General features: G+C 39.1%; 2 protein-coding genes, 1 long non-coding RNA gene, 1 other non-coding gene and 3 pseudogenes across 26 annotated transcripts in view; 3 read left to right on the top strand and 4 right to left on the bottom strand.

Annotated features, from left to right (window-relative positions):
- Positions 1-119,698, top strand: part of Tenm3 (teneurin transmembrane protein 3) — a 2,467,413-nt gene extending 2,347,715 nt beyond the window's left edge. For 10 of the 21 annotated variants that reach the window (XM_063234699.1, XM_063234711.1, XM_063234697.1 and 7 more), the window contains 25 exons: positions 3,849-4,063; positions 9,436-9,646; positions 10,066-10,167; positions 10,360-10,554; positions 11,633-11,833; positions 18,502-18,687; positions 37,943-37,969; positions 39,498-39,518; positions 40,429-40,575; positions 53,575-53,791; positions 54,793-54,912; positions 55,453-55,714; positions 59,637-59,904; positions 60,916-61,059; positions 65,233-65,482; positions 66,139-66,159; positions 72,894-73,126; positions 74,144-74,298; positions 75,034-75,908; positions 97,997-98,172; positions 99,710-99,945; positions 107,762-108,058; positions 111,518-113,129; positions 116,625-116,755; positions 118,744-119,698. In XM_063234699.1, coding sequence (XP_063090769.1) covers positions 3,849-4,063; positions 9,436-9,646; positions 10,066-10,167; positions 10,360-10,554; positions 11,633-11,833; positions 18,502-18,687; positions 37,943-37,969; positions 39,498-39,518; positions 40,429-40,575; positions 53,575-53,791; positions 54,793-54,912; positions 55,453-55,714; positions 59,637-59,904; positions 60,916-61,059; positions 65,233-65,482; positions 66,139-66,159; positions 72,894-73,126; positions 74,144-74,298; positions 75,034-75,908; positions 97,997-98,172; positions 99,710-99,945; positions 107,762-108,058; positions 111,518-113,129; positions 116,625-116,755; positions 118,744-119,499 — 7,058 coding nt within the window. In that variant the 3' untranslated portion in view covers positions 119,500-119,698. The remainder of the gene's footprint in view (positions 1-3,848; positions 4,064-9,435; positions 9,647-10,065; positions 10,168-10,359; positions 10,555-11,632; positions 11,834-18,501; positions 18,688-37,942; positions 37,970-39,497; positions 39,519-40,428; positions 40,576-53,574; positions 53,792-54,792; positions 54,913-55,452; positions 55,715-59,636; positions 59,905-60,915; positions 61,060-65,232; positions 65,483-66,138; positions 66,160-72,893; positions 73,127-74,143; positions 74,299-75,033; positions 75,909-97,996; positions 98,173-99,709; positions 99,946-107,761; positions 108,059-111,517; positions 113,130-116,624; positions 116,756-118,743) is intronic. The other 11 variants (XM_063234708.1, XM_063234712.1, XM_063234714.1 and 8 more) reach the window with 8 other exon arrangements.
- Positions 63,046-63,147, top strand: LOC111756619 (U6 spliceosomal RNA). The gene has a single exon (XR_002791050.1). It is a non-coding gene; the product is annotated as a U6 spliceosomal RNA (small nuclear RNA).
- Positions 119,699-134,406: 14,708 nt separating the features above from the next.
- LOC111756599 (fatty acid-binding protein 5-like) lies at positions 134,407-134,865 on the bottom strand (annotated as a pseudogene).
- A 30,564-nt stretch (positions 134,866-165,429) lies between these two features.
- On the bottom strand, positions 165,430-214,144 carry Dctd (dCMP deaminase). Of its 3 annotated transcripts, none has more exons than XM_063234694.1 (6): positions 213,988-214,143; positions 212,311-212,425; positions 211,943-212,078; positions 195,562-195,678; positions 194,093-194,189; positions 191,564-192,895 (listed from the first exon to the last, which is right to left on the bottom strand). In XM_063234694.1, the coding sequence occupies exons 1-6, from the start codon at positions 214,008-214,010 to the stop codon at positions 192,817-192,819; spliced, it is 567 nt and encodes a 188-aa protein (XP_063090764.1). In that variant the 5' UTR covers positions 214,011-214,143; the 3' UTR covers positions 191,564-192,816. The 3 variants fall into 3 exon arrangements, with proteins under 3 accessions (XP_063090766.1, XP_063090764.1, XP_063090765.1); XM_063234695.1 differs by lacking the exon at positions 213,988-214,143 and adding an exon at positions 213,726-213,832; XM_063234696.1 differs by lacking the exons at positions 191,564-192,895; positions 194,093-194,189; positions 195,562-195,678 and adding an exon at positions 165,430-165,713 and having other exon boundaries at positions 213,988-214,144.
- Positions 200,465-211,897, bottom strand: LOC134472667 (spliceosome-associated protein CWC15 homolog; annotated as a pseudogene).
- A 3-nt stretch (positions 214,145-214,147) lies between the features above and the next one.
- LOC134472668 (uncharacterized) lies at positions 214,148-281,424 on the top strand. Its single transcript, XR_010042576.1, has 3 exons — positions 214,148-214,467; positions 280,052-280,238; positions 280,855-281,424. It is a non-coding gene; the product is annotated as an uncharacterized LOC134472668 (long non-coding RNA).
- Positions 240,861-240,985, bottom strand: LOC134472792 (U4 spliceosomal RNA; annotated as a pseudogene).
- Positions 281,425-288,358: the final 6,934 nt, after the last annotated feature.

Below are 288,358 nucleotides of genomic sequence, written 5' to 3'. Positions count from 1 at the left end.
GAGAAAGATTTTAACCCCTCAAAATCAATAAATGGAGACAGCAGCGAAGCAAAAGTACTTAGCCATTAAACTACTTTGAGACAGTGAAACCGTACTCCCTTCAAATCAGAACTTAATTACTGTGGCCAAAGCTAATACTCCTGGGCAAAGATGATGTTTTGGAAAAAAAAAAAATAATTTGGTGTTAGCATTGGTTTATTTTTACCAGCTCTCAGAGCATGCAAGTATGCTGTTAAGACTTCTAATTTTAGTTTAAAGCCACAATAGATAAGATCACCACCAGACAATAGATTAAATTATATAAGCTTCAGATAGTAATGACAGATAGAATTTGCTAATTGCCTTAGTATTGTGTAAAATGGATGGATGAATCCAAATGTGAATCATATCTATATTTAAATAGGATATATATATATATATATATATATAATAAACTTTTAGTGGGGAAACTACTACTGTCTTCAGTGTTTTAAAAATTGTCAACAAAAAGACAAAAACTTATTAGGGATCTATTATAAATTTCAACATAAAGAATGATATGCTATACTATATTTGATATGTTTTAAAATGAAAACTGTTTATCGTAATTAAATTAAGTATAACTTCATTTCCTATAATTACAAACTCTGGTTTTCCTAATACAGTTGAATGACTATAAAAAATAAACATGAAGGGGAAAAATGTAAACAGAGCTTTTTTAAATGGGGAGGCGAAGAAGGGTTGAACTTGAGAGGATAAAGGAATGGGGGAAAATGAATTAAGATATATTATATACAGGTACAAATTCCCCAGGATATATGTGATCTATAAATATGGTAAACATACACTAATAAAAAATTTAAAAATAGACAAATGATTTTAAACCTAGTAATTTAAATAAATATTTTCGTTTTAATAAAAAGCAAACATTCTACTGTTGGTTATGTAAAATACATGATTTTGGAATTACACAACCCTCACTTTGAATCTTGACACCATAATTTACTTTGAACACATAATTTACTTCTTTAAACCTTATTTTTCTCTCCTCAAAACATCAATCTCATAGTTTTGTTTTAAGGTTTAATACATATAAGAAAACTATCTGCCAATTTGTTAACTCCATTTTTATTACCCCCTTTAATCTTCTCCGTGAAAGCTAATTTATGACAAATTTTGGTCCCTATACAGAAGCATCCTAAAATTAAAAATAGAAATTCATCTCAGATATTTTTAAAATCACTGAATAAGATACCTGTTTAAATGAAATATAAAATATTATATGAATAAGAAGTTTTTTCTCTGTGTATTTAGATTTTGCTGAAATGAATGTGTATTCTTGCAAAATAAATAATAAAAATTCTATGAGTTATTCAGTTTATAATCTCAGGGTTAATATGGGAAAATCAGTGATAACTATAACTCAAATTTGAAATTTTATTTCTTACCGCATTTTGTATTACCAAATTGGCTGAAGAAATAGACCTGGTATCTGAAAGTCTGTTAATGCCATGATTATGAACACTGGGAAACAAAAGAGGAAGTGAATTGTAAATACTCTTTTCATTAAGCTTTCTTGTTAGGCTTTAGTCTCACTCTTTTTTTCATCTCCAGACTTCCTCTACTGCTACTCTTTAATGTTCTTGAAACAGTGATTTCACTTCACCCTTAGCCTCCTCAGAACCTTTAATGGGTCTCCAATTTCTTTATCTATAACAGTGAATTTATTGGGACTTGCTTCAGAACCTGTCAGTACAAACTGGGCATCTGCCTTACTCATTTGTGATCATGGGACATGTTTCTTGTATCCTTAAATTCTGTTTCTCTGGATTACACATACACCACACCAAATACAAGAACAAGTGCTTTCACACCATCAGAACACCATTTAATCATAATTCTTCAAATATTTAAGATATAACATGATGTCCATCATAACATAAAACCCCAATATATACACATCCTCAATAAAAAGAATATGATAATATAGAGTAAAAATTTTAAAAATGCACAAAATAAAAACTACTAAGTACAAATAAATGACAGATGTTAAAGTATAAATGCCATGTCCTTTAATCTGGTAGTCCAGACACTTTACAAACTGGTAACGTTTTCCCTCTCCAACTTTTTCTCATCGATCCCATGGCAACTCATTGATGTCTCTCATTCATTCAGTACTGAGGACTAGCACTGCAGTGAACACTTTGTGTGTCATACCTCAGGCATTCCTTCTAGGAATTCAGTGATCACATTGCCATCCTTATTTTCCAGATGAGATTTTGTGTCACAAATGAGGTCTTCCTTTAAATCTCTCAGTTAGTGAGTGATAGAGCCAATATTTAAACCCCAAGTATCTGACTTCTCTTCTACCTGGATGGATTTCTCTGCTCACCAGAACCCTAACACTTACCCATTTCCACACTCTTTTTTTTTTTTTTTAAATCAAGACACTTGCCCAACTCAGAAACTTTGTTGTACTTATCCTTCAAAATTCAGCCTAAATGGGGTGGAGATTTAGCTCAATGGCATAAGTGCATGCCTTGTAAGCACAGGATCGTGAGTTCAATCCCAGTACAAAAAAAAAAAAAAAAAAATCCAGCCTACAAATACCAGCTTCCTCTGATCCTCTATCATGTATTGCTTTAGGCCCTTCTTTGAGGTAACAGTTTCGAGGTATCTCCCTAACCATCTGGTTAGCTAGTATTAGCAGAAGCTATTTAAGTCAAATAATCTCAAATGTACTGCTCTTGGGTTATATAGGTTTGTTATCACCTCAATGCTCTGCTTAGCAGACATTCAATAAAAATGAATTCAGCATTAAATTAATAATTTGTCACAAAAGATTCTACCTCCGTAATTAGGATAAAATAATTTATAAATCTCTGATTTAAGTTCTCAAAATTTTGAGTTAACATTTTTGCTATGTTGTTTAATGTAAAGACCAAATTATAAAGTCAGATTTGTTATCACTTTAAAAGGTTTGAATTTGATAGATGGATCCTTTCTGCGTAAGAGCCAGAGGAGTTACATTTCCACTCTGGAAAATTATAAAGCCCCTTTCATTGCTAACCTCCATGGGGTAACCATGGCCAGGAGGTAAAAGGGAAACATGGTGCCAAAAATGAGGAATCTTGGGTCTGTTTTCTAGAAGCAGGCAATGCAGGAAAGAGGTAGTCTCTACAAGGCAGGACTTTGGGAACAGAGAGATTTTTCTTTTTCCCTACAGAGTGAATTTCAGTGGGAAGGATGATGCATTGTGCTCACTAACACTGAAAGCAAGTGTGAAAGGAGAGTCAGAAGAGAAAATGTTGTGACAGCCTCATTAAAAAACTGAGAATTTAACCTGGCTCTTCCTCCCTTACGCTTCACAGTGTCCCCATTAACCCGTCTCCACTTCCCTTTCCACACCTGATTTTTGTTCATCTAGTTTAGAGAGGACTAAATAAAACAGTACCATTGATTGATTTTATTGTTGTTTGATTAAATATCAGCTTGAAAATCTCCATAATCCATGCTGCATATGGTTAGAAGAACTGCTAAGTATCAGACTTAATCTTTCCAAGAAGTAACAAGACATATAATTTGTAAGATAATTGTATTTCAAATGATCAAGAAAGACTGTAGGTATAAAACAGTTTCAGGAGTAAGCATACCTTGGAGGAGGTTGAAGGATTTTGACTAAATATCTTAAAGAATGTGTTAAATCAGAATTAGTAAAGCAATATCTAACAAAAAAGCTTTTAAAATGAAAATTATATGACAGCATTTCATCTGAAGATGAAGTGCCTGAGCATTTAGTGAAAATAACATTTTGAAAAGAAACCCTATTTTAATTTTTTGTTTTTTATCAATGGATCTCTCATATTCAGGAAAATTAGGTGGATTTACACAGGAAAATAACACCATAGATTCCGGAGAACTTGATATTGGCCGAAGAGCAATTCAAGAGGTTCCTCCTGGGATCTTCTGGAGATCACAGCTTTTTATTGATCAGCCACAGTTTCTTAAATTCAATATCTCTCTTCAGAAGGATGCACTGATCGGAGTATATGGCCGAAAAGGCTTACCTCCTTCCCATACTCAGGTAAGAGCGAGCTTTGTTGTCAATAAAGGGAAAAGTAGTAGGTTGTCTTTTTCAAAGTTATTCTATTTCTTAAATTAATTTCTTTGGTTAGCTAACCACTTTCAAGTGGATCTTTTAAATGTAGCCTACGTTGGCTTTGAGGTTTTTTAACCAGCAGTTGGAAGAGCAGCATTTTCCTTTTGATTTGTTTTGATCATCAAAGAATGATTAAAAATTACTAAAATGTATAACTTAATGACCATTGAGCATCATCTGGATAAAACATCACAGATTTTCCAAGAGTCTGTAATAATTTTAGATGATCTCATACCTTTCATGTGATAGATGCATCATAATTCCCTTTAAACATGTATTGATTTTGTTGAAAATACATTTTAATTTGCGTCATTGGTACTCAAAAGAAGAAAGGGGAACATAAACATGATGGTATAAACCTTGTCAATTTGAGCCCACTACTCCTCTTCCAAAATGATGAACATTAAAATATATAAGCAAAAGAGCCTGTATGGAAAACCAAATATTGGTTCTCAAAACAATAGATTTTAAAAAACCATAAAGTCAGTTCCCTTGTGTGAAAATACCCTCACAGTAACAGTTACCTCTACAGAACCACTATCAAAAATCCCCCGGCCTTTTTGATTTATAATCTAATACTGAGTCACAATGTGTAACTTGGAAATCATATTTAAAAACAGGTCCCATAGCAGGTACAGGTCTAACTCAGTACTACATGAGACCCTGGGTTCGGTCTCCACCACCCCAGCCTAAAATAGGTTCTATAAAGCCTAAGAGAAATTACTTGATTGGCCTACTGTAATTCTGACTCTTCCCAAAAAAAACTTTTATGCTAGTAAGTATAGAAATTTCAATAATGCAGTAATTATATGAGCAATTAGGTAAATTTAAAATAATTTTTGATAGTGTATTTACCCATGGAATTTCATGCTGATTTTTGATTTATGAAATAAGGAGTAGAAGACTGTTTTTTTAAAATATATTGTATTGGGGATCACACTCACAACCTCACACTTGCCAGGCAAGCACTTATATCACTTAGCTAAATCCCCAGCCCCTAAGACTGTCTTATGTAATTTTGTGAGACACACCTTTTATATAAGGTAGGACCATAAATTATGAAGAAAAATTGATTAGACCTAGTAAAGTCACATCTTGAAAGAAAGAATAAGAAAATTTTAATATATCTTCTCTAATGTTGTTATAGTTTGCATTCATAGCATATTATAAACTTGATGAATGAAATTTTTAATATCATGCTGTAGTATATTTTATTTTTCTAATCTCTATTATTAAATATTAAATCTCTATTGTTAAATGCCTTGGTCCTTCTACTCAAATATTTCCTTTTTTTTGTCTTTTTTCATTTTTATCGGTACCAGGGATCAAACTCACGACCGCCTGCTTGCAAGGCAGGTACTTATGCCACTGAGCTAAATCCCCAGCCCCTCAAATTTTTCTTATGATGAACTTGTGTCCAATTTTAATTTTTAAATTTGATTCCATTTTATAGGTGACATCAGCTAGGACTAATAATCACATTTTTCTGGAATGAAAGTGCAATCTAGAACTGAAGTTAATAGCAGAAATATTGCATTTGTATAGTAATAACCCAGCAAAGTAAGAAGAAAAAATTTCTACTGAAACTACACATAAAATCATTTTTCTCTAATTGAAGGCATGCAATTCCAAGCTAAGCACAACAATAGTTACACAACTTATAAATTTCAGAAAACAAAAAGATAGTTTTAAATTTTCTCATCATGTTTTATTTGGTACAGTACACACTGTCCACTTTTCTGCGGCAATATATATGTTTTAAGTAGGTTATGCATGATTTTTTTTGGTTATATATTTTCTTAAGCTTTGCAGTTATTAGGTTCCTTCCTTAGGTTTATTCAAGATCAGCAGAGCAAACACTTGTTTCTGAATTCAATGTTTAAACATGAAATATGCTATAAAGTAACCCAGCTTGAACATTTCTCAGTTTCTGGGGAATGTTAAATAAATCAACCTGAAATAATTAAAACTGGCCAGCCATTCAGAATGATCACTTGAGTTTTGAAAGTATTTGTGACCTTTTCTAGAACTGCCCGTTAGATGTTGCCCAGGACTCAATTGACTTTTTTTTCTCCCTGAAGCCCAGTTCATTCTTCTGGGCAGCAAGAAACCGAAAGAAGGGACGCAGCACTGGGCAGCTGAGTGTGTGTGGCCTGCTGGATGTTTGGAAGAAGGCTGTTTTAGGATAGGACGCAGAAGGCTAAGTTCTAAGCACACCCCTGCCACTGTCTGACTTTCGGGCCTGCATAAGTGATTTAGCTTTTCAGAGCCTCAATATCTATCTATAAAATTAGAAAATTGAATCAGATGATCTCCAAAATTTCTTCCTTCTCTACACTGCAGTGATAGTGGCAGGATTGTGCCACCACCAAAAAGATGACTTAAGGACAGAATTAAGCATTCATAAATCCGAGTTCTCATCACGTAAAAAATAAAATTGAATTAAACATCTGCATAGTCTTTTCAGAAGTGAATTCCAAGATACCTGAAAGAAATGTCTACTTGTAATTTTATAAGGTCTATTGGATAATCAAAATAAATATAACAAACACAGGCAAACTTTTCTTCTATTGCTATGGAGCTTTGTTAATATGGAATAATTTAAAATAACTTTGAGGATTTTTAAGACATATATATTTGTAATATTCTGTCATTAGAAAATTACCCTTTAAAGAAACTGTCACACTAACATAGTTCAAAATTATGTAAAATCATATCTAGTATAAGCTTTGTCTTATGATAGCACCCCCAATCCTAAAAATACCATGAGATCTTAGTATTCCTTCCTAGACCTCCAAAATCCATGTCTCTAATTTATAAATAAGTACTACATACATAGCAAAACTCAAGTTTATTTTCACATGATCACTTTATACCCTGGCAACAAAGGTTATTACATATTTCCATTTCATAATTTGATTATTTGATTTACTGTAAAGTGGGAACATTTTTTAGGTATTTTTAGCCCTCTTAAAGTCCTGTGTGAAATGTCCCTAGAGAAGAGCCTAGCTAGCCTCGAAAGCCTCCCCACTGCAATCATACTGACCACCCTGCCTTATTTCATTATTCATCGCGTGCCGTAAATGGTTCCATGATAATGGTAATAATTGTGGTTATGTACTTGAAAAGCTAGTTAAAATTTCCTCTCTTTTGCTTCTTCTAAAAGCAGTTACCGTTTTTAACACACTGTGACAGGTTCATAACTCATATATGTCATTGCCTGGCACTCTAAACCACTGGTGGAACATGCATGGCTGGCCCATCAGGTGGCATGGGATGGTCCCATTGGGTGGCACAGGCCACTCAATGGGACAGTCATGCATGTTCCCCTGGTGGTTCAAGCCAGCGCAAATGTGATAACATTAGGGGGGAAAAGGATATGGAGTATGAAATTTTTTTCTGTTGCTTCCCCCTGCAACATAAATATTTAAATTTAATGAGAATAAGTCTTACTTGAAATAGATACACCTTTCACAACTGCTGAATTAGTTCTCATCTGATAATTATGAAATGAAATTCAAGTGACACACGTAGCCACACGTCATTATTTTCCTCCTTAAAAGAAATAAAGAAAAATGTGAGTGTAATCTAGTTATTCCCTTTTTATACATATTTCTCATAACTTACATATCATATATATACATATATATACATTCATTTTATATATATATATATATATATATATATATATATATATATATATATATATACCAGGAATAAAACTCACAACCTTGTGCTTGCTAGACAGGTGCTGTGCTGCTGAGCTATATCCCCAACCCCATATGTTTTATATTTTTTATACATATATATGTATTTATACATATATATAGTAAGTCCCTGATTTATCAATGAACTGTGTTCCAGTAAAACATTCATAAGTCAGATTTGTTGTTAATCTGACAAAGTGAGGCTTATACAGTACACCTGTGAAAGTTCACAACCTGAATATTCATAAGGCAGGGACTTACTGTAGTACTATGGTATGTTTATCGCCATCCACATGTCTCAGGAATAGCAGGGAACTTGGTGACTGTTAGAAAAACTGAATTGCTTTATTTTTAAGAAGTGTTGAATGTGAAGTATCTTAATGCCTTCCAAATTCTCTGTATTTTCTCTGCTTACAAAATTTTACTTTGTTGTTACCAATCCTACTCCATAGTTTAAATTCTCTAGTTCAATTCTGCTAACCATCTGTGTTTATGATAATCTTACTAAAACAAAAACCAGGTTTAATGATGACTTACTTACCGTATACAAGATTATCATAAAGCATGTGAACTTTTATTGCCAATCCTTCAGTCTTCTCCATTGTTGAATTTTTTAGACTTTTGATCAAAGATGAAAAGGCAGCTTGTTATATTTTTAATCTGATCATATCTAAATAAGAAAAACTCTGGGTTTCTCCGTGCTACCTGGGGTGGTGATGTCAGGGTCACAGGAGAGGGCTGCAGTGTTGTTGTGGAAACAACCCCGGATTTGGAGGCAAAGTGCACCTGTGTTCACATGCCAACTGCACCTCTTCAGGGTGCATGACCCTGCCTCAAGGATCATCCTTTGTCCTTAAAGTATAACTCCTAATGCCTTCCCAAAAAGGTTTCTGTGGAGCGTAAAAGTAATACCAATACAGAGTAAGTTACTATACAATTATTAAAATAGCAGGGAAGGATCTTAAGAGATTGTCTAATGGTCTAGCTACCCCATGGTGGCCCATGGCTGTAATTGCATCTACTCCATAGGCTGAGGCAGGAGGATCACATGTTTGAGCTCAGCCGGCGTAATTCAGTAAGACCCTGTGTTAGTAATGGCAAACTCTTAGAACTTTCAGTGATAACAAACAGCCAGCTGTGGCATAGGTTCCCCACCACTGTCCTGTGTCAATAATAAAACTTTGAAATTTGATGGAGTTTATTTAACTCCATAGTAAAAAGCTTCCATAGCATTTGTGAGGGCCTGGGTTCTGTCTCTAGCACCAGAAAAAGTAAGAATGGGGGCGGGGGGGAGATTATCTAATGCTTTAAGTAAAATATGTAAATTTTACCTTTATATCCCAAACTACCAAGCTCATCAAACTTCTTCTTAATCGAGAAAATTGAACAAATGTGGAAAACATGACCCATTTGAATATAATGTATATACTAGGTAGTTTTCATCAACTCTGTGAATGTGTACCTGTCAGTCAGGAACTTTTTTCTAACATATATGTTAGCAAAAGAGAGAAGCTTGAAGGGTCAAAGAACAGAGAAGGACACAATCCTATTTATGACCACTAACACAGTTTTCCTTGTCGCTGTGCCCAGTATGACTTTGTGGAACTCCTGGATGGCAGCAGGTTAATTGCAAGAGAGCAGCGAAACCTGGTGGAGGCTGAAAGAGCTGGTCGGCAGGCGAGATCCATCAGTCTCCACGAAGCTGGCTTCATCCAGTACTTAGATTCTGGGATTTGGCATCTGGCTTTTTACAATGATGGGAAAAATGCAGAGCAAGTGTCTTTTAATACCATTGTTATAGGTAAGAACACTCTTCAAAGCATCTTTCCCAGACTACAGCCTAAACACTGCGTTGAATAGAAACTAAATTATTCTTACCAATTTTGAGTGATTCCCGGGGTGTTAAAGCCCAAGTAAAATATGAGAGATATGTTTAAATTGTTCATTTGTGAGTATATGACAAACCTCAAAACCCAGAAAAAAAATGCTATTTGAAATTAATTTGGGGAGAGGAGAGTCAGTTGAAAACATTTCAAAAACCTGCATTTGAAGTGGGACTATTTTCCTTTCCAATTTGAATAATGTAGTATAAATGAATGGATTTTTTTGTTCTGGAGAAAGCCGTCAAGTTCCTTCAACACTGGCTAAGATGATCAAAGGGACAGATTATCTTTCACAACAGGCAGGCTCTCCAACAAGTGTTTGTTATCTTTCCTCCAGAGTCTGTAGTGGAATGCCCTCGGAATTGCCATGGAAATGGAGAGTGTGTTTCTGGAACTTGCCATTGTTTTCCAGGATTTCTGGGTCCGGATTGTTCAAGAGGTATGCCAGTTAGATTCTTTCCTTAATCCGATATAAATAAGCTGTAGAAACACACATAATTCAGAAAACTACTAACACAGGAAAGAAAAGGGGAAGACTTGGCATATTACTTGTTCTACCAATGCGTATTTCCTTTCAGAACCTCGGTGGAAAATGTGGCTCTTAATTCTTCTGTCGTGTTTTATTTCACAGCAGCCTGTCCAGTGCTATGTAGTGGCAATGGGCAGTACTCCAAGGGCCGCTGCCTCTGTTTTAGTGGCTGGAAGGGCACTGAGTGTGATGTGCCGACTACACAGTGTATTGACCCGCAGTGTGGGGGTCGTGGGATTTGTATCATGGGCTCCTGTGCTTGCAACTCAGGATACAAAGGAGAAAATTGTGAAGAAGGTAAACATGTCAATATTTACCGAAGTCTATTGTAGTCTTCATAAAGAAACAGATTATAACGGTAGTCTTTAGTTTGGCAGATGAATCTCTCTTTTCATATGCTTCCTTTGAAACTAATTTTGATTTCCATACTTATGATGGTATTTAAAAACATTTTAATTAATAAAAAGACCAAATATCAAGAGCCTTTTTGTCCTTTTTTCAGTAGCATGAATAATTCTCTTTTTTTTTATTCAGAAATTAGGCAAACATTTGTGCTGTGAAACCAGCAGTGCCTGTTGATCATTTTCTTTTTTACAGTTTTTCACATTGATACCAGCTTCTAAATCTAGCATTTTGACATTTCTAGAAAGCAACAATAACTGAACATGATAGGCTAATGAAAAAAGCACATCATGGATGTGTTCCATAACTATGTGTAATGATGAGAGTCTAGATACTATACTGTAAAGTGCAGTTAAATTGTTTTTTCAAAAAGCAAAGGAAGCACCATTTCCATTCTTCAATCAAATTGATTTTATTGATCTGCACTCACAAAACAATGCAATTAAATCTCTGGAATTAAATTTTCAGGCCATTGACCCTACAAGTGTAAAGTTTTATTGAGTCAAATTGCGAAATTAAATCTCATCATCTAAAGCACATTAAAGCGAATTAAGGATAGGAAGTATGCAACTCATTTATTTCTCAAACAATTTGAAGATCCCATGTAGCTGTCAGTGCTCAGTGGTCATGAATTAGGTCAACTGATACAGATTTTGTTCTAGAAAAGGCTGTACTTATTATTCTGATTTACAGAACAGACAGCAATAATCTGAAATTCCAACAGCATATTTGTGTCATTCATCAAAATTACAAATCCTTCCAAGCATCTTAGTTACCTAAATGGCATTGCACTGGTTCTTCATGCTTTATTGTATTACAACTCTCACATTTTTCAGAAACAAGTCCTTGATAATGGAAGATATTTGGTGATCAAAAATATACATATAAATTAGGTTAGGATTTAATTATTTATTCTAAATGTACTATGCTATCTGCCAGGTTTAATAAAATTGTTCTCTTTCCTTGACATTAGCTGATTGTCTAGACCCTGGATGCTCTAACCATGGTGTGTGTATCCATGGGGAATGTCACTGTAACCCAGGATGGGGTGGTAGCAACTGTGAAATACTGAAGACCATGTGTCCAGACCAGTGCTCTGGTCATGGAACGTATCTCCAAGAAAGCGGCTCCTGTACTTGTGACCCTAACTGGACTGGCCCAGACTGTTCCAATGGTGAGATTAATAACTGCAGTACAATAAAATGCTTACTGTGTTATTTAACTAAATATTATGACATCTTAGTTAAACACATTTATTTGACTTTGTACAAATTGTAACAAAGATTGTTTATAGATGTAATGTTAAAAGTAATGAGATGCAGTTGTCTTAAATGAAGAGGAAGAATATAGGCTTAACCAATTTGGTACTAAAATTTCCATTTAAATATTGTTGGGATGAAAAATCTTTCATTTCCATAAATATTCTGTCTTCTTAATTCTTATTTTACAGAACTAGCCTCTCTGTAGGCCTGTATAAAGCTTGGGGTTTTATATAGGGAAGACTCAAAAAAGATTATTTGGCAACATAAAGCTAAGCATGATCACAGTAAAGTCATGCACAATACAAATATATAATGATCCAACATTGAATTTTTAATTATAACATCATAATAGAAATGGCAAGTAGTAATTTTACTCAGCCAGCCAGGTTGTTATTGAGCACTATATGCATGGCATTGTGATAGGCTCTGGAGGAATAAAATAATCATGAATCATTCTTGCCCTTAATAACAGTGGCTTTCAGATTTTTGACCATGGGCTACTGTCATAAATATATTTTTTAAACTGTGTGAACCTACTCAAACACATACTAAATGAAATGGACATTTTATAAAGTAGTAGGCACTATTTTTAAAGTGTCTTTATTTTCAAGTGCCGGTTGCAACTTACGAACTAATTCCATGTTACTTTCACATGTTAGTTACACAGGTTGAGAAAATTCTATTCTAACAACTAGAGATCAGTTTAATTTTGAAGATAATGTTTAATGTGTATAGCATAGTTAGAAACCAATATTGTTATACGTAGTGTTGTATAGGATAATAAGCCAAATCCACTGAGCATTCAGAGGAGTGATGCCCTTGATGAACACCACAGGTTTTCAAGGAGGCTCTTCTTGACATTTCTTGCCTTCATGTAAACATGACCACCTGAAAGAGATAAGTTTTGACTGGGGAACAATTAGAAAGTACTTGAGAGCATGAGCTGTGAAGTCACTACATGGGTTCCTACTCAGGTGCAGCGATAAGCAGCCTCTGGCAAATGACTATAATATGGCTTCGTTTACTCATTGTATGTTCAATAAACATTCTTTAGAGAACCTGCAGGAATTTGTGTATTAACATGTATGGGGTACATAGTAAAATAAATAAATATGATACAATATTTTGATAAATTCTAAGTATATTTTCGGTCACTACTATTAACAATGATACAACTCAGAGAAATATGTACACAAAATCATAGAGGAAAAAAAGGAACAGTTGAGGCAAAAATTAGGTTGGGCTGCATTATGGGATTGCAGCTTGGAAATGATACTTTAGACAATAACGAACTGGCTAATGTGCTCATGAATATGAGTAGCATTTTAGGAGAAGTGTCATGTAGCTGATGTCAGAGCAGTAATAGTGAGACTTTGAATGCTAGAAGACAAACGAGGGAACTTTCTAGACATGTGAGACTGAGAGCATGAATGAGTTTTAAATTAATAAAACTGAAAAAGATACCTATGAACACATTTTAAAGGAGAAATACGTAGCACTTGCTGTAAAAATAAAGTAGAGAAGTCTGTGAAAAGAGTTGTAAATCTGAAAGAAAACTGTGGTTGCGATTTGTAACTGAATAAGAAGAGGAAATCAGGAAAAGTGGTGCTGATTGCAAGTGTGCTGGGATAAGTTCTGTATGGCCATGCGAACTAAGCAAAAGCAAATAGTGTAAAAAAGAGGAAGAACAGGGACTAGAAGAACTGGAGAAGAAAAAGGGAGGATGAGTGAAAGGGAAGAGAATTGAAAGAAAAAGTACAGATTTTACTAGCGGTGTTGAGCAAGCAAGAGCATCGTGCATAAATCTTAGACTCCTCCGAGCCACACTGATGGTGCTGTTTTCTAAAGTGGTAAAGAATGTGAACGTCAATGCCTGGGGTCCACTCTTAGACCACTCAGCCTCTAGCTGAATGTCAGGCAATATACTTAACTTCTCTCTACTTCAGCCTTTTTCTGTAAAATGGAGTTAATAATATATCACTTTATACAATTGTGGTAAAGATTAAATGAGTTAATATGTGAAAAAAAATTAGAATTGTGCTTTTCATACAATAAGTACTAAATAAGTGTTAAGTTATAGCAGTAACCATTCTACTGTAATAAAATCAGCATGGTACTGCCAAAAAAACAGACCTGAGGATCAAGGAATAGAAGATACAGACACAACTATAAACACACTCAGCCACCTAATCTTTGATAAAGGAGCCAAACACATTCACTGGAAGAAAGGTAGTCTCCTTAATAAATGGTGCTGGAAAAACTGACTGTCCACATGGCGAAGACTTACACTAGACTCCTTGTCTATCACCATGTACTGAAGTAAAGTCAAAATTTATTAAAGATCTGCATATTAAAATAGAAATACTAAATCTACTAGAAGACAATGTAGATAGAAATTTTGAAGACAGAGGAGTAGACAGAGAGTTCATGAATAAAAACCAGACTGCACAAGAAGTACTTCAAAGAATCAACAACTGGGATCTCCTTCTGCTGGAAGTTTTTGCACATCAAAAGAAATCACCAGTGTGGGGAAAAGACAACCTACAGAATGGGAAAAAAAATCTTAACCAATTGTCCCTCTGAGAAAGGATTTATATCCAGAACATATAAAGAAGGGCCATGTTCAATAAACATTCTTTAGAGACCCTGCAGTAGTATAAGTGCCTGCCTGGCAAGTACAAGGTCGTGAGTTCGAAAAAAAAAAAAAAAAAAAAAAACAGAACATATGAGGAATTTTTAAAAATCAGACCTACCAAATTTAAAGACCCAATTCAAACATGGGCATCTGAGATGAACATGTACTTCTCAGATGAAGAAATAAAAATGATAAATAAATATATGAAAAAATGTTTAACATCACTGATCATTCAAGAAATACAAATTAAAACAACACTGAGATCCCATCTCACTCCAAAAAGAATGATTATCATCAAGAAATCAACCAATAATAGATGCTGGAGGGGCTGTGTGGAAAAAGGAACCCTTCTCTACTGTTGATAGAAGTGTAGACTGGTACAATCACTGTGAAAATCGGTATAGAGATTCCTCAAAAAACTAGGATTAGAGGTCTCATTTGATACCACTATCCCCTTCTGGATGTTTCCCAAAAGAATTGAAAGCATCATATGCACCTATGTTTATAGCAGCACAGTTTGTAATAGCTAAATCTTGAGAACAACTCAAATGCCCATCAACTGCAGAATGGATTTTTTTTTAAATGTGGCATGTTTTTTACCATGGACACTACTCAGTTATAAAGAAGGATAAACTCGAAGCTTTTGTAGGTAAAGGGATGTAACTTGAGACCATACTCATAAGTGAAATAAATCAGCCTCACATGTGTAAAGATCGTATTGTCTCCCTAGTATAAAAACTGAAAGAGTAAAGATTCCAAATGTAAAATAGATACTGTGAAAATGGAAAGAGAAGAAACTGCTCAAAAAGAAAGAATGGGGAAAGGAGATAAATGGAAAAGAAGAAAAATAAAGAAATGAAAAGATTTTACATACATGATAGATAAATATATTACTAATCTCTGTTAGCTCATCAAAAAAGAACAGTTTGTGATTTCACTGTTTGATCATTTTTTCATGTCTATATGTTGTACTCTGAGCAACTACTTTGAAGATAACAATATGCAATATATTAACCATCTCTTGTTTTGAAATTCTATATCATTATTTTATCCTTTTTTTCATTTTAAAATAAAAAAGAAGTAGCCATTAATAGAAGTATCACTGTTAATAGAAGTAGTGTTGATAGTAACAGTAATAAATAGGGTAAGACTAGTTGTAATTTGTCTTACTTAATTCTTCACTAATTCAGAGGAACTTCCACATAAAAGTATTAACTGGTTATACTTCCACAAATGTGAAGTTCATGTAATGCAAATTATGTCATTCATTAGTATGATATAATGGTAAAACAAAATAAAATATTTCCATCTCATTCACATGTTTTTTGTGGAGAGAAGGGAGTAGTCATTTGTATAAATTGTGCTGTCCTGGCATTTTGAGTGGATAATATCTCTGCCACCCCATGACTCAATATCAGCGTGACACACAAAATGATTACATATTTAGATTTAGTTTTAATTGTGCTGATAAAATTACTATATTAGTTGAAAATCTGTTTTGCTTATAGACCAAATTTTACTTGTTTAGTAATAATAAGTGAAGGTCTTTGTTCTTTTTTTTTTTTTTTTTTATCGGTACTGGGGATCGAACTCACGACTGCCTGCTTGCAAGGCAGGTGCTTATGCCGCTGAGCTAAATCCCCAGCCCCAGGTCTTTGTTCTATTATTCTTTATATCCTTGATGCAAAAAAGGAACTTGGAATATATTAAAACTTCCACTATGTAGAGCTGAGTGAGTATAGTACTCTTCTTTTGAAGAAAGTAATTAAGTACAGAAAAATTCTTTGTTGAACTTTGCTATTAACATATTCATATGGGGCCATAATTCTTGTGTTTCGCTGCTGGGCAGCTTGAACCACCAGTGGTACAGGCCTGACTATCCCATTGGGCAGCTTTTTATTAACTTTATTAGCAAAAGGACGGATAAAAGTGATTAGATCTGTTTATATCACCAGAGGTGCAAGCCCCCAATGGGACAGTCATGCATACACAGCCCATGAGTGGTTCGGCCTGCGGGAGCAGATTAATTACAAAAAGAAAGCTTGCATAGAGTTAATAGTAAAAATATTAAATATGGTTACATTCACTTTTTTAAAATACTTGACCTCATGTGCTTCTGATTATCTGACATCTATACAGTTTTCCTTAAAAACTTATAAAAGGGTTGTTAATTTACAAGTGTGGCTTAAAGTTTATTAGCAGTATAATTCTGATGTTCTAACTAAATGAATCCTAAAGGAAAACACTTTCACTAGCTACTGCTTTTGTTGCTGTGGAAATAACCTTCAGATATCTAAATTCAATAAAAGAGTAAATTTTCCACCTGAAGAAACATTTGGTTAAGCAGCCTGAAGAGAAGAAATGAATTATTTCTCTCAGAAAGTTTATACGTTTGAAAGCAACAGAGCTTTCCTCTATCTTCATCAGCCGTTTGTCCATTAATTAGCCCTTCAATTCCACTTCAATTAAATTAACTCTAATTAATAAGTTCATTACAAAGATTGACGCACCTTGCTCAAAGCTAGTGTGCTAAACACTGATAAACACCTTCACCCTAATGAAAAATTGATTAGATTGAATAAAAGGGTGCCTCAGAAAGAAGCGTCTCTCTTCTGGAGCTGAGTTGATGTTATGTTGCTCTGAAGTTAATCAAACCATCTTGGACTTCTTAATCAAAAATTTAATTCAAATGGAAAATACACCACAGAACAAAAAAGTAAAAAAGGAAGGAAGAAAAAACTTTACATAGTATTCTCTCCTGGGTGTTGTTTATTTAAAAACTTAGAATTTTCATAATGCTTGATACAATAGTGTTTAAAGTTAATCCTGTGAAATAGAAAATTACAGTGCCCAAGAAATGGTATTTGGGGAACAAATGGAGAAGATAGAAGCACGTGTGGCTACCTAAAGTTACTATATTTTGATTTAGAGAAAAATGCTGTAGTATATTTTCTGTTTGCTAGAAACTATGTCAAAGTTGTTATTGTAAGACATTTTTATTTTTGAAAGAAAACAAAAATGAAAGAATAGTCATATAGTCTTAGAACAAAGAGTATAGATAACTTATAGTTAACTTTACATATGAAGAATAAGAAATTAAATATTTTTAACATTTCCTTTCTCGCCCTCTCTGCCTCTCTCAGCCGGATCTAGTTACAGCTTCTAAGACAGCTTCAAGAAAAAAAATTCAAATGTCTTTTTTTTTAACTTAACTTGGTGTTGTAGTTTTTGCAGTTATTTGGCCATTTTCAGTAATTCCAGTTGTTAAACAAATGACAGTCAGTAGTTTTATGTATTATTAAACTGGTTTTCAGCTGTGTGAGCTAAGCAATTTGTGTCAGCAGTACAATTTACTAAATAGAAATAACTATTTAATCAGCATTTTTGCATGTCAGAAGCAGGCTAATGTACTTTCTATGTGGGTTTTTCTTAATGAAAATTTTTTAATGTTTAAAATTAAACAGTGGCTTTGAAATAATCCCTTTTCAATTCTTGATAAATGTGTGAAACCCAAGACTTACGAGACCCGGGATACTTAGCCACTGAACGATTTCATTAATTTGGTATGTGTGTATGTTTTCTTGGCTGCCAAGGAATACTTTCCAGAATATTTATATATAAATATGGCTACTGTACAGGTATTTTATGTATAAAATATCTTTATGTATAAAGTAAGAAATTATTTCTAATAAAATTGTCTCACATATTTTATGCAGCATTACAGCCACATATAAAATTGAGTAATGGGTAAGGAAGTAAAATGTTATGATTCAAAATTCCTACTAGCCAATGCTGAAGTTCTTTGTGTGTAAGCACTTCTGATTTCTTTTTCAGCGATTCTGTTCTTTACCTTAATACATGTGAATTAAGAGGTGGCGTTTTAATCCCTCGTCTCACCACCCCCCACTGTTCTTTCTTGCTCTGCTTCCTCTCTGTCTCATACAGAAATCTGTTCCGTGGACTGTGGCTCCCATGGTGTCTGCATGGGCGGCACTTGCCGCTGTGAGGAAGGCTGGACAGGTCCGGCTTGCAATCAGAGAGCTTGCCACCCTCGCTGCGCGGAGCACGGCACCTGCAAGGACGGCAAATGCGAGTGCAGCCAGGGCTGGAATGGAGAGCACTGCACCATCGGTAGGTGCCCTGCACTGATTGGTTGGTTGATTGATTGATTGATTCATTCATTGACTGGTGCTGGGGATGGAACCCAGGGCCTTTTGCACACTAGGCAAGTGCTCTACCACCGGGCTACACCCCAGCCCTTAACTCTACTTTTGTGCCTATCCTCGGTCTGTTGTAAAAGAAATCAAATTGTTGGCTATTTTAAACTTGGATAAAGCTTGTTTGTTCACAGTGGTTTTTACTTGTCTTCCTTAAAAAGAAACATTTTGCTTTTTTATTTATGACTGTCATTTTATAATGGCAGTTCACTTCTTTTAGGACAGCTATCATCAGTAAAAAACACAGAAACTGTTTCATTTTTTGTGATGACCATAAGAATGGACTCACATAAGGAAACTTTAATGTCTGATTTATAACAGACTTGCACTGACTGTTACTTCTTACTGTTCCATATTGTCATTACTTTCCAGAATATTTATATATATTTTTACTCTCAAAATTCAAAAAAGGTTTCAAATATATGGCCTTCTTGACCTCTATAGATTCCAGAATCACACATCTTACATGTGTTGATATGTCTCTACAAATGATGTGTGAATTTTTATGATTTTATTTGGCAGTATCACTAGAAATAAAGTAGACTAAAACTTGCCTGATAGTTCTTAAATCTGTATGCTTAACACTTTAAAACATGATAACATTCTTGAACATATATAAATAAAATAATCAAATGAGTATTTGAGAAAAAAAAGTTTTAGACAAAAGACAGTTTCATAAAATGTTTCACAAGGTATAAAGTATATAGGACATATATAATGTCATATTTTCAAGACATTCAAAGTCGATGCTTTTACTATTCAAGAAAATATTCACTTAAAAAAAACAAGCCGGATATGGTGACACACAGGCTGAGGCAGTAGGATCACAAGTTCGAGGTCAGTCTGGGCTACCTAGTGAGTTCAAAGCCAGCCTGAACTCTACGGCAAGACCCTGTCTCAAAAAACTAAACCATAAAATGTGTAAGTAGTATATTTTAACCTCAATTCAGTGAAAGTATACAGCACAAATTTTAAATGAAAACATTTTTACAAAAATTTCAGAATTTGAGGTACAATGTTTTTCTGTACTGTTTTATGTCCTTAGGCTAAAATTTGATAAGGCTGTTGGGGGTGTTCAATGGTTTTATTCTTCTAGTATATCTGTAAATATTATATATTTCACTGTTGTGATTAAAGTAGTTAGGGAAACTGAAATTTTGTTATGAGAAAATTGAAATCACATACATCTTATAAAATTATCACAATTATGTAGTTTTTTTATAATCTTACTGACATCCTTGGCTTCTGTTTCAAGGGTCCTGCCACCACTCCTACTAGGGTGACCATGGGACTCAAAGGTGTTTGGGTTTCTGACTGTTTTATGAGTGATCAGGAAAGAAAACGCACATCAGGTAGAGACAGGAGAAGTTCGTGCACAGGCCTCCTTTGGTTTTTCCCTCCCATTCTGAGCGGTCCCATGGAGCCTGCTCCTTTCTCCAGCAGTGAAACTCATCAACATTGGGGCAATATTTTTGACAAGGAGAGCCCAATAGAGACCATCTTCTGTCCACCACAATCACAAAAATTCCACATTCTCAGAAGAAGAAAAGTTCAGTGCTCCAGGTGGGCAAGAGAACCTCATCAGCAGAGGAAACAGATTTTCAGACCAGACAAGGGGCACCACTTCCTGCAAGAAGGTGCTAAGCTGAGGCTTACCTACACAATGCCCTGAGGGGACTCTTGTTCCACGTGAGCTCACTGCCTGCATCTGAGGACAAGTTAGTTTTTACTGAAGTCACCCACAAAGGCATACATTCTCAGCACTTCCAGGGCACCTGTGCCCACAGTTAAGATGCCTTTCCCGTCTTCTACACTGAGAGAGGCTTCATAGGGCAATGGCAACATAATGTTTATGTGAAGTACATAAGGCAGAAAGAAACTCAGTGAGCAGGACTTACATATCTTTATGCAGCCATTCAAAGTCAGTGCAGTATCCATATCACTAACCAGCTGCATGCCCCAAAATCTCAGAATGCCCCCATATCAAAGGCAGAGCCAGAAAAAGAATTCTTAAAATTTGTGAACTCATCATAAATTAATTCTAGCTGGGGAGGAGAATATTTCTATGAATCCAGGAAGTACAAGATACACGTGTATATGTAACTTTGGAAATCAAGAAATGTATGGGAAAGTTATTCATATTTAACTCACCAACCGAGAGCTACTCAAAAAACCTTTCTATTGTTAGGTCTTCAGTAGACTTTAGCAATATTATGTGGTTGATAGTTTCCCATAGATGAGTGTTATTCTTGAACAACTTTCTAGTTGTTTGGGAACAGATTGGATTTTTGTTAGTAGCAGGTCTTTTTATTATAATTTAGTGAATCTTGCTGTGCTTGCTTATAATTCCACTTTATATTGTTTACATTAATTTTGTTGCTATAATACCTGCTTTTTTAACTTTTATGTACATATGTGCAGTTCATAATGATTACATACACTGTGAGGAATTGGTACATGTACGTAACACATTTCAACTCCCTTCTTTTTCCTCTCTCCTTCCATTCCCCTTTTATTTTTCTAGCATAAGATTCATTTATGTATAAGACCTTATAAAGTCAATTATCATATTTATAGATTGAAAACCAGACTAACAGGTCAAAAAAGTTATAAAACATGTAAGACAATTGTACTAAGTCAAAATATACTTTTAGATACATCGTCTGCACTGGATTATATCTTTTTCTTCTTGATCTTTAGTTCTCGTCTTTTCTTTCGAACTTTACCTACACACACACACACACACACACACACACACACAAGTGACTTTTTCATATAAGAAAAAATGTGAAATTTCAGTTCATTTGTCTGAGTTACTTAAAATTATGGTCTCAAAGTGCATCCATTTTTCTACAGATAACTTGTTTATCATTTTAATGGCAGAGTTGTACTCCATTAAAAATAAATTTGGATGTGAAACGTTCAAAAGGTGCAGAAACCCTTTAAATCCTTGTGTTGCTACTTTAGACCAGTAGAATTAATTATTCCAGATTTTGGTATACAGATTCAATTGCCTTTGCCTATTTAACTCACTGCCTGTGTAACTGTCCACAAGGGACCATTTGTGAGCCACTGATGAAACAACCAGAAAACTCTGGTATGTTTTTTCTTTTGGGAAGGTTACTGTTCTGTGTATTTCCTCTGAGTTTCAACGCTTACGTATCTGCCTGGAAGAAGTGCCACTTTATAAAAGAATACTCAAAATCAACAAGATTCTTTTTTGTCTTTCTACATATTAAATATCATCTCATTGAACACAAACAAGGAGGATAATTCAAAGAGAGGTGTAGAAAAAAATTAAACAGCCAATAGGAGCAAAGAATAGTTTTCATTACTCATCTATCTTCATAAACTCAGCGCATGCTTTCATAAAACCTAGGCATGTTGATATTAAAATAGATTATTAATTTATAGTACTCATTGAAGCCTCTCTCCACTTGAAAGGATTCCATCCTAATACTTTTGTTAATATATTCATATTTTCCTCCTGTTATGAATCATGAGTTCAACAAATTAAGCACATTCATCTGCAGATTCATTTTCATTCATTTGGGAAGTTACTAGATTTAGTTGCTTTGAGAAGTTACTAACATGGGAATTCTCTTTCTCAATCTCATTTAAGTTTTTAGTTTTCTTATGGCAAGGAATCCTCTTCACTCTTTTAGATCACTTGGGATCTATTTTGTAAGATACTATGCTTAGCATTCCTTGCTTACTTTGTTTTTATTCATTGATTCCTTTTCCTGTTAAGCAGTTGTTACCAGAGCCCTAGGCCAACAGCCTGACTCTGGGGATCCTTTCAAGAACTGTTGTGTTAGGGTTGGGGGATTAGAAAATCCTAATGATGAAAAGAAAAAAAAAGGTGGAGTGTATTGTGGTATTTTTCTCCTGGTAATGTCTCAAACACCGAGCTGTTTATAGAGCTACATTGATTTTCATATACTTTCAGACAATTCAAATGGAAAGAAATGCTAATTCCTCTAAGCTACAAAGACCGGCTATTTGTTTTTATTTTAATTCTTTCATATCTTGAGAAACAGGATCATTAGTGATCACAAAGATGTACTTTACTCACACAAAAGTTAGACATATTGTACTCAGCATACCTCTGTTAAATACCCGAGACACTCTGGCTTTGGAGATGCTGGAGATTAGAAATTGAAAATAAAGTACACACAGCTGGGGAGTTATCTACTAAAGAATATTTGAGAAAAGAGGATCAAAGCTTTCACCAATATGGACAAGGTTAGGAGGTGAAAGAAAAGTATTTTTGGTCATTAAATTACAAAAATAAACTAGGCATGGTGGCTTATGCCTGTAATCCCACATTGTAGGAGGCTAAGGCAGAAAGATCACAAATGTGAGACCAGTCTAGGCAATTTAGCGGCTTAGTGAGATCTTGCCTCAAATAAAGTAATGTAGCTCATTGTGAAGGCCTGGGTTCAATCCCCAGTACGGGGGGGGGGGGGTGACAATTTTAGAGAAAAAGTTGATTATTATAAATGCTTCATTTAGATTACAAGGCTCAGTATTATTTGTAACTTCAGTAATGTTGCCAAAATACAAATCATATTAATAACACAGCAGTATGGAATTTTAAAAACATTTTTATCATTTGATCGAAATGTTATTTATAATTCCTCCAGAACAAGTAAATGTGAGGCACTACATTATACCTACAATGATTGTTCTGGGAGACGGTCAGCTTCACCTCAGTCCGTGAGGTGTACGAAGCCGGTCACAAATGCCACACTACCTGACTTGCATTCAGAAACAAGATCCACACAGGCACACCTTGAGTTTACATGGTTAGATGTTATTGTGATGAGATAAATTGTACTTGCAAATTAGTTAAGACCTCTGTCAGTTTCTACCACACTGGCATTGTATTGATTGTGGACAGTGGACACTTGATACTTCCACTAGCATTTAGTTTATATTTAATGGGATATGGTTAGGAGGTGAAAAATCATTTCTTCTGTGGTTGGTATTGATAGCTATACAGGAATATCTCCTGACTTTCCTAGTGATACAAATGTGATAGGATCACAGTATATGAAGAAGTGACTTTGTTGTATGGAACTGTGGCACAAAAGGAATTAGGTTTTGAAGAAGAAACAAGATTCAATGTATAGAGAAATAGAATTCTTCTTGTCATCAGATACAAGTTTTCTCCCAACAGAATATACTTAATGATGGAACTTATGACTTAATGTGCATGTCATTTTTTGCCTTTTGATGAATATTTCTCTACTGGGGAATTTATTCTTAGATTTGTATGATATAAGTCCAATATTGGAAATCATGAAGTTTATGAGTGCATGAAATCATGTGTTGTATACCAATGAATCATAAAAAGCAACCAAAAAAAGATCTCTTGTTTATATGGTGTTACATATTGACAAAAACAACAGAAAACTCAAAGTATTTTATTATGAAAATGTTACAAGAGAGTAGTTAATAGGTGGTATTGGTTCAAAGAGCAAGATCCATTTACAGAATAAAAAATTCCCAAACTTAATAGAAATGCTAAATATTTATGTGACTTTTACCAATAAAAAGTATTGAAGTCAAATATAACTTTTCTAAACTATTAATAATGAAAAACATATTACAGTATCACACAAAATAAAAACTCAATTGTTTCTCTCTACTCCATAAAGAATACCACAAAATCGTTGTTTTGCAAGAAAGCAAAGAAAAAGCATTGCCCCAGAATATAGGAAAAGTGTTTATTAGAAACATGTTAGGCACTAAATGAATTTTAAGTTTCCTCACTTTTCTGATATTTGCGACATTTATCAGCTTAAAAATCCTACTTAGTTGTGATTTTTCTCATTCTAAATAGCTTTTACTGAACTGGTGCTTTTCTTTTTTTTTTTTTTTTTAAGAAGACTTCTCCTCCAAATTACAGAAGTTTCAAACCTCTCAAAAAATGACTCTGCCTTGGTCCCAGTTCTATCACTTAATATCTACTCAATATAGGGAATTATTTGAATCAACCAGCAAACATTAGTAGTCTCAATGTGAGACTTAAGTTTGATTATATGTTTCTATCATTTTTTAGTTTCAAAAACTGCCAAGGCTTTTTATCATTTGATTTCCACTAGCTTTTACAAAAATCCATATCCCAGGGGCTGGGGGTTTAGCTCAGTGGCATAAGTACCTGCCTTGCAAGCAGGTGGTCATGAGTTCGATCCCCGGTACCAATAAAAATGAAAAAAGACAAAAAAAAAAAAAAAAAATCCATATCCCATAAAGCTTCATTTGTGGAACTCCATGAACTTTTTGTGAAATGTGTTGCAACTTTGGCTCTGTACTATTCCACCTTTCCTTATCTCTTATCCTGTCTCCAGAAGTCCCCACTGCATCTTCCAATCAGAAAAAATCTTGAAAACTTTTGCCCTCCTGCTGTGTGTACTGTGCACACCTATAATCCTAGCACTCAGCACGAGTTTGAAGCCAGCCTGGGCTACGTAGTGAGTACAAGGCCAACCTGAACTACATAGCAAGATCCTGTCTCCATAAATAAATATATAAGCATATAAATAATCACTGTTTTTTGTACCTGTAAGTATAGTTCCAAGAGTCATCCTGCTAAATATTATTTAGCATGCGTGTCGTAAGTTCTATCATTAATGCCAAGTTATTTGGAGAATTTATTTCCCAATAAGTAATTTCCTAGGACATTGGTATTTTTTAATTCCTAAAAATATCACTAAATGTAGGCATAAATAACTTTTACCGTTGATATGAGGAATTTGAGTCTTGTTTTGTGAGGCAGTAGCAAAAGCATCATCAGCTAACATTGTATGAGAATTTTAAATCAGATGGCAGCTGTGCTGCACAGAAATAAATTTTTGTGACAGGTAGATTGCTTATAAAACTACAGAGTCTGCCAAAAAATGTATACACACTTCAGGAAAAGAAAAATAATAAATGTCTGTAGATAACAGCCACCACTGTGAGCACCTTTTGTAACCATAGAGGCCAAAGGTAACATATTAATTTCATGATGTCTCAATAAATGTAGTATTAAAAGATTTATACAAGTTTTTCTTTTCCTGAAGTGTATAAATTTTTTAGCAGACTCTAAATGTGTTCTATACTTTAGAAAGAGTTTTGTTGTTATTTTGTTTTTGTTTTGGCTTTGGTTTTATAATTTCCAAAGCTCAATTCTGAATATAGGTAATTGTCTTGTGGGTAAGTATATCTGGATTTAACATATTTTTTTTATGTAAGGAATTTATACCTAGCACATGAGAATGAGAATTCTGAGACCTTTAGAAGAAATTTGTTCACATACTTAGAGTAATATGATAAGTGGATTCTGTATTATGATGGTTGTGTTCAGATTTTGAGAGACATTCTCCTGTGCTATAACTTGGTGCCCAGTAGCTACAACCTAAATGAAGTTTTTTCCTACCGCTTTACTGTAAGTCCATCTTTTGAAGCAGTTGTGTTTAGAAAGAATGGAAGGTTAAATCCACTGTGCCTTTTCTCAGATAGGAACAGTATATAATAAAATACTGATGATTTACGGTTTTTTTATTACTTAGGTTTCAATTAAAATATGCCTGATTTCTTTAGATTTGTAAACCTCATTTCTTCCTGTCATACTGTCTTGCATATATTTTCCACCAGAAACTTAAGGGTTTTTGTTGTTATTGTTACTGTCGTTGTTATTACTGTTTTTATAATTTTACTTATGGATGCCAGGAGGGATGGCACAGACGTGTAATCAGAGCTACTCAGAAGGCTGTGGTAAAAGGACCCTAAGTTTGAGGCCAACTTTGACAACTTAGTGAGGCTATGTTTCAAAATATTTTTTGTACAGATGTCTGGGGTTGAACTTCAGTACTCTGGGTTCAGGCCCCAGCATCCTCCACCAAAAAAAGTTAATTCAGGATACATTGTTTGATATAGGAATGATCTGTGTCCTATAAAGGTTTAGTAATTCCTGTCAGTGTTAAAATGACAATAGACAGATGCACAGGAAAAACAGCATACAAATTTATTAACGTGCAAGTGCACAGTAGTCATACAAGGTATGAAAACTCAGGGTCAGATGGCTAAAACTTAAATAGCATTGTAAACTACGGAGTGACTATGGGCTTAGCATTTCTGAGGGGTGATAGCAACAGCAGGAAATACGAGCCCAAGGTCTCCAAAGGAAAGTAGTAACCATGGGAAATAATGAAAAGAAATTTCCAAAAAGCAAATGCCATATGGCTGTGTAGATATAGCCTCTCAGATAACAGCGCTCTCAAGAATAAACAGTTGCTAATGGCAAAGTCTCTATGGCCAAGCTGTCAGATCTTTGGTCTCCTTTCCTGTGAGTTCATCTTCTGGGTGTAATGAAATGTGAGGGAGGGTCCACATCACCTACACTCCCCCTGAAGAAATTTCTCTTAGTTAGATGAGGTAGTATCAGAGAAAGCCCCTGCCCAAAGTTGGGGAATGTGAAAAAGAGGGATAAAAGGTCAGAGTAACCTTGGTTCTCTTTTTATTCAAAGCTCTAAGCATACTGTAGCACTGCACTTGACGTTTCAAACAGTCAATTAAGTTGTATGTCAAATTTATATTGTTTTATTAAAATTTTTTCCATTTTGTTCCTTTACTAATATACTGGAGTATATTTTTCAATTTAGAACACTTCATTGATTTGCATCTTTTAAAAGCCATTTAAGATCTTAATTACTGCCCAAACCTACTATAAAGAAGGTATTAAAGCTCAATTGACTGGATATACAATTTAACCAGAAATAAAGATGAAAAATGTTCACTTCAATTCTTGCCAAGTTCATCAGAAGCCTTTATTGAGAAGGTGAAGTTCAAAGTATCTAGGAGTGAAACCAGGTGCAAAAATAATGATTTCAGCTATTTTACAATATTAGCAAGGAAGATAAAAATTATAACTAGTGCCAGATTATAAAATTGCCACATTCTTCCTAAAACTTTTATCAGCTAACTGTAGTATACCAGGCACTAAGGAAAGTTTTTTAATGTGAATTTTAAGTAATTTTTTATATGCTGAGATTTTTATTATCCTAATGGACTAAATAGAACTTTGTGTTCAGTTTACTGTAAGGTTGGAAGAATTAGCCTACAAATTTAAGAAATATGATTACTCCTTCCCATAATCGTACTATAGTATTTTTTTCAATGCCAGAATTTATCTTTATCTCTGAATATACAAGTCAGAAACGGCCTCTTTTCATCTTCAAAACAGTTCCTTTCTACCTGTTTTTGAAATACAGGTTTCATTTTGGTGTTGATCCATACAAAAGCCATGGCTCCCCTTTCCCTTTTTATTTACTATATTCACAGATTATGCTGTGACTACTGCTAAATTTTTTCTCTTCCTTATGATAGATTCAATGACCCTCTCCTGTTTGAGTGCCTCCTTAATGAAGCTAGGAAAGAGCTATCTAAAATATAACTATCATTTCTGGGATTTAATAGGCATGTGCCTTGGATAAATTAAGGCGCAGTCAAAAGAAGTCCATAAATATGAAACGTTGCCAGCTGCTTTTTCATTAAACTCCTTTGGTTGGATAAAATTAGTAAATAATTATGTTGGTGAGGAATCTACTATATCCAAATGTGGTATAATGCCTTCCTTTAACAACAGCTTAATTTTTTCCAATACATCAAATTAGTTTTTAGGGAAATCTACATTGCAAATTGGCCGATTTGCATTAAAACTATGCTTACTTGTTCTGATTTGTCAACACCTCCTTTTTTTAAAAAAGTCTTTAACATTAAGCATGGGTGGATAAGACCATCTGTTTATGGAGCTCGCCTGCAGCTCCATCACTTAACACATGAGTCAGGTTACAGCTGTTTAATTGTTATGGTGCTGAATGATTATCATTCTATCCAAAATTAATATTTATATATGTATGCATAGAAAGCATGTGGTTAAACGTAACTGATCTAATTGTGAGTTAATGGCATTAGGTATGCGTTAATTAGTCCCCATATGAACAATGAGGTGTAAAATAATGCTTTTCACATATAGTCCAACTCTTGGCTTTTAAGATGAATCCCCAACAGTGATTATAATGTATGTAAGTAATTCAGTTCAAATATATTGGTATAAGGAAAAAATTATTATATAGCAGCTATAAAATTGCAAAGGGAAAGATTTCTATGTGGTTATTTTACATCCCTTAATTCTTTTCCTGCCTCTAAAATCCTCTGCACTGGAACCAGTGTGAGCACAAGCCACACAGTTAATGTGTAGATATGCACCTATGCCTGCATAGCGTGTGTCACTCACAGCTCCTGAAGAAACCTCCCAGCTAAAGGCAGGCTTCCTTCTGTAGTTACAAGTGGTGGCACACTAACTTAACAGTATTCTGCTGTGAAAGTTAGCAGTGTGTATTCCATCTGCTCAGTACATTCCATAATGAAAAATAGAATAAAAATTCCCAATAAAATCACAATATAAGAAAAAGATACGCATGTGAAATGTGATATTTAAATGTTTTAGTTTTCAAATAGGTACTGTAAAAATGACTCGCATTTCTGAACTTATAAGCAGATTAGATGGGGGTTTTTTCCTTTAGAAAATGTGAATTTACCTTGCTCAAATGAAATTACTAATGAAGAAACACAAAATATTGAACAAGAATGTATGATGTAGGTGTTTATTCCATAAATCTGTATCATATGTTAATTTAGAATTGTGCAACTAAACTAGCAGAGATGTTTGAGTGACGAGGAAGAAAATTTCTTCCAGACACAAAACTGGAGTTATTCCCACTCAAAAATCTACCTACAAAAGTAGTACATATAAACAGTGTTCACCAAATTGAGAATATTTGGGGGACAGAGCTTGAGAGAGTTTATACTGGCAGTGTTAGAACAGAGTGGTTCTCATGGTTTATGAAAACAAATCTTTGACACCATCGTGTTTCTTTGCTTAAAGTCAGACTTCCTTTTCTTAGGGTCTCTTAAAAGATCAATTGCCTCACAAGCCTGTCCTTTCTAGAGCAGTAGCAAGATAATTAATAATGCCTAGTATTTAGTGAGTGTTTCCTATATAATGCATAGTGCTCTAGATAGATTACTTTATTTAATCCTCACATAAAATGAAACAAGTAGAAGCTATAAAATCTCCATTGAGTAAACAAAAGCTCAGAGAGGTTACATAACTCTTCTATGAGTGTGGTTAGTATACAACCAGAACCAGCATCCAAACCTGCATGAGCAGCCAAGCATGGTGGTATATGCCCATAATCCCAGGCTGAGATGGAAGGGTTACCATGAGTTCAAGGCAACCCTCAGCTCCATAGTGAATTCAAGGCCAAACTGGACTACATAGTGAGACCAAGTCTCCAAAACACAAAAACAAACCCAAATGAAACCCTTCCCGAACTCATGCTTTAAAGACTAAATTATGCTGCCTCCTAAATTATTTTAATGGTTCTTACATGCATGTGTATAGTGAATTGCATGAAAATTAATTTCTCTGTGATAACAATTGGTATATATACAATAACTGTGATAACTTTTGTAACAAAAGTTGAGTTGTGTAGAAACATAAAATAATGATGCCAGTAATATCTCAATAACAGAGTGCCACTTTTTATCTCATTCAGGAAAAATTTGAATTACAGTAGTTGACAGAAGTCAAAGTTTATAATAATTATAATAACAGTTTGAGGAAAATTAATGAATTCTGTAAAGGATTTAAAGAAGTTGTAAACTATTTATTGAAAACTCTGTGTACCTCCTTCCAAAATTTGAATTTATGTCCAGTTTTTCTGTTAGCTGAAAGTCACTGAAAAATAATTGTAAAAATTGATAGATTATATGCATCACCAGTATTAGTTTAAGAAAAAAAAAGCCAAGAAAGGAATAGTTCCCAATATATGTGGTAAATATTTGTGCAAACTCTCTCTCACCCACAAATACAGAAAAATTATTTTCTGTCACATCACCTTTGAAAAGAACCACTTATCTGCTATTTTCATAAAATAAATTATAGTTTTCTTGCTAAGTGAAAAACGTTATTCAGTGTTTTTACTACTTTCTATATATCAAGAAAACTGACACCAAAAAGGCCCATTATATTTTACATACTTATTTATGTCTTATCCTATAAAATTTTCTTAAATAGTAATAGATAAAAGTAAAAACTGTGATTTAGAAATTATACCAATTGTTATCAACCAAATCAGTAGTCATTGTTATGATTTACTATCATGGAATTGTTAAAACTACAGAAACACTATTGTCATTGTTTGAAAATCTCAAATATCATAGTCTTTTAACATAAAAATATTAGGCATATATGCAGATGCACACAAAATACACATGTATCTACCTGTATAGTAGAGATTTATTTATTTATTTACTTACTTACTTACTTACTTATTCAGTTAGTGCTGAGGCTGAAACTCAGGGTCATGGGTACACCAAGCTTGTACTCTTATCACTGAGTTGTATTGCCATGTTTATAATTTGTATTTGTTGTTAACAGCTGTCTCTGGCTAGTGTCATTTCTAAATGAGAATACTAATAATATAATTGATCTTCTTTAAAGCTACAAAATCCTAAAATATGACCTTTATTATTCAATAAACTCAAACAAGAAGTAAAAACCAAGAGACATGTGTTAGTAACATGTTTAAATGTGTGGTCCCCTGGATGAAATCATGCCATATGTACAGGCTGTTATAAAACTCATACATCAGATGCTGAACAATACTTAGTGATTTTGTGCAGGTTGTACACATGCCTAAATCACTGAATCTACTGTCTGTAATTTGGGTGCACCTCTGTTATTCCATTGTGAATGTATAGCCCAAAAGAAAAGAAAATATAAACCGAAGTAAAATACCAAATACTATTGTGTACAAAGCATTGCAATTTATAATGGTACTTTTTCAATAATGCTGATGTTATAAGATGTGGTTTATCTCCAAGCACCTTTTCCAAGTAATCTGGGTTCTTCTGGACTGTTTAAATCAGGAAAAAAAAAAAAAACTATTTTTGCTCTTTTGGAATATCTTGGTGTAAATAATGTTCCAAACTGAAATATGGTGTTTTACTTAGATAGATGCATATAGGAAGTAGTATATTTATACAGATAATTTTTACACCAAATTTGCTAACCAAACAAAGAATAAAATATGCAAATTTTTGAACACAATTTATTTGAAGTGGTTTTTTAAAAGTATTGAGGGAGGCAAGTGCTCCTTAAGAAACCACATATTGTGCGCTCACAGTTTTTCTTTATTGACACTATCTCACTTACTGTTGTTAAAATTCAAATTAATTGACTTTCTTAAATGGGACAGAATATTTTAAATGTTCTACTCTATGAATGAAAATTCTTTGTGAGGAAGACTATACTTTAGGGGACCTGAGTAAAGTTTTAAGATTACAAAATTATTTTATGTGTTTAAGTTATGTCACTGTCATAACCCTTTGTGATATAGTATTCAGTAATAAAACAGTACAATGAGTACCAATTAAGTAACATCAAATCAATGGGTATGCAGCGTTCGTGCTGATTTAAACAGCTGCTGATTGCAATAAATGGGTTTAATATGTACTCATTTGCAGACGGTAACTATTCTGTCATCTTACAAGGACTGGAACATGAATAATCTAGGAATGATATTTACTTACAACTTTAATGAGATACTAATGTGAATCATTTGTTAAAGTCTGTGTTATAAAATAGTATGGAAGCACAATGCTAAGTAAAAACCTGTCGTCCACTCCAACGACTGTGCAATAATAGTCATAGGGAAGTATAGGTCTTTATTTTGTTATGTACTCATCCGGTTGAATTATTCTTTTCTGAAGTTGGGCCTCTCAGATTTTATTGTTGTAATTAAACTGAGAAATATTTCCAGCATTATAGACTCTGTGTTATTTGCCTGTGTCTACATCATACCCGGCAGTTAGTTCAATAGCCCAGTGAAAATACTGTGCTGTTTAATATGCTCCAGCCAAGCACATTGTTGACAGCAGAACAGTGTGAATAGTTCAGAACCGTACACGTCAGCAACTATGTATACACAAACCACTTTTATTTTCCCTTGTGAGCTTCTTAGTGTGTATATAACCAACTTGGTTTGCTTTTGTTTCTGCTCAGTGTTTATAAGAATCAGTTTGCCAGTGAAAGGAAAGCAAATTTAGAATTAATGTTATTCCTTGTAGACTTTCAGATATCCCAGTTCTTCCCCCCAAACAGCAAGCTCATATACTCCTTTGGCCCATTTATTAATGAGCAGCCTTCTTTGGAACAATTGTTCAGCAGATATTTCTTGTATAACATTTATGCATCAATTCAGCTGCTCCTGTTCTTTGTTTTTGTTGTTGTTGTTAATTCACTTGTTTTTATTTTTTCTGATTTTATCTCTAATTTTACTTTCCTGCCCACTATTTTTCCAAAGTTTGGGCTTTAAAACATGGTTTTAAACAACAGTTCTGATCATAAGCTTTCTTTGGTTTATTTCAAATATTCTTAGGAATGCAGTAAGGTTAACAGCTTAATATTTCAAATTAGTTTGCATTTTAATCTTTATAATTTCTTGCTATCATTGCAAATGTTAAACTGAGAATTTTTACTTTTTTATATAATTTTTCCTTCAAGTAAATTCCTTGACCAATCCAAAATCAGATGATGCTTCTAGTTGCCTACATGTGCATAGTCCTGGTTTTTCTGAGCTATCAGCATAACTCATTTATTAAGAACGTGGCTTTGGCATCTGCCACATTTTTGTCTTAGGGAAATTATTTATTTTCTTAAACCTTGATTTCTTTATTTATTTATGAAATGGGGAAGACATCACTAGTACCTATTACCACATAGGAAGGTGAAAATTCTATGAGCTGATTAATGCTTCGCATAGTCTTCACACGTAGGGGAACAGTTGATAGCAGTTCCTAGTAATATTGGAATGCAGTTTGGTTAGATGGGTTAGGGTGAGGAGACAGGAACACAGGGGTGAAAGAGGGGGGAAATACTATCAGTGAGTATTGCCCACTTTTACTTTTTTCTGCAAAGGTAAGATGTCAGAGAATTTCTTCAGCAACTGTAAACACATGTAGAAGTACCATCATGTAAAGCACATTTGGTTATTTTGTGTAACAATATTACACCTCCCCTGGGAACCCGGCAGTAGGAAAGCAGTGATGAGCACACCCATGGGGTTCGGGGTTCCAGGGGGAAGATTTATACATTAAGTCACATAGGCCTATAAATTTTATTAAAGCTGTATATTTCCTCTCTTTTTTCTTCCTTTTTTAAAGCCATGTATTTTTGTGGTACCTCTCAGCTATGGTGAATTGAGCAAACCTAATCCTTGATTCTTCTTTTGTGTGTACCTGAGGTAAATACTGTGAGACTTCAACCATAAGAAATATTCATGGAGAACAGAAAGAATAAAATAATACAGGAGTGGAGGGAAGAGGGCCACTCTTAACTTTGAAAGATAAGCAGATGAGGCATCAGCATGCAGGTACAATTTTCAGAGCGATATGGGTCCTTTCTTTTCTGTATGATAGGATTTAAATATGCTACAAAAGGGCTGTCTGTGAGCAAGTGACTTCCTAAGGGGCAGCAAAGCCCACATCTGTTCCTGAAGGGTAAAGACAAGGACAAATAATTGTTGGAGTTTACCTCTCCCATCTTCCTGCTAACACAAAAGAAAGCTTACAAAGAGAAAGAACTGTTTTTAAATATATACATGTAGAGGAAGCCTGCCTATAATCCCAGCACCCAGTTAACTGAGGCAGGAGGATCCCTATGAGTTCAAAGCCAGTCTGAGCCACACAGTGAGTTCAAGGCCAGTCTGAACTGCACTGAAACCTTGTCTCAAAAGACCAAAAAAAAGTGTAGGAAGTGTGTGTACAAATAATATGGTACCGATACTTTGCTTTGCTAATATTAAAAATTTATGGACTAATTCTATAATAAAAGTATTTTTGATGAGCCCAACCTTTCTCCAGCACCCAAAATTTCCCTGTCTTTTCTACCTGAACCAGCAAGTGGACCAGGGACCCCAGTCCAAAGACTTGATACTTGAACAGTTGCTTCTTCCCTCACTCTCAGGAATGACTGTAACCTGAAGGTGTTTTGAGAGAGAGGTATTTAAAACAAAGAGTTGGCCGTAGCCTTTAAAAGAAATGTCATGGCATTTAAAGTAGACCTACCTGATAATTTCCCAAGGAAACCATGTAGAAGGTATCTAACAGAACATAGAATATAGTACATAACTATGGCTTTCAGGCAAGATTTGTGTTAGACTAGCGATCACATAGTACTTCTGAACCTCTTTCATGAGTTGTGTTTTTTTCTGGCTGAAACAGAAACTGTTTCTGAATCACCAAGAGATGCCATCATGACATAATTGTTAAGAGCAAGCTCTAAACCCAGACAGTCTAGATCGCTAGCTTGCAACTTTGCACAAATTACCTAATCTTTCTTTTTCTCATTTTCTTCATCTGTGTTTACTATCTCAGTTGTGTTTACATCAGAGGGTCATAGTGATGATTAAATAAAAGAATAATGTAAAGCTTAACTTCGTAATATAAAGCTCTTTGACAAATAACTTTGGCACAAAATAAGCCTGTATTATTATCTTCAAGACACAAGGCGGGGGTCAGGGTATTTCATATATGTCCCAGAATTGTTCTGAACCTGTTCTGAACAATGAAAAAGACATGTGAGCTAGAAATTTGGGGGTCATTAATCCATTAGGCAGGTGTGATATAAGGTACATAGAATAAAGACTCATAGAAAATCTAAAAGCAGCAGCAATTTGTATATATGAGCCTGTGTGAATTTCTCTGGGAAGAGAATCCACTTTTACACTTTTCTCAAATAAGAGACTCTGAAAGATTTTAGAATCATCAATTTCTAGGAAATATGTAGTACTGTGTCCCTAGGTATTGTTAAAAGAAATAATTGAAATCCCAGGAAAAGTGCCTTATGAATACAACATTTAACTGGAGAATTTCTTTCAAAGGATTCTATTTTGTATATCTAACACCCATTTTTATAAGAGTTTTAGGCTATATAATTTAAAACAGTACATATAACAGGTATGGCTTTTTAAGTATCAGAACATACTCAGTGATCTTCAAGGTAATTTTTCTGCATCATAATGTTCATTTCAGCAATTGTTAGGTATATTAATTTTTAAATATATTACATTATTTTTATGATTATTGTTCCTCGTGGCTTCTTACAGCATGCCTACATTTCTCTGAATATTTCCTATAGTGGCTTTCATAGTAATGTTTTTATTGTTGCAATTATTACTTTTAATAATTACTTCAACCTCATATATTGACAACTTCTTTATAACTTAGAACCAGGCTTTTGTGATGCTGTCAGAGATTTTACTCTTCAAGGCTAAAATATAGGTTGTACAATTTTTCCCTTTTTTCTTTCTGTTTTAAACTACAACCATTATTCTTTAAAATAAAATGTAAATGATAAATTGTAACATCTTCTCAATACAGATATTTTTATGGGTGGTTTTTAGCTTTTTGTAAATCTTGTGTTAAATGTCATTAATATTTAAAGTGTTATATTGTTTACCTTACTGTATCTTTTAAATGCATTTTCTAATTTCAGCTGCACTTGGTATTCTCCTGACCTATTCACAAACCTGTCTTTACCTGCAAATCAGCACAATGTTTTTCATAAATTGATTCAGTTTGCTAAAATAATTGGATTGGCTAATTACAAATAATTTAGTTCTTTCTTAAAAATACTAATCTGTATCATTAATTCATTGAGTTCTTTATATGTTTATATTAACTGAAGTGGACCTTGTGTAAAAACAAAAGATGTACTCTCCAACATTATTATTTTTTATAAACTAGGAATTTGCTCAGAAATACTACCCTATTTGAATCTGTAACTACTGTAATTTTTGGAAGGAATTATTAAGAAATTATATGAAAAATGCTGTGGAAAAATACATTTTTATTTTTATGTTTAAAAGACGAATTATTTTTACTAAATTATAACTGCAGAGTAGTATGTAACACTGTATCTTCTTTCACCTTAATTTCTCTTGTAACTTTTTGTCAATTAGCTATAACTATACTTATTTTTAGAGGCAACTGAGAAGCCTATAATGGAATCTTGTGGCAAGGTGAAGAATCCTTTTACATACACAGTATAGATGTGTCAAAACCATTTATGATTTTGTTTATGCACATGACACAACGACCGACCTAAGTGTCTATCTGAAAGTTACAGTTTAAATGATTCTGTTAAGAGTTCTGCTACCACTTGCATATATCAGTAATGAAAAATAATCAACATAAACATCTTTGTAAAGCAATTTTAGGTCATTAAAGATGCATGAATTTTGACGAAGCAGGAAGATTGAGGCTTATTAAGAATATATTAGTTCTCTACAGCGAGGGGAAAGAAGCATTTATGTCTCTGTCAAGAGGAAAGATGTAGCCTAATTGTAGCCTCATTGGAAGATAAATGGGCAGGAACAGGTACACGTGCAGTAAAACATGCAACCTTAATTCTGACTGTGCTTGCAAACCTTTTGAGAAAAGTCAAGCTTGTTTCAGGATGATTCCCAAAAAGAAACAGGATCTCAGAATACTCCCTGTTGTCTAATGGACTGCATGTGTGATCTGTGCTGTCACCTGACGTGGAGCTAACGGCTTCTGGAGAATCATTTTCTAGAGAACTTATACATGCCTTTTTCAAGTATAATGTGAAAATGCTACATTTGCTCAAGGATTGTTAAGTTTTTCTTTGCCTTACTTTTTTTGCTTTTTAATATTAAGGTCTGATTATTTATAGATCTCATAGTTGGAAAATTCCAAAATTCTTTAGTAATAAAGAACTGGTTCCATTTTTTTCTAGTTTTAGTCTTAAAAAGAATGAGGGTAGAGTGTATCCCAAAGAGTCTCAGTGATAATTTTTAGTTTACCTTCAGACTTTTCTTAAAAGTGCTGAGTATTTCCTAGAATCATGACTATATTTATTAAGATGTGAATATATTGCATTTTTGGAAGATACAAAGTATATCTCTGTCGTGTGATGTGAGTCTTATGTCAGCTATAGCTACTTGATTTGCATGTAAATTCTGAAAATTTCCTTGTCCCATGTGACACTTCTGAAATGTCTGTCTGTTCTTTTTTCTTTTTAATTTCCCAAGCTCACTATTTGGATAAGATAGTTAAAGGTACTGTATATTTGCTCTTTGTTGACGTATCTACATATATATCTATATATAACCGTGTATCAGATTGCACTAGGTACAGCAATAGACTGTTTTTCATGCATATTATTGTAAATTATGAATCAGCCTTACGTGAAATGCCTTGGATTTGAAATATTGAGACTTAAATGTCTGTGTCTCATTTTTATAATTTTGAGTTATCACAGATCTCATTCCTATGTAAAAGCATTAATTTTCACTAGCACCAAAAACTGAAGATTACAGTACATTTGCTGTTTTTTGTATATTTTATTTTATTTTATTTGCTTCAAGATCTTCACTGTTGACAGTTCAGCTCATGAGCTTTAAATTCTAAATTAAAGAATCATAGACACTCTTAACACAGAGTAAGAAATTATCAACTTAAAGAAGATTCTGGTTAACATACATTGAGAGAAATCTCATTCATCCTCATATGGAAACTTCTTTAGCTTTTTCTAAATGTTTCAAAATATATGTAATATCATAATTTATATTTTTTTATCTTTGTTAAATAAATATGCGTTCTTTTAAATCAGAATGAATAGAATTACTCTGCAGAAAACAGCAGATTCGTATGTCTTCAGTTATCACAGAAATAGGTGAAGATTTTTTTTCATGAGAGAAAATTCCCTTTCCCTTTCTCCTCAGATTACCTATTTTCTATTCCTTGTTTGTGCCTTCCATTAGAATATGAAAATATTCATGGCAATATCCAGGCTTTCATATAATAACTCTTTGTGCATGCAGTCAGCTGCTGCACTCTGTCAGTGGGGCAATTATAGCTTCCTGTTTCATTAAAAACAAAACAAAAAAATACATCCATAAGGAAAATTCACCTTTTATATATCGAAAAATCCATAAATACAGATGGTAAATTGCTTGAAAGAGAAGCAGCAGCAAAATTAATCTCATCCTGACCTGACGGCATCCATAAGTCTAATTTCGTTATGTCTGCCACAAGAGACTGTCAAAATATTCTTCTTTCTGTTAACTCTAATCTTAAGAGACAGAACGTCTCTTTGAGACATTTTCAAGTTCCACAGTGGAGGAGGGGAAACCGATACTTGAATAATTCTTTTAATATAGACTTAAACATCTTTAAATAGATTGTTCCTTTAAATTTTGTCACCAAAACAAGAGGAGCATTCTAATGATAAGAAGCTGTAACAAATCCCAATTGTGATAGCAAGTATTTTTATTAACACATATCTATATAAAATTATATTACTCTGTCCAAAGAGATCAGATTAATAACAAGCTATTCTTAGAATTTAGAGCATTTATATCTTGCTTCTGTTAGTGTCATGTCACACTCATAAATAAGGACTCCAGAGTTTACCTAGTGTCATCCTCATAAACAGATCATGTTGGCTGCATGCCAGATACCATCAGTAGGAAGTGGCAAAAATGGGGTTTTTTCAGTGTCATGTTAGACTGAAACAATTATAGATTTTGGATATATTAAATTATTTTAATTGTTTCCCAAATTTTCCCTCCTTGCCCATAAAAGCAGACAAGATAGGATATAAAGGTAACAGCATAAAAGCCTTAGGGAGATTGTCACAAAATATCACTCTTCGCTACCTGTCTTGAAGCACGTCACTACCGTGTTTTTGTTCAGTCTATCGATGTTTTATTGTGGTCCTTATGGTATTTCATTTCGTCCGTCCTAAGTAATCAAATATGCACAGCTATTACATTTAGTTGGAAATCCTGTCGGTCCTGTCCCATCCGTATGCAGCCTGAATCCTAATGTTTGTTAGAATAGACGCTAAGCTGCTTCACTATTTCCTGGGCTTTGCTTATTCTGTGAAAAGGAATGTACTCTTGGCATAAAGTATAGTCATTAATACTGGCCTATACTTTGTGCAATTATTTAATGCACTGTAATTTCACATGAATATTTGGCAACTCTGAGGCCAGATAAAATTAATGATTCTTTTGACATCATTCATTAGCTCTCATACGCTTTCATGCTCTTAAATTTAGGGGGAATTTTTTTTAAAGCAACAAGGTGCTCTAAGGAAGCATGTCCTAAGAAGTGACTACAATATTCACAACAGATTTGAAATCTAGATGAGGGATTCTAAAATTATTTTCTTGAGATACTTTTTCAAAACCACACAATATACCTTGTTGCTTTGCTGAAGGAAAAAAAAATTAAGTTAATTTTCTCTGGCCTGCAGCAATTTAGTGGACCGTTGCATATATTTCTGTCCTGCACAGGTAAGTGGTGTCTCAAGGATCAGGCCAATCAAAGATGCCACTTGGATAAGAATTAGACTCCTTAGATAATGTTGCTGTTTCTATCCATGTGCAATTACAGTATTTGTGCTGTTTATAAAGGCCTGTTCCCACTCAGTGTCCTGTATCTGTTTATTTTGGGTGGAACAATCTTTCAATACTCAAATCACTGGTGTCTTCCTTCTTTGTCTTGACAGAGGGTTGTCCTGGCCTGTGCAACAGCAACGGGAGGTGCACGCTGGACCAAAATGGCTGGCACTGTGTTTGCCAGCCGGGGTGGAGAGGCGCAGGCTGTGATGTGGCCATGGAGACTCTGTGCACAGACAGCAAGGATAATGAAGGAGGTGAGAAACACTGAGCATGAACACAAGCATGTGCCAGAGCCCAGGTTCATAAGTTACAGTGAATACATAGTTGTCTGATGCCAAAAAAAATCTGATCCCCATAGATTACATTGATTGAAAAATATAAGAGTGCTGGTGGAATGATTTTGCTCCCCATTTTTCCTGAAACAAATGCAAGATGATTATCATTCGGGGGAAAAGGCAAGGTAAGGAAGCTTCTGTATAATGTCCATCCTTCTCCCTTCCTTTTCCTAATCCCCAGGTAAATGTCCTCGTCAGTTGTTCCATTTGAGGCTCTGTGAATTTGGAGCTGTATGGCAGGATTTTAATAACTGAACATTCCAAAAGATGCTAAGTGTTTTCCAAACTCTTCTGTTGAAAGTCACAGATGGAAAAAAAAAAAAAAAACAATAACAATAACAGAGAACAATCCCCTTGAAGCTGTACTCCAGTATCTTTTCATCTCTAACTTTACACCAGAGGTGTTGATATTCTACCCAGTTTAAGCCTTTAGCTGAGATAATTATTCTCCTTTTGAGCACATCCCCCATGCTGTTGTATTTGAATTTCAGAGACTAAGGAATGAGTTGGTAATGGAATATTGCCCCTGACAGCTGCTCAGTTTTTGGCATATGTTTGGGAGTAAGTGTCTATGGAGAATTTAGTTGCTGTCTGGCCTCTGTAGTCACCTGCTCTGCAGCTTAGCATGTGCTTCCCTCCTCTCTCTTCCATTCCGCCTCCTCATTTGGAAGGGCTGCATGGACAAGTGTTGGCTAGAATGCAGGTTTTGAAGGCAGAGAAATCTTCATTCTACCATGTAGTGATTATGTGAACTTAGATAACTGAGTCATAGTCTCTTTAAATTTCAATTTCTCTCCTCTATACAATCACAGTGAAAGAATTTGAAAAAGGAGTAAGTGACAAAATGTGTGCAAAGAACATAGCATGCTTCTGGACACAGGTGCACTGTAAGTGGCTGCCACTGTGAATCTGTATTCCCTTCAGCCTTCAAAGTGCTCATCTGATCTAATAGGAATCCATAGAAAGCTCTCAGAGAAGACGGAGTAGCCTTTTCACATTGGCATCTAGGGTGGGCCTGACCCCTGTTCGCCAGGGAAACACAGTGACCAACCCCTTAATCCCCACCCGTGCACACACACCCTAGCCAAGTCTTCAGCCGTTCTCCAACCAAATGCCATTTGTGTATTTTCTTCCTAACAAAGAGCTGTGATTCTGTCCATCACTCTCTTGCAGACTGTTCACCATCTTTCCTATCAAAAAACTTGAACCATTGATTCTGCCCTGGTGCCTACTTTTCCTTTCTGCCCCTGATGGATTCGGAGTGGCTCTAGCCCTCACAGCTTTTCCCTGCTAATAATACCTTGCTCCCCAGACTATGCCTTTAACCACTTGCCTATAGAAATGGCAGCATTAATCCTCTCGGTACCACAGCCCAGATGGTAACTTTCCTCATTACTTTCCCCCAACGAGCCCCTACTCCACTTTTTCTGTTGCTTGGGGAGGAAGAAAGCGACTCTTTCTCCTTGATCGTGTATTTCAGATTTTCTTCTAAAAGGGGATTACATTGAGGAGGTTCCACATCCTCTCAGAGGGATGCGAACTGCAAGACCAACTCTATGGAGACAAGGCAGAGTAATTTAGGGGCTAATCAACTCTTTAGTATTGTTATCAGCAAGGCAGTTTTTCCTTATCCTCAAAATTTATCAACTGTGAATTGGCCTCATTCCCCTTTGTTTATTCATATTAGCATGAAACTATGCTATCTCTAGGCTTCCCTCTCTAAGGGGAAATCTGAGGTGATAGAAGACCTCCTGTGTATTCTCTACTTATCTCACATAATTTGCATGCCTCTCCCTAACCTAATTGTGTTGATCTTACAAGAACTCCCAGTTCATCATTTTGTCCTAAGATTATAACCTATGTGCCCTTTAAACTAATGTATCCTTTGAACTTACATATGAGCCAAATCCACACCAAATCCCAAATTGAAACACATGATGTCAATAAGAATTTCATGATATTATGACAGTAAAGCAGAAAGCTTAAAATTAGGACCATACTTGAAATTCTAGGACATACAATGACTGTAGGGATACAGAATCTTTATGAAAACTAACTTTGGTGTCAGAATGGTGAATTCTCAAGAAAGTAGCTAACTAACTTGATTTAGCAGATTAAAGCAACCAAGGAGGAAAAAATGCTGAGGAATTTGATGTGACACTAGTCAGATATTAAATACTTGATCTAAATATGTGCTATGATCTAGTTTGAGGGCCTTTGTTAAAGTCCAGTTTGAGCAATAAAGTCTTTGTGAAAGAAAGCAGCTTACCAATCCCAAAGCAAAGAAGATATACCAAGACATTTGGGAAAAGATAGCTACAGCTAGGGAAATACTCAAATATCTCAGACCAGGCCTTTTCCTGCTACTCCAAAATAGACTTACCTTTTTCCAATCAGGTTTTCCCTACTGCCTTGTCTACTTCTAAATATCCTCAAAAATCTGCATCTCACTTAATAGGCCCTTAATAATTTTCTCTCCCTTCTTTGTGTCTCTAAAATACTTAAGGAAAAAGCAGCCTGAGCTTCCCCGTTCTTCATGAGGAATAGGAGAATTGACTGTTAGTAGATTGGAGCAGTTTTTCCTCAGCCACGCCTTCATCCCCTGTGCAGTCATGAGAAATAAACCCACGGTTTCTGTAAGGTTCAAACAGCTGATGTATCACATACGCTAGATAACGCTTTTCAGAACTAAGGAGAGTCTTTTACCCATAATGTGTTCACTAAGACCACCACAGAGCTGAGCTGCTTTTTACATCCAGCTCCAGGTATGGGACAGAGGCGGATCATTTGGACAAAAGCAGGCAGCAGAATAGTGGATTGATAAATCACATGAAAACAGATGGTCACTGGAGTAGAGAACTGTGGATCACATATCCAAATGGGCCATGTAGATCCTCAGGAAGCAACTTTTAGTCACTGCCCTGACCTAGTTGAGAAAGCTTTCAGAGCAAATGATCAACAGTGCATGCCTATACACAGCTCATAAATATTTCTTGTTCTATTCCATCTTAAACCGATCAGTACTCTGATACATTGATCTATTTCCTGTTTCTTTCCCAAAACTCATTGTAATGATGATGTTGCCAATGTCAGATCAAAGAAAAGTGGTAGAAAGAGAACTCTGAGGGTTCACTGTTAAGCGATAGGATGTGAGTCCTTTCCTGCTGCCTTCTTTAGTTCCCTGTGTTACCTTTGCAGAGAGCCATCTGCACGAAGATTCACTCCGTCTCACAGAGCATTCTACCTCAGCTTCTCACAGTGCACTCTGCCTCCCCCATGGCCTCAACAAGAAAATCTTTTCTATTCTCCAGGTTCTGTGCAGTGATTCTTACCAGGAAAGACTCTGGTCAGACATGAGAGAAATTCAACTTAAAGGATCCTATACTTTTTTAAAAAAAAAAGGTAGCTCATGATACTGAAAATTTCAGACACAGCTGTATTCAGGTGTTCAAATAATAATGCCACAAACCTGGGTTTATTCTTCTGATGACAGATTTTTTTCTGTGTTGGAACCATTCTCAAGCTATTTCTTCCTCCAAAGCAGCCAACACCAGTTCTGAGTTTATATTCCACTAGGATGAGTATGCCACCACAAAAAAGACAGCTTTATATGATTCTATGAGGCCTGGCACTGGAAGTGAGCCTTACTCTAAATGACCTAAAATAAAGTACCTGACCAAAGAAAAATTAAAGCACTCGCACCAAAGGAAAGGGGTGTGGATTCTGAGCAGACAGCAAAATAGATTCTGCTCTTAGTAGCATTTAGTTTTAGTAGCATTTACTATAATCAAACAACATGCTCTTAACTACTTCATGTAGCTCATAGAGTATTAATTTCAGAAGGGATTTTCTGTTCAATATATTTTCCCTTTCTCCCAAACTAAAACCTTTTCACTTGACAAGAGAAGCAGTGCTGAAACTCTGACATGCTTTTTTTGCCCAAAATTAACAAGACAGCTAATTTGCTATATACTATATGTTATTAGAAGTACCATTGTTTATACATAGCCTACTCACTAAGCATCTCATTCAGTAAGGGGTTTCTTGACTTTACATCACTAGTGGTCTTTATGCAAGCATCAAAATGCAAGAGTTTGCCAAAAAAAATTCTACTGAGTTACTAACACGATAGTTTCTGCAAAATGCATTATAACTGCCATCTTTTATCATATTCTCATCTTTCTTCTTACAAGTTCTCTCTGACATCTGCTTTCCTTTCTGCCCTTCGGTGGGTAGTTCCCTTATAGGGAGGGACCTGAGGCATGGGATTCAAGTGCTGCCCTGGAGATTTGATAGTTGGGGGCACAAGAACACTTGAAAAGACTCATACTAAGCTTTGTTCAAGAATGATGGAATATCAAAGCAAAACTCTTACCAAGCATAATACATGTTACTTGTAAGTATTGTCCTCCAGAATTATTAGTTCGTAGAGGTAAGCAGAAAAATGTACCTAAAAGAGACATCTTTTTAAAGTCCTTAGGTGCTGATTACAGTACAGGTTTAAATTCAACCAAAGTTACTCAGAAATTAGAAAGTACAAGTAGTAAACAGATATTAAATAAGCAAGTAAAAAATACAAATGGAATGTTCGATCAGTAAGAAAAAGCAGGAATATGCAAGAGGTAAAACAAACGAAACAGGAACTGAAATGGATGAAATTTTCATAGAAGCAGCAAAATGAATGGAGGTGGTATAAATTTGGAGGTTACCCAATGAAAATTAGAAATTAGATGAAGATAAAAGTTTAGCAAGAAAATGAGATTGTTGTAACTATTGTGTACCCCAAACTGAATTTAAAAATGAAAGTTAAATATATTACAGGTAATAGCAGTGGAAGGGAGAAAAAAAAAATCTGTTTTGCTTTTAAAAGATCTTAATTACTTCCCCATAGAATCTAGATATCATCAGAACATAGTGTGACACTCAGTCTCCAGCCATTAAAATATATTATCCTTGATAATTATTGGGGGAAAAACTACTGTTAGTTTAGAAGACTGTCAGATCCTACTTTAAGGAAAAGACAGACTACTCTGAATCCTTTTGCTATCCAGAGAATTTTTACAGCATTTTTCCCTTCTGGGAAAAAGAAATCTAGCTTGTGATCACAGAAGCAAAACTCCCAGTCTTAACTTGGGTCTTAACCCAAGGAGTTTTAGAAGGAGAGGAAAGCAGAGCCATACAGACTGAAACTAAAAATCTCCCCTGTGTTTTACAGTCATTTGCAAAAGCTTTAGCTTTAGAACATAGAAACAGCATTGCAGAGGCCTCCCTAGTACACTTCTACTCAGGGTAAGAACTTGCCATCAATAGCACGGGAGTTACTCATAATTACAGTACATAAATACTTCATTTTCCTTGTTAAAAGAACTAATCACCATCCACAACCTGGTAGGCATTTTGTAATCCTTCATTGAATTTAGCTACACTTTTGAGGTTTTTTAATTTAAATGAGCAAGTGCTGTTCTAAATTTAATTCTTCCAAAGAATATGCCTTACAGATTTTTTTCATACCAAATATGTACAGGCCTTATTTCACTCTTCATAATAAAAACAAGGATGTACTAATTAATTTTATTGCTACTATACTAACAATTATGTAGGGGTTTTTTTTTTTTCCTTCTAGCATATAGGCAAACAGTTCATTTTTAGGTATCTATCTTTATATAAGTCTTTGTAAGTTAACAAATGTTTCTTTGGGACAGATTTTTAGTAATAAATTTTTGGAGAAAAGAGTATTTTAATTTTTGATTTTTATATCTTCTGCCAGAATGCTTTGCAAGTAATTTTCAACCACCATGCATTTCATCATTATGAAAGTGTTTATTGTTCCCATGTTCACAGTCTACATATAAACATTGTACATAAACAAAATTGTTCAACAAAACAAAAAATATGAATTTGTTTCTATGAGTGAAAATGACCCATTTTTAATTGTTTTAATTTGCATTCTCCTAATTACTAGTTAGATTTATGGGAATTTTTTCCTGCAGTGTTGGGTTCCAACCCAGGGTCTTGTGCATGTTAGACAAACATTGTGCCCCTGAGCTGTATTTTCAGTCCTAGGTTGATGATCTTTATATTTCTTTCTCGGTGATTTGTATTTTTATTTTTGTTTGCTTTTTTGTTAATTGCTTATTTATTTATCTGACCCAGTTTTTTCTATTAAGTTGTTTTGATGATTTCTCTTTAATTTTTAGGATGTCTTGATGTGTACTATATATTTTTTAAGGCATGTTGTAAAAATTTTATCTCAGATTTCCACTTGTCTTTTAACTTTGTAATTTGTGATGTTTTTCATCATGCAGAAGTTATTTTAGATTGATGTGAGATAAAATTTCTTGCTGTCTATCTTTCCATTCATTAAGTCTGGGTTGTATGTTTTCAAAGGTCTTTGTTAGATCGTGCATATTATGTACTCAGTATTTTGCATAACTTCTTTCACTACTTTTTATAATTCTGTGAATGTTTAATGTCTAATTAATGAAGCACATTTTAAACCATCTATTAGAGTGAAAAAAGAAGCACGAATTTTAAGATCCTATAGTATTTGAGGGTAAAGAAAAGATAAAAAAAACCAGCAGGGCATCATTTTGACTCATTTAGATCTCACACTTTCCATGAATTTATTCATTGCTTTCTTTTGTTCTACAAATATGTGGCCTAACGGACCAAGTAGTGTTCTGGGTGCTGAAGATACAACCTGTGAACTTGATTACCCTCAGGAAGCTTAATGAATTGTCTGAATTGAGTGCTTAAATTGTGGATGATGCTAGGGCATAAGAGAGAAAGTCAGAGATCTCCAGGCAAAGAAAACAACCAGCAAAGATTTTTAAGCAGTTTTACTCATAAGATGCTGATTTTACTCAGAAGACACTGGAAACCAAGTAAAGGAAGTATTTTAGCTAGAGAAGTAACCAATTTTGATTTCTAAAAGATTATTCTGGAGCAGCCCACTTTCCAGGCCCCTTCTCTATCTCTCTTAGTCATAAGTTATCTTTCTCTCAATAAATTCTTCCTACTCTTAAAAAGATAAATAAGATTACTCTGGCTGAAGTATAAAGAATGAATTGTTGGGCAAGACTGGAGCCTAGGAATCCAAGCTATTGTTGAGATCTTGTCAAAACATGATCAAGGTGGCTTGTCAGAGAGATAGAAAGAAATAAACTGATTCACAAAATGATTGAGGTGAAGAAAAGAAGAAACTAGAGTTAGAGATTGCCTAGGTGCAGAGAAAAAGGGAGAGAGAAGAGAAGTCAGGGATGGACTTTGAGTTTCTACTTGGAAATAGAAATGGCATGGGTGAATATTGGATCCATGCATTGAAACAGGAAAGTACAAGAGAAACAAAATATTTATAGAAGGCCATAAATAATGTGATTTTACTGTGTTAGGTTTTGAATACCTGTGTAATATCCAAGTGGCAACATCTAGATGGCAATTTATGCATCTGTAGGGCAGTGGGATGATCAACCTGAAGTCATTAGCACTGAAGTGATGTGAACATGGCAAAAGAATGTGACCAAGAAAATACCAAAACCAAACATGATCCCAATTCACTAGTACATAAACTCCAAGCATATTACAGAACAATGATTGAAAAGAATAATGAAAGACATACCTGCACCACATAAAATACCGCATCAGAATTTCTAACTGTAACTTGGAACTTAATGGGAATTGAAGGCTTTTAAATACCATAGTCAAAGGTGGTAGACATTAATCATCTTGAGGAAAAGGGAAAATTCATTAAAGGAAAGTACATGGATCTTTATCTGGTCAGTAAATAAAAGTTTTTAAAATGTATTAAAATACCTCTAGCTACTTGAAATAAGAAATAAAGAGGTTTGACAACCAGAGCAAAACCAACATAGAAGGTGACTCAGGAAAAGACTTGGAGTCACAGTTTTAAAAATCTGCCAAAAATAGAAACACCATATGTGTATTTAAATTTTACAGAAAATATATCACGAATGCTGTAAAGAATAATACAAATAGAATAGACAGAAACGTTAGAGGAAGATTAGGCATTGACCTTGAGCCAAAACTGATTTTATAAATAAAGCTTTATTGTAACAAAGTCACACACATTCAATGACATGCTGTCTAAAGCTCCTCAAGCACTATAAAGGCAGAGTTGAAGAGTTGCCAACAGAAATTATATTGTTCACAAACCTAAGATAGTTACTGTTTGGCCCTTTAGAAAATAAGTTTTCCAGTCACTATAAAAGACTGTGAAAATGTCATATGAAAGATAGGAACATGTTTTAAAATATGGACAGAACAGATAACCTGAAAAATATGAAGGACTTAGTGGAGAGTTGCATGAACTATATTACCTACTTTACATCAGAGGACAACTTGTATTGCAAAACCTAAACTGAAGAAAGGCTGTTAACTAATAATTGAAGGTATTTCTTAGTGGGTTTTGAACATTGCTGAATCTCTTTCTATTTTTTGATTAACAATGTTAGACATGGCTTCTATGCCAGTATAAATTAAGCCAACATAATATTCCTGAGACTAAAATGGAATCTCAACAATTTAGAGAGGTTATTCCAGAAAGACAATTTTACTACACTATACATTTGGGCAACTGGGTAATCAACTTGGTTGTACCAGACAGCCCTATCTGCTGTATGAGCACAGACAAAGAATGAAAAATGTTTTCTCACATTATAGGAAGCCAGATTCATAACCATCCATCACTTGCTTGGGCAAGTTACTGATAAACTGCAGAAAAATAACAAACTATGTCCTCGCATCTTGGCTGTTGAAAATGAGATTCTTTTCTGATTGATGTTAGTAGATAGGCTTGTAAAAATGCATTTCCAACTGATTAGTTCAGAAGGTGTCAACCTCGTGCAGCTTTATGACCTACAGACTACGTATCAGATGTACATTTGCTTTTTATAAACTATCAAAGATGAATGACTAAAGTTGAGCACTCGTATTTGGCAACTGTACCATATATTGCCTAAGAGAAGACACTATAGGAGTGGTATTGTGGAAAGGAGGAGGGGGGAGGAACGATTAGCTCTTAAGTTTCCAGGTTAATATAATATTTGGGGGTATTTTCTCTTGGACTGGTTTTTGTGTATGTTAAAGAATGAAAGTAAGTGGAAAACTTGTGTGACATTTGTCTTAAATCCATTGAGTAAGAACTAAATCCTTGAGTAAGAACTACTGAATGAAATATATCATAAAGCATATATTAAAAATTTCCTCAAAAATGTTGATATGATTATAAATTGCTACTGAAAGATTGGAAATTTTTTTAAAAGTTTTTGAGACTGTAAGTGACATTGGGGCAATAGATCAGTGTTCTACTACTTTAGGAAACCTGAATCTTAATAACTTAAGTTTCTAGTCCAAGAAAAATGGAGAAAAACCCACCATGTTTTACATTATTATTATAATATATTCTCATGAAAAATAAGGCAGTAGCACAGTTTCATATTTCTTCCACTAGAAATATTGCAAAATATTTACACATTTTTCATCTTCATGGCCTTTTGGCTAAGAAGGTAATATCTTGATAAATTTATATGAAAGTTTAAAGCTCACTTTTATTTGATTTTCTTACACATGATTTTAGATTTTTGTCAAAGGAATAAGCATACAGCTTCAAATAATTAACAGCCTATCATTTTAGGAACATAAGATCACTACATGAAAATGAAAGCTATAATGTGAATATTGAAATTTTAGTAACAAAGAGATTTAAAATATGCAAAAAGAGTCCAGCATTTTAAATGTTATTCAAGTATTTATTTATTAAGTCCCCTGTCTTGGTTACTTTTCTCTCATTGCTGAGACAAAATATTTAATTCCCAAAATAGAGGAAGGAAAAGTTTATTTAGCTCACAGTTCATGGAGGTTTTAGTCCATACTCAGCTGGCTCCAAGGCAGGTTGGCATGGCTGAGGGACAACCATTCATGGTGGCTGATGCAGATACCAGGAGTAACCAGAGCAAAAGAGGCAAAGAAAGAAAGCATTTCTCCTTCCCTCCCTTATACTGTATGCAAGCTACCTACCCCTAGTTGGGTACAGCACTCATGCTGCCAATCCCAGTACTAGACAATGAACCAATCATAAACACTAAACTCAGCTGTCTCCATGATGGATGAGGCTTTGGAGGGACATCAAAGCACCAGCTATAATATCTCCTAAATATAAGAAAATAATGAATAAATTTTTATTTCCTGTCTCTAGCTAAGGACTAAGGTTTTTTTTTTTTCCTAGTTTTTATGTGTCAGAAAATTCAACTCAAGCAGGCTTAAGGGAAAAAGGAGGACCTTAACTTTTATAACTGGAAATCCCAGAAGATCAAGTGCAGCTTGTTGGAAAAACTCGCAAGGATGATCTATTGTTTTTTATTCAGCTTCCTGGCTGTGCTTTTTCTGGGATGGTTGTAGCAAGCTCACAGCCTTACAGCTCGAACCCAGTGAGGGTGGAGATGGCAGAGGCAGTCTTTTTTTCAAATAGTTCCTGAAAATTACCCTAGTTACATACATTAGGTCACTTGTACATTTCTGAACCAAATATGAAAGGGAATATTCCCATAGGTTGCAAGTTGGGGAGGCGTAAATACTAAAATGAGTACTTCCAAAGAATGGGAGATAGGTGTTGGAACATAACTGTTTACTGCATTGCTCTGAAGGTGAATAAATGACTTAAGGGCAATGCCCAGCCTTTTGTTGTTGTTTCTTACTTTCTTATTTTGTTGACCTACTTTCCAGACTGACAGTTTAATCCAACAGCCGATTTTCTTTCCTCCCAGTTTGCTGTCAGGTAATGAAGCGGCAAGCTAAAATTCTGTGAATAACAGTGGCCTAAACTGACTGAGAGAGCGCACATCTGTAATCCCTGCAGTCTGGAATACTGAGACAGATGGATCAAAAGTTGAAGCTCAGGCTGAGAAATTTAGGAAGATCCTGCCTCAGAATAAAAAGCAGGCTGGGCATATAGCTCAGTATGAAGGACCTGCATTCAATGCCCAACACAAAAAAAAATGGTCTAATGCAAATAGGGCTAGTATTTTTCAATAAAAATTATGTTTAAAAACTTGTAAATAATGGTATACAGATCATTTTGACATTTGCGATTGAGTTTACCATAATGGGGTCACATAAAGACCTGTTCTATAAGTTTGAAGATTTTAAAACTGTCTTGTCAGCTCTCCCAAGAGTGATTAAAGTCTTCACAAGCTATCATCTTTATTAATCTATACTGAGAAATATAATTACCAAGTGGATCAAAATATATCTAGTGAACTAGTCAGTGAATAATGCCATCACACTATAATAACCCGACACACTCATTACTAGTGAACTAGTAATGTTTCGGAGTGAATACGGTCATGCTCCACTTAGTGATGGATGTGCATTCTAAGAACTGTGTCACTAGCGATTTTGTGACTATGTGAATACCATGGCAACCACCTGATAAAACCAAGAGAGATGGTAAACATGGAATGCAGGAGGCTGCTACTGGTGTAACATGGTATTGTGAATATAGGCAAACCTTCTTTGTATATGTAAATGTTAAACAGTCTAAAGTAATGACCAAAGATGTTGTATAGTGGATATATAAACTGTAACCATCGTTTACCATTATTAAATATAATGTACTATATACATCAATGTATAGATTGCATTTTTATGACCAGCAGTGCCATAAGTTTGCTTACTGCAGTATCACCACAGACAGGTGAGTCATACATTGTACAATAGCATGATGGCGGCAGTGGTCTGGACAATACCAGTTTTCCAGCTCCTATAGAGTCTTATGGGACCACTGACTCACAGGCAGCCCATTGTTGATCAAAATGTCGTTATATGTTGCTTGACTACCTACGTGAGCCATTGAATATAGTTCCTTTTATAGTTCTGGAGAAGTCACTATCAAATTCTGTTACTTCTTTTAAGTCACCAATACTGTAGTTCAGTTTTTCATGATGGATTTCCTATAATTACCAATACTATGGTTAATTTATACTTGTCACATTTTTAATTAATACCTGCACTTTAGGGGAGACATCAAAGAGCTCAGCTTTCTATTTAAAATTTGTGAAATGCTTTAATTTAATCAGAAACCTATTTTCCCTTCTGTAGGAGAGCAGTTTCCTTGAAAGAAGGTTGGCTAATTTCATCCATTTTATATTGACTTGTATTTCTCTTTGCTCAATTTCACATTCTGGTCTTTTCTGAATTTTAGGAAGTTACCCTACCTGGGTCCCTATTCGTTTACCATATAACTCTTAATGCATGTCTAAAATACAGTAGGCTTGAGTATATTTACAACTAATTCATATTCCTTCATTCTAGTAGGTTTTTCTCATCAATATCTTTTCCCTTCTCAGAGTAAATATTATATTATTATTTTCAACAATTTCCAACTCAAATATTTACTCTCTATGAAAACAGATGCAAGTATTATATTTAACCTGGTTTCAAAAAGTATGCTTCATAGAAATTACTCTAGGTAGGTGAAAGGTTTTTGTCCCAGACGGGACACTGTAGCCCGAGGGAAGCTTGGAGGCGGAACCAAGGGGCTCTTATCTTTCCCACCCCTAGGAATTTACCTGTGGTGATGGGCTACCTGTGCATCACTAATGTCCCTTAGGCACCACCCCAAACCTAAGCTACATGTATGCCCCCACACCACGTGTCTGACCCAGAGAATGCCAGACCCCGGAGAAAATGTTAGACCCCGGAGGGGCAGGACGTCTCTCCCCACATTCTTAAAATAAAGGTCATTTTAATTTCATACTTCTTTTCAGCCGCGCCAAAATCCTATCAGATGGTTCCGCGCCAAAAAATTCTATCAGTAGGGAATGAGGAAACAATCAAACCAAACATTCTATATCATAGCATAAAGAGGAGAATTCTCTCACTGGTTTGCTTTTCTCTCTACAGATGGACTCATTGACTGTATGGATCCTGATTGCTGCTTACAGAGTTCCTGCCAAAATCAGCCCTACTGTCGTGGATTGCCTGATCCTCAGGATATCATTAGCCAGAGTTTACAATCACCGTCTCAGCAAGCTGCCAAATCTTTCTATGATCGAATCAGTTTTCTTATTGGATCTGAGAGTACCCATGTTTTACCTGGAGAAAGTCCTTTCAATAAGAGGTTACTGTATCTTTTCTTCATATAAATTTGTAAAGACGTAATCAACAGTCCTTTGCACTGTGTGTGAAATGCTGATGAGTGTGTTTTTGAGGGAAGTTCTTTTCTTTGATACAGTTTTTCATCTTTCTGCAAATTCTTCACCAAACTTCGCGTTTCAAGCATTTTTGACACAATATGCATATTTTGTCAATTTCAATACTTGAGACAGAACATTCCATTAAAGAGTCAATAAATCTTCATTTAACCAGTTGATTTTTTTTAAGCACAGTTGGAAACGTTTCAGAAGAAGTGACAAAAAGACCCCAAAAGGCAAAACAAGTGTATTTTTTAGCTGAGCTCAGTAAATAATACAAATTTTGAATTAATGTAATGGATCTGCTAAAGGCCTGACAGTGAGATTGCATAAGCTGGTTGACTGGTACTTTACAGAGCAGTAATGACCTGAAAATAAACCAGTAAATGAAAGCAGGTGTCTCATGTCTCACTGAGCAAAGGAAGTTGATTTACACTAGAACGCCTGGGTCTGCAGTAATTTAACAGCATTGATGCAGTTAGACCCAGCAGTTGATTAAAAGTTGTTGCACAAATGTTCCTTTTTATCCCCTTAGATCTTCCACTTCTTGGTCCCTGCAGATTTACAGATTGCCTCAGAAATAACTGAAAAGCAGACTTTTCTTCATGTAAGTCATATATATGACTTAACAAAAAAGCCAAAAGTTTATAATTTTAAAAATTCTTCATATTCATTGGCTTTGGTAACTCTCCAAAATACAGATTGCAACAAATTAAAATCCAGGATAAATACAAGGCATTCAGAGGATGTAAATTATAGTACATTAAAAAGGGCATTGTCTTGGGAGTGTTTCAGGTCTGGTTTTTGTGAATAATGCTTGATTGTATATGATAGTGTTATTTTATCCTTATGTTGAATTATCTATAAATCATGATAATGCTGGACTGAGAAGACAGATGTTCATTTAAATTCTTCTACTTTTCCACAGCCTTGCATCTGTCATCAGAGGCCAAGTACTAACTGCTGATGGAACTCCACTTATTGGAGTAAATGTTTCATTTTTCCATTACCCAGAATATGGATATACTATTACCCGCCAGGATGGAATGTGAGTTAGTCGCATCACACTATCTCTGTTTGAAGTATTTTAAATATAAATTTAGACATCCTTCCATCACCCATCATGTTTATTGTCTTTTGTAATAGAAAGGCAATGACTCCACACACCTGGGACAGCACATCAGGCAGAGATATAAGTCATGTACTCATCTCCTCCTTTAAAAATTTATTTCATTTTCTAAGACATAATATAATATTATGATTTTTGGAGGGTATTCTTTGTTTTAGAAGATGCATGTTGATACATTTCGGGGTAATATTTCATAATGTCTACAACTTAACTCAAATAGTTCCAAAGAGTAGATAGAAAGCAAACCTGAGGAAATGTTTATCACAGATAAAGGATATCTAAACAGATATGAGCATTCATTGTATAATTCTTTTAATGTTTCTGTGGACTTTAAAATGTTACCTATGAAAGACAGAGGAGTTGATTTTCTTTATAAGGCATGTCAGTTCAAGGAGATGAATATTTGTAGTTTACATATGAGCCAGATAATTCACTGAGTGTATCTTCCTTGTTTCTTAGGTTTGACTTGGTGGCAAATGGTGGAGCTTCTCTCACTTTGGTATTTGAAAGATCCCCATTCCTCACGCAGTATCATACTGTGTGGATTCCATGGAATGTCTTTTATGTGATGGATACACTAGTCATGAAGAAAGAAGAGAATGATATTCCCAGCTGTGATCTGAGTGGGTTTGTGAGGCCAAATCCTATCATTGTGTCATCACCTTTATCGACCTTTTTCAGATCGTCTCCTGAAGACAGTCCCATTATTCCTGAAACACAGGTAAAAGATTCTAAAAAGCAGTATTTTTAAAGGAAGGACTCTTAGATTATATGATTATCAAAGAAATTTTGAAAGGATTACAAGATTCTAGTACTATCCTAAATAATTCTATAGAATGTGATGTGTGCAGAGCACACATGCTTATATCAGAATATCCAGTTAGTTGTTAGGATGCATTCAAAATACTTTTTCAGGTTGTATCCTATATATTTATTAACTGTGAGTGAATGAAAAAATGCTTAAATGCAACCACTAACAATGCCTTTGCTCATTCATTATTGAAAAAAATGTCAGTGCCTCTGTGTACTTGATAACCTAACTTTGTACCAGGTGTTATTGGGACCAAGAACTATTGTACACAATCATTGTTCTCAATGACTTAGTGTTTTGTTATTATTGTAAAAAATGTATTGTAAAAGATAATTTTTGGCCAAAGTGTTCATTAATTTTCTCAAGACATTATTTCCTTAAAAACTTGATATGCTTCCCTAAGCTCTAATGATATATAGTTCATAAAGCCCCATTCACAGAGGAGAAAAGAGTAACTTTTCAGAACTAGCTATACCTTAACTATTCATTTTATCTATTAAATATCGGAGGGTTATTTTTCCTTCCTGATTCCAATTAGAATAACTTTTGGATCTTAAAGATAGGCCATTAGATATTATAATAATGGTCTTTATTCTTTATTCATAAATACCTAAGTAAAAGTATGTGGTCTTTATAACAGCATATGCAGCTTTGTTCATTCTTCAAATATTTAATACCTATTCTATAGCAGGCTTCATTATATAGGTGCAAAACGGTAAAGCAGTCAGGCAAAGTACCAGCTCTCAATGAGCTTGCCAACTAATGAGCATGGAGAGACAATAAAGGATAAATGTATGTCATGTTATGCTAAGACCCAAAATACTAAAGCCAGTTAAATTGGGTAAAGGTGCAATGTTTTATAGTTTAGTCCAGGAACAACATTTTTGATTAAGTGACATTGTATCAGAAACCTTGATAGAAAAAATAAGTCTAGAGAAGAGGCTAAAAGTAAAGATATGAATTTGGCAATCATCAGAAATAATCCTTACACGGGGTGACATCACCTATGGACAGAGTAGACACAGAGAAAAGCCAAGAACAGGCATATTGTTATCTTGAAAATAATTGTTCAGATTACAATTTAGGCATGAAAAAATGATCAAACAATCAGACAATGAAAACCCAACTGTTCTTTTTTATGAACAGAGAGTAGTGGAATAGTTATGAATGGCCCTGAAATATCGTCTACTGGAGACTTCAGATTTCTTCAGCAATGTAAAAACAAAGCACTGAGGAAATAATTTCACAAAAGCATAATTTATACATAGTGACCCAGAAGTCAATGGACAGACTATTGTTTATTATATTTCTATACAATCCTAAATTTAGGTAGAAAGGGCCAAACAATCTCAAGAGTAGTAGAAACAGAAAAGGAAGAACAGTTTAGACAGAGATTTGGAAGGTGGAATTGGCAGAATGTAGTTCTAATCAAATGTTTAACAGAGTCACAAATGGGTCTTACAGATGATACAAATGGCAAAAGTAGGCTTCATTGTTTATTTTCAATTTGGGCAGGATTTATTTTTCCTGATACTGTAATATAAAATGATACAGTTAAATTATGTACCAGAAATGCCTGCTTTAATGAACTAAATTACAGATATTTATTCAGTGGAAGTAGGTTAATGATGACAGAGGCAATAATCAGTTATTAAACTTAGGAATACCACATGATACTTTGAAATAGAGAAGCAATTCCTAGCAGGTCACAGGAAACACTTATTGATGAAAGACTGTCTTACATGTAGAGAGCCTATCAAATTTATAAGAGGTTATTCTTTAAGTTAAAAGAAAACACTACATTATATACCTTAGTATGCAGCCAGTTACACATGTGCGTGCACACACACACACACACACACACACACACACACACTTTCTTTTCCTATGCTGAGACTCAAACCCAGAGCATCGTGCATGCTAGATAAGCACTCTGCTGCTGAGCTACATCCTCAACCCTTCGATAACTTAAAGACCATTGATATTCACCTTAATTGTGAAAGAAAGATTATTCACTCTACATCCTGCAGTCTTACAAAAGTATTGTCAAAGTTAAATCTCATGGAGTCTATTAGAGCTCTAAGAGTTCCTGAATATTCATCAACTATTTTGCTTGAGACAATTATGTGAGTAAGTTCTGTCATATGTTTGATAAGGAAAAGCCAAGCTGTAATAATTGGTGTACCTGTGAGAGCGATGCCTGCTTAACCTACAATATTGTTTCAATCCCTCTTCATGCCAGTACTGAGTCACGGGCCAGAATGGAGATTTGTTTAGACCATCTATGTCTTTGTGTAAATGGAAATGATGGTTGTACTCTTGGTGGTGCCAGGGGTTTTACCTAGCATATTAAAATGTGGAGAAGGTAAATATATATACATCATTTCTAACTGTTCTGTATGAGAGATTTTTGAACATTATTGAACACTGAATTAGTATTCTAATAGTTTTCTTAATTTGAAAAGGCAGTCAGTTGTGTCTGAAAAATGCCTCTTGATGAGGTAACTGAAGAAAACTTTGAGGGTGCTATTTAGTTCCTTGTAAAGAAAATGGTGACTTTCTGACACAGGTCATGAGTGTGCAGAGTCTCATGCTTTACATTGTATATTGTAAGCCTATGAAGAGTTGTGAGCATTGGCAGAGAGAATCTAAACTCTTAAGACAAATTTTATGTATTACACACCTTATATTTTTCAAAATGATTAAATAATGTAGTGGCATATGCTTTCTATGTGTCATTTGGCTTTTGTCAGATGAGCACAGTGATGGATAAATTGTAGGAGGTTTGTTTTGTTTTGTTTTTGTGGTGCTGAGGATTTAACCAAAAGTCTTCACACTGAGCCACTTCCCCAGCTCCTTATTGTTTACTTTGAGACAAGGTCTCCCCCCATTACTAAGTTGCCTGGTGTGGGCTTGATCTGTGATTCTTCTTCATCACCCCCCACCCCAGTGCTGGCATTACAGGCGTGTGCCACCATGTCCAGCAACTGTGGGGTTTAAGGATATGATTTTTAAAAACTACTGAAGGAGATAATACTTGTGCCAACATACTCACTTTCTACAAAACATTTCCAAGTCAAAAAGTATGTATTGAATGTCTTCTGTTTGTACTCAATTACATATTTGTTGCTCTCTGGAAAAATTATATGCAGTTTTAAAATATTAGCTCATTTACTATGCTATCAAAAACAGTTCAAGATTGTAACTTATAATTTAAGTACGAGAGTGTGCTGCTGTTATACTATCAGTGAATATGAATATGGAATTCGCTATAACGTAACCCAAAATGAGCTGGTCTTTTTTGTGGCTGTTGCTTCCCTTGTGTACAGTTGCCTGCACATAGGCTGGAGGCACAACACTTTCATCCCTAACGAGGCAGCGGGTTCAGGTCACACCTGTGACTGAAGGGCCCTGTTTTGAGCAACCCGTCTGACAGATCTGAACTCATCTTACTCAGGTCTGCTCAGATCCTCCAGGGTAACTGGTGTGAAAGATCGGTTAGCAGCAATCTACTGTGGAAACAAACTAACAAGTCAGTACACGTCAGCCTGCCAGAGCAGCCACAGTGATTCCTGTAGGAAGGGCAGCACCACAGGGATGGTTATCTCAGAATAAACGGTAAGAGGCTTTTAGAGAATATTAGGCAGAGCTATTTTTAAGTGTTGACTAAGACAACAGCCCAGGATCACACCAGAAAATTGAAAATAATGGTAACAGCCTAAATGCTCATGCTTGGTGTTTTACTCTGTCTTCTACTAGTTTCTTTTAATTATATTTTCTCTAACAGACATGCATGACCACACACAGACACTTCTGCTTTGTTCAAACGCAGGTACTCCATGAAGAAACCACCATTCCAGGAACAGATTTAAAACTTTCCTACTTGAGTTCCAGAGCTGCAGGGTATAAGTCAGTGCTCAAAATCACCATGACCCAGTCTGTCATACCATTTAATCTAATGAAGGTTCATCTGATGGTAGCTGTTGTTGGGAGACTCTTCCAAAAGTGGTTTCCTGCCTCTCCAAACTTGGCCTATACTTTTATATGGGATAAAACAGATGCATATAACCAAAAAGTCTACGGTTTGTCTGAAGCTGTTGGTAAGTTCCATAAATCTCTGCACTGAAAAAATTGCGTCAGTGTCAGAACTATCATAAATATTGTATCGCATGCATTTTTATTTTCTTCTTTATAGTTTTACTTCTCTTTTTATTACCTTTTTATGTTTTCTGTATCTGACATTGAGTTGGTTTCAACTGATAATGATTAACAGAAATCATATAAAATTTGTGTGGGGGAATTATGTCTGCTCTTTTGGCTAAAAGGGACAGTCAATTTAGTGGAAGAACAATTTTAAACCATCAAACCACTTGTTTTATTAAATGACTCAACAGTGCTGTCAAAGATTGACATGAGATCTATTGCTGAAAGCTCAACTCAGAACCTCAAAAACTAAAAGATAAATTTTTATTCATTTTTTACCTAAAAATAAAATAGGCATTTTATCCTAAAATTAAAATGTAATTTGCACGTGTTTATTCAAATCAAATAGTTTCCACTTCTCCCTTCATTTTTTGTAAATTTTAAAATTCAAATTTGATTGTGAACATTAAAATTCTTTCAATTATGAATTATTAATTTACTGCTAGTTTGTTTATTCCTGATACGTGTAAATACATTATCATAATCTTTTTGTATTCTAGTGAACCTTATTATCAAAAACATTTTCCATGGTTGCTCTTTAGAAACTAAGCAGCTTTAATTATTCAAATAGCAAACATTATTTTAGTTATTGTCTAATCACCATTAAGGGCTAACTTATCTGACCCTGTTACTTTACCAGTTGCCTAATCTAAACTTGATTTTGTGCTGTGAAAATCTTGTGAGAGATTGATGTGATGAGGGAACTGAACTCATTCCTATTAAACCCATAGAAAATAACATTTGGAGGTCATTATTTTGTAATGCTTTCATATGGTTAAGTCATTTATATAAAAATAAATTGAAAATATGGCTCAGAACGCAATTTTGAAAGAGATTTTTTTTCAAAGTAATAAAATAAACCTCCACCTGTAGTTGGAGGAATGAACTGTGACTTGTTTTGATTCCAGTGTCAGTTGGATATGAATACGAGTCGTGCCTGGACCTGACTCTGTGGGAGAAGAGGACTGCTGTTCTGCAAGGCTATGAACTGGATGCTTCCAACATGGGTGGCTGGACTTTAGACAAACATCACGTGCTGGATGTGCAGAACGGTAAGATCTTGTTCACAGAGAGTTGACGTCACCCACCCCACCCTGATTACACTGATGTAACATTTTATCCTGTGTGTGCTCTGAAATTACTCTTGGTAGGAAAACTATGAGGTACTTGTAAAGACGAAAATCACAAAGTGGAAACTGTGCAAGATTCTTTCACTGGACTTTTAAATGTTTATATGTTTCTCACCACAATAAGTTATCATTTGAATGTGACTGATACTACATGAAAGGCTTCTGTGTGGGAGAATTCACCACAGAGTCACCCGCAAGCATCTAATTCTGCACAAGTCTGTGAGTGTAGCCAGAGCTCTCTGGAAAGGTATACTGGAAATGGAGGCAGGGACTTCTCTAAGGCAGAGAGAAAATTAAAACTCCCTGTGACTTGGCCAGCCGTGGTGGCACATGCTTGAGAGGGTGAGGCAGGAGGATTGCTGCAAGTTCAAGGCCAGCCTGGGCTAAGTAGTGAGTTCCAGATCAGCCTAAAATACATGGTAAGACCCTGTCTTAAAAAAAAAAGCTATATGACTTTTCCAAAGTATTTCTATTAGATTTTTAATTCTTAGATCATTAGTCTATTCTACATACATAGATGTTTTTTAGTACGTGAACTATATTTGTAAATTCTACTCAAGGAGGGAATGAATAATCTGAGAAAAAACCAGGAATCAAAACTACTACTTGTAGCAGACCTGATAATGTGATAAATGGATATGCTCTGAATAAAATTGTTCCAACATCATAAACCAAAATATGATCCCCTTCCTCTCATAAAGAATATTATTTTTATTAAGCAAATTATGTTGGTTTTACCGTGTTTGTGATATTTTGCCCACATTTTTGTCTGATGTCAGATAATTTAAAGGTGCTTTGTTAGAAAAGCAAAATCTTGAAATAACCTATTTTAATCATTGTTTATAAATGACCAAAGGAGGAAATTTTACAGCACTGGGGAATAGTCTACCTTTGAACTTCGCAGTTTTTGGAAGGCTTAGAATGTTAATTGAAAATATAACACAATTAAACATTCATGATTAATGATTGATTTTCAGATTAATACTGCATGAATGTTAATTCAATTTTTTAAAAAAAAAAACTTTTCGTAAGTATTGAAAAGGACACATGTTAGCTACCAAGCCAGTGTGTGAAAATACTGGTATCTTCTCTTTAGGAGATAAATAGGACTGAGCAAATTAGTAATAAGAAAAAAATCAGAAATATCCTGCACACCTTCAGTGTTTCAGAGCAATAGAAAGTTCTGATTTCCTTTCAGTTACATCCTGACCATTAGGGTGTAGTTCAGTTTGCATACCGGGAGGTTGTGAGCAGAGCACGTAACCAGTGCCCCGGGCAGCACACAGGTTAGAAAAGCAGGCCTCCCAACCAACAGGCAAGCTCCATGTTGTCTCTGAGCCTGTCTTGAATCATTGGTGTTGTCTTCAAGCAGTGGTAGTCCATTGTGTGAGCAACACAAGAAAAAAATCATGGTCTTTCAAAATGCAAAGCCATGTGCTACCCATGCTAGTAGCTGCCCTTAAGTTATTTAAAATTATCTTACATAATTTGCAATTATTTCCATGTTCTTTCAGGAGTCCTTCCCAAACAACACTAGGGAAAACCTCTCCAGATATATTTTACTTATAATGAAAATACAGGGTAAAATTCATAACTACTGAGCTATAGGATTTCATGCCCGAGATTGTAAAGTAGAAGGGAGACTGTAAGTGAAGAGCTTTAACTCCTGTAACTCACTGCTGTTAGAATACTTAATATCACATTAGATGGACAAGGAAACTTCTTGGTATTCTAAATCCAGGCCTGTTGTCCTGTTGCGTGCTTATAAATTCAGCGCTTGGGAGGCTGAGGCAAGGGGATTGCTGCAAGTCTTAGGCCAACCTGGCCTACTTACTGGGCTCAAGGCCAGAATAAATTGCATAGCAACTCCTTATCTTAAAGCACATGTAAAACCTGAATGACTGCTCTCTTCACATATGCTGCACATATGCTAGAACTGGAATGATTCAGAGATTGGCATGGCCTCTGCACAAGAGTGACACACAAATTCCTGAAGCATTCCATACTTTTCAAAGAAAACTACTGAATTACCCAAAATTCTATACTTCAAAATATAAGTGCTGGATGTGGTAGTGCAGGCCTATAATTACAGTCTCTGGCGTGCTGAGGCAGGAAGATCACAAGTTCAAATCTAACCTTGGTAACTGACTTAGACCCTGTCTCAAAATAAAAAATAAGAAAGAATTTAGAATGCAGCTCAGTGCAAAGGCCATGGGCTTAACCCCTAGTACAGCAAAAAAAGTTGGAAGTTATAAAATGTGTGTTGTTTTTAAATGTGAAATAACCTAAGTCACAGAAAGAACTGATTGGAATTTCAAATTTTATCCAAGAACACTTTGACAAATAGTGACTTTCCTAAGTGGCATGTGTCTAATTGAATAAACAAAGTGATTTGTAATCATGACAAGGTGGATGAGCTATAGAAGTAGATTACAGAAGATGGGAAGGCAAAAATGTAGACAGTGACAAGCATTTGTGCAAGCACCCCGAAACAGAAATAAATAGTTTAATGTTCTGCTTTCTATTGTGCCATGATAGAGAATCATGAAGAGCCAATCTTTCAAAGTAATGACTGAACAAATCAGGTGCAGTAGAGCAGTAGGCTGACTTGTAGAATTCTTCTGATGAAAATTGCAGAACTGGCTTGTATAGTAAATTAGTTTTGCATAATTACCAAATAACATAATCACAGAAAGAAGAATCGTAGGTATCATTAATGTATTCTTTGAATATTCAAGGCAAAAGGCATTTTATATCTTGTTATGATCCAGGCTTCTTAAAACTGTTTTTTCTTAATTTTGAAGAAACCTGTTTTAGCTTTCCTGATTTCTTTATGTAAATTTGCTATGAGTATTACATCACCCAAATAACAGAGCATTAAAAAAAGTAATCATAGGATGTATCTAAAATGTTCTGAGCAGTAAGGAAAGCATAATTATTTTGATCACTTTTTCACTTTAAAATTATCCCATACTAGAACAAACAATACTTTCTCAAGTTTTCTATTTGTTCTTTCATGGGTTTATTCTTTTAACAGAGTATGTGCTAAGAAATATAGTCATTTGCTCTAAGAATTGCTTTGAAATGTAGAAGATCCAATAAATATAATATATGAAGCTCTAAAGGCAGAGCAGCAGGTGGTTTATACAGGTAATTAACACATTGAGATGTGTCATAAAATATGCATTGAACAGCAACAGCTGACCATCCAGTGTATATCAGACCAAAATGGAGCCACTGATCTACCTATACTAGTGGTAAAATGAAAAACTAGTCTCAAATCTAGTTTCTAACTATGAAAATCTTTAATACTTCTCTGGAATTTTTTCTCAGATGTTCATTGAACACTACAAATGAGCAGACTTGCTTTTTTCTTTATAAAATCATTGGCACTTTCATGCCTTGAAGTAGAATTCACTTTAAATAATAAATTAGCCTTTCACAACAGTTTTGTTATGTTTGACATTTTGAATAATTTCATATATATATTCTTATTTCTGATGAGCATGTAAGCAAGAATATTCTTTGACAACATAGTAGAAATCAAGTAGGCCTCCATCAATGAAAGGTATAGCTTAGTGGTAGAACACACGCTTAGAATATGCAAAGCCGGGGTTCAGTACCCAGTGAAACTCAACCTTCTGGGACCTCTGCTATAATTAGCAATTTCAGATAAATATTTTTTTACTTCATTTTCTATGAAGTATTTTAACTTTTAAAAAATGAACGATAGGGCTGAGGATTTAGCTCAGTGGCCTAAATGTCTGCCTGGCAAGTGCAAGGTTGTGAGTTCAATCCCTAGTACCAAAAAAAAAAAAGAATTTGGGTTTCTATTTTTTATTGTTAATCCTTTCTTCCTTTCACTGGGCATTCTTTAAATTTATCATAGGAATTACTTTATATACCCTATGGACTTACCATGTAATTTTTATATTAGTAGCTGAATAGAGTTCCTTCCAACAATAGAATTTTAAATAAAAGTGTCCCTGTCTAAATCTAAAAGGCACTGAGTCTTTCTTAGATCTATAGCAAACATTTTGACTTTTCATCTTTATGCTTTTTATCATAAGAAATATGCATTGTTTTTTCTTCCAGGTATACTGTACAAGGGAAATGGGGAAAATCAGTTTATCTCCCAGCAGCCTCCGATTGTCAGTAGTATCATGGGCAATGGACGGAGGCGCAGCATCTCCTGTCCAAGCTGCAATGGTCAAGCCGATGGGAATAAACTCTTGGCCCCAGTTGCTCTAGCTTGTGGGATAGATGGCAGCCTCTATGTAGGGGATTTCAACTATGTCCGCCGGATATTCCCTTCTGGAAATGTAACGAGTGTTTTAGAACTAAGGTATGTCTTTCCTTAATTTAGGATCTTAATAAAATCTAAATGTGCCTTTTTAAAAAGAAATGTTGAATGTGATATATTAATTTATTTATAAACCTGCGTTTTCAACAGCTAAAGCTCTCCCGGTGGGGAGGGGTCAGTTCTTGGTTAAAGATAGCAGGGTAACATGTGTGTATTGTTTTATAAATATGTGTGTAAGAGAGTAAAATATTTGACCACTTTCAGTGAATTTTCTGTGCACTAATGGGATGAGACTATGATTTTTAAATATTTATGGTTTTCTTTAGAATAACCCTATAGTATCAGTATTCCTCTTTTATTTCACTGTGGTTGAAATTAAGACATAAAATATTTTCTTCCAATATCAAGGCATGATTGTAATGAACAAAGTTTACAACTTTTTATTAAAATGTTGAATCTTTAAGTTAGGTCAACCCATAATGCCAATAATAAAAGTAATATCTGCTTTGCTTAAACGTATTATCAAATTAACCTATTCTGTCAGTTATTTCAGAAGTGTTGGCCTGCAAAATTCATTTCCATTGTTACTTCTGAATATTTTCCATATAACTAATTAAAATCTCAATATTTACTTCATATTTTAGAAGCCTTTTCTAACTGTGCTTTTTTTTCACTTTTTTTTATCTGCTTCCGCCAAGAAATAAAGATTTTAGACATAGGTAAGCATTTTGCTTAAAGGTTATTGCGTAATTTCAAATGCACTTTTTACATTTCAATGTGACTTTGAAATTGTTTTCTAATAACATCATCATGGGAGAGGAAACTCAGTATCAGAGAATGTCTAAAGATTAAACCCACTTAAGTGAGCTGTTATTTTACAATATATTGCAAAATATATTATGCGTTTTATAAGATACATTTTGTTACAAACAAAACACTATAATGACTACCTCTGTATAACTATAATACAAAGAGAGTTGTAAGCTTCAGTCGCTGACCTATGTAATCTGAGCTATATTGAAAAAAAAAATTTTTAATAGAAAAGTTTGAGGAAGTCTTTTTAGTTTGACCAGGATGCATGGCAGATCATGTTTGTTGTGCCCAAAGTTTATTCAATTTGTGATACTTTGATTAAGAAAAAGAATCTAAAAATACTTGACTTTTAAAAATATTTTTTTAAAGATATGATCATGTGAACATTTTGTCAGTGCCTTTCTCTAGGCGTGGAAGGGATCCATGCAAATGTGGAGTCCTGAAACTTAATAGGCTTTATTAGCTTCCTGCTCCATCATCTCTGCCTATAATGTTCATTTTCCTAAGTTGGAAAAGTGACTAGATTTAAGTAATCTGCATTGCTGTTATGAAGCTAATTGACCGTCTTTAAAGCTGAGGATGTATATAATTAAAGCAAATCTATCAGCAATATTTTACTTGCTGTGTACACTTAGCTGGAGAAGGTGCACTAAAGGCTCTTATAGATACCTTTCGCTGAAAGCCGTTCCTCAGGACAGCAAAAAAAAAAAAAAAAAAAAAAAAAAATGGGAGGAAAGCAATACTTCAAAATAAAACTAGGAAAAAGCAAGACAGCTTGGACATGCTGGATGTAGTATGGCTGTTAAGATAGCTAAGGCTGTGATATCAGATTTTAAAATTAGAGGTATTTCATGTGAGATACTTTAGATCAATAAATCAACACAACCTATTTAAAAGATTGCATAAAGATTGATAACTAGCAAATAAAAACAAAGGCCCACTGAAAGCCATTGCACATCAGAGTGACCAGGCATGGTCCTGTGACCTTTTCCGGAGATCCCATATTGATCTCATACTTTCAGCTAATGGGTCACATGGTATGATTAACACTAAACCTCCACCAGCGTAGGGAGTGTGCAAAGCTCTGCTCTTAGAAACCACTGTAGAACATCAAAATTTTTCCAGCTTTGCTTTCATAGTTGCTCTGGAGAAAGGTGGAAAGACAAACAGGAATATACACCAATTCAGTCTGAAAATGCTGCAAGCAATAGGTGATAGAAAAATGATCAAGAAGTTACCTTTTTAGGAAGCTGACCTGTCCTGTTAGGCACAGTGAGTGCCAGATGTTTTATGTATGTTACTGCAAATCCACACAGCAGTCTTTCTGGGCTATAGTGAAGCAATGGATGTTACCTTGAGGATGTTACCTATCTCCTCCCCCAAGATATACAGCTCAGAAATGTGGAGCAGAGATTTGAAGCACTCTAAAAACACATTCTTTCCACTGTACCACACTCCCTGTTTTTATATGTTCCAATGATGAGGTTTCTGTGGTAGAATTTTCTGAGATGCAAGAAACTAGACTTATTTCACAGTCATTTTACAAGTTACTTACCGCTATAATCTCTTTCTCTGGAAAAAAACAACCTGGAGTTAGAGCTCTTATTCATAACATGAACTCACTTTTTAGTATGAGCTCACTATGTACTAATTCATTATGTACTAACTTGAAAGTGGTACTCATTGTAATCCCTCTCTCATGGTTCTTCATCACTTTGCTCTTCCGTATATCATCCTGACAAAATTTGGGGCTTCTACATTTCCTTTACATGCTATGCATGCAAAATGTATAAAGTTTGAATTCTATATTGATATTCATCTATTAAATCAATCAGTGTTAACCAATTGTGTTACCTAATCACTTATGATGTACCAGGTATTTGACAAATAGTAATATTAGGTAAAGGTCTCTGAAACTCAGTCTAATTAGGGAAAAGAGTATGTGAGAAACTAAATAACATTATCAGCATTATTCTTTGAAATTAAATCATACAAGGCTTATACAATGAAGGTAGTTCTGTGGAAGAAAAGATTCCAAGGGTAGGGGGTTGTGGTAAGGAATGTTTCTGAAATGGTTGATATTTGATCTAGGCCTAAGGTCTGATTAAACCAAACAAGAACAGGGAGGACAATGCGGGTGGGACAGGAAGGAATGAGTGTATTGCATCCCCCTCAGTGAAAGGTAAGCTTAGCAAGGGATCTAATTGACAGGCTCCTGGAGTACTCTAAGGACTTACTCTCCAATCTCTAGGATAACACAAACAATGGGGAATCTTCTTAGGTTCAAAGTGGCCTTTTAGGAAGATTAATTTTGTATTAAGCATTCAGAATAATGTGCAGATTTATTATAATGCTGATGTACCAAATCAGATTCTAGGCACATAAAAATAAGAGGCTAACAATGAAAGAAATCAACCAATGCAAGGCATAGAATGAGAGGTCATACAGTGCTTAGAATTAAGAAAATATAGAAAGTGGACAAGATTTTTATGCTCAAATAGTCAAATTATGATATTATTGATAATGATACGAATTTCATTTGCTTAGTAATCTAATTTGACTTAACAGGTCGGCATACAGCATTTCAGCCTATGGGACCTTCTTTATTTAGCTTAAAAAACTGAAATTACTATCAGATACTCCTGTTTGCCTGCCTCTAATCATCTGCATTTTACCAGTTATAAGACCCTGCTTGGTTTTCTCTATATTCTTATTTTCCTGGGTAGTATCATAGCCATGTGAATATTAGGAATAGGTGACACAAAGGAAAAAGAAACTGAAAAAGGTGTCTAAATTTACAAAAATGAACAGTACTATCAATTGTTAATAACTAAGTAAAAAATAATAATGTATGTTTCTCATCCTTTTATTCTATTTCATATACTTTAAACTGTCATTAGTTAGACGAATGAGAAAATATTAATAATAAATATATGGACACATAGTCTTCTTATTTTAAAGTTTGAGAAGTATGCTTTTACCAAATTAACAAGTACTACCAGGATACCATACAAAAATAAAAATTTTCAGCTATACTTTAATGAATAGGACTAAGTATTACTCGATCACTCTATTAATTTTTTTCTAAATGGAAGTTCTAAAACGCTTTGAATGTGTTTCTCTTTGATATCCCAAGCATTTCTTCCTCTGATGTTTACAGTTTTAATTTACTAACAAATCCATCTAGTAGATGATGAATTTTAGCTCATCCTTGCTCCAATTCTTTAAAATTCTAAAATAAAACCTTAAATTAACTAATACCAGCTAAGGAGCATTTAAACATTTAGGGCTAAACTTCAGCTTTGTAAAGATCAAAGAAAGTGTCCATCACAAATTTCTGAATTTGAATCAGTTAAAGATACTAAATTGTAAAAACTTGATTCAGCACTCCTTTATTGATTTAATACTTAAAAACAAAACATGCACAGAAATACCATATCCCAAGACCTTGTTTCAATAATTTTACCATAAAATAATATGGCAAATAGTATGGAATATGGCTTTTATACATAAATATAATTTGTTTGTGCATCTTCAAATGCTGTACGCTAAGCACTATGGCATAATTTCCAACTAAAAAGTTAAAATGCTGCTAATAAAAGTTAAAAGTGCTCTGTAGCTTGTTCTTTGCAAATATTTCTGTGGCCTAAGACCAGAAATTCAGTGGCCTAAGACCACTGAATTATGACGAAATAAATTAGTATATCCAGCCTGCACTTCCCACTGGTTCTGTGTCTAATAGAATAAGATGGTAGAGAAACTGGCTTGATAGTTGTGACAGTGATTCAACAGGAGTTAACAATCAAGATGCAGTATACAAAAGGTTCTTAACTAGATCTCAGTTTCCGTATTCTGCTGCTATTATTCATGGTTGTAATGTTATTTCAAACCCTTATGAAACTGCAAAATCTCAGAGCATCCATCACACAAAAATGCTCTTGTGTGCCTGTTGCTGAACAGAGATTTCCCCAAACCGTGCGTGTAAATCCCTGTGTTCCAGCTGCCAGCTGCAGATTTTCAGTCATGATAGCCACACATTTTCACACTAGACATATTGCTCATCTAAAAACTCACCAGTCCTTTGTACCAACATACCAGCCTCTTTAGTGCCCTTTAGGATGTTGGAAAGCAAGCTTGCCCTGTCAGGAAACTGTGCTTAAAATTAGGTGATCTTGAGTCCAACTCACATTGCATCTGTGAGTCAGAGCTCCTCATTCACCAGTCTATCAACCAGAAATTTCCAAATTCACTTTTCTTTAATACTGCAGTACTGAACTTTCATCTGACTCAGCAGAGGCCAGGATCTAAGACCCAGCTCCGATTTGCCATGTAGGTTGCACTACAGGGAATTCATCCAGTTCTCATTTCCTCCCCTTCTGTGGGGAATAGTTCCAGAGGCTAATTCTCCTCTCTAGGATCACATGTCCTCCACATTTGTTCTTCTGAACAATAGACTTCTGCACAAAATGAGAGCTTTCTTTTTGTAGGCATTTTAAAAGCCGTAGACATATGTTGCTTAATTTAGAAATGTCTGTGGTCTTGAAAGAGATGCATCAGGACATGAAAAAAAGCAAATAAAAGCACCACTCTATATGTTCTCTTATTACCACGCCACTAGAATAGAGGTGGTGCCAGTAAAGGCACAGTTTAAGATTTAAATATCCTTTTGTTTTACATCAAGAACGCTTGGATTCTGTGGCTCATGTTCTGTGTGTCGCTGCCACTCGAGCTCCCACCTCAAAAATCTGAGTTTTTTCTCAAAATGAAAGTATCATGAAAGAGTACGTGATTCATTCACATTTCATATGACCATGTAGTTCTTAAGTATTTTTATTCTTTAATGACCTGTATTTCTTTATGAGTCCTTCAAATCACTTTTTACATTTTTACATTGCATTTACAAAGGTTAATCTATCTCTTACTACTAAAAGAAAAAAGATTGTAAAGCAGACCCAAAAACTGAGGGTGTTCATACTTCTGTGTGACTATTGATTTGTCTCTCTGTGAACATTACATCCATAGAGCTCACCAGAGCTCCCAAAGTTCTCAGAGACCCCAGTCAGTGGTGGCAAAGCCACGGCACTCATGACACAGTGGGCTGTTCGTATCATTGAAAGCTCTAAAAGATTCGCCACCAGTCACTGCCCTGTGTGATCGGCTGCCTCCTCCACCAGTGTAAGATATATTAGTGAAAGTTACAGCCTGTTGTTTTAAGAGTAAAATTTCTTAGAGGAGCATGAAGTTCTATGTTCAGCACTTACAAGGAAGAAAATGAAGTAGTAAGGGTTGTTTCACCAGAACTTATCTTTATTATTAATGATACTATCATAATGAAAATGTTGATGTACAGTTTGGTTTACACTTCATGTTTGTTTGCTGAGACAGGGTCTCAGTATATAGTCCAGATGGCCTTGAATTCACAATGTAAGCCAGGCGGGCCTCAAACTCACTGCAATCCTCCTGCCTCAGCCTCCAAAGTGCTGGGATTACAGGCCAGAACCGCCATGCCTGACTTATACTTCATATTTTAGACATTTATGTACAAAATAAATGGAAACAAGAGTATGACTTTGTGTGTCTAACTGTGGAAAGGGGATAAGGAAGAAGAGAGAATATGAGCGGGAAAATCATTTAGTAAAATCAAAACATTGTACATTGTTGTCAGTTGACATCTTTGATGAAACATTATTTTTTTAAGACAATATTTGTGCATAGTTCAAAAAAAATTTTTTTATACAGTGTTGGGAATTGAACTCAGGACCTCACGCTGCACTACCCTCTTGTCTTTAATATTTTTTTTGAGACAAGTATCATTAACTTCTCAAGATAACTTCAAACTTAAGGGTTTTTAGGGATGTTAGCTTTTTAATTCCAATTATTTGTCATAATCTCTGCTTCCCTTGATAATTTTAATGTTTGTTACCAGGAATAAGAGGTATATTTTACATTTGCATTGCTTGTATTTATAAAACTGAGGCACTGCATTTTGCAATTCTGTCTGTACCTCAACAAATTCATAGATATGTTGCATAACTCAGTTTAAAACTAACAATAAAAAAGAGCATCCTGAAACTGCCTTCTATACTTAACTGATCTCATTCTATTACTTGACCCCGTACCTGTGGACAAGCATTATCAATTATATCAGTCTTTTCTTGATTATGATGAAGCAACTAAGATAGATACATTTGGTTGTGTAGCAAGAAGAAAAGGGATAATTCCCTACGGTTAAATGTGAATGAAATTAGTGGTATATTATATTTCACTGCAGAATTTGTTAGAGATAACCTTTTTCTTGGAATAAACTTTGCCACTCAGGAATAATTTATAGATGGCCTTGCACTGAACCAAAAAACATAGAGAACTTGATTCTTCATATTAAACTAGAATCATATTGTCTTGAATGGTAATTATTCTTAAGAACAACTTTTAATAAATTGTATTCTCAGTATCAAGCCAAAGAGAAAAACAGTAATATCACATTTGCTTAAATCATTAAATATACTGTTCATTTTCCACTCTTTGATAATGGGTTCCAGTTTGATCAATTTCTCATGATCTCTCTTGGTTGGCTTTTAATTTCCCTCTGTATATTAAGTGTAACTCTCTTGTGATGTTTATGCATGATCTTCTTTTGCAGCAGCAACCCAGCTCATCGATACTACCTTGCAACTGACCCGGTCACCGGAGATTTGTATGTTTCTGACACTAACACCCGCAGAATTTATCGTCCAAAGTCACTGACAGGAGCAAAAGATTTGACTAAAAATGCAGAAGTGGTCGCAGGAACAGGGGAGCAGTGCCTTCCATTTGATGAAGCCAGGTGTGGGGACGGAGGGAAGGCTGTCGAAGCAACGCTCATGAGTCCCAAAGGTACTGGCAGTTACCAATTTGGGGGTTTCTTTTTATTAAAAAAGAGAAAAATAGAAAACACAGTTAGTGCCTGATTGTGTTTAGTGCTGAGTCTTACATTTTACTTTCAACTCATCTGGAAAGCTGTTTCACATCTACTGTTTTAAAAAGCCATTTAGCGTGAAACTGCTAGAGTCGTAAGTTGATTTTACAGTAAATATTAGGTTCTTAGAATTACTTGTATCATCATACCATTTTTTCTACATTTCAAAGAATGAAGCAGCTACTGTATATTATTCCGGTCACATCCTGTTAAACTTCAAGGAAGTGTCCAAATACTTTCATTGTCCTGGAATTTCTTTGTCATGAGTGAGTCCTCAGCCTTTTAAAAACCATCACTAAGCAACCCAATGAGCTCTTACCCACTTCAGAGCTGTTAAACTTTTGTTTCCATGCCATGGAAAAAATGCTTGCTGTCAGGAATTTTCAGAGGTAACAGGGTCTAAAATTCTATGTGATAAAGGCTTTTAAAGCAGTCAAGATTGGCTCCTTACTTCTGTACTATGCCATTCATTAAAATGTTGTTTGATTCAGTTACAACCTTACAGGTTGTAAGGTTCAGAGGCCTTATTTTTTTCATTATGGATGGTAACTCTAATGTGAACAAGGACTGAAAAAAGTACTTGGTGTACTGAATTATTCATAAGAGCAGATTTCATTGTGACAAGGTCAACAAATCATGAATACTGGCATAGATCTATTTTTGTTAGAATATTGGTACTATAAGTTGATTAACAGAATTTGAATCTCTGTAATGTACAGACATTATAATTTGATACTTGAAATGTAGAAGTACTACATCTATAATTATAAATGCCTGTGTTGACTTTTTTCTAATGCTTCTGCAATTGGCAATCTTACCTGCTACATGTCACCCATGTCATCACTGAGGTCAAATATTTAGCTCTGTGATGGACATAAGAGTTTAATTAAAATTATTTTTGAAAATTTAATAACATTTACTTCTCTTGGATAAAGGAATGGCAGTTGATAAGAACGGATTAATCTACTTTGTTGATGGAACCATGATTAGAAAAGTTGACCAAAATGGAATCATATCAACTCTGCTGGGCTCTAACGACCTGACATCAGCCAGACCTTTAACCTGTGACACTAGCATGCACATCAGCCAGGTAGCTAAAATATAAGCTGACTTATTTTCTTCTAAATGATTTGATTTGCTGTGTCAGTAGACTGTGATGGCACCATATTAACTGCATGTATCTGGTGTGACAATGGTATTAATAAAATTGTTCCATTTGAACATAACTCAAGAACTAATAATTATTTTCTTCTGTAATTCTGTATTTGATGAATCCAATTAAATACAGAACTGTTAGCACTAAGAGATGCTAAGCATTTGTAATAAAATACCTACAAATTATCAACATACAGATGTTTCAAAAAGAACAAATCTCTAATCTTTTGATTGTATGGCTCCTTCAGTTGCAGAGAAACCTCACTGTGATTAGTCCCCAAGGACTTACATTTAGAATTAGGAACTTTACTGTTAGCCTGATTGAAAACACAGTAGAATACTATTACATTCATAACCTAGAAATCCCTGACATTTTGGGGTTATTACTGCTGTAGGGAACGTATGCGTTTGTATCTCAGTGATACCTGTTGAATCACTGCATAGAAGTTCATTTGCTCTTCGGCTATAACAAGCAAATTTTTCAGTGTGCTACATTTTTAAATAAAATGTTATTTCCTAACATTTGTCTCCACTAGGAATTTTTAGGTTCATTTTACTACAGCTATTGAAAAACAATTTTAAAACAGTTTATCAAATTAAGGCTAATTTCCCTGCATGATCTAATTTGCTCTCCTGGCAAATTAACCAGATCATTTCTTTCTTTATGAAGGTACGTCTGGAGTGGCCCACTGACCTAGCCATTAACCCTATGGATAACTCCATTTATGTCCTGGATAATAATGTAGTTTTACAGATCACTGAGAATCGTCAAGTTCGCATTGCTGCTGGACGGCCCATGCACTGTCAGGTTCCTGGAGTGGAATATCCTGTGGGGAAGCACGCAGTACAGACAACACTGGAATCAGCCACTGCCATCGCTGTGTCTTACAGCGGGGTCTTGTACATTACCGAAACTGATGAAAAGAAAATTAACAGAATAAGGCAGGTCACGACAGATGGGGAAATCTCCCTAGTGGCTGGGATACCTTCAGAGTGTGACTGCAAAAACGATGCCAACTGTGACTGTTATCAGAGTGGAGATGGCTATGCCAAAGATGCCAAACTTAATGCTCCATCCTCCCTAGCCGCCTCTCCAGATGGTACACTGTACATTGCAGACCTAGGAAATATTCGGATCCGAGCTGTGTCAAAGAATAAGCCTTTACTTAACTCAATGAACTTTTATGAAGTGGCCTCTCCAACTGATCAAGAACTATATATATTTGACATCAATGGTACTCACCAGTATACTGTCAGTTTAGTCACTGGTGATTACCTGTACAATTTTAGCTACAGCAATGATAATGACATCACTGCCGTGACTGACAGCAATGGAAATACCCTTAGAATTAGACGAGATCCAAATCGGATGCCGGTTCGGGTGGTGTCTCCAGATAACCAAGTAATATGGCTGACAATAGGAACAAATGGATGTTTGAAAAGTATGACTGCTCAAGGACTAGAATTAGTTTTGTTTACTTACCATGGCAATAGTGGACTTTTAGCCACTAAAAGTGATGAAACTGGATGGACAACATTTTTTGAGTAAGTACATGAAAATTCTACTCTGGTTATAAAATACTATGAGATGTTAATATAACCTACAATAATATAATTTTAAGGGCCAAAGGGAGCCATATTCTTTATGGCCTCGAGCTCCGATATTTTTGAATCCTTCTTTCACAAAATAGAAGACAAAAAAAACAGGGCCTTAAAAGGGCCCCATACAAGACAAGTCCTGAAGATTAAGTATAGTTTTGCCTCATGGCAAATTTACCTTTGCTTTAGACAGAGTTGGTATATTAGCATTTTGCTTTAGACAGAGCCAGTATATTAGCAGCAAAACTTTGAAGAAACAACTGTAGCATTGGTTTTAGGCATGAAACCTTTGGCTTTGTATTTGCCAACTTGATGAAACTGATGGCAGCAGGAGCTTTTGTTGAATAAAACCTTCCAAAACATTCACAGTGAACTTTGCTGATGACATTAGTACTGCACACCTTATATATACCAAAGAGAAGGGCTTGACCTAAGTGCGATGGCATGTATACCCAAAGTCCTACTACTTGGAAGGCTGAGGCAGGAGGATTGTGAGTTTGAGGCTAGTCTGGGCCATATGGTGAGTTCAGAGCCAGCCTGGACAATATAGTTTTACCTTCTGTCATAAAGACAAACAATAACAAAAGGGCTTAAAATCTGTATAATCAAGTATTGGAAAAGCTAAGCTACAGTTTAAAAAATCTTACAGCTAAATGCAAACCAGAAATGTCAGTTGCCATCTGAAAGCATATGAAAAGGTCTGAGGCTTATTCATGTAGAGTATTTTACCAAACACCTGGGGTAGTAGGCCAGGCCACATGCTATCGGAACAGTCACATTTTTGAGGTCAGTAAAAATGAAGTGAAAATTAGCCCCTGTGTGTTTGATGACATATAGGACTTCGCAGTGAGTATGTGTGTAAAATCATTTTCAATTGCTCGTTTGTTTGACTAACATAGCACAGGCCACGAAGGGAAATTAGATGTACCAAGATGGCATGTTGACAAATGCAAAATAACTCTTAGAATGAATATTGAACCCCTTAGTGTGATTTTTACAATGATATGCTAAAGCAAAAGTATTTTTCTCCAGGAGCATACCACTAAAATTATAGTAAATGTCAGTAGAAAAAGTGATTCAATATACAAATATTTTCTGTACAACTTCTGTGGAATGGATCTTATACGTAAAGCTTAGTTCTCCTGTAGCTCAATTGCTTTTCTTTTTTGACAGATTCCCTTTTAATAAAATGAATGTTACCCAGCAGCGTGATTTTGTCAGAGGAACAAACCTTTTCAATTGAATTACATTAAAATTCTGTTCTTAACATTCCTTTTGCTCATTTTACGATCGCAATAGGAAAGGAATAAATTGGAAGTTAATGGAAAGCACTTCCTTTGCACGGCTTTCAAAGTGATAGCAGGCTGTGTTGCCAAAGAGGTAAAAACGAGCATGGAAAAAGTGCTACCTCACATGAGACTGGGCAGGAGAGCTGCTGTGATTATAAAATCTTCAGGAAATGATGGCAGCTTGGCTAGGGTTTCATGTTAATTGAAAGCAGGGAAGAAATATAAAGAAATAAGTTTTTAGTACAGACTAAGACTCGAGCCCTGCTCAGTGGGCCATTTTTGGATGTGTCCTTATTTGTTCCAGGAATCAAACTACAAAGAAGTCTTTTGACTTAATACTGACACATGAGCTTCCTGAAGCAGCCGTGATGATTTCCTTAAGACCCACAAATTTAATCCATCTAGGAAAATCAGAGAACTTCACGGTGGGGTTGATGTGAGATAGTTTAAGCAAATCTGGGTTGTTGGGTTTTTTTTTTTTCCCCCTTTTAAATGATAGCACACAAAGATATATTGCTCTATAAGAGGATACCACCAGAATTTCTAGTCAGGTATTAGCAGATGGCTAAAGTAGAAACTGAGTTGGGTCAGCAAGCCAATCTTGTGAATATAATGGGAAAGCATTATTTTAAATTAATCCAAACACAGTGCAGTCATATTTTTACAAGTACAAACTTGTTATACATCATATTGAAGTATATCTAGGAAATGGCATACTCAGATAAACCACAGGAAAAGTATTCCAAAATGCATTATCAAAACGTCTTACCAACTCTAACCTCATAGTTTTATACTTATATATGATGTGTGTATATATATATATGTGTATGTATATATATACATACACATACACATATTTTAATAATATGGTACTTTAACAAATTAGTGTTTCAAAAATAACTTTTCTAATAAAAGTAACAGATATATTATTTTTCAGAAACAGTGATTTTAATTTTCCTCCAAATATGTGTAATGAAAACATGATTTTAAATGTCTAAGAAACATGTATGTGTTTTGTGAAAGTACATGAAAGTAGAATTGTTTTAAGAAATTCAGAATCATCATATCAGAGTGACAAACGATCCTTTTTTTATCCCATACGTCCTTACAGCATTGCCTAGGAAGAGCAGCTGTGCAATCCTGTGGATCAGAACCATAAAATACACCCAAAAATAAGAGCACAGGTAGAAGAGAGTGTATGCTTATCAGGCAGGCCTTCCAGAAGCACTCGAAGAGCAACATATTTTGTCTGTGGCTGTCTGAGATTGCAGACAGGCAAACTGAACTCCTGCCACTCTTCACAAGGACCTTACTAACACTTTCTGCTTATTGTGTCCTAACACGGACAGGTCGTCTAACAGAGGCACCAGGACCTGTGCATCCTTGTGAGGCTTCCTTTGTTTTTGTAGTTATTGGTGAGCTGCAGACTCTCAGAGTATTAGTACATCTCTTTAAAGCTTGCCTTCATATTTTTGTAGTACTGCATGCCTAATTTAGACTTGTCAGGCCTCTTGGTAAGTTCATAAGGAAGGTATTTGACAGGTTTCACAATGGCTAGCATTTTACCGAAACCATACAGAGATTGTAAAAAAAATCATTTCCTGTTGAAAGACTTCAGTTTTCTGACTTTTATTACACCAGTTTCTTGAGCTGATCCATGCTCCATAATCATCTTTCTGAATAAATATCCCCCACAGAAAAATTAAACTTTTTAGTCTAAATTCCCATGTGTATGTGTGCAGCTTTCTAGCTAGAATAGTAGTACCTGAAGAGTTTTGAGATTAAAACTCTTATAGGATAGAAACAAATGTAAGAAGACCTGGAAACAGTGAATTTTATGCTGATAAAAGAACAGTTGCCATAATCCCCACCATAAAAACTTTACAAGAAAATGAGCTTAAATTACTTACGCTACATATTTTTACATAGTTACTATTTTTATTAGTAGTAATCTTAGTGTATAATTAGCATATTGCAGTATTGGTGTGATACTGGTGTGAGTGCAAAATGAAATATGCAATGATTTTATAAAACAAAAACCATTTGGTTGTCTTTGTGGCCCCCACTTCCCCTGGAACGTTGCATTGTACATAGAACTCTCCTGAAGCTGTTGGTTGAAAGGCTGAACATAAACCAAAGATGTAGACTGATGAACATTTATTTATAGAGAAGAATCTGATAAGATCTATAGCTCAATCTTTCCAAGACTGTACTAAAAGAATACTATTTAAATACTCTCTTGCTTTATTACATAGTTCAGACCTGTGTACTAACTGTTGATATAGAAAATATTAACACTTCCCATACTTACTATTAATAAATTTACTTAACCAATATTATGTTTTTTTACTTTCATTATAAAATAAGAGCTTAATCATGTTATTTATATAGTTTTTAAAATATGTCATATTAATAGTGCTTTATTCTAAAATATTGATCTTAAGGCATAAAAACAGAGAATGTTTTCAGTTAAATGCCGTTAAAAATATTCTATTACGGGGATTGGAAAATGGCGGTGAGCTAGGGAATCGAGCGAAGAATCTCTCCAGAGAATTCAAACTCAAAGATAAAAAAAGACAGCATGGAGAGGACCAGACAAATCGATAGCGATTCTTATTAACCAAGACAGTACAACTGGAGGATTTAAAGTCGTGCTGAGACCGGAGGCTACAAATCCCGCGCCCTTAAATCAACAAACAGACTCATGGACCCAGCACGAAAAGCTGAGTTGCTTTTGGAGACCGCGGGAAACTGAGACCCAGATCGAGACTCCAAGTAGCAGCCAGTTCTGCACCGCTGCACCAGCGCGGATGTACAAAGCTCTGGCGATTCAAATCTAAACGGTGCACAGAAATCTGACCGGTCAGCGCTGAGCCACGAGTGGGGGAAAAGTGGACAGCTTGGTGTGCGGCGGTCCCGGAACGCGGACTTGCACCGGACCCTGGTGAGTACAGAAAACCCCGCCGCTGCTGGGTTTGACCAGAGAACAGCTGGCCCGCCACCACGGGGAAATCAATAACACAGAATCTGGTGCAGACATATTAGCCTGGCGGCAGAAATCGCAGCTTAGTGACATCACCAGGTCGCCCTGTAGGGAGGGCTGGTGGAAGACATCTTAAGTCCTGGCAGAGCCTGATTACTTGTTGGCTTCAGCTCCACACAGAGAACTTAGTGGGAGCCATCTTTGTTTTGGGCAGATCTGCTTTTCTGGTGCACCTATCACAGAGAGGTTTGGAAGAGAACGGCTGGGACCTGGGCAGAATCCTGTGCCATTACCCAGCTGCTTCTGATTCAAAGAGAACTGGCAGGAGCTACTGGGGCTAAACCAAGCCTCTGCTTGGGGCCCAATAAGCAGATACAAAATAGTCACAACTCAGTGACAACCAGAAAGTACAGCCTAATTTATGAACTAACTGACACAGAGGCTAGAGTCTAGACTGTACCGCCCCTACATCCCAGCCTTCCCCAGATAACAGCAAATTGGGGAGGACAGCAAAAACTCAAGCCAGCACGCTTCTGAAAGGCCCTAAGCAATTCGGAGAGGGCCAGAGAACTCCAGGACAGTCTGAAAGAAACCAGAAACATGACAAGAGATAAAAATAAAAAAAAAAAAACTCCAGCTGTTCAACAGGAGAAATTAAACCCAAGAGAACTAAATACTGAAGAGAACAAGCACAGTAACCATCCTCTACTCGACACAGCATCAGCCGAAATTAAAAAGTACTTACATGATCTCATAGAGGAATTTAAAGATGTACTCCTGATCCAAGTGAGGCAAGATATAAAGAGATTAATTAAAGAAATGACAAGCCCCGCCCAAGAGAACACAGATGGAAGAACTGAGGAAATCAGAAAAGAAAGAGAAGCATCTGAAGAAGAATTTAAGCATAACTTAGAATACATGAAACAGATCCAAAGAGAATATCAGGAAACTCAGAACTCCATTGAATATTGGCAAAATGCCTTGACAGAAACTAAAGACAACCTTCTGAAACTTGAAGAGAGATTTAGGGCTTATGAACGTGAAAGAAAAAGCCTCTTAAAAATAACAAGGAACCAGAAAGAAGCAATTCTAAAACTGGAAGATGATAAAAAGATACATAACCTAAGGATAAAGAATGTGAGTGAGGAAGCAGGAACATCCAAAAATGAAATACAAAAAATATTCACAGAGATATTAAAGCAAAATTTCCCACGTATAGCAAAAAGAAATGATATCCAGATAAAAGAAGCATACAGAACGCCAGCTACCTACAACCAAAACAGATCTACGCCTAGGCATATAATAATCGAGATCCCAGAAATCCACCAAAAAAACAGAATATTAAAAGCAGCCAGAGAAAGGATGCAGGTTACCTATAACGGGAAATCTATCAAAATAACAGCAGACTTATCATCACAAACTCTTAAGTCAAGAAGGGAGTGGGGAGAAATATTCCAAGTCCTGAAGGAAAAAAATATGCAACCTAAGTTCATATATCCGTCAAAACTCTCTCTAAAAATTAATGAAGAAATAAGATACTTTCAAGACAAGGAGGAACTGTGGGAGTTCGTGGCCACCAATCCAACCCTACAGAGAGCGCTGAAGGACATTACAGAGAAAGAGAGGAAGAGATATCAGGATTACAGCTACAGTGGCAGAGAAGCCTCAGTGAACGGGGCAGACCATGGAATGAGGGAATAAGGTGGACAAATTATAGCAGAAAAGTGGAGTAGCAGGCATGAGGCAGAGACGGTAAGCTAGTCTTTAGTAGAGACAGCTCTGAAACTATATTTAAAAAAAAAAAGCAGAGGTCATTGCTAATGGTGTATAACGATTTAAAAGACACAGTAGTCCTAGTGACATATTTAGATTGAATTAAATTTGTTCTGGTCTGTCCACTCACATCAGATTTGAGGACACAGACCTCTAGAACCAAAAATAGCAGGTTATACCACGGCAACTATCCTTACTTTCCTATTGACTTAGGCTGAAACTCTGTATTACTTACCTTGTCTTACTATGACTGATCTTAATTGTATCTGAATCATAAGACTATTGGTTGGCCTTGACTGATCCTATTAGAAATCGGTATGCGTGTTAGAATCAACCCTAAAAGTAGAGGAAACTACTCTGAGCATGACAAGATGTAAAGGATATCTATACTGGTATGAATCAGTAACAGCTCTCAAATACTACAATGCAGTCAAAGATAAGTTTTTATAAAAATAGGTGATAGTATGTTTAACTATAATAAGCCAGTGTTGTCGACAAATCTATTGAAAATAACAAGAGAAAACATAGTAGCTACGGAAGATCATTTATATTATAGTTTTATAAGTCCTATCCATTGCATGATTATCTAGGAAATTGTTTCGTTGTCTTGTTATGACTTGGTTTTCCCTATAATACAGAGAGGATAGGAACAAATACTCTGAGGAAGAAACCTGAAAAACCCGAGGCTTATTTTGTAGCATTATAATATAAATTCTAGCAATCTATTGCTTGCTGATTAAAATGACTCTGGACTGGTTTCTTCAGCTCAACTTCAGCATATGCAGAGATGGGGACGGCTATCACAAAGAGAATGAGAGATGCGATGGTAGTTGGTATTGTCTTCCCTAATTTGGAACTTGAGGACCTAAAAAGACTCCATCATCCTGTAATGATTTGATTAGTTCTATAATATGCAATAAGTATAGAAAGTGGGTGAAGTTAGGGACAACTATTTGTAAGAAGCTAGAGACAGTTAGATAAGGTAGATCTCCAGTGGACTTGCTTTGAAATCTGTATTTCTTTAAATTGTTTTTTTATTTTTTTTTAAAATGTTCTGTTCTGTTTTGATATGGTTAACCTTATCCTCTTAGAGATGTAAAACAAATAGGTGGGACTGATAATCATATTACAGAGCTTTTGTTCGGCCATAGAGCAGAATGGTTTGTAGGGTCATTTTTTTTTGAATGTCATTCTATATACTTTAATTCTATAACCTGAACAGCCATTTCGAAGATGACAATTTGTAACTTATCAACTGGCAATTTCTTACCTTTTGTTTGTCTGTAATTTAGAATTATTTCTACCCTTTTTTTTTAATTTCCATGTATTTTTTTTCGTTTCCTTTTCTTTAAATAAAAAAAAAAATATTCTATTACTGTACCTAGTGTCAGAGAGGATTCTGAAAAGCAAAAACTTGGATTCCAACTTGAGATTCTTTTTTTTTTTTTATTTAAGGAGAAAAAGAAAAAAAAACAAAAAAGGGTACAAGCTATACAGAATTTCAGAAAAAATAAACAGTAGGAAATCACTAGTTAATAGATTACATATTGTTATCTTAGAAATAGTTGTTCAAGTTACAAAATTAAAGCATATAAAGTGGACTTTCAAACAGTGAGACTGGAAACAGTTTTGTTCAATGATCCAACAAAACTCAGTAATATGGTTATCTATCTTATACACTTAAATATATATGCAGTTAAATTCTTTAGAGCACTTTCTTTTCCTTTCTTTTGTACAATGACAATTACACATTTTGGGTTTTATTACTCCCACAGTTCTTACTACTTTTTTTGAAGAGAATAAAACCAAATGTGACATGACAGAACAGAGTCAGTCAAATCAAAAGGATGAACATAATAGATAATGTAAAAACAAAATACTAGGTGATCAACAATAGTTACCATACTGCCTCTTGCTATCTTGAAAAGAATTGCCTATATCATAAGTTATAATAAAATTGAACAAAACAGTAAAGAATAAAACCAAAACATTGGAGACATTACAGGACTTTAAAAGAAGATAATAGTCAACCGGAATGGGTGTCATAATGAATCTTATTGTCTTCACAGTTTTGCCTATACTTTCGAACTTGGAACTATCAAGCAAAGCAGAATAGAGGAAAATCAGTCAAAGCAAGATGGTGAGGGCTATACAGGGTTTCAAATCAAGTTATAGGAAATCAAAGTAGGTTACTATAATGTATCCTATTTTTTAAATTTTCCCTTAATTAAAAAGATAAAAATAAAAAAGTAAATAATTATTAAAAAGGAGATTTACATAAAAGAGGGCATAACAACAAAACAGTGCAGGTCAAAGCATAATCATTTAAGCAAAATAGTGTCTCACCACAAGATATCCTGACATTAAAGTAGTTACCATAGTGTCCCTTTCCTTGAAATCTTTCAGTATAATTTCGTATACTATAGCACCAAACATATCAAGATAATGTAAAACCATTCAAGAGAATGACAGTATTACAGGGTATTTAGAACCAACTATCAGAAAATGAACAATGGTTTCTGTATAATCTCCTCGTCTATAAAAGTTTTTGCTTATATTATCACATATAATAAAATCCAGTAAGATACAACCTGTTAAGACTGATGGAGACAGAAGAATAAAAGTTTGATAGGACTTCAAAACAAGATGATACTAAATCAGCACTAGCTATTATGATGTCTTGTTTTCTCCAAAATAGCTGTTCCTGCCATCCAACCTTCTCTGCCTCATTTCTGTTGAGCTCTTTTTCTGTCCTCTGTTGTCAGTTTGTCTTCTTCATTTCTTTTTCTGCTCCATTCATTGTGGCCTCTCTGCCACTGTTTATGAAGTCTTGGTATTTTCCTTTTTTAGAATATCCTGCAGTATTCTCTGTAGAGTTGAATTGGTGGTTGCAAATTCCCCTAGTTCCTCTTTATCCTGGAAGCACCTTGTTTTTCCATCAATTTCTTTTGGCTGGAGATTATTATCTTTCAAAGCTTGAATTATTTCCCCCACGCTCTTCGTGATTTGATGGTTTGTGCCGAGAAGTCTGCTGTAATTCTGATGGGTGTTCCCTTGTAAGTGATCAGTTTCTTGTCTCTGACGGCTTTTAGTATTCTGTTCTTATATTGGATTTCTGGAATTTTGATTATTATATGCCTGGGTGTAGCTCTGTTTGGGTTATAGGTGGCTGGGGTCCTGTATGCCTCATACATTTGAGTATCTTTACCACTTGCTAAATTAGGGAAATTCTCTTGGATTATTTCTGTGAATAGCTTTTGTAGTCCATTTGTTTGTGTCCCTACTTCTTTTATGTTCTTAATTCTTAAGTTATAGATCCTCTTACCGTCTTCTAGCCTTTGTATTATTGCTGTTTGTTTTCTTGTTATTTTCAAGAAGTTTTTCATTTCATGCTTCCATATTACAAATCTGCTCTCCAGTTCAGATAATCTATCCTTAGTTTCTTTCAAGCTGTTATGCCAGCTTTCGAAAGAGTTTTTAGTTTCCTGGTAATCCCTTTGAACCTGCTTCACGTATTCTATGTTTTCTCTATTTTCTCCATCAAACAATTCTCCCCTATTTTTCTGTTCTTCCATTCCACCATCTATTTTTTCTTGGGTGGTGCTTAGCATTTCTGTAACTATTCTACTTATATATTGCTTTATTTCATTAAATACTTCATTTTTAAACTCGTCTATGAGGCTCTGGAGATAGTGCTTTATGTCTATTGGTGCCATGTCTGATACTGCATGTTTTCTGTCTTCCTTTGCTTTTCCCTTTCCTGGATCAGTGTTCTCAGGATTAGGGACTGAGGACCCTTTCTTGTTGCTTCCTCTTCCCATACTTTTTGTTCCTTCCATACAAGTGAATGTAGGAGGCTCAATTTTTTTCTCTTTTTCGGTTACGGTTTCTTTGAATTGCACCGGCTAGGTGTTCCCACCCACTGCAGTGTACTAGGGAGACAAACACCTGGGCAGCCTCTGCTGGGCTCGCCCCTCCAGGTCAAGCTCCCGAAGGCTTCACCACTAGGGAGCACCTCCAGCGGCTGGGACCTGGTTTGGGCTAGCCTACTGGGTCTTAGTCAGCGACGTCACGCAGGCCAGGCACTCTGCACCAGTCCCACTTGTGAGGGGAATATGTGACTAATGTCACTGCAGCGTCCTGTTCCGGCAAGTCTACCTGGTCCCAGTATGTCCTTTGCTGGAGCCTCCTACTCTATGGAAAGGTCCCTGTCCGCTCACTCACTGCAAGTCGATGTAGGGCTCCCTGCTAGTCCCACTCTCAACTCCATTTGCAGATTCCCGCTCTCAGAGCTTTCGCGAATCTCTCTCCCTGCTGTGCCAATTCAGACGCAGCAGCGGCAGCAGGAAATTCAAATTGTGGCTTCCAGTGGCACGGGTTCTAGCTTCCGCGCTGAGACTTTATCTGTTCCTGTTATAGCACCAGGATTGGATTTCCAGTTGGTTTCTCTTAGCTTAGTTCATTCCTGGGTCAGCAGGGTGTATCTCTCTTTACTTAGGACTCCTCATACCACACCATTCCTAGATTTTAAGCAGGGTATCTCAGAGAGCCTCCGTAGCTGCTGCTATCTATCCGCCATGTTCTTCCGGAAGTCCCAACTTGAGATTCTTAATAGTCACCATTAAAATAAGCAGGTGACTCTTTAGATCAAATACAGTCGTTTTTTAGCACAAGAGTCTTCATTTGAAAAAGTAGACTTAGTAGCAATTTCTTTTACTTGTAGTTGTCATGTCACTATTGTGATTCAGTAGGGAAGTGATTGACATCTTTGCACTTGCTGGTGCACTAGGATGGAGTAACAGGAAAGAAATAGTAGATATCAGATGTTTTATAGCTCAACTTTGAAAGCACTGAGCTAGACTAATATGTCTCACGACCTAAACAATTATTGCTGATTATCTCCTCTTGCGTTGACTTGATGGACAAAAAAAGGAGATCAGCTAGCCCACAGGGTCGCTTTGTGTGATCATGACACTGTGGTAGGCCTGGTTCCATGTGTTAGTCTTCAAGGACTGTTCGTACGGATCTTCATATCACTTAAAAGCAATTGACACAGCTAATGTTATTCCAGAGAGACTGAAAAGATCTCTTATTATTTAAAAAGGTCATAACCAGAATGAAACCACCATTCTTACACTTGAATGCACACAAAAACAAATCCAATGTATTGAATTGGACAATAGAATAAATAATTTAGTGGTAAATGGCATTTCACAGTACTCTGCCTGCCTATTCGCCTAAAATACAAACTAGACATATCTAGAAGCTCTTCTGTCTGGTTGAAGAATACAACATGAAAATAAGCTATGAGTTTCTGGCCGATATGTACATGCATTACAGCAGGTTACTAGCAGTTTTGGGTCTTGGGACTTAGAATATTTGGACCTTTGAATATTTGCAGTATTTGTAGAGCTGACTCTGTGATCTTTTGTGAGCTATATTCAGATTCACAGAGCAAATAAATGAGTTTCAGCTTTTACCCATTTATGCAGGTATATATGGCTCTCTAGTTTCTCATTTGTGTGCTTTATTGTCCCTCATTCAAGCTTTGCAATTTCAGAATGAGCTTCTGAATCATTTCTTTATAATGAACTTAACTCTGTGCCCATAGCAAATCACAACTCCCACCAGCATCCATTCTGATACCCTGGAATAAATGGGAGCATGGGAAAAAGGACCTCAGAGGAAAGAGAGGCAGTGTGACTAGTACTTGTGCTACCCTGAGGACACTTAAATTCCTATAGTGTACGGAAAGCACAGATAAGGCAGGAAAACTCACTGATAATTATCCCAGGTTACAAAAGATGAGCCCATTGTTTTTAAAAGTCAAACATGCTTAAAAGTTCAACAGCTGTGCTATCCTGTGTTCTCCTTCTATATGCACCTCTGAAGTAGCTTCTGATGTGAGAAAAGCTACAGAGGTACCTTCCAGGGCTCAACACTGGGAGGGTAGTCTCTCCTTTGAAAGGCATCTGAATCCAACCCTAAAAACTCAAAACACTGAAACCATGAATCATTGTTATTCCTCCCAAAATACATTAAATGCTTTAAAAAACTAAGTCCCTTAAAAAAAACTAAGCCCCTTATTTTATAAACTTGTAGCTAAAACTGGTGTTTAGTTCTCCTTTATTTTCATATGTATGAGATTTTATCAGCAGGTCGCTTAAAATCACAGAAAAATTCTAAGGTTGATTTCTACATTTTTGCTATTTTAATTGCTTAATAATTTTGACTTAAATTTTTAAGTAAAATGCTCTCTGGGATATCAGTAAAAAAATATGTAGGCAGTTGAATAAAGTAGCTGCTATATATTTGAAACACTAACCAATTAAGATAATTTTATTGAATTAACTTATTGCAATTCCCTTCTGCAATAAGATCTGTGTAGAGTCAAAGGAAAAAATAAAATAAGGAAAATATATATTACCACACACACACACTATATATATAAAAGCTGAGAAGTCAGATTTTCTCGGTTTGGCCTTGGAATTTATCAAGAGTTGCAAGACCATATTAACTCTTCCAGTGTGTTCCAGTTAACAAGCTAGTATTTTAGATGTGCTAAATTGCTCTGTGATGGTGCGCTAAATGCAACTTCCAAGAGTCAAATTCCTTCTCTAAACTGATTACATTTAACTTTCTAAATTAGTAGATCTTACATTAGCCTCCTGTCTGTGTACATCAAGAGTTTACCTTACAAAATGATTACCAAGTGTTTTACCCTGAGGCTAATTTATATATGCTTGTCACATAAAGTGATTTAGAAGGGAAAAAAAGATTTACACATTGACAACCAGCACACAAGAAATTTTTATTTTTATAAAAGTCTAAAAAATGTGTCATATTTCTGGCTCATTCCGAGGATATCAAAATAAAAGCCACTCTAGTGTCCTGTTACCCTAATTCCTCAGCCTCGTGTGGGGTATTCCATCCAGAGTGAGCCCCTGCCTATGTTCCCAGTTCCTGGAGTGGTTTCCAATGGCCTGGAGATTGCAATTGTCACTCCGTTTGGACACTGCATTCCTCTTTTCCTCTAAATTTCTCCCAGGTTGGGGAAAGAAATCTAAGAAAAAGATAAGATGTTTGGGTGTCCTGTCCACAGGCTTCAAGTCTGTCAGCCTCCTCACTCAGCATTCTTCCCATCTGTCGCCACCACCAAGTCTCATAAACACAACCATTTCCACTCGCCAAGCCAGTTTTCCATAAAGGGGCGCATGGTATATACCTGTAATCTCAGGATTTTAGGAACCTGAGACAGAAAACTCAGGCGTTCTAGGAAATTGTTATAATGTAGAGGAGCAAAATTGTTGAGCATATAACTATTCCTAGAGAAACCAGAAAATATTGAAGATGACCAATCCTTAATCCTTAAAATCTAACAGAAGGTCAGCATTATTTATAATTCAGAGCTTGTGAGAGAGGTTATACCCAGGAGTTTCTCTTCACTTACATATGTGTGTGCATATTCAATTAAAGATTAGTTCGTTTATGCTTTATTAATTAAGTGAAAAGTCCTATTTTTAACATAATTTTTAAGGCATAACTCATTCTTCTTAACACAGAGATATTCCCACAGGCTTGGTTAGTCCCATATGGGATGGTCCAGGCAGCACCAGTACCCTGGGACACAGGTTTTTCCAGAAGCAGGTACGCCACCTAAAGGAAAATGGAAGGCTGTTAGGTGCTGCATTGTAAGGGCAAATTGATTAACAAAATATTACATTATTTCAAATGTCTTAGGCTTCAGGAAGTTGGGAATTTTAACTGTGTGCTTTGGGCATCATGCATTTCCTATTTACCCACTAGTATCCCAGCTATTTATCCACTCATGCACTCATGCCTTCAGTCCACATGTTCCAGGTGGTACCTTAGTTGCTGGAGGATGCAGAGCAGAAGGACACGTCCCTGCTTTCAAGGACCTCAGAGTCTCACTGGAGAGGCAAGATAAATAAATGACTGAAAGAAAGGTAACACAGAGGGTTACCCAGTATGCTGCATGGGCACAAAGGGGCCTGATCCATAGTCGACTGAGGCTTGGGGACAGGGATGTTGCAATAAACACTACCCAAGAGAAGTTAGTTTTAAGTTCAGTTTCAAAGGTGTGAAAAAATGTTAGTAAGAAGCAGTTAAGAGTTCCAGGCCAAAGGAAAATGCACAGTAGGATTTAGAAGAAACATGCAGCTTAGAATAACAAGAGCATGAAGTGTACGTGGGGCACGGAATGGCTAGAGGGAGAGGTGGAGGGGATCTCAAGTAGAGTTTACATTTGTCCTGTGGAGTTGGGCCTCCCCGGAACCTCCATCCTGAGTGTATAGGACTTAACTACAGGAGTTTAACCGGGAAGCAATACAGTCAACCCAAGGACTGTACAAGGATGGATTAAAGCAGAAGGTTTGGGGGAGGGTGTTAGGAGCCAGGGACTCTAAGTAAGAAACAAAGGACTGGACCTGGGACACACACTGAGATAACAGGAAACAGAGTAGATTGATTATCAGGAGACGAGTATCATGATGACTAATTACAGCGTCTGAAGGAGAGAACAGATCTCTGCTGAGTCCCTGATTTCCCAGTTTAGGTGGAGAAGTGAATAAGGAAATAATGAGGGTTAGCATGCCTGTTAGAAGCAAGTTAGAAATAAAGAGTTTCAAGTTTAGAAACTACAAATTTGAGTTTCCCATAGTGTAGTCATACATGTGGTTACAAAAAATGCTGGATAGAACTAGGGAGAAGCCAATTCTAGAGAATGGGGATATGAGAGATGTTTAGAGAATTAAAAGTTGAGAATGTGAAAGAGACCATCCTCTTTGAGGAAAAAAAGTATAGAATTAACAAGCAGTGGGAGGAAAATGTGAGTCATGAAGTATATAGACTGAAGTTTCCTGTGGCTTTCTATTTAAGGCAATGACTATTAGTAGTTGAGTCCACTCTGCTACTGGATTCTGTGTCCCTTAGTTTTTGAAACCTTCAAATTTGCCTCCCTCCAGATTCTCTTTTAATGTTTGTGAATAGGCAGTGTTATCATTTGAACATTCTTTCATTTTAGGTTCCAAATTTATACACCACTGCTTTTGTTTTTCCTCCTTATTCTTTGCTGTTCACCCTAGTTTTCTAGTTCATTGACTTTCCATTCATTCCTTGATACTGCTACCTTTCTGTATTGTACATGTTCTTTTTTTTTTCCTAAGAAGCTGTATAGGTTGACTGGAAAAGGCTTCCAAGTAAACTGAAATCATGGGCTCCTTTTCTGATTTTGTCACTCCACATTGTGACCTAGTCAACTTATAGTGCCTCTCTGGACTTTTGTGCCCACCATTATAAAACAAAAAGCTTCTTCATAACTAAAAAACTTAGCTTATTAAAAAATCTGTCAGTCTGCCGTGTCTCCTCAACTTCTCACAGGCCCCCATCATACTTAATGACAGCTCACCTAGAATACTTTGAGCCTCTCAGATCACTGCTTCTGTATGTTCTGACTTAGATGCTTTGGGCTCAAATCCTGTGAATTTCAGGCTAAGTGTTACCATTTTGTTGGTCCTTTCTGATGTAGTAATGATCGTGTAAGGAAAGAGGCACTGGGTCCCTTTTCTGGAATGCAATCCTCTGAAAGCACAGGTCAGAATCTGCCCCGTCAGGCAGATCTTCTAATGAAATGCAACAGTGGCAAAGAAATTTACATTGATATTAGCCACTCTCTTCCATTCAATTTCCAATCCTTTCTAATCAAAATGCTTTTGGAACTTGAGACAGAAATCATATAAAATAACATCCTTTTGTCTTTCATCTTTTATACTCTCCCTGTTATTTTTGATAATGCATAGGTAGTTGTGAAATGAGTATCGAATGATCCCATGGTCGTGGAGTTGGTGAGTTGCTGTACTTAGCTCAGTGATGGAAGCATTTTGCATTCCCTATCCAGAACTCAACTTTTGAGGATTTCTTAATGGTAACTTTGCTACTAAATTCAAAGAAATTATAATTTGTCTATGAGATAACTATTAAAAATATTGAAGTAGACAGTCTTTGATATCAGTGTTATAAATCACAGTTACCTTGTTAGGATTCCAAATCAGCCCACCATTGACACACATTGTTCTGTTTCTGCTGTTTATACACATCTTTCACCAGAAATGAGGATCAAGGAATGAGTTACAGAAAATGTTTCTGATAAGGTTAGTAATTTGGTTGTACGTTACCACGATGAGAGATAAGTTGTTACTACAAATTAGCATTGTGGAAAAAGAATTGCCATAGCAGATGGCAACATTGAGCAGTGTTTTTGTTTTTGCTAGCTGTTAATCTATGAAAGAAAATTTAAGGAACTCTTTTAAATGGAAGGAAAGTTTCCTTGTATAAGGAGGATAGTGAAAAGGGAACCAAGTCTTTCATAGAAGAGCTTGCTAGAAGTTAAGTTTGAAATCAAAGCCACTTATTAACTCCCAGAGCTGGGTGTTGGGGTGACACTGGGAGGTGAGAAAGGGCCAGTCGTGACTGCACATGAGCATTTACTCCATGTGGACACCTCAGCCTGTTCCCAGACCGAGCTCGGCTACTGTCTTGCCAACAGGCTTAGCTAAGACTGTAAAAAGCAGTCAGGTTGGTAGGTTAATGTTAACTGTTAGCTGGCTCTCGTGCTCTCTTCTGTAAGTGAATTAACAGAAGGTTGGAGGAGAGTATTACCAATGTCCCGTGAGGAAATACAGAAGGATCTCTTCTTATAGACAGACCAGGTCAGTGTCAGGCTACTTTGTAGACCAATAACCAGCAAGAGGACAAAGGCCACATCATTCCTGCATGTATTTCTCTAAAGTCTTACTGTAGTTTACACATATTTTTCCCAAAAGCAGAAGATAATTTTAAAAGCACAGCATTTGGTTAAAGAGGCCACGTTATGGGGGCTCACTGAACACAATAAATCCTGCTGTCCAATTCTAAAGAAAGTTTTCAAAAACTGCACATTATTTCCACTTGAATAAATTTATAGAACCAATAGTCTGTTGACATAGGGTTGGTAGCAGTCTAAGTGAGTCAGTTTTTCTCTCAGTTGAGGTACTATTGGAGATGCTTAAGTAGATAAGTATAATTGTGTTTGAGAAGATTAATGTGGTACCAGTAAGTATGTAGAGGCAGGTAGACCAGTTGTAAAAATTTAAGAGTAGCTCCTGGAATGGAAAAATAAATATCTGAGAGATATTATAAAGGAAAAATTAAGAATTTGGAATTTCTGTGTACAAAGAGAAGAGAGAGAAAATGTCACATAATTTGAGTACATTTGAGTACACACATGAGCACATTTTCAACCAAGAATGAGGCCACAATTCTCTGTGGCTTTCGTTAATAATCCCACTGCTTAAGGAAACTTAAAAAGAGATTTTAAAATATCCCACAAAGGCTAAAACAGCAAATGTAGGCAAAAATGCAATCAAAATTAAAGACAAACAAATAGATAATCATCAAATAAGGGCATCCCATTAGTGAAAGAGCAGAAGGTCACAAAAGGCCTGAGGGAGACTTTTCCAACAAGAGCCTTTTGTGGAGAGGGGGTCAGGAGGGAGCAGAAAAGAATGTGCCGTGTGATGAATTTGGAGTATGAGGCTAAGACCAGAGGAGTGGAATGGAGAGCAAGAAGTTGATGTTACATCCAAATTCCCTAGAGCTTACTGCACTGTAAATTCACAAGGCTAACAAAACTACGTCTCTGATATACAAGGAGGGCAAGACTAGTTCATCACTGAGGCCAAGTAACAAACATTGAGTTGAAACACAAAGTTGCACATAGGCAGAGGGCGTGCCCAGCAGCACCCAGTCTGATGGGAAGGTCTCTCAGCACCTGGGCTTACGTGTTCCAGAGAACAGCTATTTCCTGGTGGATCATTTGTTGAGGTAAAGAATGGTTAGTCCATTTCTAGTAATACCAAAAATCATCTTCAATGACAATTTTTTTCGCATTTGTCATTCATACATCTTTCTTTTTCATTTCTGTTCACAAAAACACTAATCTGTGAAAAAGTTTTCCCCTAACCCTATGCTGAAATGGAAAAAAAATGATGATGATAATTTTTTATAAAGCTTTTGTTAGATGAGTTCTAGCAAAACAACCCAAAATATAGTCCTTCGGCATGCTGAGTACTTTGAAATAAATAGGAAAAGCCTGAGAAGCAAGTTCTCTCTGACCTTCTCCTACTTTTCTCTCTTCTTCCCCTATTTCTCCTAGAAACAAGTCACAGAAATTTGAATTCCTTATCCCCCGAGGGAGAGTTACAAAAACTAAAGCGCCTCTCCACATAAAACCTAAATGCGTTACTGTCTGTTCTACCTTCCTAAAAGTAGGGCATGCTACCCTCATTCCAAAAGCATCCAGCCCCTTACCCAGCAGAGGTGGGCTGGAGAAATGAGGCTGCAGAGCATGACAGAGAAAAATGGGAACCAGAGGACCTGGCTTTACACCATTCACTGCCCCCACCCACTAAGTCTGTCACCCTTCGTTGTACCTGTTTTGTCCAATGACGTGTCTACTTAGCTATCATTTTTCATCCTAAAAATATCTAGCATCCCCTGAGTCTCTGTGTCTTCATTTTCAGAGATTCCCATGTCACACATACACACAGAGAGAAAAACATTGACTAAATAAATTTGCTATGCTTTGTTCTCACTATCCTGTTGTCAGCCATGACCCTTGTGATAGCTTTCTACTCTGTTCTTTTAAAGAACTGTCCTTTGCCCTCAAATTAGGTCCTTTCTACCTTCAGTATATATGATTGGTCTTTCTTTGTAAATGGGGGGGTATTAATAAATGATAATCTTTTTATTCAAAAATCTTACATTGGTTCCTAATTATTTTTTCCTGGTTTGTAAAATTGACAGATCTGGGAGATGCTCACTGCCTGGCCTGTCACTCTATTTTGGACTTCTATGATTCAAACCTTTAATCAGCTCCCCATCATCCTCAGTATTAAGCCTGCTCAAGGCCTCTGTCTGCCATACAATTCCCCTAAGGTCCTCATCTGGCCCTTGTACCTTCACTGCTCCACACTTTGTCTTCACTGTTTTCCTGCCTGGGCTCAATCTGTCTAAACTCTGCATCCGTTCCAAACCTGGCGCCAGTCTCCACTAAGTAAGGCTATTTCCTAGCTCCCCTAAGGTAAAAGCATCTCTCTGCACTGTAATTGCTCCGGTGATCTGTAGTGCTCATGGGTCACCTGAGTTTTTTCTGTAGTTATTGTTTTGATGTTGAAGATTATACATAGGACCCCTTGTTGGTTTTGGTCTTGAAGATTATACATAGGACCCCTGAGCGACACCCCAGGCCTGGGACACTAAAAGCCCAGAATCTTAACTTGCACTTAAAGGTTGTTCAGAAACTGACTGGTTAGGAAGAAGCCTTCAGGGTCCCCATCCCATCACAGCTTACCTGGCCTTGCTGTAGCAGACACTTCAGCCCTATTAAAGCCTTAACTGAGACTCGGCTGCTCCTTGGAAGGCACACATGCAGACTCCAGGGCTAAACTGTTAAGCTGGACCACTAAGATGCCAGTTTATCCCTGTGTCATTCTAACTGTACTACCAACAAAGATTACTTGTATTTTTATTTCCTAAAGAACCAAAGGCTAATAGGTTATAGTCTGAGTGCTCAGCATCCTGAGCTGTATCTCAGCATCCTGTGATACAAAAATGCCTGCCCAGCAGGAAGTGGGAAGTGTGGCAAGCCAATGAAAGCACCAAGTCAGAGGTTGCGGAAATGCTTTCTACAGGAGAAAGGTGAAGTCTCTACTTGAGATTGAATGAGTTTGGAAAATATAAACCAGCGAAAGGGCAGGTCAGTGGCAGCAGTAAGAATGAATCAGCAAGCTGCTGGCAAGTAGTATCATATATATAAAGTAGAGTTCTCAACTTTAAATCAGGCAGTGTGATTTACAATGGGCCTGGGGTCAAATGCTTAACATTTCCAGGGATGTCCCATTCATGAGGTCCAATGAGAGCCTGATAAAGTGGCTTAACCATATCACATTTTCTTTTCTCCATCTGTAAAATGGGGGAGGGGCAGTGAAGTACAAAGGAATCTTTTGTATGGTAGCATTCAAAATGATGTCAGTTTTTTTAACCCAATTACATGTTCTTAATATTATCCTATGAGAAGTATAATGTGATAAAAGAATTCTATCAAATTTAAAATTGAACTGTAATCTGATACATCAAAAATTCTGAAAATCTGTTTCACTGCATAAATAAACCTATGCATGCCTGCTTCTTCAAGAGCATTAATGGCTTCCAGAAAGAAATGACAGCAATAAACTGTGTTGGATTTCTTTCATTTAAGCCTTAATCTGCTCAGGGCATTTGGGCTGGTGGGGAGGGAAGGACGTTGGCTTTGTTTCTTTAGCTCTGCCTTTTATGAGTCCAAGCAATGATTACACTAATGGTGCTTTTGCTTACTCTGTCTGTCTCTCACTACTCCCTCCCGAGTCCCAGTTCCTGCCGCTGGCTAAGCGGTATGGCAAGTTGTCAGACCACATCAGTCAGGCCTGTGATCCAACTGATACTGTCCCCTCTGAATTATTGGGATCGGCTAAGCACGGGCAGTGAACAGACCGTCTCTCACCTTCCTCCTCTCTTCCTTCGGCTCTCCGCCATGACATTGCCCTTTCCAAAGGTTCTCCCACTTTATTAGCTAGAATCTTCTCCTAATTACTAATCACATTTTTTCAAAGCAAATTTGTTATAGCCTAAAAACTCTTTACCCGTTTATTCCAAAATATCACTTAAGTACTTTTTTCTGTCCTGTATTCTCATATTGTTCCATATTTACAATTATCATGATTCTGTCACACATTCCCTCTCCTGGTAACTTTTCCCTTTCTCGAATAACATCCATTTTCCACTAACTCTGCTTCCAGGCTAATTTTAAGTAGAACATATTTCTAGTCTCTATTAAACTTAGAAGTTCTTACTAAAGTATCTACCTGAAAATTAACCTTAAGTTTTTCATTAAAAGCTTTACAGGGGTTTGTTTGTTTGTTTTAAATTCAGACAACACAATCATTTTTGAAATTTTCTCCAGTCCTGCCACAAATTGAAATGTCACAGAAATTCAATTCTTAGGTCAAATGTTGTATCTATAATGCATATTTATAAGCATAGGACAGCTTTTACAATATATGTTAACATTTAAATGAAAAGTTCGTCATATTTCTATGCTAAAAGAGAGTAAACATAATAAAACAGCAAATAATCATGAAATGTCAGAAAAGATTGCATTTCATTTCAGTAAACACAATAAATCATTGTTTGAGATAACACTCATTCTTAAAATATTAGTATAAACAAGATAAGTTATCGCTATCATTCAAGCTTACCATTATAAAGTATGTCAATCATTGAGAAATAAGGAAGTCTGCCGTGCTGTGATTATATCTCATTGGTACAGCACTTGCGTATGTGTAAAAGGCCCTAAGGTTCCATCCCCAGGGCCATAAAAAAAATCTTTAAAATCCTTTATTTTATTAATTTGTTGAAGATGTTTCATGATAGTAAAATAATATTTTACATATGCAAATGATATATAATGTTTTTAGAAGTTATATAATACGTATTGCACTGTTTTAGAGGATGTAAGTTGATAAGGCTTTAAAAACTCATAACCGTAAATTAAATCTACTTTGTGGAAGACATGGAAGAATACTAAGGAATTTAATATCAGCAAATATGTTCCCTTTGAAACAGTAAATTAGAGTGCAGGAGGATTTTGGTCACACTTCAAAGAATAATGTGCTGAGATGGAGAGCTGTTTTGTTTACTCTTGCTCTCACCGGTGAGGTGTTTCTGTGTTAAACAGGCTTTTGATTACTTCAAAGCATGTTTGAAGTCCTCCTGCATATCTCATGCACAAAGACAAATATGCCTCCAAATTGTGCAGCTGATAATGTGGTACCTTATATTTATAAGAGAAGCCTGCAGATTCCTATTAAACATCACTTGATTCCTCCTTTATGTAGCTATGACAGTGAAGGTCGTCTGACAAACGTCACATTTCCAACTGGAGTAGTCACAAGCCTCCATGGGGACATGGACAGGGCTATCACAGTGGACATTGAGTCATCCAGCCGAGAAGAGGACGTCAGCATTACTTCAAACTTGTCCTCAATTGATTCTTTCTATACTATGGTTCAAGGTAAATATAAAATTTTAAATTGAACATTTCTAAATGCCTCTAGCACCTAAATAGAATATGGCAACCTTGAGATGAAGCAGAAAAGATGTGAAAACAGAAACTTTTAGAGCAGTGATGAAATAACTTAGCCCCTTAAAAAAAAGTAAGTTAGCCCTATGTGTTAAATATATATATATATATATATATATTCCATTCACATAGTGTACAAATACTGTTAACCTGAAAATAATGTTATTTCCATTCTTATTTAATAAAGCAACTGCTTCCAAATCTTCACAGACCATTTTTGAGTCATGTAAGATTTCTCCAGAACATATCCTGTCCTCTACTGTCTGAAAAGACTTCATCATAATACAGTATTTGAATCTACATGTGATAGAAATGTTATCTCAAATCCCAAGTACCCATTTCTGTAATATCCAGGTTTTCCCTTTTGTTTTTTTAACCTAGTCTATGGACATATGTATTATATCCACTATCTATGATGGAACCTCCTGTCATAGTCCTTTTTAAACTAGTCTTCAACAAAGCCTGTTTATAGTAACATTTGTAATCATGAGGTCACAACTCAGAATAATTATAAATCTGTGTTAAACATCTTTCACTTTTTTTTTTTACCTGTTCTATTAAGGGATCTGTAATCATCTAAAGGTATTATTTCTTGAATTCATGTCTTCAGTACTTCCAAATAGTACTAAATATTCCAAAATTTTAAGTTGAGAGTAGCCTACAATATGAGAGAGATTTTGGTTTTACTTTTACTTAATTATCTTATTTATGTAGACATGCTGGAGATGGAACCCAGGGCCTTGTACATGCTAGGTAACCACAATACTACTTAGTTATACCCCTAGGCTGAGAGAGTTCGTTTTGGTTTTAATTTTTATATATAGCTTTTTAAAACAGAGTTTAGCCCAGACTGGTCTCCAACTCACTGCAGTCCTCCTGCTTCAGCCTCCAGAAAGCTTGGATTATAGTTGTGCATTATCACGCCCAGCTCAAAGAAAGTTTTTTGGTACAAAATATTAGATGGCTCCCTTTTTTAAAATCTCATTTTCAGAAGAGAATATATCACTTTATGTTTTTGATAGTCAAGTTATAGGTAATCTTTCAAAAGGTCTTGACAAAAAATAAAGGAGTGAGTGTAATATTGAGGGGACCCTTCTAAAACCTTGGAGGTGGGGACATAAGCCTCTGGAAAGATCACATGCTTGACTTTTTACAAACTATTTGCTACACATGGAGGCTTAGCCATCATTTTATCAAACAAATTTTAAAAAGGAAACCTATTAAATTTGAGAAAGACTTTAATTCCCCAAAGTCTGTCCTAAAGTCTATCCTAAGCCAAACGTGTGACAGCATACAATGCCAGGAATCAAGGCTGTTTTGTTACTCTCTAAGAAGATACTGAGTACTCCGTGTTTGTTTTTATAAGTGGGATTCTGTTGAAGTTTTAGAAATTTACATTATTTCAATGCACAACAAGCCAAATATTCAATCCACATGAAATAGCCTATGTTCTCTGCTGGCTTTTCAGATCAATTAAGGAACAGCTACCAGATTGGTTATGATGGCTCACTTAGAATAATCTCTGCCAGTGGTCTGGATTCACACTACCAAACAGAGCCCCATGTTCTGGCCGGCACTGCGAATCCAACAGTGGCCAAAAGAAACATGACTCTTCCTGGTGAGAATGGTCAAAACTTGGTGGAATGGAGATTCCGGAAAGAACAAGCCCAAGGAAAAGTCAATGTGTTTGGTCGAAAGCTTCGGGTGAGTTCACTGTTGGAGAGTAGTGGAGACTGTCTAGTCCCCGTGTTGTGTGATGGCCTGTCCATGATGGCAGGACTCATCTGCCACCTTCATTTGCCTCCTTGATTGTGAGTGTGGCTGCCTCAAAGAGTGAGATGAAACATCCATCAGCCTGTTAGGACTGTTCATAGTAAGAATCACCTACTTCAGAAATAGCTGAATAATTAAAAATAAATGCTTCCCTGGCAAATCAGGGAGTTACACGTAATACAGTCCCAACTAGCCTGGAAATCAACTGATTCTTGGTTTACTGAGGTTATTTTAATAATCTTAAGGTTTTTCTTTACCCAACTGGGTTATGGGTGATGGCTTCTTAGTGTGGAAATGAGGATGAATAAGAATTGCCTGGCCACTGACAGGTGAACTATTCCTTTGCATTCTCAGTATTTTAAACAACACTTTGGACACACAGTAAGACTACCAGTCTCAGAAAGTAACTGCTGCCTCTCTACTGTTGATGGAAAACCCTAACTTCCATTACTTTTTATGAGAAATGTATTATTTCTCACTATCCTAGTGTAATTGAGCTTTGCAAAATGTTCTCTGCATTTATTTGTTAGGTATTTTTTTTTCTATTGCTTTACATTATGGACCAAATATATCTAGAAAGCAAGCTGTGATTTATGTTGTTGTTTGGCAAAGACAGTGTAGATTAAATACTGAAACATAGGTTGCAAGAAATCACCTTCAGCCACAGTAAACTGAATCTGATTCATTCCTTATATTAGCAAACAAATTTTAGTCTATCAGGTAGATGTACATAATTTTTCCTAACATTGCTTTGCTTGCCATTTAAAAAAATTACTTAAAATCAAGGAATGAGAACAAAACATAGAGCTTACCATTAATGTCCTTTTTCTGCACTACAAATGGCTAAATTATTACCCAAATAGGCCCACATTATTTACGTTGCCAATCCTTCAGGGTAAGAAACAGCAACTAAATATTGCTTCTGGCTGCTTCCAAAAAATAGAAATGAAGTAAAAAAGGATCAGTGGATCAAACACAGACTGTATCCAACTTACAGTATATATTCTGACTCTACTTCAATTGCAAGACAGGGTCTGGGACTTTAAATATATGGTTTCTGGAACTAGCACTGTATGTTCCTACCTCATCCATTCCCAGGCTGTCACCTGATGCCCAGGTGCAGGTCCTCCCTAGATCCACTTTGGCAGGCTACTGCTAAAGGAGGCTAGAGGGAGGGCAGGTCATTCAGAGGACTGAGAAGGAAACACAACAGGACACTAGAAATGGAAGTAGGACTGGGGTAAAAGGTAAAGCCAAGCTCTGGAAAACAAGCCTCATGCCTCTTTCTGATCACTCTCAGGCGGTCATGTAACATTGCCAGAGTGAACTACAGCCTCTTGCCTTGTCCACTCCTGAACCTAGGAAGCACTGGTGCCTTCGTCGTCGTCAAATGCTGCCACTTCTTGCTTCCTCCTGGGCTCTGTTTCCCTGGCCATTATGAAGTAAAAGTTGTTCACAGGCTTAATTCTGCCTGTCCCATGAAGCAAGGATAGTATGCACACACACATGGACAGACACACACATGCATTCTCAGACATGGGCTCAGTAGGACACAAACACACTGCTCATATCTGTGTTCTCACCATACATACCAAAGACAGAGTGCTTAACTAGAAGTCAGAAAATACAGGTTCTCGGTTAGGTTCCACTTTTTCTAACAGTATGAGAAAATCATAACATCTCTGAATCTTTATTTCCTTTGTATATCATGATAACTATGTTAGGGGATAGATTATATATTACCTAGATATACAACATTATGCTACGTATGATATCCATAACTATATTGCACTACTTCTTTTTTACACAATTGTTAAAAGAATCAGTGTGAAAATACTTTGAAAATAAAAGACATTTATACATTCCTTAACCTTAACCTTAACCTTAACCTTAACCTTTTAACCTAGAGACTTTCAACCACATGTAAACATTGAATATTTCTACCCACACAACAGATGCCTAGAAAACAGCTGTTCAGTGCACTGGGAAGGAAATCACCAGAGAAGAGAAGGAAGTGGGGGAAAGACTTGGTCCACAAGCTGACCACATAGCATATTGCTTGCTGTTCTTTGAGATAAGTTATGTCTCCGTGCACCTCCAGTCCTTGTACCACTAGTTTTTGAGTAAAAAAGAAATTAGGCATAAAAGAAATTAGAGTTGGGGAAAAGAGAAAGAACCCAGTGTGAAGCCTGATTCTAAACAAAGAAAGTCTCTTTTTTAAGGGAAGAGGGGACTCTTACACAGGCATGGGTGTTAGTTTCTCCCTTTCTAAATAGCAGAACCACAATGCCTCAGCAAGACATTTCAAAAAATATACTATTTTAAATGGCCCGTGCAGTGATACTGAAAGATTTCCAGCTGATACGTGTGATTGTTCTAGAGACAATGCCAAGATCACAAGGGGGTTTCTTACTTTCATAAGATTGGATGTGCCAGCTCTGACTGCTAATTTCATTCCTCTGTGGATTCCAGGAGAGGAATTCTAGGGAGAAAGTGAGGCTATGAAAGGCTGGTCTGAGGACTGAACCGGTCGTCTGCCAGAATAGGGAAGAGAAGAACAGGCAGGTACGCCTGTAGCCACACATGACCTGAATAAGCCGGAAAAGCCATTTATATCCCCCCTTTTCTGAGACCAAAAGCATCTCCTCTCCTACCTCTCATTGTTTCCTAGCAGAAACTTCTTTTCATTTTCAAGTTTTTGACCTAAATTTAGCTATGTGCCTGACACTTGGAAGACTCAAATATTTTTTTCAGTGAATGAAACAATGAGGAAAGCCAGACCTTCCTAAGGCAAGCGTGGGGTCTGCAGAGGCTTGATTGCTGTAAACGAGCTAATGCTAGATTTCACAGATAAAACATGTAGATTAAACATTATACAAAAGTGTGTGGATAAAAGAAAAAAAGGTTTAAAGACAAGAATTAGAAAGATAAAGCTATATAAGAATTTAGCAACAAAATGCATTTTTTGTGAAACATTACATTAGGGAAAAAAAATAAATAACAGCAGGAAATGACAGGTACATAAATTCTTGATAGAGATGTAGAAAAGCATAGTTCAATAAAACTAATTTTTAATAAAGCTAATTCTATAACTTACTAGTAGCTAAAATTACCAATAAGTACATAATTTATTGTATAGCAATTGTCTTTGTCTAATAATAATTGGTAAATAGCTCTAATTATTATCAGTGATTTTTATGGACTCTCGAAGCAACCATCAGTTACCAAAAAAAAATTAAAGCATTCTAATAATGAAACTTATCTCCTAAACCTACCTACAATTCAGATGCCTAAAGAAGGAATTTTAATGAACCATTTACAAGAAATTCTCAGAATTTGAAAGCTACCAGTATGTTTGAAGGCATACTACACATGACAGCACTTGGGTCTTACCGTGCCCATCGCATTTGGGTGATATTTTAACGGGGTGGCTCAGCCTGGAGTGGAATCACACAGGCCGCAAAACCATGACGGGTGCGGCAGAGGCACCAACAGCAAGTTGGTGATCCAGCAGGGACACAAGCTTAGTATTATCACCAAGCATGCTGGGTGACAACACCAGCCCCTTTTCACTCCCCTCCATAACATTTTGAATGAACAAATAACTCCATGGTAATCACACCTCTTTGAGAAAACTGTTTGATGTCATGATTCCTTTTTTTTTTTTTTTTTTAAGAATTTGGAGGGGAAATTGTAACTGTCCCCTACCCAATTTCAAAGGGACATTGCGTGATTATACTTACAATCACGCAGACATAATCTTTGGAGATTTTTCATGCTTAAAAGGAATATAGTACAACACAAAAGAATTCATGGTGATCTGCTATCCATATACAATATTTCAATTCAATTTTTGATGATTGGACATCATTTCTCTGGTATATGTATACATATATATGGTAATAATGATCTAAGATTTTTATCTTTAGATTTATTCAATTTAATTAGTTATTTTATAATTTAATATATATATTTTTTAAGCCAGTCAAATTTAGCAGTGGGGGGGTGGAATATATTTATTTTTAAAAGATGATGGGGTACAGAATGCTGCTGGTGCTTTATGACTATAAAACCAAAAAACTCAGAAAGTTACTATGATTTCTAAAAGGTATGTGAAGCAGGACAGTGTCTTAGCTTGACTGTTCCTTGACTGTCACACTTTGTTTACAATATCAAAAGCAGAAAACCTGGGCATATTTGGAAGGAATTTGAAAAAAGGGAGGTCTGTTAGTATCCTTTGAAATTTTGCAGATTGAATAACAGCACTGGTTTCTGGAAATAATAAGAATGGTTAAAACCTTGGCTTGTGTTAGAAATGTGGGAAAAAGCATTCCAAAAACAAATGTATTACTTCAGTTTAAGGGTACACAAAAGGCTCTGCATGCATACAGTATTTGTCTAGATAAAAGAAGAATTAAAGCATCTATCCCACTGTTTGGTCTCACAATGCTCCCAGATGGTTCCAAATAGTGACATGTTTGGTATAGATACAGGGCAACAGTGATACAGTTGTTCATCTGGAGGTTTTGGCATCATGCCGCTGTAGTCACAAACCAACGCACCAAATCAGAAGTCAGCAGCAGGATAGAGAGTGAAGAGATGGGTTCTGGGCCTTTTGACCCTTGGCTGAGAGCAAGCAGTCATACCTGATCTGCAGCCCAGATTCTTTTACTCTTCCCAGATGCAATGGTCTGTAGAGATAAAAGAGAGTGAGGAAAGCGGTAAGAATGGCAACATACACTAAAATCGAAGCAAGGTAAAATAGACAGCAATAACAGAGGCAGCACTGGGAACGCCACAGTGTTTCGTGGTTATTCCCATCGCAAGGACGAAAAACAAGAGGACAAACTGAATGTTCAGAGGGATTTACTTCCAAACACAACCCAAGGCACCCCAGCACCCTAATGCAACCATTTAAATATGCAAAACCTCTTCTTTTCTTGCAGATTTTACTTTTGTTAATACATGTTTGCAGTACCTGGTGACCGTACTCCTTGTGTAGATTTGGTTGATACAAGTACATGACACATCCTTCTCCTTTCATCCCCGTCCCTTTCCCTCTTCCCCTCTCCCTCCATCTCTTGGTCCCCTTGCCATTTGCTAACAGTCCATCTTCCTCTGTCCTGTTATTTCTACAGATGACTCAAGTTTAGCCTTCCTTATGACCAAGTAGTACTCTGTATATGTTCGCATTTGATTCTGCCGGTATTAAGTTAATTTGATAGGGAATCCTTTCTTCAGACTTTAGAAAAGACAGGGGGAAAAGGTATGAAAGAACAGAATTGGAAGAGATGGAGGTAGAGCTTCTGCAAATGGTGAGGGGATCAAGAAATGCAAGGGAGGGGTGAAAAAAGAGTTAAGATACGTAGAGTACATGTACCAACTTCCCACAAATCACTGTGTACTCTAAGGTACTAATGAAAGTGAAAGAAAATTTTAAAAAGAAAGAAAAGATATTGTAACAGCTAGTAGCTTCTTCCAAGTACATAAAGCAGTCTGCAACTGAAACCCATGGAGTTTCACAAAATTCACATGAAGCAGAGAGCAACTTACACGCAGACATTTCTGCATGGGATAATGGAAGCTCAAAAAGCCTCCAGCCAGCTGGTCAGAATCCAATAAAACTGACTGACAGACAAAGCCTAAGGGATCTCTTTATTTATAGATGGACAAAACAGACACAGATGGGTGAAAAGCCCAAAGGCAGGCTACTCCTAACCCCTGACAGGTTTGAAGATCAGGTTTTTTATCTACTGAGTTTCTCCCCCAAGACTGTCTCTGTCTGTCTTTCCACGCACCATACCTGCTCTAATACACAAGTTTCAGGCCTCTACTCTCTCTCTTTTTTTGTAAATTGATTCTTTGAAGGTTTTTTACCCCACCACTGTTTGTTTGTTTGTTTGTTTTGTACCAAGGATCGAATTCATAACCTTGCGCTTGCCAGGCAGGTGCTTACACTACTGAGCTAAATCCCTAGCCCAACACTGTTTCTTTTTAACTTACAATGTTACATTTCTATGGACATTTCAAAGTACTCCCCTTGAACAACTAATTGGAAAAGTTTAAACTCTTTATTTTTGCATGTGATATTTATCGATTATCAATGTTTTATCAATGCAAAAATTAGTTCATCCCAGATTTATACAAGTATACATATTACATATGTACATACACATATATATTCATATAAATACAGATGAACAGTAAATGTGTGTGTGTAATAGCTTTATTTCTTAGTTTCTGTTCTATTGCTATGACAGTATACCTGAGACGGAGTAATTTATAAAGGTAAAAGGTATATTTTGGCTCCAGGTTCTGAAAAATCTAAGACCACGATGCCAGCATCTGCTCAGCCTCTGGTGAGAGCCTTGTGGCAGAAAGTGAAAGGGCAAATGGGCACAATTGGAAGGGGACAAAGGAGCTAACACAGTTTTTAATAATTTGCTGTCAGGAAAATGAATCCAGTGTCATGGGAACGAATCCAGTCTGTTTAGAAAGACATCCTTCTTAAAAGCTTTACCTTGCAATACCACTATATGGGCAACCAAATTTCAACCTGAATTCTGACAAGGACAAACTACATGCAAAGGATAGCACATACATATAAAACTAATCAGCTGAAGCTGTCAATTTTAAAGTTCTAGTTAAGACATGATCATGTAAAATTAAGGCTTTCCTTTTAATTTTTAACAATCCATGAAGCTAATGAGCATTTTCATATTTATAAGCCACATCCCCACAAAAGTGCTATAGAGAAGAAAGAATGAATCGCTCATGATACCTGCCCTTCAGGGTTCACAGTCTACAAACTGCAGACTATTTGTAAAGCAGAACTGAATCAGGACCTCATTCCCACTGCAAAAACAAGTGCCATGTGTGTGTGCTTTGAATCATAGACAGGAACACTCAGACTTAGTTGAGGATTCTGGACATGGCATACAGCCACACAGAGTCCCTATTTGAGCAATCTGATGCTAGCTTTGTAAATTAAGTACAATATTCAAACCACGCGTATATGATAGTGAAAGACTCTGAAGTCCCTGCCAGTTAACCAGATGTTATCAAAAGCAAACAGCATTCCAGACCACTGTGACTTTCCAGCAGTGGGCCAAAGCAATGATCATGTTTGTAACCTCCTGCTATTTAAACTCATTAATAATTTACAGTAATGTGGTTCCAACTTCTACTTAACTGCTCTTCTAAGGGTTAGAGTCACATTTACCACTGTGTTTTATTTAATGTAATCATGATTAATTTTTAAGCAATTATTTTCCATTGTCTTTTTAAGGGAGAAGCTTTGAGTAATTTACACAGGTGTCGTGTTTATCACCCTCGGATCTGCTTTAAGAAAACTTTAAAACAAATACATTTTGGTATTTTTCTTATTGGTTGCTTTAGTTTGCAAAGTGTAATTTAAAAGGTTTTGAAAAAATGCCAACCTGTCTTTTCTGTTTAATAAAACCTTAAAAAAACAACTAATCGGGCTGGGGATATAGCTCAGTTGGCACAGTGCCGGCCTGGCAAGCACAAGGTCAAGAGTTGGATTCCAACCACCACCAAAAAAAAAAAAAAAAGCCAGTTCATCTGCTACCTTGCTCTTGTACCCAAGAAGTTGTTAAATTAATTTACTGACGAGAATAAATTTTCATAAATGGTGTTTAAACAATACTGGGGGCTCAGAAGAGTAATAAGTTACTTCTATTGAAATAATATGATTTATTTTATCATCTCATTTGTATGGTAACAGGTTAATGGCAGAAACCTCCTTTCAGTGGACTTTGATAGAACAACAAAGACAGAAAAGATCTATGATGACCATCGTAAATTTCTTCTAAGGATCGCCTATGACACATCAGGGCACCCAACTCTCTGGCTGCCAAGCAGCAAGCTGATGGCCGTCAATGTCACCTATTCATCCACAGGTCAAATTGCCAGCATCCAGCGAGGAACTACAAGTGAAAAAGTAGATTATGATGGACAGGGGAGAATTGTATCCCGAGTCTTTGCTGACGGTAAAACATGGAGTTACACATACTTAGAAAAGGTATGCCTGCACGCTGAGGTTGGAAATAGGAAAGAGATGATTAGCATTCTTCAGCAATCACCTTGAGCACTACGAGGGAAAAAAAGACCTGCAGCATATGACAGAGTCCCATTTATTATTCTAAGTATCAATATGGCAGTCACAGTAATACAGTAATGATGAATTTCTGCATTAGCGAAGTAGATTCTCCTTAGTTAAGTTCTACTATCTGAGACCCTTTTAAGTGATTTATGCTGTAAACAAACAAGCAATAACACTATCCACCTGCCAAGCTTACACACTGACAACATTCGCAAATTACACCTTGAGCTGGTAAGTCATTTGTAAATAATTTCTGTGCTGGTTCTTTCATTTAAGAAAGAGCCTTACATTAGCACAGTTAAAGCTGTCAGATTTTTGTTGTTCCTGGCATAGCTTCAATACAACCATAAAAAGCATGTAGGTCTATTTATGCATTATTAACTCAAAGAAGCTATTTTCTTAGAAAGCTATGCCTTCAGATACTTTGTGATATCTTTCCATTTTTCAGCATATAATAGATAAGCACTGGAGTTGAGGCTTTTTCCCATTCCCAAGAATATATACAATTCCAGAAGTGGAGTCTTAGAGTTAGTCACACAGGTATAAAATGCTAAGCTGTATGATATATGGCTTGGTATTGACTAGGGTCAGGAGGAGGGAAAAAAGATAGAAAGAAAAGGGGAAAAAATGATCTCCCTGAATTTTTTTCTGAAGAAATATAATCCACCAAAAAGCATATTCATGTGTGTGTGTCATTTGCCTTTGAGACAAATATTACCACGAGAAAATGATTGAGTCTGAAGTTCTTACACATCTCAAAGTACTCTGCTACCAATTTCACAGCAGCCTTAAGTTACAAACTCAACTCTTAACAGTTACTGCCTCCACCTTTCCATATATAAAAATGACACAGAGTAACTCTTCCAAAAAGTCATCCAAAAAGTCTCATGCACATCATTGCTATGCTCACTGCTCACAATCTTATTCTTCACTAGAGGTGCTCTGCAGAATGCCTCAGTCTAAACCTAATTCCACCCTGTGACCCACCCAGTGCATACATACAAAGACCAGTCCTCCTGAGAACCAGTTTCAAATTGAAAGCTCATTGTGGGATATAACCCAATTTTAGTTAAGGATCCTCTTAGCCAGTCCCTCCTCTGGAAACCCACCTGTCTCCTCTCCTTAGAAGCGACTTGCCCTTACACCCAGGAGCCAGGCCTGTTAGATGACAAGCTCCCTCCATACCAAGCATTCTACTGTCAAATGGCTATTCATAGAGACCATAGAGTAAGCCCTTACACATACCTTTCTAGTGATAAATCCTGACACATGGCAGATACTTTACCCTCCAACCTAAGTAGCCCCCAGGCAGTTTTCAAGTGAGACAGGAACAGATTGGAACAGTTTTATAATTTAAGTACATTTCAGGGAAAAGTAATAAAAATTTAAGTACCCAGACCCCCCAAAAAAAATTGATAGTAGCTATTATAAGGTGGCTGGAAAATATTTAAAGGGAGCCAAGGAATGTATCATTGATAAGAGCTGCTGTCAAAATAAAAGGCAGGGGCTGGGGATTTAGCTCAGCGGCATAAGTGCCTGCCTTGCAAGCAGGCAGTCGCGAGTTCGATCCCCGGTACCGATAAAAAAAGAAAAAGACAAAAAAAAAAAATTTAAAAAAAATAAAAGGCAGGAACTGAGGTCACCTTCATGCATCTGTGGAGAACAGAAAAGCAGAAAAGTGAGTCCTTTCTCATCGTCTCTCCCAAATTTCCATTTCCTTGCCAGAATAGTGACACAAAGCCAAACTTGTTCATCTTAAATAATATTTTACCACCCTCAAATATGAGGCTAAATGACTATAAAACTAGGCATCAGTTCCTGTAACTTGCACTATTACAAGCCTTCTTTGGAAAAATACAAACTGTTAAAACTCTCAGGACATTTAGTATACAACTCATGTAATTCAGGTTTCCATCAATGGAACAAAATGCATAAATTGAGCAATCTGAGGATTTGCTTTGGCTCACAGTTTCAGAGGTTTCATTCTGTAGTTGCTTAGCTTCTGGGTTTTGGGGCCATGGTGACTCAGAACAGCACGACCAGGAGCACGCAGTACAGCTAAGCTGGTACAGCAGGAAGCACAGGGTGAGGAAGGAGCGGAGCCCTGTGTTCCCTCTAAAGTCAAGCCCCCAGTGACCTGCCTTCCTTCAACAGACCACCTCCTGAAGGTTCCTCCACATTCCATAGCGCCACAGGCTGGTGACCAACATGGCAACACGTGGCCTTAGGAGGACATTTAAAATCCAAATCGTAACAACCTACATACAGAAATTGCCCCTAGAGTAGGCCACAGAAGTTGTTCTGGAGCCCAAGTCATGAAAACCGATGAAGAAAGTGGGAAATGAAAATGATATGCCTTGGACATAAAATTTTACATTTCTATGGTGGAACAATGGGTGCCTCCCACCCTAAACACCCTTCCTGTTCTGCCATCTTTCCATTTGATATCATGGGTTGCAATAAGCTTTGTCATAGAGAACTACCCAGCCCTGTAGCGTTGTTGAGGTTCACTTGACCAGCCTCAGGGTTCACCTTTTCTCTAGTTGGCCCATTCGTCTTTCTGCAGTTACTTGCATACCTATGCAGAGCTTACTTTTATTTGTATATTAATTCACTTTATAATTTAGCACCAAAGCATATCTGGTCCAGAAACCATGATGATAGCATTTGAGGTACAAATCAGATTAGGTACTGACAAAATATCAAAATGTAGATTTTATTGTCAATACAGATAGCTTATAGGAATCACATCTGAATCTTTATTTCTATTAAGGGCATTTATAACTCATTCATCATGTGATTAACTGAGCAGTGTTTGTTGACACTGATGCTTTATGTTGTATACATTATCCATTTTGAGCTAATTTTATGTCTCTTCTTCATAAAATAATATTTTGAATGTTTTGCTCCTCCCCCAAACACACTGGAAATTAAAACATGATTTGAGTGGCTCTTCAATCAAATGAGGGGGAAAAACCACCTTACTATGTAATTGCTAATTATGGATAGGATTACATTCCCCATGCTATTTTCTCCTTGAAATATTGTCTTTAAAGCAGCTTTATTCATGTCTGTATTATGATTTAGCCAAATCCATTGACAATCTGCTGGTTGGCTATGAATGCATAGAAAAAGAATGGTACAATCATGACAAGTAGCACATTATGAATCTTGAACCACTAATTGCACTACCCTTTACAATTAAGCATCCAAGCAAAGCAGGCAGGGAATCGTTAACAACATGTAAGGTCAAGGATAACTCAATTAAAATGAAAATCATTTTCTCAGGCGGAATGTTTCTGTATATTCATGGTCACTAAATCCTCTTTCACTTCCCTGTTCATAAACACTAGGTAACAGTTTGTTCTTTCTTTACAGTCCATGGTTCTTCTGCTTCATAGCCAGCGGCAGTACATCTTTGAATATGATATGTGGGACCGCCTGTCTGCCATCACCATGCCCAGTGTGGCTCGCCACACTATGCAAACCATCCGGTCCATTGGATACTATCGCAACATATACAACCCCCCAGAAAGCAATGCCTCGATCATCACAGACTACAATGAGGAGGGGCTGCTTTTACAAACAGCTTTCCTGGGTACAAGTCGGAGGGTCCTATTCAAGTATAGAAGGCAGACCAGGCTCTCAGAAATTTTATACGACAGCACCAGAGTCAGTTTTACCTATGATGAAACAGCAGGAGTCTTAAAAACAGTAAACCTCCAGAGCGATGGTTTTATTTGCACCATTAGATACAGGCAAATTGGACCCCTGATTGACAGACAGATTTTCCGCTTTAGTGAAGATGGAATGGTAAATGCAAGATTTGACTATAGCTATGACAACAGCTTTCGAGTGACCAGCATGCAGGGTGTCATCAATGAAACGCCACTGCCCATTGATCTCTATCAGTTTGATGATATTTCTGGCAAAGTTGAACAGTTTGGAAAATTTGGAGTTATATATTATGATATTAACCAAATCATTTCCACAGCTGTGATGACTTACACAAAGCACTTTGATGCTCATGGCCGCATCAAAGAAATTCAGTATGAGATATTCCGGTCACTCATGTACTGGATTACAATTCAATATGATAACATGGGTCGGGTAACCAAGAGAGAGATTAAAATAGGCCCATTTGCCAACACTACCAAATATGCTTATGAATATGACGTTGATGGACAGCTGCAAACAGTTTACCTAAATGAAAAGATTATGTGGCGTTACAACTATGATCTGAACGGAAACCTTCATTTACTGAACCCAAGCAACAGTGCACGTTTGACACCCCTCCGGTATGACCTTCGAGACAGAATCACTCGACTAGGCGATGTCCAGTATCGGTTGGATGAAGATGGTTTCCTGCGTCAAAGAGGCACAGAAATCTTTGAGTATAGCTCCAAGGGACTTCTAACTCGAGTTTACAGTAAAGGCAGTGGCTGGACAGTGATCTATCGTTATGATGGTCTGGGAAGGCGAGTTTCTAGCAAAACCAGTCTGGGACAGCACCTGCAGTTTTTTTATGCTGACCTCACCTATCCCACTAGGATTACTCATGTCTACAACCATTCAAGTTCAGAAATTACCTCCCTTTATTATGATCTCCAAGGACACCTTTTTGCCATGGAAATCAGCAGTGGGGATGAATTCTACATTGCATCAGACAACACAGGGACACCACTGGCTGTTTTCAGTAGCAATGGGCTTATGCTAAAACAGATTCAGTACACTGCCTATGGTGAAATCTATTTTGACTCCAATATTGACTTTCAACTGGTAATTGGATTTCACGGTGGCTTGTATGACCCACTCACTAAATTAATCCACTTTGGAGAAAGGGATTATGACATTTTGGCAGGACGATGGACAACACCTGACATAGAAATCTGGAAAAGAATTGGGAAAGACCCAGCCCCATTTAATCTGTATATGTTTAGGAATAACAACCCTGCAAGCAAAATCCACGATGTGAAAGATTACATCACAGGTAAGCATATTTTTCCTTTTACAATTGCTAAATTCCTGTAACCATTAAATTAATATACTACCTGGAATCAACCTTTTAAATACATTTATTCCTTTTTGGATCTTAGAGAAGTACAAAGGAAAAATGAAACACAGCTGCTTTCCATTATGCCTGCCAACGCCCAAGGCAACAAGTTTCTTGCCACAAAATGGAATCTAATCATTAAGGGAAGAGACATGGGGGATCATCCTGGTAGAGTTCCTGGGTTCAAGCCCCAGCGCACGGGGAAAAACTGATGAGAAACAGCTTCTAAAAAGGGAAGATTTATTTCGGTTCACGGTTTTAGAGCTTCCAGTCTATGTGAAGTGGTCTCATCAATTTGGGCCTCAGTAAAGGCAGCACGTCTTGGAAAACCTCTCACTTCATCAAAAGCAAAAGCTGAAAAAGAAAAGACCAGGGTCCCATAGTTCCCTTCCAGGCCATACACTATGTGACCTGTGGACCTCTCACAAGGACCTACCTCTCAAATGGTCCCAACTCCTGCACTCTGAGTACCAAGCCTTAACATAGGGACACCTAAACTATGGCAGTTGCCTCTACTAGAAAACGCAAACAATGCCTGCCTGTGTCATAAATGTAAGAAATTTTGATCCACGTCTAGGGGCACACATGTAATCCCACTACTCTGGACCCTGAGGTAGGAAGATCACAAGTCAAGGCCATCCTGGACAACTTAGCAAGACCCTGTCTCAAAATAAAATTTTATTAGTCCTGGAGATGTAGCTCAGATGTAGGGCACTTGCCTCATATGCACAAACTCTAGGTTCAGTCTCCAGGACTGAATATATGAAATACTATCAAATATACTTGCCACTTTATGCAGCAGCTCTGAAAGTTTTCTTTCATGAATGCCTTTTATAAGGTATAATCAAAAATATGATAAGTTGCTGCCAAGTGCTATCCAACAACAAGGCAGAATCATAGAAGCATTACAGTGTATCCTCACCCACATTACTCAGCAGATCTAGCACCCTGCAACGTCTGACATCTCCCCAAAGTAAAAGTGACCATGAAAAGTAAACACTTTGAATCAGTTCAGGTTATCAAGGCAGCCACAACAGCACAGCTGAACGTGTTCACTCAGGACCTCCAGAGCTGCTTCAGACAGTGGCAGGAATAGGACAAGTGCGTCTAAAACAAGAGGGAGGATTTTGAGGGGGATTAGTGGCAATGTATCTTTTATTATGACATGTTTTAAGCATTCAAGTTTTTCTATCACACCTGTATAATTCTGCATTACATGGTAACTCCATTACAAATGTGTAATGCAGGGTCTCAGCATGTATACAAACTTCTAATGGAGACAATCAATTTAAAATACAACACTGTAAGGTATATCTCATTCCTGGGAGATGTTTAATCCACTCTTCCTCACCACCACCTCAGAACAATACAGCTGTTTCTCCCAGAGTTTTTTAGCAAGTGATCCTGCTTGTGTTCTCACTGTATCTTCTCACACCATGCTCACACCAATTGTGTGCAGCTCTGCATGGGGACACTGCGAAAGGCACACTAATTTTACCACCAATATGGAGCAATTTTCAGGCTATACATTTCACATCATTCCAAGTTCAGTGCATGTTATTCTTAGTTTTGCAAGATTAAAACATCAGTTCCCACCCTTTGCCACCACAAAACCAAGAAAAACGGAGACAAGGTCCTTCCAAACAGCTACCGTTCACTTCAGGTCCTCTGCTTCAACTTCTGGATCATCCCTGACAGCCTTCCAGTCTTTATTTACACGATACCATGAACCTTTCTGCCATATTTGTGCTTCCTGAGGAACAGCTTTTTCTCAGTTTTTGTTTGACTTTCCTTTGCTTTGAGTTCTCCCGTTTCCTTTTGACTTGTGTGTACTTCAGCTTCCTCTTCTCTGCCTCAGTATTTGAGACACACTGAGCTGTCTCTTCTCTCAAGCTCTCAGGACAGCTCTCCAAATGTTGCCTCCTTTTCACCGAACATCTGTTTCCCACCCTCCCAGGCTGCCAAAAGCTGTCGTGGTCTCTTCCATGTAAACGAACTGCAAGTCCCTTCTTTCTGCACCATGATTCAGCCACAGGGTATTTTTATTCAGGGTGTTTCAGTACACATTCACATTCAAATCCCATTATTTTGGGGGGTACTTTTCAATACTGGAGACCCTGTTTTTCTCTTAAGCAAAGAACAAGAGAAGTTTTGCCTTTGTTACTCCAACATTTGGGAGAAACAATTTTCCCCACAAAATAAGACTCCCTTGTAATCTTATACACACTGTCCCCCAAAATGTACCACTTCCATGCTATGTGAAAATGTGGGGATTTATCACTCAGCACAACCACTGCCACAACTACAACGGAGAGAATACCACTGGGTTGGTAGCCATATGATGCCTGAACAAAGGACCCGCCAGCCTGGCAAGGAGGTGAGGGTTGGTGCCCTAGAGAAGGAAATGGGAAGCGAGCGGCTCTCCATCATTCTGACAAGCAGTTTACCACGGGTTATTTAAAGGGTGTTGACAGAGACTGACTGAAAGGCTGGAAAGCCCACAGCTCCTGAATTCATCCTCTCCTAGCAACGTAGACTGCAGGGAATGCCATAGCAGCATTTTCTGAAAAACATCAAAAGAGAGATGGAACAGCATAAAATATATTAGGTGAAATGCAATTTCAAATTTTCCAGCAATGTGCTTAATATATAAAATAATCTACACCCAACTGTACTCATAAACCTGCAAGCCTGCTGAGTAGTTCTGTAACATTATAACCTCCAGAATAGAATAAAAGCCTTATTCTGAGCTTAATGGCTTTTGGAGTCACATGACAATATTTTAAAATACCATTTTAAAGGTTTCCAGGTTCTCGCCCCAAAAAGTTTGCCTCCACCTGTGCACAGCGAGCTTTTGAAGTGGTACCTGATGGTAATCAGAACTGCTGCATCCTTAGCCAGTGTTGCCAGCTTTTTTAGCATTCATCTTTGATTAAAAGTCAACTGTTCATTTTAATACTCTCAATTTAGGGTTTTTATTAATAGAAAATGCGTTGTGGAAGTCCACATATCCTTAGGCAATCACTTTTGAAAGCTAATAACATACAACTTCTATTTAAGACCAGCCTTTACTGACTACAAAACAAATTTCATTTATTTTCTACAACTATGTCTTTTTCATGCTGCCGTGCATGTTATTACCCTTTTTATCGCTACCATTGGCCCAGGATGCAATTTCACACTTGTGACAGTTCACCCCATCCAACTGAGTATCTATTACTCTGCATTTTCCATCGTATTTGCCATAGTGCTGCTGCTGAGGTTATTGTCTTCGTGTATCTAAAAATAGCAGATTTGAAATGGTAGGAGGAAGGCAAAAGTGTTCATTTTCAGATTATTTGTGAAATTGGGCTTTTTGTGAGGTAAGAATTTAAATTTATGAAAGCATAAAATAATCTCTATAACCTTTCCTTTTGAACATTCCTCTCCTAGATGTTAACAGCTGGCTGGTGACATTTGGCTTCCATCTGCACAATGCTATTCCTGGATTCCCTGTTCCTAAATTTGATTTAACAGAACCTTCCTACGAACTTGTGAAGAGTCAGCAGTGGGATGATGTACCGGTAAGAAACCAAATGCAAAAGTTTGAAAAGGTGGGAAATGGCTTACTCGTGTCATATTTACCCTTATTTAATCAAATACCTTTGTGAACATTGTACCAAAAATATTTTTTTACCCTTTTGGAAAGGAAAATTGACACTTCCTCTGCATTTCAATTCAACAAACCAGGGGCCTGTTAAATAGGCCTAAATCTGTTTTTAGTGACGGTAATAAAAACACAGAAAGACATTATCAAAAGGTAATAAAATGAAGAAGCTCATTTCTGAGTGCTGAGTTTCTACAGAGAACCCCATGAAAGCACATTTATGGCACCTGGGACCTGCAGGCAAAGGTACAGTACACAGGAGGACAGGAGATACATATTACAAGTTAACAGCCCACAAACAATGCCACAGAGTTCTCCCTCCCTAAAATACTAGCACTGTTTCGTGGGGGAAAAAAATAAAAATAAAATGTCCTCCAATAAGGCTCTATATACAGCTAGACATTCGTAAATTTTCCTGGAAATAACAGATCAGGAGGACTGCATCTGCTGAGAGAAATAAGAAATAGAATGGAAAATTACAAAATCGAAGTGCCATGTGAGAATGCAGCACTTTAAATCCCATCATTTAGAGCTCAGAAGAGAATGCACAACAAAACATCAGGATTTCTAGGTTACCACAAGGATGATTAGAGATTAAATTCTGGGTTACCCCATAGTGATAAGGAGAGTACAGTTTTTCAGAAAGATGAATTCCTACCCTCCCTCTAGCAGCTGTCCTATACTTTCAGTGAATGCAAAGAGAAAGCCAATTATGATTAAAATACACAAGGCCACAGTGCCCATACCTCTGTTGGTATACATTTCATACTCAACATAAAAGCAATGTTTTTCAGATGTCACCTTTACATTTCAAAAGCAAACACCATCAAATTTCTAGGGTCTGGGAGCTATTTTAACATTTATAACTTCAAATCTATCTACAATGATAAATGCCATGAAGACATACTGAAGTTTCGTGGTGCATTCGAACATGAATGCCCCAATTGTGTGTGACTTTCCACCATGCCTGAAAACACTTAACTCTAACTGTACAAATGGACATGCCAACTTTTTTTCCTGAGCAGCCTTTTAATATGGTTCATGTTCTCTGTCAAAAGAAGTGCACAGTAAAGATAGCTTGGGGAATCAAAGGCAAAGACGTGGAGGCTGCCCCAAGTGCAAAAAGTTTCTTTCTTGCTGGAGATGAAACAGATGTTTCCACCTGGGAAACACTAGCCAGATGAACATCTGGGAGGATAAGAAATGGCTGAGTTAAGGTACCCCAATTTTAAACATTTGCCAATGAAGTCTCTACGTCTGCAGTAAATAATAGTTTTTCTAAATTAATAAATACTCTCCTCCAGCTGCCCCCACTGTCCCTTACCCATGTACATTTCAGTTCTGCACTTGCACTGGTGGTTTTCAGCTAAAATCCGTGTTCACAAGAAGGCAGAGATGACTTAAATTAGAACACAGGCACTTCAAAGCACATGAAGTGGGTCCCAGAGACCAACCCCAAGCACACCCAGGCTTCCCAATTCTGTTTGGTGCTTTCTCTTTGACCTTCCATGGAGAAAGCTGCTGGGGTGGAGGGTTTCCCACAAGTGGGGCGGGGTGTAAAAATGAAAATTAAAGACATGATGATTTTGCCCGTGTTGGAAACTTAAAAAAAAAAAAAAAAAAAAAAAGTTTTCAGCAACAGTAATGGAGTTCCCTCTCTTAGCATTTCAAAATCCATTTGGATCATCTTGAGGGAAGGAGATCTCCAATGCACCCCGCTCCCCGCCCCACCAGGCAGTGTAGACATTTTCATCTCATAAGAATCACGTGAGGTTTTAATAAACATCCTGGCGTTCTCCACCCAGCCCGGTCTTTGGCCACAGAGGAAGCCACCAGGAAGCCTTGCTGCCAGGCAACCTGATGCTACTACATCTGTCCTCTCAACTACCCTGTTTCTCTTTTCAGCCTATTTTTGGAGTTCAGCAGCAGGTGGCACGGCAAGCCAAGGCCTTCCTGTCCCTGGGGAAGATGGCTGAGGTGCAGGTGAGCAGGCGCAAGACCGGCGGCGAGCAGTCGTGGCTGTGGTTCGCCACGGTCAAGTCGCTGATCGGCAAGGGCGTCATGCTGGCCGTCAGCCAGGGCCGCGTGCAGACCAACGTGCTCAACATCGCCAACGAGGACTGCATCAAGGTGGCGGCGGTGCTCAACAACGCCTTCTACCTGGAGAACCTGCACTTCACCATCGAGGGCAAGGACACGCACTACTTCATCAAGACCACCACCCCCGAGAGCGACCTGGGGACCCTGCGGCTGACGAGTGGCCGCAAGGCGCTGGAGAACGGCATCAACGTGACGGTGTCTCAGTCCACCACCGTGGTGAACGGCAGGACTCGCAGGTTCGCCGACGTGGAGATGCAGTTCGGCGCGCTGGCGCTGCACGTGCGCTACGGCATGACGCTGGACGAGGAGAAGGCGCGCATCCTGGAGCAGGCGCGGCAGCGCGCGCTCGCCCGGGCCTGGGCGCGCGAGCAGCAGCGCGTGCGCGACGGCGAGGAGGGCGCGCGCCTGTGGACGGAGGGCGAGAAGCGCCAGCTGCTGAGCGCCGGCAAGGTGCAGGGCTACGACGGGTACTATGTACTCTCGGTGGAGCAGTATCCCGAGCTGGCCGACAGCGCCAACAACATCCAGTTCCTCCGACAAAGCGAGATCGGCAAGAGGTAACCCCCGGGCCACCAGGCTGCGGAGAGGCGGCCGCGCCACCCTCTTTGGCAAGACCACCGAACTGGTTTGCTGCGTTTCTCTTGAGCCTAAACCACATCCCCCTGCTCAGATTTTTCTGTAGCACAATCCGAATCGGACTCTCCGACACAGAAGAGCCTTCCGGGAGAACGATACTGCTATTAAAAGACACACACACACACACACACACACGGACAACTTTTTTCTGAATGACCTTAAAGGTGATCGGCTTTAAAGAATATGTTTACATATGCATATCGCTGCACTCAGTTGGACTGAAAGTATTGAAAGAAAAAAAATGGTAAACAAAGGCCTAAACATTTTGCTATGGGCCCTCTGTTTGAGGCACTGTATTTAACTAAGGTTTAAAAGAAAAATGCATACAGTGTTTCCAAATATTAGCGAATTGTCAACTTTTGCTTACAAGAAGTAGTCTCTGCATAGGATGTGATATATATCTCTGTTCATTTTAAAATGTGGGACAAAATTACTGTTTATAGACAACCGCTTTCCCTGTGCTGCTTTGTAAAAGGACATTGGCACAAGTGACTTCTGCTCCACCGGGGATTTAATAATGGATTTTACAATGCTAAAGTGGTTTGCCTTGGGGAAAAAACTGGCAAATAGAATTCTTGTCACTGATAAGCAAAGGAAACCCTGATTTTTTTGTAAATTATGTGAGACAAGTTGTTTATGGATTTTTATATGAATTACAATTTACTGTACATCAAATATTAGTCTCAGAGGAGTTAATTTATGTAAAGTGTTTAAAAAGTTTATACTTAAAAATAAAATGATAAAAACATGTGAACTGTGTGATTTTTTTAAAGGATTGCACCTTTTGTTATCTGTTATAGCTGTACAGTATAAATTACTATATTGTAGAGATATAACATCTTATGCCTATAATGTCCAGAAGTGTTAATATTTTTGTATTAGGTTGAAAATGTGCGACTTTCTATCACTTAGATGGACAGGACAGTGCAATCCAAGTGGGTGGCTAATCAGACAACTGCTCTTTCTCTCCCTTCTCGCCTTCATCAAGCCAGTGTCCTCAGCCATTATCAACTAGGAGGCACGGTAGAAAATCAGAAAATCGAGGCTGGTGGAATGTAACGGAGGATAGTAAACACAGGCCCACAGGGAGGAGGGAGGAGGGCTGCTCTGGCCCTCTCTCAGCCTAAACGTCAATGGGGAGTTGCTATAATTAACCACAGGGTTTTACTGTTGTATTACTGGTCCTCGATGCTCCATTTCATGATGGAGGAGACAGACCGCATCAAATGCTCGGAAACGTTTGTGGGGAAGACAGGATCTGATGTCCTTGTGACCATAAACGTGTCATTCGATCTAGGAAAGATAGCAAAAACCCAGCAGTGGTGAATGAGCTAGCGGGAACCAGTCAGGGTCACTGCTGGTCTGGGATTTGGACCCTCAGGTCCGCAAGAGGGACCAAAAAAGGGAGCCAGAAGCTCCTATTAGCCTGCACGACCCAGCTATCTTGGGGGCCGGTTTGAATGGCAGCCTCTGGGGTGGCAGACCCAGCGGGAGGCGACCCGACAGCCGCACCCTGCACACCAGCGCGGAGCCATCTGCACTTCTGTGCCGGCCCGGCCGCTGGGACAAATTTGTTTCGTGAGCACTAAATTCAGCCACAAAAATATTTTTAGAAAATATTTCTCAGTTCATTGAGCTATAGTACACACTGTTTTCCTCTATGTATAATGGTGATAAAAAATATAGCAAGTGAACATGTCATAAATATAAAGGTTCAAGTGATGTATTGAAAATAATTTTCTAACTGCTTTGTATGTATCACATACTCTAAATTGCACAGTAGGCGTGTTTATTAAACAGATTGGCTGGGAAAGTTTCAAAATAGCTACTGAATTTACAGTATCAGTGCTATTACTGTCTTTGTGTATTTGGTAGAGCATACCGAAGTAATTAATCTTCTAATGAATGCTGATATTTTATTAGAATGAAAGCACAGATTAGCGTTAATATTTTTTATCCTGGAAATCCTCTGACAAGTATTATGGATCCCAAATTTAGAAAACTATGAGATTTCAAACATCATAAACATGGTTCTGTTTTAACATTTTATTTTTTAACTGTTAACTTAGGTATTTGCAGTTCTGTTTGATGGAACTTCTGCAGGACTGTATTTAGCATGCTGTAAGTACTTTTGGGTGAAATAGGCTCTGAGTCTAAATTCTCAGAAATGTCTCCGATGTATTGACCATGAAAAGCTTGTACCACATCACAAAGGAAAAGAAATCATAGGTCTTAACCTCTTCTCTACATGACTGGTCTTTACACTGGCACCGATAAATGACAGATTTGGAGATTCTCCTGGTGCTTATTTTAGATGAAGTCAAATCAACCCAATTAGTGTCTTGTTAGTAGGTATAATGAGCCTATTTCTTTCTAAAAAGGCTTGTGATCTGGACATGCTTTTACAAAAAATAGTGACCTTGGGGAATATGTAAACAAAAGATCTTTTTCTAAGAGTTGGGGGGTGGGGGTCTGTATAATGAAAAGAATTAGCTTACAAAAAAAAAGAAATTGATATTCAAAATATTTTAGGCAAAGCCAGTCAAAATGCTTTCATGATATTTTGAGATGTAAATTTTGTCTGATTTGTATTGTTCTTTTCATTTGCCTTCTTAACTTTATATGTGACCGGAATTTTCCATACCTTGATGACTATAGATTGCATCTAGGCATTCCAATAAAAGCCAACCCAACGTGTGTGTGTTTATATATTCTTTCAAACTTGGGTTAGCAAATATCGCATGTGTGTTTAACATGGAATATGCAAAAGGACGCAATTGTTGGGGTACTGATTCATCTGCAGCTTAGTTGGTAATATCTTCTTTAAACTGTTTTGTCCACTGGCCAGAATGCCAACTCAGAATGCCAATGCTTCACAGAGGATTCTCCCATGGCCTATTTTAGAAAAACATTAACTACACCCCTATAAAGCCAAATGCTAACTGTGAGGAATAACAAAAGAAAAAGAGAAAGAAAGAAAATGCCCATTACTACTGGAGAGCAGACCTCATTCTTGTGATCCTGGCAAGAAGTGTGCTTAATTAAAACACTTGATTAGAATAATCAGTTTGGGTCTGATAGGCTAGCAGCCTCCTGGAGATGTCTAAATCTACATATAGACCGGCTGATTAGGGCAAGCTTCGCTCAGCAGTTCCAGGCAGGCATGCGAGGGCTTTGATTTTAGCCTGAAAGGCAGACTTCATCACACTTGCTTTGTAGTGACAACTTCAAATTGATAACACGTGGATCCAGCGGGAATCAGGTCACTCCACTTGGCAAGCTGGTCTAGTTTTTTTCTCCTCGAATTAGAGTTTAACATGGTCTAAACAGGAAATCTGGGAAAATAGGCGAATTACTACCCTGGCTCTCTGTGCTGCTGTTTGCTAATGTCTGAAGAAATGCGAAGAAAAGCAGTGTGGGTAAAAACTGTGTCTTAGAAAATAAATGTCTGGGTATGTGATGTGCTGCTGCCACAGCCTCTGACACTTGCTTTAGTCTGTTTACATTCATCACAAACTACCAAATCGTTGCATGAGATTTAACCACCAAACCTGAGTACAATACCTGAAACAAGCACCTCAAGCTGGGACCGGTCCTCTAGCACTTCGGGAGATGAGAATTGTGCCTTTGTTGAACTCCCTAGCCACGGGCACTGATATCCTCACTCACTACCTTTCTTTCTCCCTGGCCCACTTCCAAATGCAGCTCTTTCTTCACCTGCTGAAAAGTAAATGAGCTGTCTGAAGTGCTTTTGGAAGGAGAAACCCAAAAGAGGAAGCAGGGAGGCCCTGCACCACACAGGTTGTCTGTCCTGTCAGGCAAAACCACCCGGAGAGGACTCACAGCAGCTCACTTACTGTAATACAGAGGAACAAGGACAAGGACCCATCCAACAGCTACCCAGCTCCCACCTCCAGGCTGCGTGAGCTCCAGTGGAGAGTACAACATAGCAAGATCTCAGCCTCCCCTCCGGAGTCAGCCTGATTTTACCCCCACTTTGCTGCAGGGAAGTGATCTGAGTCCAGCAGCCCAGGTCACAATATGCATCAAATGCTAGAAGATTTAGAAGGAAGGGGCAGAGAAAGTTGAGGAAGTTGTCCAGTCTACAGAAAGGAGCAGGTACTTCCTGCCAGCTAGTGGTCTGTATAATCACAGAGCTGTCTAGTAGGCAGGTTTAGAGATAGTGCTTGCCACCCCTCTTTGCCCAGAGCCTCATCTTTCCAAAGCTGCTATAACAGTCATAACATGTATTTTTCTGCATATAAAAATGTCCCAAACTCAATAACCAGGTACTCAGATGTACCTTAATCTCTCCTCTGCCTGCCAATATGTCTAGCTCTCATCCACCTCATTGTAAAGTCTTCTGTGCAAAGTTAGATAGCCCATCATTTCTAAAGACAGAAGCTATTCATTTGGTTTTGGCCATCTACCAAACCCACGGGAAAAAAAAAAAAGACTATTACTTGTAAGTCATTGTTACCCATTTTAACCACAACATTAAACCAGGGTATAAAACAGCTACTGATAAGCCAAAAGAATTTTCTCCTTCCCAATTTAAGCCACATAATGAATATCCTTTCTAGCTAGAATTCTCAATTGCTATTCACCACCTAGACAAGCAATAGTCTCTTGATGTCAGTTAATTACTAATAACTTTAGGTAAATTGAGTAAACCTTTTCATTTATGAACTGACTTAAAATTCTGTCACGGAGGAATATAGGATTCCTAGTGCCCTGTGTATAGAGAATTTACTATCAACTGATTCTAAGCCTAAAGTAACATCATTATTCAGTTTAGAGTTAATGGGTTCCACAAAGCAAATTTAATAAATCCTTCTGGGACCTAAGCTGAGGAAAATTAAAATTAGAAGTATAAATTGTGACTTCTAAGGCAAGACTGGTTTGGTTGCAGTCTTCCTGCTTATAGGGTAAATTGTGAACTGGGTTTTAGCAAGCCATAGCCACAGGCCTTCAGCCTGCATTAGGAAGGGAAATCACATCCTTTTTACACCTGTGCAGAGATTTCCTGACTCCTGTCCACAATGGCTATTTCTGCTCGACATAACTCACTGCATAGAACAGACAGAATTAACAAGTGGTCTACTGGGTTAAAAGGAATTTAAAATTTTCACAAGTTAACTTTATCAGTGTGAGGGAAGCATAAATGCCCAAAGAGTTTGAATGACAAGGTCTTTGACATGACAGAAAGCTTTACAATGGAACTGCTCAGAGGAAGTCTGAAGAAGGGCTCAGCCGTTCTCCTCTAACTAGGGTTCTTAACACACGACAATCAATGACGTTATACCCCAAAGATGCTGCCTTATCCCACAAAGTTCCTCCAGGAAGTAACACTGGGAAGATTCTGATCTACCTATTCTAGGGGATATTCCTTGAACATCCCCAGGATTCCTGTCTCTACACACGAGAAGTCCTTTCTCTCCTGCTGTCTTATTCTGTCCCCTCTCTTTTCTCTCCATCCCTCTCACTTTCTCCCTTTACCTCCCCTTTTTCTGGATTTATGCTGGGGGAAGTATGTAACTGATGAGACTGTATCTAACTGCTTTCCAAGAATTAGAAGGAAAGCCATCTCCCCCCGGTACATCAGATGAACTTTAACTGCTCAGACTACCATGGGGAGCTAAAATCTTTCATCCATCTTCAGTCTACTGACAAAAGGTTATAAACCAGCAGATTTTTAAATCACTTCACTACAGCTATGACATTATTTCCAAGGCCAGGCTGGGGCTTTATGATTCAGTCTCAAGCACCGACAAGTGACTCAGTATAACACAGAGAAGATACAGAGAGGACGGGAGGGGCAGCAATGGCCTGAGCTGGTGGAATGGAACACCAAGAGAAGCAGCAGATGGGAGGCAGCCAAAGGAAGGGAAACCTTTCCATAAGCCTGTCCTCCATCCCTCTTGCCTTTCCCCTTCAAGTCCCTGCACGCTGGCTTCTGCCGCAGTGCGGGGCCTTCGCAGCACCTGGAAACACAGAAACGGGAGGGGAAGCAGGGCAACCAGGGTCCCCCAGGCTCGCTGTGACCTGCCTTCGGGTTAGGGTTGCAGCGAGGCCCTTTCAGGAAGGGATGCAGCGCCCCCTAGTGACGCGCGTCTTCGGGGTGAGCAAACCCTGGCCAGAGACCGCCGCCAGCTCCCCCCTGTGCAGATCTCTCCACCGCTAGGGCTACTTGGGGCATCTTCTAGCTCCCCATCTTCGCTCTGCCCACAGAGCTTCACACATAAAGCGATTAATTCTGCTTCATGCACCACCTCACTGAGGCCTGGTCCTTGAAAATATCGCTCCCGTAAGATTTCCCTTCACGTCAAGCAGAAACTTTTGTCAAGCAGTGTTCCTCTCGCTTGGCAGATCAAACTGAGGCCCTTCCTCCCAGGAGTTGTCCGCGGGCTATCTCAGTTTTGCAGCCCCCCGAAAACGGTGATTTCTGAACTACCACATTGTTTCCCTTTTACTTTTCATGTTAACAGTCCTGTTGCTGGAAAGCATTTCCCAAAAGACCAGATCATTTAAATTCAGAGTGGCATTTTTATTTCTGAGGGCGCTAAGTTCTCACGGAAAGCGCTGGCCGGACAGCATGGAAAGGAACTCTCCTGACTTCCCCAGGCCCCGGGCCCCTCCGCGTGGCCTTCCCACCACCACGACATCTAATCCCCTCCCTCTGCCCCTGGGGAGGAAGATTGGGCTTTCAACCTTTTGCTTTTGGATTGTCACCCAGAGAAGCTAAAGGATGCTAATTTTAAGTGGCAGCCTGTGCTGGTGTCACTTCAGAAATCATCCCTGACTAGAGCCTACTGGTGCTTTGGGAGAACTGCAAGGACCCAACAAACAGCCCCCTTTTCCTATCTGTGGTCTCACTGAGATATGGAAGGACCCCAAAGATGGTGGGCGGAAGTTAAAATATCACCTAAGAGAAAGAGCAGCGGGGCATGCAGAGTCTTGTGCAAACCGAAGTGGCCCATTGCCTGGATGCCGAGACTAGCAGGATCAGTCCTTGGTCCAGGCAGGTCCCTGGTGCCGGACAGTGAGCAAGAGCACCCACCCCACAAGGCCTCCACTATGAGCCACTTCATCCTCCCCAGTTCCCCACTAAGACGATGCTCATGCTCCCCAGGGCTGGCGTTATGGGGAAACACAAGTCTGTGTAAGACCTCACATGTACACAAACCCACACACTCACATGGTCACTGGGGAACCAAGAAGGAGAGACTTTGGGTTTATCTTTATGCTGTTGATGGCTGGCTGTCTTTGTCCCGTTGGCCAAGTGACAAGTTGTTCTCCCGACAACACTGTGCACCTCCCTCCTGCTCAGACAGGCCTGGTTTCTTTGGGCGCTGCTTGGAAAACTCATCCTAACACAGAAATTCTTGGGTCATAAGGGCAGACTGGTGGAGATTCTGCTCCCAGAGCCCATCACCACCACCACATGTGAATGACCCAGGGACTCCCTGCCAGTTGAGGAGGAGAGGGAGGGGAAGGGAGTTCGGGACTCTGAAAACAAGGATTCCTCAGTTACTTCCTTCTTGCTAAGCTGTGGGTGGCAGCTGTGCCTGCTTCATGCAAACCAAGGGGACCCAGGACCAGCCTTGCCACACTGGGCTCTGTTCCCAGCCTGACCTTAGTGCTTAGTTGGTCAAACTTAGCAATTCCCTGGAGAGGCAGCAGAGCTAGATGGGGCCGAGAGCAGTAGAGACCTACTTTAAGTCCCAGCCCTGCTGACCAAAGGCAGCTATTGCTGCCTCTGTGCCTCAGTTTCCTCTGTCTTTAAAACCCCTTCCTAGGGGCTGGGGATTTAGCTCAGCGGCATTGCAAGCAGGCAGTCATGAGTTCGATCCCTGGTACCAATAAAAGGAAAAAGACAAAAAAAAATTTAAAAAAAAAATAAAACCCCTTCCTTCTGGGCACATTACCTGTGTGATACGTTGGGGAAGGGGCAGAAAAGGCTAGAACAAAGAATTTACAGTGATTTTTAAGGCTTAGATGCAGAAGTCTCAGTATCTTCTCCACGGCCTTGCTGCCCCATGCAGTGGTCACTAAGCCTAGTGAGAGGTGTCCCCTAAAAAGAGGGAAAGTGGTGGTCTCTCTGAAGATCCCTCAGTGGGACTGGGGCTCCCTGCACCTCTTTATCAAAGCTCCCCTTTTGCCTGCAGGAAAGCCCTTTGGATGACACCCTCTTCCACCCAGCTCTCTGGTCACTGCTTTAGGATGATGTGAACAGTTGATGATTGTTGAATCATATATAGAAGAATGTTCATCTCCAAAAGACTGCCCACCTCCAGCTCCCTGGGGCTTCCCAGGCTCAGCAAGGGAAACTGACGACTGAGTGAGGAATGTGGGCAAAGGACAGATCTTTGGGGCCATGCCTGACAGAGGACCATTATGTCCCCTCCTTCTACTGTCCTTGAAAGTCAGAAATATACTGCATCAAAAGGTCTCCCCCCTGGGCCCTCGCTCACCCATTGGGATGTTCCCCGTACTCCTCACAGCACCCCCGAGAGTAAAATCCTGATGTGACAGTCCAGAGCTGAGGGGTCATGAAGAGATTATAATCCTTCCTCATCGGCTATGACTGCTCTGGTTGTGGTGTCCCAACACAAGTTCTCATAGTGGCAAACTAAATAAAAGATGAGGTTCCTAATGCATCTGTTCAGTTGCAGTTTCCTGAAGGAGAAAATGACGGTTACAGCCTTGGCCCCAACCTTACAAACCTCACACAGTCCCAGGGCCACCGGAGGATGGGCTGCACACAGGTGGGGCAGCACAGTCCCCAAGATGCCCTCTGCGGAGGTAGTGTGGCGATGCTTGGTAAAGCACGGAGTGCCCAGTGGTGCTGGGCACTCTTAAGTCCCCGCCTTTCCCTCTTGTGTCCTCCTTCGAGGAAAGCACTTGGAGGTACCACCATCAATCCTAAGTACTAAGCTTCAGACTGAAAATCTCCGACAGTCTAGGGATGGGGGCAGAAGTTGTCAGTCACTCCAGGGAGGGCCCAAACCCACCATTGCCAACCTTGAGGACCAGCCCCGCTCACCCCTCACCCAAGCCCCGGGGGGCTTCTGCCCTCTAGAAGGCCCCTGGGCCTCGGAAGGAGCCTCCGTCCCAGCCACATGGAGGTACAGCTGGTGTCTTCCCATGCGCACTCACACACCCTCAGCACCACAATCTTTCTCACACATGCACTTCTCCCTAACTGAGGTGGGCACACTTGCTATCTCTGCACTTAAGTTTTCTTCAGCTTTAAAGGAGGTTAGAGTGTCTCCCTTGAGCTGCTACATTCCTGTCTCTATGAGAGAGACAGAGAGCAGAGAGTGACAGAGACAGAGAGACACAGTCAGAGTCGAAGACCACAGGAAGGGACAAAGAGAGGAAGGGAGAGTGAGGGAGGGGGAGGGGAAGAGCCCCCTTGCTGCTGTTGTCAGAGAAGAGCACCCCAACCTTCTCTTCTCACTGAGGGGGAGGCCCAGCAGCAGGCAGACTCACCAGAGCATCAGGTCCCCGGGAAGCCCCTGGCCGTGAGCACAGACCGCGCTGGACTGGCTGCTGCAGTCAGAAGCAGCTGGAGGAAAAGTCTGCCTCCACCACTGCCCCCTCACTCCAGCTTCATCCCTGGTTGACTCAACCGCAGGGGCCAGGAAGCCAGAGGGTCCCTGCAGGGGCCAGATGCTGAGGATCCTTCGAGACGTGGCAGTCTAAGGTCTGCATGTTCGTCTGCTATGGGTGTCTCACATGAAACCAAAACAGAGAAAGGCCTTAGATGCTCAGACTGAAGTAGAAGTGGGGCAGGGCCACCTCCATGTGAAAGGCTTTGTGGAAAGTGCTGGAAAAAACGAGGACCCAGTCATCTAGAGTCCTACACCCAACCGAGAGACAGAGAACAGTGCTGACTGAGAGCGTAGATTTGGGGCTCAGTCTATAGCGGGAGACAGGCAGGCTTCACGGAGGGGGTGAGGCTGAGCGTGTTTGGAGGTGGGCAGAGTGACCAAGACCAGAGGAGAAGATCAAGTGTAGGCAGAGGTTAAGGCCCAGGCTCCAGAGGCAGACCACGTGGGCCTCGCCCAGCGCTGCCACTTGTATGAACTGTGTGAACATGGCTTAGTTACTCAGCGCTGTTCCTCCTGCCTGCAGCCTGAGGGGAGGGACCCCAAGCCTGAGGTCCATGGGTAACACAGGGCCTGGAACTCTGGTCTATGTCACTCATCTTGTTGCAGCCAGTGTCCAAACTCAGTGTTCAAGGCCTCACACCACTTCCAGTGCCCACTCCACTCCTCCTCTGTCCTCTCTCAATCCAGGTGTGCTGGACACATGCTGAAACACAGCTAGGTAGAATTTCCTCCATTTTCCAAGAAATCTCACCCCCTCATCTCTGCAGCCTTGCCTGTGCAGTTCCCACTGCCCAGCTGGGCTGCGGGGCCACCGTGCCCCGGTCTCCTCTGGCTGTCACCTGCTCTGTGGTGCTGTGGCTAGTCCAGGTCTGATCCTACCCAAGTCATGACTAAGTCCAGCTCTCTGGCCCCCATCGGGCCCTCAGACAGCAGGCTCATGGTCAGAGCAGTGCTGCCTGTACCCATCTCCAGACACATTTTAAAAGCCTAAGTACTGTAGCTTCCGTTCTGCCCAATATCCACAATGCCTTTGGAAAACTTGGTCCTTGTTTCAAAAATAAACTTTAAATTTTCAAACCTCAACCATCTATTGTAGAAAGAAATGATGTAAATTATTGAAGCACTAATAAGCTTCAAAGGGAAGCCATAGCAGGTGACCAGTCTTCATGCTGTCCATGGACCATGGCAAACTGGGGCCCAGGCCTCATTCTCAGCACCACAAGGTCCCTCCCAGCAGCTCCCATCATGCTCTCTCCTCTCATCCCCTTCTCCCCCTCCCTTCCTGTCCCCTTCTCCCCTTCCTTTCCTTTCCATACTCCCCCCTCCTCCTCATCCTCCTCTCTTGGCAGCCCTATTACAGAACAGAAGTGAACTATACTGTTTACATAGAAATTAGTTTAGAATTGTTTTTGATTTCTTAAAGTCAACAGAAAAGTATGGTGTGTTTCTCTAAAACAGAGCAACAGGATTCACAATGATGACAGTTAAAAACTCTAGAGGGCATGAGTGACCTTCCTTCAGGGCTCCCTGGGCTCCCTCATGGCCCAAGCAGCTCAGAATCCCTGTACTAGTCTGTTTTCTGATGCCATAACAATATAGCGAGTTTGGGTAACTTATAAAGGCAATGGTTCTACTCAGCCCCTTGTGTTGTGAGCTCAAGTGGCCCCATTGGTGCAGCCTCCAGGCTGTACCACTACATGCATGTGTGAAGAGAACAGTCCCATGATGAGCCAGGAACAAGGAGAACTTGGGACAGGCTTGCTGTTTCAGGAACTAACTGGGATTCCATGGGAGCCATGTTATTCTTTTCTCAGGGATCTCTCCCCAGTGACTTACCGTCCTCCCTGTCAATCACACCTCTTAAAGCTCCCACCAGCTCAACACACCATACTGGGCACCAAGATTCCAGCACGTGAACCCTTGGGACACACAGTCAAGCCGTAGCAGTCTCCAGTCTCATTTATTCCTTCCTGTATTCTTCCATCCCTGACAAGGAAAACTGAGAAAAGGGGCTGCGTCTTCCCCTGAGAAGTGCCCAGGAAGCTCCCTGAATCCTACTGTGCCGTCATCCCATCTTGATCGCCTGGCACCTCAGCCATGGGTACCAGAAAGCCAGTGGGGACCCTGCAGAGGCCCTCAATTTGAGCATACTTTGAGATTCTTTATTCTATGGTTTCTGTACCACATAAAGAGTCACTGGTACAAAATACTTGACACAGTAGGAGTTTATTTTGTCTCATGATTTCAGATCATGGTCACTGACTCCGAAGCAAAAACATCATGACAAAACCATGCCACTTAGCTCATGGAAACTAAGCTGAGGAGCAGAGTAGGCCAACTATGTCAGAGAGAAGGGGACAAGGGACCAGAGATAGCACTCAAGGTCATAGCCCTTGAGGTCACACTTCCTTGACCCACCTGAAATACACCCAGAAGTGGGCTTTGCTAATCACCTAGGCATGTCTTTTATGCAATTTTTAGTAGCACATATTTTGGGCAGTTAAATTCATTCATTGCCTCTGGCTTCCCCCTCATAAGCTCCTAGTCCCCCACATCTAAAGTACAGAGACCCAGAGACCCAGCCCCAGGGAGACACTCCCATCTAGGCTGTGCTGGGGAAACAAAGGTACCACCAACAGGCCAAAACACAAATCAAAAGGTTCCTGTGTATGTGGTCTTTGATTTATTTTTCCACCTGGGCCTGTAACCCTTGAAAGCGAAGCAATTCTCCACCCCTGCTTTCACAAAAATAAAGGCATCAGAGCTAAGCGCTTCAGGCCCTCAGGCCATCCCTTAGCACAGGGACTCCAGGCGCTCTCTGCTTGTTACACACCTCACTCCTGCAGAGCCAGACTTGACAGAGGGGTTTGCTCACACCTCCTGTACTCAGTCAGTCACCCCTGCCCTCCTAAACAAGTTAACTGTTCCTTCTACCGCTCACGTCCTGGTCCTCAAGGCCACAGCCCTGCCCAGGCCCTGCTCCTTCTTGCCTTGTCTGGAGGGCTGGTTCCATCCAACATCTCATCACCCTTGAAACTCTCTTTCTCTCTGCACCCAGTCCCTGCTCTCCCTATGTCCTTCCTCCCAGGTCTGCCGCTACTCTGGGATGTGCTACCCAGGACTGGCCTCAGTCTCCTGTCCACTGCAGCCTCTGCACTTAGGAAGGTGGCACCTAGTGTAACACATCCTCTCCCACTATTTCAACACAGCTCCGGGGGGAGCTTCAGCCTCGGTTGAGATCTGGGTGAGCAGCAGCAGCCCCTGAGGAATTAGGAAAGTAGAGGGCTTCTGAGCTGCACAGCCTGGCAGAAGTTCTGGCTCTGCCTCTCACCTGAGGGGGCTGTTATAGAATCTAGCATATCTGGTTCCTCCTTGTATAATAGAGATAGTAACACAGCCACAGAAATATCTGTAGCACTTCTTTTATGCTGGATCGTGCTCTAAATGTTTTGCATCAATGGTTTACCCCATTTTTACACACACACAAATCCCAGCCTGATAGAGTATCTCTCCCTCCTGAAGCTGTGGAGGCACAAAGTAAAGTAAATTTTCCAGGGTCACACAGATCACAGAAAACAAAGTTAGAATTCGAACCTTTGTAGTCCCAACCCCAAAATTTAACCTGTTTCCTCAATTTGGTGTGAAGATTTAAAAAGCTCAATACCAAATACATAAACAGCTCTGTTCCTGGTATTGGTCTGAAACAGTCAGGTCCTTGTGAAACTTATAGTCATTTTCTCATCACTGAGATAAAATACTTGATAACCACAAATTAAAGGAAGAAACATTAATTTAGCTCATGGTTTTGGGGAGTTCAGTACATGGTTGGCTGGCTGTAAGGCAGAAATACAGGAAGGAAAAAATGAGATTGGAAACTGCTATGGCTTAACTGTGCACCCCAAGGGTTCGTGTGCTGGAACCAGAAAGCAGAGAGAGAAGGGCAGGGAACAAGAATACCTTCTTCCAGGTTATACCCCACTTCCTGCCAGGCCTGACCGCCTAACAGCATTCAGTTATGAACTAATCAGTGGATTGACCTACGCTGAGTACATAATCCAATCACCTTTGTAAAGCCCAAAACTCAAAATGAGGGACTTTGGGGGGATATTTTGAATCTAAACCATAATAGGACCCAAGATTCAGCTCAAAGCTTTAGTTCCACCTCTAGTTGCACTTTAGGCCTCCAAAAGCTTTGCACATATTTCTCTATTAGGGACAATTTATTGAGAGCTATGTGCTGTGAAACTTGTAAGGAATTTACATGCCACATCTCAAAGTCAATTTATAAACCCTGAGCAGTAGATTGTATTGTCTTCCCATTGTACAGCTGAGGTAGCTGAAGCTGAGGGCTTTTATGAAAAGCTGGACAAACATTTGAATGCAGGTGTGTGGCTTCAAAGCCTGAGGCCTCTTTTTCCAGGGTCCCCACCCCCACAACAATGGCCATACTTGCTGGTTCAGTGTCTGGCTCCAGAGTCTGCACCCTTTAGAATCACCCTTGCTCACACCTCCAGCTTTCTGGTACTGGGCAGGTGATAGGCCATTGCATTGTAACCAAAGTACTACCCGCAACAGTGCGGCAGAACTCCTCTTTAGATTTTAGTGCCCTGCCAGGCATGGTGGCTCATACCTGTAATCCCAGCACTCAGGAGGCTGAAGCAGGAGAATCCTTGCGAGTTCGAGACCAGCCTGGGCTACAAAGTCAGCTCAAGGCCATCCTGAACTGCATAGTGAGATTCTGTCTCAAAAAGAGAAAAAAAAAAAAAAAAAAAAGATTTTAGTGCCCTGCTCCCCAGGCCCTTTTGCTGATGCTTGAGATCACGTTTGATATCTGTGGTCCACTAGTTCACACTTGCCAGTTGCAAAATGCACCTTTTTGTGAGAACTGTTTTTCTTTTTTTCGTTGTTGTTGCTGTTGTTTTTAGCATAACCAAAGAGATGATCCTGGTTAAATCAACACTTGAAACAGCTGCTTCCAGGCCTGGAGATTTAGCTCAGTGGCATAAGCACATGCCTGGCAAGCATGAATTCATGAGTTCGATCCCTGGTACCAAAAAAATAAAATTAAAAAAAATAAGTAGTTGCTTATAAAATGCTTATGATAAAGGTCACTGACCATAGTAATGACAAAAAAACAAAAAGTATGAAGATTCGCTCACTAAACTGAGCTTATATATTCTCAAAGCTAATTCCTGCCCAAATGAGGATGGAATAGTTATTCTACTTTTTCATGAGAGTTGAGTACAATGTTCATGACACAGTCCACAACCAACTTCCCATTTTGCAGTTTTCTGGTGATTGTGCTTTCCTTCCCATCCCACTTTTGGTGCTGAACCAACACACCACCTATAAAGGTACAGACGTCTGAGGTTTTCGGCCATCAGCTATAGTTTCTTCAAATTTCTCTCCCAGGTTACGGGAAGCTGTGTTGTTTGCAGAGTGCTCTCAGAGTGAGCTGGTTGCCATCGTAAATGATGATATAAAACGGCTTAGCCACTGCACCCATTTTTCTCCTAGCTCCCACTCCTAACTCGTTCATGTGGCCCTCAAAGCCTCTGTTCTCCACCAGACACCACCTTTCTACCAGCTACTGAATGGTGGCCGCAGTGGGTGTGGGCAGTGGCTGTGTGGGCACAAGCAGCAGAGCTGTTCCTCTCGGGGAGTGTGCTGCCATGAGCACTGTTTTTGACTGGGCCTGCACTCACTCTGGGAAGCGTGTGAGCGCTGCCAGGCCTCTAACCAGTAGCTTCAAGGCTGGGGGTGGGGTGGGGTGGCAAAGAGACACACTTTCCAGGACCCAGGGGCTTCCTGGAACCTGCCCCACCTGCTCCACCAACCTCCCCTGGAAAGCGGCTTCTCCCAGAACTTCCATCCAGCTGCCCCTGTTCCCGCTACGCTGTGGGGTTGGGGCCTCTACTCCCACAGGTCCTGCCTTCTCCTACTCCCACAGGTCCTGCCTTCTCCTTGGCCGCTTTTCTCCTTTTGGGAACCAGGCTTGTGTTCTCAGGAACCCCTTTTCTCCCACATCCAAACCATTCATGAGGACTACAGAGCCTCCAAGTGACTCGGTCTAGCACCCATTCTCTGCCCCCTGTGTCTCTTCATGGGCAGGTATTTTGCTTCCTCTTCCCTGAGCCCTCTCCCTCCAGCCACAGTGAGCACCAGCTCATCTTCCTTGCCAGGTCTCACGCTTCTGGGCCTTTGCCTTAGAATCTAACTGAACCCTGCCAATTGATTTCCGGTTTTCCAATTGCTCCTGAGTCCCCAGATTCACGGCACACCCCCACCTCGTCATGCCCCTACCCGCCTTCCCCAGGAGGGAAATTTCAGACATTTTAAAATAGAACAAATCAAAGTGCAGAGGCCGATGCCAAGCGCTGCTCAGCAGGATCGCCGGGAGGCTCCAATCCCTCCTGCTGGAAGGCCTACCCGGCAGACTCTGCCTCCTCCCGTCTGTTCACATCCTGCCAGACTCATATCCAGCTGGTGGAGATGATGTTCAGACTGCAGGCTGCTGGCAGGAAGCAAGGAGCCAGGAGGGAGAAGCACCAGTGGGACGGAGAAGCGCCTGTTCCACTCACGGCCTCAGCCTTGACCTACAGCGGCTGTAGGCCAGAGCACACTCGAGGGCTTTCCGTGAAGCCTGGGCTCAGAGAAGCCCAGGATAAGGCAGGTGACTCAGACTCAACCAATTTCAGATCAACAATGATTTATGAGTATAAATACGGGGTATTGTCCGGGCAATATTTGGGACATACGTATGCTAAAATGTATTCACTGTTGTTGACACAAAATTCAAATTTAACTAGTCATTCTGTTTTGTTTGGTTTTGTTTATGCATGTGCTAAATATGAAAGCTTAAAGTGAAGCATAACTACCTGACTGTGCCTGTTCCCTGTCCATGCTAACCCCTCCAGGGATGCGGAAAGAAAGGGAAATAGGCGAGAGGACAAAGACAGCAGTGACAAGGTACCACTAACTGATGGCTTAAACAACCGAAACTTAACATTTCTCAAGGCTGAAAGCCCAACACCAAGGTGTCTTTCTTTTCTTCTGTGAGCTCCACTCCTGTGGCAGCTGGTAACCCATGCCTTGTAGACCTCAGTGGTCACGTAGGGTTCTCCCCATGAGCCTCTGGGCTCTGCTTTCTTTACCTGTAAGGTAAAGCCATTGGGTGTGGGCCCATCCTAAGGCAACATGAATTCATCTCAGCATGATTAAGATGGTGAATGCCTTATAAGTTTCAGGCCTACATGAATTTGGTGGAAAGTCTTCAGTCCAGAAGAAAGGATTAAGTGTCTGACTTTACTTTGTATTCTCTCACACTTACCTCTCTGAAAATCTGCAATGTTAAATGACAACAAAACCAATCAGAAAAGAAACATCAGCTAGCTACTTGAAAAGCTGGCAAACTAAAACCACGCACTGCAGGGTAGCAGGAGGTGACATGCTATGACATCTTGAGCTGAACCAAAACAGTAGGAACTGCTTCCATCCTCCTTCTGCAAGGAGTCCATCAGAAAGGACACCCACCCTCTGGGCTCCCAAAACCAGCACTGCCACAAGAATGTTCTAGAAGTGGTATGTGTTGCCAGGGCAGTCAATCAAGTCTCTAGGGCTGAGTTCCTAAAGAGAAAGAGGACGTGATTTCCAGCCCTGAGGAAAAGCTGCATGTGTGGGCCCCCCAATCCTGATCCCACTCTGGTTCCAACCTGACTAAGTATAGGGGTCTACATACGGAATATAGAATCTGAGGCAGGTACAAAGCTTCCCAGGAAGGACTGAACCTTCCCATGATAGCTCCTGACCAGCCTCACGGGATGTCCCCTCAGAGGAAGAGGAGCTGCTCTTCCTCTCAGAGGCCAGCAGCTGCTCCCCACACCCATGCTGGCCCAGCCCCTGCAGCAGCTATGACTGCAGTTCAGGCCCAAACTGTGGGATGAGAACCCACAAAGCTCAGCACCAACACCTGACTGGAGTCTTCTTGGGTAAAGAAGCCCTCAGCTATTTGATTGCAAATAATTAATAATTGGAGACCATTGTCTGGGTAACCTTAGTAAACAGTAACAGAGTAGACAGTAGGGTATAATTTGATGCATGAAAACCAACAACCTATACACACACACACACACACACACACACACACACAGGGCAGCTCTTTCTCAAAGAGTGGGTTTGTCCAGATACCACAGCGAAGCGGCATCTATCCTCCAACCCTTCAGAGCTGGGAGTGATCATTGAAAGGCTGTCTCTTCATTGGCTGGGTCTTCAGGGGTTCATTTTCTGGGCCAGTGGCAGCTTCCTTCTATTCAGAGACCAGCTCAAAACATCTGTCTTTTCCTCTCTCCAGCCTGAAGCAGTTGTCTTTACATACCTGTAAGATTCTTCAGAGATGAGGGAATTCAAAGGCTGAATCCTCCACTCTGTGGTGGCTGCAAATGGCCTAATCTCACATGGAGAGATTCAAAAGCATGGCTTTTTGATGTGTTTAAGATGTTCTAATCTTAACAGGTTCTATTGAGCATTCCAGCCCCTTGCAGGGACTCTGCCCTCAAGAGCCTACTGGGCCTTGATTTGTGTATCTTTTGTAAAGTGCCGTAATGTGAACATGATAGGCCTTGACATAATTAATAGAATATTTTAATATAAAGAGGAGTAACTCACTTCTGAGTAATTGGCCCACACCCCTCCACCAGAGCTCCTTCTTCAGACACAGAGCCATGCTGTCTCTCTCTGACAGGGAAGTGACAACTCAGCCTCCCCAGAGGTAGGGCCAAGCCCAGAAATGAGAGGCTTCTTCAGGGAACTGCAGGAAACAAACAGGGGTTTCCTGAGATTCTGTAGTTCCCTTTCTGTCCTCAGGCCAGAAAGAACAGTGCAACACTGATTGCTGGCCTTCCCGGATGCCAAGGATACCCCACAGGCCAAGAGCTCAGGAAGAAGCTTTGTCCTGAGCAAATAAGAGGCGGAGGAGAGAAGGAAAGACCCGGGAAAACCACTCTGGCTCCTCCCTGCAGGAATTTCATGAGTGGGGGTGGGTGACAAGCCAGTGAGCCAAAGGTAGCTGAAGCTTGCGTTTACAAAGCTGAAGACAGAGACAATTTATTGTTGTAATCAAATAAAGCTTATAGTCGACTTCATCTGACACATATATAATGATAGGCAGAATCATTACTGTGCTGTTGGCACTTAGGACTAAATGGTAATCAATTCGCCTAAATGACTGCAATTAGTATGCCTTTACACAGACGCGCTGAGCACTTCTGGGGTGTGTGGAAGGGAATCTAGTCCCGCAGCACAGCTGCTTTTGCCTAGACACATGAGGCCCAGAGCTTTCCCTTCCCTGAGCAGAGAAATCCTCAGCACTAAAACTAAAGCTAATAACTCTTTCCCTTTGCTTCCCTTTCAGGATGTCCCTTAATAGTAAGCCAGACAATGCAATTTAATGTAATGCCATCTGTGTATGAATCAAAGCTGCCATTGCTTTCAATAATGCCCATTTAATTGCTTTCCTAGCACCTAAAATCAAGGCAAGAATGGCCAAGTCATCCCAGTGTCATTTATGTGTTAGCCCAAATGTGTATCATAGAAAATATGTAGAGGGAATTATTTTATTTCTGGTCTTTTTAAAAAGATCTATTATCCTTTTAAGTCTCATATCCATAAGGAAAGAAGGCAACATCAGAGCAAAAATTCAAAGTAATATTGTTCTTAGATTCCTCCTCCCCAACATTCAGATCTCTACATTCGGATTTAACTACTGGCACCTTACTGAGTCCAGAGCTTTTGCATCGCCCTGTGTGTACAACCCACTCTGACTTCACTACAGAGTCCTAAGACCATTAGTAGCTTTCTTTCTCTTCCTTTCTCAAAGTTTCCAGTTTCCTACAGATAATCCTAAACTCTCACAATATTTTACTTTGCTACAGTAATATAATGAAATGAAGAAAATATCACCAAGTGGATTAAGAGAATAGAAAACCAAGCCATGGACCAGGGCAAAATATTTGTCAAAGACATATCCCATAAGGGAATTATATAAGATATACAAAGAATTTTTTAAACTCAACAGTAAGAATATAATTCTTTTAGAAAATGAGCCAAGGACCTTAACAGATCCTTGCCAATGAAGACATAATCACTGCAAATAAGCATATGAAAATATGTTCCACATCACACATCTTCAGGGCACAGCAAACTGAACCTGCATACCTACTAGACACCACTACATCCCTTCTAGAAGGGCCAAAATCCAGAACAGTGGCAACACCAGATGAGGATGTAGAACAACAGGAATTCTCACTGTTTGCTGGACTGGTGGAAATGCAAAACTGGAACACTTTGGCAGTTTCTTACTAAACTAAACGTATTCTTACCATATGATCCAAAAATTAGCCTACTTGGTATTTTCCCAATGGAACGGAAAACGTATGACCACACTAAAATGTGTACATGGGTATTTACAACTGCTTTATTCATAGTTGCCAAAACTTGAAAGCAACCAAGATGTCTTTCTGTAGATAAATAGAAAACTAAATGTGACCTATTCTGGAAATGGAATATTGTTCAGCAATTAAAAGAAATGAGCTGTTAAGCCACAAAAATACATGGAGGAAACATGGATGCTTATTGATAAGTGAAGCAAGCCAAACTGAAAAAGGTTACAAACTGTGGAAATCTTGCTGTATGATATTCCAAAGAGTCTTAACTATGGAGACGTTGAAAATAGCAGTGATTGCCAGGGATTAGGAGGCAGAGATGAGCAAGGCACAGAAGATTTCTAGGGGAGTGAAATTTCTCTGCATGATACAATAGTGGTGGATGGATGTTGTTGTACATTTGTCAAAATCATAGAATTTACAACACCAAAAGTGGATCTTAATGTAAAAATTACTGCCTTTGTGTAATAATATGTGAGTGCAGGTTCAGTGATTATAACAAATGCATCATTCTGGTGAAAGATTTGACAGTGAGCGAGGACAGGGGACATGTGGGAAACCTCCATGCCTTCCTGTGAGTTTCTCATCATGGATCTAAAATTGCTCTAAACAAAGAAGTTGGTTGGGGGAGGAGAAAAGAGGAAGAAAAAGAACAAAGAGAAGTAGAAAAAGAAGAGAAAAGAGGAGGAGGAAGAGAAGCAGGGAAAAAAGAAAAATAAGAAGGGGAAGAAGAAGATGAAGGAGGAGGAGAAGAGGAAGAAAGGAAGGAGGTCAAAAATGAAGAATGGGAGGGAATGGTTGCAAGGGTAAATCTCCATTTTTTTTCTCCAAACTTTTCCAAACTCTCCTGAAAACCAGTTCCAAAGCCTCTAAACCATATGATCAGGTACAGTCACAACACAAACATTTCCCTGGTATCAATTTGCTGTATTAACCTTTATTGAATATAAAAGTGACAACCATAATTTAAAGGAGAAAAGCTTTACTTTTGGCTCACGGGTTCAGAGGGTTCAGTCTATGGTAAACTGGCTTCACGGCAGAACTAACATGGCAGAAGGGCATGCAGAGGAAAGCTGCCAACTCACAGTGGCCAGGAGGCAGAGAGAGAAGGCAGGAGCTGAGGGTAAGGGCACATCTTCCCAGGTCACCCCTCAGTGAGAGAAGGCAGGAGCTGAGGGTAAGGGCACATCTTCCCAGGTCACCCCTCAGTAGCCTCCTCCAGCACATTTAGCTCTGAGCTAAATAGCAGCTTGATCTACACTGATGAGTACAGTGCTTCCACGATCCAATCAACTTCAAAAGCCCATGAGACCTTTGGGGGACATTTTAGATCTAAACCATAACCCTGAATTTATTTATATGTACCTCCCACCTCCTCCTCCTGCCTTCCCTCTTCCTGTAATTATCTGCACACTTTGAGCTCCTCTTGGCATCTAGACCTACAAACCTGGAGTCAACTGACCCTACAGAACTCTAACTATGTCCAGTACGTCAACCGATGGAATTTAACACAGGGAATTGGTTACATCTACGATAGAAAGCTGGAAGAAAAAAGAGAGGTAATAAGGGGTATTGAAGCACAAAAGACAGGCAAGGCAGAGAAGCAGCCATTGCCCCTAGTGGAAGGGAAGCTATGGAAGGGACTGGATTTATCCAAAGCCAGAAGCTAGAGGGGAAGGCTCCACAGAGGACAACACAGATCTCCAAGCTGGGGGTGACACCACTAGAAAGGTAGGAGGAGCTTAGCCAGAAGCCCACACCTGGAACAAACTGCCACTGCGCCCTGCCACTGCACAGCACAAAAAGCCATTGTTGGAGCGACAATGACAGAAACAGTATACAAATAGGAAACAGAAAGTCCCCAGCCCCACTCTTCTCCTTGCCTTCCCACTGGCCTGACTGGCTGAACTGACAGAAATCAGCGGCAAAGGAAAATTTCATGCTGCAGAGTTCCAGCCCCAGTAACACAGAGGCAAACCGTGGAATGGGCTCAGGGCTGGTAAAAGGCCAAAGGACTCACTCAGCTGACAGTGGCTTCCAGTTCCACCATTTGGCATCATGTACCAGACAGCCATGTACTTTATTCTGCCATAAGCTTGCAAACAACAATCTTGTAAAAAAAAGTTTTTTTGGTAGGAAATACATATTTCAAATCAAACCGATAAACCGAAGTGACTACAAGATTCTGTTTTCCTTACATGTCTCTGGCTCACACAGGTGTGCAGAATGCCTCAGGCAAGGGTTGCACGGGGAGGAAATCACCTTCTCCAGAGACTGCTCTCCTTCTGCCAGGCTGTGGGCTGTTCCTGGAGATGCCTTCATCATTCATCCCAAAGTCACTGCCAGCTGGTTCTGCAAATGCTTTGGCTCCCCAGGGGATCCATCTGCATTTCTTCCCAGCACTATCACAAGTCTTTCTTTTACTCCTTTTTAGCATTACTGAGGTTTTTTTTTCCTTTCCTGGATCACTGTGGTTTATCCCCAGGACCCTGAGCAGAGACTGGACCGGTGCTCCTCCTAGTGGTGGTCAATGAAACTCCCCAAACTACCTTCACCCAAGAGAAGGGCATTCAGTCTGTACTCAACTCTGCACCAGGCACTGCACTAAGCCCCCTGCTTAGATAGCCTCAGGGACAAGGAATTCAGTCTCATGACGTCACCTTGCTCAGGGCCTACCAGTGCCAATGCATAGGAGCATCTCCCTCATATTGACTTCAAACATGCCTTTAACTTCTAGCCTCCGATCCTCGTCTTGCTCCGTAAGACCATGCAGGCTAAGTCTAGCTCCTCTTCCACAAATTCCTGTGTTATCGTGTCTGCCTCCTACCACTAAGTCTACCCTTGTCATGATCCTCACCCAGCCACTCTTCTCTTCGTACCTACTTATTGAAGAAGACCATCAATTTCTGTTAAATGTAGCCTGGTGAGCTTCTAAGAGCAGGTTCTCCTGCTTTTGCTCTGAACACAACACTTAGAGTGCATCTGAAGATGCACAAATAGGAGTCGGGAACAATGGACAGATGATACCAAGAGCCCATGGCACTGTAGTTGAGACCTTGCCATCGGTGAGCCAATACTGCTTATTCAACTACCTACGCAACTGTCCTGTGAGTGTGCCTCCCTCCAGGTCACTTCCTCCACTGTGGAAGTACAACAGATAAAATATGTGGTATGTATTTAAGTAAAATACCTCATTACAGTAAGAGACACTTTGCCAATAATCCTCCTCCAAACATTCTTCCTGACTTCAAACACACTTACTCCATCATCCTTGTCACTTTCTGAAAAGTTCTGCAAGTCTTCTTTCATGAATTTCCTTACAAAAACTACCTTGAATGCAGCTACTGAGTAGCTTCCAAAGGGAAGCGGGCTTTTGAAACATGAGGATGTGTCCTCATTCATCTTGCTCATTGGGTGGTACTGTGTGACTTCTTTCCCAAAGTTAAAATGAACACGCAAGGTAAACATTTTCAATACATTCAGGACATTGATTTCATTTAAACTAAAGACACTCATGAAAGAGGACCTTCAGGACTGCTTCAGAAAGTGCCAAGAATTATGGGATTGGTGTGTCTGAACAAGAGGAAGTGGTTTCAGGGGATTTGATGGCAATATGTCTTTTGTTGTAATAAATGTTTAAAAACTTAAACATTCACTGTGTTCTTCAGTTAAAGACTTTCTTCAATCCAGATTTTCATTTGTTCTCTCATGCATACATTCCTTCCACAAATATTTATTGAGGTCTTACTCCTGCTGGGTTCTACTCTAAGTGCTGGAGGTGCCAAATTGAACAAGATAGATACTGTTCCTTCCCTGTGACATTTAAATGAAAGAGAGAAAGGGAGCAGTCAATAAGCATATATACCATTAAAGAATTTTACACATGCCTTTGAGGAACACAATGTGGCCAAGACTGGCATGGGATCAGGGTGGAAACAAGAGATAAATTAGGAAGCTGGCACGAGTACTCAGATGAGTCTTGCCAACCACTTGCCTCTCATTTGCCAGGCCTGCCATCCCCACCTTTGTAGGTGGTCTAACCAGATTTGCCCAGGTAACCCCGTGCCAACCTTTACCAATCCCAATGTCCTTTCGTGTTCATTATGAACTTCTGATGTGTCTTTGTGGCATTTGGGGGCCCACATATTACTAAAGGTTTGTCTCAATTTCCCTTCATTGTTACACCTGAGAAACCCTGTTTCAGGTCTTCAGAGTCCCTCATGGATGTTCCTCAGGGCTCCTCTGGGCCCCAGGAAGTAGTCTCCTTCCCAATCCAGCCCCTGAATGCACATTCAGTGCACTGGGGGCTTTCGTTGAACTTCCTTTCCAATCTTCGGGCATCCTTTCCTCTTCTTACAGCCTCTTTGTATTCTCTCACCTGTAGATTTTTTCCTGGATGCAAAGTAGAGATGGACAACTTTGAACCCCAGAAACATGAGTCAAAGCAGCTTATGATTATTTATTTCTGGAATTTCCACTTAATATTCTCACACCATGGGTGGCTATTGGCAACTGAAACAAGAGAAGATTAAATTTGATTAAAGGGACATATTAGCTCTTCATTGCTGTAGCAAAATATCTGAAACAAAGAATTTAAAAAGAGGAAATATTTCTTTTGTTTCATAATTTCAATCCATAATGACCTGGCCCATCTTGTCGTATCTATGGTAAGGTAAATGATATGGTAGAGAGTTCATGGTGTAGCACAGCAGCTCATGTGATGGCACCTGGGGGGAGGGAGAAGGGAGAGACACGGGGAGAAAAAGAGGAGAAGGAGGAGGGTAGAGGAGCTGCCCCCAGAGACCTTCTTCGTCTCGACCCCCTTTGCAAGGTTTCTACCACTCCCCAGTAGCATCATCTGTTGGGAACCAAGCTTTCATCCCATGACCCCTTGGTAACGTTTAAGATCCAGGGATTCCCCACAACAGTAATATCTTAAAAACAGGGGATATCATAACAGTGATATTTAAAAATCTAATCCAAAATTCCTTGGTGAGTAGAATATCCAGATTTTAAATGTAGATGGTATCAGTATTGGTTGCTTTTTCTTTTGTCTCAGGCTCCAATAAGACCTGATGTGGACTTTTAAAAAGTTTTTTAAACGTCTATAATATAGAATTTACCATTTTAGCCATTTGTAAGCATCTCAGGCAGTGGCATCGAGTGCATTCATGGTGTTGTGTAACCATTGTGGGTATGCCTAGCGTGGCATTTGTGGGATCTGTCTCTTAGAGCCCAGTTGTGGAGTGACTTCTTGTTTTTCCAACCCTGTCTCACAGGTCAAGAATGCCCTTTTTGCTGAATACTGGGCCCCTCAAGTCAGCAGCCAGGCTTCTTCCAGTTTTCTGTCAGATCCATTTCAGTTGGTTGGCAATGGGCTCAGAGTAGCAGTGCTCCTTGTTGTGAGGCCTTCTGAGAAGAGGTGACACTAGCCAGACTCCCGTATGAAATGCACAGAAGGTGAAGCTGAAAGGCGAAGCTGTCTCCTCTGGGTCTGGCATCTGTGCCAGGTCGGGACAGAAGAGCACCTCAGGAATGCCACATCCATCGCCAACAGCAAAGAGAGGTTCCACCCTGCACCCTGGTGAAAGGTCGTGCTGTTTCCCCACTTAGCTGTTGAGAAGGCTTTTTTTCTAATAAGTACTTTTTAAAAAAGACAAAACGAAGTTTTCTGTACAGTTGACTTGTTCCTCTGATTAAAAATAAGAGTACGGTGTTTTTCTTTAATTCTCCAAGGTGGCCACTTTAGGAATCTACCTTAAAGTGATTAGTGAGACAATTACGATTGTGACCAAACAGAACAAAATTGGTGTTGCAGCTTACGTGTAAGGAGAGTTGCCCTTCCTTTGCTGTTTATCGATTCGGCCTACCCTCCCTTCTCCCTTAATGATTCATAGTTTAAACTTGTCCACATGATTTATAAAGAGGCTCTACTCTCATGCAAATGCCCAGGAGATCACGTCCCTTGTCTCTTTCCCCATTCCTCCTGTCATCCTGAGGGTTGGTGAATAGAAAAAGCCTTCATACGGCTTCCTAACATGGAAGAAACCAGAGAGCAGAGAGCAAGAGAAATTGTCTCCCAGGACTAGAAGTGGCTGAGACAGTTTTGTCTGTGGACACAAAAGCTCAAGCAAAAAGCAAGCCTCCGATGTGTTCTATCTGTGCATCAGCTCAAAGGCTTCCTCGCCTCAGATCAGCTCCTCTCTCGGGCTTCAGTCTCTCCTCTAGCATACAGGGAGCGCCGCAGCCCCTGGCCCAGACAAGGATGATATTAATAACAATGACCATGAATCGCTTTTCCTATACACTTATTACCAGTGCTAGATGAGTGCTTATTATTAATAATAATAATTTAGTGCAGACTTTACTGCTTTTGTGTAACAGTGAGTACCTGGATTCTAATTATCTGTCTTATTTTAATATTTATGGAATTAATCAAACTTTTTAATGGAAAACCCTACAATGAAATTACTGAGCGCACGCTTCAATGAAGACAGATGCAGCACTCGGTAGGAAAAGACAGCTCAACTTTATTAACATTACTTGGAGCCTGCTCTGTGAGGCAGGCTGGCCCCTGGGCGAGGCTGACCATCAGCAGCACAGCCCGGAGCCCCGAGGCAGGACCCACAGTCTCGCAGAGAAACTGCGTCTGTGGGCTCCACACAAGGAGTCTCCACAGCCTACTGCCATGTGTACGCTCATGAAGCGGGCTCCACCTGCTCTCTAAGACTAACCCATCCACCCAGGTTGCCTCATTGACCAAGCTTAGGTGCTCACAGGTGCTTCTAGCTGACCTAGTTCCCCAAAAAGAGATGGGCAGCGGAGTCAGGTTTGAGCTCTGTCTAAAGGTCAAGATGCTTTTTCCTTGCTGAGAAGCAGCAGCTCTGGGGCTCAGCTCTGTACTTCCAGGATGGCTCTGTGACCGTCACTGTCTTGTGCCTTCTCCTGCATAGAATCTTTCTCTCCAGTTCCTCAGCTGGGGGCCAGAAACCCTGGGCTACCTCTTGGCTTCTGAAGTGTCACTCCCCTGGAATCATGGAGGGCTTATCCAATGTGATTTTTACCTTACTCTGTGTGACTCACCCTAGAAGCCTTCAGGCAGAGCTAACTGGGACACATTAGGATCACCTGGGGAGCTTGAACAACCCTGATTTCCTGGCTGTGCCCATACATCAAATGCCCAGCATCCGGGATCAGTCATGCTTTAAGAGGTTAGATGAGAATATCCAGATACAGCATTTAGGAGATGTGGTTCCCTCGTGCAACCAGGAGGCCACTATCAGTCCAGACTTCTCACTAGCATTACCTGAGGAGCTTTGTAAAGTACCTGAGCTGGGGCCTGCCTTCCAGAAATTCATATAATTGGTCTAAGGTAGGGAGTCTGACAATTGGCATGCCTATTTTTTAAACTTCCCAGTTGGTTTTACTTTGTCCTCTGAAAGGATGCCCTAGCCTTAGAAAGAAAAAATTGTCTGAAAAGAAATTTAACTCTGAGAAGTGAATACTTTCCCTATAATTAAGGTTCCTTTGTCTTCTAAGAGGACCCCAAGATCTCTTTCCCAGAGGGCTTCCCTGGCCCCACTCAGTGCCTCCCCTGGTATCGGGAACTCTGTCTCCCCCACTGGCACCTGATTCTGTTTCTTTGTCTGCATGGCATATTCACTGTGTAAGGTCAAATAGCATCTCCAAAAATTCATGTCCACCCTGACCCTAGGAATGTAACTTTATTTGGAGAGAAGCTCTTTACAGATGTTATCAGGTAATGTAAAGTCATAGTTGTTTTAGGGTGGATGTTAAATCCAATGTTATGGTTCAGACACACCACAGGAAAGAGTCCAGGTGAAGGAGGAGGCAGAGATATGAGTGACAGCCACAAGCCCAGGGATGCCCCACTACTGAGGGCAACACATAGAAGAAGGAAGTTTCCCCCACGCTTGAGGGGGAGCAAGGCCTGATGACAACTTTATTTCAGACGGCTACCTCCCAAAATGTGGGAGAATGAATGTCTGTTGTTTTAAATCACCAATCTGGGGTCATTTGTTACAATAACCCTAGAATACTAGCACAGTCACCAGGGAAAGCCAGGGGGCTTGTTCCTGCTCTTGCTTATCTGTTGTTCATGCACATGAGAAGGAAGCATGTTTTTCACGGCTCTGGTCTCAACATGTCACATGGGTCCTGGCACACAGTACACCTTAAAACAATTGCTTGGCTGGATAAATGAAGGAATACATAAATATACACTATAATTCTGCTCCGCTGAGGTGAAAGAGTGAAGCTCACATTCATAGGATATGAGGGGAAATGCCTTTAATCTACTGCTTCTGGCAAGGAGGTTATCATTCTACATTTTTCATATGGATGCTATCATTTAGCTCCCTGACAAGATTGTGAACTAGAGCCTAAGACTGTCCCCACTTTATGATGAAGTGGCAGAGTCAGCTGCCAGAGAGCAGAATCACAGAAATGGTAAGGCACGGAATCAAATCCATGGCCATCTGACTCAAGAAACCACAGGCATTTCCCCAGAGAGGCCTGCTCTGCCTTGTCTGCTCAGAGGCCACCAAGCATGCAGTCCTAAAGGTCAAGCCAACACCTCACTCGCAGAGGTTGCAAACTCTGGTCTTGACAACAAATGTTTCTCCAAATCCCTCTCCTCTCTACAGTTTTTCTCCTTTCTTTGCAATCACTCTTGGAATTACAGCTGGAGAACTAATTTATCAAAGACCCTGGAGGCTCCTGGAAGATCACCTAAAGAGGACAAGCCCAAATTAGAAATGTTTATCTTGTTTCAGATGACTTTTTGTTTCAGCTTTTCTAGGAAAAAAACTTTCTTCAGGGATAGAGAAGTTGAACAAAACTAACCTGCATTAACATCCTGGGCCAAGGAAGGGCCTGAGGTCCCATAAAGGAACAATGCTCTCTGTTTTTAATTTGGAAAAGAGAAGAAAGCTGTTTCCCTGGCAACATGGGTAAACCAGATTCTGGCTGATTCTTCTGCAGTGATGTTAGGAATGTCAGAGAAACTGGTTTTGCAGAGACCTAGAAGCCCAAGTCAGCTGTGTCTAAATATTACTAACAAGGACATGTTTATTCCTCTTTATGATGTTGACTGAACATGTTGTGAAATTGAGTGTTCTTTGATTTACCTTTCCCATGCCTCTAAATTATGCTGACATCTCTCTCCTCTTCTCCTCTGCTGGAATCTAGTTTTAATTAATTTTCAGTAACAAGTCAATCGTCCTGTTTGTTTTCCTCTTCAAAATGTGTTCATCACCAGAGCCACATTAGTCATAAGTGACAGCTGCAAACTAAAATCAATGTCCTGACAACCCAAAACATTGTAGATACCAAAGGCCAGTTAGGTCACCCAGCTCTTTCCAGGGACAACCAGCTCATTCACAGAGAAACCTGTGGTCTCAGCTCTAACCTCTCATCTCTTCTCTTTCCAGAATGTAGCAGATGAAGGGGTCAAGACCAACTGTAAGCAGTTCGTTAGTCCTTCAATCAAGTAATGACAGATGAACAGAAGAGCAAAGAATACAGGAGAAAGGGAAAAGGGTAAGAAAATGGAGAAGACAACAAGGTAAGTGGATGAGAGAATTCAGAGAGAGAGGGAAAGGAAAGGGGTCTACAGGAGAGCAGGTGGCCTCCAGGTACCCCCTTAGTGTGAAGACAAGAAATGCTCGTGCTGGAGGAGGAGGCATCCTGTGTGGCTTCATCTTACTAGATGAAGACTGGGCTTTCTATGACTCATTCTGAAGTGGGAGCAGGAACCAAAATGAAGAATGCTGTCAGTTACTAACAACATCCTGGCCACTTAGCGCAGACTGTGATGGGGCGCCTGAAGTCAGTCTGCCTTTCCACAGGTTTGGCTTCTGGATGGACTGCAAATAATAGTATGGCTTCCTGGGCAGGTCCTGTGGCAGGTGTAGGTCAGCAGCGTTCTGTTTTCTGCCATGGTTTGGCTATTGCCCACTTGTATATTTACTCACTCAAGAGGTTCAGCTGTCATATTTATGTTCATGGCTTTTTAAATTCCTTCCAGCTACAGCGGCATAAGCACCTGCCTTGCAAACAGGCAGTCGTGAGTTCTATCCCCGGTAGGGATAAAAAAAAAAAATTCCCTCCAACTAACATTTTCTCCTGAATTCCAAATCCCAGGATTAATTCCCCACCCCACTCTCAGTCCACACAATCACAATGCCCTGTCAAATTTTACCTCTCAAACAACTCTTCAAGGAGCATCTCACTTCCTGCACACAGCCACCAGTCAATCCAAATCACCTTTACTCCTGGCAGAAACTCAGACACATCTAATCAGCCACATAACATCCACCTTGACATCCACCCACTTTTGGAAGAATCTGACTCCAAAGTAGAGTCCTACATGTGCTCTTTCAAACTCAGCAATGGCAATGGTTTACCTGACAGGCTTCATTAATGAATAGCCATGCCACCATGATCCCTGAAAGTACTCAATGTGAAGTACTCGGTCTCCTGTCCTTTCAGCCAGACTCACATGGACAGGCATGTCCATTCAGAGTCCTCTTTATGTGGGCTGGGGACTGGATCCCCATTAAGCACCTGAGAACTCCTTATTTCAGGGACCTCTAAGACACTCTCCCCAATAGGACTCAGTGCACCCCCTGCTTGGCCACTCCCAGCCTTTTCTCTCCTTTTTTCTGGCTCCCACATACAAAAATGACAGGAGCCTTTGTCTGGGTCTCCTGCACCAGGGCCCCCTGTACCTCACCCCTATGCAGATGCTAGGATCTTTATTGATGCTGTGCTATGGGGGAAAGTAGATCTGAACACTGGGAAATCGGATAATTACTTGTCTCCTCTCAGCTTCTTGCTTACGTTCCACAGAAAGTGTATAAATAAAACTTGGCACTTGCAGTTTAGTCATTGTCATGACTGACCACCTTAACATCTGGTGGTGCTTAGACAACATTAAGACCAGAGACACAAGGGCTGGGGATTCAGCTCAGCGGCATAAGCGCCTGCCTTGCAAGCAGGCAGTCGTGAGTTCGATCCCTGGTACTGATAAAAAACCGAAAAAGAGCAAAATAAATAAATAAAAAGACCAGAGACACAGTCAATCATTCCTCTTCAAGAAATCCTTTTCTGCTTTTCCACTGTCTGCAGGAAAGAACTGGCTTCCAAGTTCTGGCATAACAAAGAACCACAAACAATCCGGGGAGATTTAACCAGTAGAAGTGGATTGTCCTGTGGCTCTGGCACTAGAAGTCTGACATCAAAGTGTCAACAGCCTGTGTTCTCTAGGGCTCCTGCAGGATCTGAATCCTCCTTTGCCCTTTCCAGCTCTTAGTAGCCTTGACGTTCCCTGGCTGGTGGCGGAAAGCTACCATCTTCATGGGGCTGTCTTCTCCCTGTGTCATTCATTCAGTCCTCTCTGGATGTCTGGGTCCAGATTTCCCCTTTTTATAAGGGATCCAGTCATACTGGGTTAAGTGATCTCACCTGACCTTGACTATTTCTCAACATCCTTGTTTCCTAACAAGGTCAGAGTCTGGGATAGTAAGAGGCAGGATATATCTTTTAGGGGCTGCAAAATTCAAGCCCTTACAGGAAGCTTCCAGATCCTTGCCATGGGCCTATACAACCCCACCCCACTGCCTGTTCCATCTCCTCTCAAGACTCATTCACACTGCACATCCTGGACATATGGACCCTCGTCAAGCCTTCAGTTTCATGTTTTACCAACACTCAGCTTTTGCATATACACACAACTGTGTGACAAACTGTCTAAGCAGTCTAAGAAAAATGTCCAACAAAAAGATTCTGAAGTGCCCTCCATGAGAAGCCAGGTCTGTTGTCTGATTCTTCGTAATTGGCACCTTTCTCACCAGCGAGGACAATTTACCTTGCCAATCTGTCCTGTGCTCAGTGATACTTCTGTCACCTGTCACACAGCCCTGCATGTCACACTGTGGATTTAATGGTTCTCTAAAAGAAGTTCCCCAATTTTAAGAAAAGGAAATTTTGTTGATTCTTTCCACAAATGTTATTTAGGCGCAGTACTAGTATTTGAGTACATGTGATTTATGGTGAAACGATTCAGTAAGGATGGCGCAATTTGGCATATGAATTAACTTTAACCCATGTTCTTTAACCCTAGAAGTGGTTGGCTACTATTTGTAAGACTGCACTCGGAGCAGAGATTTCACATGTTGGTTAAAATTGTACCCCCAGCTTCATTCACTGACATTGGGGAGCTACAAATATTTTTCCTTGTGACACTAATGTTGGCAGTGTGGGGTTGCCTAGGAACAGATCCTCTGCTATTACATGATGGAATATAGGAGGTTTTTTTTTTTAATTTTATTTAAAGAAAGACTAAACAAAACAGAAAATAGGTAGGAATAATTCATACGTTCAGAGAAAAAAATACACAGTACAAAATCACTAGTTGATGTTTACATATTGTCATTTTACAAATAGTTGTTCAAGATACAAAAATGGAACATGTAAGTGGGAATTCAAACAGCAAGACCGCAAACAGTCCTGTTCAACTGTCCAACAAAAACTTAGTAACATGGTTGTCAATCCTATACACTTAATCATACATGCTGTTATCCATATCTTCATTTATGTTTAGATTAAGCAAACTAAGCAGGTTAAAATCATTCTGAACAAAGAATAATAGTATTGCTGGATTTCACATCATGACACTCCATGATCAGCACTGGGAACAGTAGTGTCTTTTTTTAAAATTTAATTTAAAGAAGACTAAACAAAACAGAAAATGGGTAGAAATAATACATAATTTCAAAGAAAAAATAAACAGTAAGAAATCACTAGTTGATGATTACAGATTGTCTTCTTACAAACAGTTATTCAAGATACTAAATTGGAGCATATAAAGTGGGGATTCAAACAGTGAGACTGCAACCAGTTCTGTTCAACTATCCAACAAAAACTTAGAAATATGGTTATCAATCCTATACACTTAAACATACATGCAGTTATCCATATCTTCAATTAGGTTAAGAATGAATAAACCTAAGTAGGCTAATATCACTCTGAACAAAGAATAATACTATTGCTGGATTTCACATTATGACACTCCAAGATCAGCACTGGGTATTTTAGTGTCTCTTTTTCTTCAAAGTATCTGTTCATTTCATCATGTGTCATATGATCAATTCTCATAAACTGTTTATAGATTCTACACATGCATGAGTCTTAACATGTATTTCTATCCTTTCTATATTAGAGGGAGAAACAAAACAAAGCAAGACAAAACAAAACATATTCCTATAAACACATGAAATGAAAAAAGATATAAGACCATTGTACAAGGAGTTCTACCATAGTTCCTGTGTTGTCTCTTGTTATCTTCAATAGAATTGGCTATATCATCAGACATAGTATAATTGAATACATCAGTATATAACAGTATTAATGAAAACACAACTTTGTATATAGTATAGAACTTCAAAAACTGGCAGTTATCAAACCAGGATGTGTATCGTAGAGTCTTGTCATCTTCAGTATAGTTGAATTCTAAGTTGACTATCTCAGGGAGCTTCTGTAGCCAGTTGTTATCTATCCGCCAACTTTGCTCCTCCTCCAGTATAGTTTTGAGGTCCCAGATGAACAGCTTTGGGGAGGCTTGGATCTGGAATCAGCCTGGTTCTGGGTAGGCCTCTCATTCTCCAAGAAAAGACAGTGATTCATTGGGAAGAGTAATTGATCCTGCCGGCAGAATACTTTTCCAAGTGTCTCAGTGAGTCCTTCTGGAAGGAGAGTGAGCAGAAACCTGGCCACAGGTATAGGAATAGATTTGTATTTGACCTGCTAATCACTGTGCACATGACACTAGAGACTTGCTCTCGCTACAGTGCACTCCTGGATGGAGGCAGAGGAGGGAAGAAAGGACATCAGAGGTGAGCTGCATCTCCCAGAAGGCGTGGAGGCATCAGCTCAGATCTAACGGCGTGGCAATGAAGAGGTAAGAAGAGAAGAAAAGGTGCCTGACCTCATACCCTAAAGTCCCAAAAGAGCTGAAGATACTCACTCAAATAAAATCTTTGTGACCAAGTTCTAGGTTTTTGCCTAGTGGTCTCCTATCCAAAAGCGGGCCAAGCCAAGAACACTGCAACCGTTTGGCCTTCCACTGCCAGCAGAGCCCGACATGCTGTCTGGGCCTCAAAGACCCAGAGGCCACCGCCACTCCCAGCATCACCATGAGCATCAGCACCATGAGTCCGCAGGGCTCAGGACAGCCCTGGCTCTCGCTCTGCGAAGCCCAGGAGGGAAGATATCATCCCTCCTCAAAGGAAATGGCGGGGTGTGGGAATCCAGGGAGGCCTTGACGGTGCCCTTGTTCTGCTGTTTGTCTCTACTTCTGCATTTGTTCAAAGCATCCCATAGTACACATTTTATGGGAATAATACCAGAATATAAATCAATTATTTACCAATATTTATACATTTATTTTATAATACACAGTGTTAAAAATATGAACACGTTTAATTCAGTGGCACAAGCACCTGCCCAGCAAGTGCAAGGTCAGGAATTTGATCTGTGGTACAAACAAAAAATATGGACATGTACTACACATAATAAACTTATTCTGTATTCTATGAAAAATATATTACATAATGCAATCTATATTTTTATTATTTTAAATTTTTATTGCTATATATATTTGTGATATATATTAATTACATTCATTTTGAGGAATTGGTACATATACTGTTATAGCTTATGTCTGGATGGATCCCCAAAGCCTCATGGGATGAGGGAGCAGGCTTTTGTGGAAGTAACTGAATCTAGAGTTTGTGACTGATTCATAGTATGATGCTGAGGTTAAAGGTGCTGGGATTGAGACTAGGCAATTGCTGGATCAGTCCACTGATTGGATTTGTGCTGCCCTAACCCCAGCAGTCGGGCTAAGATAAAAGGGACAAGACAGAGCCCTGTTTCTCTCCCTCACTCTTGTTGCTTTGTCTGTCTTCTGCCACCAAGAATTGCCCCTCTGCCAGGCCACCCCGCATTGGGGCAGCTGATTATGGACTGAAAACTCTACAAACTGTGAGGTAAATAAACTTTTTCCTCTTTAACTTTGGGTATGGATATTTTCTCTCAACAATGAGAAAAGCAACTAAAACATACATAAACTGCATTTTGATCTTTTTTATTTCCTCTCCCGTATCTCCCCACATCCCCAAATCCACTTCCCGTCTGTACAAAGCCTACTCACTCCCTGTTTCCTATCATTTCTCTTTTATTTTTCTCTTTAAATGATTTATATTTAAAATCTCATAGAAAAGAAACCATGCAATATTTATCCTTCTGTGTCTCATTTATTTCACTTTGCCTTCTGGTCTCAAGAATCTCTACTATGAAAGAAATATTATAAGATAAAAATCAATAAATATATATGAGCAGATCTGACTGTGCCCCTGTCCTTCTCTCTTAGTTCTTTTCCGGGGCACAGAGCTCTGCTTTGGAATGTGTAGCATCTCCACAATTCACGTAATTGAGGAGCCCTCTAGTAGATCTGGCCTCTGCTCTTGGAGGAGAGGGTCATGGGTGAACTCAAGATACATGGCTCCTCTGTTCAGACTACATCACCCACCAGACATTCCCAGAGGCTGTACTCTGTCCTCCAGGATCTCTGTGGTTTCCATCAGGGAGGTCCTGATGCCCTTAAGCTTTGGCAGAGAGCAGAAGGCATATCTTTATCAGTCATTGTTATTATTACTACTTCTACTATTATTATTTTAACATACAAGGAATTAAACCTAGGGCTTCCTTACCACTGAGCTACATTCCCATTTTTTTCTTGAGACACATTCTCAATATGTTGCACAGGGTGAGCAGGAACCTGTAACACACCTACTCTCCAACCTGTGATACTCTTACCTCAGCTCCCCAAATGCTGAGATTACAGACAAGTGCCACAGGGCCCAGCTCATCTCCAGCCTTTTAGTTTTTAATTTTGAGAGTGTCTCACAAAATTGCCCAGGCATGCTAGATGAGACAGCACAGGCCTGTAATCCTAGCACTTGGGAAGCTGAGGTAGGAGGATGGCCATGAGTTCAAGGCCACCCTGGGCTACTTTGGGAGTTCAAGGTCAACTTGGACTACATAGTAAAACCCTGTCTCAAAAAAACTGAAAAAGAAAAAAATTTCCCACGGGCTTAGATGGTGCGATCCTCTTGCCTCAGTCTCCTTGGTAACTAAATTCGTAAGTACCCATCCCTGTGCACAGCTGGACTCTTCCCATCTTGTACCCTAACTCACGGAGTCATCTTCATGCTCCCTTTCCAAGGCCAAGCTTCAGTCTTTACTCTCAAAACTTTAGAGGTTAAGATTTCAAAATCAGGACCAGTTAGTAACTAAAAGTGTGACAGTAGAGAGTGGTGGAGACTAGTAAACTAGAACATGCCAGCCTGCCTGATGCATTTCAATTTACTTCAGAAAAGCAGGAGCAATATCTAAATTTAGTCTGTGTCTCACCAGATGCCAGTCTTTGGCCTCAGACATTTAAAAGAAAACATTCTGGGTCATTATAAGAATATGGCTATGTGAAGATAAAGACACAAAGAAAATTGCCATATATTTTAGTTTAGATCTAAAATGTCCACCCAAGGTGTCTTCTGTTAAGAGATGGGATTTTGAAAAGTTATTGGATCATGAAGTTTTTACTGTCATCAGTGAAATAATCTACTGACAAGGTCATAATTTGATGGCATTTTTAGGAGGTAAGGTCTAGTTGAAAGAGCTGGTCACGGGAGTATAACCTTGGGAACTATATCTTGTCTCTGGACTCTTCTTCTCTGGCTCTAATTCCAGTTGACAAAAGATAAGCAACTCTGCTCTGTGTCCAACTTTTCCTTCCATCACATTCTTCTGCCATAATGTTTCCACCTCGCCACAGACACAGAAACAATGGAGCCAGCTAACCATGGACTGAAACCTTTGAAGCCATGAGCCAAAATAAATCTTTCCACCTTTAAACTGTCATTCTCAAGTATTTTATCACAGCAATGAAAAGGTAGCTAAGAAACCATGTGAAGATGGAGGATTAAGCTACCAAATATCAAGACTGCCAGCAGACTAGGGGCTGGAAAGAGACCAGAGAGGCTCCCTTAGAGGTTTCAGAGGGACTTGGCCCACCAACACCCTCACTTTAGACTTTCAGACCGCATAACCCTGATCAATGTATTTCCCTTGTCTTAGGCCAAATGATAATAACAATGCCCTATACTTCTTCCTAGGGAAACATTAGAATGGAAAGAGGGTAATAATCTCTCTTTCTTTCACATTTATGAGGCCACAGCCAAGTACATGAGATACAGTTAATTTTTTCCATCAGTTCTGACTTCCTCACAAATCATTCTGCCTCAAAGGATGCTCACAGGGGCCAGGGTTAGCCACTTGAGTCTGAGCCTCCCCAGACTGAGAACACATCCCAGTCAACCCATGTGCATGCTGCCCCACACTGAACCACTTGCCACATCCCTGTCACCCTTTAAGCCAGAGAGAAGGGTGCTACTCACCCCAGAGTATGGGAAGTTCGTGCCCTTGTTTCCTTTGAAATGCCCACACTTTGGCCCTGGGAGCAGCTCTCTTTCACAGAGAATAGCCCTCTGCAGGGCAAATCACTTTTGTCAACTTGCTGCCACAGTGTCATCATGATTAGGGTGCATTTAAAATGTAATTAAATTGTTCTGTTGAACATTAGGACTTCTGCTAGGCTGCTGAGGAGAAACCCATAATTGGGTCATTGGAAAGCTTCAGTCACTTCAATGGCAGCTGCAGTGACAGAAACAACAGGCCAAGGGCAGGGAACAGCCCACCATGCTCTCATCTCTGCTCACTGTCCTTGAAGGAGTGCCCAGCAAATCTGAGCTCCTAGCTCATTACCAGATGGGAAGTTGAACTCTGTCTATGCCCACTCTCAGGTTCATTTGTAAAGTCCTAACTTCCAGTACCTGTAGCTTTATTTGGAGATAAGGTCTTTACAGAGATGATCCAGTAAAAATGAGGTAATTAAGGTAGGTCCTAATCCACTGAGATCCACATCCTTTCAAAATAAGGGAATTTGGACATAGAGATAGGACAGAGAGAAGATGGTATGTAGAGACAGGAAGACGAGATGACCAGCTAAGGACAGGGCTAAACACACACAATGCCTTGATTGTGAGATTTTGGCTTGAAGCCTCTAGAACTGACAAAAAATTGAAGTCCCCCTCTGCAGTACTGTGCTAGGGCTAGCAAACCAACGCAGGCTGCTACTCCTAATTCTCAAGACCCTTCCGCAGAGCCTACTCGCTACTGAAACACCAAATCACTGGTCATTCTTCACATACAATGATAATAATAGCAATAAAAGAAGAAGATGAATAAAGAGGACAGTAATGAGCAAGAGGAAGAAAAATGTTCAACTTCTTAGAGATGACAAATCCTACTACTGTCAAACATCAGCTGGATGTTCTGAGTTTTACATGAAAAACAAAGCAGAGATCCAGAACACCCAACTTTCTGGCTTTAACTGGCCCCTAATCGAAGTGTCAGGTATTAGGAATCTGAATAATACCATGTTGGAACCAAAAGGCCAAAAGCTTAACATTCATAAAGAGTTGTCCTGTCTGCAAGGGCGATCTAATCACTACTTTTTTTTTAAATTTCTATCCCAGCATCAAGTAAACATTTTTATCCTTCAAATTCATTGGAAGCAGCTCGCTCCCCAGTATGCACATGCTAATGTACTTTCTGCCCGCCAGTGTTTTCAGAAAGTGTTCTCAGGCTTTGACAGGTAGGAAATTTGCATTTCCATTAGTGAGGCCTTTGTCAATTGTGAGTCGTAAAAGCCCTAGAAGAATAGGGTTGGGGGGAATGTATTGTACTTTCAAAAGGAGACTTTATTGCAAGGTTCAAGGAAAGGTACCAAAGGAGATAAAGGCTGCAGAGCCGGGCTTGGGAGGTGGAGGAGCGCTCACACTGAGGAGGAGTTTGTTAATGCACGTGCCTGTCACTGGACGATGAGAGGGGAGGCAAGTCTGAATGTGGCTTTAATAACTTTGCAATTTCCTGTGTTTAATATTAAAATAATACACTCGTTGAGGGTGATAAGGGGCACTTGGCGCTGCCAGGCCAGGACAAGTGTTTTTAGCTGCTGCTCCATTAGCTGCAGCTATAATCTTCTCATTTAAAATTGCTCCTGTTCAGAGTGGCAGCCACTCTGGCAGCGCTGAGGGTTTGATTTGTGTGTGTGATTTGTTTTTCTCTTTATGTTGGTGCAGTCAAAATGCCCAAGAAAAATAAAAGCTCAAGAATCCCCAGCAGCGAAAAGAATGTTGTCAAGAGTGCCTCTTCATTTGTTATCTTATTTGCCCTTCAAACTCTGTCCCTAAACACTTACACAGTTAAATAATTCAGCTGCCATACTAAATGCTGGAGAGAAGCTGGCAGAAAGGAAGATACATTGAAACCTGAGCTGGGAAAACAAGCCTTTCCTAAGAAACCAGCCAGCCCAAGTAGGAGGAGGAGCTGCAAAAGACTCCTCCAAGCGGATGGTCAGCCTTTCCAATGCTCTCTGAAGGAAAGGATGCAGAGGAAGGGTGTTAACAGAGGTTGAAAAACCAGCACAAGAACACACAATTCATCAGCAATGGAAGATCCAAATTCCCACATCTCTTGGCTCATAGTACAGCATTTGTTCCATCCATGTGCTGTTTCTTCTTGCCATTTCTCTCCTTCATTCATGCACAAATATTTACTGAGTGATTATGCGAGGCTCTGAGGATACAAGAGGATGAATAGATCTAATCCTTACTCTCATGGGAAGGCCTGTCTGTAGGTAAGAAGAGCAAGAATAAAAGAGGAAGCCAGTGTTACACGTGCTGATGTCAGATAATAAAATGTGCCATGAAGAGAACAAAAGGATCATGGGAGAGAGTTGGCGCAAGGATCAGTTTGGTGGGGTGTAAAGGCTGTCTAGGGAGGGATGCAGAGCCACGCCTGATAATAAACACAGTTCTGGGTAGTGGGAAAACTAATCCCAAGTCCCCAAAGCCCTATCAAGCTTAGTGTCCACATAGCAGCAAGATCCCTGAGTGTCAGTGACAGTGACATGAATCACAGCTGGAGAGGAAGAGGCCCAATCCTGGGTCACAGAGAGTCTCATCTGAGCCCAGTGGAAACAGGAAACTAGTGGAAGATTTTAAGAAAGAAAGAAAGAAAGAAAGAAAGAAAGAAAGAATATATATATATCTCCAATTAGCATTAGCAAGCAAAATATAGAAAGAGATCATCATGATATTGCTAAACCCAATTTCTGAAGGACCCTGCCTCAAGTCCCACCAAATAGCATACATCTTTCTTGCCCAAATTTGGCAACATTTGAGAATAAATAATGGAGGTACTAGTGGAGGTTAAAATATCATTTTATTGGTATGGTCTCTTAGTCACTTCCCTTGGTGCAGAGACACAGTATCTGCAGCTTTAAAGAAGAAAGGTTCACTTTGGTTCACTGTTGCAGTCCATAGTTATCTGGCTCCATGGCAGGGAAGAGCACCATGGAGAGCCTGGGGAAAAGCAGGATGCTCATCTCATGGCATCAAGGAAGCAGAAAGAGAAGGGAGAAGATGGAGAGGGAGGCATACCCTGTCAGGGAACACACCCCAGTGGCCCTCTTCTTCCACCAGGGAGCTCCATCCTAAGAGTACTCTCCACTATGAATGAATTAGTGAATTAACCTACTGATGAATATTAGTGCCCCAGATCCAATCACCTTCCAAAAGCCCCACATCTGAACACATGAGCCTTTCAGCGACATTCTAGATCTAAACCATAACATGCAGCTAGGAAAGAGCCAAAGGCTTCTGAATATAGACCTCCAGGCCTACACCCTCTGGAGTTGCCAGGGGAAGCCATCCGTGGAAGTGTGGCTGAGAACACCCTGCTCCTTGCAGGCCATGATTCTAGAGGGAACAAGAGTGAAGCTGTACCTCCCGACTCAGGAAAGCCTGCCCTGAGGATGAAGGAGTCAGGCAGTAGAGGGAGGCAGGAGTTACCCTGGCTAGGCCTGCTGGCATGGGAGGAAACAGCAGATGTGGAGATGCCAGGTGAAGGGGGACAGTGAGTCAGTGCCAGATGTTATGGGAGAATCTCCCATCACTTATGGATGCAAAACTACTTCTTGCCAGGCACTGTCCTGGCTGGTCCAGGGCCCTGCCTCCAGGCTCACCCACAGTTTAACCTCTCCATAGGAGGCAGTCATTAATTAACACATTCACAGTCTCCAGGGAAGTGGCATTCAATCATCCTCTCAATCAGGAATTTCAGCTAGTGTCAACATCCTCTGTCCTCTGTGGAGGTGAAAGGGCTCCTACTTAGTGTACAGCTAAGAGTGAGATTGTATCTTGCAGTTCTTATATTCCTCTTTTATAAGTTAAACAACTTCCAACACCTTGGTAACCTTTGCACATTTCTGCTTTTATTTGTGGCAGTTTTACTTCATTGCTTTTAAAATTCAGAAGGCAAATCTCGGCATGACATTCTGTCATGGAACCTGACCTCTGCTGTGTGTGTACAGCCTCGGGATTGCTCCCTGGTGACACTGTGTCCTCCCCAGCTCATCATGGCCACATGTGCTCTCTGTCAATATTGATGTAGCACCAGCTATCACATTCAGCTTCAGGAGACCCCTATTTCACCAAGATTTTGTCGGTTGTACCACCTCTGTCCAGGACCTCAATAAAATAGCTTGTATTCAATTCTTTAAAGCATGTTATCCATGTTGCTACTGAAAGACACATTGTTATTCATCATGTTTGTCCCACTCAGCCAGGCTGCCTGGACTTATCCTCAGAATCTGGCCAATTTTGAGGCATTTGCAAGAGCAAGAGAAAGAGGCCTCCCCTCCTCCTTCAGCCTCACAAAGAGCCCAAATTACAGGCCTCCTTGGCTTCAAGGAAGCAACCAGCCAGCCAAGGCTCTTTGTCACTACTCTATTCTGCTCTGGGCTAGCATTTCCCAAACTGGAGTTTCTAGGGACATCTGGAAAGCACCACCAATCTTGGATATAAGAATATGAGCCTCCCAGAAATACACTGTTAGGTTAGAGGCGTACCTCAGTGGTAGAGTGCTTGCTTGCCTGGCATGTGTGAGGCCTTGGGTTTGACCCTCAGCACTTCTTCAGAAAGAAAGTAAGTCCAAGTTCACTTATTTATCATCCACCCTACTGCCCATTACTCTCTACCACAAGCATTCTCCAGATACACTCATTTGCCCCTTGCACTCTAGACCCTGCAGGCCCACGCCGTCCTCTGGGATTCTGTGTTAGCTGCAGCCCTGCCCAGAATGTTCTTCCCTTTTCTGCTCCCATATTTCTAGTCCGTAAGCCTTTCCTGAACACTAGACCTGTGGAAGTACGTGCTTCCTCCAGGTCTGTCCCGTACCCTCTATATTTTCTGGGCACAGATCTCTGAACCAGTGCTGCCCAGCAGAACTTTCTGAAATGCTGGCAATGTTCCATCTGCTCGGTCTAATATGGCAACCACAAGCCACACTTGAAATGTGGCTTGTGAGACTGAAGAATTGATTTTTTTTAACACCAGGAATCAAACTCTGGACCTTGTGCTTACTGGACAGGCACTGTTGCCCCTGAGTTCTATATCCCCAACCTCAAGAACTAAATTTTAAATTTTATTAAATTTTAGTTTAAATATAAATGGCCATATGCAGTTAGCTCCTGGCTAACTCATCTGCCAGTTGGATGTTGAGATTCAGGTTAACCTGGAAGCCACACATTACATATGGCAGAGGCTCTGATAGAGTGAGGCTCCGAATAACTCTGCAGGGCAGAGTACTCCTCCTGCAACATTCTGTACATCAGGAAATTGATGGGAGAGAATTTACCATGGTAAGCTACTCAGGTTTTGGAGTTTATCTAGCAGAGCAGTTACTATTATCTAGCAGAGCAGTTACCTTAACAAGTCAGGTGCACTGTGCCATTTGCTTAGCAAAGCAGTAAATAATCTGTCATTGCAGATATAAAGATGGGTAAGACATGGATCTTGACCTCTAAAAGCGCCCACTCAGGTTGATGCCTGGTCCACAGGACACATCCAACATCATCTGTGGGATGAATGATGTGTTATTTCAATGTTTTATACTTGTTTCTTGGCTAAATTAGAAACTCTTTGATCTCATGCCTCCTATGTTATGGACATCGTGTATACCGTATCATTGCAATATTATGAAACATATATTGTCTTCATTCTCATTTCCTGGCATACAGCTCCAAAAACTTTCAGAATTTCTGAAGTGAAAGTACCTTTGTGTATGCGACCGAGTTGACTGGTGGCTGGCGGATTCTAGGTAGCTTCTGAATGGGGCCTGGTCACCAGAAAGACCCAGGCAGGAGTAGAGGGTTGCGATCTTCAGTCCTGCCTCCCATCTTTAGGGAAGCAATGCGAGACCAAACGTTAAGCTGATCATCAGTAGCCAATGACCAAATCAATGTAATAAGCCCTCTGGAAATAGCAAGTTCAGAGAGCTTTTGGGCAGCTGCACAGAGCAGGTTCCTAGCCCTAGCCGGAGGCTGTGTACTCCATCTTCCACACCTTACCTGACGCTTCTCTTCATCTGTGCCTTTGCAATATCCTTTGCAACAAATTGGTAAATGTGTTTCCTTGAATTCTGGAGTCACTCTAGCAAGATAATGAAAGCCAAGGAGGATGTTAGGAGAACCCTGATTTGTAGAAACAACCTGGGGCTTGCAATTGGTATCTGCAGTATGTGTGTGTGTGTGTGTGTGTGTGTGTGTGTGTGTGTGGGCATGCATGTGTGTGTGTGCCTGAGTTGTGGTGACGGTGCTGGTGGTAGAGAGTCTTGGGGAAGTTGAACCCTCAAACTGTGGGATGTAACTATCTCCAGGTAGACAGTGTCAGAACTTCCTTGGAGTGGAGTCTGCCTGGCTGATGTCACCTAGAGAGCTACAGAAGAAATCCTCATACCTTCTGAGCCCTCACACCTTACGAGCTGTGAAAACAGAGGAAAAGTAGTTTGCTTTTCTAATATTTGCTTTTCCTACACTATCATATACTGTTATACATAGCATACAGCAAACTTCAGGGACTCGGGAGTAAATGAATGCATGCATGAATGAGTTAATTCATATATGAATAAACACATGTAGGCAGCAGCCTTTGGACAAAACGCTCTCCCCAGTGCTGGGGTCCCAGGGCTTCCCTCCCACCTCGGCTCCCTTCTTGTATGATTCCTTCACTTCCCAGCTTCCTCTTTCCTTCATCACTCCTCACAAGAAATTTCCCATTAGACGTTTTTGTCTTTCTCCTCTTTCCCAAGGCGTGGATATGCTGTTACACAATATACTGTGTCCTCTCTGAATTCATGCTGACCTCCTACCTAGTCCCCCAGAATCTGACCCTATTAGGAAACAGGCTCGTGGGAGATGTGATTAGTTATGCTGGGACAAGGTCATCCTGGAGAAGGGTAGGGCCTTAAGCCAAATGACTTGTGTCCTCATAAAAGGGGGAAACGTGTGTGGAGACAGACGCACAGGACCAGCACCATAGGATGATAGAGGCAGGGTGATCTTTTAACAAGAAATGCCAAAGATTGCCAGCAAGTCACCAGAAACCAGAGGAAAAGCACAGAACAATGTCCTCCTCATAGCCCTTAAGAGGAATCAGCCCTGCTGCCACCTGCATTAGGGACTTTTGGCCTCTGAAACTGTGAGACAATGCAGTTTTGTTGCTAAATCCACTTGGTTATGCTAATTTGTTCCGGCAGCATAGGAAACTAACACTTGCTTCACTCATCCTTTGACCTAAAGGGACAAATTGATATGGAGAGGAATCTCACGTTCTTGAGGGATCTATTTTGTTGGCAAGTAGCTGAAAGAGCATGAAGTTCTCCCCTCCAGGTATGCCCAGGTTTTACTTAGATATGCTCTGGTTCCACGTTTTCTGTCCCCACTTTCCCGATGAATTCATACAACTCTTATTTTTGACATGTTCCTATTATATTATTCTTTAGATCAGAGAACACAGTCACAGTATTCATCATCACCACCACTATCATCATCATCATCATCAAAAATATTAGGCAATTTCCATTCCAGTGTGCCAAGGGCTTACACAGCAAATTGAAGAGATGCAATTCTTATTTTCTAGAACATTGAACCCAAGGCCAGCATGTTGATATTCCAGTGACGTTTATTTTAATTTGCTGAGTAGTTCAATGAGTGCTTTTTGAGCACCTGTTCTGCATTATGTGCTGTGGGATGTTTTGTCAAAGCTTTGGAAATTAGTGAAGAGAAAGCAGGGAAAGAAGTGTGTATCATATTCTATCTTGGTTCCTGCTTGTCTCCTGGGGAGGCACAGGGTAGAGGGCCACTTGCAAGCACATCATAGTAATTACCCACGGGCACTGGAGAGGCTGGAGACCTGCCATTAGTCCCTCTTCCCCACCCCTGGCACTTGCTCCTCCTGCAGTTTGTCTGCAGCCACATTAGGACCTTGCAGGTGGCCCACTTCAGCCAGCCTGGTCCTGAAAAGCAGGTCTGCCTTCTTATAACTTTGAAGCCAAATGAAGAAAAATGCATCTTTCTGCTCAAAGGATGCCTCCTCACCTGGCCACTGATCTGACTACTGAGTTCTGGCAGATCATGGCTCTACCTGCCACACTCGGGTGAGCACAGTCACCAGAAGCTGGGTAGTTCTTAGTTCTTGCCCTCATCCAAAAGGCAGCTGCTCCAATAAACCAGAAATTAAAGTCAGTACATGCTGTGTGCCAGATGACAGCCTTTATTAGACAAAATGGCAAAAGCCACCGCTGCCGCTGGTGCTCTAGAAGACCCTCAGCTCCAGCCCATGACTTCCCAGGTGTCCTCCCAGCATTTCCTGCAGACCCATCTTCCCTGGGGTCTGTGAGCTTGGCCCGGTCTCAGGTCTCATGGCTCCCAGCTGTGTTTGGCCGCTTGGCCAGCTCTCTGCCCATCTTCTCAGCAAGGCCTGAGCATTCTTGTCCTTTGCCAAGAGGATCCTACCTGTGGGATTCTCACTTATCTCTGCAAAGCGGAAATAAACGGGAAGCAAGTCATATTTGAAACCAAAGCCAAAGAGCTTAACCTCCTCCCAGGAAAGAGTCCTCTCCCCGGGGACTGGCTTTGCTGTGCCAAACCCAGACAAGAAAAGCCAACACAAGAACAAAAGCCCTGGGGCTGTGTGTGTCCCAGCCGGCGGGCAGGTGGCCAACTGCCAGCTGTCAGCGCAGCAGAACCTGGGCCAGGTCCTTTCTTTTCCTGTCTTTTAACTCTTCTCTTCTGTGCTAGCACCTGGTGATTCTGTTAGGTAGCTCTTGAGAGAAGAGCAGAAAAACACAGCAACTGTCGCCCACCAAAAGGTGGAATGCCAGGCTTCCTGGCCCAAGGGGTTGGAGTTCAGCTGAGTCAGGGTATGTGGCTAGGGTTAGGGCTACCCTTTACCCCTCTCTGAGCTGGAGATTATTCTGCCTTGTACTCAAGTGTGTTTGGAAGCTTAATTAATTGAGTGATTAAATGTCTTGAAATTTTAAAATGCTAGACTAAACAGCCGTCTCATGAAGCCACTGCTCTAGCCTTCCTTCTAGCAGAGATGGCTGGATCATAATTCAAAATTAGTCACTAATGGAAGTGTGTGTTCTATATGTTTATTTTTCTATAATGGTAAAAATTGCCTGCAATTTCTCTTTTGATTGACTGACTCAGGCAATTAGATTATTTAATGTTCACTGTTCCACCTCAAGGTCCAGCCTTGTTTCCCCATTACTTCCTGTCCTCTCCTTCTGGCCTGCTCATGCCCTTGCGGCCTTGGAATGGGAGCCCTGTGCCCGGCAAGGCTCCTGCATGTCTGGCTGCACTGGCTTAGCACCCTTGCACTGTGCCCCAGGTCTGCCCCGCAGGAATGTCTCACGGTTGGGCAGTCACCCAACTTATGTCCCAGACTGCAGAGAAGGCAGATACCACGGCTTTGTTTTCCCCAACAGCTGGCAAGGTGTTTGGTGCACAGGAAGTTCTAAGTAAATATCTGGTGATGGTAAAAGGACAAAATGCTGACATCAGTATCAATATAAAAAGCTTAATCCGAAAGAGAATAAGTCTCTCTCTTTATTTCATGGATCTGCAGTGAAACAAAGCCCACAGAGGGTTTTTAGTGCATGTGAGCTGCTTTCAGGAATCAATAATCAATTTCCAGGTTCTCAGCATTCAAATGTGCCAGCATTCTTCACTCCCTTGCACAACTGTCTTGTCACTGAAAACAAAAGAAAGACCTTGTTCTCACTCATCCTAAATTGTCTTGGGATTTAACATCTGAAGGACACACACACACACACACACACACACAGAGGCAATTCTAGAATGTATTTTTCTTGAAGGCCACCTGCAAGAGATCACTAGAAAGACTCAGAAGGGAGCAATTCTGTCCCAGGAAGAATTCAGGTGCGTCCTTCTGCCCATGCTCCCTCTCTCTGTACCACTGTCCACCCTCTCTCTCCATCTGCATCACAACCCGGCCATGTCAGGATTCAGATGCAGACGTGGGATGGTCTCTTGATGATTTGACCTCATAACGAATAGAAGTCTGAGTTAGCCTATTGGTATGGCTTCACCAGTTCTATCACACTACATGGAAGGCATTTTCTGTACACTGGATGCATTAAATCTACATCTCCAACACTGTTTATTTTTATTTTTGAATAACATGTATTAACTATGCATAGTAAGTGGAGTTCAGTGTGATATTTCGCCACAGACATACAAACATACATACAACTAATTCAGCCTCCTTTTATTTACCCCCTACACCCTTCCCAGTGTCCGATAATTACTGTCTACATTCAAGTGGATTTTTTTTATTAGCTTTCACATATGTGAAAGAACATGTGATATTTGTCTTTCTGTGTTTGGCTTATAACACAATAATACTTTCCAGTTCCATCCATTTTACTCTGAATGACAATATTTCATTTGTCTTTATATCTCAGTAATATTCCATTGTGTGTCTATATACACCAGGTTTTCTTATTCTTTCATTCACTGAAGGACAACTACACTGATTCTATATATTAGCAACTGTGAATAAACACAGCTACTGCAACAGCAAGCAGAATCACTGAAATAACATACCCCAGATTTGGAGGCAGATTTATTCGTATCAACGGACACTGATCAGGATCATTCCCAGGATATCAGGGCCCAATCCTTGGTGGTCTAGGACTTATATTGGGATAAGCAAGCGGGAAGTACAGAGGCAGAATGACTTGTGTTGAGGATTGGTTCATACAATGTACATCACAGTGACCAGTTATGCATCATGGTGGCCAACTGTTTCTAAGAGACAAGCGCAACTGGAACTAAACGGGAACTATTACCTGAGCAACTAATAAACTGAAGTACACTAGCTGGGAGGGTGGTATTCTCTGCTACAGTATGAAGGGATCTCTTTGGTATGTTGATTTCAGTTTTCTTAAATATATACTTAAAAGTGGGATTCCTGGATTACAGTGTAGGTCTATTTTTTAGTTTCTTGAGAAATCTCCATATTCTTCTCTATAATGACTATTCAAGTTTTGTGCCAAAATTTGTATTTAAAGGACAGAAGCATATTATATATAATATGCTGGGAAATAAATCTTTTTAAATGATTTAAACTTACAAGAAAAAAAATTGAGCTATTTGCCTAAAATGTGTAAAGAAAGTGATACTTCTCAATATTCTTGTAGGTGCTATGCTGGTGAAAAGTTTGGGGGTACTGCCTAGATTTAGAGCTGGGGGCACCAGAGGTCAGAAGGCCCTCAACTCCAGCCCCTACAATGACAAGGGACAATGCACAGAGCTGGAGAAACTCCAAGACGGTGCACGGATGGTATGAAGCTCCTTGGTACAAGATCATCAAACATGCATGCTGATGCCAGCTCACTCTCCATTTTTTCTGGCTGGTAGATATTAAAAGGTATTTCTCTGGATTTCTTGAGAGTTTATAGAACAGAGAGAAGTAAAAGATCCTTTTAAAAAGGCAGAAAAATCGAGGCAGGAATTTTTAGGTAGTAGAGAGGCTGAACAAGAGACAACAAAGTAACTGGAAAATTAAAAGAACTAAGAAGTGCAAACTAACAAGAATAGCCACAATAAATGAGTTGTTTCCCTTAAAAAAAAAACCCACAATTTTGTGAGAAGAAAGCAGGGCTTTGCCTCTATAGGAATTCAGAGGATCTGTGAGTTCAGAAGAGTCCAAAACTTAGGAAAGCAACTACATCATCAGTGTCACTAACTTCTCATGGAAACCAAACATTTCCTTTAATTGTAAATGCAGCATTGAGAATAGTTGTACTAGCAGTTCCTGTGCTTGCTCTGTAGTAAAAAGTCTCAGAGATTTTCATATCCCATCACTAACTGCTAGAAATTTCCTGAAATAGTATTTATCCTTAGCATCATTTCAAAATTATGGTGGTTATTAAAGCTACGCTACATCATATTATATAATACACTAATAGAAGGCACATATATATTACCTTATTACAAATGAGCTTTAAAGACATTTTGACAGTGGTATATCAATATAATTAACTACTATTTTAATTCTATATAATTATTGGTATATTTCAGAATATTATTCAATCTGGATTTGAGGTGCATGCATATAATCTCAGCTGTTTGGAAGGCTGAGGCAGGAGGATTTTAAACTAGAGGTCAATCAAGGCAACTCAGTGAGACCTAGTCTCGAAAGAAAAAATACAAAGGGCTGGGGATCACAGCTCAATGCTAGGATGCTTTTCTAGCATGCACAAGGCCCTGGGTTCAATTTGCAGCCCTGGCAAAAAAGGGAAAGTAGGAAAGGGGAAGAGAGAGGAGGACAGACGGGGTAAGAAGATGGGAGGCGGGGAAAGGAGGGAAGAAAGGGTCAGAGATAACAGAGGAGGGGAAAGGACAGGGGAGGCGAGGCGGGAGGAAGAGAAGGAGGAAGGAAAGAAAAGAATATTACTCTAAGAAGAGGTCCACAGACTGCCAAATGGATCCCTCATACAAATAAGGTTTAAGAATCTTGCTTTCAAAACACACCTCAAAGAACTTCGTATCTGTTTATAGGGACAGCAGGCTGTGGTGGCTAAACAGGAGGAAAATGTAACCACCACAATGGTGAGATGGCCTGAGGTCAGGCTGGGTATGGCAGACCCTCCCAGAGAGAGATGCTGGGTACTCTGGGCATTAGTGGGCTTCCCTGGATTTAGTAAGTGGATCAGCCTCAACCTAAGGAGGCCACACTCTGCCTTCTAACACGAGCCCCAAGTCCCAGAAAAATGGAATTCCAAAGCCAAAGGATGCTGACAGACCCTCAAGTACAAGGTTGTGTCCATCCCAGCAGGGACCTTGGGTAGTGAATGCTTGAATTTCATTGCCCAGACAACCTCCCTCTTGTTCCCAAGGTATATAGAGAGAGCTGACATCGTTCCCAAGGTATATAGAGAGAGCTGACAGCAACTTTATTCACAGTTTGTACCAAAAAATAAGCCAAAAACAGAAAACCTGGGTCTTTCAAAATGATCCAGTGTGATGAACAGCACGAATGTCTGCTAAAACACAGTAATACAGTGGTGATTTTACGTCATTCTATTTTGAGACAGGATCTCGCTTTGTAGTTCAAACTGGCCGTGAACTCACTATGTAGCCCGTGCTGGCCTTGAACTTGCAGTGGTTTTCTTGCTTCAGCCTCCTGAATGCTGGATTACAGCATGTGCCCGCGTGTCTGGCTTACTGTAGTGATTTTGTTCCCAGCATTTCCCCTCTTGAGGAAACCAGGAAAGTATCACTTTTGGAGGCAGGAAGACAAGGAGAACCCTTTTGTCTCATGAGGCTATAAGGAGCCATGGCAAGATGATAAACTTGGAGGTCAGACCAGGCATTCATCACAGGGGCCCAGGGAGAGCAAATAACCATTTCCAAGTCTGGTGGCTTTGTTGATGACACAGGGATATCCTGCCAGAGTCTATGAGGATAAAAATGTCCACTACCACTGGGTTCTTTCTTCCCTTCATAAAACAGGAATTCTTGCCCCAAGAAGACAGTGAAAAATGTCTTTTAAAAAAATCTTGGATAGAACTCATGAAATTGTGTGCCTGTTAGGAGCGAAGCCAGTCTTTCTCCTCTTTCTTTCATCAAACTCAAAACTCTCTATTGATGCTGCCTGCCAGTCTTCTAACAGAAATGAGTTTTCATGCCTACACTCAGCCAGACTTTGGTGAGTGCCTCGGTATTTGCTAACACCACAAAGCAGAAAATCTACTCAACAAGTCTGAATCCAGTCACAGTCCTGGCCTAGAGTTCAGAAAAGTGTCCTTCAGCCTGGCCCAAAGGGAGAAAAAGCCAAAGACTCCTGGCAATTCCTGGGGGGAGAGGGATGTGCAAGCAAGCAAATTTCTCCCCAGTTGAAGACATCAACATTTTGCCAGCTTTTTATCTCCATCAGCAAATAATGACGTTTTAAATTAGCCACTGTACACTCAGTTTTCTTAACATTCTTTCAAAGTATGAGTTCACAGTAAATATTTAAAAGACCCTTTGGCTGTTTTGTTTTTCTCTTTTCATTTAAATGAAAATAATTTCCCCAGGTGCTAGGTACATCTCCCAGTGGAGAGCATTTTGTGCTTTTCAAAGTGGTTTCCATCCTGAGCCTCTGATGAGTGCTGTTGGTCTCAGCTCAATTGTCCCTCACTTGGTCACAGGCTCCTGGACAAATCTCCTTTCAGACCTCTTTATACTAATGAGTTCATTTTTCTTTATATTTTTGTGAAGGGTCTTGGCTTGACTGGTTTTTAATACTTTCCAAAGACGATCTGTAGGCTCTTTGAATCTTTTTTGGACTGGCCATTGGCCAGCTATTCTTTGATCTTCATATTCCTACTTTACTTGGAAATAAAGACATGGAATTCAGAGTCTTCATACTGTCTGTAAAACGATGCTGGGTTTATTTATTTAGAGCTGGGAGGCATCTCCATTTTCTTTGAAAACCTGTCATGTTGCTTTTCCTTTGTGCTAGAAGGGACTGCTTGCTAGAATGAGTAGAAATGACCTGTCAGGTTCTGCTGTTTCTTCTTATCACTGTCTCATTTTGTGGTTATTCCTTTTGTTTCTCTTCTTTAAAAACCATTATTGAGATTTAGTTTATAGACTTAGTTTACAGTTTACATACTTAGAAAACACAATTCAAGGCTGTTCACAGAACTGTGCAACCATCGCCACCATGAATTTTCAAACATTTTCATCACTCAAAAAGAACTCCATGGGTTGGGGATTTAGCTCAGCGGCATAAGCACCTGCAGTAGTGAGTTCAATCCCCGGTACCGATAAAAAGGAAAAAGACAAAAAAAAAAAAAAAAAAAAAAAAAAAAAAAAAAAAGAACTCCATACCCATTAGCAGTTGCTCCCCATATCTTTTCAATTTATTCTGTCCCATTCCCTAGGTAACCAGCAAACTGTCTCTACAGCTTTGCCTATTTCAAACATTTCATATAAATGGAATCCTATGACATACAGTCTTTCATACCTGGTACAATATTTTCAAGGTTTATCTATTGTATAGGGCCTATCAATACTTTGTTCTTTTCTATTGCCAAATAGCATTCTGTAGAGCTAACACACTTACTTATGCATTCATCAGTAAATGGATATTTGGCCATTCACTTTTGGATCATTATATATAACACTACCATGAACATTCATATGCAATTTTTTGTGAGGCCATATGTTTTCATTTCCCTCAGATGTACACCCAGAAGCAGAATTGCTGGGTTATTTCCTGTTTTAGGAATTATATTTCTCTGGAACTCTATGAGATCATTGCCACCCATTGCTCATGTAACTCTCTTATTAAATAGGTCTTTATTAAACAGGTACCTAGAGGTGTGCAGGTTATTAATTAGCCATTATGACAAATAAGTCCTAACATTTCTATGGCACAACATATTCAGTTTATTTTTCGCTCACAAAACTGTCAAAGGGATATTTGTAGCTGACATGTAGCTTTCCCCAAAAGGGAATTGAGGGTTGCAACACATTTGCTTCTAAAAACCCTTTCTCCATTGGCTTTTCCGTTGGTGAGAATGAGTTGCCTGGCTCCACCCAGTGTTAGTGGGGCTAGAAAATACTGTCTCAGGATGAGCAGCTGTTCCCAGAGGCAACTTCATGGCCTAACAGAGGAAGCATAAATTATTGACCAGTTGGGTGCCTGCCACACCAGGCCTCAGTAAGAACTGTGTGCTGGAAGCTGGAGGGAATAGACAGTGGGAGCAAACCTGTGGCACATGTACCCCAGTGTATCATTGAAAGGTCTAAAAGGTTTGTCATCCACCACTGACACAGGGCTAATGGAGGTTTGAACCAGGATCCCAACAAGGCCAAGAAGGGCCTTGTCTGTCTCCTTCTTATTTGCTCTTCTTGGAAAGGAGTTATCCTCATGTTCAAAAAATAAACTATGAGTAGGCAGTTAAATATGTGAACTTGTGATGTCATGATCACTTGTCCCAAATAATCCAACTCTGCCTCCCCTGCCATAAACAATGCCCCTCAGGAATGTCCAGCCATGGATTTTTGCATGCTGGAAAGTTACCTAAATGAGTTTCAGACAGTAACAGTATAGACCTCTTTAGATTTTCCTGGTAGAACTGTCAATCAAGGTACACTCTGTCTCTGGCCACAGGGTAGATGGACGCTTGACCCAGAGTAGGCCGTTTTCCATGAATTTGAACCTAAAGCAAGTTGTTACAAAAACAGACACACCCAAGAGCAGGGCCCAGAGGAGATACTGACTATACTTTTCTGCCCCCCACTTTTTAAAAAGACGCCAGATGCAGTGAGTATTTCAGGTACCTGTGCATTTACTTTGACTTGGTGAGTTGCCCCATATTATGGCTTATGTCCACAGGTTCCTTCGACGTCTCATGCAGTAATGGGGTGTCCTTTTCAGAGGTGGTTAGATCTAATGTATGGTGCTGGGATCAAAAGTGTGTGATTACTAAATCAGTCCACTAATTGGTTTGGCAAAGTTCTGGATAGAATTAAAGGTGAGTGCTACACCCATCCTAGGACAGACACCTGCATAAAATATAAGGGACACGAAGAGGGCTACTGTGCTCTCACCTGCCTGCCTGCCATAGACTATTTCTCCTGTACCATGCCACCCTGTCTTGGAACCAGCCAACTATGAACTGAAACTTGAACAAACCATGAGCCAACTAAAGCTTTTCTCCTTCAACTTTGGGTATCAGATATTTTGTCTCAGCAATGAGAAAAGTAACTAAGACACCCTAGTTCTTACAATAAAGCTTTGCTTAATTAAGTCAGCTTGGCCTCTTGTCATTAACAATGAAGAGTCCTTACCATATCATCCTCCTGATCTTTTGCAGTCAAGTTCCATGGATTCTTCATCCTGCGCAGTTTGTAAATCTGTCTTCTTCTTCATGTAATTTTTTTGCCATAGTTCAGGTTCTTACCATTGCTTGCTTGAACTTTACAAGACCCCTTAACTACTACCTCCCAGTCCCCATGGAAACTTTTTCTAAAATGCAAATACAGGTTTTAGAAATTACAATACCAATACTGGTGCAGTAAAATTATGCACTCATATATTGCTGGTGGAGTTATAATTTTTACAACCTTTTTCAAAGGCAATTTGGCCATATGGATCAAGAGCCATTAAAAAAAAATATAGCTTTTGACCCAATCTGTTCACTTGCAAGAAATTTTTCCTAAAGAAATCATTAAACATACATACAGAGATTTACATTTGAAAATGTTCCCTGAAACATTCATTTGTTCATACATTCATCAAAGATTGAATGGCTACTGTATAACAGTTACTACTATTATTACTTATAACAACAAAATATGGGGAATAAAAGAATCATCTAGTTTGAGGGAATTGGTTAAATAAACATAGTTACAATTGTATGATATAATTCGATGTACTTATTAAGCACCACATATTTACGGGACTATTTAATGGCATGGGAAAATTCACATTAAGGGAAAAACGTGTTTCAAAAAATATATACAGAACAATCTCAATTTCACAGGGAGAAGTACACTGTAAAATACTAACAGTGGCTAACTCTAAGAAATGAGATTGAATAACTTTTAGGTTTTTGTCTATTTTTTTTTCTTTTTTTGGTTTTTGTCTATTTCTGTATATTCTCAATTTTTAATGCTGAATATAAAAATTATTTTTAAATGACTTATAAAACAATAAGCAAATATGTCATGGCTCTCTGCTATACAAAACCTGTCAATGATTCTTCCTTATTAAAGCATAAATTGTCCCAGGATCAACCCCTTCTGAAAACTCCAACTCCCCACTTTCCAGTTGTAGGTCCCAAAGTGGCCACATGCACTTACATATCTCACCTTTCATGCCTCAAGGTCATATTTTATGTACTGGTCCTCCTTCTTGTGGCCTGTCTTGTTCTCATGAAACAAATATGTCAGTGTCAGGTTCTGTTCTACCCACTAAGGCTATAATGGTTAACATCATAGACAAAGTCTCTGATTTCAGAATCTTTATCTTATCAAAGGAGACAGACTATGAACACACACACAAGCAGATGTGTGCTATTAGTTTCCTATTTTTATATTAAAAAATTACTGCAAACTCAATGGCTCAACATATCACATACTTATTCTTTTACATTTCTGAAGGTCAGAAGTTCAAAACGAGTTTTACAGGGCTAGACTTTGTCAGCTTCCAGTGGCCACTTGTGACTCCTCCCATCTTCAAAGCCAGCTACATTTCATCAGTACCTCTTTTTGACCTGCTGCCTTTCTGCTACAGACCTGGGTGATCATGTCAGGCCCATCTGGATAATCCAGGACGCTCTTCCCAAAATCTCAAGGTCTTTAGCCTGATATCTGCAAAGTACATTTTTCTTTACAATGTGACATATCCACGGACTGCAAGGACTGGAACACAGACATTTGGTGGTCCCCATTCAGCATGTGGTATGTCATATGCAGTGTGTGCTGGGGCTCTGAGGGGAAGCCAGTTTGCTCTTTATGCTAGGGAGTCAGGGAAGTCCTCACACAATAAGTGGACCTTCAAATGCAGACTTTTATCACCCTTGGCATTCATGAACAGTTCTAGAGAAAAAGCATTAATTTCCTAAGAGCTACTTCGAATTTCCCTTTGCCAGAAAACCCTGCTTCATCCATTTCCATCTACGTTGAGGCCATGTGGCCAAGATGATATCATTATCATCCTATGGATGAATCTTGTTTACATGTGGGATTTCTCTATAGTTTATGAATTTCTTCAGAGCAAAAACAATGGATTCTGACATCCCTAACCTCTGCCCACCCCACAGATCCAGGCATAGTAAATGTCCAAGTAAGAGTTGCTAAGTGGATGAATAAATGAATGAGAACTAGCCTTAGCATATGAATTCAAATTCTATCTTTCTCTCTTGGCAGTTATAGAAAAACAGGTAATTTTAAAATTATACTTATTATTGTATATTAATTGTCCCGATTAATGGATTTCACGGTGGTATTTCCCAGATACACAAGTTGTGCACTGGCCCCTCTCTCACTCTTCCTTCTCTTCTCCTCCTATCATTCTATTCCCTTCCTTTCCCTTCCTTAATAGTCAACAGGCAAGGTTTTAAATTCCTCCATGGCTCCTTTCTTACCTGTGAATGGGATGATAATAATGTCACTTGCCTTTGAGGATTAACTTGGAACTCTAATAAGAATAAAAATATGTAACAGTTCTAGTGCTTGGCTTATATGGGAATTTCACTAAATTGCACATAAAGTATTGTTTGGCAATACTGGAGGTGAAGAACAGTTCACAGGAAAGACATTTTTGAAAATTTGTCCCTGATCACATATAGCTGAAGCCCGGAGCTAAGTGCAAGCACCAGCATCCCGCACAGGCCTCAGCACTTGCATCTGTGTTGAGGCAATGTGGTCAATGTTGGCAAGATCCTGTCTTATATGGAGTCCCTTTTGGGCCTATATCATATCTGTTTCATTTAGTACCTCTGTTTTGGACACCCACTCTATCCCAGGGCTACTCCCTACTGCTGTGTGCCAGGAGACACAGATCACCAGACAGACTCACTTCATGGCCTCTCCAAATTATCATGAACTAAAATTGGTTAGAAGGAACCAGACCCTATGCCCTGTAAGACTCACAGGGCAGAAAGGAGCCTGTACTTAGGGCAGTAGGGAGATATCTGCCTCAGAAAACACCTCAGCCAGAACTCCTGCATTTTAGACTTGGGAGCAATTTTGAGAGGAGTTAGTACTTTCTTAAAATATTACATGTTTTTCTTGTAGGCTTCTGTTGACAGCAATATCACTTTGCATCTGTGAAATGTGCAAAAGCACAATTTTGCTCCCATGCATCGTAAGGCAATTTATGACATCTGTGCAGCTGTGTTAAAGAACATGCACAAAGGGGCTGGGGATCTAGCTCAGCGGCATAAGCACCTGCTTTGCAAGCAGGCAGTTGTGAGTTCGATCCCCAGTACTAATAAAAAGATTAAGAACATGCACAAGTTGGAGGAGAAACACTAGCACAGGAATCGAGCAGTGGACTCTCCAGAAATTTCCATTTGCTCTTCGCTTAGTGTTGTAACCATCATGCTTGGTGTGGCCTGACTGTAAGATGCTATCACGGCTGTTATTTCTGAGAATGTGAGTTTCCCTCTGAAGCTCTCAGCTGTGGCATGTGTGTTGACAGAATGCCATTTTCCCTACTTGTCCTACAAGGTAAGGGCCAGGAGAGCGCCCTGCCTCTCATCCTGAAAAAGTGACAGCAAATGCACCTGCACAGGCTCACTGTCTCGGCACTGTGCTCGCAGATGGTGATGTTTCCAGATCGTCCTGACACCCTTCCCCAGCCTGGTGAGCGGCCCTCACAGGGCTGTGGTACATGCACCTTGCCTTCCCCAGGGGTACAGGCACTGGTCAGGTGGCCATGGCCATGAACATGGGTGCTGGACACCTATCAGAGCACCCTACCTCCCTGGTCTTGGCCAGAATGTGCTGGGCCTTCCCCACTTCCACCTGATGTTGCTCTGGAGCTCAAATTTTTGCTTTACTTGCTCACCTCTGGCCTCCTGCTTAATGTGTCTTCTTTTCTTGCCGTCAGCATATTTTCCCTGAGATGCAGCCTGAATTTCTTTCCTGCCTGTTCGTCTTGGACACTGGTAAGAGTTCAGGGGTGATGAGAAGGGGCAATGTGGCCATGGGGTCTGAGGACTGATCTGGCCTCTTTCAAAATTTAAATTTGGTTTTAAGTCATAAAAGGGCTATAAAAACCTTACACTAAATAAGGACAACGATCCCATCCGGGGCCTAATCCCTGCCCTGTTCTGCTCGGCTCCTCTCCCTCATTATGCTTGTATAATACAGTATGCTTTCTACTGAGTGTTTCCTTCCTGTTTTTACACTTATTCTTGCTTCACTGACTTTATTATCGGCAGAATTTTGCAGCATTTTTTTTTTACACTGCCATAAATACTATTCAATTCAACAAATGCATACAAATGGTTTCCATTAGAATTTTAATCTACTCTCAAAATGAAAGAAAAGCTTAATATAAATCTTTTTAAATTACCAGAACATAAATTCAGACAGGGACAGCTCCACCTCGACTATGCGCAAGGGGTCACATCCTGCTGGCCTCGCTCATAAATTAATTGAGGTCTCTCGCCGCCGTAAACGAACAGTGCATCCCGGAAAGATCATATCTGTCAAGATTGCAGATTGGTTTCCTTCCGACTTTGTAAAAGTCACAGCTTACAATACCTTCATTATGCCGATGAGAATGGCTGTCTCCCCAACTGGAAAGAAATAGGTGTTTTGTTCTGTTGGACCTAGATTTACAGAAAGCAATTTTCCTCCATGCAGGAGATATGACAAACCTGCTGGAAAAAAATGTCATTTCACAACTTCTTTCATTTCATCACCTTTTTTACTGCTAGATGTAGATTCTCTCCCCTGTGTGAATGGGCTGCAGTGACATTTAATGGCCAAGTGAGATGGTCATCAGTGAGGGAAAGCACCTTTCAGAAGGGCTGGGCTGCAGAGTTCGTGTCCCTCTCCTCCCCTTCTCTGAGACTTCTGGAAAGGTCTCAGCATCTGCCACAGTGAGGGAGTAAAACTCAGGGCCCCTCAAGCTCTCCAACTGACTTGCACAAGAGAACCCATGTGAGCCTGGACAGTCTTTTGTAAACAGCTGAGGTGGCCTCAGTTTCCCCCTTGTCTACTGAGCTGAAGGTCCACAGTACATCTGCTCTGCCCTTGGCCATCAGCAGTGTTCTCTCAGGAGGACGCCTGAAGGGCAGAGTTGGGCTTACATTTTTTTCCATTTCCTCATGTCATAACCTAATGCTGTTCTAGCAGGCCTTCTGCATATTAAATTGCCTTTTAGCAACTGGGAAGAGGGTGGCGTGATCTATGGAGGAAAGGCCCCTCATGTAAATGTATGATGGCTGACACTACCCCACTGAGGAGAAAGGGCAAGATTAACTGAGAGACCGAGGGTCAGCAAACCCTGGGAAACGTCACTCTGCACAGCCACTTCGCTCTCCTTGAGTCAAGAGCCACTGTTCTGGGCTCTTTGTCCACAGCTGCCCCACCCCAACCTGTCACCACCTGCTCTCTGGGCCTCAGCAGCGAGAAGGCTGAGATGTAAAAGGGGGACTTATTGGGTTTTGAGAGCTTCTCTGAGCTTTCTGTACCAGAGAAAACCAGGCAGCGAAGGCAAAATCAAATCTCCTTCCTGCCAGGGGAACAGCCAGGTCCTGGGCAACTGTGCTACAGGAAGCCTTCCTACCTGGTGGCCACTTGGCTGCACAAGCAGGGAGAGCAGACACGTGTGCTGGTAGGGTGTTACTTCCATGTGCTGGTGAAATTTTGGCAAATTTTTCTACAAATGATGATCTCTATCCGCATAAAGTGGCATAATAGCCTCTTTGCTTGACTGAGTGGTGCTGGCTGTTCAAGTGCTTATTTCTTGATTCTGAGCCCATTTGCTTTCCATTAGCAGTAATCCCTAGCCTGCAAAACTCCAATTACTAAGTGATAATAGAAACGTTGCTCTGCCTCGGGGTCTCTGGAGCCTGAGGTCCAGAGTGGGCCCAGGTTTCATGCGCAGCCACATGCCATCATGCTTATGCCATGAGAGTAAGACATCGGGCCAGGCCCCGACTAGCAGACCAGGGGAGGTGAGCAGGGGTTGTCAAGGGATGCCTGCACTGCAGGGTCCTGAGGCTGGTAAAAACAGGAAAGGTGCCCCTGCAATGGGCCAAGATGCTTAGACACAGGAGGAGTGAAAGCCGCGGTGCAGGAAGATGAAAATGTGTTTCTTTGAGTTCTTGAGTCAAGGGAAAGGATGCTGTGCCATGGACTAAATGGTTACTCCCTGAATTCCAGTGTTATGGAATTTGGAGATGGGGCCTGTGGAGGATTACCAGGGTTAGAGGAGGTCATGAGGGTGGGGTACTTAGGAGATTAGTGCCCTCTTAGAAGACAACGGACAGGCCACTCCTACTTTTTCTTCCTGTCATGTGAGTACCAGGCAAGACAGTGGCTGTCTACAAACGAGGGAGAAGGCTCTCATCAGTTCTTGGCTGTCTGGCAACTACCGTAGGTAGTTGGTGGTAACTACTGAAGGTCCAGGCAGGGATAGCGGTTTTCTTTTTTAATTGTGGCAAAAAGATGTAACCTAAAATGTATTATCATAGCCATTTCCAAGTGTACTGATAAGAAATGCTGACTATATTCACACTGGCATACAATCAATCTCTGGAGCTTTTTCCTCTTCCAAAACTCAATCTTGGGCCAGGGATTTTAGCTCAGTGGCTCAAGTGCCGGCCTGTAAGCATGAGGTATTGAGTTCGATCCCCGGTATCAAATAAATAAATAAAATAAAACTGAATCTCTACAGCCATTAAATAGCCCCTATTTAACCCTCTTCTCTCAGCCTTTCCCAACTGACATTTGACTACCTCATGTGAGTGGAATTGTCCACTATTCTGTGGCAGGCTTATTTCACTGTGCATAATGTCCTCAAGTTTCATGTCTGTCATAACATCAGAATTTCCTTCTTTTTTGAGACTAATTCACAATGGTGTGTATGTATCATATTTTATTTATCCAGTCATTCATACAGAAATAACACGTGTACAGAGTGGCTGGTTTATAAAGGAAACAACCAGGCATTATATCAGCACTCAGTTCTGTCCATCTGCCCCATTTATTCCATCTAGGGCATCCCTAAAAACCTGCCCACTAATCTCTATTTGCTATCAGCACCACGCTGCCTATGTTCTGATCAGTACTGCCTCTGGCTTCCTTACTTTTGAAACTGTTTCCTTTTGCCTGCTTTGGTACTTCAAGAATATCTGTCTTTCCTTTCCTCTCTCCCTTTAACCTATCCCCAGTGTCTTTCACTATCAAGCCCGTTTGCTAAATTTCACCAAGTATTTACTTTTCTAAATTTGTCTTCAAATTCTCTCTTGATTCCAAAAATCCCCTTTTAAGTTATGAGCAATGGATTTGCCCAATTTTTCTCTATTTGGCATCTGAGGAAAAAAAAAAAAAAACAGATCCAAATAGACAAAGGATGACAGGATTTGTAAGTGATCCAGAAACTAACTTTGGTGATTTTTGCGCCCTTGCTTATCTACACCCGTCCAGCTCAGAGATCCTGTAGCTCATTACCACTGCCACTGTGTGAAAGCATGAGCAACCCAGTCTGACAAGAGCAAGTCCATCTTTTAAGTGTGTTCTTTGCAACAATTGAAAGTAGCAAAGGAAAGAGTGCCTGTGCTCCTCCTCCCCAACCCCTTTGTACAGTTGCTGAGGCACCTGCCACCTTCTCTTTAAAGACTGTTTAAAAATAAACTTTGTTTCAAGATACTTTTAGGTTTACAGAAAAACTAAGTGGGGAGTGTAGTAAAGACTTCCCATATTTCTACTTATATATTTCTGGTCCTTTGCCCCCAATACACACATCTACTTTCATTTTTAACATCTTGATTCTGCTACAGGACTGGCCTCTCTCAGAAGCTACAGTTGAGCTGTTCCCCGAGCACCTGCCCTGACCCAGGAGAGGCTGATTCCCATGTCCAGAACTTCACAGTGGGCCTCTGCTGCCAACGGACTAACCATCAGCAGCCCTGCTCTGAGAAGGACACCAGGACTGGCAGAGCTGTAGGCGTGATAGAACAGTGCTTCCAGAAGTTGTATGATGTGGCCACGACACATAGACACCATGTAACCTCTGAGGGTAGTGTCAGAAATGCCCTTTCTAGGGAACACTGTATGTAACAAGCAATCTATACACTCCACAACCTGCAAGGTCTCCCCTGGCCTCTCGAGGTACAAAAGGGAGCTAACTGGATTACAGAGAACTTGTTTTCTGAGCAGACAACAGGCTCATCACTTCAATTAGCCATGTGATATCAATTTATTCTTGGGCCAGGTACTGTTCTAGACACTAGGGTGTTAACAGGGAATGAGACAGGCTTGGTCCCTGCTGCCTTATGGTAGTGGTGGTGGTAGTGCTAGGGTTTACATGTGTCCTCAGAGTTTGTATTGCAAACTTAATCCCCAGTGCGTGTTGAGGTGAATAGGTCACGAGGGCTCTGCTCTCATAAATGGATTAACGCTGTTATAGTGCATTACTATAGCAGGAGAGGGTTACTGATTCAAATGATAAGTCCAGCCTCCTCCTTTTGTCACTCTCTCATTTCCTACTGCCCTTCTGCTTCCTGCCACAGTATGACCTAGCAACAAGGTCCTCACTAGATGCTGACGCCTTGATACTGGATTTCCCAGTCTCCAGAACTGTAAGAAATAAATTTCATTTTCTTAATATATTTCCCATCTGTGGTATTTTGTTACATAGGCACAAAATGGAGTAAGAAAGGGGAGGCAACAGAAAACAATAAAGCCAACAGACAAGCTGTCAGACAGGGCAAGAAACTGGCTGACAGTACAACAGTAACTGAGAGGCAGGGCCCTGGAATGCAGGAGGGAGCAGAGGCTGCCTCTCGGATGATTAAGACGAGATGAAGTGCTGCAGCTGTGAAATGCACTCTGTGAGAAGAGCTGGAGAGGAACTCTCCCCCAGGAAGGAGGGACAGCAGGTGTGGAACCTGGATGAACGTTCCTGGGAAGGAACATTCAAAATGCACAGCAGAGGCTCGTGAGACCACGGCACCCTTGGATGAAGACTGCACAGCAGGGTGCCTGCTCTGAGACCAACTGAGGCCTGCTCTGCCGCCTAACTCTGAGACCTGTCCACTTTGCCTGATGCCATTCAGCCTCTCCTATAGCAGACATGGGTCTCAGAGTTTGGAAACCTGAGTCCCCCATCTCTTCTTCTAAAGCTGCAGAAACCTGAGTAAGTTCTTCAACTTCTTGTCTTTATCTATAGTTCAAGACATGAATCTAAACTCTTAGTATTTTCCAGCAACGACAGAGGGATGCTGGTCACCCAGGAACAGACTCGCTGAGAACTTTGGTCTAAATGCCAAGGTGCCTGCTTGCATTTAGAGTCTAGGATCTTCTCCTGCCAGTTAGGCAGCCAATCCTCAGAGTGGAAACCTGCCAACCCGCAGCCCAGAAACACTAACAACTCACTTGGCCAGTGAGCAATGTCACAGTTGTGTCCAAGAGAGGCAAGGCAGGAGGAGAGAAGTAACAGGCAGGAAGCCCAGTCCCGGACAATGAGGCTCTTAAGAGTCCTGACTGAGCAGCAGGCTAAATTGAAACATCATCTCATGCCTCCGCGTGATTGCACTGAAGCAAATTGGCAAAACATCAGACAGCAGGTACCATGGCTGCCTGGGCCGGGAGGCTCCAGCTGGCTTCCTAATTGGGCCAAAGCTCCTCAAGGGTTCTAAAATTTACAGGCCCCACCAGTGGTTAAAACTACTAATTCTTGAGTCCATTAAACTGTTTCCAAGGCGGTGCTCTGCCCCTCCCAGGAGCTGGGCAATTCACTCTTGTGCTCAGGGCTGGCTTTAAGATCCACACCCAGGGCTCAACCCAGGCAGTGTGGAGCCCGTGCCCAGGCTGTGCATGTGCTGCCTGACCAGGGCCTGGGATGGCTTTTGTTGACTGCCACTCTACTTTCCCTACATGTATCCTGATGGAGGACATTTAACCTAGCTTTTTTTGTTGTTTCTGTCTTTTGTCAGGAAACCTACTCCTCATTTACTCCTTTCTGTATCCATTCGTGTCTGCTCAGTAAGGATCTGCTGGTTGGTAAAGAACCCCTAGGTTTTATGAGGGAGGCAGAGGCCTAAGTCACAGTGAATGCTGTCTCATACCTAGTTTCCCTCTAAATTTGATAAGCTGGACTGGCCTTTCAGAATCTCCACCCCTGGGGATAAACCAAATATGCCAGTGCAAACTGATGTTCACATGATACAACAGAAGGCTGAAAAGGGGGTTTTGTTTTAGTGAACTGAGCCCAGAGCCTTTTCACTGAGCTATATCCTTGCATTTTATTTTGAGATAAGGTCTGGCTGAATGGGCCGGGCTGGATGGGAACCTGCAAGCCTGTTAAGCCTTAAAATTCCTAAGTCTTTCCTGCTGTCTTCACACTTGTCCAGGGTCTGACATGGGCCAACCTGCTCCAGTCACTAGCCCTAGGGAAACAGTGGAAAACAGAATGAAGACTTAGTGATATTAGTCTGCGATATTTGTGAAACCAAACAAAAACTCCAGAGACCCTTCCCCAGCCCTCCTTCTTGGAAGCACTGCTGGTAGAAGGCATGGAATCTGCCTCATTCCTCCTCTATTTCAGTCTAATAATAGGAAAGAACCAAGGTTACAAACATGAAGAGAGCATGCTCACAGTATGGAGTTTCTAAGTAGTACTTTTTTGATTCATTTTATTAAGAAGTTAAATTGTTGATCCATTTGAACTCTCATTAATAGATATTAAATGTTGCTTATTATAAAATGCTAATAAATCATTAAGTTTTTTTAAAATTAACCACCAAATGGCTAACAAATTAAATTTAAATCATTAAGTCTGATATTCCTAGAGAGGGATCACAGGAGGTGGTACATTAGAGAACCTGCTTTTATTTTGTTTGCTTTTAAACACAAAGAGCACGTGCTGACTCCTGGCTGGAGCCTCCCTGGCCCCCTTCCAAACGGCAGTGAGCATCTGTGAGGCAGCTGACCAGGCGGAGGCTGTAGTTTGGAGGGAGACTGGGCTACCTGGGCTGCGGGCCGAGTCCCCAACCTTGGCCTCATTAGTCCTCACTCTAACCAACCGCGCTAATCAGCGCCGACATGTGCTGCTCAAGTGCTGACTGCCCTGTTGCTCACTGCCTCTTCTAGGCTGCCTCTGGTAATTAAAAGCTCCACTCTGAAGAGGGCCAGTCAGCTTTGCCTGGGCTTAGAAAGACAAACTGTTGTCCCCTTTCAATGAAAAGGATGCAAGAAATATGAAGTCCCGATACGTGGACACAGTTTTAATTAAAACTCAGAGCCCACCTTTCCAGCAGTTTGCCTGGGATGCTATTTCATCCTCTTGCAATATACTAACGTTAACTTGACTAAATCGATGTCTCTTATTAACATTTAACACAGGAACATTAAATAAGAAGAGTCTGCAATATTCTAATTTGTAAAATCTTAACAGAGTATTTAATTTGTTCGGCTAAGACAAACCAAGATAGCCCAATATATACATAAAATTTGTCTATTTTTTCATCTCCTAAAACAGTGGTATTAACCACACTTTGCATATTGTATTTACAGTATTACTGGGAACAAAACAGGTCAAAAGGAAGTGATCATCTCCCCCCTTCACATATACCCCACTACCACCCGTAGGCAATTTCACCTAAGCCCATAGTTAATCAACTTTCCCTCACTACATTAAACATAACAAAACAAAAACCTGAGATGTTCAATTTAAAAAGAGGGTTTCTTTGGCTTGTTTCAGTCCACAGTCCCATGGCCCCATTGCTTTTGGGCCTATGGGAAGGCAGCACTTCATGGCACAGCGTGTTCAGTACAGCAAGCCGCTCCCCTCAGTGCTGCTTCCCTGGTGCCAGGAGGCAGAGGGAGGAAGAGGACGAAGCTGGGGTCCCAGCACCCTCTCGGAGAGAATGGCCTCAATAACCAAACTTCCTTCCATTAGACCACTCCTTAAAGGCTCTACCACATCCTGACAGTAACTAAAAGCCTTTAACACATAGCCTTTAGAGAACATGTAAGATCCAAACTATGGTATGAAGAAATGCATAAGGAAGAGCAAACAACAATGAATAGACTTCCAAGGCGCTCTTCAGCTTAGACCCACACTGTCATCTAACGAACGCAGCCGGCACCCTTTCAGGAATCCACTGTCAAAGCTATTTTTGTAGTGGGCATTGTGGTACACACGTGCAATCTCTGCACTTCGGGAGGCTGAGGCAAGAGGATCACCATATTTGAGTCTAGTCTGGGGAACCTAATGAGATCTTGTCTCAAAATTTAAAAATAAAATTTAAAAAGAGCTGAGGATGTAGCTCAGCATGAAGGCCCTAGATTCAACACACAGAACCACACACACACACACACACACACAATTTTCATGCCATGTATGGTGGTTGCATGCCTGTAACCCCAGCTATTCATGAGGCTGAGCAGGAAGATTGTGAAGTTGATGATAGCCTGCACTTCAGAAAAAAAATGCCACGGAGGAAAATGTTGCATTAAAAAGGCGAAAGAGACACGACAACTAACACAGTACCAAACCCTATACTGAATTCTGATCTAGAAATGCTACAGAGAAATTAGATCTAACAAAGTGGGAACAGAAATAGAGGAGTAAAAAGGATAGTAACGTTAATTTACAGAAAGTCAATAAATATGTTGTGATACATAAAAACATTCCTATTCTTAGGAAATAAATACCTAAATATTTAGGTATTAAAGGCTACTAGATGGTTTACCCTCAATTGTATGTGTATGATATACATATATACTTATAACATTCTTTTATGATTCTAACCAACTAAAACACTAAGATTTTTCTACACAGGAGTTTGAAAGGCAAAAGACTCAAGTTTACAAAGCAGGTATGATTTTTCAACTCAATAGATAATTTTAATACTGAGGACATGAAGAACAGCTGAGTGTAAAGTAAAATTAGACCTTTACAATTTCCCAAGGCGTGTGGCCAGTACTAGCAGCAGCAGCATCTCTCAGTAGTCCCTCCTATAGAACTTGAGTGTTCAGTATGCTGCCAGCTTCCCTTACAGTTGGGGCTGGTTATGTGACAGCTGTGGCCAACGAGACAAGCAAATTATTTGTTAAGGGCTTCTGGCAAAACCTGTGTTTTCCTGTTAAAAGGGACAGGCAAAAGGAGACAATTCTGTCTTACCCCACCCCCATTACCCATCTCCTTTGTCATACATTTAATGTGATTGAGACACCTGGAGCAAAAGATAGCCATTAGAAAATAAAGACAAGAAGCTTAGATCTTTGCTGAAACTACTGAGCAGCTGAATAAGTGCCAGTAAATGTTTATTGCTGTACTTCTTTTTGTTGTTGTTTCTGAGACAGGATCTTGCTATGCAGTTCAAGGTAGCCTTGACCTCACTATTGGTCTAGACTGGCCTTGAGTTTGTGGTAATCCTCCTGCCTTTGCCTCCACTGTACTGGGATTAAAGGTGTGCCATTACACCCAGCTTGATGCACATCTTATTATAAGAAAAAAATAAATTATCTGGTTAAACTAGTGAGTCAGGTACTGGTTACTTACATAATTACTTATGCTTGCTTATTTAGGAAATGGAGAAAAGCAGAAGAAATACAAAAAAGAGAAAGAATCAGGCCATGCAGCACTGTGCAGAGGAAGCAATTCCAGAATAAATACATACTTAAAACTTAGACCAAATGGCACTGGTAAATTTTCAAACAATGCCAAGAAGTAACAATTTTCGTTAACAGCGGTTAAAATAAAGAACTTCTACAAGAGTAAGTACTCTACAGTGATTTAAAACCAGGAAAGGTCAAGACATTCTCTAATAAGATGGGTTTCAATGCAAACATCATTTCTGGGTGTTGAGCCAACATGTATGTTACTGCCAAATTCCTAATTCAAAACCATATATAACAATGCTTTAACTGAAACACAGAAGTTAAAAATAAGACATTTAAATAGTAATTTCCCTACTCTCTCAAAGATAAATGTGCCATTAACCCTGTATGTTAATAGATTTCTTTCTTACACTGTACAAGACAATTTTTTAAAGCTTTTCACAAGGAAGTCACCATGAAAAAACTATAGGCAATTTGTTCCTGATCAGTTCCTTCACTGAATTAAAATATAATCAGGTTCGCAAGTTTTAAATGAAAATATTAAAACGTGTATTAAATCCCTCTACATAAGATGCCATGCAAACATGGGTCAGTGAGGGATGGCTGGAAGCAACAAAACATAAGACAACACATATCTTTTTGTAGAGCCTAACACATAGTTAGGCCCGGAGGAGATAAATGTAAAAAGTTAAATGAAATGTTTCAATAATAGTTGTAGACAATAGGAGATGTCATAAAACAGAGTACGATTCATTGCCAAAAACATTGTTGCTGACAATCTTGCTGCTGCAGCATTTCAAAGCAGAAAAAATTTACCTTAGGCCTAGATGATCTAGGGAAATTTTACAGAAACCAAATCTCAGCTTAGAAACCTGTGGATAGTCAAAGAAAAATACTAATGCTGGTCGAAGGCTGGAGATCTAGCTCAGTGATAATGTGCTTGCTTAGCATGAGCAAGCCACTGAGTACAATCCTCACAGCATTGGCAAAGAAAAATCACTAGTTTAAAACAGGAAATTGCTAGAAAGAATGAAAGGTAGCAAGCAAGCAAAGATGTGGGTAAGACTCAAGAACCAAAACTAAGATTTGGCATCTGGCTACAAAAAACAAGGACCATGCCCCTTCTCAAAGCACCAGACCTGATTCCTCCAGGATCCACAGGGAGTGCACTCTTGAGTCTTGAGCAGAGAGTATACTTTTCATTCATCAATACAGAGCATCTCCAATTTTCTTGGGAATATTTGAATCACTTTAATTGAATGAAAGACTTTTACAATCTTCTAAGTCTCTGGTCTTGATGAGAACTCGGCTCCTGAAGGCTTTCACTTTTAGCCTTTCTCCTCTCTGGCTCTGCTGATAGATACAGGCACACAAAGTAAACACAATAAAAGGAGAACTGTGTGCATGGCTCATGGACCTGGACAGAGTGGTTAAATTAAATAAAGAGGTTGGCAAAGTTGAGCTTCCCCTAACATTTCTAGTACCTAGCTATCTCCATTTGTCCTAAACTAGGAGTCATCAGAGAACACAGTGCATGGTGGGCATTTAGGAATTATTTGGAGAATCATATTCTCTTATGATAAAATGGTTTTAAACTATTCTGCAACAAAAACTAATTGTGGGACTCATCTGACTTAAATATGTTATGCCTTTTCCTTTAAAAGTGACTCAAGCTCCAAAGAATACTGGGCCCAGGGATATTTTGCCTGAACCTCTGTAACTGCTCTCCTAAAGCTCGGATAATCTTGGCTCCCAGGTAAGAAAGAGATGAGTTTGCAAAGCAACGTCCCCTGGAATTCTAGTCCTTTCACTGGGCCTTAGTCAGCATTCCAGGTAATAACTTATGGAAACTACCATTTTCAAATTGGGCTTCCTTTAAAAACAAGTAAACTATAAATATTAAAATGTATCAGTGTCACCAATAAGAAAACTACCTCTCTACATTCTTTAGTAATTTCTGGAACAAGTTCTTTATCCTAAATATTTTTAATCCTCAGGTAGATATGGACTTGGAAAAACCAAATATTGTCACTGGCCCATGGTAACTTCAGATTTGAGCATACAAACCTAAATTTTTATTTATTTATTTATTTGGTATCAATGATCGAACTCACAACTTCGCACTTGCAAGGCAGGTACTTGTGCTGCTGAGCTAAACCCCCAGCCCAAATATCAATATTTATTCATGAGGTTTTCTCAGTTCTCACGTTTAAACTCTTTATTTTGCATCATTTTTAATTAGGAAAAGATTGCTAATATAGTAGATCTTTTTCGTTGTTGGGCTTCAAGAAGTCTTTAAGAGAAAACTTCTTTTAAAAAAAAAAAAGGAAAAGCCTATAAAATGTCAGGGAAATGAAGCTCCTATAATTTTATTCTCAAATTTTGCCTTTTAAATGTAGCTTTTCTACCCGCAGTTCCGTGAAAGATGGTTTCCTTATTGTCATTTATTAGCAATGACAGGCAGCAACACTTCTCTCAGATAGAGTCTCCCTTCACCACAATTATCTAGTAATGCCTGCAAGGCAAAAGGCTGCTCAAAACTTCTTCCTTCCAGAATGCTTTTCCCAAAGGCAACAGTTCAAAGCAAACCTCTATTAACTGGAACACTGACATTTGCAGAATTCTCTGGACAGGACAATTCTACTACTCCTGGAGTGATATCAGAAACTAAGACATAATTACCTGCAGTCCAGTCACCAGGAAATCAGCTCAGCAATACAGTTCAAAGGTGGAGGCCTTATATACCCACACTGACAGCATTACCAGCCCATAAACAACCGAACCACAGCCTGTCACTGTACACACATCCCTGTTAGAAGAATCCTTTCCTGTGAAACTAACCCAAAAAGGAAAAAAAAAAGAAATTTTTTTTTGCTAAAATTCAGTGTAGGAAGCTGAGACAACATATATAAAATAGTATCAAAACTAAATAGATTAGATGCACCATTGGCTAGTTAGAACCTAAACAAAATGTGACATAAAAATTATACACTCCTTATTAACAGGACTCACAACTTAATAACTTGCAGCAACATAAAAAAATTTTTATCTTTAATATTCTTTACTGATTCATATCTTCTTTTGTTTTATGCATTTTGGAACAAAATGAAGGCAAGGAATTTCAAGGAGAAAAGAGAAAACACAGTGAATAAGCTTAACAGGGCAGCAGCGGATGGACTTGGGGACTGAAGCATAATGGCAGGGAGGAACCTGAGACTTTTCTAGCCTGAAGAGAAGCAGAAAACCTTAGGCTGAATGATAAAAACACCTTTTCTAATACATGAAATCTGGTTTATATATAAAGTATCATGCAGCTTGGAGTAATGGTGCTTCCATGTCTAGAATCCCAGGTACTTGGGAAGCTAAGGAATAGCACACATTTAAGGCCATTTGGGCAATTTAGCAGGACTCTGTCTCTGTTTTAGTTACTTTCTTCATTGCTGAGACAAAATATTTGACAACCAAAGTTAAAAGAGGAAAAGTTTATTTGATTCACATCTTGTAGATGTTTCAATCCATAATTGTCTGGGTCCTAGGCAGAGAAATACTCCATGGCAAGTAGGCAGGCAACAGCACATTAGCCTGCTGTCTGTCTCTTGTATTTTATGCAGGCTACCCAGCCTACTCACACCTTTAATCCTAGCCAGATCTATGCCAAGGCAATCAGCGAACTGACTGCATAATCAGATACCCTTGATCCCAGCATCACACATTCTAGATCTAGCCAGCTCTTGAAAGGCAGCCTCATGACTGCATAAGGTTTTCAGGGTCATCTAGATACAAACCATTAACAGTCTCAAAATTTTTAAAAAGAGCTTCCAATGCAGCTCAGTTGCAGAGCACCTGCCGAGCATACATGAAGCCCTGGATTCTACCCAAGTAACATAAATATGACAACCAAAAAAAAAGCAGCATTCATCCTAGGTAAACACATAGCATTAGTATCTCAGAATGTTCTCTAAGCATTAAAACTACATAATGTGCTTCACAGAAATAATAAGACAGAAACAGAATTAAACATGTAATTGTTATAAACATAAACATACTTTGGTGTGGTAAATTTTATTAAGATTTTAATAATATTGGCAAGGAGCCAAATCATAAAATGTCCTAGAACATGGAGTACAAAACTTTAGACAAAATAAAAATTTCCAAAAATATAAAGGCATTACAAAAAAAAAGTAGTAAGTTTTAAGACAAAGAAACCATTTTCTCAACAAAGGTAGCAAGCATATTTAGGGTGACATTTGGGTAAATGAAGGCACAATGCCAGTACAAATAAACTTCCAGCACCAATATACCTGGAATAAACCGCCTCCAGGTGGGCGCAATCTCTTACAATTCACTTGCTGGGGATAGGAATTAATTTACTTTCTGGTTATAGAGCACCCTTGGAAATGAACTACGTTGGCATGTAGAGGGAGCAACCTGTTTTCAGGCAGTAGAAGCAGCAGAAGTGGGGGATGCCCAATACCTCCCACCTAAGCAATCCCAGCTGCTACCACAGCAGGGCACGGTCTGGGGTAGCAATGAGACAAGCTGTGTCCTTTGGGAACAATTCATTACTCAGATAAACTAAATGTAACAGCTCCATTTGACCAACAAACCAAAAATAAGAGGCCAAATCAACAGGGGTCCCCACCCCCAGAGGGATAATGTGCCACTACCCAGCATGTAACAGGATAGCAGGAACAGAGGAAATATTCCTGGTTCAATGGTGCTGATCATCTGTCAGGACAGATGTGCCATCCGATCTAGGTTTTCTGGGTGGGTGGGTAGGGGCTTCCCTCAACTCTGCAGCAAATATTTTAATGCTACTGTCACTTGGGTGCCATTTTTTTCCCTTAGGGTACTACATGTCATGCTTCATTTGGGCCAGATGTGCACATCAGTGTGCCTGCAATACCCACTAAGAACTCACACAATTATTTATGCATCCTTCCAGCACACACATAGAAGTGGCTGTTGAAATGTAGTGGATGACAAAGGGGTAATGTTCTTCTGCAGATAACCAGTATTCCAACAAGGTCACGAGGGAAAAGACACTCTTACTCCTGCCTTGCATGTCAGGCCTTCTGCAGGTTCCCTTATTTCCAACTCTAAATCATTAGTTTAAACAGATGTAGATTCCATGTGACAGGAGGGACAGTAAGCGAGATTTGAGATTTTTACATTCTTTACTGTGTCTACCTGTGCTGGGCTATTAAAAAGTTATGTGCAATTTTAAGATGAAAGGCATTAGCAGCTTCTTAGAAGAGAAGAGTCCCAAACTTTTGTAGATTTAATGAAATCGAACTCACTGAAGCTTCTGACTTGGTCGGCTGTTAATTGAATCAAAGTCAATGACAATCTTGCTGCACCTGGGTAGGAATTTCCTAAACATGAAAACAACAAATATAAGCATATTATCCAATGAGTAGCTAAAGCAATTTGTTTAATCGGGCTTAAACTATACTTTCTGTGCAGAGAAAAAAAAAAGTTCTGCTATTTGCTTGACATTTTATCTCTATAGGCACCAATTATTGTGCACCATACCGAGAGAAACAGGGAAAAGAAAAGACTAGGACAAAAAAGATGCATGGGGTAGCTTGGTGTATATGTTCTTCAGCTATCTGAGTTTATGACTTATCCAGGAATCAAAGGATTTCTAACAAGTTAGCTGCACAACATGGTATCTGATTACTTGTTTTCCCATCAGATTTATCTTATTTTCTAGGAAATTTCTACAGCCAACTTGAAGTTGCTCCAACACAAAAGATAAAAACAAGCAGCGTTAGCAAGGAGTTAGTTCTTAAAATTATGTTCTAAAAATGAAAATGTTTTTGCAGTCATTAACCTTTTATTCACTACTTACTATTATTTCTATAAAAAGTTGAGACTATATTTTTAAAAATCAATCAAAAAGAGTATGTAAATAACTTGGATTTAAGATCTCATAAAGCACGAGTCGAAAAGATTTATCCCATAAAATCCTAATAACATAAGGGGTGAGGCATGTAACCCAATGTAACAGTCCTGACATTGCTGACCATAAATACCATAAAGTTTTCCAGGCTCAAAAGAATTTTCTGCCATTAATCAAATATAGTAGAACTTACTTGTAAGTAAAACATACCATAAAAATCTTTGTTAAGTAAAGACAATCATAAAAATCCAAGAGTCCTACGTTCAGTTTTAAATGTTTTTCTAAAAAACGGCTGCATTCATCTGAAATTGTCTATGCCAGAGTTGTTATATTTGCAAAATTTATAAATTTTTCAATTTTATAAATTTATAAAGCATCACTACTACATTTGTAAATTTTAAAATTTCTTGATACTTGAATAATTAATCTAAACTGTGGAAAGTTATTAAAATATAATCATTAAAGAGACTGTCTTCAGATATTTTTATCAATACTCCTACAAAAACTACCCCTAGAATAATGCTTAATTATGCCATCACATTTCCAGAGGAACTTCCCAGTGTGAAAGTCAGGCATCAAGAGGGAGAAATTAGATATCAAATAAGGTCATGCATATATCTGGATCTACCCTTCAAACTACACATTCCTCTGAGTTCTCCCAACTTACCTGAATGTAACCCCAGCCATCTCAAACATGAGCCTTGCAGCTGTTGTCTCATCACTGTCATGATATTTATCGGACATGAAAATAACTTCTTTTATACCTTAAAAGGCAGCAATGGAAGCCCCATTAGTAAATGCATATACACAGGTATTGCAAAAGAAAGAAGCAGACGGAGCCCTCATAGTGTCCATAATTAATTACTTTTTCCAAGTGCACTTGCAGACAATGTCCAGTTACTGAAATATGTATCTGCTGCTTTCTAATATAGCAGACGGTGGACTATATTTAATCTGCCCTCCAGCCTTTATGGATTTTTTTAAGCAAATGCAAAGTAAAAACATGTCAAAGCAGTCAAGCCTTAATCTGATTAACAAATTTTCTTCTTGTAGGTAAGCAAATATTCTTTATGCACAAGGCAAACACTTGAAGGGTTGATGGGGCAAGTAGAGGGTGCTGGCCAACTCAGAGATTAGCATGGCTATACTCCCCAGAGGGGCTCTGCAAACCAATCTGGCCCAGCCCTATAGAGTGCATCTGCTTTCTTTTTATCTCACCAAACAGCAGCAATAACTTGACAGCTGGGCGTTTCGAGTGCTCTGCACTAAAGGTAGCTCCTCTACTAGCTTCAGAAGGGATCTGGAAGCTGGCTGCACAGAGCACAGGCTATTCAGTGCCCAAGCCGACTACCGCCTCAATGTCCATGGATGGCAGAAGAAACATCCCAAAGGATTCAGTGGCAGTAGCCGCGTGGGAGCTCAGGCCGTTTCTTAAGGGCAGTTTCTGCTTTGCTGTCAGCAGACCTCTTCTGGTCTGAGATCCACTGGGTTTGTGATAAACAGCCCCTTTAAACCACACATCTGGCTAAACATGCTAAGTCTTTAAATCTCAAGCTGAGAGCTTTATGGAGATAAAGTATAGCTGAATTGTAGATGCTGACAGTCTGAAAAAGGTGAAATATTCAGAACACAATGGTGTGGATTTATGGTAACTGTAATATAAGAAAAACTTGGAGTGCTACCATTTCAGTCTGATGACATTTACATGCAAAGATAGGCAAGAACCTCAACTATCTACCATGTATTAGATACAAATTAAAATTTGATATAGGCTCCCAGCTGACCTTGTTTCTGACAGAAGTTCATTTCCCTTCCTCCCCCCTAATCTATGCACAATATGTCAGAGAATGGTAAATTGACAGTAATTATATGCAAAGCCTGTGTTGTTTTTTGGCAGCTTGCAGTTTAAGAAGTTGCAAACTAAATTAAAAACATGCTAAGAATCACAGAGGATGCAATTAGTCTTAGAATACCTGGCACCATCCAAAAACAAAAAGCAAGAAATATCTTACAAAGTTGATCCTGCAATTAATTTAGATTTAAACAATAACAATTTAGGATCAAACACATCTGCAATGAGCTACTGATGAGCAGGCAGCAATGCAAATGTGACAGTTGGAAAGGGCTGTTTCCTACCTGCCTGGATGATGAGCTTAGCACATTCATTACATGGGAACAAGGCGACATACATGCTACAGCCTTTCACGTCGGCCGAATTCTTGTTCATAATGGCATTCAGCTCGGCATGGCACACTGAGTTTGAAAGGAAGGGAAAAAAACTTAAGACTGCATCTCATGAAGAATTTACCAAGTGTTAAGTATTTTGTTCCCCTCTCTGAAATAACATGTAATAGACTCAAAAAAACAAATTGATTAGAAAGTCAAGTACTGAGAATACCACGTGAGGGCCATATCATCTGACTGGGTTGGTGATTACTGGGGAAACTGTTCACCCCAGCAGCCCCTGGTCTCTAAGTACCTAGAGCAGCCAGGAGGGGCTAAGGTCAAGTTCCTTCACCCACCCTAAGCAGAGCAATAGCTCATTGCTCCACAAGACCCTGGGGTATTGAATTGCCCACATAAAATGGCTCATTTGTGTGTTGATATGCACACACAGGGATATTCAGTGTGGCCATTAACAGGGTAAGGAGCAATAAGAGCAAGAGAATCATGAAGTGAAGCTGAGCATTTCTATCCTGAGGGATCTGCTTCACCTCACCATTCTTGGCACTGATGCACAAAGAAAAATACCAGCAGACATCCAGCAGTTTGTTGTTCATAAAAGAAACATTTCTCCACTTCATGGCAACCAATAGTTAAACTCTTGAAATACTGGCACGTTTCACTAATGATACCAGGTCATCCCCAGGCTTGCCTGAGTTTGAGGTCAGAGGAAGAACCTCCTCTGTCCTACATCTGTCAAAGCTGACCCCTCTCCCAGCCCAGTCTGGCCACCAACCATAGGATATTTCCCCCCTGGAGGGAATCAGGACTCTAGCAGAGACCTACTTCTGCTCATCCTGCTAGGTGAGGTTTCTATATCTCTGTATTGTTATTAAATTTCTGGCTGTGCTATCTAAAACTATATTATATACTCCGTATGTAAGAACTCAACATTTCCCTGGAGGAGCTTCCAAAATACTACACTTCTGTGTCCCATCTGGGAAGTATGATATTGTGGAGTATGGCAGAAATTTTTTTAGGGACTTCCTAGTAATTCAAATGCACTTAAACAAGTTTAGGAGGCACTGCCTTGTAAGATTTCCTGGTCTCCCCAACTCATACTTAATGCACACACGTGCTAAAATATTTGTTCAATAAATTAATGAATATCTGGATATGGCCCAAAACTCCTTGAATATAACATATGGGACCTTAAGATCCTCCCTACCCTTTCCCACCACCAACCGTCCACACTAGCTGTGTACCTTTTCAGTTCTCACAGACATGCATGACCCCATACACATCTAGCAGGACTGCCTCTGCAATCAGCGTACACTTACTAAGAACCTACTCTGGGTGAGGTAAGTGAAGGCCTCGGGCCACCTTTTTCCGCCAGCCGGTCTGGGGTGTTTGTATTCTGCAGCAGCTTGGTAATGCTGCAGGTAAGAAAGCCAACCAAGAAGCGGGGTGTGGTGGCTCATGCCTGTAATCCTAGCACTCAGGAGGCTGAGGCAGAAGGATCACTGCAAGTTCAAGGCCAGCCTGGGCTACAAAGTGAGTTCAAGGCCAGCCTGAACTGCAGAGTGAAACCCCTGTCTCAAAAAGACAGAAAGAAAAGAAAAAAGAAAGTCAACCAAGAGCTCTCAGAAAATGCAGTACATACTTACATCCTTATTTTAAGGAGTAGCATGTTTTGAGAGGTCTCAGTCAAGTGTGAAAACGAACTGAACAGTGTCTGGCACTGCAGGGAATCTAAAGGAACAAGCTGCACCTAATCAGACGATGGCCCATCAGCAAATAAACCTGGGTGGCCACACAGGGACCTCAATAACATCCCAAAGATTAGTGGTCTGAAAAACCAGCAGGGCTAGAGGAGGATAAGGACAGAGAAATGTGCAGAAAAGGCAGCAAGGCCATGTGGGCGCTGGCCTTTTCCCCTGATGATCAAGATGGTCCACAAGTGGGCATTAACACTGCTTGATGATAAAAACAATTAGAAGTAATTGTTTCTTTTATTTCCCCCCAGAGGGCAGAGTGCCCAGTCTTCTAGTTCTTTGTAACTCCCCCAGAGTCCAATTCAATCCACGATCCTAATGGGTGTTAAATATTTATTGAATGAATAAAAGAGAAAATGTAGATTCCAATTATTGATGGTGACGTTGTTAAGAAATATTAGAAGTCCTCTTAAATTCACACATCAAAAAATAGCCTTTTCCATCTAATAAATATCTTTAAGGCATTATAAAACACTATCTGATGTCCTCTTTTGAATCTCAAAGAATTCTCACACTGGTGATGTTCTCTAATTCATCTAGGTAGTCTGGAGCAAATTTAAAATCACAGGTCTGGATTCATGAAAACTGCTGTATGAAACAAATTCTCTTGCACAGTATCTGTTGTCCTTGTGTACATTACATATAGTATTTATAAGGTAATCTATTTATAAGATAATCTACATAGTCAAAAAGGATTTAGTTTCCAATTTTACCTAGAATTATGTATCTATGGCTAAGCAATAAGAAATCTCCACATAACACATGTGGTATTTCACAGGCACAAAGAGCTACATAAAACCTTTCAATTATTCCCAACATTGTTTAAAAGGACAAGAATCACATAGTAAAAATTAATGCTTATTAAGTTCTTGATTGCCAGAGGAGTACCTCTGTTTCAGGTAATTATAAGATAATTAATGTACTTTGGTTGGTCTGTCTTTCCTTCTTCTTCCTCCTCTTCCTTCTGTTTCTATTCATCCTCTTCCTCCTTTTCTTCTTTCTCTTTCTCCTCTTCCTCCTCCTTCTTTTTCTCCTTTTTGTCCCTTTTATTACTGGCTGTCAGAATTCAGAACTGTATTAACCTTGGACCACTGAGAAGAGACTGTATAATTAGAAAACTGTATTTTTCAAATTCTCTTACAGAGGCTTGATTAATCCTCACTGTCTCATCTGTAGGCGGTTCTCTAGAAGTTTGACAAATTAACAGGATATATTCTATCCTTTGTTGGATTTAAGAGATTCAAATTTTACAGATTTGATTTCCATTCCATCTGATAAAAACTAATACAATGTCTATTTTACACAGTTGTACCTCTAAGGCAACTCAAGTTAAAAAACAAAACAAAACGCTGAAGAATGCTAAACAAATTCTCATTACTACAGAAAGATTTAGCCATCAGACTTTACCCACAACTGATCTTCATCTGATGAAATACAACAGAAAATATCAGGACGTGATATAATTCAGATTCAGGTAAACTTTCTATTCCAGTAAAAGTAACTCAAGATTGTTTAAAATCATTTCATTTTTAATGGCACAGTATTTTATTTGAAGAAAATGATAGCCTCAGGCCCAAAGGGTATTCTATCAGGGCTGACCTGAAAAGGTAGATAGCCCTGTCCAGTGGCTCTTAGTAGAGTCAGGGTTAGAAGACAGACACACAGTACCGCTTGTCACTCAGAGCAGCTCCACCCTACCTCCTTCCACTCCAGTCTAAATCAACAATGCATGTAAAGGAGGATTCACCACAACACTAGTCAAGACTTAAAGAGCCAGGAAACTTCTAATATGAAAAAGACAAAGTCACCCTTCATTCTTTCCACTGGTTTCTCATTCTGCAATTAATAACTGATATGAAATGGGGTTTCCAAATTAAAGGCTGGTTGGTGGATTAAAGAAAACAAAACAAAACTCAATATTAATTTATAAGATATCCCACTTCTATTTTGGTAACAAGGCCTTTCATATCGTTACTTCTTCAAATTAGAATCCCAGTCTTCAGGGATCCTACAGGTGTCAGTAAATCTGAACACACCTTCATGAGCACGGCACCCGAGCTCCCAGCCTTATTGTCCAACAGACACTGATGGAAATTCTGCTGGGGGGAAGGGGTGTGCAGTCACTCCTTTTACAGAGCCATTTAAGGAACTGCTTCATGGCTCCTAGAACTAGAATGGAATTTCAACTACTTATTTCTTAATTATTGAAAGATATTCTGACAAGGTTTCATATGTCACTGCCAGCCTCCCAAGTACCTGTCCTTCACGTTAGCAATTTAATAAGACTAGCCTCTAAATTTAAGGCCCCTAACTTCAGTCACCCCAAAAGTCCCTTAAAGGTTATAAAGTATTCACTTTTATTTGTACTTCAAAATCTACAGAAAAAATTATAGCATGTAGCCCCAAATAATGTCACTCCCTCTACCTCATCTCCCTCTGCTGTTTTTACATCTGTGTCTCTCATGTGTCTGGTAGAGTAGCAAGTTGATTATCAGGGTTCTCAAATGATTTGAAATACAGGTGGACTGAGGAAAAGGAGAACTAATTCAAAATCATTCATTACACCTCTTCCGCAAAGCCACTCAGCCAGTCAGGCCCCGTATGTCACATCTCATTCTTAGCCTCTGTTTTCCACTCTTCTTTCTCCTTCCCCTCTTCACTGCCAACTTCTTGGAGCATCCCAAAGCTGTTTCACTGCATTTTTTTTTTTTTTTTTTTTTTGGTACTGGGAATTTAACTCAGAACCTTGCATTTGCCAAGCAGGTGCTTGTGCTGCTGAGCTATATATTCCTGGCCCAGCCATTTCACCCTAACAACTCTGCAGACACAACTCTGAAAGAAAAACAGATTAAAACTTTGAGCATTTTCCGTATGTTTCGATAAATTCTAGCCACACACACTGTCCCTCCAAGGTCAAGTACTCACAGGGTGAGCACACACACTACCAGCCAGAAGATCAGGCAAAGCTACACACAGGACAACAAACTGCTGAGAAAAATTCAGCATATGAAGGGGTAAATGCATTGTGCACAGGTGGACGGGTAACTAGATCTTCAGGTAATATTGTCTCTGCAGGAAAATGTTTTTGGATTACAAATGTCTTTTTACTTTTTGGGGAGGGGGGGTAACGGGGATCGAACTCACGACCTTGAGCTTGCCAGGCAGACGCTTACATCGCTGAGCTAAATTCCCAGCCCTACAAATGTCTTTTAAACAAAGAGGGTGAAACCGTGGGATTTGACCACACAAAAATAAAGTTTTATTCAAGTCCCAGGCTCTCTAGCTACAAATACAGGATTATAGAAAGAACACAAGGCACAGGGAGGATAAAGCCTTATGATCCAGAAAGAATTATGCTAATAAGGCCTCTGTGGCTTATAGTCAGAAGTAGACTTTGTTTTCCTCATTGTGATGAGGACTTGGGAGAGCTGGGAGTTCCTGGGCACACTGACAGGTGACAGCACTTCTGCCTGACCAACCAATTAACTACACCTTTTGGAACAAAGACATTAATGCCCCAGCCTGCGGTTAGCGGCCCTTCTATTCCAAAGGTAACGTAACAGTTTCCCACTTCTGGCACTGAGTGGTATAGGATTCCACCTGAGAGAAATTCTAGTGTAAGTCTGTGTATGGAAAAAAAAAGAAAGAAAGAAAAGTGATAATGAAGAAAAGCCCGGTCCTATGCCTGGAAAAGTCTCTCATCAAAAGGCCCACAACATCTCCACTAAAAGAAATGACAATTATAAGGAATCCAGGCTGGGTCTGGGAAGAAAGGGATGTCCCATTCTCTCAAAAGGCAGCACGATCTTCCAAGCCCTGATGAACCATGGACCTCTCAGGTGTTCCAGGCTGCAGTGACCACTGCAATAGTCACCTCCTGTGTCCATACAGTCTGAACTGTGCAGCTCTGGATTCTTGGAGCTGTCCCTGGCTCTTTCCCCCTCTGCTTCCTCCTCATACCTGGCCTTCCCTACCTAGAGCTTGATGTTAGTCTTAAGTATCTCCAAGCCTCAGCTTCACTGTCTGTGGAGTGACCTAAAGAATCCCCACCTCCAAGTACCCGTACTAAAGGCCAGATTCTGCTAAGAGCACAGTGCAAAAGATCCACCTGGGAAACAGCACTTATCTTCTCTCCTCCAGTTTGCTTGCCCACCCGAGACCAGCAGTCCTGGGCTGCACAGTTCAGCCTGACCACAGGAAGAGACTTTTTTTTCTTTCTTGCTCCATTCCCTGTCCTCTGCCCCCTTTCTGTCTGCCTCACTAAAGCTGCTGGCAACAACTCATGGCACCCAGGGGAGCCACTTAGCCCCAATGGTAGTGCTTAGGGCTAAAGAGATTTCTGACTGTGGTGTTTCCATTATTGATAATAAAACCCCCAGAACTCTAATTACATTGCTTCCCTATGTGCTAAGGGCACACAATCAGGTCAGAAGGAGGAGGATGTAGAAATGACTGCATTTCATCCATGGGTAAGCCAGGCCAGCTCTCTTCCTACCGTTCACATGAAATACTTGTGGATGCCTAAAAGGTACTAAAAAGGTACCAGAACCTGGGCACTAATCATCCTTTGACAGTTCTGTAATGTAAATATGTACCACAAGGCTTAAAAGCTCCCCTTGTGTTTATGGTTTTCAAAGGGTAAAGTGGGACTGGGCACTGAACAGGAGTTGCGATCCATGTGTTTTAATTAATTCTAACTCCAGAAGGCCTGCCTCAGGCACCTCACTGATCTTGCATCAGTGCGTGGAAGAGAGGGATTAACGGACCTAACCTGAGATCCTCCCACAGAACTGCGCTCCTCACTGCCCCACATTCCCGGGACACACCTCCAGCAGGCTGCTTCTGGTCCCCAGCACTCATCTTCCCATGTGTCTAGGCTGCTCCCACCCTGCTCTTTCAGCCAACAGTCTTGCAGCTCTCTCACTGAGAAGGCTGTTAATTTATCATCTCAAGGTTGTCAACTGTCCCTATCTGTCCCTTATTGTCCTTTCTTCTGTCACTAACCAGTTTGTGTGTGTAGGAGGCAACTTCCCTCACATCCTCAAACATCATGACTCTTTTCCACTTTCTTGATTCTTCTCTCCCTTTCCTGCTGGGATGAGTCTGTTGCAAAAAACCCAAAAAACACAAAAGCTTCTCCCTTCTCACAAATACAACAAAGCTTTCTTTGGGTTCTATCTCCTTTTTGGCCACACCACCTGCGCCCTTCACAGCAACATGTCTCAAAACCCTATCTAAATAACGTCCCCCCTTCCTCACCTTCCCTGCCCTTTGACTGACTCCAATTTGATTTCTAATCCTACCACTGTCAGAACTGTTCTCAGCAGTCCCAGCAATGATTTCCTTCCACACTGTTAAACCACAGACATTTGCCATCTTTCTGGAATTTTTGGCAGCTTTTGGTACTACAGACAATCATTCTTAAAAAACCAAACCAACAAACAAAAAATAACACAGCTCCATGGGTCCCCTGATATCATTTCCCTTTGTTGGTCCCTTTTCCTATATCCAGCCTCTAAATGCTGATGTCTCAAGGGTCATGCTGGGCTTCCTCCTACTGCCTTTGTACAACCTCTGATGTATACTGATGCCCAAAAATCCTACACAGACACTCCCAGCCTAAACCTCTTTCTGTCCCTTCAGATACCAGGACTACCTGTACCTTCACTGGGGGCACTCACATCCATCTCTAGCTTCAGCTGTCCAATCTTGCTCATCTTCCACAAATAGCACTTCTGTTGCAATCTTCTCCACCTTAATATGTCATCCAGTTGCTATAGTCAGAACTGTTTAAGGGAAATCACCTCCCTTCTCCAATATCACCCATCCTCTTATTCTGCCTCCAAAATATACTTCTGTATGCAGCCACTCCTCTCAGCCACAGCACTCCCGACCCCTCCAACGTCTACTCACCTGCTGATACACTCATCACACAGCTGGCAGCCTCATTTTCACTCTTGCCCCAGCATGATCCATTTACACATATTACTTCATCACTTTGGGTGGCTCTAACAAGTTAGCACAAACTGGTCACTTCTAAACAATGAAAGTTTACATTACAGTTTTGGAAGCTGGCAAATCCAAGATCAAGGTGCCAACAGCTTCAGCGCTTGCAAAGAGACATGGGAATGTACAGATAGGGCTTTTACCCTGCATCCCTGTGAAGTGGCTAACTAATTCCAAATCCCTTTTTGGAGGGAATTAATCCTATCCAGAAGTAGTCTACTCTTGTGATCTAACCATTCCCAAATATTCCATGCCTTAATACCAACACTTTGGGGCTAGGATTTCAACATGTGAAGTTTGGGAGGACACAAATAGTCAGTCTGCAGCACAATGAAAATAATCTTTTAATCTAAACTTCTTAATCTCCAAGGTCCTCAACCTTACTACACCACTCCATCCTTCATGAAATAAACTTGGGCTAATTTTTTCCATGACACCTATAGCATTCCCACTATCACATTCTCACTTCAACCAAGTAATCCCTCAACTTGGAATCTCTTCCCATGTCCAAACAATAACCAGCCCATCCTGACCTGCGATCCATCTTATCCTTGTAGTTTAAAAATCATTTCCTCAGAGAGGAATATGCAGTATCTGCTTACTATCAACTCCCTCTGAAATTAGCATACCAATTCCTTGAAAACACCAGACTATGTGTGTTCTGTTTACCACATGAGGGTGTCTGGCATCGGTACATGTGACAGCTAGCTTATAAGGACTTACTGAATGAGTGAATGAACATGTATGAGAGTACTCTGAAAAAATCTGAAACAATGCAAAATGTAACGTTTGCAAAAGAAGAGAACATAACCACCACGAGGAGACAACTGAAGCCAGTAAAAGAACAGAAAGCTCATCAGTATTTCAGTTCCAAAAAGGCAGTAATTCATTTGCAGAAGGACAAACAAAAAAGGAGTTGTGCTTCCCTTTATTCACCTGAACTCAAAATTAATGGCATTTTGAACATAATTTTTTAATTGCAGAATTTAAAAATTCACACTCAGTGATTACACTTAATATTTTAAATTTATTATGGCATCTATCATTTGAAAGAGCACAGATAAAATGTACACTTCCACTAACTAGCCAGCAGCAACCGTTCAGACAGCATGAGCAGAGAATATATGCATAGGCTCCCATTCTGACTCCCTTGTTTCCACCAATACTTTGTGTTTATCACTGAAATCTCCTGCCAGGCCAGTATCTATGTTTCAATAAATACTGTCACATTGCTTGATTCAGAACCAGATTTCTAAATTCCTATTGTGTCTTAGACTAACCTATTATCTCCAAACAGTTCTAAAATCAGTGCCTCCTACATTTATATATTCTGTTTTATTTGGACACAGGATCTTTTCCTCTATTGATGTTATCCAACCTTTAGTGATCTAAATTTTAGGTTCCATGTTTGTGGGATAACCAACATTCTTTAACCACTGCCTTTCATTCATGTATACTGTCTCTACCTGATTTATATTAATCTTAAAACTGCAGCAGATTTTAATCAATGGGAGGGAAGGAAGAAAGCCTGTTCCTATCTGCTAATTTATCCTCATACATGTATGCACATTCTCTCTGTAATTGCCACCAACAGCTTTTTACAGCTCTGCACCTTGACTGAACGCTCTCAGAACTCAATAAGCAGAGAAACTGACACTAATCTAATTACAATCAAAGCATTATTTTCTGAGGATTACAGAAATGGAACAGTCCTCAGTAATAATCTGTTTCATAAAAATACTGAGAAATAAATGTCAAGTGATGTGTCTAACAATCCCACAATCACTGAATATAAACAAATTAGCCCTGAAGCCCAGAACTCTTGATAGCTGTACAGGATTCTTTCACTTGAATGTGGTCAGTCAGTGTTGTTTAAAACACTGTTGTTTAAAACAACACTGTAGGGTTTACTTTTCTAATAAGCATATTACAGACACGCCTAGCCCTATCCAAATATCAAAGTCCTGAGAAGTGAAAAGCAATATAACTCTACTTCAATAATTACTCTATTTCAATAGTCCAATTATTGGGGCTGGGGATTTAGCTCAGCGGCATAAGCGCCTGCCTTGCAAGCAGGCAGTCGTTGAGTTCGATCCCTGGTACCAAGAAAGACCAAAAAAAAAAAAAAAAAAAAAAAAAAATAGTCCAATTATTAACAAAGCTGTGAAAAGGACATTCCTGACTGAAAAAACTCAAAATAAAGTCTTAGTAATTCAGACTGGTTTCAGAGAAGACCAGTAAAAATCAGCACAAGTGGCAGAACAGGTTACCAAAATAAACACTATGTATTTCAACATTTTTAGGTGGTCACACTAAATAGTAGCCTAGTGTTACTAGGCAGACGACAAATTTTTTAAAGCCGCACTTAATATGTGCTTATTTACACTGAGATCATTAATCTGATCAAATACTAAACACAAATGTTTTGGAAACTAAGTTGAATGTGCTCCAAAATTACTAATTCTATTAGTTTTTAAAATTTAGATTAAAAATACTTACTGAAGGCAAGATTTTTTTTCCAATTTTAAAAACAAAACATGTGACTGGAAACATTCAGGGAATAGAAATTCTGTTAAACCTATTCCCATGTGCATTATCATACAATGCATCATCAAAGGACAAGATATTCTGGATCTTAAAATTAGGGAGGGCTCTACACTATGTAGATGGTAGGAAAGAAAAAAAAAAAAAAAACAGACCAATCCTCAATATTTTACAGAATTTAAGCACCTAAAACCATACTACTTAATATATTTCTCTGTGATCATTTTGTGAAATTCAGATCACAGTGCACCATTTACAAACCTTTTGTCTTTCTTCTGACCATCTACACCTTTTGCACAGTTCTTAAGGTTAGTACAACCATCCTACTTCTTTTAACTTTGAAGGTGGCCTGAGGCTGGGATGGGCCAATGAGATAAAGGAAAAGCTTTTTCAGCTTTCTGTTCTTATTTATTCCTAGTCTGCTCTTCAGCTCATCCTTCTTTAATTTTTTTCCAGTTCTGAAAGAAGAGCTAAGTATCATCTTCATCACTCTTGTCTTCAAAATCTTCATCATCCTCATGTGTTAGAGGATCATCTGCATCAAGGTTGGCAGCATGAATCTAACAGAGGCTTCTCTGACACTGACGAGGATGTGTGTTCTCAGGTTGGAGGAGTCCTATCTTTCTTTCTTGCAGCAACTCTTTCTCTTCCAATCCTCTCCTAAAGTTATGTACTATTACCTCTTCAGGGGCATCCTGAATAGTCTGTCTATATTTTATCTTTGTACAAGAGAGAAGATCTCTAACTTGAATATTGTTTTGAGAGTTGGCTCAAATCACCTTCTCCTTTTCCTCTTCCACCTCTTGGAGGTTCAAAAGCTGGTCTGGTTGCTATTGTAACATTTATGTTTCTTTCTAATGTGAAACAGCAGCCTTCAAAGATTAAACAAACAGCACTGCAACTCCTGACTTCCAGAATCCTCTGCATCCAAGGCTATGGCCCAAAACTGGGAAGCTGAAGTTACTGATTTTCAACAAAGCTGAACTTGGAGAAATAGTACAAAGATAAAACTTCAGCCCTCTTCCTACGGGGGCCCTATCTTCAGTGTTCAAGGGGGATAGGTAAATGGCTAAGTAAGTAAAATAACATCTATGCAAGCTTAACAATACGCTAAGTCAGAAAAGTAAAGATTAAATTTAAATATAAAATTTAAACAAGCAATGCTACATACTGGCAAAAGTGTTTAAAGTTGTCATATTGACTTCTTGCCTTAATTAATTCCAAGTTTTCCTTTCCAGCATACTCATTTTAGTGTATTGCTCAATATAAATACAAGAAATACAGAAAGAAGGGCCGGGGATTTAGTTCAGCGACATAAGCACCTACCCGGCAGGCGCAAGGTCGTGAGTTTGATCCCCAGTACCAAAATAAAAATAAAAAAATACAGAAATACAAATGGACCCTGATAAAAGTTTCATGTCTCCATTGTTGCCCACTGGATTCAGATAAAAGCCACCACTCACTCACTAGGACATCAAGACAGTAACCCTAATATTATGACAAGTGATACTGAAGGCATCACAAACCTATCTTCTGATGGGAAGAGACCATGAAGATACAGCAAGCATTATTAAAAAATTCCTGTGGCTGCCGGGGATTTAACTTAGCAGCTTAAGCACCTGCCTGCCAAGAGGTTGTGAGTTCAATCCCTGGTACCAAAAAACAAAAAATCCTGTGGTTTAAAAATGGAAAGATACTAATTCTACTCCAACTTTGCAACCTGTAAACTATATCAGCAAAACTGGTTACATAAAAGCCCAAGAATGATATCTGAATTATCAATAGTATTTTAATTCCATTTTATAAAACTAGTACTTTGATTAAATGTGCTTCATTGTAATGTATTTCACAAAGAGAAAGTAAAAATGTCAACTAAATTCATCATGAGTTTAGCAATCTATCCCTCATAAAAATAAAAATTTCCAGTCTTTTTAAATGGCAAATTAGATAAATTTGCTGCTTCCTGGTTTCTTAACTGTCATTCATCTGAAAAAGGTTCTCACCATAACAATGCTGCCTTCTTGCCAATTAACGTTACTGACATTATATTGTCTTTTGGATTTTTCAGGAAGATGAAATCAAAGTTGATTCTTAGCAGGGGGAATTTTCATTTTCCATATTAATATTACATCGCTATCAAATAGTTTCATAAAGTTTTGATCCTAAGGTTGGAAGAACAAAAACACCCTTTAAAAATGCCTCTCCAGAGACACAGCCCAGAAAAGCCGTCTACCTATTATGGTACAAGTACTCTGTGTTTCCCTCCTCTCCACCAAGTGTCAATCAAGACTAATGGCTTCTATCTTAACAGGATTAATAACACAGAATCAAGTTGTGTGTAATTAGTAAACTCAAATTTACATAATTTCCAAGTTCCTTAGCTTAGTTACTGAGCTACTGTAACAAAATCCAATATTTATTCTTCACAGTTGTGGAGGCTGGAAGCTGAGACTAGCATGTCAGTATGGTCGAGTTCTAGTGAGGGTACTCGTTCATGTTTGCCAACTACCATCTTCTCCTTAGGTCCTCACATGGTGAAGGGCAAGCCTTCTCCAGGCTCCCAGGTATAAGAGCACTAATTCCACGTGTGAGGACTCTATCTTCACAGCCTACTCTCTATAGGCTCTATCTCCACCTATCACAACACTAGGATTAGGGCTTCAACATATGTCATCGAGATAGACATAAAACATTTAGTCCACTGCACTGTCCTTTGAAGAAATCTTAAAGTCACCTGTAAGTGGTTTTCTGTCTAAAACTAGTGGCTTTCTGTCTTAACATTAGGAAACACTACTCAAGCTCTTGGTCTCTGAGGAGTTACCACATCTAACAACATCTAACTACATCTACACAGTTGCAGCTTGTTCAACTGTGAAATGCAGTGATCAACATTTCAGAAGAGCTCAATTCTAATGCCTCACAAAAGATACACAGTAACACAATAAAAAGAGCGCTAGCCTTCAAGTTAAGAGACTGCATAGAACACAGAAGTTACATAAAAGAAAGGGGTAGCTGGGTAGAGGCACATGCTAGTAATCCCAGCCCTCAGGGGGCTGAAGCAGGAGGATCACCAAGAGTTTGAGGCCAGTCTGGACTACACAGTGAGTTCAAGCAAGCCCAGCCATCAGAGCAAAACCCTGTCTCAAAAACAAAAACAAAAAAAAAAAAAAAAAAAAAGGAAAGAAAAAATGTTGAAAAAAAAAAAAGGGTGGGGGGAAATAGGTTTAGTCCCTGTAGGATTCAAAGCTTGAGGCACTACCAAGGCGTTACAAGAAAACTAGCATGGTCCATAGCTAAATAAATACTGTGTCTAATGCAGAACAATTTTTCAAATATAACTGCTGTGTGATTAATAAAAATCTAATAAATGTGAAGTTTTAATGATATGCAGCATTTTCTTGTCATGGAGGATTTTCTCACAAAACACTGAAAGATTTTTCATATTTAACAAAATGTTAATGTTTAAGAGTTAAGAATCATCAGATTTCAGAACTCCAGGTGACTTCTAAAGGTCCCTTACAGGGATTAATGAACAGCCTATGACTATTCTGACATAGCAGCTGAGGCACCATTAATGTAGGTGAAGAAAAAAAGGTACACCCATGAAAGTTTGAACACTGTCATCTTATTTTTTAAAAATAATTTTTAAAATCATGAAACAGAAACAAAAAATACATTTGCATTTTAGTTTATCATCAACAAACATTTCTGTTACATCTCAAGCCATCCAAACATCTGTCTGTGGCTTGAAAGCCCTTAAGACAGGGACAGTACAGTGTACACAGTTATTGTTATTTAGACACAAAACCTGTCTTTATATGGATTACGTTGATGGCAACACTAAATGCTTTTTTAAAAAACCATTTAATACCTTCTATAACTTTTACGGTACATCAAATTACAAGCTTACTCTCATGAAAGAAGATTGTCTATATTCTAATAGAGCTACAGATAAAATGAATAATTGATAAGTGAGGACAAAGAGCTTTGAAAACCTAGAAGTATCATATGGATGATAAAAAAATAACGCAGACAGCCAATGCCCAGAAACTCAGCAGCTACTCGATAAAAAACAATCAGTGAAGTTGGATAAAGGCCTCTGTGGTTTTGTTGTTGTTTTAATTCCTTCTGGAAGTGGCTAAACTTGGACAAAAGGCACTGTCTTATCCAGTTACTGGGGAAGTTATAGAGCACAAAGAAGGGAAGGGTGTTGCAAATGTAATGCAAAGTCCTTGGCTTCTAGGTCACTGCTACAATTCTGGCTAGGGCTCGCAGAGATTGAAAAAGGCATAGGTCCCTCAGGGAGAGCTGCTCAGTGACCACTGAGAATCCTTCCACAGTGGTGCAATCACTGGGATCTTTTGCAACCAGCCTACATACAACAGAGTGACATCTCCTAAGAATTCATCCATATCAGCGCTCAGCACAAGGACCAATATTTCGTTGTCTTGACTTAGTGAGTCATACATTTCAATGTAAATCTTTAACATATTGACACTTTTGCTTTCCACTATTAATATAGGGGATATTGAACTACATTGTGAAAAATTATTTTTGCATAAGCATCAAAGCAACTAATCGTTCCCTTTTTTCTTGCCATCAAAAAATTATACAATCAAACTCAGAATGAGCAACTTTCTGAAATATATTACGATAAATATAATATTTTTCACGTAAGTCACTATCATCAGTTATAAAGCTGGGGCTGAAAGGACAGTTTACATTTTCTCAATTTTGATTCTGCTTTTCCTTTTCTTACCACAGTGAGGTTAAATTGACTATCCAATTATTAAATCCCTTAATTGTCAAACTATCTTTTGTATGGTGAACACCCTGAGTGCTCTGTAATTGTCCCTACTCTCATTGTTCAATTCTTTCTCTATTTCAAGGCACTTTCTCCCTTTACTCTCAATATGGAGGATTTGCCCATAAGTAGTTTAAAAATAAATTTATGGGGCTTATTTAATATGATTAAGGCTCAAGAACATTAGCAAAAATGCATAAATTAGACTAAATGTAGGCTTGGAATTCTTCAGGAGAAAAACCCAGAGGAAAAAACATACCAGGGAAGAGTCAACAAAGAAGAAAGGTCTTACATTATGCCTTGAAGTTGGTTTCCTGAAGGCATAATCTTTCTCATTTGAATGGCCTTCATCTACTTTACCTCCAACAGAGGCAGTCTGTTCATTCTCAGACATAGTTCATTCTCAGACAGGGCCCAACATCATGAAAAATTACCAACTAACGTATGCAATACAATTTGTCCCTTTCATAGCATTAATCGTGTGTTCTTTAGAGAATAAAAGGAAAAGATTTATCTCTCTTGGATAATCTCTGAAGATATTTTTCCTTGGGCTCAAGCACAAATTCTAAAAACTATTCTTTCCTAATTTCAAGGTGAAAACTCAGAGAACTAAGCCAGAGGTTTTCCTTTCCATCTTCTGGTTTTTGGTCTGATCCCAGACTACAATGGGATTGCAGAGGCCACCACAAGTAGCCTAACAGAAGAAATTACTGCATCATCCATCTCCTGATGGATGCTTGCAGTTTGATTCCTGCTTCCCAGACATAAACCTGAACCAGAGATCTAGCTCATCAAGCACGAGGCTGAATAAAGCCTGCCTCTCATCAGAGCAAAGTCCTGGCAGCACTTAAATGAGCTGAGCCAGCTTCCCAGGAGTAAAGAACCTACCTACAGAGTCACCACGCACCACTTTCAGCTCTCTCTGCAAAGGGCTGCAGCCTGCATTGATGGTCTGGTGTTACACAGGCCAGCGGGCTGCCAGGGAAGCACACCAGGCCCACCACAGGCATCAGAGCCCAGGACATCAGGGCCCAGCTGTGTGACCACCACCACACTCCCACCAAATGCTCCTTTGGAACTTAAGAGACAGGGATAGCAGAAGTAGGTAGTTCAATGGGACAACTGATGACTGAAAAGAAAGACAATACCTTCCAACCTGCTTTGTAAATGAAGCACCAACCCCCAGACACATAACTAAGCAGGATGGAATAAAAACATGCCTTACCATAGGGGTATTTGGTATCCAGTTTATTCTCTGCTGTTCTCCTCCAGGGCAGCAGGTCATCACTGCACCCATTCGGCATTCCATTGTACCCAATTCCAACAATCTTGTTTTCTGCATTCACAATACAGGCTCCAACCTACAAGGAAATGGGACCAAAGGTTTGGTGATAACTACAAATGACTGGCCTACTACTGGGGAGCACTGAAAGGAACCAAAGTCTCGTAAGGAACAGGTAAGCACGCAGGAATACAGCACTCAAGGCAGCAAATACACTGAATTTTTAAGTTGAAAGCTGTTCCCTTTTCATAATTTGCTTAATTCATGGGTATCTCTTTCCAAGAATCCATTCTGCTATGAAACCCATTTACCTGGGAATTTGGATCTTTGCTTCTCTGTGCTGATAAAAAGGCCACTGCCATGAAATACTCAGGCCATTCCAGATAGTCATCCCGCTTCCTGCAGGAAACTTCACTCATCTTGGGTCTAGAAGAAAAACATGCAAAATGTTGAAAAAATTATTTTGATAAATTTGCTTTCTAGTTCAGTCCTCTAGATTCAACTCTGATCTCTAGTCATCAGCTACATTTATCAATCAGAAATCACAAAACTTATACATAGAATCTACTCTTAAGAAAAAAGATATTTATTATTTCAGAAGTTCAGATTTGGCACCTATAGCTTCACATTCTCAAATATTTCATCTATTTACTGCTAATAGGATGTTTTCTTTGAGACTACAAATTTTTCTGTCCTTCATCCCTAAAAAATAAGTCAGCAAAGAGGAGAACCAAAGAAAAACATTTACTGATCTTCAAGAGACTGGAGACACTGTTTTACTTTTTACACATTATCTCCTTCAAACCTCATTCTAAGAGAGGCAGTAACATCCTGCTTTCAACTCAAAAAACTTAGGAAACGGACTTTGCCCTAACTTACACAGTAAAGTATTATCTATGCCCACTGGACTCCAAAGGTAATATATGAAGTTGTCCCAGTTTTGACAGTAATCAGATAATTTGTTCCTTCTTCCCCCCTAAGATTCCCCAGATAGGACAGAAGGGCCGATACTGTAGTCAGAATCCAAGGAGAAACAATGACAAGCCCTGGTAGTGAAGCCAAGCCGGGTTTCTGTTAAATCAGGTTTTACTCTGACAGACACAGGCGGTCTCTACAACAGGGAGAGCCCTGAAGGGAAGCGATTATTCTAGTTAGAGGATCCTTTCAAAAGGAATAAAACCAGGGTAAGGTGGGAGGCCAATACAAGATCACTCAATTTATCAGATCACTGAGAAAGCCTAAATGTTTGGTTTAAAGCAAGGTAAGAATCCCCAAACATTCACAGTCTAGACTCTAACCTCATACTACTGTGCAGTTCTTAAGTGTCCAAAACTAGAATGCAGAGAACAGGCTGGAACTAGGAACTGTGGTCACCAACTGATTCCGTGTTCCAAATGTTGAGAAGTTTTGGTTAAGATCATGTGTAGGAAGAGGTAAGACACTGATAGGGACTGGTTTCTCACCAGGTTTAAAGGCTCCCATTAATGAGGTGAAGGGTGGGGATGCCAGGTAAGTACTACAGACTAACGGGAGGGTGAAACGGGAACGAGAGGAGGACAGGCAGAGAATGAAGTTTTCCACCAGGCGCTCGACCTGGCCGAGGCTGAACGCTCACCAGAGCCCGGTGAGGTTGTAGGTGGGAACTGAGGCTCAGATACAACTAGCGCAGTAAGATACGGCGCGGAACCCACGGAACCCACGCTCCTCCCACCCAACGCGTGGGTACCAGACAGAGTGTTATTTTCAGATTTCCGGAAACGCGACCCTCCACAGTCAAGGAGCACGCCCGCCAGAGGCCGCGGCGCGCGCCACGGAAGCCACCTGAGCGCGGCCACGGGGAAGCCGGGTCCTCGCCGCCGCCGCCGCCGCCGCCGCCGCCAGCGTGCGGCAGGTTTAACGCGGAGGTGGGAGGTGCTCGCCACGCCCGAGACCCCCGGGAGCCAGCACCCCGCATCCAGTCGGCGCCACGTGGCGCGCCGACCGCGTACCCGCTCTGTTCGCCCCCGCCCATCCTCCGGTGCCGCGTCCGTAGGCCCGCAGACCGAGGCCGGACCCCAAGGCCGCCGCCACTGCCGCCGCCGCCGCCACGCGTCCGGGCAAAGGACGTCGGGAGAAGGGGGCGGGGCGCCGCGTGGCGGGAAGCGGCGGGGCCGGCGGGCGCGCGCTTGGGGCGGGGGGCGCGCTCGGAGCAGGGGCGATGGCTCGCCCCCGCGAACGGGACCAGTCTGCCGGCTCCCCAGCGCTGCGGTCGTTGGCGGGGCGCGTTTTAGCGCCAGGGTGCCTACTGCTCTCGGGGTGACCGTCCCCTTTTGTGGCTCACGGAGTGGAGTCTGCGGTTGCCTTTCTGCGCTGCTGACCTGACGGGGTGCGCACTAAGAGGTCGCTACGAGGCCGGGACCCGTCCCGCGATCCCCTCCCCCTCCCGGCTGTGTCCTCACCCCCGGCCGGGGACTGCATCGTTTTTGGTGGTAAGGGTGACTTCTTACACATACACAGCCCCATCTACCATTAACTTCTTTACTATAAATGTAATATTATGTGTGACTAAAAGACGACTCAGACAATCCAGCGCCGTGAAAGTGACCCGGGCTGAAAGGAAAGGGACCTGCTTTCGGCCCCGGAGTGAGCCCGCTGTGTGGCAACGGGCGGTAGCGGCCTCTCAGGTCCTCTAGAGAATTGTTTTGGAAGCACCATTCCTGGAGGCACAAGTACCTCGAAGCTGCATTTGCATTTGCGTTTTGCTTGACTGGGTTGAGTCTATTCAAATTGTGCGGAAGGGCCTGAGGTGTTTGCTAAAGCTTGCCACCTCTTGTCGCCTCACACACACATTCCACTGCATAGTCCCGTTACAAAGTTCCTCCCCCCAAATTGTAAGGGTTTTCTTACATTTTTTTTTAATCAGGAAAATAAGGCAAGTAGGAAAGATCATTAGTGACCTGGCTGAGGGGATATGCCTCAAGGTGCTAAATCTGGTTTTTCTTGAAGTTCACTTACTGTATTCAAACATTTGGTCCCCAAGTCTGATGGAACATTGGTTCCAGCACAAAGAAAGACAAAAGAACCCCATCCTGTATTACACATATGGCTGATGCTACTGGCAGCACTCCACAAATAACAGCTACTGTAATAATCATGAATTCTGATCAGCACATCCCAGATCTGAACTGCTAATCCAAACAAAAGCTTGTTAACTGTCTTAATTTAGCCCAACGGAGGAAGAATGATGAGAATAAACAGTTGGTTCTATCTCATTTCTCACTACAACAGACACATCATTCTTCATTTCCATGGTCCAGCCTGCAGATTCAATAATTAAATTATGTACTACTCAGTAGATGCCGGGAAAGCAAAAGGGGAAAGTATTTCATTGTTAACTATAGATCTGTTTTTTTTTTTTCCTATGATAAAATTCTGGCTTGAAAGAGCTACATAGATTAAGATGATGATTTTCAATGTCAGATTGACTTGATTTGACTGTTGTGTTGCCATTAAAATGCATTATATTTTGTGCTTCTGCCACCACCACCCCTCTGGTTTTTGTCACTCTCATCTATAGTCTTTGGGTCTTCATAGATTCATTTCTCTTCTTACCAGCCTACAAACCAATACATCACCAATTGCTGCTGATCTTTCGACCACAGCGTCATTAAGCTTTCTTCCTTCCTCTGCTCTGTAAAGTCTGTCATACATAATTTAGTTACTTCTCATCATTCTCCATTTTGGTCAACTCACACACTCCCCCTGCAATAAATTCAGGATCGTGCTTGCTTCAAACACATTACCATGAATGTTGCTGCATTTCACTGGCAAGTGCCTCATCTTTAAGATGGCATTATTCACAATACAGGAAACCTTCCTGATTCATGGTTTCACAACTTGAGATTTCAAATATTCAGCATCAGTGAAATCAGCGCTAAGGGGGAAAAACACATTTCTTAGTGTCTTGGTCAGTTTCTTCTCATTGATGAGACAAAACACCTGATGCCTAGAATGAAGGAAAAAAAGGCTTTGTTTAGCTTACAGTTTGTGGAGGTTTCAGTCCTCTCCAGCACAGGACAGCATGTGGCAGAGGGCACTCGTTTTTGGCAGCAGAAAACAGCAAAAGCAACAAGAGTAAAAAGAAAAGAGCGAAGAGAGCAATCCTCTTTCTCTTACTCTATATTTAGCCTACACTTAATCCATAATCCCAGCTCTGGAACCTGGATCAGTAACTCTAGAAACCTGCACCCAAGGCTACATGAGGCTTTTGTGTAGATATCAAGACACAAACCATAACACTTGGTATATCTTATTCATTAACAGTTTGTAATTCTGAGTGTGACTGTAGGTGTTAAATCTGTCTTGCTAATACCTTTTATTTCGGAGTATAATTGAGGCTCTTTCTTGGCCTACCACAGGCTCAGAGATTTGCTATGCTTTCAGCCATATCTAAGAAGGGGAGGGTATTTCACATAGGTCGAACACCATGTTCTTAAGGACTATTATTATAGGTTTTGGCTTTGCTCTTCTATTAACAGGACTACATTTCTTTATGTTTCATCTATTGCATAATTGAGAATATAGTTTGGTGTCTTGGAAGTGTAGAACTCAGTTTTTAAAAGATAGAACTAAAAGTAAAATTCTTCTTGGATGATCTTGGAAGGGACGTTGAGGTATCATTGGATATCTGCCCTGCTAAGATACCATCTACAACTCCTACCTCCTCTATATGCCTAGAAAAAGATGTGACATTACTGGAGAAACAGGCAGCGAGTCGGGTAAGAGCCAATCTGCATCAGGTTTGTTGTGGGGAAAATAAGACAAGGCTTGGTGTCGAACTAAATTTTGAATCCTAACTCCTTTGTTCCTAATACCTACATTACCTTCAGAAACTATTTACATATTTAGAGTCTGTAAACTCAACCTTCATTCAGTCATTGTTTTTATTCTCTGTTGTGTGTGAGTGCTGCAAATACCACAGTAAACAAGATACACAGTTCTTACCCTTGCCGAATAAAAGCAGGTTAAATGAACATTGTTGTCCCAGTTGACAGTTAATGTTGAAATATCTCTAATTTGAATTTCTCATGAGAACCAGCATCAATTTTCTCATGAAAACCTTATTATTATAGCTCAATAGTTGTATGTAGAAGGAAAATACCACTCCTACTGTTTTCAAAGGAATAATTGTTATGTTTCAATGCTACATTACCACTGGAGAAAATTGTTTAAACCTTAATAAGGACAGATTTTATTATCTGCTAAAACTAAAAAAAAATTTTTTTTAATTTTTTAGAAGTTCATGAAAATGCTAAGAAAAAATTCAATATGTGGTCTTAACATATATTTTTACTTATTTATTTATTTATTTATTTATTTATTTATCTTTTGAGACAGGGTCTTGTTATGAAGTTCAATCTGGCCTAGAACTCACTTTGTAGCCCAGGCTGGTCTCAAACTCATGGTGATCCTCCTGCCTCTTTCTCCCAAGTGTTGGTGTTACAATTGTGCGCTACCAAGCTCAGCAACATATACATTTTTATATGTAAGAGCATGAGATCATTTGTTTGCATTCTTGAAAGGCATACAGACGGAAATTTGCCATGACAGGATAAAAAAAAAAAATCCAGATTCCTAAATATAGAGGACAGAAAAAATCAAGATTCCTAAATTAGAGTTTTTGTTGTAAATTGATGCTGCCAATTATCTTTATTATTCCATATCTTCAAAATTATAATGAAGGTCAAAGAAGAAATAATTAACTGGGCATTATGATTCTTTGCTAGATACTTTGATATCTATGAGTAAATATTTGTTGACTAAATAAATAAAAAATAATTGCTTTATGCTGAATTCTTTGGAGCATCCGCAAATACAGAGACATCTTCATTAACTCTTGTTCTGTGCTCCTGTGCAGCATTTATCTTCTTTTTCTCTTTGAGTTTAACGACATGGAGAAAAATTTGATAGGTGAGACATTTGGATTGGTGGGTCAGGAAACCAAGGGGAAACAGATTCTTTCCTCCTGTTTTCAGGAGGAAAGAGTCTAACTCTTTAGAGTCCAATCTTGGCCAGAAACTAACCATTTACAGCACCCAAACTCAAGGCAGCTGTGGAGACTGTCTGCCTGTTTGGAGTATGTCAGTTCTCTTCATGACTTGCTTCTCCTCTGCAGAGCTGAACTTGTAGCCTCTTTCATACATAACTGGTTGAAGTTGATGGAAATTACATGTCTTATCACTTCTTAAAAGAAAAAAAAAACATAAAATGTAAATCTAAAAGAAATGGGCAATTTTCTCGTACCACTTTATATTTCTGTGTAAGTTACCAAGTGCCAATCATTCCTGCTTTTTAAAATTCAAATTTGTCAAGCAGCATGTAAGCTTTCAGTGTTGTACAAGAAAAGATAATGCTTCATGTGGAACAGTCATTTATGCCAGTTCTGTAGAAGTGCCTACCGAAAGAGAATTTATCAGATTGCTGGTATTATAGAAATATTAACAATCTCATTAAATTACACCCTCTACTCTGGGGTCTCCATGGCATCTCCTGAAGGAAGTCAACAAAGTATTATGGTTCTGGATATAGAATTCTTTACTGACATCAGAGTCACCACTCATGTTGCAGTGTATATTTTAACTAGTGTAACAAGACAAATGCCTAAGAATCGTTGTGAATGAAAGCCCCTATTAAATTTTATTTGGAAGTTAAGGGCTGTCATTACCTGTGTGACATGCTGTGCCTCCCCTTAGCTAACAGGAAAGCTCACTGAGGGGCAAACTTCTAAAATGAGAGGCCAAGAGTCAAAATAGTATTTTAGTGTTGCAGCTCACCAAAGCTGTGTATATTGAAGGTAACATCTGTGCTCCTGTCTTAACAACAGCAGTCTGTTATTATTGCCATGAGGTAAAAGAGATCTTCTACAGACCTGAACAAACAAAATAAGGAAAGAAGCCTATTCTGTTTGAATAACGATTGACATTATTCACAGTATGAAAACCTAAACTTCCAGAGAGGAAGTGAAGGAGAAAGTGGCAATAAGAGGCCTGGTCCCACCTTTGGCCACCTCTGTGTGCTGCAGTGTTTGATAGCTCTAAGATGACAAAAGGGAGAAAGCTGTCAGCCAGGAAGCATTTTAAGACATTGTGATCCTAGTAATGCTACCTTCAAATTAGCCCTGGATTGAGTTAAATATCAACGGAAGGGAGTGAAGCGGCACTAGTGGAATCATCCTTACGAAAAGGAGAGAGATTTAATAGTGTGGTGGTTACAGTAACCACTAGCCTGCAAGAAAAATCAATATCTACACAGTGTTAGAATCACACCAAGGGCTCCTGGAGCTGAGCCATTTCAGTGAAGAATAAACTCGGATTCATTAGAGTAGAAAGTCAGAATGTGGTAGGAGGTCAAACATAAATATACCCTGGGCTCTTTTGTCCAGAAATCCAAGATGTTCTCCTTTCAGGATCCGAGCATTTTTGTAAAAGCATAGAATTTACAGAGCTGGAAGTGACCTCAACCATCACTGAGTCCAGCCCCTTCTTTTTACAGATGAGGAAATAGTGGCCCAGAAAGATTACTTGGCTTGCTCCTGTTCACACAGCTGATCTGGGAGACTTAGTCCATGCCACCGTGCTCATAAACAGCCTTAGAATCTATGAATCAAACCACAACTGTTTATTGTAAGCTTCTTTGGAAGGCACTCTGCAAAGCCTTCAGACAGCACAAAGAAAGCCAAATCGGCTGCCTTTCTTTTCTATAATTTTTGCCAGCAAGAAAGATATATAAGGAATTATGCAATATTTAATGGTTAAGTGGCAATGTAAGACAACAGTGAAAGAGCTGTCCCAACACAGACAATGAATTTTTTTGTGTCACCAAAAAAAGCCAAAAACAAAAAACTTTCTCACATCTACGAAGTAGGTTATGGACTCCTGTTCCCTTCACTGTCACTGCTACTTAACATCATATTCAGCTTATATCTCAGTTTCTTTTTTAAAGCAAGTACAACATATAAAAGGTACAAAGAATAAAAGCCAGCACAGACTTACAGAATCATTTGCATCTCAACCTTGGTATAAGAGATGCTCTAACTATAGCCCTGTACAACCTAGAGAAAAGATTCCATGCGAAGAATTGTGTAGTTGATGGTGGAACAAAGCCCTTAGAAGAGTGCCATCTCTTTGCATTTTCTAAATATGGATTGTTCACGTGCACTTAACATAATCACAGCCTCCGAGAACCAAAGAGTTCCACGCAAATCTACATATGTACGCACACATATAATCTTTCCACTTTGTACTATTTAATTCAAATCTTGTTGAAATTCCAAGACTAATATTACTTTTTAGATAAATGTCTGCAATTTTGTCACCCACACAAAAAACAGCACATAAAGCAAAGAAATGGAGAACACATGACACCCTCCAGGACTGAAGAAGAAAGTGGTAGGATCTGGCTTAGAGACTAACTGCTAAAAACGAATCTGGCTGCTGAAAACCCAACAATATCTGCATAGTAATGCGCATACCTTCATGTAAATTCCTTATCTTACTTTCCACTCCTTTATGTTTTTCATATTCATGGCTCCTTGTGAAACCCAGAGGAGTATATTTCTTGAAAGTCTTTGTTAATGGCCTATTCACCTCCTTGCTATTGTCATGTCACAGTACAAACGGATTGTGTTGGCTGAAGGTGAGGTAGCAAGTTTATGCTAAGACTATGATTTCATTTTGAAGCAATCCTGTTGTGCCTGTAACAGCCTGCCACCGCTCTAGCCAGCTTCTATGGACCGCACCCTTACGAGGTAAGAACTTCATTTTGTAAAAATGGTGGCAAATTCTATTAGTGATTTTCGTGGCACATTAAGCAGGTTATTATTAGACAGGGCTGACATTTCACATGCAGAAATATTCTTTTCTTGAAAGTCAAATGTCATTCAAAAGAGGGAGAAATTATTTAGGATTTTTTAAAACATCAAAGAAATCCCTGAAAACATATCCTTATAAATACTTCCATCCTTCAAGGAATCATAGCTAGAACTGATGCCTCTGATTTCTCTTTGATGCAAACAATAACACCAGAATGGAATAGCTAGAGAAAATGCTTATAAGCTGTGGTCAGGAAAGCAGATTTCTCTTATAGCCACAGCTAGACCCCAGCAGTGATGGGCCAAAGCCCAGTTGAAGGTTGGTATTATTCATTTGCAATGCTTACCATATAGAAGCTACATCCAAGCAGAAGCTCATCCTCCTGCTGTATATATGGCTATTGCAGCAGTAACTGGGATGCTTGAAGAGTTTTTCACTGCGTTTGCCTTTGGAGGTACACATTTGGCTCAGCAGAAGCTAAACATTTTTAAGAGCGCAGTAAGAAATAGGCCAGAAAATATCAAAGCTTTATAGCTTTTTAGAAAATTTGATGGTCTTGCTGGTACAACTCCCTATGATATGGTTCAGTTGTAATAACAATGGAAAGTGTATCAGTGCAAACTGCTGATGAAACATCAGAAAATGTAGCCAAGAGTCTTTTAAACACATTTAAGAACTGTTCTTTTGAACTATGCCTCTTAGCCTTGGAAAACCTCTTCAAGAGTTTAAACAGGGCTTTGGATGAACTGCAGAGTGAGAACCTGAAATTATCTCGTGCACTGGAATCAATATCAAGCAATATTTTCTCTTTGAGAGAAATTCAGTCTGACAGAAAAGAGTATGAGCAACAAGGAAAGGGGACCCTGGTGAAAATGCTTGCCTTAGAAATCTGCCTTAAAGCAATACAAATTAGGTGATGTCACTAGAGGCAGAAAACCATAGTGACAGAATAAAATGTTATCTGAGCGTCAGAATACTTCATTATCACTACTACAGGTCACTAAGCTTCACAAAATGCATCCATCAACCTTGATGGCCATTTGTGAGCCACGGCTGGTAGCTAGATGTCACAGAGAGGAGATGCACTGCACCTCAATCACGGGAGACCAGGGTTCAAACGGAGGCCCGGGCACAGAAGGAGCTTTGTTAGTCTCAAAGTGCTCTCTAGTGGCCAAAAGAACATCGAATTATCAGAGGCAAGGGATTCACTTTAGGGAGAGGGTCCAGAATTAGGGTTGTCTTAGAAAGGCAAAGGAGAGATGCTTCCTCCTGCAATCTATGTCTTCTGGATCCATGGGAACAGTTTGGAAGCAAACTTGCAATTGTGTGGTTACTGATAAATGATTAAACTCTGCTGTGTAATTTCTATGTGATGTACAAGGGACTTACCAAATTAATGGGGAAGCATCCAGGTTTGAATTAATCCCATGCACATTTCCAAGAGGTTCATTAATGAAATGTATTTCTAAGCAGAACATGAAGTACCTTTAGCTTGTCCATCTATCAAATTATACTAACGCTCTGCACTGTGCTCTCAAGCCACCTCAGAAGCAAAAGTGGTAAGGTTCAGTGATCAGGCTTCATTAAAAGGAATCATTTCTTGGGGCTGGGGATTTAGCTCAGAGGCATAAGCGCCTGCCTTGCAAGCAGGCAGCCATGAGTTCGATCGCCAGTATGATAAAAAGGAAAAAGACAAAAAAAAAAAAAAAAAAAAAAAAAAAAAAAAGGAATCATTTCTGAAGTACCAATATATTCCAGGCACAGTCCCATATTTTATTTCCAGTATTAATTTAATCCTCACAAAACTTTTCTAATGTAGCAATCATTATTAGACCAACACCCTTCCTCCTGCCTCTGCATGACAAGTGTTGACAGACTACCTGTGAAGGCCAGGGAATGAATATATTAGGCTTCATATGTTCTCTGTGGTACCAGTACATATAATCAATCCTACAGTTGTTGGGTAAAAGCAGTTAAAAATTTTAGGTAATCCAACAATGGATTCTTTATCCAGCAAAACTTTATTTGTGGAACTAAAATGTGAACTTCTTGTGTTCACATCCCTTAAATTGTTGTGGTTTCCTTTGTTTTATTTCAGCCACTTAAAGATATACAAACCATTCTTAGCTCAGGGGCCATACAAAAACAGGTAATGAGCTCATACAAAAACAGTGGGCTAACTTGACCACAAGTCACAGATTGCCAGATCCTGGGTATCCAAATCCCAGGTCACAAGCCTATAAGTGGTGACAGCAGCATTTGCTTTGGTCTGAGTGTCCCCTCCAAAATTTTGTTCAAACACAATTCTCATGCCATATGTTAATAGTATTTGGAGGAGGGGCCTTTGGGAGATAAAGGCTAAATGAGGCCATGAAAATGGGGCATTAGTGGCTTTATAAAAGAAGGATGTTACTGAAGATATTGAGCTTTCTCTGTCTCAGTGTGTGATGTCTGTGCCCCTTGGGACTCTACAGAGTCCTCACTATCAGGAAGGACCTCACCAGATGTGGCCAGTCAATCTTAAATTTCCCAGCTTTCAAAACTGTGATCCAACCTAGGCTCAGTGATGCACCTGGGGGCAGAAAGGTCCCTAGTTCCAACCCCGCATGGTCACTTTAGTGAGACTGTCTCAAATTAGAAAAGAATTTAAAAGGGCTGGGGTTGTTGTTCATTGTGAAGGCCCTGGGCTTAATTCCTAATAAATACAACAGAACAAAACAAAGAACAACTGTGAGCCAAATAAAACTTTCTTCTTTATTAATTACTGAGTATTCAATTATAGCAACAGAAAAAAGATGACAGTGTGGTCCAGCCCACCTGACTATGTAAGTCCATGCTCAGCTGCGTAATATGGGTGCTGCTTCTATTTCTGGTACATCTGCTCTGTTCCTGGCATCAACACTAGACTAATGTTTTTTGAAAAATGAAAATTAAATTCAAAAAAGAATTTTACATACAAGTCAAAGACAGAAAAGAGAAGGGGAAAAAAGTACTGGAAGAAGCCAATAGACATTTAAAAATACATACAGAGGTCTCAGGAAAACCACAGTATAAGGCTTCATGGAAAGTCTGAAATGGAAGGAAGGCACAGTTCTCAAATTCAAAAGGTTTGGTATCATATAGGGAAAACATTAGAAATTCATGGAGACATAAACAAAAAGGCTTGCAGGTGTACTTCCAATCACCTTTAGCAGTAGGGAAATCCATGTAACTTGTCAGAGACAGACAACAGGATACCTGCTTCTGAAGATGTCAGGCATTAATTTACTGGTTGTCTGAACATTTTTAAGCCACAAAACCCAGGAGAGAAGAACAAAAAAGTAAATTTGCTTATTTTTCTAGAACTTATATGAAGTTTTACTTTGAGTTATGTTTTCTAGCAAAAGTAATGTAGACTTGGTCATTTTGGGTTGGAAATCGGTCAACTCAACATTACCCTCACTTTTTATTCTGGAAAACCCTCTGCTAAATCTCAGGGTAGAAAGATAGTGTCTTAATTACTTTTTACTCCTTTCTGGGACAAAATACCCAACACCCAAAATGAAGGAAGGAAAGGTTTATTTCTCACAGTTCTTGGATGTTTCAGTCCATACTCAGTTGGCTCCAAGGCAGGGTGGCATAGCAGGCCGCAGTTCATGGCAGCCACAAATTGCAAGGCTAAACCGGGCAAGAGAGAGAGAGACACCTTCCTGCCATTACATTGTATGCTGGCTCCACCCCTAGGTGAGTGTAACACTCACACCACCAGTCCAAGTACTAGACAATGAACCAGTCACAAACGCATAATTGCCTGAGGCGTGGAGTCCACTGATATAAACCATGACAGGTAGCATTATGTCCTCAGGGAAAAAGAATTGGGCCCTCATTTAGAATCTTCCCTCACTGGTCCACCACTTCGTGGGTATCAGTTCCCACCAGACTTCTCTGAGATGGAACAGGAGCTTCCCTCCTTTCAACTTAGAGGTCTCTTTATGTGCAGCCACCTGATCCTGACTCTGCTGGCTCTGTGCATGGAAAATCAGAGATCTCATCCTCATTACTGTGCTTCAACAGGCCCAGTTCCCTTTGAACCATGCACCCCAAGTGTAAGCACAAGTTTTGGGGAGTTTGGGAAACCTACTTACAGCACCAGCTCATTTGCTGTCTCTTTGGCTCTCATCTTTACATAAAATTTTTGTCCCCACTCACTTTTATTTTTCTTTTTTGGAAGAAAATGATGTCAACTTACTCTTGAGAATTCTTCTATATCTATGTTGGGACCAAAATCTTGGCTCTGATAGCTTAAGAGCTGCTTTTCTTTCTGTTTGATTTCCCAGCAGTCTTTCCCTAAAAGGGAAAGAAAAACTCTGCTGAGGTCCCTTCCTTGCTTGCTCTCACCTGCATGCTTGCTGGACTATTTCTCCCCCGTGATGTCACCCAGCCTTGGAGCCAACTGAATATGGACTGAAACCTTACAAACTCTGAGCTAAATAAACCTTTTCCCCCTTAAATTTGTGTGTCCAATATTTTGTCTCAGTAATGAGAAACGTTAACTAAGAAAACTAAAACTAAATAATAACTTCTTATATCTTCTTATGGGCTGGAAGATTCCATAATGTTGAAATGTCAGCTCTTCCCCAGTTGGAATTATAGTCAGTACAACCCCAGTCAAATCCCAATAGGGTTCTTATGGACTTTGAAAAACTAATTTCTCTCCTTTTTTTTCTCTTTCTTTTTCTTCTCTCCTTTCCTTCCATTCTTTTTCAATAATTTAGTCCAAAGCTATTAGGTAGACTGAGCACAGTAACACTCCCAGGGTGGTACAAGAGACCCACGGCCTAGAGGGCGTTGGAGCCTGAGCAGACTGAGGGGTGCATCTGCATGGAGGGCTGTGTAGTTCAGTGCTGGTGTAAAGACCCAAGTGTGAGGACGGTATCCACGGTGGGAACAGCAGAGTGAAGAATGTTGTTGTTCGAGTAAAATAAGGAAAGTGTCACACACAGGAGTTGCTTGGAGCACGATTTTGGAGTCTGAACAGGGTGCAGTGTGTTCACAAAGGAGAATAAGGTCATCTCAGGGTACAAACAGGGGACCAGTGCTGTGAATTAACAGGAGCAAGAAGGGAGACCCACACTGGGAAGTCAGAGTTCACATGAGACCAACAGGACACCTGCGTGGCAGGACATCTCAGCACAAATTAAGGGAGCCTTAGTGAGCGAAGGCAGGAAACATGAAAAAGCCTAATGTGGAAGTCATGTTACAAAAGAACTAGGTTATAATCTTCATAAAGTGTCAAAGGCATAAAATTTAAGAGAAGACTGAAGAACCATTTTAGGTTAATAGGGACTAAAGAGACGTGTTAAGTGAATTGAATGTTAGCTCAATTCAGGTCCTGGATTAAAACACTGAGACAACTGTGAGGACTTAAAAGGGGCCTAAAGATTAGATGGTAGTAATGTGCCAGAGTTGATTTCCTGGTTTTTATGGCTGTAATTTATGCAGGAAGATTTCTTTGTTTATAAAAAGCATTGACTTGGTTAGGGACGATGGGCAATTTATTCTCAAATGGCTCAGAAGAGAATAGTTCTTTGTTATTATGTACTGGAAATTTTCTGTTTGCATTTGAGATTGTTTTAATATTTTAAAAAATAAAATAGAAACATCCATGAAAGTGTAAAAGTCCAAAAATAGCCAAGACATGGTGGAAGAAGTTAGGAAGAGTTGCTTTGCTTTACTACATACTAAGTTACACTTTAAATGAGGTCACTAAAATCAAAATCGGCTAATGAGATGGAATAGAGAACCCATAAATAGGCCCATAGATAAATGGGGACTTTATAAATTACTAAGTTAGCCCTAAAAATAGTGGGCAAAAACAAATAATGCTGGATTAATTACAGGTTCATATAGAAAAAATTAAAACGTGACTGCAACAAAATACACAAAATTTAACTCTAAGTGAATTATAGCTCCACATGAGAAAACTGAGCAATAAAACTACTGGATAAATGCTGCATGACACAGGGTTTAAGTTGTTAGAGCTATTCTACACTTTTACTACAATAAATTAACCACTAGTCATACATGCATTTGAAATGTAGGTAATACAACTGAAAAACTGTGTGTTTAATCTAATTTAAAATACTTTTGAAGTCAACCTGATCTTCTCATGAGCCAGTGGCAGTTGTGGGCTGCACAAAGAACTAAGAAGTCAGCCTACCCTTCCCATAAGCTGGCTGGAGTACGGGCTGGGAAACAAAAAAAGCCCCTATCTCATAGGCAACTGGCTGATTTGGAGGAATACAGACTGGGGTGATAGCAACGGAGGTACAAAAACAACTTACTGCTTGTATTAATTGATTGACTTCATAGGCCTAAGCTGGTAGTCTGAGCAAATGTTCAGAGAATAACAACATGCAATATAGCCACTATGGGGGATTCCTTGTCATGTTTTTGAAGTCCAATATTGTTCTCACCGTTTTGTTTTGTTCCATTTTATTGTTTTATTTCCTCCAAAATAAAAAAGTTAAGCCTTTTTCTCTTCTAATAAAAAAATAAAATATTTTCACTTAAAATAGATATAGCGAGTGGCTACTGCATTGGATAGCACAGATCTAAAAGATAATTTAAGAAAATGCCTTCATAATTTTGTCTTAGGAAAGATTAGAGATAGATGAGAGAGAGACTGACTTCAGAAAAGTAGTATGATGCTTTTTCAACAAATGGTGTTACCCTTATATGGGGGACACTAGATGATGTCATACATTACAAAAAACCCATGATCCTGCCAGCCCTTAGAGAACAAATCGAAAATGCATGTGTAGCAGTCTCAATGACCAAGGTTACCCAAGCAGCATTTTGCCATAATAATGAATGTCTGGAAGCTAATAACCACCACTTTGAGCACCTCTTATAATTCTGGAGGCCAAAGGTAATTTATATTATTTCATATCTCAATAAATTTAGTATTCAGTATGAGACCTAGTGCCATGTGTGGGCCCCTGCAAGACTGGCAACAGCCATCAAAACTAAAATAGTAAATAAATTATGGTATATCTATACAACAGAATATTATGTAGCAATAAAAATAAATGAACTACTGATGTAACAGGGAAGAATGTCACAAATACATTGAGCTAAGGAAACTGTGCCCACTTCTAGCTGTTATTTTTTAACTTTAAGTTTGTTTCATCCTCTGCCTTTCAATGCTGAGATCATGATGGGACTTTGAATCACATTTCTGCTTTGTAAGCCGCCTCCCGTCTAGACGCTACCCACAGGGTCCACTAGAGGGAAACTGCAAAGCAGGAAGAGAAAAAATAGATTCGCTCTCTCCTGTACAATCTGTTGTTCCAGTTTTTTCATTACCATAGGAAAAACACCACTGGAGGCCTGAGTTTCACCACACCATCCCTCTTGACCTTCTAAACTTTAATAATTCCAACTTCTTAACTTTGTTTCCCCATTTTAGATGTAGTAGTAGATGCATACTGAGATTTCCATCTGCATGATAATGTGTTTTTGTCTTCTCAGTTCTTTAATATCCAGTTAGCAACTCTGTACTAAAGGGCTGGGGCTGGGAGTGTAGCTTTGGGGCTGGGGTGTAGCTCGGTGGCAAAGCATATGTTTAGAAACCCAGGGCCTGGATTCAGTCCCAACACTGCAAAACAACACAAAACAAAACAAAACAACTCTTAAAATACGTGACATGGCTTCCAGAATCTGATGGTGGACTCAAAATAATAGTATGATTCCACATATATAAAATTTAAAAACAGGCCAAGCTAGCATCGCCTTATAAGAAGAAGGAAGGGTGATCTTTATGGGGAGGCTGTGGGGTGAGGCATTGCCTGGAGAGCTGGGACATTCTGTTTGCTGATCTGCATGGTGATGCCACAATGTGTTCCCATATGATTAATTATTCAGCTATTTTTTCATGCTGTGCATTTTTCTGTATGCAACACCTGCTTTGATAACAAAGATTTTTAAAAAATTAAACTGAAACAGAAAAGTAGTATCATTTAGAGTACTTTTCTCCTAGTATAGACTACTGGTAGTCATTAGGATTACAATTGTCACCTAAAATGCATATGACAAGGTCCCCTCCTCGAGATCCCAATTCTCAGCATGTCTGAGATGAGATCAGGAGCTGGAAGAACTAGTGGCCTCTCAGGAGGTTTCTTTATTTCTTTATTCATTTATTCTCCTGGTACTGAAGATTGAACATAGGGTCTTCAGACTGAGCTACATCCCTCAGTCTGAAGAATGAGGGTGCCTCTTTTCTTTCTTTATTCTTTCTTTCATTCGTTCTTCCTTTCCTTCTTATTTGAGACCGCATCTTTCCAAGTGGCTAAATTGCTCAGGATAAGATGGATAATTTTCTTTTCTCATCTCACAATATGCTGGGATTTATAGACACGCACCACCAGCCTAGTTTGGTTTTAATTTGCTTTGTAGTAGCATAGATTAAACCCGAGGGGCACCCTGCTACTAAACTACACCTCCAAATTTTGTACTTTTTCATTTGGAGCACTGCATTATATTTGTATGATTTGTGGTTACAAGGATTGAACCCATGGCGTTGCACATTCTGGGCAAGAGCTCTCCACCATTGAGTTATGTCCCTAGCCTTACTTTTTATTTTGAGACAAAATCTTACAGTGTCCAGACTGATCTTGAACTTGCAATCTTTTTTGCCTTAGCCTCCTGTGTAGCTGGAATTAGAGGCATAGCTGCAGGAGCTTCTAGGAGCTTATGACTAGTTCCAAAAGCTTCTTACACAAACTACAGTTTGAGAATCATTGACATTAACTGCACCTTCTCTTGTTCAATCCATTATTCACAATAAGCCCTCCATGCCCTTGAAACCAAATACGGGCTATGTCCATGTCTACTTTCCTGTTGATTAGGTATTTCTGATGTATTTATTTTTATAAAATCCCGGTATAAACTAATATCTCGGGGGCTGGAGATTTAGCTCAGCAACATAAGTGCCTGCCTTGCAAGCAGGCAGTCGTGAGTTCGATCCCCCGTATCGATAAAAAGGAAAAAGGAAAAAACTAATATCTCACCAAATTGAAATATATAATTGAATTTCACCAATAATTCTCATGCTTACTGGAGCAAAGACTATAAATCTGGAAACTTGAAAGATTTAGACATATGACTGACATAAGTGATAGTTCCTAGTCTCTTAAGGATCCTTTGAGAATCTACCGGTCACTCTGAAGAAACTTTGGACATTTTCATGAATACACAGTTTGCATACTACCTGGGGGAGTTCTCAATTTCCCTCCTGTAACCTCCCTAGGATTCATGGCATCATAGTTCAGACTTTCTGCTGTAGAGATCCAAAGGCCAACGGTGGTGTAAATTTTATTTCAGAGAGAGGTAAATAAATAAATAAAACCACCCTTCGGGTCTCTACAAGGTTTGGTGCACTCCACATTTTTGCTAATCTGTTTTACAAGTCTCAGCTTGAGGAGAAGCAGTGAAAAGCCAGTCAGAAGGATCAATTCCTAACACTATGGAACTTCTTCCCATTTCTTAATTTCTATGCCATTTTATTTCCTCGAACAATGAGACTCAAGTAAAACCTGAATGCTCTGTATATTGAAAAGCAAGCAGCTCTGACTGCCCATTTTTATTGGACACCCAGTAACTAGTCAGGTATAGCTGTACATGGGCTGCAGATACAAATATTTATCAAATATCTACACAAAAACAAGGCATCATCCATCATTCACATACAGGAGCAGTATAAAGCCTGCCTCAGTTTATATCAATAGACAAGGCAAAATCAACAACTAGGGAACAACTGATGTGTTTTCCAAATGGGAAAAAGGAAAGAAACTCACAAAGACAAAACACAGACTTGACAGTAAACAAAATGTAATTACCGTCATAATGCCATTTAGATTAAATGGCTAACGGACTGCGTAGAAAAGGCTTCACAGACACTCAACGGTCACAAAGATAGACACAATATTTCTTTTGGCTCTGTCCTCTGACCAACAGCTTTTCTCTTAGTGCTTACACCCCTCTTTTTCTATTTCTTCTGCTTCCACCTGGAAACATACTCTCACTCAAGTTCATGTAATTGTGCCAGTTTATCTTGTGATGTATCTTTACAAATGATGCTTTTATGACCCTAGCTTATTATAAAGCATGATCTGTAGAAAATGAAAACTCTAATCCAGTACTTCACTTCACATAGACATAAATTTCATCTTTAGGCACAAGTTCCTTGCACTAATGTGTCTGTCAAAAGACTTATCAAAAGAAGGTGGGAAAGAAGCATAATTTACTCCCCTTCCTTATTTAGCTCCAACAGTTGGTTAGTAGGCAGCAATTTTAAATATCTTTGTGGTATTGCTCTTGGCCACACTTTACTTTCTACTGTTTTTGTACTCCCAGGTCTATGATTTTTAAGACAAATAAAGTTTGTTTGAAAATGTTAGAACAATTTTCTTTTAGTATCCTTTAAAGTACATCATCCCTTTTAGCACTTTTTCTCCTATGGTAGACTACCAGCTTCTATTCAGTAAGAGAAGATTTTTATAGCAATATAACCCATGCTAATTGTTCCATGTATGGAGCAGGTGACAAAGCAAACAAGTCTCATGAAGCTTCAAAGAATTTGGATTACATTTTTTATTTTTTTAAATTTTTTTATTTTAAAGAGATTAAGACAAGAGAACAAAATAAAGCAGATTAGAACAGAACAATTTAAGTAACACAATATTTCACCACAAGACAACCTGATATAACAGTAGCTACCATAATGTCTCTTTCTTTGAAATAGTTGAGCATACCTTCACACACAATAGTATCAAACATAACAAAATAATACAAAACCATTCAAGAGAATGGAAGTATTATGGGGCATTCAGAAGATACATTTTTTAAAACTCGGACTTGTATTATCAACTGAGATGATAAATAAAAATGTGCCAGGATTTCCTCTGATAGTAATAGATATTGTGTTGAATTCATGAGTATTTGAGTCATCTGTATCTGGGGAAAATAATGAGTTAGTGATGACATGGCAACCAGAAAACTAGGTCATATACAGGTATGCAGACTTAAAGCTTGAAAAATATTAATAAAGGTATGTGTACTTTTATTTATCCTAAACTGACATCTAGTGACATACTCATTAGGTTCACTAAAAAAGCATCTGATTCCCAGCAGAGAGTAAACATTCTAGGTGTGACTCTAAAATAATAAGATTGATTTTTGTAAAGTCTCACTACTTCATAAGCAAATTGCATGGGCTGAAGGAAGTGGCTCACTTTTTTCTTAATTCTACAGTCTTACTAAAAAAATATTAAATTCTGCTTATTACCACACAAGTTTTACTTTACTTGCACCTTGCAAAATCTTGAAATCTATTCTGTCCATTGGCAAACTACACTTATAGAGTATAACCACACTTTCTACAAATTTGAAAACCAGTGATTTGAACAGAATACATCAGAAACACTAGGTGTTTGGAAACATCATCATCTCCATCATTAAGATATACTAAGAATTTCACATGTGTTTGAACTGTCAATTATCACTAAAACTCAGTAGAGATATAATGATTTCCATTTCACAGATTAGAAAATTGAGATTATAGAAGTTAATTAACTCACCCAAGATCGCATGGATAAGTAGTAAAGTCAGAAGACAAACTGAGACATTTTGATTCTGGAATTTCATCCAGTAAAAAGGACCAGTTTTCTCTTCCACCTGCTTTATTTTTGAAAAATGTAATAAAATCAACGTATATAGAAAAGTAAAAAAATCAAAATACAAATTACAAAACTTTGTTAGATACAATAAACAATTTTTCTGTTGAATTGCCCCTTTTTAAGTAATTGAGCTCAATTTCTGTATTTAACCTACAAAATAAACAGTCCAAATACAGACACTGGACTATAGGCCACACTTGGACAACTGCTTTGGGCTAGTGTTTGTAGTGAACTCATATAAACAGCCTTTCCTTTCTAGTACCGACACAACCAGTTCCTGCTCGCTTGTCTGTCCAGCTTACAAGAAAGTCATTTGCATGCACTAGGCCGAAAGAAATGGGGTCTTTGGAGGAGAATAGGAAGGTAATAAAAGGAAAAGAAAAGGATGTTACTTAACATCTGTATATGATTTAAATATTGTTCCTGTTTTTCTTTTAAAAATTGAAAGATTAAAAATGAGGTATGTTCTTCCCAGATGGGAAGAAACATTTAGAGCCAGGAACCAAGATGCCTCTTCCTGAAGCTCAAAGAGAGCTACTAGCAGGTAGATGTAGACAGATGAAAAAAAAGAGCATGAACTATAAAAGAACTCAGACAGCACTTGTATTAGTCTACCAGAATCGTCATGACAAAATAACATGGACTGAGTGACTTAAGGAAACAAATTTATTTTTTCACAGCTATGAAGCTGGGACATCTTTTTTTTTTTAATTTTATTTAAGGAGAAAAGAAAAAAAAGCAGAGAAAGGGTACAAGTTATACAGATTTACAGAAAAAAATAAACAGTAGGAAATCACTAGTTAATGGATTACATATTGTCATCTTAGAAATAATTGTTCAAGTCACAAAATTAAAGCTTGTAAAGTGGACATTCCAACAATGATACTGCAAACAGTTCTGTTCAATGATCCAATAAAACTCAGTGATATTATTTCCTATCTTATACACTTAAATATACATGCAGTTCTATAGTTTAGAGCACTTTCCTTTCCTCTCTTTTGTACAATGACTATTACACATTTTGGGTTTCATTGCTCCCACGGTTCTTATCACTTTTTTGGAAGAGAGTAAAACCAAATGTGACATAACAGAACAGAATCGGTCAAGTCAAAAGGGCAGACATAATAGATAATGTAAAAACATAATACAAGGTGATCAACAATGGTTACCATAATGCCTCCCGCTATCTCTAATAGAATTGCCTATATCATTAGTTATAATACAATTGAACAAAACAGTAAAGAATAAAACCGACAAAACCAAAACATTGGAGACATTGTAGGTCTTCAAAAGTAGATAAAAGTCAACGAGAATGGGCGTTATAATGAATCTCGTTATCTTCACAGCTGATGCCTAAACTTTCGAACCTGATACTATCCAGCAAAACAGAATAGGGGAACATCAGTCAAAAACAAGATGGTGAGAGTAATACAGGGCTTTAAATCGAGATAATGGAAAGTCAAAGTGGGTTACTATAATATATCCTGCTATTTTTTTTCCTTTAATTAAAAGGATAAAAATAAAAAAGTAAATAATGAAATGGAGATTGAGATAAAAGGGCATAACAGCGAAACAGTGCAGATCAAAACATAACCATTTAAGCAGAATAGTGTTTCACCACCAGATAATCCTGACCTAAAAGTAGTTACCATATTGTCTCTTTCCTTGAAATCCTTGAGTACAACTTCGTATACTGTAGCATTAAGTATATCAAAACAATGTAAAACCATTTAAGAGAATGACAGCATTACAGAGTATTTAGAATCGACTAACAGAAAATGAACAATGGTTTCTGTATAATCTCCTTGTCTTTAAAAGGTTTTTGCTTATACTATCATACATAATAAAATCCAATAAGATACAACCTATTTAGACCATTGGAGACAGAAGAACAAAAGCTAGATGAGACTTCAAAACAAGATGATACTAAATCAGTACTACCTATTAAGATGTCATTTTCTCCAAAGTAGCTGTTCCTATCATCCAATCTTCTCTGCCTCATTTCTGTTGAGCTCTTTTTCTGTCAGTAGCTGTCAGTTTGTCTTCTTCATTTTGTTCACTGCTCCATTCGTTGTGGCCTCCCCGCCACTATTTCTGGATTCTTTGTATTTTTCTTTTTTTAGAATATCCTGCAATACTCTCTGTAGAGTTAAATTGGTGGTTGCAAATTCTCCCAGCTCCTTGTTTTTCCATCAATTTCCAGGGACAGTTGTGCAGGATATCTCAATCTTGGCTGGAGATTATTATCTTTCAAAGCTTGAATTATTTCCCCCCATGCTCTTCGTGATTTGATGGTTTGTGCAGGGAAATCTGCTGTAATTCTGATGGGTGTTCCCTTGTAAGTGGTCTGTTTCTTGTCTCTGACAGCTTTTAATATTCTGTTCTTGTATTGAATTTCTGGAATTTTTATTATTATATGCCTGGGTGTTGCTCTGTTTGGGTTGTAGGTAGCTGGGGTCCTGTATGCCTCATACATCTGAGTATCTTTACCTTTTGCTAAATTAGGAAAATTCTCCTGGATTATTTCTGTGAGTAGCTTTTGTAGTTCACTTGTTTGTGTCCCTACTTCTTCTTTTATGTTCTTAATCCTTAAGTTATGGCTCCTCTTATCATCTTCTTGTCTTTGTATTATTGCTGTTTGTTTCTTTGTTATTTTTAAGAAGTTTTTCATTTCATTCTCCCATATTACAAGTCTGCCCTCCAGTTCAGATAGTCTGTCCTTAGTTTCTTTCAAGCTGTTATGCCAGTCTTCAATAGACTTCTTAGTATCTTGGTAGTCCCTTTGAACCTGCTTCACGTATTCTATGCTTTCTCTGTTTTCTCCATCAAACAATTCTCCCCTCTTTTTCTGTTCTTCCATTCCACCATCTGTTTTTTCCTGGGTGGTGCTTAGCATTTCTCTAACTATTCTGCATACTTCTAGCTTCAGGTCATTGATAACTTCATTACTGAATTGATCTATGAGGCTCTCTATATGGCGCTTTATGTCTATTGGTGTGGTGTCCGCTATTGCCTGTTTCTCAGAATTGGGGGCCGAGGAGCCTTTCTTGTTGCTGCCTTTTCCCATATTCTCTGTTCCTTATATATGCAAGCTTACATAGGAGACCCAGCTTCTCTCCCTGTCAGCCACAGCCTGATCGAATTGCACTGGCTAGGTGTTCCTGCCCACTGCAACGCACCAGGGAGTTACGGACCAGGCAGCCTACGCAGGGGTCGCCCCTCCCGGCCACCGTCAGGCTCTGGGATCTGGGTTGGGCCAGCCTACCGGGTCCGCCAGCAGCATCACGCAGGCCAGGCACTTTTCACCAATCCCGCCCGAGAGGGGGATGTGTGGCTGGAGTCGCCACCGCGCCCTGCTCCCGCAGGACTGCCCAGGCCCAGAAAGTCCTCTGCTGGAGTCAAACTCCAGCGTAGAGTGTCAGTTTCTCTCACTCACCTCACCACAAGTCAGTGCACGCCTCCCTGCCCGTCCTGTTTTCGACTCCGTTCGCAGATTGCCGTTCTCAGAGCTTCCGCGTGTCTCTCCCCTTGCCGAGCAGCTGTAGAGGCAGCCGCCGCATGGTGGGAAACCCAAATCGCGGCTTCTAATGGCGCGGGGTCCAGCCTCCACACTTAGGCTTTTCTATTCCTGTTTTAGCACCAGGACTGCATTCCAAGTTGGTTTCTCTCAGCCCAGTTCATTCCTGAGTCAGCAGAGCATATCTCCACCTGCTTATGTCTGCTTACTCTGCACCCTTCCTGACTTCTGAACCAAGCCTTTCAGAGAGCCTCCGTAGTATCTGTTATCTGTCCGCCATGTTCTCTCAGAAGCCGAAGCTGGGACATCTGAGATCAAGGCGTGAGCAAGGTTGGGATCTCCCACAGCTCTTGCCTTGGCTTACAGATGGCAGCCTCCTTGCTGTGTCTGTACATGGCCTTTTATATGCACACGCATCCCTGATGCCCCTTCTGTCTTATAAGGACGCTAATCCTCTGAGATTCAAGTCCTAATTTCATTTCGTGACTTTATGACCAATTTATTCTTATAACCTATGCCCTAATTTAATCTTAAATATCTCCTTAGAGGCCTTGTCTTCAAATATGGTTATAGTGGGTTAGAGCTTCAACGTGTGCATGTTGGAAGAACAGAGTTCAGTCCCTGACAGAATCCCTGTATCAACTGCTACTCAGAATTGTCCTCAGTGTGGGCCCCAAGGCAGCAGCACAGAACAAGACACATTCCTGGCCTGTCATCAACACCACAGGCAGCCTCATCCACCCAAGCCATTACCTTGATCTCTCCAGGCATCTTGCTCTGTTTACTTGCTCCTCTTGTATGTCAGGGAAATTCAGAATACTGACCCTTTATGAACTCCTATTCTTATTAAAAAATGTAAAACCAAAATTCTGAAGTTGACAAGACAGGATATTACACAGAGAAAACTTCTGAAAGTGTGACTAAAGATCAAGTAGCTGAGATCTGTAACTTGTTCATAACTTAAAGGTTATTGTAGTAGAGGTTGTCAGTGGCCTGGCCACACCCATGGGCCCTAAACCTCCTGAAACTCAAAGGTCTAAGGAATTTCTCTGGCCACAGAGCCAACTCTGCTTGCAATCTGGGTGGTAGTGGTGGAAGTTCCAAGAAACACAACCGTAGCTCAGTGGTCCATATCCAGAGACTGATGGTGTGCGTGCTGTTATACCTGCACTCCAGAGGCTCCCAGTGGGATGGAGCGATAGCATCCTCGGTGATGAAGGTTTGGAATTCCATCCCATATTTGCTGCGTTTTCCTGTCTCACTTTCCTGCTCTCCAACCTGTGTTTCCAAAACAGCTTTCATCTGAGTCCTAGTCTCAGTCATATTTTTATACTCACATATTAGTTATTGTTATTATTATTTGTCTTTTTGAGACAGGATCTCACTATGCAGTTCAGGCTGGCCTTGAGGTCACTTTGTAGTCCAGGCTAGTCTCGAACTTGCAATGATCTTCCTGCCTCAGCCTCCCAAGTGCTGAGCTTACAGATGTGCGCCACCACACCCAGCTTCACATATTAGTTATTAATGACAAAAGAAATCTGACTGACATTGGCTTACCTGAGTGAGCAAACAGCATTGCCATTAATGGGACAACTGAGGTAGGGGAAATACAGTACATAGCAGACTTGTGTGGTACTCTTCACAACATCTTCAAGTTCCATTCAGTCTTAGGAATGCTAATACAGTCACACTACTATGGATTGAACTGTGTCCATCCAAAATTGGTATGTGAAGTTCTAACCCTTATTACCTCAGAAGGAGACCTTACTTAGAAATAGGACCTGTAAGTTGGAATTAAAATGAGGTCATAGTTTACTACAGAGATCCTAAACACAATGACTGGCGTTCTCATAAGAAAGACTTAGGAAGATACACAGGATAGGCCACATGAAGAGAGAGGCAGAGACTGGAGCCAACAAACACCAGGACCCCCAGGAGCTGGATGATCAAGGAATGCTTATCTGCTTATCTCTTATAACCTTTGGAGGGAGGTTGGCATCTCGACTTTGGACTTCTGGTCTCCAGAGCTCTGGGGCAATAAATTTTTGTTGCTTTAAGCCTGCTGGTTTGTGGTACGTTATTTAAGATTTGGGAAACAAAACCAGCAACACAAATTTGGACTGTGGGACATTCTATCAGACACTAGTTTGATTCATTAAAAATACCAAGCAGCAATAGCATGAAAAGTGGGGACAAGATTGCAGATAGGAAGAGACTGAATGGATACAAGATCTAAAAGCCATGTGGACCCATGATTAGACCCCATATATTGAGGAAAAACTGGGAACATTGCAGATGGATAGTTAGTATTTATTATTATAACAATGTTGAGTGTAGATTTGCTAGTGTGCTGTCGTCATGGAGACATACATTCTATACTCCTAAGAATGAGGGCATCTCCATTATCTATTTTCAAATGGCTCAAAAACATATACACCTGTACTCATGTACAGATTGATCAAGCTAATGTGGTCAAGTATTACCAATGGTGTTTGTAGATAAATGATATATGTAATTTCAGCTTTTGGTAGTTTGGAAATTTTTCAAAATAACAAGGTAAGAGAACGATCCCATTTCTTGAGGAGAGTGGTTCGTGGTGACCAATATCCTTTTCAGAAATATGATGTCTATACTTATTTCTAATGCATTAACTAATTATGAACAAACTGGCTGACTCATTCAGTCCACATCTTAAGTGACTAGCTATAAGGGATATAAGAATATATTCTCTTTAGAAATGGGAAGTAAACTGAACAGAGCACCCACATAATATTTACATATTTTAGGGAATGAAAGAACCAGTTGCTGGGGCTGGGGATTTAGCTCAGTGGCATAATCGCTTGCCTTGCAAGCAGGCAGTTGTGAGTTTGATCTCTGGTACCGATAAAAATGAAAAAGACAAAAAAAAAAAAAAAGAACCAGTTGCTGATCATGTATGCCATCCTGCCTTTAGCACAATCTGAACTCAAGATATGCTACTGAGCAGATGTTCCTCCAAGCCAACACACACACACACACACACACACACACACACACACACCTCATAACTCATGAACAGTCACAAAAATATGCACACCACAACAAACAAGTAAGTTTCTAAGTTTCAATTTGCTTGTCTTTTAGTACTTTTAGTATCCTATATTTAGATGAAGCATTTTTTTCTGAGATTATTGTGAAATTCTATGGACTTAATTCATGAAACAAACCTCTTAACATGTATTTTTTCACTCAATTATTTAGGCTCAATGTTTATGTGACAGTGTTGGAATTGTGAGTTGGTTTCCATTATATTCAAAGTACTGCAATTCTCAGGACACCTCAGAGTAATTTCTGACATTATGACAAATATAAAAGCCTGAATGACTGAACTTGTGAGTACAAAGTAGTTGTATTATAGCATTATAAAGTATCTCTCTCAGAAGGATCCACTCAGTCATATATTAGAGTTCATTTTGATAACATAAAATTTCATTTCTACACTGGGGAATCTCAGTAATAGTTGCTTTATATAGTTCCAGGCTTTTCTTCAGGACTGGAAAGAATGCCTCTGGCATTGCCAGAGGAAAAGATATACTTTACATGGCCAGAATTGTTAAGGGTAATAACTGTGAAATATTGCCATGTGTATTTTCTGTAATTTATTTGAACATATTTCGTATTTGATGACTAATATGAGTAGATTATAAATAAAGTTTTACTCAGTAAAAAGTGACACTAAGGATGAGTGAGGTACAGACTTCCTACTGACTGTTAATTATATTCCTTCTTCCACTTCCAGCTCCCATGACACACCCTCTCCTGGTTTTCTTTTGGTCTCACTGGCTACTCGGTTTTACTTTCCTTTGATTATTCATTTTCTTCCAAACCTTATTCAAATGTTATCTTTCCCTGAGTCTTTACCTGGCGGTATCTTCATTCTACAATTCCTCTGGGTACCTTGCCCTGGCTTCAGCTGCCAATGACATCTCTCCAGTATCTACTTTGAAGCCGGATTGTTCCTCAGAATTTCAAAATCAATTCAGTATTTACCTGCCCGACATCTCTACTTATATGACCAAGTTTGGACCTCTTTACAATATGTCTACCAGTCACATAATCGTTTCACCAAATGTTCTTCCTCTAGCATTCTTTTGATTAACAAGTGATAATTTATAATTCAGGTCATTGTACTTTTCAGTCTCCCTCTCATTCATTCTCTCTCTCTCCTCCATCCTTCCCTCCTTTCCTCTCTCTCTCTCTCTCTCTCTCTCTCTCTCTCTCTCTCTCTCTCTCCCTCCCCTCCCTTCCCCAAAGCTAACTGTTCAATAAGTCTTTGACTTTATAAAACAATACTTTTTTTGGTACTAAAGCAATATTTTTTTCTTTCCTTTCTTTCTTTTTTCTTTCCTCTCTCTCTTTTTCCCTCTGCCTTTCCTGTCCTTCTCTTTCTCCTCCTCCTTCTTCTTTTTCCTTCTTCACTTCCTCCTCTTCTTCCTGCTCCTCTTTCCTTTCATCTACCTCCTCTTCCTCTCCTCCATCATATTAGATCTTGAATCCATGACTATCCGACTACTGAGCTACACCCTCAGCCCTTCTTTTATTTTCCAGGCTTTTTCTTTTAATTTTGAAACAAAGTATTGCTAAGTTTCTTATTTGCTGAGGCTAGGCTCAAACTTGCAATCCTCCTGCTTCAGCCTCCCAGAGTACTGAAATGGCAGGCATGCACACCTAACCTAACTCCAGATATTTTAAAAATGCTTATCTCTATCTTTGTTTTCAGTGACTGTTGAGGGCTCAACATTGCTAGCAATATATTATAATTGTCTCCTTCTTTTGGAGACCATTTCTGGGAAATGTTTTTAACTAGCAATAATCATGCCTTGGATAAACACCATTGGCTACAGTACTGCCACTACCCAAACGTTGAAGGCCATTTCTGAATCCATGTCTTACATTATTGTCATAATGGTTTTTATTATTATGTAAAGGATCTCATGTTCCTTTTCTGGTTAGAATTCTTTGCTACCTCTTTTTTTTTAATCTCAGGAGAAACCCAAACTCCTCCGCATGTCCTACAGAGCCCTTTCTTGCTGTGCGCTTTGCACACTTACCCCCGTTGTGTCACCAGAATGAATTACAATTAACCTCCAAATCTTCCTCTGCTCTTATGCATTCCTTGCCTTTGGACGTCTGCTTTCTTTTTCTGAAAAACCTTTCTTCCACTTACTTGCCTACTTGATGGCTACTGTCCTTGAAAGAGTCAGCTTAAGCATCATTACATCCAGGAAGTCTGATTTTACTGTCAATCTGATTAGGCATCTCTGTATGTGCTGACATACTGTTCTGTTTTTACATCAATCAGACAATATCATATAATAATATTGACATATCTTGTCTTAGTTCTTCACTGGATTGTGAAATTCTTAACTGTCAGAACTCTTTTATGTCTACATGGCCCTGGCATATAATGTGCCAAAATATTTATTACATGGAAATCTATATGAAAAATTGAAATTGGAGTAAATTTTCAGAATATTAGATCATTCAAGTATAATTTTATCATTATCAAAATTAACATTGGTGCTGAATGTTAGTTAGTATTCATTTTTCTCAACACCATATGGCTAGAGAAACAAGAGGCCATGAGAAAGAAAATTTTAAACTGGTCCACAGAAAGTGGTGACCAGGGATAGGGGTAGAGACACATCAAAGGACACAAAATTTTTGTTAGACAGGAGGAATAAGCTCAAGAGGTCTATTGTACAACATGATGACTATAGTTGATGCCAATATATTTTATACTTGAAAAGTGCTGAAAGTAAATTGAAAGGTTTCTTGCTTGCTTTTGTGGTACTAGGGATTGAACCCACAGTTTTTGCACTGCCCTGCATCTCTAATTCCTTTTTATTATTACTTTGAGACAATGTTTCACTAAGTTACTCAGACTGGACTCATACTTGAAATCCTTCTTCCTCAGCCTTCCAGAGTTCTGGAATTATAGGCATATACCACTATGTCTGGTGATGAGCATGCAAGGTAATGCATGTGTTAAATATCTTAGCTTAGCTATTTTGCAATATATACATATATCAAAATATCATGCGGCACAATATAAATATATATACAATTTTTTCTTGTCAATTAAATAGAGAATAATTGTTTACATTAAAAAGATAAAATTGCCTACAGACAGCTGCTTACATGGTTGCAAATTCTCTAGTGTATTTAAAGTAGAAGCATCCATAACAGGTATTGTTCTGCTTTTCTAAATTCTCAATATAGTTTTACTCAGATGAGAAAACTATTTTCCAACACTACAGATACCACTTAAGCTTTCTAATTTGCATTCAGTTGAAATGTAGCTAGCTGGAGACTTAAAGGGGAAATACTCTTTCATCATTTATATAATAAGTGCTGCAAGTTCTATAATTTTTATGAGATTTGTATGAACCATTGATTTGTGACAACATCGGTTGACATTTTATAGATCATCAGAATATTCCTCAAGGCAGAAATTTACAGTCTTGTATCTAATAGCCAACAGGCACAGAAGTATTCATGTACCTGCTAACATTTATATTCCCAAAACTCACCAGAGCTTCATAATACTGTACAGACTTTGACAGCAATTCCTTCTCCTGTTTTCAATCATTCTTGGTTATAAAGCTATAAAATTATGAAAACATGAGGATTAGAATATTTTAAAAAGATCTTTCCTTGTTTGCATTTCTCTACAGCAAAATGAAATTTCAACTAATAGAAGACTCACTTAAATGTTCCATTTCTTTTCATTACCTATCTGCTTCTTTTCATAGGAGAGATACTTTGTTACTTCAGCATAAAAGACAGAACATCTTTACTTTACTCCTCTGGAATTCCATCTTGGGAGCTAGAGTCCTAGAGGCATTGCATTCTATGTCATTTCTTTCTGTTTCATAAATCTGAGGGAAAGTTAGTCAAGAGTTTTCAGTGTACAAAGATTAGAAGACTTAATTATAATGTAGTGCACAGGGGTGGTTCAGCACCACGGAGAGCGAGACTGCCACCACACTTCGGTAGTAGGATTTTTTTTTTTTTTTTTTTTTGCTTATATTCTATTACCTAAAATGAATCATAGTGAGTAATTATTTAGTATACAATTAGGAAAATATTATTTTATTTTTTTGTTTAAGGAGAAAAAGAAAGAAACAGAAAAAGGGTACAAGCAATACAAAATTTAAAAAATAAACAGTAAGAAATCACTGGTTAATAGATTACATATTCTCATCTTAGAAATAGTTGTTCAAGTTACAAAATTGAAGCATATAAAGTGGGCTTTCAAACAGTGAGGGTGCAAACAGTTTTGTTCAATGATCCAAAAAAACTCAGTAATATGGTTATCTATCTTATACCCTTAAACCTATATGCAGTTATAACCTTTAAGGCACTTTCTTTTCTTTTCTTTTCTTTTGTACAATGACAATTACACATTTTGGGTTTTATTATTCCCACAGTTCTTATTACATTTTTTGAAGAGAGTAAAACCAAATGCGACATATAAGAACAGAGTCAGTCAAATCAAAAGGATGGACATAATAGATAATATAAAAACAAAATACAAGGTGATCAACAATGGTTACTATACTGCCTCTTGCTATTTTAAGAAGAATTGCCAGTTATAATAAAATTGAACTAAACAGTAAAGAATAAAACCAAAGCATTGGAGACATTGCAGGACTTTAAAAGAAGATAATAGTCAACCAGAATGGGCGTCATAATTATTGTCTTCACAGTTTTGCCTATACTTTCAAACTTGGTACTATCAAGCAAAGCAGAATAGGGGAAAATCAGTCAAAACAAGATGGTGAGGGCAATACAGGATTTCAAATCAAGTTAATAGGAAGTCAAAGTAGGTTACTATAATGTATCCTGCTATTTTTATTTATTTTTCCCTTAATTAAAAAGATAAAAAGAAAAAATTAAATAATTTTTAAAAAGGGGGGGATTGAGATAAAAGAGGGAATAACAACAGAACAGTGCAGGGCAAAACATAACCATTTAAGCAAAATAGTGTTTCACCACAAGATATCCTGACATAAAAATAGTTACCATAATGTCTCTTTCCTTGAAATCTTTGAGTATAACTTTGTATACTGTAGCACCAAACATATCAAGACACTATAAAACAATTAAGAGAATGACATTATTACAGGGTATTTAGAACCAATCAACCAAAAATGAACAATGGTTTCTGTATAATCTCCTTGTCTATAAAAGTTTTTACTTATATTATCATATATAATAAAATCCAATAAGATATAACATTTTAAGACCGATGGAGACAGAAGAGTACAAGTTTGATGGGACTTCAAAACAAGATGATACTAAATCAGCACTAGCTATTATGATGTCTTGTTTTCTCCAAAATAGCTGTTCCTACCATCGGTCTTCTCTGCCTCATTTCTGTTGAGCTCTTTTTCTGTCATTTGTTGTCAGTTTGTCTTCTTCATTTCGCATTCTGCTCCATTCATTGTGGCCTCCCTGCCACTATTTCTGGAATCTTGATATTTTCCTTTTTTAGAATATCCTGCAGTATTCTCTGTAGAGTTGAACTAGTGGTTGCAAATTCCCCTAGTTCCTCTTTATCCTGGAAGCACCTTGTTTTTCCTTCACATTTCTAGGGACAGTTGTGCAGGATATATCAATCTTGGCTGGAGGTTATTATCTTTCAAAGCTTGAATTATTTCCTCCCACGCTCTTCATGATTTGATGGTTTGTGGCGAGAAGTCTGCTGTAATTCTGATGGGTGTTCCCTTGTAAGTGATCTGTTTCTTGTCTCTGATGGCTTTTAATATTCTGTTCTTATATTGGATTTCTGGAATTTTGATTATTATATGCCCAGGTGTAGCTCTGTTTGGGTTGTAGGTGGCTGGGGTCCTGTATGCCTCATACATCTGAGTATCTTTACCATTTGCTAAATTAGGGAAATTCTCTTGGATTATTTCTTTGAATAGCTTTTGTAGTCCATTTGTTTGTGTCCCTACTTTTCCCTTTATGTCCTTAATTCTTAAGTTTTAGATCCTCTTATCATCTTCTAGCCTTTGTATTGTTGCTATTTTTTTTGTTATTTTTAAGAAGTTTTTCATTTCATGCTCCCATATTACAAATCTGCCCTCTAGTTCAGACAATCTATCTTTAGTTTCTTTCAAGCTGTTATGCCAGTTTTCGATAGAGTTTTTAGTTTTCTGGTAATCTCTTTGAACCTGCTTCACGTATTCTATGTTTTCTCTATTTTCTCCATCAAACAATTTTCCCCTTTTTTTCTGTTCTTCCATTCCACCATCTGTTTTTTCTTGGGTGGTGCTTAGCATTTCTCTAACTATTCTACTTATATCTTGCTTCAGGTCATTAATAACTTCATTCTTGAACTCGTCTATGAGGCTCTGGAGATAGCACTTTATGTCTATTGGTGCCGTGTCTGATATTACATGTTTCTCAGGATTGGGGGCCGAGGACCCTTTCTTGTTGCTCCCTCTTCCCATATTTTTTGTTCCTTTTATACAAGCGTATATAGGAGGCCCAGTTTCTTTCTTTGTCGGTTATAGTTTGTTTGAATTGTGCCGGCTAGGTGTTCCCACCCACTGCAGTGTACTAGGGAGACACAGACCTGAGCAGCCTATGGTGGGCCCGCCCCTCCAAGTCAACCTACGAAAGGCTTCACTGCTAGGGTGCACCTCCGGGTGCTGGGACCTGGTTTGGACTAGCCTAGTGGATCTTAGTTAGCAGCGTCACGCAGGCCGGGCACTCCCCACCAATCCCACTTGAGAGGGGAATATGTGACTGAAGTCACTGCAGCATCCTGTTCCAGGTAGTTTGCCCTGTCCCAGTATGTCCTTTGCTGAAGCCTCCTACTATATGGAAGGGTCCCCGATCTGCTCACTCACCGCAAGTCGATGCAGGGCTCCCAGCCAGTCCCACTCTCAACTCCATTCACCGCTTCCCACTCTCAGAGCTTTCGAGCCTCTCTCCTTGCCGTGTCGATTGGGACACAGCATTGGCTGCAGGAAATTCAAATCGCAGCTTCCAGTGGTGTGGGGTTCAGCTTCCATGCTGAGACCTTATCTGTTCCTGTTATATCACCGGGATTGCGTTTCCAGTTGGTTTCTCTTAGTTTAGTTCGTTCCTGGGTCGGCAAAGTATATCTCCTCTTGCCTAGGATTTCTCGCCCAGCACCATTCCTGGATTTTAAGTTTGGCTTCTCAGAGAGCCTCCAAAGCTGCTGCTATCTGTCCACCATGTTCTCCCAAAGTCAGAAAATATTATTAACTAAGATTATTTCAATTTATAATTTTTAAAGTTAAGCTTAACTGTCTTCATCTATTTTCTCATCACTGAATCATAATACCTAATACCACAAGTTAAATGAAAATAGATTTATTTTGGCTCACAGTTTGTAGAGGTTTCATTCCTTAGTTGGCTAGCTCCAAGACAAGGCAGCATGGCAGAGGGACATAGCAGGGAAGAAACAGTCAGTAGCAGAACAGGCAGATGGTAGTGAAGCAGTGAAGCAGACCTCCCTCCACCTTTTATCCCATCCAGGTTGAACATCTTTTGGGTGGATGTCACCTGCCCACGGGATGGGCTTTTCCATTATCCATACCCAGAACTTTGCCAAGCCAATCAGAGAACTGATTTAGTACTACATACATTTAATCCCAGTATCACACCCTAGATCCAGCCAGCTCCAAAAGCCCCACTTAATGAGCATATGAGGCTTTGGTGGGACATCTGAATATGAGCCATAACATGAACTAATTAAATATATGCATGGACAGGAATATTGTCTCACTGTTTTCTCTTGCTATAACAAAATATCCAAGACTGTAATTTATTGTTATGGTTTGTGTCTAGCTGGTCTCCCAAGCCAAATGCAGTCATGGAGGTGGCTGAATCTGGCATTTGTGATTGGTTCATTGTCTAGCACTGGGATTAGTGGTGTGAATGCTGCAACCACCCAGGGGCGGTGCTGGCATACAATATAAGGGAGGGAAGAAGCCCGTTTTTTCTCTCCTTTGCCTTTTTTGTTCTTTTTGTTTGTGGTTGCCATGAATGGCTGCCTCTCATCCATGCCACCTTGCCTTGGAGCCAGCTGAGTATATACTGAAAGCTCCAAAATCATAAGATAAATAAATCTTCCCTCCTCTAATTTTGGGTGCCAGGCATTTTGTATCAGCAATGACAGAAAAGTAATCAAGACATTTATAAATTAAAGAGATGTTTTTAAACTCACAGTTATGGAGGTCCAAAAGCATGGTTCTGTCATAGTCTCAGTTTCTAGTGAGGGCCACATACTGCATAACATCACAGCAGAGAAACAGAAATGGAAAGCAGAAATGTGCAAGAAGGAGAATACATGCAATAGAACCTGAGGGGACGTACTGTGATTACTTTATAAGAATTCACTGTCACAGTAGCCAATCTAGTCCCACGAGAGAAATATCTGCCATGAGAAAAATAGTAATCCATTCATGAGGTGAATCTCTCCTGGCACATGTGCCCTTTGAAGGCCACAGGATCTCTTATCACTGTTCCACTGAGGAATTCCTTTAACAGAATGGTAACAAGCTATATTAATGCCACAGCAAGCACACACATATAACTTATAATTAAATATATGTATTATATATACATGGGTAGATGCTCAAAACACTTTTATTGACATGTACACAAACAAATTTTGACATTGCTACTAGAGATGATAGAGCACCAATAAAATTTTGGCCAGGGTAATGGCATCATGAAAGAAAAATTTTAAGAAGAATAAAAGCAATACAAAAATTAAACTGGAAAAAGTAGATATTAAAATTAGAAAGAACATTTGGGAAGTTATTGCAAAAATCTAAATGTCAGCTAGGTTAGTGAGAGAAAAAAATAGAAAGCCATAGATGTAAGAGAAAAAATAAATTTATGTGAAAGTATTTTCTGTGACTCATGTTTGGATATCTTGGTAAGGATATCTGTGATATCCTACTGAAATCAGCTCTTGAAAGCTGGGAAAAATTAACAACATTCACCCAATGAGGTGAGACACCAGAACTGCCATGACAGTGTGTGGAGCAATAAAGAATCTAAAAGCTCAGACAAACGACCATGCTACATTAGAAAAACCACAGGCTGATTCTTCTTCTTGGGAGATACATATGGAAGACATATGTGTCACTATGATGATAAGGAATTCATTGATAAAGAGCCATATTAGTCAGCTTTCTATCACTGTGCCAAAATACCTGAGATAAGTATCTTAATGACACTACTATGTCTGGTGATGAGCATGCAAGATAATGCATGTGTTAAATACCTTAGCTTAGCTATTTTGCAGTATATACATATATCAAAACATCATGCTGCACAATATAAATATATATACATACAACTTTTCTTGCCAATGAAAAATAGAATAATTGCTTAAATTAAAAAGATAAGTTTTACTTTAGATCATGGTTTCAGTCCATAGTCACTTGTCCCTGTTGCCTTCAGATGTATAAGATGCTGCATAACATGATCAGGAGCATGGGGCAGAAAAGACTGCTCACTTCGCAGTGTCCAGGAAGTAAAAGAGAGGAAACAGAGGGACCAAGGTCCGAATATCCCATTCAAGGACACACCCCAGCAGTTGAGCTTTCTTCCATGAGGCCCCATTTTTTAAAGGCTCTGTCCTCTGACTAGTGCTACAGGCTAGTGGCAAAGCCTAGTGACCAAACCTTTAACACATGGGGCTTTGTGGGACAATTGAGATCCAAACTATAGCAGAAGCTTAATTGTGGCTTCTATAGGCTAAAGCTGACCGTAAAATATACCACCGTGAAACTAGACTCTATCCTTGGGAATAAGAGGCAGTCTGCCTAGCAGCAGGGTGATCTTAATGGTCAGGAGGGTGATCTTAATGGCAAGAGGCAAAGCATATGGAATTACCATGATGAACAGCAAAAATGGAATGGCAGCCCAGAAGGACCTAGCCAATAGCGGTAAAAACATGCCAAATAGACAAGGGCATTCCTAGGACCCTGAAACAGGTGCAAGCAGTAGGTGTTGCCAACAAGTACAATCAAAAGAATCAAACACAGATGAGTGAACAATGCAAAGTATCATTGTGCCACCTAATTAAAGATAGGGCCAGATGGTGATAAGATGAAAAAATGGAGTCTTTGCCTGGGTCCATTGCATAGGGCGGCTCACACAGATTCACTCTGTAGACATTGCCCTGATTCTGGAATTCATAACCAGGAAGGACATGCTCACCAGACAGTAATATCTGCGCATTGATTCTGTGATGTATGTAGTAACATCTAATACAGTAGGAAATAAAGAGGTTTTTTGGAGGTTGAAAGTTCAAAATTGGATAAACCTATTTTTCAGCCTCTTTCAAGGTGTTTCTTGGCTACCTCACAAGATATGAGAGGAAACTAAAAGCCACCAGCCATGTATATAAAGGGCCAAGTAGGTTTAGAAGAATGTTGCATTCAAATAAGATGGACAAGAATACACATTCAAGGGCTTGTTCCAGAGCTGTGATAGTTTTCCTGCTTCTGCCCCAGCACAGTCAGAAAAGCATGTCAATGCACTGAATCACACAGAACAACCTAACTGGTACTCTAATGTTAGTCATACATGAGCAGCTGGAAATTGTAAATATCTAGATACCTCAGTAAGATACATGTGCTCAAAAGGTGAGAGATAAACCATATAAGATTCAGGACACTAAGACAATGGTGGAGCTTTTGAGCGTTCAGTACCCTGGGGTATATAGTAATGTCTTCTCCGAGGTAAAAGACAAGTTATCTCATCCTACATCTCTGAACACTAGGAAAGGAGTGCAAACCTTATTAAGTCTCTGGTTTTCAAAGCAGCATATTCTGTGCTTGGGGTTATGACTATTGCCAATTTATTGGCTGGCTTACAGTGTTTCCAGTTTTGGCTGGGGACCAGAGTAAGAGAGTTTTGCAACAGATTCAGTCTGTGATGCAAAGAGGCCTGCTGCTTGGGCCATATGTCCTGGAAGAGCCTTTAGTTCTGGAGCTCCTGTGGAAGAATATTGCCATATTTGAAGTCTCTGGAAATTCCCAATAGAAGAATTATAGGATAGACCCCCTAGAGCTCTGAAGCAAGGCCAAGTCAGCCACATCATAGTATATACCATTTGAAAAAACAATCTATCATAATGGGGGGCTCTGGTAAAAACTGAGTGTCTCACATGAGGTATCAAAGAATGCCCAAATCTTGTGATCTGACAAACCCACCAAGTCAAGTTATCACGGTGGATTTCATTGTGTAACAATATAGTGATCCTAGCAGATTTCATTTCATAATGAAAGTAGTGATCCTAGTGAATTTTATTGTGTAATGAGAGTAATGCATTTAATATTTGGCTTGAGCCAGCACAAAAACCACAATGTTAGTTTACTCCAATGTTCCTTAATCCCTATGAGTCTCTACTTAGTTAAATGATGTGCCCCCCAAATTTATGTCTATGCAAGCATCAGAATGTGACTTAGTTAAAACAGAATCTTTAGGGGCTGGGGATTTAGCTCAGCAGCATAAGTGCCTGCCTTGCATAAGCGCCTGCCTTGCGAGCAGGCAGTCGTGTGTTCGATCCCTGGTACTGATAAAAAGGAAAAAGACCAAAAAAAACCCCCAGAATCTTTGCAGATGTAATTAGCTAAGATATAGTCATGCTAGACTAGAAGAGGCCCTAAATCCAATGAATGGTGGCCTCATAAAAGGCTCCTTTGGAGACAGGAACAGAAAGTAGGCTGCCACAAGCCAAGGAATATCATAATATGGTTAAACTGTGTCCTCCAAAGTTCAAGTGTTAGAAACAGTTCCTAGTGCAACAATGTTGAGAGGACTGAAGGATCATTAGGAGATGATTTGGTCATGATGATATTCTCATGATTATGTCAATGTCTTCAATGAGGGGATGAGTTTTTGTTTTGTTTTTAATAAAAGCAAGCTCAGTTCTCTCTTGCTTTTTCTTCTACATGCTCTGTTGCTTTCCTGACTTCCACACGAAGACACAGCAGAAAGTTCCATTCCAGATGCAGATCCCTTGATTTTGGACTTCTCAGTCTCCAGAACTATAAGAAATAAATCTGTGTTCTTTATAAATTCCTCTATTACAGCAGCACAAAACAGACTGAGTCACACTAGAAACCATCAGAAATGTGATAAAACACAAAAGCCTTTTCTTCTAGAGAGTTTGGAGGGAAGGTGGTCCTGATGACACCTTGATTTTAGAATTTTAGACTCCAGAATTATGAGACCATAAATTTCTGTTGTTTTAAGCCACGAAGTTCATGATACTTTGTTATGATAGAGCCAAGAAAAGAGTACACCCATGGTCATCTCACCTTCATCTCGCACAGAAGGGCAGTTAGCACAGAAAAAAAATAGCCTGGCTAAAAATGAGTCAGTAGGGGTACACTGATAGATGCTAAAAATGGACATCTGCCACACTGCAGGTCCTCCTGACAGAGCCCTTAAAGACAGTGAGGAGGGGGAATCTTTACTGGGTAAAGTGGCAGGCAGTGTATTAGTGATTCTTTTGTTTGACAGGAAAGTGCTTCCAGGTAAGTCTATACACAAACTCTTAAGGAGACACTTGCAATGGTGTGGACTAGTTTTAGTTAAGGGCATGAAAGGAATATGTTTGAAAAATGGGCACCATTTCTTCTAGGGAACACATATATATGTGGACCCATGGAATTAGATATAAAAGTAAAGAATTTAGAACTTCCGGGAGAACATGGCGGACAGATAACAGCAACTACCGGAGGCTCTCTGAAAAACTAGGCTCAGAAGCCAGGTATGGTGCGGACTAAAGAGACATAAGCAGGTGGAGTTATGCTCTGCTGACTCAGGAACGAACTCGGCTGAGAGAAACCAACTTGGAATGCAGTCCTGGTGCTAAAACAGGAACAGAAAAGTCTCGCTGCTCAGGCTGGACCCTGCGCCATTGGAAGCCGCGATTTGGGTTTCCCGCTGCGCGGTGGCTGGCTGCCTCTACGTCGGCTCGGCAAGGAGAGAGACACGCGGAAACTCTGAGAACGAGAGTCTGCGAACGGAGTCGAAAACAGGACAGGCAGGGAGGCATGTTCTGACTTGTGGCGAGGTGAGTGAGAGAAACTGACACTCCACCACAGTTTGACTCTAGCGGACTTTCTGGGCCCGAGCAGTCCTGCGGGAGCAGGGCGCCTTGGCCACTCCAGCCACACATTCCCCTCTCGGGCGGGATTGGTGAAAAGTGCCTGGCCTGCGTGACGCTGCCGGTGGACCCCGTAGGCTAGCCCAACCCAGATCCCAGAGCCTGACGGAGGCCGGGAGGGGAGGGGCGGGCCCCCGCGTAGGCTGCCTGGTGTGCAGCAGTGAATGGGAACAGCTAACCGGCGCAATTCGATCAGGCTGTGGCTGACAGGGAGAGAAGCTGGGCCTCTCATATAAGCTTGCATATATAAGGAACAGAGAATATGGGAAGAGGCAGCAACAAGAAAGGCTCCTCGGCTCCCAATTCTGAGAAACAGGCAATAGCGGACACCGCACCAATACACATAAAGCACCATATAGAGAGCCTCATAGACCAATTCAGGAATGAAGTTATCAACGACCTGAAGCTAGAAGTATGCAAAATAGTTAGAGAAATGCTAAGCCCCACCCGAGAAAAAACAGATGGTGGAATGGAAGAACAGAAAAAGAGGGGAGAATTGTTTGATGGAGAAAACAGGGAAAGCATAGAATACGTGAAGCAGGTTCAAAGGGACTACCAAGAAACTAAGAAGTCTATCGAAGACTGGCATAACAGCTTGAAAGAAACTAAGGACAGACTATCTGAACTGGAGGGCAGAATTGTAATATGGGAGAATGAAATGAAAAACTTCTTAAAAATAACAAAGAAACAAACAGCAATAATACAAAGACAAGAAGATGATAAGAGGATCCATAACTTAAGGATTAAGAACATAAAAGAAGAAGTAGGGACACAAACAAATGAACTACAAAAGCTACTCACAGAAATAATCCAGGAGAATTTTCCTAATTTAGCAAAAGGTAAAGCTACTCAGATGTATGAGGCATACAGGACCCCAGCTACCTACAACCCAAACAGAGCAACACCCAGGCATATAATAATAAAAATTCCAGAAATTCAATACAAGAACAGAATATTAAAAGCTGTCAGAGACAAAAAACAGACCACTTACAAGGGAGCACCCATCAGAATTACAGCAGATTTCTCTGCACAAACCATCAAATCACGAAGAGCGTGGGGGGAAATAATTCAAGCTTTGAAAGATAATAATCTCCAGCCAAGATTGAGATATCCTGCACAACTGTCCCTGGAAATTGATGGAAAAACAAGGTGCTTCCAGGATAAAGAGGAACTGGGGGAATTTGCAACCACCAATTTAACTCTACAGAGAGTATTGCAGGATATTCTAAAAAAAGAAAAATACAAAGAATCCAGAAATAGTGGAGGCCACAACTAATGGAGCAGAGAACAAAGTGAAGAAGACAAACTGACAGCTACTGACAGAATAGGAGCTCAACAGAAATGAGGCAGAGAAGATTGGATGATAGGAACAGCTATTTTGGAGAAAATGACATCTTAATAGGTAATACTGATTTAGTATCATCTTGTTTTGAAGTCTCATCTAGCTTTTGTCCTTCTGTCTCCAATGGTCTAATAGGTTGTATCTTACTGGATTTTATTATGTACGATAGTATAAGCAAAAACCTTTTAAAGACAAGGAGATTATACAGAAACCATTATTCATTTTCTGTTAGTCGATTCTAAATACTCTGTAATGCTGTCATTCTCTTAAATGGTTTTACATTGTTTTGATATACTTAATGCTACAGTATACGAAGTTGTACTCAAGGATTTCAAGGAAAGAGACAATATGGTAACTACTTTTAGGTCAGGATTATCTGGTGGTGAAACACTATTCTGCTTAAATGGTTATGTTTTGATCTGCACTGTTTCGTTGTTATGCCCTCTTTTATCTCAATCTCCACTCCATTATTTACTTTTTTAATACTTTTTAAAAATTTTTATCCTTTTAATTAAAGGAAAAAAATAGCAGGATATATTATAGTAACCCACTTTGACTTTCCATTACCTCGATTTAAAGCCCTGTATTACTCTCACCATCTGGTTTTTAACTGATATTCCCCTATTCTGTTTTGCTGGATAGTATCAGGTTCGAAAATTTAGGCACCAGCTGTGAAGATAATGAGATTCATTATAACGCCCATTCTCGTTGACTTTTATCTACTTTTGAAGACCTACAATGTCTCCAATGTTTTGGTTTTGTCGGTTTTGTTCTTTACTGTTTTGTTCAATTGTATTATAACTAATGGTATAGGCAATTCTATTAGAGATAGCGGGAGGCATTATGGTAACCATTGTTGATCACCTTGTATTATGTTTTCACATTATCTATTATGTCCACCCTTTTGACTTGACCGATTCTGTTCTGTTATGTCACATTTGGTTTTACTCTCTTCCAAAAAAGTAATAAGAACCGTGAGAGCAATGAAACCCAAAATGTGTAATAGTCATTGTACAAAAGAGAGGAAAAGAAAGTGCTCTAAACTATATAACTGCATGTATATTTAAGTGTATAAGATAGAATATGATATCACAGAGTTTTATTGGATCATTGAACAGAACTGTTTACAGTATCATTGATGGAATGTCCACGTTACAAGCTTTAATTTTGTGACTTGAACAATTATTTCTAAGATGACAATATGTAATCCATTAACTAGTGATTTCCTACTGTTCATTTTTTTTCTGCAAATCTGTATAACTTGTACCCTTTCTCTGCTTTTTTTTTTTCTTTTCTCCTTAAATAAAATTTTTAAAAAATTGAAAAAAAAAAAAAAAAAAAAAGAATTTAGCATTTCAGGGTACTGCCTGTCAAAGCTTCTGCTGTTGGTGAAGTATCCAGCAATGACCCAGAGTTCAACTCATGTAGCTGAGGTTGACTAGCCTCTCTCCGCGATCCCCAATGCTTACAGAAGTACCCATGAATGGATAAAGTAGCTCTCATGACACAGATGGAGTCTTTATGGAATTTGCTTTAAAAGCTCCCTCCTTCTGGAACATGCTTCTTTCTGACATCTATATCCTTTCTAAGCTCTCTTTTCTCTATCATATCCTGTACAGATCTTCCCTTTATGGTTAGTACAGCTGCACCAGAAGACTTGACTGTGAAGCTAGGGAAGCTTGAGGCTTGAGACATATCGCTCCCACCGGGCCCGGTGTGTGCTGAGTCTTGCTAGAATTGCAGACTGTGGAGTGGGAATGCCAGCTTGTGATTAAGAAACATTTCCATGTAAACATTTCTGGTAAACTGCTTAATCGGAAGAGATGGATCTGTAACTCCAATTTTACGATAATTTCTTTTTATCATTTCTCATTCTAAATAGATATTTAACACTTTGGTTCCTCTTCAGATGGTATACAAGTTCTTTCATTTTTCTAAATATATATTCACCTGAGGAACCAATTTTTATTCACAATTTTTATTTTTTTAAATTTTATTTTAAAGAGAATAAAACCCAACAAAACAAAACAGGTTAAATAAAGTTAATCAAAACAAAGCAGTGAAAATGGTACAGAACTTCAAAACAGGATAATAGGAAATCAACAATGGCTACCATAATCTATCTTGCTTTCGTCACAGTAGTTGTCCATACCATCAGACATATCACACAAAACAGAACGGAATAAAACAAATCAAAACATAATATTGAATAAAACAAAACGTAAGATGAAACAAAACAAAACAATGAGAACAATACTGCACATTGCTATCTTCAAAATAATTGCTCAGATTACCAGATGCAAGAATAAAACAAAACAGTAAAATGGAACAAAACTTTGGATTTCAAAAACAAAACAGGAGGAAATCCTCACAACGACACAATGCACACTGCCATCTTCCAAGCAGATACCCAGATCACCAGCCCCAGGCCTGCAGAGTCAACCAAACGATACAAGCAGCAAGCTGTTGCATTCTCCTTAGTTGCTGGCATCTCATCCAGAGTCTTCCAAATCAGCAGGGGATGCTGGGGGAGGGTGCTCTTCTGGTTTTTCAGCTGACTGATTGGCTGGCTCATGGGAAGGTGTGGTTTTCTTTTGGCCGAGGCTCTTACCCATCAGCATAGTGGAGCCTCAAGCTTATCTTCAAGCTGAGGCTCTTTCCAATCAGCATGGAAGGGCTTAATTCATAGGAACGCATAGTTTCTTTTCTGGCTGAGGCATTTTCCACAAATTTAATTTTTTTAAAAGAAGTGTCCTTCACCCAATTTATGAGACATTTGTTCCTTACAAATATGATTACCCCTGCCTATCCCAATGATTGTTTAATGCTATTATCTATCCTGTCTTCCCAGTTTGCTACTCCTGATTTCACTAAATCTTCTTTAATTATTTTTATTTTTTCATAACATTCATCTTTTAACATACTATATATTTACCTCTGCTTATTGTACATTGGCTAACTCCCTTCATTAAAATGTAAACTCCAACAAATGGGAATCTTTCTATTATTCATCATTCTATGTGCCTAATACAGTAGGGAAAGGGAGAAAGGAACAAAGAAAAAGAGAGAGAGAGCAAAACCAGATGGAAATGGTAAGGACATATCGTCTCATAATATGACTGTGAAAGACCAGAATTTGGTGCCCTAAAATATGCCTCTTTGGCATATTAATTATTTGAGCTGATTATCTTGAGAACTATAGGCTGTAGTTTTGTAAAGTTCTCCTTTTTAAGAGAAATTTCTATCTACAAAGGAAATTTCCATTTGTAAGGATGTCTTTCTCTCTCTCTCTCTGTACCAGGAAGAACATAACTAAATCTCCAGAGACTTAAAATCTAGAGACGTCATGGACTGAAATACGCATAACAAACCATATTTTATTTAAGGTACATCACTTCCACTGCCATCGACACACAATATCTGAGCCCCGACAAGCTAAACGAGGTGAAGTTTATTTTGGCTACAGTTTCAGAGGTCTCAGTCTGCATGTGGTCAGTTAACTCCAAGGCAGAAACAGCATGATGGGAAGGCGTGGAGGAGAAAAGTTGGGAAGCAGAGAAAGAGAGAGAGAGAGAGAGAGAGAGAGAGAGAGAGAGAGAAACTCTAAAGAAATGTCCCTCATGGGACTCTGGGGGGATGTTCTAGATCTGAACTGTAACACTTGGCCATCTCTTAATTTGTAAACAAGAGATGTCCCCACGATTCTTTGTTCAAAGAAGAATAGTATTTTTTTCTTTTCTTTTATTTAGAGAAAAAAAAGCAAAACAGAAAAAAGGATAGAAATAATACAGAATTTCAAAAAAATAACAGTAAGAATTGACTAGTTGATAGATTACAGTTATTTAGAAGTAGTTGTTCAAGTTATAAAATCAAAGCATAAAAAATGAACAATCAAATAATGACACCACAAACTGTTTGATGAACAAAGCGCAATTTGTAATAAATAGCTAAGTCTTGGAAGAATGATATTTAAAGCTTAAAGTTTAAACCCATTTTTTGAGACCTGCTCTAGAGATTTGTTCATCTCTGTGGGTTTTTTTCTTATGTAAACATGAGGTGTACCTGTTAATGTACTCCTGTTTGTTTTTTTCTTGCTAATCTGTCCTTTTTCTTGGGGATTCCCAGCAAAGATCTATGAAGAAAGGAGGGAAATTTTATTTTTCTTCCTTTATGAGGGAACAATTAATTAAGAGCCACAGCTGTTAGTAAGGTTAGTGAGAACAGAGATAGGACTGAAGCAAGAAGGGTCCCGACCAGCTAGAGAACAGACACAAGATCATGAGCACCAGGAATGCAGGGTGCTAACAGTACACAAGGTGAAGGTGACTAGGAGCATGATGGCCTGACACAGGCTCAGAAAGCAGAAGTGGAACTTGAGGACATGATGCCTCTTCTCTGGGCTCTCCAAGCTTACTCTATAGGAGAGTCCCTTGGCTGCAGTTTTGTTTTCCATAGTCTCAATCTGAAAATATCAAATGGAACTTTCTAGAAATAAACCATCCATAAGCTTTAAGTTGTATGCTGTTCTGAGTAGTGTGATGAAATCTCATGTGATCATTCCGGTATCTCAGTGCCTGTGTCAAAGTAACCTGCATGTAGTAGCTTAGTGCCTACAAATCCCACGTTACTTTATCTCACCACAAAACATCACAAATCATCTCAGGTCAACATAAGAAGGGTGAGTGCAATACAAGAGTGAGAGACCATATTCATAAAACTCTTATTAGAGTATATTCTTATAATTATTCCATTGCACTACCATTGTTAATCTCTTGCTGTGCCTAATTTTAAAATTAAATTTTATCATAGATCTGTATGTATAGAAAAAACTGTATATGTAGGGTTTGCCATGATCTGCAGTTTCAAGATCTTGTATCTGCTGGGCCTACTCAGCCAAAATAATAGGATACTAGGTCACATAGGGGGTCTTGGAGTAGATTCTTCTCAGAAAGGGGAGACTATTGCATACCCAAACATCATCTTGGGGAGGATAAAAGAAAGGGGAAAAGTCTGATCCAGTGAACATTGACCAGGACAGGAGGATTAAAACCAGAAATTGCTTTACTAGACGCACCTTATCTTCCCCTGCTACAAGCATACTACACACATAGAAGGAAGTCTCAGAAAAGGAGTACAACAATGATTTTTAAAAAAAGAAATCACGTGTTTTTTGCATATCTGCACAATAGTGTATAGCTTTTTTTCTTTCTTTGCAATTTTAGGGATTAAAGCCAGGGCCTTGGGGATGCTGGGAAAGTGCTCTGCCACTGATCTATACCTATCACCTAAGGCACACACTTTTAAAGCCTAAGTAAAACTAATGGTGTGTTGAAGAAAACGTTGTCCAATAATTCTTGTTAAAACATGGTAAGGCACGCGGTGTTCAGGACTATGGAGATAAATATAGGACCATTGCAATAGGCTCAAACTCCAAGTACTACATGGGCAAATGGGAATTTATAGCCAAGGGGTAGAATCAGGGACAGTGGATAGAAAATTATTAAGAAGAAATATCAGAGATAAAGAGGATTCTGGCTGAATTGAACTAACAGGATTCTTGCTGAAGACAGGCTAGGATGATGAAACATCACCCAGGCAGAGAGTAAAGCATGAGGAACCTGATCAGATATTGTGATTGGTTATCAAGGAGGGGTTTTCTGGCTAAATTGACTTACAGTTCTGCTAAAACTGGATCTTACAAGAAAGTGCACAGACGACTAAAATTTGGCCAAGCAATGGATCTTTGTTAATGGAGGTACACAGAATAACTGATGTTATCCCAGTATGCTTTATTCTAAAAGGTCTGAGACCATCCACAAAAAGGAGGTGTGCTATCAATATTTTGGTCTGGTTTATGACACAAACAAGTATTCTTCAGTATTTTTATGTGCATGTGTGCTTACTTTTGACTAATGACAACAACTTCCAAAATAAAATACACCTGGTGATTTTTATTGTGTGCATATATTTACAAACTCTTGCTTTAAATGAGTTATATTATTTATAGCATTTTGCCATGCAGTCTTACGGAGTGCAGCTTCTGCTATATTAAAGTGAGATTAAAGTAATTGAATTTTAAAATATTTTATTAATCAAATTAATGGAGTAAAAAGCATTCCTAATGCTTCTTTTATTTATAGTCACATTAATACTCTAGGATTAGAGATACATAGTGTGCGTGCCCTGACATATATGTTCACACTCACACACAGAGCCTCAGCCTTAGATGAAGAAAATAATCCTCTTTGGCAAAGAGGCTCCTCCGTGTGAAATTTAAAAAGGCTGGAAATACAAAGTATTTGTTTTCTGGAAAAGATAAAAGCCCACATTGCCTTGTTTCCTTCAGGACATGGCAGGAAGCCTTTCCACTCAGGCAAGGGCTAATTGCTCGATAGAAAATGCCAGTGAGTTTCATTGTAATGGGATTCTATCCATCTGTAATTTTCATTTCCGAAACCAAATACTTTCATCTGTTCCCATGTCTTCCAAAAAATTAGTACCCTTGGTGGTAAAGGGAAACATCCACAGATTGTCATTTCATTTTTGAGAGCCATTCAGAAAGAAAGATTCATACCACAAGCTTGGGATCAGGAACAGATTGAATTCATAAAAAAAAAGGCACAAGCCAAATTGTTCATCTCTGGTACATGAAAAATTATCACTGTTGTTGTTAAAACCATATGTTCTAGGTAAGAGGACAGGTTTTGTATTCACTCTGACATTTGTTCTGAGGAATGTTAATGTACTTAATGCTAGTATGTACTTAGCAGTAATTTGCAAATTTGAAAAGTAACCCAGAGTTCAAAAAATTGAGTAAAGAAGATGAAAAACTTCATCCAAAATATTTCTTAGCTATTATATCTGAATTATAACACTGGTCAGTGTGTCTTAACTTCAGCTATGCAGATTCAAGATTTGAAAGAGTGTGGGAAAAAAAGCTTGTTGACAACTGAAATACCTGTAAAAATTTTATGCTGCCATAAAATGAAATTAGATGACATTTTTATCCTTATGGACACACAAGAGTCCTACATAGATTCTGGAAAATTTTTTGTGGGTTATGTGTATGACAAACATATTCTTTATTTCTGCAGCTTTAAAGCTTTTAAAACTAACTCAATAAGATATTTTGATGAACTAAAATTTTTGTTATTAATGATGTATGATTGATCAGCTTTCTTTTACGTCCTAAGAAAAATTTCCTTGCCCCTAGATCAGGAGAAATGTTTTTGTATTATTTTCTAAGGGTTTTATCATTTTACTGTTCATATTGCCCAACTCACATTGAACTGACTTATGTATATAGTGTGAAGTTAGAGTGAAGCTTTCATTTTATTCTTGAAATAGATATCCAACACATTTAACACCTTTTATGGGAATTACTGTTTTCTTCCAGGTCTCCATTTATAAAATACAAGTGTCCATACATGTGTTTGTTTCTAGACTCTCTATTATTTCCAATGGTCACTTTATCCATTTATACCAATAACACACTTAGTGTAATTACTGTAATTCTCTTCCTATTTATATATGTCTTTCTACAAGGTAAAATAATTTCCTCTCATTCTTTGGCTTAGCTATTTTTGTTCTTTGTATATCCATATATATTTTAAAATCAGGTTACTGCCGAGTGTGGTGGTGCATGCCTGTAATCCTAGCACTTGGGCAGCTGAGGAAGGAGGATTGTTGCCAGTTTGCGACCAGCCTGGGCTACAAAGTGAGATCGAGGCCAGCCTAAACTGCATGGCGAGACCCTGTCCCCAAAAGACAAAATAAATAAATAAAATAAAACAGGCTTATTGACAACAAAAATTATTGGACTTTCAATCCAGATTGTCAGGAATCTGTAGATCATAGTGGGGAGAATTAGCACTTTATGATATTGAGACCTATAAGAGTACATCTATAAACAGTAAATGTTGGCCTTCCCATGAGCCAGGCTCCACCGTGCGCATGGAGAAGACACTGATCAAGAAGACAAACCGTGTCTTCCTGTGAGCCAGCAGTGTGTGGGCTGGAAATCAGAAGAGCATCACCCCCTCCTTGTAAGCACCTGGCTGACTCAGAGGACTCAGGGTGAGATGATAGCAACTGAGGTGAAAGGAACAGCTTGATGCTTGTATTGTTTGATTGACTTTACTGGCCTGGGGCTGGTGGTCTGGGCATCTATTAGGAGGATGGCAGCATGCATTGTGGCAACTGTGGGGGATTTCCTCCTGCCTTGTTTTTGAAATCCAATGTTTTGTTAAAAAAACAGTAAATCTTTAGGCCTAGTATTTCATTCAAGTTATTTAGATTTTAAATTTAATCACATCTAATGATTAATAATAATGTTTTTAGATGTTTACAGGCATCTTAAATATACTTATTCCTAAATATTTGCCATTTTATATTATAAATGGTAATTTGTAAATTATTTTATAGAATTTTTGTATATAGAATATATTTGATTTTTAAATTGACCTTGGATCACATATTAATAAATGTACTTACAAATTCTAATAATGTTTGTATTCTTTTAGATGATCTTTATTATGGCTTGTGTCTAGATGTTCCTCCAAAGCCTCACATGGTTATAAATGGGGCTTTTTCAGAGGAGGATGGAGCTAGAGTGTGTGATGCTGGGATTAAGGATGTGTGATTACTAGATTGGTCCACTGATTTCTTTGGCATAGTTGGGTGGATGGAGTCCTACCCGCAGGGATACAAAGAAGCTACCATTGCCACTTGTGCTTCTTGCTTCCGTGCCACTTTGCTGCTCCGCCATTCTCTGACAACCCAATCTGCCTTACAGTCAGCCAGCTGTGGACTAAAACCACTATGAACTGTGAGCTAAATAAAACTTCCCTCTCTCAGCTTTGGGTGTTGAGTATTTTGGTTCAGTAATGAAAAAAGGAACTAAGATAGTCCACATATACAAATCATGTTGTTTACAAATAATAGTTTTATTTCTTCCTTTTCAAGTGGCTTCTCTCTATTTCTTTTTGTCTTATCTCATTGTATTGGCTAAGACCTACTGTTGAATTATTGAACAGAAAAATTAATAATAGGTATTTTTGCCCTTTCCCAAAAGGAGAGCTCCTAATGTTATACTGCTAAATGTGATGTCTGCTTTAATTTTTTGGTATTCTTTATCAAAGTAAGATATATAGATTCATATTTCTACTCCTAAGTTGATAACATTATTAAAATCATAGAATGAGTCTTAACTTTGATGAGATGCTCTTCTGAATTTTTTGAGTAATCCTATAAGTTTTTTCTTGTATTCTTTTAACATGTTACAATTCCTCAATTTTTACTTTAAAATCTTATCTTTTGCGGGGGCAGTGTTGACTGATCCAGGCCTCATACATTTTAGGCAAGGAAATTTACAAACACAAAATAGTTAAAGAAATAATTCAATAAATATCTTCATATCTTTCACTTAGTTTTGCCAGTTAGTAACATTTTGCCATTGGAGATGTAAATAGGTAGCGACCATTTATCTGTCTGCCTACTTATCTACCTATCTACCTGACACTTAGTCTATATCAATATATAAAATTATATTACAGGCAATAGTTTTTTGATATGACCTAAAAAGCATACAAAACAAAATAAACAGTTTAACTATACTAAATCAAAATTTTTAAAAATTTATATATCAAAGGACACAATAAATGCATTAAAAAGACAACTAATGGAACAGAAGAAAATATTTAAAATCAAATATCTGATTAAAGGTTAACATCAAGAATACATAAAAATTCAACAACAAAATAAAAATGAACATCTAAAATTGGCAAAAATTCCAATGCTACACAAGTGATCAATAAGTACATGAAAAGATAGTCAACATTACTAATTATTAATAAAATGCACATCCAAATCACAGTAAGATGACACCTCCTACCTACTGAAGTGATTACTATTAAAAAAAGAAAGTAACTGATGCTGGTAAGAATGTAGAGAAACCTTATCATATTACAAAATGATCATACTTCTGGTTATATACTCAAAAAATTAAAAACATGGACTTGTATTTATATGCCCATTATTCACAAAAATCAGCAGCATTATTCACAAAAATCAAAAAGTGTAATCAATCCAAGTGGCAATTAGCAGATGGGGAAGGAAAATGTGGCATATAAATCCTATGAAATATTATTCAGTCTTTAAAAGAAGGAAGTTCTGACACATGCTGCAACATGGATAAACTTTTATGACATTATGCTAAGCAAAATAAGCCAGTAATAAAATGGCATGGATTATGCAATTTCATTCATGAGTACATAGTCAAACACACAGACACAGACAGTAGAACAGTGGTTGTCAGGGCCTGGAGAGAGAAAGGAGGAGGAGTTATTGTTTAATAGTACAGCTTTACAGTTTTGCATGATGGAAAAAATTCTAGAGATGTAGTTATTTAAAAATTTTATGGTGGAATTTTACTTTCAGGATGGCAGTGTGAGTAGTTTTGCATATCTATTTCCAGTAAAATAAGCATAACTGATTAAAAGTGTGTGTGTGTGTGTGTGTGTATGTGTGTGTGTGTATGTGGGTATTTTGCTGGCAGTTGAACACAGGGCCTTGTGGATAAACTACATTCATAATCCCTTGAACATTTATTTTTCTAAAAAATCTCTAAAAATTTTCCTAAGGGAATTTTCAAATTCAGAAACACTTGTTCAAGAAAATCTACTAAACTTGAGATTTGTAAGAATTCACTGTACTTGAAATAGCTGTTTCCTGCCCTTCCCAGTTCCAGTTCAGCATGAAGAAAACTCAACACAAGTTGAACACGGCTAAGAATACAGAAAATGAACATAGTCTCAGAGACAGAAAGTAAAACATTGATTTTCAGTGTTCCAATAAACCTAATGGGAGTTTCAAAAGCATGGAAGGACAAAAAGAAGCAGAGAAGCATTCAGACAAATAGCGACAATAAAGTCCCAAAGTTGGTTAAAAAACTGTGTATTCCAAAGGCTCAACAAACTACAAGTAGAATAAGCACAAAGAGATACATATACAGACAAATTATAATAAAAACACTGGACAACAAAGACAAAGGGAAAATCTTTGAAGCAGCAATTGAAAAACAATTTATCACTTACAAGGAAATTCTGGTAAGATTAACAGCTACTTCTCATCAGAAACAATGGAGACCATAAAACAATGGAATGACATATTCAAAAGGATCAAAGAAAACACTATCAACTCATGAGCTGACACCGAGGAAAAGTACATTTCAAAAATGAAAAAGAAGTAAGTTATTGCTTAAGTAAACAAAAACTTATAATTTGTTGCTAGTAGACTCATTTTACAAGAAATACTCAAGTTAAGTTCTTTAGGCTGAAAGCCAGTGATCTCAGAGAGTAATTCTAACTCATATGAAAAAACAAAGAATATCAGTAAATTAATTATGTAATTAAGAAAGAGAACAAAAAAATGTTTTTCATCTTTTTCCCCTTAACTGATTTGGGAAACAATGGTATAAAATAATATGCACTCAATTATATTGTTAGCATTGTGACATATAGAAATCTTAAAAATTTTCAAATAACACAAGGGGATGAGTAGGATTATTGGAGAAAAAAATGACACTGGATAATTAATTCAAACTCATAAAAAACAAATGTAGAGAACCAGAAATGATAAGTTATAAGAGTAAAAATAACAAATGTTATAAATGCATATTTATTCTCCTTTATTTTCTGTTTCATTAAAATATATTAAATTATATCTTATGTTACCTATAACAATGTGTTACTGGATTTATTACATATATAGATGTAATATGTACAACAAAAATAGGAAAAAAAGGAAGGGAGTAGAGAATAGAAAGATATAGTTGTAAATGTTAACATAAAAAGAAAGATCTCCAGTCAATAACCTAATAGCTGCCCAAACATAAAAGATAGAAAAATATTAAAAATTAAGTAGGAATGAAAGAAATGGAAAGTATAAAAACAATATAGAAATTAAACATTAGTTCTTTGGAAAAAATAAAACAAAATTCAGTGGATTAGAGAGGACGAAACAGAAAGAAGACTCAAATAACTAAAATTAGAAATAAAAAAAGGGAATGCTATGAATAATGTATATCAATAAATTAGATAACAGTTAAAACATAAACTACCAAAACTGAGAAGAATTTTAAAATCTGAGTAATAGTTAAGCATTGGAAAACCTCTGTATGTATCAAGTAGATTGTGGTTGCCTAAGGTTAGAATGCGTGTAAGAATTTGGAGGTGACAGCTAGAGTGCAGGTGGTTTTAGGGGGTATATTAGTTTTATGCGACTATAGCAAATACTTGAGATAATCAACTTATAACAGGAAAAGGTTCATTTTGGCTCACGTGTTGAAGGTTTGAGGCCATGGTTGGTTGGCCCTGTTGCTTGAGGCTTCTCATAGCGATCATGGCAAAAGCACAGAGAGAGATATGTTGTGGAGCAAAAATGCTTACTTTTTGGCTGGGAAGCAAACAAGATAAAGAGAAGAGAAAAAGAAACCTAAATCCCCAGTCCCCTTTGAGGACAGCCCCAAGAAACTTGAAAACTTCTCACTGAGCCTTGCTTCTTAAAATGTCCACCATCTCCAACAATGTCATACTGGGGACAGAATGTTGGTGGAGATCAATTAAAATCCAAACTATAGCAAAAGATGATAAAAATTTCCTAAAATCCATTGTTTTGATATTTGCATAATTCTGAATATGCAAAGAAACACTTCAATTTGTACAATTTAAATGAGTTAATAACCTCATAAAAAATTTATTGCAGATGTCATGACATTTTGCTCCTAAGTACTTTAGGGTGCATCTAGTAAAAATGAGTGCTAAGAGTTCTATACATAAACAACTGGTGTTCTCCAATTCAAAGCTCCACAGTTTCTACTTGTGTGTGGGTCTGTGTGTGCATTTGTGCATGTATGTGTGTATTACTGTGAATATAGGGTAACATCTCAGATCTTTCACAGTTTCAAAGTTAGCAATCCATTGAAACTTTCCATACACAGGTCCAAAATGTAGTGTAGAAATTTGCTCAAAAGACTGTCAGAGCTGCTAATTAGATTTTCCCCACTTTGGTCTGCCCAATTTAGTTCCTGCAAATAAATGAGATAAGAAATAATAATGATACTAAAACCCAAAATGTGCAATTGTTATTGTAAAAAAGAGTGCTCTAAAGGATATAACTGCATGTATATTTAAGTGTGTAAGATAGATGACCATATTACTAAGTTTTTGTTGGATCATTGAACAGAACTGTTTGCAATCTCACTGTTTGAATGTCCACTTTGTGCGCTTTAATTTTGTAACTTGAACAACTATTTCTAAGAAGACAATATGTAATCTATTAACCAGTGATTTCTTACTATTTATTTTTTTGAAATTCTGTATTACTTGTATCCTTTTACTGTTTTGGTTTTTTTCTCTTTAAATAAAAAATTTTAAAAAGGAATAATAATGAGTAAAATGATCTCTTCTGTGGCCTAGGAAAAAGGATTTACCCTCTGGGAGTGTCTTTACATCATTCCTACCAGCCAGGATAACTGAGTCTACTCTGTTCTTGGGAGATGCATACTGAAGATTGGAGAGCCAACTTCAGTCTGAGTTCCTGAAGGACATGTGGAGGAGAGTGACCTGTTCCACCAGAACACACGCTCTGAACTCAGACCTAAATGAAAATAAACCATTACCTGTTTGACTCACCGAATTTTTCTGTCCTTGACTACAGCTGGCAATACTACTTCAGCAAATGTAGCAGTCTCTGGAATCACAAAGAAAAGAAAGCTGCTCTTGTGCATTGTTACATTCAATCTTTCAATATAATTCAAGGAAATAAATCTATCCTCTGGAGCTACAGCTTCTAATGCTCCTTATTTAGTAGACGTCTTAGTTACTTTTCTCATTGCTGAGGCAAAATACCCAACACTCACAAGCTAAGGGAGGAAAGGTTTATTTATCTCATAGTTGGTAAAGGTTTCTGTCCATCACTGGCTGACTCCAAGGCAAAGCAGCATAGCAGACAGGCATCCCAAAGGTGAAACCGTCCATGGTGGGTTAGGGTAGCAAAGTAAGTAAGTGAAAAGACCAGCCTTTTTCTGTCCCTTATATTGTATCAGGCTACTGGGATTAGGTTAGTACCAAATCTGCAGTGGACTTATTTAGCAATCATACATCTTTAATTCCAGTGTCATACACTCTAGAGTCAGCCACCTCTGACCACCCCCTATGACCGCATGAAGCTTTGGAAAACATCTAGACCCAAATAATAACTGCAAGAAAATTCACCTCCGAATCCAGAAAGATTTTAAACAGGTATTTGAGAAGAAAAATCAACTATCTTGCCCAACCATACACCGTAAACCTTCAATCATCTGTGATATCATCACACACACTTAACAGGTTCTTTCCCATATTCCCTACGTTCCACAGAACCAACAGTGAGGAAATGTCCTAGGAGACAACAAGCCTGAAGTTAATTTTTAAAAATAAATATACTTTGTGTGAGTACTGTTTAAGCTTTCCTAATCCAAAAACCCAAAATCTCAAATGCTCCAAAATAGGAAAAATTTTAAGCCCCAACACAGTGCCAGCAGTGAAAAATCCCATGCCTGATTTCATGTGCCAAATTGCAGTCCAAATGCATGCACACAAACTAGTGTTTATTCAGCAGCCCCAAAGGGGGAAAAACCCTCCCAGCCTCATTCAAGAGTGGAGTATGTTTTGCACACTTGCCTAGTTATTCCTTCATGGCCAGGATGAAATGCTTGATGCCTGCAACTTGAAGAAGGAAAGGCTTACTTTTGACTCACAGTCTATAGAGGTGTCAGTCTACAGTTGATTGGCTTCCAGGGGCCAGAGAAGCATGGAAGAGGAGAGTTGCTCACAGCACGGCAGGCAGGAACCAGAGTGTGAAGGGACTGGGGAAGAGCTAAAGCCTTTCTGGCCAGTGACCCACCTCTTCTGACCAGATCCCATCTCCTAACACCAAGCCAGCTATAAACTCATTAGTGCACTAGTCTGAGGATGATAATGAACCCCCCCCCCCGATCTATCACATCCCAAAAGCCTACCTATGAGTGCATGAGGCTTTGGAGGGTCATCTAGGTATAAAGCATAGCACTCACTTAAGACAATAAAATAGTGCTTTTGAAGCCAAACCCCATGTAATGTTCCTCTTTCTATCATTAAAAAACTGCAGAGGAAACCCATTTTACCACTAGTGCTTGGCCTATGCCAAGAAGCACTTTTAAAATGGTCTTGGATTCTTTTAGAGGACTATCTTTAAAATATCTGAACACAGACAAGAAGGGTATGTGCCTTTAAATATGTATTCCCACATCTAGAAAGTTTCCAGGATTGATGAAATTACATTACAGCCTTAAAATCCTTTTTTATTTGTTTATGGACAAAAAAGGCTAAGACAGTCAAAATCCAATATAAAGCCACCTGCAACTAACTATATATTTCCTAATATTAACATTCTGTGAAATAAAGTGACATTAGAGGAATTAGTTCCTGCTAGCTGCACATTTTTGCATAAACAAATGTTTGTTCCCATAGTTTCACCACAGAGCTTCAGAGTTGCAAATCAAAAACACAGCAAAGATTCATCATGCCTCTTCTTTCTGCGTGCCCTAAATAAACAGTAACCTTGAATCATGATTTCATTACCATAGACAGTAAAATTCCATCAAATTTCAATAGAACCAACCGTGTCAACGTTATGAAAGAAAATCCAAAAGCAAATTCTGAGTTTACCCATTTTAGGTAATAATCTACTACTACAGTTTCTTGATCTCCAAAACCTTATAAATATTCAGGGCCTTGGAGTCTTTCCTAATATTCCAATGAGAAGGTAGCACATTTTGCTTTCTGCACTGAATTTTAATCTGGAACTCATAAATAATGAGAAGTGTCAGTGAAGGCCAAGTAGTCATCTTTCCTTTATTGTAAACAAAGTCCCTGGGAATGGGCCTCAGAAGAAAAATTCTTGAAGATGTGTGGGGAAGCCCCCCCCCAAAAAAATATATATATATATCTGTGCATCTCTATAAATATAGTTATAGTTACCTACAGCTATTGTGTAAGTTGTACATTACATCACACACGAGACTTTTTAAGAGGTGATTTTTCACATGCATATGAGTTTAAAATAAGACATTCTCTGTATTCAATAAGTTACTATCCTCTGAGACCTATAAGAGAAATTCTGAATTGACAATTTTCCTCTCACAAAGGTATAAAAGAAGAACCCTAGCAGGTAATAATTTAATAATTTTCTCTTCTGTGTAGCTGCTCAATAAATCCAAAATTTTTAAACAAAGATCTATAGGCACATAAAGGTAAATAATATTAGGTCCACTGGACATTTTTTAGCTATATTCTGGCTGAAGATCAAATGTAATATAATTTCCATAATCAGTGAAGAATAACTGATGAAGTCATGCATCTCAAGGTGTTATTGGCTTTTACTTTAAAAACTAAAAGAAAAATTGCATAAGTGACACTTTTTATAAGATCTATCAACACTAAAAATTTTCTTTTAAAACTTGGATCTGGTCTGAATCATAGTATGTAGAAGACAGTAAGACAGAAGACAGGAGACATGAAAACGTATGCTTGTTTTTATTTCTTTTCTTTTCTTTTCCTGATAGTCACCCCAGAAATCTATTACTAGATAAATAGATAAACCTGAACAGAAAAAAATCTAATAACAAATACTGTAAAAATATATCATTCATAGTCCAAAAAATGATTGGTTAAAGCTAATTTTATAACTGAAGTTGCTTGCCAGTTTTTCTATCCTAATATCAGGTGGTCAGTTAGTATCTTCTCAACTCGGAAGCCTTTATTTAACAATAGATTTGTAATTCTAATACTTGAGACTCAATAAGACTTCCAAAAGGATTGAATAAGAATGACATACTCTCACTTGGAAGTGAGTACTTCATACAGTTATTATTAACCTGAATATCACTAGGTATAGTTAGCTCCTCTACACTTAAAGGCTTGGAGAGGGTTTCAGCATCATTCATAGCTCCCCCACCTTCTCCCTTTACCAAATGTTTGTTATCTCCCTGAAACAATTAACTTTACCATATGAACCACAGCAGTAGGAAGCACTGCCTAAAGGGGTGGCCGCAGGATGTGCTGGATGAAGGGCATACAGGGGCATTCAAGGTGCTAATAATGTTCTAGTTTTTCATTTGGGTAACAGATAAATTGATGCATTAATCTTTTAATTATATGTGTGTTTTACATACTGTCTTATGCTAAATTTCAATGTGACACAATTAAATGTTGTTCCTCCCCCCCAAACAGATTTATTGCAATTTGGTTATTTAGTCATATCATTGCCTCCTGGATGCTGGGAACACATTAATCTGCAGGTTCTCCTGATTACTGCAGAAATCTGAGAGTGCTGGGGGCCATGCAATTCATTATATGAAAGTAAGCGGCATCATAAACAAAACACAAACTTGTGTCTACCATTTGAATGAGTGCACTCACCGCAGAATTGGTGAGCCTAAATGACACAACGAGGCTTCACAGGATCAACCTTTTCTACTACAGGTCTGGCCAATATTCAAGCTAATTAGAAAGCGTATTTTAATCCTACTGGGTTTTTTTCTTCCAAATCAAAAACTCTCATCAGCAGATTTTTTTCTATGGCCCTTAGAAACTCTGACTAGCCTTCAAGCACCATTATAACAAGAATTATAATAAACAACTAGCTTGAACTTGGAACTCTAAGCACGCTATTCAGATTTACTTTCTGTAATGACCCTGGAAATTCTATTTATGCCATAGTAGCTTTTGAGGGGTAAGTTATGAACATGCAAATGAAATGCGTATGTAGATAAAACTTGTTTTCTGTCCTTAATTTTAACTGTGAGAAAATTAACGTCTGCTTACAATCTACTGTAAATACACACTACATCCATCCCACCTGTGGGAGATTGCTAGTGACTCCTTATTCTAAGAGTGCTTCTTAGACCTCAGCTTTATTTTATTTTATTTTTATTTTAAAAACAGAAAAGTCAGAAAAGAAAAACAAAAAGCAAAGCACATAAACATATTATTATAATAGTATAGGTTTTCAAAACAGGATGAAAGAAATTTAACAATGGTTGTTATATTGCATATTGTTCTCCTTTTTTTTTTTCAAAGAAAGAAAATAGAAAAACAAAAAAGGATGGAACAATACCGAATTCAAAAAAATTATCATCACGGTACTGCTAGTTGATACATTACTCATTGTTGTCTTAAAAAAATAGTTGCCAAAGTCACAAAATCAAAGCATAAATAGTGGCTAGACACTCAAACATTGACAGTGCAAATCCTCTGTTCAATGTTCCAACAGAAATTCAGTAATATGGTCATCTGCTTTACACACTGTACATACCGTTATACTCGTTAGAGCACTTTCCTTCCCTTTCACTTTCACAATATCTGTTATACTTTTTGGATCCCATTATTCTGTCAGTTATTATTATTTTTTACACTAGAGAGGCAATGTGATATTTAAAGGTGCTAAATATGTTCACTGGAAGAAGGATAGCCTCTTTAATAAATGGTGTTAGAAAAATTGGCTTTCCACATGCTGAAGACTGAAACTAGATCCATGCCTATCACCATGCACAAAATTAAAGTCTAAATTGATCAAAGATCTAAATGTTAAAACAGAAACGCTAAATCTACTGGAAGACAAAGTAGGCAAAAGTCTTGGAGATATAGGGGTAGGCAGAATTCATGAGCAAAACACAACGGGAAACACTTCAAAGTATCAACAACTGAGATCTCATATTATTGAAAGTTTCTGCACTTAGAAAGAAATCACCAACGAAGTGAAAAGAAAACCCACAGAATGGGAAAGAATTCAGCCAGCAATCCTTCAGACAAAGGACTTATATCCAGAACATATAAAGAACTGAAAAACATCAAGCCCCTCCAATGCAAAGACCCTCTCCAAAAACAGGCCTCTGAGATGAACACACAGTTCTCAGATGAAGATATACAAATGGCAAATAAATACATGAACAAGTGTTCACCATCACTGGTCATTCAAGAAATGCAAATTAAAACAGCATTGAGATTTCATCTCACCCCAGAAAGAATGGCCACCATCAAGAAAACAACTGATAACAAATGTTGGAAAGGATGTGAGGAAAAAGGAACCCTGCTCCACTGTTGGTGGGAGTCCAGACTGGTGCAGCCATTGTGGAAATCAGTATGGAGATTCCTCAAAAAGCTAGGATTGGAAGTTCCATTCAATACAGCTATTCCCTTACTGGGTATTTTCCCAGAAAAATTGAAAAGATCATGTGACAGAGATATATGTGCATCCATGTTTCATAGCAGCACAATTTGTGATAGATAAATCTTGGAAACAACCAAAATGCCCATCAACTGCAGGATAGATGAAAAAATGTATTTTTATACAATGGAATATTACTCAGCTATAAAAAAGGTGATCTTGAAGCCTTTATAGCTAAATGGAGACAACTTGAAAATATCCTCATTAGTGAAATAAACAAGACTTACATTAGTAGACCTCAGTTTTAAGTGACACAGAAAGAAAAGTTCACCACTGTGCTAATGAGCAAAGCTACAAGTAGCCAGTGAGGCTATTCAAATGTTGCTGCAACTCAAAATTTTCCATAATTAAGCGGGAAAGCTTTGGCAACTTGAAACAAAAAGTGAGAAATTAGAACCATTTTCTTAAAAAATATTGAGTTATTTCAAGGAATCAGAATTAGGATTCATGATCCTATGTTTGATAATAACATAGTATTAACATGGTACCATAGTAAAGTAGAATAGCTATTAGATCACAGAATTATAATGTTCAAAGGAACTTAAAAAGAATGTAACTCATACTTCCTTAGGGAAGCTCTGGCTTTTAAAAGCTAGGACCCTGTTAAGGTCATTCAGTCAGTCTGTGACAAGTTCAGAATTAGAATCCAGGTCAAGCCCTCTTGGTCTATCAGTACTCTAAAAATACAAGAAATTGAGTCTTAATGAACTGAAGCAGAATTAGAATTTCTCATTTGGCTGCAAATCCAAATCCTTAAGCAGAGAGTAGCCATTTCACCTTCCTGATAACTGCTTTATTACTATTTTTGGTTTAACACTGAAGATGACACATACCAACTTACTGAAACGTCTGGGAAATAGTGCTTATGAGTATATCTCCTTTGCTGACCGATTATTCAGACACCTGCCGTTTGGAGAGTATCAGTTAGTACTCATCAAAAAGACAAGTAATACCCAACTTAAAAATCAACATAGGTATATGCTGCAAAATGAAAGTAGGGAAAACAATGTGTTGATTTCTTTAAAAATTAAACATAGAGTATGAAAATATCGCAGTGAAATCTGTTATTCTGTAGAATCCATTTGAGCTATATAAACAAAGAAATACATTTCCTCTTAAAAAATTAAACATAATTTCCATATGATTTGGAAATTCCACTTCTAAAATTACAAACTCTTCATAATTAATTGGGATAGTTTAGACCATTTCTGAGTATGTATTCAAAAAAACTGACACCAAGGATTCCAACAGATATTTGCATACTGTTGTAGATAGCAAAATTCAAATCACTACTAATTCTGAAGAAAGAAAAAAGGATTATAAGAGTACTATGTACAACTGTGTACCAAAAAAGTGAATAGCCTAAACGAGATGGACAAAACCCTAGAAACACAAAGTATATGGAGATTAAATCACAAAGAAATAGAAAATTTGGGTAAACATAAATAGTCTGATTGAATCAGTAATCAAAAATCTCCTGAAAGAGAAAATTCCCAAACCCAGGGTTGCATAGATGAATTCTACTAAATATGTACAAAACAAACACTAACTATCTTTCAACTTTTCCCCCAAATTATAGAGACACTTCGAAGGTTGTGCTATAAAGCTTGCATCATCCCAATACTAAAATCAAAAAGAAAAAAAAACAGTAAGAAAAGAAAGCTGTAAGCCAATAACCTTTAAAAACATTCATGCAAAAGTTCTCAATAAAATACTAGTGAACTGAATTCAACAATTTATTTAAAATTTTAAAAATTACTACCAGGGAGGACTTATTCCTGTAATTTGAGGAGGTTTAACACATGAACACTGATTAGTGTAGTGTACCATCTAACAGAATGAAAAAAAGTCCTACATTATCACCCTTTGCTTTTTATTTTGAGACAAGGTCTCAGTAAGTTGCCCAGTTCAGCTTGGCATTTGTGGTCCTCCGGCCTCAGCCTTCTGAGTAGCTGGGATTATAGGTGTGTACCACCATGCTTTGTTAACAGGAATGAAATTCTAACAAAGGCTGTAACAGGTGAATCTGGTAGAAATAAAGATAAGTGAAAGAATCCAGTTACAAAAGACAAGTACTGTGTGACTCACTAATATAAAGTACTTGAGCAAAGTCGTAGAGACAGAAAGCACAATGTGCTTCGAGAGGCTGAGCAAAGGGAAGAATGAGGAGTTATTATGCGATGGGTGTATCATTTCAGTTTCACTCGTGCAAAGAGTTACAGAGATGGATGGTTATTGTAGTTACACAACTTTATGACTCTTGTAGCACTGAACAGAACATTGCAAGTGATTAAGACAGAAGGTGGGCATCCCACTTATTCGGGAGGCTGAGGCCAGTTTGAGGCCAAATTGGGTGACATAAGGTGATCTCATCTCCAAAATCAAATAAAAAAGGCTTCAGTGATGAGGGGGGATGAACTGTATTCTGTAACATTGTACAACATGGATCAATCTTGACAGTGGTATGCCAAGTGAAATAAACCCGACACGGGACAAATACATGATTGGGCTTATATAAGGTGCCTGGAAAGGGTAAATTCATAGAAACACAAAGGAGAACAATGCTTACCAGGGGCCGAGGAGTGGGAAGAATAGAGTCAGTGTTCTAGACAGGAATGGTGAATAAATATTGGAAATGATTGGTGTGATGGTTGTACAACAGTGATTTTCCTTAACACCACTGAGCTGCACACTTAAATATGATTAAAAGCTTTAATGTTACGACAAGTAAGATATTTCTGCTGCAAATCTGGAGCTGGTGCAGGGAAAGACATTAATGGAACAATACGCTATCAGGAAGAGCTCGCTTCTAAAGAAACAGGGCGTTCCACCATCCCCTTAATTGTGTTGCTCCCTCTCAAAAGTTCAGAATGAACTGGTGTTAAAGTGGAAGGCACCCTTCCACCACAGTGCTGGGGTTTTGCAAGGAAAGCACTATCGTCTTGATCTCTGTACAGGAACAAATCTTCTTCTCATGTTTGTTGACGACTTTGATGTAGGCCCCCAGCCAGCAAGCTACCCTACTTGGCTGTGTAAACTGCTCGCCTTGCCCTGGACCCCAGGGCTGGCCTGGCGAGCAAGTGACTCCAGGCTGAGGTGAATGATACTGTGTGGTAGTCAGGGCAACTGTCAGATCTTTCCTTTTATCTACCTCTGTCTCCTGTGAAGTGTCTCTCCCGGCTCCCTCCTACCAGGTATCAAAACCCCTGATAAAGGGGAAAGAAGTTATCTAAAGCATTGTATGCTCCTGGTAAGAAATCCAATTATTTATGGTCACAGAGACATCTTCTTCTGAGTGTGTTGTTAAGTGACCTATATGTATAGTTTTCCTTCTGCCATTAACAGAGCTCCTCTTTTATCCCACATTTAAAATCTTAATAGTATTTGCCTCTTTCAAGATGAGGGCAAAAGTTAGCAAGAATGTATTTGTGACCAGTTACAATTCAGAGAAAGAACAAGATATTGGAGCCCTGTTCTTTAGTTTGTGTTTTTTGGCTTTAAAGAAAAATTCCCAGGACTACAGCCAATATAATTTTTAGATGATGGCAGACCATAATTCCAGAAAATGCTTTCTAAGTTCTGTCCTATCAAAAGCAAGGAAGTAACATAAAAGAATCCAATTCTTGTGGCCACTCCACAATGCTCTGTGTGAGTGACATGCAGATTCTTGAACTCACAGAAGAAAAGTCTCAAATTCCATTTGATGGAGCAGACTTAAAGATTTGTTCAGTAGACCTGAAGATTAATTTCATTTTCTGAAAAGACTTCAACCTACCTCACCCTTGGTGCCAATGACACCTCTCATGGTTGGGTCCAGTAGGACACCCAGAGGCTCTGTGACTTGGAGAGATGTGATGACCTTTGAATCTTTGTCCAAGCAAGTGCTGCCACTTCAAGGGTCCCCAGTAAGCTGAAGGAAAGGAACTTTGATCCATTTCACTTGCCTGTTTTCCATTGCTGTGTGGGAGAAGTTCATAAAATAAAGTTGGCACACACAGGCTGAGTGTAAATCTAGCAATGGATTCCACTTGTTGGCTGTGGTTTTCTGAACTTTCCTGCTCAGAGAGGAAGAGAAAGAGCAGGAGATGCCTGTGGCTGCAGTTCAGCTCCATCCTCTGGTCCCAATAGCAGGTTCACCTACTCAACAACTTACTTGACAGCCATGCAAGCCTCCAGCATCTGTCTCCTTCTCCTTCTCAAGATTCCTTGACATTTTAATCATACACCCAGAAGGAATCTTTTCTGACCTTCGCCTGCTAATCAGTCCTTCTACGAAATTTTAATGGCACAGGTGTAGTGGATGTCTATTCCTGCACATTGATGCTTTATAACAAGAGTAAGATTTCTGCTCCTTCCCAAGAACCAACATTAGTCCTGCTAACATTGCTAGAGTCCTGCTGGAGTTTGTCTCTGCTGAAAACGCACACCCTAAACCTTTGGAGAGCTACTTGAATAGATGTGACTTGTACAGATTTATGTGGTGCGATCTTCCTGTGCCACAATGGGAAAAGTCCATTAACTCTGGAGTGGGATACACCAGGTCTGTATGCAGTCTCCCATTTCCCTGGCAGGACCAGCTGCCTGAATTTGGGAAGTGTCCATAATTCTCTCAAGGCTCAGTATCCTCATCTATAAAACAGAGATAATTTCTATCTTCAGGGTGGTAGTGAGGAATAAATGATGAAATGTGTATTGTAGCAACAAGCCATCATATTATGTGCTTAGCAAATCCTGTGTTCTCTCTCCTTCCTTTTAGCTTCCAACAGAAATATAATATTCTAGTTTATGAGAGCTAGTTTACGTTCTTTAGTAAGATTTTATTCCCTTTCCTGGAGATATGCTGGATTGAAAGATAATTTGCAAATGAATATAAAATATGTTGCTACTACAGCTGGGGTGTAAGTGTTAAATATCAAGAGCTAGTAAACCTAATCATACATCAAGGGAAAATAAAAAGTTACACACATACCCAAACTTTACAGCTCACTGCAATTTCTTTGCACTTGAGAGAAACTGAGTGTATTAATCATTTCCTTCTCCCTACTCTCTTTCTCCAATCAAGTTTCACTGTTCTCTATTTACAGCTCACGGTGAGGCTATCAATGAAATAAAACTTTTTTCTGAAGGCAGCCTCCATCACTCTGCCAGCATGAATTTTAAACCAAGTAAACTTCAGTGCTAGTCAGCTTTCTGGAGAAAAAATAACTGAGAGAAATCAATTTAAAGGAGGCAAGGCTTATTCTGGATCACTATTTCAAAGATTTCAGGCCATAGCCACTTGGCCTAGCTAATTTTAGGCCAACAGCCAGGAAGTACATCACGGTAGAAAGAGTTGGAAAGCTGCTTGCCTTATGGTGGCCAGAAAGCAAAGAGAGCTTGCTTTTTTATAAGACAGCTCATTAAACTGTGACTTCATAAATGGACTCAACGTTTCATGAGGTCGAACAGTTCTGACCAGACTACCTCCCAAGGTTCCACTCTGTACATAACTGCACTGGATACTGCGGCGATTACGCTTAATTGTTTAACTTGCTTGACTTGGAAGCTGCCTAGGGGATTTGCAAAGCACCCTTCTGGGTGTATCTGGGTGTGTTAAAATACAGTACCTTGAGGACTAAGTCTGGTTTCTGTTCCCTTACTCTTCGGTGCTGTTTGTCTCCTCTGTTCTTCAGTCACCATGAATAGAGACGCTTTGCTCTCTCATGACCCTCTGCTGTGATGCTTCTACCTTAGAGCTAGCTGATCATGGATCTGAATCCTCGAAAGTGATGGTCAAAAATCCTTGCTCCCTTAAAATTTCATATGTCAAGTATTTTGTCCCAGTGATGGGAAGCTGTCAAATATGGGACCAAGCCTTCAACATGTGAATACAGGGGACACATTTAAGATCCAAACCACAACAGCTTCTCAGATGAAACTTTGAAAGACAACTGACTTTCTTTTGTTAGCCCACCTACCCTACGCTTGAATATACATCCAAAAGGCAGGGAAAGTTTAAACATTTAGTGTATTTGAGATGAAGGTGCCGCATGAGAGTGCTTTGGAAGCTTTGTGATGGGAATAGCACTGCTTGATGGCAGCCTAACGGGGGGAAAAAGAATCTAAAATTATTTCAAAATTATGTGTTTCAGAAGATACTCGTCTTCCAGAAAGTACAAAGTGTACTTTCATGCATACTTGAAACTAAGAAAGTTACAGTCATTTTAAATAAGTAAATAGACAAGATTAAGTGGTGTTAAATATCAAAAGCTAATTTGGGTTTCTGGCATCAGAGCTCACGCTTTCTCTACAAGTGTGGGTGGTAGAGGACAGATATTCCTGAATTGGATTGTCACGAGCCTTCAGAATTTGGGGTGTCATCTGTCACCCCTGGGAACAGAGAATGGTGAGTCACAGTCTCCAAAGAGAAAGTGCCCCCCCCCGAGTTTTCCATTATGTCTTTTTGTCTATAACAGGAGCACGAATAATTGATTCATGGTTTTGTTCTTGTCTTAAAAAAAGATAGTCTCCTTGCATGTGCTGGCAATGATCGATAAGCAAGGGTGACAAACACTGAAATCTCAGTGATTTAGCACGATTGTGATTCATCTCAGTTCACATGAAGTCCACTGTGGGCTTCAGAGACTCTCCAGATCCAAACCCTCCGTGTTCCTGAACCAGTAGCCACTGGTGTCACCCGCTTCAGCTCAGAAGTGCCACCAATCCCCCCCTTCAGCCTGGAACTGGTCACTGCTGGAGCTAAGGCACTGACTGTCAGGAAGTCTGAGTTTCTGGCAGTGTCAGATGATGGATTCTTGCTTGATTTGGGGGAGGAGGAGAACCTAAGTATAACCACTAAAGGGCTAGAAACTAACCCATCTTTCCAAAATGTATAAGCATGGAAGGATTAGTGCTTTCTGCTTTTTTGAGAAAAAAATTCAACACAATGGCTGCAGCAGTAGGAGCTATGAGCTTAGCAAAGTTTCAACTGTTGTGCAGTCCACTAGATGGTAGCTACCATTTGAGGGATAAACTTTAAAACCAATCAATATTGCCTAATACAATAAATACTCATCAGCTGACAAATTTAGCCTCTTGTTTACCTTGTCTACTTCTTTCTCCAGTGTATTTCTGGAATCAGATGGAACTGAATCCTCCTAGGACTGTGCTGCTTCTGGTAAAAGCCAGTATCCAAACCCAAGAGTTTATCTGGAACGTCCAGACATCTGGGCCCACAGATAGTGAAAAATGGGACTGTCCCAATAAACGCAGATGGCTGGTGAGCTTGTGGTACCACGCACTCATTTTCAGGTATGAGATCAGCCACAACCGAGCCAAGTTATTTTCTTTTATGAACTTTTAATGTTTTTTGGCATACCTGAAAAGTGCAATAAAAATGAAAAAGTGTTCGTCAATATTAGTGTATCTCTGTAGTCCTACTGTTGCATGGTAATATCATCAATTATGTATGGCTCCCACAGGGTAGTGGGCTTCAAGGGAGAGGAAATTGAATACAAAGACTTTTATTCTGGTTTTCACTCCAACTCAAGTCATTAGTCCTCCCAGCACTCCCTACCCCCACGCTGGCCCAGGCACAGCAATTTGCTGGCGAGGCCTTTGCTGCACCTTGAATCGTGGTCTTCCAATTCCCGGCAAGCGCACATTCCTATTTTAAGAACCCAGCTTACTCTAAAACAACCACCCACTCGCCAAGTGCTCTCAGCACAATTGCATTTTGAGTGTGACACATGCATTTAACCCTCGGAGTGGTGTCATTGCTTGGCGTTCTGGCAGCTTGAACAAAATGACCCCCGGCCCCACAGACGACCCGTGACAGCTAAGAGAGAGCATTTCCATCCTTCACCGGAGCAGCTCACCATCCACTGCTCTGGTTTTGAGATGCTTTTTGTTTTTGCGCCCCTTGCAGGCAAGAAGCTGAACTGAACAACCCGTTCCTCTGCTGAAGACGGCCGAGTCTAAGCAAGCCACAGGTTCCCTTTCGGTTCTAGGGAACAGGAACACTGCACCAGGGGGGTGGGAAGGGCCAGAGACAGCAGTGAGATCAATACGGTGTGCGCGGCAGTGGAGAGAGGACAGCGCTGCTTCCTTCTCCCAAAGCTTGAAGGAGGAAAGGGTCTGGCAGGACTGGAGCCTGGGTCTTCACTGTACAGTGCTGGGGTGACAGGGCCTGTCCCCTAGGAGGTGCTGAGTAATGCGGGCCTTAGCTACCTAATCCCTCCCAGGGAGTCCACTCCCTTCTAATGAGACACAGGCTGAGCTGGCAGTCTGCCTCCTCCGAGAAGCCGCCCCTGATTTCCCTTGTCCAGTTCTCATCTCTGGGCCTTTGTTTTCATTGGGCTGTCCCTCCTGTCAGGTGCCCCAGGACAGAGCTTGTGTCCTGTTCACTGTCCTCCATGTCCCCGATGGTGCCTGGGACATAGCTGAAGATCAATACATGTTTGGCAGGGAATTAATAAATGAAAAGAATGGGGCTTTATTTAATTGCTCTTTATTTAATCCTATGAGTATTTCTTTTTGAATTTATTTATTTATTTAACATGGATACTCATTAACCATTACTGAAGTTTTCAGGCTCTGCGTCTATCTCAGTGTATTTTTATCTGCTAGGCTTTATCCTAGGCAGCTGGTAGAGCAGCTGGAAGCCCTGTTGAGAGCAGTTCAGGAGACAAGAGTCCAGGCCAGGGTGATGCAAGCGGGGACATTCAGGATGTGAAGGACTCAGAGGCTGATAGACCTGGCAGAGAAGCAGAGTCCAGTGGGTTTCTTAGAATATTTTTAGAATATTTAAGCCTTGTTTTGTAAAGCACAGCGTGTTATCACAGAGCCTAGATATATTGGTGGAATCATCTTAGAAATGAAAAGAAACATAGTATGATCATTGAAATTTTGGCCAAGGATATAGCTCAGTGGCATAAGTACCTGTCTGGCAAGTATGAGGTCATGAATTCGATCCCTGGTACTAAAAAAGAAAAACAATCAATGAAATGTTTAAATTTCCAAGGAAATTTGTGGCCACATCAGTTTAAATGTTATGAGAGACATCTCTGTGAATAATTTGAAGACGATGGTTTCTGGAAACTTTTCTTTAGCATTCAGTTCCTGTTTGTTTTGCAGTAAGTAATCACCTCTAAATTTTTATCTTTAAAAAAATAAAAAACATGAAGCACGTGATACTCCACAAAATTCTTAAATGCCAACAACACCTCAGGTGACCCAAACCCATCAGACCAGATGAAACCTGGAAAATGACACACATAGTGAACAAGCCTCCCTCACACATAGACACCGGCCTACTCCAAGTGGCCTATGCCCCATGCATGGTACACTGGGGTCTACCTATTCTCTGGTTCTTATTCTGTAGCTTTTTACCTTGGTTCCTCCAACAAAAATTACAAACTGGCTATGGTGAGCTGAATTTGGCTCATAGACACATTTTCTTTATTCTTTAACTCACTCAACAGTTTTGAAAGTCATTAGGTGGTGACGTTTAGAAATCTGGTGGCGTCATATGTTTTAAAAAATCTAGATTTCTATCTTCACCTTAAAATCTGAAGATGTAGCAACTTTGGTCATGAATTCCTGTATGGACACATTGAGCTCAGATAAGACCAGCTGACCTTTTTCTCTTCAACTGGAAATTGAGCACATGGCTGTTCTAACACTAAGATACATCACCAGCTCACTCACTTGATTGCTTTCTCTCTCTTTCTCTTTTTCTTTTCTCCTCTCTGTCTCTCTCTCTCTCTGTCTCTCTGTCTCTCTGTCTCTGCTCTGTCTCTGCTCTGTCTCTCTCTCTCTGTCTCTGCTCTCTCTCTCTCTCTCTCTCTCTCTCTCTCTCTCTCTCTCTCTCTCTCTCTTTCCCTCTGTCTCTCTCTTTCTCTTTGAGACATGGTCTGGCTAAGTTGCCCAGGCTGGCCTTGTTACCCTCTTGCCTCAGCCTCCCAAGTAGCTGAGATTACAAGTTTGTCTCATAACATACAGCTGCAACTCTTTAATAATATTGCTAATCATAGCAGTAACCCTAGTCAATTATGCAATGAATAGTATCTACTGCACAACATACTCTCTTAAATGTTTTGTATATATTAACTCATTTTTTTTCTCATGTCAACTATTTGAGATAGGTACTACAAATATCTTCAATGCTATTTGTAGGGAAACAAGTCACAGTGAGATTAACTAACTTACCCCAAGTATACAGCTTTAAGTGGCAGAGCCAAGATTTGAATCACGATGAACAAAGGCATAGTACTCATAAATGTAGCCTCCCAAATGGTGCTAAGAGTGATTACAAGGTCAGTTTGTTCCTCCCAGAATATGGGTGTCTACAAGGAAAGCCTGTTGGAATGAACCTGTAACAGACATGGCATGGGATCGGGAGTCTACTGCCTACCCTTGAATCAGGGATCAGCCACAGGTCCCTGAATAGAACTTGGGCAAGTTAACTAATATTTTTAAGCTCTATTCTTATTAGTAACAGAGAAAAATAGTATCTGCTCCTGGGTTGCTCAGACTTTACTTAAATCCTTAGCCTAGGTAAGTGCTGACACATAGTAGGTACTCAATTCATGTTTACTATTGTCTGGGCAACACTTAGGGCTGAATATTTTGTTTATGCCTAAGAAAAGCCTTAAACTGATGTATGGCAATTTTTCTAATTTTTAGCAATTTAGAGTATAGAAAAAATAATTATAGCAAAAGTTATATGGTGGTTTAAAAATAGCATTTAAGTACTATTTTAAGAACTGAGCATCATTATATAAAATCAAACTTTAATTTCAGTCCTTCACAAAGTATTTTCAGCAGATATTACTTGAAAATTTAGTTTACTACATTCATCATATTCCTAATATTTTTAGCCTAGCCCATAGTAGGAGTTCAGATAAATATTCATAGAATGAGTAAAAATTAAAAATGAGAAATTGACAGAAGTTTGACTTTTTTTTCTGTACTGGGGCTTGAACTCAAGGATACTCTACTAGAGAGCAACATTCTCAGCTCTTCTAATATTTTTCATTTGGAGGTGGGTTATTCCTAAATTGCCCCGGCTAGTCTTGAACTTCCAATCCTCTCGCCTCAGCCTCCTGAGTATCCAGGATTACTGGCATATTACCACTTCCCCCAGCTTTTGTTTGGTATTAAGGAGAGAACTCAGAAAACCTTCTGAAAAGTTAGTTCACATAGAATAAGCAAACAAACAAACAAAGAAGTATGATCAAAGAATTTTTCCTTGTTAAGATCAGAATGCATTAATACTAATGAAAACAGAATGCAAACCCCTTCTGACATATTTGAAACTGTTTAAAGATAAACATTTGTGCACTGCAAGCCACAAATGGGTTGAAACTCCAGTGAGGACTTTATAAGCCATCTGCTAGTCTTCTAATGAGGCTGGTAACTATCATTGTTTACAGTTAGGCACCAGGGGTCAGGGGTATTTGTTGTAATGAAAGCAGCAATGCATCACTGCAGAAACTAAGAGGCTTTCTTCACACCGGCTAATTACAAATATAATAAAACAACATTTAAAAGAGCTCTTGAAGTCCACAGAGAAACTTAACTTGGCACAAGAAGTACAAACTGTTGTACCCGGTGTTTTCATTTAGTGGATCCTGATTACAGAATCCATATCATATTTAACTACTAACAATCTAAGGCCACCAATGGTCTTTTGCTTCAAGTCACTTTATCACAAGATGCTTCTCGAGCCATCTGTACTGTGAAGATGTTTGCACAATCTATACATGGAGCATGCAAACTCTCAGCAAGACCCACAGTGGTGTGTGTGTCTGTATGTTTTAAATAAGATGCTACTTTAAGGTTCTTCCCTCCTGGTGCCCCAACTGAACTGTGAGTTAGTTAAATCAGTGGAAGAGTAGTACATGCTTGGAATCATAGAAACAAAGAAATGGATTGACGGACTAAATTTTTTAATTTTTTAATTGGCAACTTGGCATCTTAGAAATGTGATCTAAATCCTAATTGTTTTGGTCCATGTGTTGTGGCAGTAGGTCTGCTGTCCACCAGAAAAATTTAACCTGTTGCATTAGATGACAACAACTTTATCTGCTCATTTATTCGCAGCATCTCAGACTAGAAAATTTTAGAGTTACAAGAAAAAGGATTCTTACACAGATTCCTACTGATAACATTATCAAAACCTGAGGTGTCAAATATGAGAAAAGTTCTATTTGTTAAAAGTGCCTGTTACCATATTTTTTCACTCTTTCCCTTATGTATCAAAACCCAAAATTAACTACTATACTCCCAGTACTCTGGGAGGGTAAGTCAAATGGATCACAAATTTGTCCCCAGCCTGGACAACTTAGCAATTTAGTGAGATCCTGTCTCAAAATAAAAAATAAAAAGGGCTACATATGTAGTTTAGTGCTAAGGTCGTGGATCCTTTCTCCTGCTATAAAGACAAATACACATACACTAAGTAATTAGGAAGTAATAGCCAACAAAAACTTGAAAATAGATGCAATATTAGATGAGCTGATAATGGAAAGAGATAATATGAATCAGATCTAGAGTTGATCTAAATGGATCCCCTGAAGTTGTTTTGAAGAAAGTATATGTGATAAATGCAACATTTGAGATAAGTGAATAAAACTAAAATTGTTTAATAAATATTATAATCATATGTTAACTTTTGAAGAGAGATCTTCATGTCATATGCCAAAATAAAGCCCAGAGAATTAAATAATTAAGTGTAAGCAATAAACTCTGAAAAATTATTTTAATTTAGGAAAGTTTTATAAGATTTTTAAAAAGCCATTCCTTACCTGAAATGCTTGGGACCAGAATTCATCCAGATTCTGGATGTTTTTGGGTTTGGGAATATTTGCCAGTGATGATGAGCTTTCTTAGAGATGTGAGCCAAGTCTAAGCACAGATTTCATTTATATTTCATATATATGTAGCCTGAAGGTAATTTTATACAATATTTTTAGATAATTTTGTGCAGAAAACATGGAATGGGCTTTTCCTCATATGACATCATGTCGGAGCTGAAAAAATTTCAGCTTTTGGGGCAACAATATCTTGGTTACTTTTCTCTCATTGCTGAGACAAAATGATAATACCCAAAATGAAGGAAAGAAAGGCTTATCTAGCTTACAGTTTTTGGAGGTTTCAGTCCATATTCAGCTAGCTCCAAGGCAGGGTGGCTGAGAGTTAACATTCATGGTGGCTTTAAGTACCAAAGCCAACAAAAGTAAAAGGGGCACAAAGGGGAAAACACACCTCCTTTCTTCCCTTATATTGTATGCCAGCTTCCCTCCCTGGGCGGGTGCAGCACTCACATTGCCAATTCCAACACTAGACAATGAACCAATCACAAATACTATACTCAAATGCCTTCCCCCCATGACCATATAAGGTTTGGGGGTGGCTTCCAGACACAAAACATAACATTCCACTCCTGGCCCCACCAAAGGCTCTCTAAGTGCACATCCCTCTATAGGAAAGATATTTAGTCCATCTCCAAGAGTTGCCAAAGTGCCAACCATTCCAGCATTGATGAAAAGTCCAAGTGCCAAGCCTTCTCCAAGATCCAAAGCAAACTTGCAGCTTTGAGCCCATGCACAAATGAAAAGTTAAATACTTCCAACATTCAATGGCCGAAGATAAACATTACCTTTCCAAAAGGTACAAACAGGAGGATACAAAGCATTGGGACAAAAACAAGTTCAAGAGCCAGCAGGACAAATATGAAGTCCTGGAGTTCCATGTTCAGCATCTGAAGGAATCTGGTTGTGAGTTCCCAAAGGCTTGAAAACTCTACCCCCATGGCTCTTCTGGTGGTTGTAGCTTCCATGGCTTCTCTCTTAGGCTGGCTTGGCTCGCTCCTTGCAGGTTTCTTTAAACAATCTATGCTTAGAGGCTGGGGATTTAGCTCAGCAGCATAAGCGCCTGCTTTGCAAGCAGGCAGTCGTGAGTTTGATCCCCGGTACCGATAAAAAGGAAAAAAACCAAAAACAAACAAACAAAAAAACAATCTATGCTCCTGGCTTTTCTAAACTTCTGGGTTCTCCATTGCACCTTTGGCTTCACACACACAGCTTCACACACTGCCCTCTAAGAGGCACATTTCTCAGCTCCCAAGGCCCTCTGAAATCAATCTCAGAAGCCTTGCATTCTGCATGTGCCTAAAACCAGTGCCATTTAGATGATGCCAAGGTCCACTACCAGCTGGAGCAGCAGCTAGGCTTTCCTCTTGGAAGAGGCCATAGAGGCCATAGAGGTTGAGTGCCTGAATCACTGAACACTCTAAACCTGATTATAAGGGACATTTGCTGCCATTCTGGAACCTGATTTGGCCACCACCATCATTATGGAGCTTGGCACTCTGCATCTTTCTCCTCAAAACAAAGTCTTTCACTTCTGTAGTTTTGAAGCTTCGAAGTGTGGGGCTGTTGCTGCTGTAATGTCCTAAGGTCATCTTTTACATTATCCCATTCATTCTCAACAATAGAGATCTCAGCTCTGCCTTTACAGTCCACAGCTTTACTGAAGTTTCATTTCTGGCCAAATTCACAACATTTTAAATCATCCTGCTAGGCTCTTTGCTCCTTATTCACAGCATAAATCTGGCAAAAGACCCCAACAATAGCCATGACACCTCCTCAGCATTTGAATGCCTTGAGATTTTTTTTGCAGATTAACTAAAAACTCTCTGGACATGATAAAAATGCAGACAAAATGTAGGGCAAGCCATAATACACATTGTCTGGAGTCTAACAGCTAATGCAGTCTTTCTTCCCTGCAGAAACCTCCTGAGCCTGGTTTTTACCGGTAAGATTTCTATCAGCCTTCTGGTCTTCTGAGCTCTGACCAAAATCTCTTCTACAGAACAGCCTAAGGCATTCCAGCACTACTTTTTCAACAAACATCTCCAAACCTTTCCAAACTCTTCCCATAAGCCATTCCCAAAGGCTTTTGAAACACATAGTCAGGTACAGTCATAGCAATAACCCCAATCCACTGGCACCAAATTCTATATTGATTAGTTTTCTCCCATTGCTGAAACAAAATACCCAATGCCCAAAATTAAGGAAGGAAAGGTTTATTTAGCTCACAGGTTGTGGAGGTTTCACTCTAGGTCCAAGGCAGAGTGGCACATGACTGAGTGGCAATGGCAGAGGGCAACAGTTCAAGGTGGAGGAAAATAGCAAACGCAACAAAAACAAAAAAGGAAGGGAGAAAGAGAAGACTTTCTGTTCCTTATACTGTATGTAGGCTACCCCCACTCATAGGAAGGGTGTTGCATTCACACTCTTAATCTAAGCATTGGAGTATGAATCAATCACAAACTCTAGAAGCCTGCCTCCCATAACTGTATGAGTTTTTGGGGGTGGGGGACATCCAGACACAAACCATAACAAATGGGATTATGAATTTTCAGA

This window comes from Cavia porcellus, unplaced genomic scaffold, assembly GCF_034190915.1.
Source record: "Cavia porcellus strain 051 isolate PalLab524CR breed Dunkin Hartley unplaced genomic scaffold, mCavPor4.1 scaffold_24, whole genome shotgun sequence".
Taxonomy (NCBI): domain Eukaryota; kingdom Metazoa; phylum Chordata; class Mammalia; order Rodentia; family Caviidae; genus Cavia; species Cavia porcellus.
Note: the sequence above shows the minus strand (reverse complement) of the source record. Positions and strands in the feature narration are given on the sequence as shown.

Excerpts from the sequence above, each read along its gene's own strand:
- Dctd (XM_063234694.1), bottom strand. The coding sequence starts at position 214,010 with ATGGGCGGGGGCGAACAGAGCGG. Across the intron at positions 212,079-212,310 it reads GCAAAGATCCAAATTCCCAG|GTTGGAGCCTGTATTGTGAA; the intron begins GTAAATGGGTTT and ends ATTTCCTTGTAG. Across the intron at positions 194,190-195,561 it reads TAAGCTCATCATCCAGGCAG|GTATAAAAGAAGTTATTTTC; the intron begins GTAGGAAACAGC and ends CTGCCTTTTAAG.